General features: G+C 46.4%; 2 long non-coding RNA genes across 2 annotated transcripts in view; both read left to right on the top strand.

Annotated features, from left to right (window-relative positions):
• Nucleotides 1-45,072: 45,072 nt before the first annotated feature.
• LOC144767343 (uncharacterized) lies at nt 45,073-272,025 on the top strand. Its single transcript, XR_013598156.1, has 3 exons — nt 45,073-45,198; nt 270,643-270,738; nt 271,905-272,025. It is a non-coding gene; the product is annotated as an uncharacterized LOC144767343 (long non-coding RNA).
• A 15,782-nt stretch (nt 272,026-287,807) lies between these two features.
• Nucleotides 287,808-288,358, top strand: part of LOC144770205 (uncharacterized) — a 6,727-nt gene continuing 6,176 nt past the window's right edge. Inside the window, exons 1-2 of the long non-coding RNA XR_013598827.1 lie at nt 287,808-287,943; nt 288,056-288,194. This is a non-coding gene — a long non-coding RNA (uncharacterized LOC144770205). The remainder of the gene's footprint in view (nt 287,944-288,055; nt 288,195-288,358) is intronic.

Raw genomic sequence — 288,358 nt, 5'->3', positions numbered from 1 at the left:
GATGAGCAGCGGAAGAATCGCGTGCCGAAGAAGGTGCTGAAGGTGCGAGAGAAGCAGCAGTGTCGGAAGAGAGTGAGTATAACAAGGGTCATGCGTGGACAGATTGCGGTGTTTTGTGTTGTATTTGTATTGTAATGTCATGCGGAGTTGAATGCCTGTAGTGCGAAAGAGAAGGTTGTGAGCGCGCGCAACCTGGTAAACTGGTAACCTGGTAAACGGGTGAACTGGTGAAAATCTTAAGTTCGAGGTAGAGCTTAAGTGGTTCGGGTGTATCGAACATCCAGAGTAGTTGTCGACCAGAGTAAGGAGGTCATGAGGTACCATTGACCGCCGCAGGACCGAGATAGGGGGGATGCAAGAGTGAATGTGTGGGTAACGGACGCAGGTCGAAAGTTACCGTGTGTAAGTAACCTATCAGAGAAGGCGATTGTCTGGACGTACACGGAAAGACATTTCGTCGGTTAAGGTGACAATTACAGTTAGACTGTGGACGTACAGTCAAGGAAAGTGATCGCTTGGCCGGAAGTAATCATTTTTCAGAGTATGAATGGGATGCATGCATGACCGCGGAGACGAGCTGAGAAAGGAGGGGAACTGCTGCAAAGGGGGACGAGTGACGTCAGCGAGAGCCGCGCTGAGATAGGGCGGTTAGTGAGAAGCCGCGCTGTGATAGGGCGGTTGGTGAGACGTCAGCTAGAGCCGCGCTGGGATAGGGCGGTTGGTGTGACGTCAGTGAGAAGCCGCGCTCTGATAGGCCAGTTAGCGAAAACCGCGCTGAGATTGGTGGATTGTCATCAGGAAGTCAGTGAACGCGGAGAAAATAGACATTTTGTAGGTTTTGAACATGAAGTGTTTTAAATGTTTGAGGGGGATTTTTAAGAGAAAAAGAAGAAATTCTTATTATGGGGAAGAGGCACCGCCAGAGGGTACACCAGCTTACTATATGGCAACGAATGTTGGTTTGCATACTATACTGTGGATTAGTGAATGGAGCAAGATTTCGGAAGGGAATGAGGAACTGACGTTTCCAAAGTATGGAACGTTTAGGTTAGAAGTGTTACATCGGCTGAAAGCAATCATGTCCTCAATGGAACCTTCGCCTAGACCAACATAGTTTGAGGCCCTCAACGCATGGATTAGGGCGGCGCACGACAGGAATCTGAACAGGCGCCAAGAAAGGGTGAGGCGATCAGTAAGGGCAGTGCGAGGTGCCCAATGGGATGCGGACGCCAAGAGATGGAGGGTACAGGCAATTGAAGTGGATATGTTGTACCCAGTGAGAGAGGTTGCAGGAGAAAAGAGGCTCATGGAAGAGGATGAGGAGAGCGAGTCGGAAGACAACATAATAAATAGGTTGTTGATGGATAGACCACCCCCGGACAATAGGGAGACGGAAGGTGCGGGGATCCCAAAGGAAGACAGGGTTGGCATAGCAGGGTATAGGCCACTCCCTTTAGCGGATTGGGTACCTACCAAAGATGAAGGATCACCCCAACATAGTACCATACAGAGTGTAGTTGGAAGGGTTGTGGTACAGAAGACGCCAGCAACAGAGAGAGTTGAGTCTTATGAATTGCCAGATGCTCTTCAAGTACCCGTTACCATAGGTCCTATACGGTCGATTTATCGCCCAGAGAAGGGGAAAGAGGGAGAACAGGAACAGTTAGACAGGGAAAGAGTCGAGATGGAAAGGAGGAATAACACGACAAATGCCTGGAGGCAATTGCCAGGACCGATAACGTGGAGCACCCCATTAGATTCAGCAGTGGGTCCCGTAACAGAGCAGGGGGGTCAGAGAGGACCGATGGACCTGAGGGGACCACGGCCGAAATCCTATAAAGAGTTGAGGGTAGACTTGAGAGAATGGGATGGGTCCACAGAAGCACCGAACAACAGGTCAAGAGAGGAAGCAGAATGGGGAAATAGAGGAAAAGAGACATTGTCTCACTGCGGGGCTAGCGCAAGCAGTCAGGAGTAGGATGGTAAAAGTCAGGAGAGTAGAGGAGTTATACGATACAGTGATGGAGGAAATGGGCAGGAGCGAAGAGAGAGAAGTACAGGATGTGGAGAGATGTCTCGTCTCATGCAAAGTGAGGGAGACCAAAGGACACGAGAGTACAGAGACAGGTTTAGGTGCACTCACCACGCACCTGAGGAAAACGTACAGCCCTGGAATCATGGGAACTCAGGGAACAGCGAGGGATCTTGCCATGAGTCGAGGGATCAGAGGTCACCGCCAAATTGTGGAGGAATGGGGAATAATGAAGTGTCTTACCATGCACCTAGGGGAACCAGGCAGGATGGACACTCTGGGACTATGGGAAATAGAAAGGTGTTTCACCATACACCCAGAGAGGATGGCACTGCATGGGACCTAGAGAGGTGGGAACAAGGGAGGACTCCCCATAACACGCCTGAGCCCAGACGTAGGACTCAGAGCTGTGATGGGAGAGATGTAAATGGACCCTCTAGAGATGGCGTACTGAAAGCTGTGGTGAAAGCTAAAAGACTAGATGTGTCCAGCTTAAGATCTGATCTGGAAGATATAATAGATGGTACGTTGCAAATAGAAAGGATTGAGATGTGCGAGCAAGATGAGCTACTGTTTATGGCAAAGGACATCACTCGAAAGGCAAGAGCAGCTCATGAGAAACTGTCTGAAATAGCAGAAAAATATATGGTAGATTTGTCCAGAACAAAGACACTGCAGGGTAACCATGGGTTGCAGTATTCAGACCAGGATTTGGATGAGAAGAGAACTACAGGATTAAAGACACACATAAGAGAACTGATCACAGGAATAAGAGCATGGAGAGATCTGGACAAATGGGAAAAGAGATGGTCCAAAAAGGGAACTGTTAGACGGAGCGTGAATGCGATGTCTCCAGAGGGAAGGCTAATGCAGATGGAAGCATTCCCTTTGCGAGAAATAGCGAATGGGAATTATGTACACGTGCCCAGGAGTAGGGGAGATCTAGCTGCATTTACCAACTCATTTCCAAAGTTAAGGGAAAATCCAGTCGAGTGGTACAAGCAGGTAGAGAGGTTTGTCAAAATTTCAAAGGTATTGTGGATTGATTTGAACACTTTGTTTGACATTGTGGTTCCAGGGGACTTGTGGACAACATGCAAGGTTAGTGTCGAATGGCCAACTGCAGAACCAGAAAGGGATGCTCGTACTAATGGACCGTCAGAAAGTGTAATGTTAAAATATGAAAGGGTGATGACATGGCTGAAAGAGAAGGTGCCACCACAAGATATAGATTGGGTAAAAATAGACCGAACGAGGCAGGAACCCAAGGAGACAGTTCATGAATTTTATGAGAGATTGCTGAAAACGTTCAAACAATACAGTGGACTACATGTAATGGATCCCAAAGATATAGGACAGTTTGTATCAAAGTTCGTTTTGGGGTTGAGACCTGATATCTGTTTGATGATTCAGCAACATTTAATTTGTTGGCAAAACAAACCATTGGATGAGATTTTGAGGTACGCAAGGTACTGCAGTGATGAAATAGATTCTAAAGCAAAGAAATTGAAGGAAAAGCTCATGATGGTGCAGATGCAGTCAGCTGGAAAGGGTGGACAGCAGCAGGGAACAGGGACAATGGGACGGAAATCGAGTAATCAGAATAAAGACAGCGAGGAAAACTCGAGACCTAGAGTAGACATTGCTACATTGAAGAAAACGACAAAGTGCCACCAGTGTCACCAGGTGGGACATTGGAGACGCGAGTGTCCCTATAACCCTGAAAACGGAGAACTAGAGGTAGAGGAGGAAGTTCAAGAGGTTCCAGTCCAAAGGGTGACAGTGACAAGAAGTAATGTGGCCAAAGGGGGGACTTCGGCTCCACGAGCTCAGTTCCCGCAGCCACCAAAGATTGCGACAGGAGGAAAGGTCTATAGACAAATGCCTCTTTTTATAGATGAAGGAAAATGTTATTACATTGATCCATTGACAGGACAATGTGTAAGCAGAGAAGAGGACTGTACCCTCGGGGCAGTTCTAGAGGTGGATCAAAGAGGTCCGTTCGTTGAGGCTGAAGTGGCAGGGTGTCCTACAACATTCTTAGTGGATACTGGAGCTACTCGATCAACTCTGAGATCAGCAGTGGTACCAGATCTACCGATGTCGGGGGAAACAATTCAAGTGGTAGGAGTCGCAAACAGGAGAATGACTAGCCCTTTGACGGAACCAGTGTCAGTAAAAATAGGAAACTACACCAATGAACATCAGTTTGTGGTATGTGATTCTAGTCCTGTGTGTCTGTTAGGAAGGGACTTATTGTGCAAACTGATCTGCACAATATACTGCACACCTCAGGGAGTGGAGGTACAGACTACTGACGATGATGCTACCTTTAAAGTTACAAACTCGAGAACATGTATAGAACTGTATCCTACTCTGACTGTGGAGGACCTTCCTTGGGACTTACGTGAGGCAGTATCTTCAGAGGTATGGGATTTTACTGGTGAAGAGATAGGATTGATCAAAGGTGTAGAACCAGTGAAAATCATGGTGAAACCAAATGTTGATTATCCAAGAACGCCTCAATACAAATTGTCCCAGGAGACGATAGCAGGAATAAAACCTGTGATTGACTCTATGATTCAACAAGGAATACTGAAGGAAATCGTGGGTAGTCCATGCAATTCACCGATTATGGGTTTGCAGAAGGCTACTGGGAAATTTAGAATAGTACAGGATCTTCGAAAAATTAACAACATAGTTGTTTCATGTTGTCCAGTGGTACCGAATCCATCAGTAATATTGTTTCAGATTCCATTCCAAGCTGAGTGGTTTACAGTGATAGATCTTTGTCAGGCTTTCTTTTCCATTCCATTAGATGAAGAGAGCCAGTATCTTTTCGCTTTTAAAATGGAAAATCGCGTCTTAACATGGTGTCGAATCCCACAAGGGTTCACAGATAGCCCATCAATTTTTAATCAGATACTGAAGAAAAACCTTGAAAGTCTAGTACTGCCACAGAACTCGGTTCTGGTCCAGTACATAGACGACCTACTTGTTGCGTCAGGAACAGAAGAAGCTTGTAAGACAGATACCATTGCCTTGCTGAACCATTTAGCTGAAAATGGACACAAGGTATCTCCGAACAAATTGCAGTACTGTCTGACCGAAGTACAGTACTTGGGTCATCGGATAGAAAAGGGAAAGCGCAAAGTGTCACCAGACAGGATAGAGGCGATAATGAAAATGAACGCGCCTACAACACAGAGAGAAGTCAGGATGTTCCTAGGAATGGTTGGTTATTGCCGACAGTGGATAGCTAACTTTTCACTGAAAGCAAAACCCTTACAGAAACTGACGCACAAGGAGGTGAGTGATCCGGTACCATGGGACAGAGAATGTTTGATGTCGTTCCTACATCTGAGAGAGGACCTGTGTCGTGCTCCATCCTTGGGGATGCCAGACTATGAGAAACCATTTTCACTCTACTGCTGCGAAAGAGAGGGTTGTGCTTTGTCAGTGTTAGTACAGACCCATGGGAATGCCCGTAGACCAGTTGCATATTTCTCGGCTACTTTAGATCCGGTAGCCGCAGCGTTGCCCGGATGTCTCAAATCCGTTGCTGCAACAGGTGTCAGCATTGAACGTTGTGAGAATATAGTGATGGGACACCAGTTAGTGGTGTATGTACCGCATTCTGTGGAACTGTTAATGACCAGGACCAAGACACAGCACATGACCAACAGTAGGCTCACGCGTTACGAGCAAGTTATTCTTGCTGCGGAAAACGTGACCCTTAAGAGGTGCTCTGTTTTGAATCCTGCTACACTGATGCCACTTCCTAATGATATAGAAGGCGAAGACTGTGAAGATCACGATTGCCTTGATGTGACTGAACTATGCACGAAGCCCAGACCAGATATTGTGGATGAGCCGTTGATTGACCCCGATGAAATTTTCTTTGTTGATGGCTCATGTTTAAGAGACGATACTGGTCGGTTGAGAGCAGCTTATGCTGTTTGCACCATTACTGGAGTTGTGGAAGCCGCTTGCCTGGAAGGAGTACACTCCGCACAGGTAGCAGAAATCATTGCATTGACCCGTGCCTGCATAGCAGGTAGAAAAATTAGAGTCACCATTTATACCGAAAGCCAATATGGTTTCGGTGTAGTTCATGATTTCGGGCAATTGTGGTCTCAGAGGGGTTACATGACCTCCTCTGGTTCGCCCATCAGAAATGGAGAATTTGTGCGACTGCTGTTAGAAGCATTACAAGGTCCGGATGCAATAGCAATAGTTAAATGTATAGCCCACACCAAAAATACAGATTTTGTGTCGCAAGGTAACAGATATGCAGACGAAGTTGCCCGTTATTGCGCGGAGCACGGATATTCTTTCACGGAGGTGGAAGTAGGTGGGATTCAGGAAAAGACAGAATTAAACATGATGTTAGAAACAGTGGATACTTGGGAGGATTTGAAGGTAATGCAAGACAATGCACCTGACTTTGAGAAAAAGGCATGGGAAACAGCAGGGTGTGTGAAAAGTGAAATGGACTTTTGGGTTTCAGCAGATGGAAGGGCAGTGTTACCTGAGGAATTAGTGAGTCCAATGGCAAGACAGATACATGGTCCAGTACACTTAGGAAGGGATGCCATGCCGAGGGTATTTAGGCAGACTTGGTATTGTCTAATGTTTAAGGTTGCAGCAGAAGCAGTCTGTAGGAGATGCGTTACATGTCAGCAACTGAATGTAGGGAAAAGAACACCAGTTACAATGAGTCACATTGGGAGTTCTGGTGGGCCTTTCAATAGAATGCAATTAGATTTTATCGAGATGCCAAAAGTCAACCGCCTCAGGTATGTTCTGGTGGTTGTATGCATATTTTCCAGATGGGTTGAAGCATATCCTACACGCAGGTGCGATACACTCACAGTAGCAAAGTTGTTACTTAGAGAGTTGATCCCGCGCTACGGGGTGCCAAACTCCCTGTAATCAGATCGAGGAACTCATTTTAACAGTGAAATTGTGAAGATGCTCTGCTCTGCATTGAACATTGATCAGAAGTTGCACTGTAGCTATCGACCAGAGGCTTCAGGTATCGTGGAGCAGATAAACGGGACTTTGAAATGCAGAATTGCCAAAGTATGTTCATCGACTTCCTTAAGTTGGCCTGATGCTTTGCCCTTGGTGCTTATTAGTATGCGTAGCACACCCGACAGGAGGACAGGTCTCTCTCCACACGAGGTGCTAATGGGGAGGGCAATGAGACTTCCAACCGTCCCAACCACTGCTTTGTTGAATATCACAGATGACTTGATCTTGGATTACTGCAAGGGACTGTCTGACGCCCTTCATTCTGTGTCCCTTCAGGTGCAGGCTGCTGAAGTCCCATCTTCCAGAGATCTATGTCACGACTTGTGTCCAGGGGACTGGGTGCTAATTAAGAAACACGTCCGGAAGAACTGCCTAGACGTGCGCTGGAAGGGGCCATACCAGATCATCTTAACGACGAACACTGCCGTGAAGTGCGGAGGACTGCCTAATTGGATCCACGCTTCCCATACTCGAAGAGTTCCAGCACCTCTGGAAGAAACAGCCCCTCTCGCAGATGAAAATCCAGTAGTGGACAGTGAACCACTAGAGGTGATCAGTCAAGCTGTGGGGGTGTCAGAAGAAGTTGGGAGTGTTACAGATCTAGAAGAAGAAAGGCAGGACGGCAGTGAAACTGAAGTTGCCACAGAAGGAGAAAGTTGCTGTGAATACGGCTCAGACACAGATCAGTACCAGAGTGATCAAGAACAGAGTGTGAGGACGAGAAATAGGAGAACAAGGCGTGGAGAAGTTAGTTGGCCAGAAAGAAAACAGAGGCCGAACTTAAAGCCAACTCCAGAGAGAACCCTTGCTCCTATATCCGAAGACTCAGATCCAGACGAGGGTGCACAAGGACAGGAACAGGAAGGTCCGAGAAGATCGAGGAGGGTGCGAGTGCCTTGCAGAAGATACGCTACTCCTGAGTGGACCTACCTCGCTGCAGATGTCCGAAGCACGCAGAACGGGGAGGGTGAGGGAAGTGACCCTGACCAGTACTGACCCCATCATAATAGTGGAAATAAAGTTGCTGATACCAGGAGTGGAGGTCGAAGGGTTGTTGACACTCAATATCGTTTATCCTCCTTACCTGAGCGGAATAAGAAACTTGGTTCTAAACAAAGTGGAATTTCCAGCTTGTTGTTCAAGGTGTCCAATACTTGAGGAACTCCTTCTTCGTTTGGAAATATTAGAGTGTGTGATGAGAGTTGTTGGAACACGTATAATCCCGGATTGCTAAAGGCTTTGAAAGACTTTGTAAATAAACTGACCAAGAGATAACTTAGCGCCAGGTGGCAGAAGAAGAAGAAATTAGGGACTTCCATTTTAGCGGATGGAGAAGGGCTAGGGTTGTCTATCGTTACAGAATTCATAGACTGACTTGCGGAAAGGATTATCAACTTCCAGGTGTGGTTCAAGAAGAGACATTGTGCAAAGAAAAGAGACTTTGTGCTGTGAAAGAAAAGCAAAAATACACTGTTTGAGATCATGGAGGCTGGCAACCCGAACCGCAGGACAAAATGCATAGTAGGCACACTTTTAGTGGTAGTGATTTCTCTTATAGTGTTAGTGGTTACTATATCATATGTAGTGGGACATGAAAATGATGTGAAAACAGCAAAGGAAGCAAAAAGTGTATCAACACAGAAAACTACTACTGCTGGTAAAAAAGGGGACAATACAGAGAAAGAGAAAGCTTTGCTAGCAGCTGAGACTCGTAGGTTACATGTAGATGAATCGCAGGGAAATTTTAAATCAAATGCATATGCTAAATTGCTTTATGAATATGTGGATGCTATGGAGGCTAAGGATTGCTATGTATGCATGAAATTGCCAGCATCTGTAGACGAGGGCATTAGGTACCATCATCTTCCATTAACTTATGGAATCACATGTAGTTTGTTGTTGAGCATATTTTATGAACGTGATGGTTTCGAGTACTACTTCTCGAACTTTGACTCCGTATTACCAGAGGTGCCAAATTACAAGCACCTCAATAAATGGGATTATTACAAGAGTGAAGACAGGTTACAGAAATTTTTCCTTCCATGGAAAACTTTAGATACTTCACATGCTCGAAGAAATAATTTGACTTGTACAGTGTCAGAAATTGAGAAAAAGTTCGTAGGACAGGTGGATGCTCGATATAGGAGACAGAAGATTTTAAAATCTTCAGGTCAATGGAAAACAGATTGGACCGAGGAAGAAAGGTCACACCAAAGAAAGGGTAGTAATGGTCCAATAGCTTTAGATCGAGAGAAAAGGGGGAAATTGTGTATACATAGGGGTCAAACCTATTACGAAAATGTGTTTGTGGGAGAAGTAAGTTGTGAACATGCTTTTCAGTTAGAGTATTACTCCCGGGATTTCTTGAAGGAAATGCAGGTGATCCCAAATGTATACTTTGTTTGTGGGAGGAATGCATATGTGAAACTTCCAGATAATTGGTATGGATCATGCTATTTAGCGATTGTCTTCCCCAAAATATACCATGCTAAGGATTTAGAGATCATAGAGGGAGGAACTCAAGCTAGAGGAAGAAGAGATGTCAGCACTGAGGAGGTAGTTGGAGATGTATTTGGTGCTGCATTTCCTCTTTTGGGAATCATACTGAATGACATCAAGATTAGAAGATTGGCTAGTGTCGTAGATAGGTTGTCCGCCAGTACTGCTAGATCATTAATGCTGGTGGAGGGAGAGATGCAATCGATAAGGGCAATGGTTCTTCAGAACCGACTTGCTCTAGATGTTCTGTTAGCCAAAGAGGGAGGAGTCTGTAAGGCTTTGAAGGTCCAGGAATGTTGCACTTACATTCCAGACAATTCAAAACCTCTAGAGAAATATATACGGAACATTACTGAAATACATCATGAGATTGAGGATTTGACAAAAGTAAATGTGTGGGAGAAAGTAGGTCAAGGAATGGGTAAAGTTGGAGGTTGGTTTGCCAACCTAGGAAAGGGAATCATTTGGTACATATTGAAACCTATCATCATAATAGTGATTTGTGTACTCACTTTGTGGGGATTGGTGCGGCTGTACCAATGGTACAGATCAAACAGGTTGCAGAGATCCATGCGAGAGCAGGGAAGGAGATTAGCTGCGATGCAGGAGAATCAGTACAGGAGTCTGAGGGCTCTAGAGATGATGAAACGAGGGGGTACTGCAACGACTTCAGTTTGAAAATTCACATCTTAGGGATGGTGTTGTGATTGTGATGACTACTAAAAGTCATCAAAGGGGGGACTGAGAGAGCGCAATTTAAGAAAAATTGTAGAAGTGCATCATATTTACAAGCACGTTGCATCAGCCTAGCAGAAATGATATAAGAGTGTGAAATATATAGAGTGGCAAATATATATGAGTGTTTAATTAGAATAATAATACATATACTAGTGTGAAAAGCTAATATAGAATTGTGTAGTGATGTTAAAATGATGTTGAAATCCCATGTTATGTGGCTGTTGTAAGGGAAAATGTAATTCTGCTAAATGTAGAAATGTGTAGGCCACATGGCAGTTCACAGAGAATACAAGAAGCTGATGCATTTCCACACAATATGGATCTAATGTTGTTGTAATGCAAAGTATTATTGATCATAGAACTGAAATATATGTTTTATAGAAGTGTTTCATTTAATCAATGTGTTATAGTTAGAATATTGTTTAAACTAAAGAAATTGAAATGTTTGCAGAGTGCAGAGGCCTGTTTCATGTAATTCTAGTAGGCCTGAATAGATAAAGTCATTTCGTTTGATCTGCATGGGTTCGTTAGAGAGAGGTCAAGTAAAGCACAAGACACAGAGCCTGTTACATGGTTTACGACTTAGGAGATATGGTGGAGGCCGGAATTTGGGGCCCACAGAGAAAGTGTCTGTTTGCAGGTGCGAGGGGGTTTAATCAGGAAAGTGATGAATGGGCTTTGTTCAGAGAAGCCTGGCACAGGCCTGGAGGAGTCTTCAGGAATTTCCTGGGGGGTACCGTCCAGCCGAGAGGAGCCTGGGAAGCAAGGTCAACGCTAACGATGGACCCAGAGGAGTACCAGCATGGAAATTGCCGCCAGAACCAACACCACGTGAGGGGCGTCTCTAAGGGCATTTCTATTGGAAATGTGATTTTGTATTAGGGACAGCACCCCGGGGTGGAGTTAGAGCAGATGGTCTGAGGAGCCTAAGAGAGCGAATGGGTAGGCAGATAGGTTAACTGCAAGAGATCGATTTGCAACAAAGACTAAGAGAAGTGTGTGATCTTCTTTGGAAGTCACCACGGCTGACACCTTTTTAGGTAAAGATCTTGTTAAGTAGGGATGTCACTTAGTCTAGTGTAGGGACAGTTTAACCTGAACTTTTCCTTTCTGTAAATGACGCATAAGCTACAGCTAGTGTCGATTCTAGCAACTTTAATGCTTTTTGAATTTGTTTTAGTAATATCATTCTGTCGACTAAGAGCATTTAGAGAATTTTTGTTTGTATTGATTCCCGTATATCTTTTGAATCTTATTCTGAGATGTTTGTATCTCCAGATAACTTTGGCTTTATAATAAACTTTTAAAACTTATTTGTAGTAAGTGGTTATTCAGAGTGGAGTAAGTTCTTTATTAATTAACCTAGTAGTGGATTGCCTTTTACTCAATGACAGGTACCAACGATTTAGTCGACCTGAATTGGGATCTGGAATAATAACTATAGACCAGAAATCCCGCGTTAACAGATGCAATGGGTACTAGTGTAGTCGAAAAGTTCATGAAACCAATATCTGAGCGTCAATACTTCCTCCAGCCCCTAAAGGAGCCGTTCTTCCAAACAACACTACAAAATAAACACCTGAGTAAGAGGGGGTTCTAAATTCTTAGATGTTCGTGTTCCATCAATTATAACTTGATCCGCAAGAAGAAAAAATGGGAAAAGATGACTTGGTCGGTTAGACGGAGGGCACACATGTAAGGCACATATGGACATCTCTAACAGGCTATTTGAGCAGGAGCTATGTCTAGGATAGCGTTGGGAACCAGATACTATGCACCGGCTCAGCTTATTAGAACTGGGGAGATGATGGAACTGTGGGTCCAAGAAATAACCTTTTTTCATATGATGTTGGAGTTTAGTAACATTTGTGCGATATGAGACGGAGATAAAATACAATTAAAATGGCGACAGAAGCGCAAACGTTGTTTGATACGTTTCTCATGCTGTTCAATAGCTTTTCTAGGCACAGCTGGGAGACAGAGGCATGTGCGATGAGCCAACGATACAATTATCACTGTTAAGAGTAATGCGCACAGCGTGGACCTTTTCCAAGTATTAAAGTGGAGAGTTGGCTCTCAGCAAAATCCAACTTCATCACGAGGAAAAATGTCCCCATCTTATTGTGTGGTAGCCGCAGGGCTTTAAGTGGCATGAAAAAACTGGGGGGGTTCTCTCAAAGGGGCGTGGCCGTTGTAATTAAGGGCGTGGCTTTAAAACACTTTCGCAAAAAATCTGTGTTTAGCATAGTGTGCCACCCAACTTGCATTTTGCTGCTTCTGTCATTGCATCCAGATATGTGAAACAACAAGTAACATCATACCTACAACAATTAAGGACTATTGGCTTTGTCAATGGTTATTAGTTGCATAAGATAAATAAGCTGCAACTATGGCTTGTTACATATAATATTGAAAAAGCTTCCAATTAAAGCCCTGGTGACCCTACCACAATGCTGCTGCTCTTGCGTTTCAGAAAGAGAAGGGAAACCCAGAAAGAAAACGACGCTTTAAAGGATTTCCCTTCCCCCCCCCAACGCTCACCATGCATGCTGTCATGCCGTAACTTCCTTACTAGTGAGAAGTGAGCAGTGTGGCAGCACACACCGATGTGCTTGCTGTCTCGAAGCGGGTCTCTATCGGGCTGTTTTGCGCCCTGGCACTTTTTTCCGGACTGCAGTGACAGCAAACTGCTGTCTCTGCAGTCCGGGAAAAAAACGGACCGCCTGTGCCAAGGCTCAAAACAGAGCCCAATAGAGGCCCGTTTCGAGGCCCCCTTTAAAAAACTGCCGGTGCTCCGACCCCTTGAGACCCGGCCCACTTAAAGCCCTGGGTAGCCTGGAAGAGATAGATAATATGTGGAGACACTATCCTGGCTTACATGATATATTTAATTTATCTAGTAGCACAGAGATTTATGTAGCACTAAGGCTGGAATTGTGAAAGATGTTTTGAGTTTATTCTTTCATTTTACTGTGTTTTCTTAATTATATTACTTCAGGGCTCTCTCATGGGTGTAGGAAGTGTGGGGGACGCGGGGGATACATCCCCCCAGATTTTGGAGTGGTGGGACACGGGGGGCAAGAGTGGGGGGAACGAGGGGACAACATCATTTTCCCTCTCCCTTCTGTGATTCGCAGGGCCGTTAGCGCACAAAGCGCTATCTATAATGGCCCTGCACTTGACCTGTGACCTACCTCCAGTCACAGAGGCCACCTGCCCTCTGCCCTTTGTTATGCTGCACCACTCCACAGAAATATCCAATGCCTATAGATAAGGCTGGGCCGCTCTAGGACGGACAGAGAAGGAAAGACGACTCTGTCTCTTTTCCTTCCTGCCCAGAGAAGGCAGGGACAGTGTCCACTTCTCCTGCTCTGCCGCTGGCAGCTGGCCTCACCCCCCCTCTCTCTTTGTTCCTCACTCTCTTTCTGTCTCTGTCTTGATCTCTCTCACTTACGTGATTTCAAGAGACAGCTCTTACTGTTGCTTGCCTCTCCTCTCCTTTCCTTTATTTGTTCCACTGTGAAATGGATTAAAAAACAGAACGAAACACTTTGGCTGGAAATGTCATTTTCATGTCATGCAGTAGCATGCATCCCTTCAGAATTCCTAAAATATTTTCAAATTTTGAGAAACTTTTTACCCCTCCTATTCTTTTACCATATAGGCTTTCCTCCTTTTAGACTTCTACAACAGTCTTCTTATAGACTACTAATACTTTGTTAAACCACATTTGAAATTGGTATTTCTAAAGTGTCTTACCGGTAAATAGGATGAACTGCTCCAAAATTCCTGTAGCTGGACACATCCCCAGACCCAGTAGCAAAACGCCCAATGATAGGACTTCCCTGTAGAATGTGATGCTTGGCCCTGGCGTCTCATGGACAAATAGAGACATGGGGTACCTTTTAGGCCTTGCCTAGCGAATACAGCACATGCGCTGCTTCGCCTTGGCGAGCCTATTGTTGTTGGTTTGATGCGCGAAGGGGACAAAACATGTGTGCGCACGGACAGGCGATGTGCACGCGCATGGCGTCTCCTCTGTGGCTTCTCATCTGAAGGAGGACAGGGGATGGCACGCGTATGGACTGGAGATGTGCACTCCGTACGCGTGCACCTCTCCTGTCCCCGCGTGAACACAGCGCGCGCATGGCACGCTTTCACTTTCCCTCAGGCTGGGTGCGTTTAACTGCTGATGGAAGTGGGCGGTTTTTGCAACTAGACACTGGGAAGGCAGCTGCCGCCTTTCAATGGGAGAAGAGGTATTTCGGACCCTTTTATTTTGTTTTACAAGATAGGGTACATACAGTGAAGGCTGGGTGTGATTTCAGCCAGCACCCGGCAAAGAGAACTGCAGTTGATGAAAGTGATTCATTTGGAAGACTGTCAGTCGTGTGCTGCCCTGGAATACTTTGCAACGTTATATAATTCTATTTTCTTCGTTACAATTCAGCCATTAACTTTTGCTGGCACGCAGCTCGGGGGGTTAATGCACCCCTTGCAGAGATCTCAGTGCAACTACCATGAAAGGTTGCAAACCAATAAAGACAGCTCAGATGCATCCTCTGAGGTTTGTGTGCGCGTGCAGCAGGGTGTCCAAGTAAGATAGCTCGGTGGGTTAATGCTTCAGCTTCCGCGGAGCTTGTGTGCATGATGAGGGCGGCGGTTCCAACCCCAGTGACACAGCTAAATCTTTTAAAGACCTCTGTGCAGAGATGCAGATGCGACAGGCAGGGCTAAGTACCTTAAGTCCCACTGATCTACTCAAGGCCTAGGTAAAGGGATCAATAAAAATCACAAATAGCAAGGGCAATAAAGTGCATCCTTACCTAATGTATGCTCACAATAAAGAAAGGTGTACCAAAGAACCTTGATATATTTGGGCACTTGACTTTGTGAGTTGGTCTGGGGATTTAATCTCCTCAATAACTTAAAACAAAAACGTCCAACCCACCAAGTCAAACGCTTTATCAGCATCTAATAACAGCACTACCACAGGTATCTTATTCGCAAATCGATGGCCTCTACCAGAAAGTGTATATTAGAGTATAGGTGGCATGTTGGTATAAATCCATTCTGATCCACCTCTATCAAATTTGCAATTATGTCAGATATCCATGATATTTAAGTGTTCATAAAGATTTTATAATTGGTGTTTATCAAAATAATAGGTCGAAATGAACTTAAATGCTGTGGATTTTATCTTTTTTCTAAAAACATAAAAAAAACTCCTCTCCTGAATGAGGGCAGGTGAGTCTCGCCTTTAAGGATGCAATTTAAAATCTCAGTGAGAGGACCTTACAGATATTTAAACATACAGTAATACCACTCAGGTGGATAACCATCTTCTCCTCGTGCCTTAGACCCAGAAAGCATTTTAACCGTTTTCATTACCTTCAGTTCAGCTGGACAAATAAGATTGGCAGTCACATCTGCTGTTAATGAGGGTAATTGGATTTGGACTGACAATCTTGAGATTTCCTCAATTGGGTATTTAAATTGTCCTCCCAGATATTTTTTGATGGTGTTCAATAAATATATCCTCAATTATTTGACTGTCTATCTCCATAACCTTTGTTTTTTCATTCCTAATCCTAACAATTTAGTTTCTAATTGTGCAAGACAAAGTCCTCCAGGTTAGTAATTTGTCACTGAATTCTACCTCTTCATAGAGTTGTTGACTATAGGTTTGAGCATTAATAATTATTTTCTAACAAAAGATTCCAAAGTGCCTTCTTAGCTATCTCTCGGTCTAGATAACTCTCTCGTTTAATCGATGCAGTCTGGCCCAAGCTAGCTGAAGGCTGCTGTAAGATTCTCAATATGATTATTCTCAATCTTTTTTAAGGGTATTTTGAAAAGATATAACCTTACCTCTCATTGTTATTTTGTAGGCCTCCCAAATATTTTTCAATGAGGAGGTGTCCATGTTTTCTTAGAAAAATCTTGAGTCCTTTTCCCCATTTGTTCTAGGAATATTTCTCTTGAAATCAATGCTTTATTAAATTACCACCTCTATAACAGAACAGCTGGTGATGAAAGGAGAATTTCTACCCTAATAGATGTATGATGATAGAAACAATTAGGTATGTGCAACTTTGTTACTTGGTTTCAAGAATGTGCTATAAGAAAAAAATCAATCCTGGAGGCAGTGTGGATTTGGGCAGAAAATAATGTATTGTGTTTTTCCTCAGGGTTTAGCATACGCTGGGGTCATTTAAGACTACCTCTTTCTTTAATGTACTGATGGCCTTCGCTACTTTTGGTTTTCGTTCAATAGTCTTTTGGTGACATAAATCCAGCACTAAAGCCTGAGAGAAGGTAAAATCGCCTCCAGTTATAACTGTTTGGGGAAACTTGGCTAGTTGACGTAACAATTCTTTAATAGGGCATGGGTCATCCTGGATTGTTCCACAGAGTGAGTCAAGCGTAATAGGTACCTGGTCTATTAGAACATCCACTGTAGCCCATCTCCCATCTTCATTCGAGAGTGCTTTAAGTATGCTACCCATAAACTTTTCATTGGCCAGTATTGCAATCCCCTAGGAGCTCCAAAGTTGCATGAGAGCTGCAGTAGTTGCAAAGGGGGGGGCATTTAAACAACTTGCTCTTACCCCTTGCTGAGATTAATAACCTAAAGAAACAATATAACATTATAGAAAGTGTGCATGCATCAATCCACCCCAAAAGTGCCTCCAGCTTCTTTGAATTATTTAGGCCATTAATATTTATAGAGATAACACTTAATTTAGACAAATATACAGGAGTAGTTTTTAAAGTATAAATGTCTCTATCCCCCTCTGTGTTGTCTTTCATGCCCTCCCACAGCCTTTCTATACAGCAATGTCTCCTCAAAAATGGTTGAATTGTCTCTTCAGGAAACTTTCTTTTTAACTCCAGACTGCTTATCTCTCTGGTTGGGTATTGGAATCCAACTTGCAGCCCATTTTTTTCCAATACCCATCTCCTTTTCCGCTCTGCCTACTATACGACCCCCACCAAGACCATTGCATGCACATTAGCTCACTCACCGCCAATCACCTTGGTGCACCTGCTCTCTCTCTTCTGGTGTGATATCTGCACCTAGCACCTAAACATGAGTGCTGGCTTGGCTAACCCCCAAAAGTAAAAAGAGAACCAGGGAAAAACTAAGCCTAGCGTTAACTTCCTTAAGATCTTCTTTCTGCTTAACGCCCTGTAGGAATGTCTTTGCAATCTCTATATCATGAAAAATATTGAGAGACCCATGAAAAAATACTTTAAGTCTTGCCGCCTGCATTGAAATAGCTTGAATCCCTTAAGCCTTGAAAGAGGGTATCAATAGTCTGAGTTCTCTCTGGCGCTTTGATGTCTCAAACGTTATGTCCAGAAAGACCTGAAAATGTTATTTTTCTGAAGATTTAAAGCTTTTCTATTTTATTGCTTGGGACAGGACTTTCTCTTATATCCTGAATTCTCCAAAGTCCTCTACCATAGTGCGAGGCCTCAAAACTTTGAGATAATCTTAAAGGGTGCCTGGTGAGCTCTCATAACTGTCAAATCATCATTAAACCCTTGCAGAATCTGAATATGAATTAGGCCATCTATGAGATCTACCGAGGAAGATGCTAACTCTTTTCACTCTGTTATGCCCACAAATATTAAGTTTGCTCTCCTTAGATGATTTTCCTATCTTTCAATTGTAGCTTAATATTAATTAGTTATTTAGTTTGTAAGGCTCTTGACGAAGCCAACCCTTCCTGAGTACCTTCTAAGATAGAAACACATGCCTTGAGTCCATTAAGTGGATCAGAGTAGGAATCAGACCTACTGTGGGGATGACACTTGAAGCTGCCAAATGCGTCTCATTGAAGTAAGCTACTCACCCCTGGCAACCTGGCCCCCACAAGTGGACTCAAAGGAATCGAAGAAGGCTGCTCGGCTAGTCCAGGCATATCTTAAATCTTGAGCAGCAGAGTAGTGGCGTAGAAGAAGAGAGATTATTGCCCTGGTATTTGCAGGAACTCGTACTACAGATCCCTGGCTGCAGTAAGGAGAATCTGGGAGGGTGAAGTAGCGAAAATAGTATTAAAACATAGCGGCAGCCTCTAAGTTTGGACTAAGTGCTTGGGAGCCATTGGGAGCCAGGCGCCATGAGCCAGGAGTTGGTGAGTAAACTACCCAATTGAGAATGACACATCTCTGTATTCATGGCAATTTCTTTCAGGCTGCTCTGCCTAATCCCTGCAAGAGGCACTGGCTCTCCTCTAGCCTAAAGCTACAGAGGGATAATTCTCGGTTTGTGTCATCCAGGAAGCTGGGGAGTGGGGCAGACTGAACTAAAATTCGGGGTACACTAAAGAGGTGGTAATGGCTGGGCAAGCTGCCAGGCATAATTGATTGTGTATGGACCTCTCCCTACGGTAAGTTTTGATCTAGTTGCGCATGAATATGGATTTGTATCAGTACGGTCATAAACATTAGGGGGACATTCATTCTCTGCTGTTTCTTTACCATCATTAAATAAGAGACTAAACAAAGAAGAGAGAAGCAGTTAGTTAAGGACACTGTTGAGAAGTAGACATGTAATCTAATCCCATTGTCAATTTTTAAAGTAAAAATGTTTAAAGCCAAGCAAAGCTTGCCTCTCTTAAGGAAAGATCTTGGTCACTCACAGAAAAGTAAAACTGAAAGACATTTTTGCTCTAAGAAACCCTCTGCGACCATTTCTGAGAAGGCGAAGGTGCTCCTTATTGGGGGGGTTTGGAGGTGTATAGTCTTGATTTGGTGGCAAAATTATATGTGCTGGGAAGCACAGATTTACCCCACGTTCCCGCCACCCAGGGGTAAAAATGTGCTCCTTTTTTGCACCAAGGGATATAACACTGCACTGCCCTCCTGCAGAAATGTGTTGCCCGACCAGCAGCCTAAAGGGGGAAAACCGAGTAAATCACTTGCAAATAGAAACACTGACAGCAATGATGAAGCTACAGGTAAGAAAGGGGATATTCATAGATTATAGCAAAGTGATTCAGCCAGAAAAGGAGCAACACAAGCAGGATTTAGAAATCAGAAAATGGGTTAAAAGAGGTACGCTCACCCATTGAGGGGGCCCGCATAATGAGGAGCCGCAGTCAGCAGCTATGCAGGTTCAGGCTGTAGCTGCATAAATGCTTTGCTAGACCAAAGCTCATAGCGCGATTCAAAAAAATTAATCATTGCTCAATACTGTTTTATGGAAGATAGAGGAAATTAAGTCTGTCAAACTTTTGCCTCCTCCCTGAAAAGCAGAAAAGCCAAAAATTGAAAGGGCTTTACCCTTTTGCTGGACAAATATGGAAAAAGTAGGGTTTTCTAAAACAAAAGCATTACTCCACACAGACAGAGCCACATACTGGCCCTGGTATTTGAGTAGGTTCCTTGTAGGTAATTAGTCCAGTAGCCAGTAGTGTAGATTATGTAGTTTATTCAGTTACATGTAAGACGGTAAAGACCACACCGGGAGCAGCATCCTGCTTCTCAGCCTCACTCATTGCAACTGACCACTCATCCAAACCATGCACTCATGAAAATTCTATTACATCACACTCACACAGGCTGAGCAGCAAGGAACTAGTAAACATAGGATACAACACATCTTCTTCCTTCAGGAAATAATAAAAACGACAGGTAGCAAGGCAAAAGAAAATACACATTCATGCCTCCTGTACGGTAAACAGACATAATATCGACTACAAAATATCGAATGGACATAATATCGAGTTTTAAATATAGTCTGGACAAAATATCAAATGGACAGAATATAGACATCCAAAATATCGTTTTTAAGGTAAGTAATGTAATATCGAATGTTAAAAATATAGAAAGTTAAAATATCGAAGTATATAATATAGGTTATTAAAAATATCGAATTTTTAATAATATCGAATTTTTTATAGTGTTTTTTATGTTATTATATGTATGAAAAGTGTGTATTTATGTTATAATTTATTTTAATTAATACATTTTGGTTTTTTAATTGCGTAATTTAATTCTGTAGCGGGTTGTGGGTTTATAGGGGAATAGGGTGGGAAGTAATTTAATTATAATTAATTAAATATGTACATTTATTTATTGGTATTCATTTTTAGTTAATTGTTAATTAATTTATATTTGGTAATTAATTAAATTGTAATTGGCAATTAATTTTAATTAATTGATTAATTGCTAATTATGTAAATTTTACTAATGTATTTTCTGTAGCGGGTTGTGGGTTTATAGGGGAATTGGGTGGGAAGTAATTTATTTATAATTAATTAAATATGTAAAATTAATTATTGGTATTTATTTAGAATTAATTGCTAATGAATTTTTTATGGGTAATTAATTTAATTTGAATTGCAAATTAATTTTATTTAATTGATTAATTGCTAATTATGTTATTTTTACTAATTTATTTTCTGTAGCGGGTTGTGGGTTTATAGGGGAATAGGGTGGGAAGTAATTTATTTATAATTAATTAAATACATCAATTTATTTAATTGTATTTAATTTGAATTAATTGTTAATTAATTTTTAAAGGTTAAATTATTAATTGTTATTTTGTAAATAATTTGTATTAATAGGTAATTAATTGTAATAATTAATTTTAATTTGTAATTGTAATTGATTAATTATTATATTATATTAAATTGGTAATTACTTTTAGTTAATTTTTTTATAGATATTAATTTATATTTTTTAAAATAATATATGAAGTATTTACTTTCCCTACTGTTGCACTGTCTGGAGTGGGAATACTAATTTTTACCTCTACGCTATCCAACGCTTTCCCTACTGTTGCACTCACTGGAGTGGGAATAGTAATTTTTACCTCTACGCTATCCAACGCTTTCCTCACTGTTGCACCCACTGGAGTGGGAATAGTAATTTTTACCTCTACGCTATCCAACGCTTTCCCTACTGTTGCACTCACTGGAGTGGGAATAGTAATTTTTACCCCTACGCTATCCAACGCTTTCCCTACTGTTGCACTCTGTGGAGTGGGAATAGTAATTTTTACCCCTACGCTATCCAACGCTTTCCCTACTGTTGCACTCTTTGGAGTTGGAATAGTAATTTTTACCCCTACGCTATCCAACGCTTTCCCTACTGTTGCACCCACTGGAGTGGGAATAGTAATTTTGATCCCTATGCTATCCAACGCTTTCCCTACTGTTGCACTCTCTGGAGTGGGAATAGTAATTTTTACACTTCCGCTATCGTACGGTAATAATATTGGATATTATTTAAATATATTATGTTACTATATATATATGTTTTAACAAATATGATTGTAAACATTTTTTTATATAACTGTCATTAATTATTTAATTATTATAAGTTAATTTAAGTCTTTTTAAGTATATTTTAGTAATTAATTTTTAATATTAATTTAATTTAACACTTTTTAATAAAGTCGAAATTTTTATAAACTATATTTTTGTAAACGATATTTTTAACTCGATATTTTTGTACTTACCTGTTTGTAGATACAAACTCGATATTTTGTCTGTCGATATTTTGTCAACGATATTTTTTGCTTGTCGATATTATGTCCCTCGATATTATGTCAGTGATCCCTCCTGTACATGTAAGCAACCAATCCTAAATCACAAGAAAATATCCCAGTACATTACATAAATATGTCCATAGTAAGAAAGATAAAATCAGAAGGATGGCATTACATTACAAAAATTACAAGTAAATCACATTTTGAAAATAATTACAATACTAAATTGAATGATAAGATCCATGAGAATATTTTGCATAAATCACAGAACCACTACAGTACCCCACATGTTGTTATGCAAAGGAACGCACATGTTCCAGGCAGGATGCAACCTCCACACCCCACCACTGTACGCACTGCAAAACCATATAGCACACCACATGTCTCTATGCAAAGGAAAGCAAATGTTCCAGGCAGGATGCAACCTCCACACCCCACCCCATTGTATGCACTGTAGAACCACTGCAGCACACCACGTCACTCTATGCAAAGGAACGCACATGTTCCAGACAGGATGTAACCTCCACACCCCACCACTGTACGCACTGCAGAACCACTACAGCACACCACCTCTCGCTATGTAAAGGAACACACATGTTCCAGGCAGGATGCAACCTCCACACCCACCACTGTACACACTGCAGATCCACTACAGCACAAAGCAGCTGCACAGCCCAAAGTAAAGTACTCAACAAGGTCACACAAAAGAACCAGCACACCACTTCGTAAATACTGAATACTGCACATACTGCAAATTAAAGAGTAAGGTTGCACATCAGACCAGGCCCTACAGACTCCCACACGTAGGGAACTACACAGATCAACGCCAACACCACCCCCATACATTATATTTTACATGCACACTCACCCAAATCCAAAATCAAATGCAACAAAGCAAACACAAAGCACAGCCAATAAGCACGTAATACACACTAATACTGCAAATAAAACACATACACTCATCCAAAAGTGCAACTACATCCACCTCCAGCTCAGATGTAACATTCACTACCACAGACAATAGCCCCTAAGCGTGGTACACAATAACAGGAAACCTTCATGACAGTATGCACAACAATTCTATGGCATTAAACATATACAAAGTTAAATACAGTCAAATATTCAGTGCGAACCAGCTTATATGCAATTGCGCAATGCTCACCAATCCTTCATATGAGCATGAAGTTCTGCCAAACAATCCTCGGGGCTCGACTTATGCCTACGACTGCTGAATGCCTTTTAGATAAGCTCACACACTGTCAACTAACACTGCAGTTAATGTTCACAATATCCATGCATGGCTGGCTTCAATAACACACTCTGCCAGTTCACTGTATTTCCAAGGCTGTAGGTTGGTTATAAAATCAATGATGCTCGAACATTTATCTGCTGCCAGTTGCTGACAAACTAACACCATGTGAAATGCAGCCCACAGCACGATCCATAACGTGCCTCCCGCCAACATTTCCAGATGACTTCAGATGGTTGTCTGACAGGTCAAACACGCAAAGCTCAAAAGCCTGTAGGCTGGCAGGGTTCAAACAACAGGTCGCACATCAAATGTAATGGCAGATTTCAGACCAAACAAGATGCAACGCCCAAAACATCCAATGTTTAGGTTGTCTGTTGTTGAAGACACCGGTGGGGCATCAAGGGCGTTATCAAACTTAACTTCCGGCTTCTCTGGCAATCTTCTTTTTAGTTTCTTGTTTAATTTCTTGTCTCTGCACGTGCAATTCTTTCGAAATCGTTGCCACTTTTATAAATAAAGTAGGGTCCTTGTAGGTAATTATTCCAGTAGCCAGTAGTGTAGATTATGTAGTTTATTAAGTTACAGGTAGGATGGTGAAGGCCCTACCGGGAGCAGCCTCCTGCTGCTTAGCCCCACTCATTCCAACTGACAACTTATTCAAACCATGCACTCATGAACATTCTATTACATCACACTCACACAGGCTGAGCAGCAGGGAACTAGGAGACACCAGATATAACTCAAAATCCAGAAGGCAAGCTCGCGGGCAATAACCACAATAACTAAAAAATAATTAATAGATCCACATACCGACCAGCATGCTTGACTCACTGTAGTGCAGTGAACATTCGTACTGGTGTTGAAAAGGATCAATACTCGAGATAACTCAGTTCGCTGCTCATACTCCATAGTCTTTTAGCAGGAGCAGTCACTATGGATTTTCCCAGTTCACCCCACAGGCATCTTTCGCATTTGGATGATTTCTCCCTTAAGCTGCTGCCTCCTACATGCCGTAGTTAGGTAAGCAGGAGAGCCTCACATTCCAAACACGTCACACCGCTCAAATTGCCATGACGGCCTCCCATGACATCTGCTGCCTCTGAATAGTTTGCATCACACGCCCAACATGCTACGAACCACCGCATGAGGGAAGCAGAATCCTCTGGAGAATGTTGGCACACAGAATTCGCCCCAAAGTTCCAGTAAAATGAGTTGATGTAAGTTTGAATAACAACAAGTTTACTTATTCACGCTCTGCCAGTTCGATCTAAACCCCTGAATGATGGCACGTGAGTCCGTAGATATATGCATCCAGACTAAAATACAGCCAAACCCACGCCTTGGAACTCTTCAAAACTGCCAATAACTCTGGCACAATTAATGCGAACCAGTTTATCTGCAATCGTGCAATGAACATTCTATTACATCACACTCACACAGGCTGAGCAGCAAGAAACTAGTACACATAGGTTATAACACCTGCATAACAAGGAGCCCCAGTCAGCAGCTATGCAGGTTCAGGCTGTAGCTGCACATATGCTTTGCTAGGCCAAAACTCAGAGCGCGATTCAAAAAATGTAATCGTTGCTCAATACTATTTTATGGAAGATAGAGGGAATGAGGTCTGTCAGACTCTTGCCTCCTCCTTGAACATCAGAAAAGCCAAAAATTGAAAGGGCCTTAGCCTTTTCATAGACAAGTATGTAAAAATTAGGGTTTTCTAAAACAAAACCATTACTCCACACAACCAGAGCCACATACCGGCCCTGGTATTTGCCATCAACAGATCTGTCCAATCTAGGTCCAGGGCTCGAGGGATGCCAACCTTTTAGGTGGCAAATCTATTCATTGAGGTAACTTGGAAATAACGGGGCCAGAGGCCTTCAGGTGAAACATGCTGAGGGACCATTGGAAGTCCCACCACGTACTGGACAACCACACAATCAAGTTTGTCCACTTTAAAAGTGAAGACTTCCTAAGAAGTACATTCACGGAGTAAATCAGGTAACCAAAGCTCCAGAGCTCATTCTAATATGCTCTTTCCAGATCGATCTCCTAACTCATCCTGTCTCCTTCTGCCTCTCCTCCCTTTGGGCACTTTCCCTAATACAAAATGCAAAAATGTAAAACACACCCACAGATCACCTCATGCTAACGGCCACCTCTCCTAGGTAGTTGTTCACTGTTTCCTCACGTTTTCCAAGTGTAGCCCGATGACCTTGATTCCCAGGCCTCCACAGCGAGGAACAACAAATGCTCCCAATTATCAACCTTCTGTTTCCAAAGTAACTTTTCTCCTCCGTGACTAACTCCTAAAAGAAAAGGCGTTAGTTCTAACTAACAAAGGCAGCTTCTTTAACCTGCAACTGAAATGTGAGAACAGAACATCCTTGCATACGCATGGAATTCACTGACCGTCTCCAAATGTGAGATCCTACAGGGAAAATTATATTTACAGGCCTACACAATTCGGACAACTTAAGAATAAACTAAGAGACCTTTCATATACACAATGAGAACATTTCATTTAGGCCTTTACACATCAAATTATACACACATGTTAATAATGCTTTGCTTGCAAACATCTACAATTATTGCACGTTAAGCACAGCTCATTATTTCCGAGTGCAATCTTCATCATGGTGCACGTTTAAATCAAAATGCATTACACTACACATAAGCTTTTCGTTAGGCAATTGCAAAAAAACTAAAGGTTACAGTTTCAAATATAAATGCCATTTCATTTCTCTTCTGCATGGCAAGAAATGCTTTTCTGTTCATTCACTTGCACATGGTTGTTATTACAACACAGTTCTACTGATCAAAGTTAATACAACACAAGAATATATGTGGATGCGGACTACCCATGATTATGATACACCCCTACAATTTTCAAGCACCATCACGCTCCATCAGTTCCCCCCTCTGATGACAAGTGTCATCACAACAAATTACACTCCCTGGAGAAATAATTGACCTAAACAGAACTTGTAGCCACTCTTCCCTGTCTGAACCTCTCCAGGCTTTTAATATTCTCATAATGACTGTCCTGCAGTCTTTCCATCCTTCTAGCTTCCTCTCTAAGTGACCTCTCAAATCAGTTTGCTCTATGCCACTTGTAATCCCTAACTAATCCCCACGATATAATCACACAAACCACCACTATGATAATAGGATTCAAGATGTAACCAAGAATTCCATTTCCAAGGGAAGCAAACCAACTCCCTACCTTACCAAATCCTTTTCCCACCTTGTCCCAAACTCCTTCTGTGGCTAAATAATGTACCTCGTGATGAATCTCAGTGATGTTACTTATATACCTCTTCAGATCTTTACTGTTGTCCGGAATATAAGTGCAGCACTGTTGGACTTTCAACATTTTACAGACTCCGCCCTCTTTTGCCAGTAAAACATCCAAAGCAAGACGGTTCTGGATCACCATAGCTCTTATCGACACCATCTCGCCGTCTACAAGCAACAAGAATTGAGCTGTGTTTGCTGACAGCTTATCTACAATGGTTGACAACTTTCTAATTTTGACATCATTCAACACCACTCCCAAACCTGGTATCAATGCTCCCAAAACATCTCCAATTTCTCCTGCACTTGCACCCCGCTTCCGTTTAGGATGTAATCCACCTTCCAAATGGTCCAAATCCTCCACATGATAAATCTTGGGGAACACTGCTGCCACATAGCACGTACCATACCAAATCAATGGCAACCGCACATAGGCATTTTTCCCACACACAAAATACACATTTGGCACCACTTGTACTGCATCTTGTAGAAACTTCTTTGCTGTAGCCTCAACTGTGAAAATATGTTCACATACACTCTCTCCCACAAAGAATTTACCATAATATGTACAAACTTGTCTCACACACAACTTCCCTCTCTGCTCGTAATCCAGCGCAATTTGACCACTACTCCCTTTTGCTTTATGCGCTAACTCCTCCTTGGTGCATAAGCTGTGTCTAAAGCTACAGTAGGTATGAAATACTTTCCTACTCTGTCTTCCTGCTTGTAATAATCATACTTATTCAAATGCTTATAAGCTGGAACCTCTGAAAGTATTACATCATAGTTAGAAAAAAATACTCATAATGACCTTTATCATAAAACATACTAAGCAATAAACTACATGTAATACCATACGTCAAAGGGAGATGATGGTAACAAATACCCTCCTCCACAGATGCAGGCAATTGCATAGACACATAACAATCTCTCACATCTATTGTGTTTACATACTCTAATAGCAGCTTTGCATATGCATTAAGCGTGTAATCGGCCCTAGATAAATCTACATGCAACATACGACTACTTTGAAATAGTACAGCCTTTTCAGCTCCTAGGATACCCTCTTTTGTGCTAGAAGTAGTAGGTGTGGATGTCCCTTGTACTCCCACCTTCCCAATTTCTGCTTCATGTGAAATGGTTACAGATACAATAATACCTACGGCTATAACAACTATCACTCCTACAATGAGTGTACCTATTACACACTTAGACCTACGGTTCGAATTTCCAGACTCCATCTTTAGCTTGTTGGTTTATTCCAGCAAGAGGATACACAAAAAGTCTCTTTTTCTCCATCTCAGTTTGCTGCTTGAACAGTTCAAACACAGTTCATTGAAGTACCGGAAATTCTTTCACAGTTTGTTTCTTCTGATGATATGAAGAGATTTCCCATGCCCTCTTTCTTCTTCTACGGAAAACCCTGAATTTATTGTTCTTCCACTCGGACCTAGGTTATCCTTCTTTTAAACATTTATTACAGGTTCACAGTTCATTCACAGTCTCTTATAAGCTCAGAACCAATTTCAGTTAACACACGCTGCAAAATCTCAAGACGAACAGGTGCGATCTCTTGAACTGATGGCTGATACCGAAAAGTCGGAAAGGATAATTCCTGAAAAATCAGAATACGCACTCTGCTCAATCCTAGAGGTCTCGGAACAGTTATTGTTAGCACTCCCTCTATTTACAGTCCAGGAACGATCAATCCCACATCAATTTTCAGCTCGGGCTTTCTGCTGGTCACTTGTGAAGACCTCAGTCTCCCGGTCCCCACTACTCCTGGCATCAGTGACCATATAAGTCCACTCGTGGGCAGCCTATTTTTGACAAGGCACTCTTAATCTCCCCAACTTTCTTGGACCTTTCTGAACTTGCTCTACTTTACTCAGGTCTGATTCAGATATCTCTGACACAGGAGCAAGATCTCTCTCAGGAGCTAGTCTCAGGTTTAGCCTTCTTTGTCTCCCAGGCCACAAATCCTCTGCAGTGTCATCTTTTCTCCTCTGTCCCCAACCACTTTGCACACCAGTTACTTCAGCTGAGTCTGACTCTATACCATTCGCAACGTTACCTTCTCACTCAGAGTCAATACCTGGGTCTTGTGTAGCGTAACCCTCCTCAGCTTGTTCAGGTGGGCCAGCTTTGTCATCAACCCCCACAGCTTGGCTTGTCCTCTCGAGTGGCCTTGCTGCCACAGCTGGATTTTCTTCCACAAGAGAAGCTGTTTCTTCTAGGGGTTCTGAAATTGCGACTATGAGAGGCATGTATCAAATTTGGCAAACCTCCACACTTCATCACGGTATTCGTCACAAAAATCACTTGGTAAGGGCCTCTCCAATGGGCATCAAGGCAACTTTTCCTCACGTGCTTGCAAACTAGCACCCAATCACTCAGACACAGGTCATGCCAGAGGTCCCTCGAGGTCGAGGCAGTTGCAGCTTCTACCTCGTGAGACACAGAACGGACCACATCAGCCAGTCCTTTGCAATAGTCAAGGATAAAATCATCATTGATGTTTATTAAGGCCGTGAATGGCACTGCTGGTAACCGCATAGCCCTCCCCATCAGGATCTCATGTGGTGAAAGGCGGTTCTTCTATCAGGGGTACTACGAATACTCATCAGCACCAGTGACAATGCATCTGGCCATTTCAAAGATGTAGACTAACACACCTTTGCCATCCTCATCTTTAAAGTCCAATGATACCAGAAGCCTCTGGTCGATAGCTATAATGCAGTTTTGATCAACATTTAAGGCAGCACAAAGTAACTTCATGATTTCACTGTGGAAGTGTGTTCCTCTATCCGACTCCGATGAAGTTGGAAAACCGAACCGCGAAATCATCTCCCTAAGCAACAGCTTTGCTACTGTGAGGCTATCACATCTTCTCGTCGGGTAAGCTTCTACCCACCGTAAGACAACGCACACCACAACCAGAACGTACCTCAATCCATTGCACCTAGGCATCTTGATAAAATTGAGCTGTATTCTGTTGAAAGGTCCTCCAGATCTTCCAATATGACTCAATGCAACCACAGTTTTTTCTCTGCATTCATTTGCTGACACGTAACACACCTTTGACACTCTGCTTCGGCAAACGCACAGAACCGTGAATTGTACCACGTCCGTCTGAACACTCGCACCATAGCATCCCTTCCAAGGTACACTGCTCCATGAATCGGTCTTACCATAGGACTTAATAAATCTTCTGGTAATACTGCTCGACCATCACTTGAAACCCAAATCCCTTCATGTTATGTTATGTTATGTTATGTTATGTTATGTTATGTTAATGGTTGTCTTATAAAGCGCTCAGCTACTCGGGCAGAGTGTCCCGGCGCTATAAGATCTGCAGGGCCAAAACCAAGAAGAACACAGAAGACTACTGACCAAACAGCCACGTCTTGAGCTCCCTCCTAAAGGAGAGCAGACTGTCTAGTTTCCTGAGAGACAAAGGCAATTTATTCCAAAATTGAGGTGCCAAAAGTCTGTAGGAGCGTCCCCCAATGCGGGCTCGTTTGATTTTTGGAACAGTAGCCAACACTTGGGAGGACGACCGAAGGGCTCTGGAAGGATAATAGAAGTGAATTATTTTCCTTAAGTAAAAGGCGCCGGTGCCGTGAAGAGATTTGAACGCCATAGTAAGAGTTTTAAAGATAATGCGTTTACACACCGGCAGCCAATGAAGCATATTTAGAAGAGCAGAGGTATTGGACCTGCGACTGAGCCCAAAAATTGCTCTTGCGGCGGCGTTTTGGACAGATTGTAGACACGCAAGGAGATACTCCGGGAGGCCTAGATAGAGTACGTTGGCATAGTCCAATCACGATCCAATCAAGGCCTGTACCGTGATCCGCCTATGAACATGTGACAGAAAGGGTAGAAATTTCCTAAGGGTTTTTAAAAGGCCGAAAAATTGTCCCACTACACCAAGAATCTGGGGTTTAAGAGTCAATCCATTGTCCACTTTCACACCCAGATTTTTCGCCATGGGGGTCGCGACAGAGGGAGGAAACATGTCAGCTGGCCACCAGGATTTCCAGTTTAAATCCAGGGGGCAAACGAAAAAGAAAACCTCAGATTTGTCAGAATTGCATTTTGGTTGATTCAGATGGAACCACGCGAAAACCGCCTCAAGGCAACTCTTGATGTTAACGCCGTTGAAGTCAGTATTCTTGTCACAGGTAAGAAGCAGCTGCGTATCATTGGCGTACGACACAATCTGGGCTCCATAAGACTCCACCAGCACAGCCAAGGGTGACATATATATATATTAAAGAGAGTAGGACTTAGAATGGATCCCTGAGGGACTCCTACCTCCAAAGGTGGAATAGAGGCTGAAAGTGGAGGGGCCCAGATTGATTGTTGGCGGTCAGATAGAAAAGACGCACACCAACTGAATACCGTCCCTCTCAAGCCAATCTCCTGGAGTCTCAAAAGGAGACGGCTGTGAGTGACAGTATCGAAAGCCGCCGACAAATCTAGCAAAACCAGCATCGCCTTCCCTCCGTTATCCAAAACCTCCTTAATGGATTCAGTGATCTCCAGCAGTGCCATTTCCGTACTCATATTAGAGCGAAACCTGGACTGGGTATGATGGAGAATATCATGAGCCTCAAGAAAATTAGAAAGGGAGGAATGGACATGCTTTTCTACAACTTTGGCCAAGGCCGGAAGCAGCGAAATTGGTCTGTAATTGGAGTGGGTGAGGGGATCAAGGTTAGGTTTTTTCAATAATGGGAGGGTGAGAGCCTTTTTCCAAGTAGTAGGAATAATGCCAGTGTTAAGTGAGTGATTAAGAACCGGATTGATAATGGGATTCATGACATGCGCTATCTTGGCCAGGAACTTTGCAGAGCAGAGGTCCGATGGTGACCCAGATTTCAGTTTGGCTAAAAGTTCCAATGATGTATGCAGAGAAAGAGGAGGAAAATTTGTGAACAGAAAGCGCTCAGAGGCGGAGAAAGGGACACAGGGAATAAGGTCAGAATTGCTAGGTGAGCCTGACTGTCCTTTATTTTATTAGCAAAGAAATTAGCAAGTTGTTTAATCCAAGACTCCGAGGGAGAAAATTTGGAGATAGAAGTTGAAGGGGAGGTGAATTCCTTAACAATCGTAAAAATGTCCTTACTAGTATTTGCTGCCACATCAATTCTTTTGGTGTAATAAGACTTTTTCTCCGAGATGATGTCTTTATGGTAGATCTTAATACGTTCCTTATAGGCCTCCTTAAATAGCACCTCATAGTTCTTACGCCAGGCTCTCTCAGCTTTCTTGCAGCATCTTCTGCTTTCATGAAGCGCCGGAGTAAACCAGGGAGCTGAGGTGCGGGAATTATGCTTGTGAACTATTGAGCGTGGTGCCAGCTCATCCAGGCATTGAGTGAGCCAGGACTGAAAAAGATCTAAGTCATAGTCCAGCTCACCTTCAAACTGGCAGGGATGTAAAGTTAGAGACTGAGCTAGCATGTCAGGCGACACACGATGGTGTGAGCGGGTGGCAATGGACTGCGGGCTGGGGCCGCTGACGGTCGACTTAGTCACACGCAGGATGTCAAAATTTACTAGATAGTGTTCTGACCAGACCAAAGGTAGAGGAGGGGAGGGAGAAATGGGAATAGTGGAAAATATTTGATCCAAAGTGTGGCCTTTATTATGAGTGGCTGAGGTAAGATAAGGGATTAAGCCAAAAGGATTTGTCACATCCTGAAGTTTAATGGTGTCTATTGCATCTGCCACATCCATATGGATATTGAAATCCCCCAAAAGCAAACAGTGCTTGAACTTCATAATTATAGGGGAGATAGCACCATGAAGTTCGTCATGAAAAGATCCGGCATAGCCTGGAGGCCTATACACCAATCCTCCTTACTCCTTACTCACATCCTGCTCTGGCCCACACAGCTTTTTCCTCTTCTGAAACCTCTCCCTGCAGACGCTTGAGCTCATCCCAGGTGTCTGCCATTGCTAACATTATGCTGAGCTCGGTTCTTTCTGGGCTCTCTCCTGTATAATCTCCAGTAAAAATGCACCCTTGTTCAGCGCAAAAACGTGCAACTTCGTCTGCATATCTATTTCCTAGAGAGACAAAGTCATTTCCCCTCCCATGGGCTGCACATTTTACCACAGCAATTTCTTTTGGACGCTGCAAAGCATCTAACAATTGTCTCACATATTCCCCATTTCTAATGGGTGATCCTGATGACGGTAAGAAACCCCTCTGTGACCATAGCTGTCTGAAGTCATGAACCACAGCGAGCCTGTACTGACTGTCGGTGTAGACGGTGACTCGGATTTGATCAGCAACCAAATAGGCACGAGTCAAAGCAATGATTTCAGCTACCTGTGCAGAGTATACTCCCTGTAAAGAAGCAGCTTCCGCAACTACAGAAATGGTACATACAGCAAATGCTTTTCTCAAATGACCCACATTGTCTCTTAAGCATGAACCATCTAAAAAAAAGATTTCATCAGACTCAGGTAGAGGTTCATTAACAATGTCAGGTCTCGGTTTGGTGCAAAGTTCAGTCACATCGAGACAGTCATGGTCCTCACAATCTTCATCCCTTACATTTGGCAAAGGCATCAATGTAGCATGATTCAGAACAGAACAATGTTTCAAAGTCACATTCTCTTAAGCAAGTATAACCTGCTCATAACATGTGAGTCTATTATTTGTCATATGTTGTGTCTTAGTTCTCGTCATCAGGAGCTCAACTGAATGTCGAACAAAAACAGTAAGTGGATGATCCATGACAATACTCCCATATCTCTCAATATGACATCTGTTGCAGCAACGGACTTGAGACATCCGGGCAACGCTGAAGCTACTGGATCTAAAGTAGCCGAGAAGTAGGCAATTGCTCTATGGACTCCTCCATGACTTTGAGTTAGAACTGACAAAAGTACAGCCTTCTCGCTCATAACAGAACAGTGAAAAGGACTTATTATAGTCTGGCATTCCCAGAGCTGGTGCACGACACATGTCCTCTGTCAACTCCAAAAACGCAACCAGACAGTCATGATCCCACGGTACTGGATCGCTCACATCCTTGTGCATCAGCCTCTGTAAAGGCTTCGCCTTCAAAGAAAAGTTTGGGATCCACTGACGACAGTACCAAACCATTCGCAGAAACTTCCCGACTTCCTTCTGAGTGGTAGGCACAGTAATTTTCATAAGCGCCTCAATTCGATCTGGTGACACCTTCCTCTTGCCTTTCTCTATTTGATTACCCAAATACTGAACTTCAGTCAAGCAATACAGTAACTTGCTTGGGGGCACCTTGTGTCAATTCTCAGCTAGATGGTTCAATAAAGCAACAGTATCGATCCTGCGAGCAGCCTCCGTCTCAGACGCAATCAGGACATCATCAATGTACTGCACAAGAACTGAATTCTGTTGCAGTACGAGACTCTTAGGATTCTTCTTCAAAAGCTGATTGAAGATCGATGGACTCTCTGTATACCCTTGAGGGATATGACACCATGTTAACACACAATCTTCCAGCCGGAAAGCAAGTAAAATTGGCTCTCCTAATGCAATGGTATCGAAAAGAATGCCTGACACAGATCAATCACTGTAAACCACTCGGCTTTGCATGGGACCTGGAACTGTATCACTCATGGATTCGGTACCACGGGACAACATGGAACCACAATCGTATTGACCTTCCGCAGGTCCTGCACAATCCTATACTTCTCACTCGGTTTCTACAATCCCATGATTGGTGAGTTAAATGGGCTTCCCATTATTTCCTTCAGGAGTCCCTGTTCGATCATAGACTCAATCACGGGCTTGATTCCTGCAATTGTTTCCGGTGACAGATTGTACTGAGGTGTTCTCGGAAACTCTGCATTTGGTTTAACTTGGATCTTAGCTGGCTCAACTCCCTTGATCAGTCCTATCTCTTCCCCTCTGAAATCCCATACATCCAAAGAGACAGGATCTCTCAAATCAAGTGGGAGTTCCTCAACTGTTAACAAAGGAGATATCTCTGTATACTTTAAATGCGGCTTCATCATCATTTGTCCCTAGTTTCACTCCCTTGGGCGTGCAATAGATGGTGCAGTTCAATTTGCACAAAAGATCACGACCCAACAAACAGACTGGATTTGAGTCACATACCACAAATTGGTGCTGATCGTAAAAGGTTTCTATTTTCATAGGTATTGCCTCAGTCAATGGATTAGTCATTTTCTTATTTGCCACTCATATGACTTGAATTGATTGTCCCGAAAGGGGTAAGTTGGGAACTACTACAGATCTCACAGTAGAACGGGTAGCACCAGTATCAACCAAAAACGTAGTTAGATGACCGTCAACGTCCACCTCTCTGGTCTACCTCAAAGACTGCTCCCCCCTCAGACACCATTGTTGCAATGGGTCTGAATCGAATTCATTGAAGGTCTCCATGAAGGGCATTTGTAGGTACGTTCGATTTCCCTGTGGGATTCTTGGTGGTTGGGGAACTTGTAGCTGCAGATCTGTTGTGACCCCTTGTACAGATCTGGGTCTCATCACTGTATTGATGACCTTAGGTGTCTGCACCACTTCCTCCTCTTGAATCTGATTGGCTGGATTTGCTCTACACTTGCACTTTCAATGTCCGATCTTGTGACAGTTATAACATGCAGTGGTTTTCTTTAGTATGGCAACATCTACTCCTGTCTTATGGTCCATAGGTTTCCCCCTTCCCTGACCTGATGAGTTTTGGGTCCCTCCTTAATTGTTCCCCTGTCTTTTTCCTAACCTTCCTCTACTTGACTGTATCTGATCTTCCTTCTCTGCATTCTGCATTTAGACCAATATCAGCTTATTCGTAAGCTTCTTCTGCTTCGAGTCCACTTCATCACTACAGTACCTTGCATACCATAGAATCTCATCCACTGATTTATTCTGCCAGCAAATCAAATGCTGTTGGATCATGAGGCTAACTTCTGGTCTCAACCCTAACACAAATTTGGAGACAAACTGTCCCATATCCTTTGGGTCAAGAGTATCTAACCCGCTGTACTGCTTAAAGGCTTGCAAGAGCCTATCATTATTAAGTATGGGCGGATTTTGCGAATCTGGCGTACGCGAACTTGCGTATTTACGGATTCGCAATCCGCAAAATCCGCGAACTCTCGCGAATTCGCGGATTTTTGTGTTTTTTTGTGTTCGCAAGGGTTTCTGCCAGTTCGCGAGGTTTGTGTACCAGTTCGCAATTGCGAACTTACTTGTCGGCTCGCAACGGCCGCGACTATGTTGTTTCTACGTCTGGTTCATCATCACAGGTTCACAGCACCCTCTGTTTCACCACGGCCACCCTCTGGTACACCCATGCCACCCTCTGGTACATCACTGCCACCCTCTGGTTGGTTTATCACTGTAGATTATGGGGGTGAAAAAAAGCAAGCACACCTGCCCTGCTTCAACTGCCATGAATTAATTTGGGGTTGATTAATGTATCACTGATTTTTAAACTTCCAGTCTGGCTGGCACCTGCTTCCTTCCTTATCTGTAATTTGCTTTCTGTTGCAGTGCAATTTTTTTTTCACAGGACCTTTATGGCCTACTTGTAGCTATTCTATGAGCCTGCTGTGAGGGTCAGAGCAGGGTCATAGAATAGTTGCAAATAGGCAACTGAACTCTGGAGGGGCCCCTTAGGAAGCACTAGAGTGAATGGTTACTAATGTTAAGATTGAACTTTTGCACCTGCTGAGTGCTTTCAGTTTTGCAAAAATCGTTTTTCTGCAATTTCGTGCGATTTGCGGGGCGCGAATCCGTGCGAGATCGATTTCGGAAGCCGCAAATGCGTGCGAATACACGATTTGTTTTTTTTGCGGCGTGTTTGTTTGCGTGATTTTTTGCGTGTTCGCAAGCCGCTTGTAGCGCAACGTTTGCGAAGTTACCCTAGCGGTCGTACATGGGCGCGGCCATCTTGTTTGCGTGACGTAATTCCGTTTCCGGGCGCTATGTGTAATCTCGCAAAGTGTGCGGCTCGCTAGTACAATTTCGCGTGTGATCGCGAGGAAAATCTCGCGCGAACTTACCCACGCGGTCGTGAACGGGCGCGGCCATCTTGTTTCTCATTCATTGCTATGGTTCTGGGCATGCTCTCTGTATCCTCTCTGAATCTCTGCCATCCTTTGCTTGTTTGAAGTTTTTTTGTAATCTATTTTACTTATTATCTATCCCTCTATTTTTCTAGCTCTATATTTTTGTGTTTTCTGCTACTTTTTGTTAATTTTAAACTACTTTTTTAAACACTTTTCTTTTCTTCTTCCCTGTTCTATTTCTTCTTTATTATTTTGCTTCCTTTCTGCCCAGACCATGGCAAAGGGAGCCGGGAAGAAGCCCGCGAAGGGGAAGGGTCCCGCACCCCGTGCCCGGCTCCCGTGCAGGCGTTTGAGGGGGGAGACAGTTATAGCTCGGAGATTTTTAGTGCGGAGGAGGTGGCCGCACTAGTCTTTCACGTCCAGCGCCGCCTCCCCAAGACCATCATGGGAGGCGGCAAGATCGCTACCGGCTACGGGATCCGGGAGCGCAGGAAGCGGTGGGAGAAGGTGTGCCGGGCCATGTTTGAACACTCTGGGGTCCGGCGCACCTATAGCCAGGCCACCCACCGCTGGACGGATCTCATGGACCGGGAACGCGACTTGCTGGACGTGCTCGGCGTAGAGATCCCCGGGCTTGGTGAGTAGTAGTAGCTATTTCTAGCTATTTCATCACTACTCTGTTTTCTCCCGCTCTGTTTGTTATTATATTGCAAATTTTTGTTTTTTACCAAGAGCAATAATGCTGCCGATTACATTGTAGGTAAATTATATTTCAAAATCTTCTGTGCATTTCAGGTGCACTGCTCTCCTTCTCAGTAGCCTTGCTACTATGCTTATTTGTTTTCTATTTTGTGTTCATTTCATTGGCCTGAGAAATTATGTATGAGTGTAGTGTAAAGAACTGCGTGATGCTAGACACTAAGGGTCAGATTTTCAATTACCGGCGCATCCCTGCAAAGTAGCAGGGATGCGCCAGTAATTGTGCGCCATGCCACCACCACCCATGGTGCGCCGTATTTACAATGTGACGCACCATGGGCCCAAAACGTCACAGAAGCCTTACGCATCTGTGCCGTAAAGATGGCGCATTGCTGGAGTTGCATGACACGGATGGCGCAGCTCCCGCAATGCTCTGGGGTGCCCTGTCTCCCCAATGCTGCATCAAGCCGTACGTCTGCTTCAAGCAGGCGCAGGGTTTGAGTCACGCATCATTGTCCTAAAAGTGACTGATTGACATCTTGTATATTTCCCTCAGCCACTTTTAGGATGCGTTCCTGCGCAGGAACGCCCTCCTTTGCGCCGGAACGCCCCCTGATGGCGCAGGGCTTTACAACGTGATGCATCTCCCATATGCGTCACGTTGTTAATATACGCCGCACCATGGCGCCTCTTTTGTTCTGCCGCTGCATCACAAAAGTCACACAACAATGGAGCAAAAGAGCCGCAAGGGGCTTCTAAATCAGCCCCTACAGACTCAAGTCCAGTCCTTCCTTTGTACACATGGTGATAAGAAGAAATAGTGGTGGTGGATTGATAGTTTGAGTATTCACTGATCTGCAATCACGATGGACTTTGTCTGTCACTTCGCGTGCTGCGGACTGCTGCCTGCCAGGCCTAGGCAAACCTTTTTAGTAGTTTGTTTAGTGAGTTACATAAGAACTTTCCAAGTCGACGGTCCGCAAATCAAGCAATACTAATAACGTAGTAGACCACATGAGATCGGTCAATATATCCCGTGGAATAGTTGTCTATTTGCTATTTCGGCAAAATATTTTGTTATTGTTCTTTTGAAATGTTTGATTTGGTTGACAAATATCATCCATGTTTTCTGGTCTTTCTTTCTTTCATGTTGTACATCAGCTCCCCCCAGGGGCAAGAGGGCATTGGAGGAGGCTGCTGCTGCTGCTGTAGAAGGCCAGGATCAGCGAGGCGAGGGCAGTGGCCCCAGTAAGTTTTCATTTTAATATAGAGTACCTATTTTTTCCTACCGTTCCTCATTCGATTTTTTATAAATCGTCTTTGATCTTCTTCTAGACTGTATCTAAATTCTTATCCTGCCTCGACTATGACTCCCTGTGGTATTACTAGATTATTCTCATTAGTCTGTCTGTGTAGCTAACTAAGATTGCACATTTGGCAATTCCATTGGACTCCCATTCTAGTCAGCAATAGCTCTATGCACTGAGCCTTCCCTGGAAAAAAGAAATTTTTTACTTTAGATTAGACAGTCACAAATTATTACATTGTTTTCTGTTTTTTTTCACATTTCTTTATTCCTAGACCAAATATTATATAGTAGTGAGTGGTGTATTCTAACATTCTTAAAGGTACTTTGTAGGTGGAACATCTGGTGGCGGGGCCAGCGCGGAGGTGGTGGTGGTGGATGAGGACTCGGAGGACATTTCTGGGGAGGAGGCGGTGCAAGTGCTGGACGACACCAATGTGCCTGTGAGGGTTCACACGGTGGTGGTGGGCAGAGGTAAGCTATATATTCATTACTTATTGAGATTGAAGACTGCAGAGTGTGCTTTCTGCACGGGTGTATCAACCAGGTAGTAGCCTCCTCTAAATGTACTTCGACTTAGCTGTGAAGTTTTTGGCGAGAAGAATCCCAATCAGATCTGAGATGAACTTGATGGATGGGATGAACGAAAAGCAGTATTTTATGTGCATATGTCTGTGGTTACTGCTTTTGTCACAGAGATTCTTTTGTTAGTGTGCACATAAAAAAACGAAAAGCGAAAGAAGGGTGTAAGTAAGTGTGGAAGGACGAGAAATGTAATGATGACTGGCAAAGAAGAATGATATGTGTTTGCTTGGTCCCCAAGGTGGCTGAGAAGAATATGGTATGGTGCATGGCTGGGTGAATGATGAAGCAAGAATGGGTGGAAGGAGAACAGCCTTGGTGGGTGAAACAGAAACTGTATGTGTGCATATACTTTGAATGGATGGATGCCTGGATCATGGTACTATCTGACTCTTAGATAGCATATGTGTATCTAGAGAGAGTAGACGGTCACTGGATGATCTAAGTCAGGGGTCTCCAAACCGGTCCTGGAGGGCCGGATACATGCCAGATTTTTAAAATAACTACATGTATCTCAATGGGGATATCCCAAAAATCTGGCATGGATCCGGCCCTCCAGGACCGGTTTGGAGACCCCTGAACTAAGTGTTACTTTGAAGAGCATGTAACACCGCACCCGCACGTCCGTTCCAGTGTAGGAAAGGCAAGGAAAAGAAGTTGTAATTTTGTCCAAATACTACCATGAATAGTAGCAGTAGTTTGTATGCAACTGCAAGCACAGCATATATCCGGTTATTACGGTGGACCCTCCCTACCTCTCTTAATAATTTTAGTTTAGTAGTAGTACGTCATTCATGTGTGGGTGTATCACTGTTCACTCAAAAAAGCAAAGCACCTAAAGTCATCCCATATGTAATCAAATACATCCCATGTGAAGTGATAGATAATCAGATTATTTAGTTTCTTCTTTTTCCTTCTCTAGTACTCATTTGCACTGTAGGGTGAAAGTTAATTTAATTAAGCAGTAGCCCTTTTAACAGAGTATTCTCAGTGCCACCTGTAATGGAAAAATATGAGCTTCACCACCTGCATGTACTGTACCTGTACAGTAACGCAAGTCTGTCTCACTCATCATGGTGTGCGTCTGTTTTTCTCGGGTGCAAGTTCACTGTGCTGGCATTATGCCGGCTTGCAGAAGATAACGTACCAATTTTCATAAACAAGAGAGAAGAAGAAGAATAAGACTGGTGTACTACTGTCATAGTCGACTGTAATGGAAGTCCATAGTGCTCGTAGAATTTGTTCCTTAAACTCACACTGATGTTAGAGCAAGCCAAGGATGAAGAAGTGGGAGGTTAGATAGATACTGGCCTCAATAGTTATGTACTGTGCTTTCAAGTTGCTACTTGTACTGTGACACAACTTTCTGCTCAATCATTTTGTGTTAATCTTAAGAGCATTGGTTACAGACTATGTCTTTCTTTCTTTATATAGTTGCTCCTTCCAAATCCAACAAACCATCAAGGAAGGAGCAGGCTCGAATGGCCCGGCAACGGAGGCTGGATGCCACTGTTGCAGAATATCAGCGGCTGCTGGCCCTGGAGGAGGAGGACACGCAGTCTACTAGTACATCTACTGCGACAGCTGCATCCTCCTCCGGGCCCACACGGGCTGCCAGCCAGCGCAGTGCTCCAGCGGTACAGAGCCAGGCTACCAAAGCCAACCGCCACCGCCGAGCAGCAAAGACATCAGCTGCCCCCCACAGGAGTTGCAAGGCACGCCAGCGCCGCTTATCCCTCAGAGTGTCCTACCTGGAGCAGGAGGTCTTAACCTATAAGAACTTGGTGGAGGGGCTCCGCTTCGACCATGCCACCCTCCACAAGGAGTATGATGCCCTGGCCGCTACAGTGAACAGCATCCTGACGTAGTGTCCCTTGCCCCTTTTTTAGAGACTTTTGGGGGGTGGGATTTGGGAGTTGGGTTCTTTTTGGGACTTTTGAAAGACAGTCGTTGGGGTTAGGGAGGGTCTTGAGGGAGATTATTTTGTTAGGGATATACAAATATACTTTTTAAAACTTTATCTGATCATACCTGTTTTTTACTGCTTTTGAGTCTGGTGGGTGGTGGTTTAACAGTAAGTTTGTTTTCCTGAAACTTAAGTCTGTGTCATTTTCTTCCTTTAAGTGTAAATGGCTAAATGTTTTCAACACTAAGTGCCTCTCACAGAGTAAGTGATCCCCCCTTTCCCACCATTGGATTTTCTTCAAATCACTTGCAACAAAAATTACACATTCCCACGAGTGCTCTAAAACCCCAGAACTCAGTTGCAAAAATCAAGAACACCCCGAAACACATGCAATCCTGCTGCTAGGGCTAACCCTAACGAACCCTAAGTTACAAAAAGTGCCAAAACCTTTTTCCTCATGGATGTTGTTTAAACCAGTTTTATCCGGTATTAGACCTTCCCAGCAATGGCCCCAGAGCCGTCAACCCAGGCGAAAACAAGTAGAAGACCCCCAAACAGCCAAAAAGCAAAAGTACAAAAATGTGGACTTAGTCACTTTTCTGAAAATTTGCAAAATCACTCAGCGCGCGCTCTGCAGCTAGGCCCTAACTCCCCTCTGCCTCCATGGATTTCCTTCAAACCTCTTGCTATCTAAACTATCCATACCCAGTAGTGCTCCCAGACCCCGAAACCCACCCACAAACACCAGGAAGCCCCCCAAACAGGCCCCCGAAAACGCTACTTTGAGCGAAAAGTCAGAAAATGCAAAACCTTTTTCCCCATGGATGTTGTTTAAACCAGTTTTATCCGGTATTAGACCTTCCCAGCAATGGCCCCAGAGCCGTCAACCCAGGCGAAAACAAGTAGAAAACCCCCAAACAGCCAAAAAGCAAAAGTACAAAAATGTGGACTTAGTCACTTTTCTGAAAATTTGCAAAATCACTCAGCGCGCGCTCTGCAGCTAGGCCCTAACTCCCCTCTGCCTCCATGGATTTCCTTCAAACCTCTTGCTATCTAAACTATCCATACCCAGTAGTGCTCCCAGACCCCGAAACCCACCCACAAACACCAGGAAGCCCCCCAAAAAGGCCCCCGAAAACGCTACATTGAGCGAAAAGTCAGAAAATGCAAAACCTTTTTCCCCATGGATGTTGTTTAAACCAGTTTTATCCGGTATTAGACCTTCCCAGCAATGGCCCCAGAGCCGTCAACCCAGGCGAAAACAAGTAGAAGACCCCCAAACAGCCAAAAAGCAAAAGTACAGGTGATTAAAGTTTTAATTATATTAACTTGTGCAAAACAAAGAAAGACAGAAACACAGGAATAAAAGTGAATAAGTACGAAAAAGAAAATTTCTGAATTCATTGGCTCATTTTCAGGGCTCGGTGTCAGGGTAGAAGAGTTCGTCCTCATACTCTGCAAATTCAGACAGGAGTAGGTCAGTGTCACCTAACACAGAAGAAATTCCCTCATCTAAGTTGCTGTCCTCCTCGTCTTCTTCCGTCGTGCAATCTGGTACTTTGAAATCTGGTGGTATGAGGTGCTCAGTCATCTTGATCATTGTCAATATCTCCACATTTTTGGGCGAGAGGCGGGTCCGTTTGCAAGTTACAATGCCACCAGCAGCACTGAAAACACGTTCAGAAGACACACTTGCGAGTGGGCAAGACAAGTAATGTATAGCCAGGCGGGTGATCTCTGGCCACAATTCTTTTTTCCCATGCCAATACGCCAATGGGTCAGCATTAACATAGACCTCTGTTGAGTCATTCAGAAAGTCCTGCACCATCGACTCAAAGTTCTCCACGGTTCCTCCACTTTGCTGAATTTTTGCTCGGACCTTTTGAGAACCATAACCAATCTCAGCTAGCCAATCCTCTTCATCACCCGATATTTCTGTTGTGTCTGGTGCAGATGATGCGGTTGCCAGTGTCTTTAACGGCTGAGAGGTCACTTCTGCCACAGCCACAGGTGCAGAAGTGGAGTCTTTTGACTAGGGATGGCCTGCTGATGCTGATGTACTGCCATTTCCTTCAATTTGCTTCCGTTCTCTTTCAAACCTGATGGCTGACAAGGCTAGCCAACGTTTGTACTTTGTAACATCTTCATCACTAAAAGGAAATAATGCACAGCCTGCCAGCGCCTTTTTGTAGCGTGGATGCAGAATAGTAGCACAAATGTAATGCTGTTCTGAGTGGATCTTTTGAAGACGTTCATCGCCAAGTAGGCGCTCTAATAATTTCTCCGCCAAAACAAAAGCTTCTTGATTTTCTTCATCTTTTTGAAACTTTGAAGACACCGCCTTCAGTTTGTGCTCCAGCATGCGCAACAAAGGGATAGCTTTTCCCAAATTACAGTCCTCCCTTCTGACTGCACGTGTGAAGACCTCAAAAGGACGAAGCATGTCTGTCAGGCTTTTAACTAGCTGCCATTCCGCCGCATTTAACCTCAGGTCCTCCTTCACAGCTGTACCCATTGTTAAGAAATACTGATCGAGTACCGTAAACTGCTCATACAGACGCTCAAGCATGTAGAAGGTTGAGTTCCAACGTGTTGGCACCTCCTGGATGAGTGCTTTCACTGGCATTCGACGTTCATGTAGCAGGCGCCTCAGATGCTTCCGCGCCTTAAAAGAATGGCTGAAATGGTTGCACATTTTTCGGCAGGTGACCACTAACTGGCATGCTGGACTGTCTTTATCCAAGAATTTTTTAACAACCAGGTTTATACAGTGCGCCAAACACGGCACTCTGAAATAGTCACCCAGTTCCATGGCCTTAACTACATTGGCGCCATTATCCGTGGAAACATAACCAATGCCGGGTTTTTTTGGAGACAGCCAGTGAAAGACCTTTGTGTTGAACTCATTCAAATTGTTTTGTGCTGTATGACGTTTCTCCAAGCCAAACATGGCTAGTGTTGCATGTTTCCGAGCAGCTTTAAAAACTTGGTCCAGGTCAGCACCTGCGTTTAGCTTTGCTTTAACCCCTGAAAAAGAGACCCAGTGTGCAGTGATGCACATGTAATCAGTGCCTGCGCCACTGGTCCACATGTCTGTTGTCAGATGTATAGTGTGAACAGCACTCTTCTGCAAAGCTGCCCCAATCACCTCCAGCACATCTTCATGTAGTGCTGGAACCGCAACTCGGGCAAAATAGTACCGGCTAGGAACCTTCCATTTAGGGCAGAGCGCTGCCACTAATTCTAGAAAACCAACCCCTTCTACAAAAGAAAAAGGGAGAAGAGCCAGCGCTAGCATTTTAGCCAGCTTAGTGTTATACAGACGCACCATTGGGTGGTTGCGGTCATATGGCGCGTCTGAAAACCACATTGTTTTAATGTTGCCCTGGACCATTTTACGGGATGATGATGATGACTTCTTCGACCCAGTTACGCTCGCTGATGAACTTTTTCGCATTGGTGTCTCACTCTGTCCCACACTCTTAGTGTGGCTCACAGGGGGTGTGCTGACATGGGTACTGGGTGTAAGTGAAGTGTGTGACACTTCTTCCTCCTCGTCATCATCAGATGGAACATCAACGTTTTCTCGACTTGCAATTCGGGCTTCCTTGATCTCCTTTAGGTGCGCCAACCATTGGACAGTGTGCTGTCTCTTAAGATGACCTCTCTGGCCTCCAGTCCCATAGTTGGTACCAAGCTTACCACAACTAACTGCAAGCTTACAAATGCTACAAATGGCTATGTTTTCCCTTTTTGGGCAAACACTAAAGAAGTAAACTTCGGACTTTAAATGTCTGTGGGGGCCGGAGGAAGCGATACTGGTGGTGGTCGTGCTGCTAATGCCAGATGAAGTGGAGGATATGTATTGCTGAACTTTACTACGTTGTGCACTTTCAGAATCACCACCACTAATTGAGGTCGAGGTGGATGGAGGTCCCTTCTGGCGAGTAAGAAATATGGAAGCGGTAGGTTGTGGTGTACTAGTTAACATCAATGTTTGTGGTGTTCCCATTGCCCACTCGTCGACTTCATCATCACGCTCAGCAGCTTGTCGGGCTAGGGTCAAAATGTCTGTTTGCTGCATGCCCGCTGGGGCTTCAGTGACGTTAGTGATGATGACTGCGTCGTCGTCGTGAGAGTCTTCAGCAGCAGGAGTATACGCCACTTCTTGTTGAGCGTTATCACACTCCATAACTATGAGAGTTTCGACGACCTTCCTTTTACGCTTAGCTACCTTTGTCAGATCATGGTGTGCCTCCTCAACCTCACTCTCAGACGGCAGTGGTGCTGGTTCCCAAGTAAGATCCATATCATCAGAAGGAGGTGGGCTTGAAGAAGATGTAGACACCAACACCCTTGATCTTTTCCTTGCTCGGGATGTGGAAGATAATGAATGATCATCAGGAGGAGTGGCTTCCTCGAATGATACCTCGGCTTGATTGTCGATTTCCAGATGTGCCCCTACTTCTGGAGGAACAACTATTGTGGCCACTTGTTGTGCCCCTCCATGCACCTCTGCTTGTTCCTCTCCTTGCGCCGCCTCTCCTTTCACATGTACTTGGGCTTGTACTTGCACATGTGATTGTTGTTGCGGCTGTGGTTGTTCAACACTCGTCAGATGAGTTACAACAACCTGTGTTGATTGAGGGACATTGCTGCTACTTTCTTGTAATGAGCCAACATCACTGGTCGATGGTGGTTGAACAACTATACTGGCGGCCTCTGCAGCACTCAAGGGCTTGGACCTAAGTTGGCGTGGTGGTGGCACTGAGCCCAATGGAGCGGGGGTGCTGCTCCCAGCTTGGTCCCCAGCAGATCCGGCTGCTGCTGCAGGCGTACTTTTTTTTTTATTCCCAAAAAATGTGGCGGGCGGCACACCAGTCTGCTTGGTAACTTGCTTCTTCTGCTCCTTTCTGGCATCTTTCTTGCTAGAGGAGCTACGGGGAACTTTTTTTGGGGCCATCTTCTTCAGATGTCACTCTGAACAGCAGGCCGCAGTTGCACAAGTTGCAGAGTTGTCTGTGGCCACACATGACGTTGTGCTGCACACACCGCAGCAGGACTTCTTCCTGGCACTGGTGGTTCTCTTGTGCACCTACAAGCAATGGAAGACAGAGGAACATCAGTTATACACACCCCAAAAAGTCAAAAAAACACACAAACTTCTGCACAATCCCAGCCCATCCATGGCCTCAAAGGTGTTTAAATTCAAGAAGACACCCCACAGAAAGACTAGGCCCATGCACCACTCACTACCCCTGGGTAAAAGGCCCCACCAGCAGCCCCAAAAAAACGACAAACAACACACAAAATTCTGCACAATCCCAGCCCATCCATGGCCTCAATGGTGTTTAAATTCAAGAAGACACCCCACAGAAAGACTAGGCCCATGCACCACTCACTACCCCTGGGCATAATGGATGAAAGCTAGGCAAAATGGGTGCAGGCCTCAGACACTGCCTCTCTTCAAAATGGCCCCTTGAACCCCAAGCACATGTTGCCTGTACCAGCACTCAAGATGGCCACCACCACCACCCACATGGCCAGTCCACATCAATAGTACACCCCAAAAAAAAAAAGGAAAACACACAAACATCACCACAATCCAATGCCATCCAGGATGTTTACATTAAAGAGAGTGAGACCCCACAGGCAGACTCAGTCCATGCACCACTACCCCTGGGCAAAAGGCCCCACCAGCAGCCCCAAAAAAATCGACAAAAAACACAAAATTCAGCACAATCCCAGCCCATCCATGGCCTCAATGGTGTTTAAATTCAAGAAGACACCCCACAGAAAGACTAGGCCCATGCACCACTCACTACCCCTGGGCAAAAGGCCCCACCAGCAGCCCCAAAAAAACGACAAAAAACACAAAATTCAGCACAATCCCAGCCCATCCATGGCCTCAATGGTGTTTAAATTCAAGAAGACACCCCACAGAAAGACTAGGCCCATGCACCACTCACTACCCCTGAGCAAAAGGCCCCATCAGCAGCCCCCAAAAAACCGACAAAAAACACACAAAATTCTGCACAATCCCAGCCCATCCATGGCCTCAATGGTGTTTAAATTCAAGAAGACACCCCACAGAAAGACTAGGCCCATGCACCACTCACTACCCCTGGGCATAATGGATAAAAGCTAGGCAAAATGGGTGCAGGCCTCAGACACTGCCTCTCTTCAAAATGGCCCCTTGAACCCCAAGCACATGTTGCCTGTACCAGCACTCAAGATGGCCACCACCACCACCCACATGGCCAGTCCACATCAACAGTACACCCCAAAAAAAAACCGAAAAACACACAAAAATCACCACAATCCAATGCCATCCAGGATGTTTACATTAAAGAGAGTGAGACCCCACAGGCAGACTCAGTCCATGCACCACTACCCCTGGGCAAAAGGCCCCACCAGCAGCCCCAAAAAAATCGACAAAAACCACAAAATTCAGCACAATCCCAGCCCATCCATGGCCTCAATGGTGTTTAAATTCAAGAAGACACCCCACAGAAAGACTAGGCCCATGCACCACTCACTACCCCTGGGCAAAAGGCCCCACAAGCAGCCCCAAAAAAACGACAAAAAACACACAAAATTCTGCACAATCCCCGCCCATCCATGGCCTCAATGGTGTTTAAATTCAAGAAGACACCCCACAGAAAGACTAGGCCCATGCACCACTCACTACCCCTGGGCATAATGGATGAAAGCTAGGCAAAATGGGTGCAGGCCTCAGACACTGCCTCTCTTCAAAATGGCCCCTTGAACCCCAAGCACATGTTGCCTGTACCAGCACTCAAGATGGCCACCACCACCACCCACATGGCCAGTCCACATCAACAGTACACCCCCAAAAAAAACGAAAAACACACAAAAATCACCACGATCCAATGCCATCCAGGATGTTTACATTAAAGAGAGTGAGACCCCACAGGCAGACTCAGTCCAGGCACCACTACCCCTGGGCAAAAGGCCCCACCAGCAGCCCCAAAGAAATCGACAAAAACCACAAAATTCAGCACAATCCCAGCCCATCCATGGCCTCAATGGTGTTTAAATTCAAGAAGACACCCCACAGAAAGACTAGGCCCATGCACCACTCACTACCCCTGGGCAAAAGGCCCCACCAGCAGCCCCAAAAAAACGACAAAAACCACAAAATTCAGCACAATCCCAGCCCATCCATGGCCTCAATGGTGTTTAAATTCAAGAAGACACCCCACAGAAAGACTAGGCCCATGCACCACTCACTACCCCTGAGCAAAAGGCCCCACCAGCAGCCCAAAAAAACGACAGAAAACACACAAAATTCTGCACAATCCCAGCCCTTCCATGGCCTCAATGGTGTTTAAATTCAAGAAGACAGCCCACAGAAAGACTAGGCCCATGCACCACTCACTACCCCTGGGCATAATGGATGAAAGCTAGGCAAAATGGGTGCAGGCCTCAGACACTGCCTCTCTTCAAAATGGCCCCTTGAACCCCAAGCACATGTTGCCTGTACCAGCACTCAAGATGGCCACCACCACCACCCACATGGCCAGTCCACATCAACAGTACACCCCCAAAAAAAACGAAAAACACACAAAAATCACCACGATCCAATGCCATCCAGGATGTTTACATTAAAGAGAGTGAGACCCCACAGGCAGACTCAGTCCAGGCACCACTACCCCTGGGCAAAAGGCCCCACCAGCAGCCCCAAAGAAATCGACAAAAACCACAAAATTCAGCACAATCCCAGCCCATCCATGGCCTCAATGGTGTTTAAATTCAAGAAGACACCCCACAGAAAGACTAGGCCCATGCACCACTCACTACCCCTGGGCAAAAGGCCCCACCAGCAGCCCCAAAAAAACGACAAAAACCACAAAATTCAGCACAATCCCAGCCCATCCATGGCCTCAATGGTGTTTAAATTCAAGAAGACACCCCACAGAAAGACTAGGCCCATGCACCACTCACTACCCCTGAGCAAAAGGCCCCACCAGCAGCCCAAAAAAACGACAGAAAACACACGAAATTCTGCACAATCCCAGCCCTTCCATGGCCTCAATGGTGTTTAAATTCAAGAAGACAGCCCACAGAAAGACTAGGCCCATGCACCACTCACTACCCCTGGGCATAATGGATGAAAGCTAGGCAAAATGGGTGCAGGCCTCAGACACTGCCTCTCTTCAAAATGGCCCCTTGAACCCCAAGCACATGTTGCCTGTACCAGCACTCAAGATGGCCACCACCACCACCCACATGGCCAGTCCACATCAACAGTACACCCCAAAAAAAAAAACGAAAAACACACAAAAATCACCACAATCCAATGCCATCCAGGATGTTTACATTAAAGAGAGTGAGACCCCACAGGCAGACTCAGTCCTTGCACCACTACCCCTGGGCAAAAGGCCCACCAGCAGCCCCAAAACATTCGACAAAAACCACACAATTCAGCACACTCCCAGCCCATCCATGGCCTCAATGGTGTTTAAATTCAAGAAGACACCCCACAGAAAGACCAGGCCCATGCACCACTCACTACCCCTGGGCAAAAGGCCCCACAAGCAGCCCCAAAAAAACGACAAAAAACACACAAAATTCTGCACAATCCCCGCCCATCCATGGCCTCAATGGTGTTTAAATTCAAGAAGACACCCCACAGAAAGACTAGGCCCAGGCACCACTCACTACCCCTGGGCATAATGGATGAAAGCTAGGCAAAATGGGTGCAGGCCTCAGACACTGCCTCTCTTCAAAATGGCACCTTGAACCCCAAGCACATGTTGCCTGTACCAGCACTCAAGATGGCCACCACCACCACCCACATGGCCAGTCCACATCAACAGTACACCCCCAAAAAAAACGAAAAACACACAAAAATCACCACGATCCAATGCCATCCAGGATGTTTACATTAAAGAGAGTGAGACCCCACAGGCAGACTCAGTCCAGGCACCACTACCCCTGGGCAAAAGGCCCCACCAGCAGCCCCAAAGAAATCGACAAAAACCACAAAATTCAGCACAATCCCAGCCCATCCATGGCCTCAATGGTGTTTAAATTCAAGAAGACACCCCACAGAAAGACTAGGCCCATGCACCACTCACTACCCCTGGGCAAAAGGCCCCACCAGCAGCCCCAAACAAACGACAAAAACCACAAAATTCAGCACAATCCCAGCCCATCCATGGCCTCAATGGTGTTTAAATTCAAGAAGACACCCCACAGAAAGACTAGGCCCATGCACCACTCACTACCCCTGAGCAAAAGGCCCCACCAGCAGCCCAAAAAAACGACAGAAAACACACAAAATTCTGCACAATCCCAGCCCTTCCATGGCCTCAATGGTGTTTAAATTCAAGAAGACAGCCCACAGAAAGACTAGGCCCATGCACCACTCACTACCCCTGGGCATAATGGATGAAAGCTAGGCAAAATGGGTGCAGGCCTCAGACACTGCCTCTCTTCAAAATGGCCCCTTGAACCCCAAGCACATGTTGCCTGTACCAGCACTCAAGATGGCCACCACCACCACCCACATGGCCAGTCCACATCAACAGTACACCCCCAAAAAAAACGAAAAACACACAAAAATCAGCACGATCCAATGCCATCCAGGATGTTTACATTAAAGAGAGTGAGACCCCACAGGCAGACTCAGTCCAGGCACCACTACCCCTGGGCAAAAGGCCCCACCAGCAGCCCCAAAGAAATCGACAAAAACCACAAAATTCAGCACAATCCCAGCCCATCCATGGCCTCAATGGTGTTTAAATTCAAGAAGACACCCCACAGAAAGACTAGGCCCATGCACCACTCACTACCCCTGGGCAAAAGGCCCCACCAGCAGCCCCAAAAAAACGACAAAAACCACAAAATTCAGCACAATCCCAGCCCATCCATGGCCTCAATGGTGTTTAAATTCAAGAAGACACCCCACAGAAAGACTAGGCCCATGCACCACTCACTACCCCTGAGCAAAAGGCCCCACCAGCAGCCCAAAAAAACGACAGAAAACACACAAAATTCTGCACAATCCCAGCCCTTCCATGGCCTCAATGGTGTTTAAATTCAAGAAGACAGCCCACAGAAAGACTAGGCCCATGCACCACTCACTACCCCTGGGCATAATGGATGAAAGCTAGGCAAAATGGGTGCAGGCCTCAGACACTGCCTCTCTTCAAAATGGCCCCTTGAACCCCAAGCACATGTTGCCTGTACCAGCACTCAAGATGGCCACCACCACCACCCACATGGCCAGTCCACATCAACAGTACACCCCAAAAAACAAAACGAAAAACACACAAAAATCACCACAATCCAATGCCATCCAGGATGTTTACATTAAAGAGAGTGAGACCCCACAGGCAGACTCAGTCCTTGCACCACTACCCCTGGGCAAAAGGCCCACCAGCAGCCCCAAAACATTCGACAAAAACCACACAATTCAGCACACTCCCAGCCCATCCATGGCCTCAATGGTGTTTAAATTCAAGAAGACACCCCACAGAAAGACCAGGCCCATGCACCACTCACTACCCCTGGGCAAAAGGCCCCACAAGCAGCCCCAAAAAAACGACAAAAAACACACAAAATTCTGCACAATCCCCGCCCATCCATGGCCTCAATGGTGTTTAAATTCAAGAAGACACCCCACAGAAAGACTAGGCCCAGGCACCACTCACTACCCCTGGGCATAATGGATGAAAGCTAGGCAAAATGGGTGCAGGCCTCAGACACTGCCTCTCTTCAAAATGGCCCCTTGAACACCAAGCACATGTTGTCTGTACCAGCACTCAAGATGGCCACCACCACCACCCACATGGCCAGTCCACATCAACAGTACACCCCAAAAAATAAACGAAAAACACACAAAAATCACCACGATCCAATGCCATCCAGCATGTTTACATTAAAGAGAGTGAGACCCCACAGGCAGACTCAGTCCATGCACCACTACCCCTGGGCAAAAGGCCCCACCAGCAGCCCCCAAAAAACGACAAAAAACACACAAAATTCTGCACAATCCCAACCCATCCATGGCCTCAATGGTGTTTAAATTCAAGAAGACACCCCACAGAAAGACTAGGCCTATGCACCACTCACTACCCCTGGGCATAATGGATAAAAGCTAGGCAAAATGGGTGCAGGCCTCAGACACTGCCTCTCTTCAAAATGGCCCCTTGAACCCCAAGCACATGTTGCCTGTACCAGCACTCAAGATGGCCACCACCACCACCCACATGGCCAGTCCACATCAACAGTACACCCCAAAAAAAAACGAAAAACACACAAACATCACCACAATCCAATGCCATCCAGGATGTTTACATTAAAGAGAGTGAGACCCCACAGGCAGACTCAGTCCATGCACCACTACCCCTGGGCAAAAGGCCCCACCAGCAGCCCCAAATAAATCGACAAAAAACACAAAATTCAGCACAATCCCAACCCATCCATGGCCTCAATGGTGTTTAAATTCAAGAAGACACCCCACAGAAAGACTAGGCCCATGCACCACTCACTACCCCTGGGCAAAAGGCCCCACCAGCAGCCCCAAAAAAACGACAAAAAACACAAAATTCAGCACAATCCCAGCCCATCCATGGCCTCAATGGTGTTTAAATTCAAGAAGACACCCCACAGAAAGACTAGGCCCATGCACCACTCACTACCCCTGAGCAAAAGGCCCCATCAGCAGCCCCCAAAAAACGACAAAAAACACACAAAATTCTGCACAATCCCAGCCCATCCATGGCCTCAATGGTGTTTAAATTCAAGAAGACACCCCACAGAAAGACTAGGCCCATGCACCACTCACTACCCCTGGGCATAATGGATAAAAGCTAGGCAAAATGGGTGCAGGCCTCAGACACTGCCTCTCTTCAAAATGGCCCCTTGAACCCCAAGCACATGTTGCCTGTACCAGCACTCAAGATGGCCACCACCACCACCCACATGGCCAGTCCACATCAACAGTACACCCCAAAAAAAACCCGAAAAACACACAAAAATCACCACAATCCAATGCCATCCAGGATGTTTACATTAAAGAGAGTGAGACCCCACAGGCAGACTCAGTCCATGCACCACTACCCCTGGGCAAAAGGCCCCACCAGCAGCCCCAAAAAAATCGACAAAAACCACAAAATTCAGCACAATCCCAGCCCATCCATGGCCTCAATGGTGTTTAAATTCAAGAAGACACCCCACAGAAAGACTAGGCCCATGCACCACTCACTACCCCTGGGCAAAAGGCCCCACAAGCAGCCCCAAAAAAACGACAAAAAACACACAAAATTCTGCACAATCCCCGCCCATCCATGGCCTCAATGGTGTTTAAATTCAAGAAGACACCCCACAGAAAGACTAGGCCCATGCACCACTCACTACCCCTGGGAATAATGGATGAAAGCTAGGCAAAATGGGTGCAGGCCTCAGACACTGCCTCTCTTCAAAATGGCCCCTTGAACCCCAAGCACATGTTGCCTGTACCAGCACTCAAGATGGCCACCACCACCACCCACATGGCCAGTCCACATCAACAGTACACCCCCAAAAAAAACGAAAAACACACAAAAATCACCACGATCCAATGCCATCCAGGATGTTTACATTAAAGAGAGTGAGACCCCACAGGCAGACTCAGTCCAGGCACCACTACCCCTGGGCAAAAGGCCCCACCAGCAGCCCCAAAGAAATCGACAAAAACCACAAAATTCAGCACAATCCCAGCCCATCCATGGCCTCAATGGTGTTTAAATTCAAGAAGACACCCCACAGAAAGACTAGGCCCATGCACCACTCACTACCCCTGGGCAAAAGGCCCCACCAGCAGCCCCCAAAAAACGACAAAAACCACAAAATTCAGCACAATCCCAGCCCATCCATGGCCTCAATGGTGTTTAAATTCAAGAAGACACCCCACAGAAAGACTAGGCCCATGCACCACTCACTACCCCTGAGCAAAAGGCCCCACCAGCAGCCCAAAAAAAACGACAGAAAACACACAAAATTCTGCACAATCCCAGCCCTTCCATGGCCTCAATGGTGTTTAAATTCAAGAAGACAGCCCACAGAAAGACTAGGCCCATGCACCACTCACTACCCCTGGGCATAATGGATAAAAGCTAGGCAAAATGGGTGCAGGCCTCAGACACTGCCTCTCTTCAAAATGGCCCCTTGAACCCCAAGCACATGTTGCCTGTACCAGCACTCAAGATGGCCACCACCACCACCCACATGGCCAGTCCACATCAACAGTACACCCCAAAAAAAAAACGAAAAACACACAAACATCACCACAATCCAATGCCATCCAGGATGTTTACATTAAAGAGAGTGAGACCCCACAGGCAGACTCAGTCCATGCACCACTACCCCTGGGCAAAAGGCCCCACCAGCAGCCCCAAAAAAATCGACAAAAAACACAAAATTCAGCACAATCCCAACCCATCCATGGCCTCAATGGTGTTTAAATTCAAGAAGACACCCCACAGAAAGACTAGGCCCATGCACCACTCACTACCCCTGGGCAAAAGGCCCCACCAGCAGCCCCAAAAAAACGACAAAAAACACAAAATTCAGCACAATCCCAGCCCATCCATGGCCTCAATGGTGTTTAAATTCAAGAAGACACCCCACAGAAAGACTAGGCCCATGCACCACTCACTACCCCTGAGCAAAAGGCCCCACAAGCAGCCCAAAAAAAACGACAGAAAACACACAAAATTCTGCACAATCCCAGCCCTTCCATGGCCTCAATGGTGTTTAAATTCAAGAAGACACCCCACAGAAAGACTAGGCCCATGCACCACTCACTACCCCTGGGCATAATGGATGAAAGCTAGGCAAAATGGGTGCAGGCCTCAGACACTGCCTCTCTTCAAAATGGCCCCTTAAACCCCAAGCACATGTTGCCTGTACCAGCACTCAAGATGGCCACCACCACCACCCACATGGCCAGTCCACATCAACAGTACACCCCAAAAAAAAAACGAAAAACACACAAAAATCACCACAATCCAATGCCATCCAGGATGTTTACATTAAAGAGAGTGAGACCCCACAGGCAGACTCAGTCCTTGCACCACTACCCCTGGGCAAAAGGCCCACCAGCAGCCCCAAAACAATCGACAAAAACCACACAATTCAGCACACTCCCAGCCCATCCATGGCCTCAATGGTGTTTAAATTCAAGAAGACACCCCACAGGAAGACTAGGCCCATGCACCACTCACTACCCCTGGGCAAAAGGCCCCACAAGCAGCCCCAAAAAAACGACAAAAAACACACAAAATTCTGCACAATCCCCGCCCATCCATGGCCTCAATGGTGTTTAAATTCAAGAAGACACCCCACAGAAAGACTAGGCCCAGGCACCACTCACTACCCCTGGGCATAATGGATGAAAGCTAGGCAAAATGGGTGCAGGCCTCAGACACTGCCTCTCTTCAAAATGGCCCCTTGAACACCAAGCACATGTTGTCTGTACCAGCACTCAAGATGGCCACCACCACCACCCACATGGCCAGTCCACATCAACAGTACACCCCAAAAAAAAAACGAAAAACACACAAAAATCACCACGATCCAATGCCATCCAGCATGTTTACATTAAAGAGAGTGAGACCCCACAGGCAGACTCAGTCCATGCACCACTACCCCTGGGCAAAAGGCCCCACCAGCAGCCCCCAAAAAACGACAAAAAACACACAAAATTCTGCACAATCCCAACCCATCCATGGCCTCAATGGTGTTTAAATTCAAGAAGACACCCCACAGAAAGACTAGGCCTATGCACCACTCACTACCCCTGGGCATAATGGATAAAAGCTAGGCAAAATGGGTGCAGGCCTCAGACACTGCCTCTCTTCAAAATGGCCCCTTGAACCCCAAGCACATGTTGCCTGTACCAGCACTCAAGATGGCCACCACCACCACCCACATGGCCAGTCCACATCAACAGTACACCCCCAAAAAAAACGAAAAACACACAAACATCACCACAATCCAATGCCATCCAGGATGTTTACATTAAAGAGAGTGAGACCCCACAGGCAGACTCAGTCCATGCACCACTACCCCTGGGCAAAAGGCCCCACCAGCAGCCCCAAATAAATCGACAAAAAACACAAAATTCAGCACAATCCCAACCCATCCATGGCCTCAATGGTGTTTAAATTCAAGAAGACACCCCACAGAAAGACTAGGCCCATGCACCACTCACTACCCCTGGGCAAAAGGCCCCACCAGCAGCCCCAAAAAAACGACAAAAAACACAAAATTCAGCACAATCCCAGCCCATCCATGGCCTCAATGGTGTTTAAATTCAAGAAGACACCCCACAGAAAGACTAGGCCCATGCACCACTCACTACCCCTGAGCAAAAGGCCCCATCAGCAGCCCCCAAAAAACGACAAAAAACACACAAAATTCTGCACAATCCCAGCCCATCCATGGCCTCAATGGTGTTTAAATTCAAGAAGACACCCCACAGAAAGACTAGGCCCATGCACCACTCACTACCCCTGGGCATAATGGATAAAAGCTAGGCAAAATGGGTGCAGGCCTCAGACACTGCCTCTCTTCAAAATGGCCCCTTGAACCCCAAGCACATGTTGCCTGTACCAGCACTCAAGATGGCCACCACCACCACCCACATGGCCAGTCCACATCAACATTACACCCCAAAAAAAAAACGAAAAACACACAAAAATCACCACAATCCAATGCCATCCAGGATGTTTACATTAAAGAGAGTGAGACCCCACAGGCAGACTCAGTCCATGCACCACTACCCCTGGGCAAAAGGCCCCACCAGCAGCCCCCAAAAAAACGACAAAAACCACACAATTCAGCACAATCCCAGCCCATCCATGGCCTCAATGGTGTTTAAATTCAAGAAGACACCCCACAGAAAGACTAGGCCCATGGACCACTCACTACCCCTCGGCAAAAGGCCCCACAAGCAGCCCCAAAAAAACGACAAAAAACACACAAAATTCTGCACAATCCCCGCCCATCCATGGCCTCAATGGTGTTTAAATTCAAGAAGACACCCCACAGAAAGACTAGGCCCATGCACCACTCACTACCCCTGGGCAAAAGGCCCCACCAGCAGCCCCAAAAAAACGACAAAAAACACAAAATTCAGCACAATCCCAGCCCATCCATGGCCTCAATGGTGTTTAAATTCAAGAAGACACCCCACAGAAAGACTAGGCCCATGCACCACTCACTACCCCTGAGCAAAAGGCCCCATCAGCAGCCCCCAAAAAACGACAAAAAACACACAAAATTCTGCACAATCCCAGCCCATCCATGGCCTCAATGGTGTTTAAATTCAAGAAGACACCCCACAGAAAGACTAGGCCCATGCACCACTCACTACCCCTGGGCATAATGGATAAAAGCTAGGCAAAATGGGTGCAGGCCTCAGACACTGCCTCTCTTCAAAATGGCCCCTTGAACCCCAAGCACATGTTGCCTGTACCAGCACTCAAGATGGCCACCACCACCACCCACATGGCCAGTCCACATCAACAGTACACCCCAAAAAGAAAACCGAAAAACACACAAAAATCACCACAATCCAATGCCATCCAGGATGTTTACATTAAAGAGAGTGAGACCCCACAGGCAGACTCAGTCCATGCACCACTACCCCTGGGCAAAAGGCCCCACCAGCAGCCCCAAAAAAATCGACAAAAACCACAAAATTCAGCACAATCCCAGCCCATCCATGGCCTCAATGGTGTTTAAATTCAAGAAGACACCCCACAGAAAGACTAGGCCCATGCACCACTCACTACCCCTGGGCAAAAGGCCCCACAAGCAGCCCCAAAAAAACGACAAAAAACACACAAAATTCTGCACAATCCCCGCCCATCCATGGCCTCAATGGTGTTTAAATTCAAGAAGACACCCCACAGAAAGACTAGGCCCATGCACCACTCACTACCCCTGGGCATAATGGATGAAAGCTAGGCAAAATGGGTGCAGGCCTCAGACACTGCCTCTCTTCAAAATGGCCCCTTGAACCCCAAGCACATGTTGCCTGTACCAGCACTCAAGATGGCCACCACCACCACCCACATGGCCAGTCCACATCAACAGTACACCCCCAAAAAAAACGAAAAACACACAAAAATCACCACGATCCAATGCCATCCAGGATGTTTACATTAAAGAGAGTGAGACCCCACAGGCAGACTCAGTCCAGGCACCACTACCCCTGGGCAAAAGGCCCCACCAGCAGCCCCAAAGAAATCGACAAAAACCACAAAATTCAGCACAATCCCAGCCCATCCATGGCCTCAATGGTGTTTAAATTCAAGAAGACACCCCACAGAAAGACTAGGCCCATGCACCACTCACTACCCCTGGGCAAAAGGCCCCACCAGCAGCCCCAAAAAAACGACAAAAACCACAAAATTCAGCACAATCCCAGCCCATCCATGGCCTCAATGGTGTTTAAATTCAAGAAGACACCCCACAGAAAGACTAGGCCCATGCACCACTCACTACCCCTGAGCAAAAGGCCCCACCAGCAGCCCAAAAAAAACGACAGAAAACACACAAAATTCTGCACAATCCCAGCCCTTCCATGGCCTCAATGGTGTTTAAATTCAAGAAGACAGCCCACAGAAAGACTAGGCCCATGCACCACTCACTACCCCTGGGCATAATGGATGAAAGCTAGGCAAAATGGGTGCAGGCCTCAGACACTGCCTCTCTTCAAAATGGCCCCTTGAACCCCAAGCACATGTTGCCTGTACCAGCACTCAAGATGGCCACCACCACCACCCACATGGCCAGTCCACATCAACAGTACACCCCAAAAAAAAAAAAGAAAAACACACAAAAATCACCACAATCCAATGCCATCCAGGATGTTTACATTAAAGCGAGTGAGACCCCACAGGCAGACTCAGTCCTTGCACCACTACCCCTGGGCAAAAGGCCCACCAGCAGCCCCAAAACAATCGACAAAAACCACACAATTCAGCACACTCCCAGCCCATCCATGGCCTCAATGGTATTTAAATTCAAGAAGACACCCCACAGAAAGACTAGGCCCATGCACCACTCACTACCCCTGGGCAAAAGGCCCCACAAGCAGCCCCAAAAAAACGACAAAAAACACACAAAATTCTGCACAATCCCCGCCCATCCATGGCCTCAATGGTGTTTAAATTCAAGAAGACACCCCACAGAAAGACTAGGCCCAGGCACCACTCACTACCCCTGGGCATAATGGATGAAAGCTAGGCAAAATGGGTGCAGGCCTCAGACACTGCCTCTCTTCAAAATGGCCCCTTGAACACCAAGCACATGTTGTCTGTACCAGCACTCAAGATGGCCACCACCACCACCCACATGGCCAGTCCACATCAACAGTACACCCCAAAAAATAAACGAAAAACACACAAAAATCACCACGATCCAATGCCATCCAGCATGTTTACATTAAAGAGAGTGAGACCCCACAGGCAGACTCAGTCCATGCACCACTACCCCTGGGCAAAAGGCCCCACCAGCAGCCCCCAAAAAACGACAAAAAACACACAAAATTCTGCACAATCCCAACCCATTCATGGCCTCAATGGTGTTTAAATTCAAGAAGACACCCCACAGAAAGACTAGGCCTATGCACCACTCACTACCCCTGGGCATAATGGATAAAAGCTAGGCAAAATGGGTGCAGGCCTCAGACACTGCCTCTCTTCAAAATGGCCCCTTGAACCCCAAGCACATGTTGCCTGTACCAGCACTCAAGATGGCCACCACCACCACCCACATGGCCAGTCCACATCAACAGTACACCCCCAAAAAAAACGAAAAACACACAAACATCACCACAATCCAATGCCATCCAGGATGTTTACATTAAAGAGAGTAAGACCCCACAGGCAGACTCAGTCCATGCACCACTACCCCTGGGCAAAAGGCCCCACCAGCAGCCCCAAATAAATCGACAAAAAACACAAAATTCAGCACAATCCCAACCCATCCATGGCCTCAATGGTGTTTAAATTCAAGAAGACACCCCACAGAAAGACTAGGCCCATGCACCACTCACTACCCCTGGGCAAAAGGCCCCACCAGCAGCCCCAAAAAAACGACAAAAAACACAAAATTCTGCACAATCCCAACCCATCCATGGCCTCAATGGTGTTTAAATTCAAGAAGACACCCCACAGAAAGACTAGGCCTATGCACCACTCACTACCCCTGGGCATAATGGATAAAAGCTAGGCAAAATGGGTGCAGGCCTCAGACACTGCCTCTCTTCAAAATGGCCCCTCGAACCCCAAGCACATGTTGCCTGTACCAGCACTCAAGATGGCCACCACCACCACCCACATGGCCAGTCCACATCATTATTACACCCCAAAAAAAACCCGAAAAACACACAAAAATCACCACAATCCAATGCCATCCAGGATGTTTACATTAAAGAGAGTGAGACCCCACAGGCAGACTCAGTCCATGCACCACTACCCCTGGGCAAAAGGCCCCACCAGCAGCCCCCAAAAAAACGACAAAAACCACAAAATTCAGCACAATCCCAGCCCATCCATGGCCTCAATGGTGTTTAAATTCAAGAAGACACCCCACAGAAAGACTAGGCCCATGCACCACTCACTACCCCTGGGCAAAAGGCCCCACAAGCAGCCCCAAAAAAACGACAAAAACACACAAAATTCTGCACAATCCCCGCCCATCCATGGCCTCAATGGTGTTTAAATTCAAGAAGACATCCCACAGAAAGACTAGGCCCATGCACCACTCACTACCCCTGGGCATAATGGATGAAAGCTAGGCAAAATGGGTGCAGGCCTCAGACACTGCCTCTCTTCAAAATGGCCCCTTGAACCCCAAGCACATGTTGCCTGTACCAGCACTCAAGATGGCCACCACCACCACCCACATGGCCAGTCCACATCAACAGTACACCCCAAAAAAACAACGAAAAACACACAAAAATCACCACGATCCAATGCCATCCAGGATGTTTACATTAAAGAGAGTGAGACCCCACAGGCAGACTCAGTCCAGGCACCACTACCCCTGGGCAAAAGGCCCCACCAGCAGCCCCAAAGAAATCGACAAAAACCACAAAATTCAGCACAATCCCAGCCCATCCATGGCCTCAATGGTGTTTAAATTCAAGAAGACACCCCACAGAAAGACTAGGCCCATGCACCACTCACTACCCCTGGGCAAAAGGCCCCACCAGCAGCCCCAAAAAAACGACAAAAACCACAAAATTCAGCACAATCCCAGCCCATCCATGGCCTCAATGGTGTTTAAATTCAAGAAGACACCCCACAGAAAGACTAGGCCCATGCACCACTCACTACCCCTGAGCAAAAGGCCCCACCAGCAGCCCAAAAAAAACGACAGAAAACACACAAAATTCTGCACAATCCCAGCCCTTCCATGGCCTCAATGGTGTTTAAATTCAAGAAGACACCCCACAGAAAGACTAGGCCCATGCACCACTCACTACCCCTGGGCATAATGGATGAAAGCTAGGCAAAATGGGTGCAGGCCTCAGACACTGCCTCTCTTCAAAATGGCCCCTTGAACCCCAAGCACATGTTGCCTGTACCAGCACTCAAGATGGCCACCACCACCACCCACATGGCCAGTCCACATCAACAGTACACCCCAAAAAAAAAACGAAAAACACACAAAAATCACCACAATCCAATGCCATCCAGGATGTTTACATTAAAGAGAGTGAGACCCCACAGGCAGACTCAGTCCTTGCACCACTACCCCTGGGCAAAAGGCCCACCAGCAGCCCCAAAACAATCGACAAAAACCACACAATTCAGCACACTCCCAGCCCATCCATGGCCTCAATGGTGTTTAAATTCAAGAAGACACCCCACAGAAAGACTAGGCCCATGCACCACTCACTACCCCTGGGCAAAAGGCCCCACAAGCAGCCCCAAAAAAACGACAAAAAACACACAAAATTCTGCACAATCCCCGCCCATCCATGGCCTCAATGGTGTTTAAATTCAAGAAGACACCCCACAGAAAGACTAGGCCCAGGCACCACTCACTACCCCTGGGCATAATGGATGAAAGCTAGGCAAAATGGGTGCAGGCCTCAGACACTGCCTCTCTTCAAAATGGCCCCTTGAACCCCAAGCACATGTTGCCTGTACCAGCACTCAAGATGGCCACCACCACCACCCACATGGCCAGTCCACATCAACAGTACACCCCAAAAAAAAAACGAAAAACACACAAAAATCACCACGATCCAATGCCATCCAGGATGTTTACATTAAAGAGAGTGAGACCCCACAGGCAGACTCAGTCCAGGCACCACTACCCCTGGGCAAAAGGCCCCACCAGCAGCCCCAAAGAAATCGACAAAAACCACAAAATTCAGCACAATCCCAGCCCATCCATGGCCTCAATGGTGTTTAAATTCAAGAAGACACCCCACAGAAAGACTAGGCCCATGCACCACTCACTACCCCTGGGCAAAAGGCCCCACCAGCAGCCCCAAAAAAACGACAAAAAACACAAAATTCAGCACAATCCCAGCCCATCCATGGCCTCAATGGTGTTTAAATTCAAGAAGACACCCCACAGAAAGACTAGGCCCATGCACCACTCACTACCCCTGAGCAAAAGGCCCCACCAGCAGCCCAAAAAAACGACAGAAAACACACAAAATTCTGCACAATCCCAGCCCTTCCATGGCCTCAATGGTGTTTAAATTCAAGAAGACACCCCACAGAAAGACTAGGCCCATGCACCACTCACTACCCCTGGGCATAATGGATGAAAGCTAGGCAAAATGGGTGCAGGCCTCAGACACTGCCTCTCTTCAAAATGGCCCCTTGAACCCCAAGCACATGTTGCCTGTACCAGCACTCAAGATGGCCACCACCACCACCCACATGGCCAGTCCACATCAACAGTACACCCCAAAAAAAAAACGAAAAACACACAAAAATCACCACAATCCAATGCCATCCAGGATGTTTACATTAAAGAGAGTGAGACCCCACAGGCAGACTCAGTCCTTTCACCACTACCCCTGGGCAAAAGGCCCACCAGCAGCCCCAAAACAATCGACAAAAACCACACAATTCAGCACACTCCCAGCCCATCCATGGCCTCAATGGTGATTAAATTCAAGAAAACACCCCACAGAAAGACTAGGCCCATGCACCACTCACTACCCCTGGGCAAAAGGCCCCACAAGCAGCCCCAAAAAAACGACAAAAAACACACAAAATTCTGCACAATCCCCGCCCATCCATGGCCTCAATGGTGTTTAAATTCAAGAAGACACCCCACAGAAAGACTAGGCCCAGGCACCACTCACTACCCCTGGGCATAATGGATGAAAGCTAGGCAAAATGGGTGCAGGCCTCAGACACTGCCTCTCTTCAAAATGGCCCCTTGAACACCAAGCACATGTTGTCTGTACCAGCACTCAAGATGGCCACCACCACCACCCACATGGCCAGTCCACATCAACAGTACACCCCAAAAAATAAACGAAAAACACACAAAAATCACCACGATCCAATGCCATCCAGCATGTTTACATTAAAGAGAGTGAGACTCCACAGGCAGACTCAGTCCATGCACCACTACCCCTGGGCAAAAGGCCCCACCAGCAGCCCCAAAAAAAATCGACAATAACCACAAAATTCAGCACAATCCCAGCCCATCCATGGCCTCAAAGGTGTTTAAATTTAAGAAGACACCCCACAGAAAGACTAGGCCCATGCACCACTCACTACCCCTGGGCAAAAGGCCCCACCAGCAGCCCCAACAAAACGACAAAAAACACAAAATTCCTCCCAATCCCAGCCCATCCATGGCCTCAATGGTGTTTAAATTCAAGAAGACACCCCACAGAAAGACTAAGCCCATGCACCACTCACTACCCCTGGGCAAAAGGCCCCACCAGCAGCCCCAAAAAAACGACAAAAACCACAAAATTCAGCACAATCCCAGCCCATCCATGGCCTCAATGGTGTTTAAATTCAAGAAGACACCCCACAGAAAGACTAGGCCCATGCACCACTCACTACCCCTGAGCAAAAGGCCCCATCAGCAGTCCCCAAAAAACGACAAAAAACACACAAAATTCTGCACAATCCCAGCCCATCCATGGCCTCAATGGTGTTTAAATTCAAGAAGACACCCCACAGAAAGACTAGGCCCATGCACCACTCACTACCCCTGGGCATAATGGATAAAAGCTAGGCAAAATGGGTGCAGGCCTCAGACACTGCCTCTCTTCAAAATGGCCCCTTGAACCCCAAGCACATGTTGCCTGTACCAGCACTCAAGATGGCCACCACCACCACCCACATGGCCAGTCCACATCAACAGTACACCCCAAAAAAAAAACGAAAAACACACAAAAATCACCACAATCCAATGCCATCCAGGATGTTTACATTAAAGAGAGTGAGACCCCACAGGCAGACTCAGTCCATGCACCACTACCCCTGGGCAAAAGGCCCCACCAGCAGCCCCAAAAAAATCGACAAAAACCACAAAATTCAGCACAATCCCAGCCCATCCATGGCCTCAATGGTGTTTAAATTCAAGAAGACACCCCACAGAAAGACTAGGCCCATGCACCACTCACTACCCCTGGGCAAAAGGCCCCACAAGCAGCCCCAAAAAAACGACAAAAAACACACAAAATTCTGCACAATCCCCGCCCATCCATGGCCTCAATGGTGTTTAAATTCAAGAAGACACCCCACAGAAAGACTAGGCCCATGCACCACTCACTACCCCTGGGCATAATGGATGAAAGCTAGGCAAAATGGGTGCAGGCCTCAGACACTGCCTCTCTTCAAAATGGCCCCTTGAACCCCAAGCACATGTTGCCTGTACCAGCACTCAAGATGGCCACCACCACCACCCACATGGCCAGTCCACATCAACAGTACACCCCAAAAAAAAAATGAAAAACACACAAAAATCACCACGATCCAATGCCATCCAGGATGTTTACATTAAAGAGAGTGAGACCCCACAGGCAGACTCAGTCCAGGCACCACTACCCCTGGGCAAAAGGCCCCACCAGCAGCCCCAAAGAAATCGACAAAAACCACAAAATTCAGCACAATCCCAGCCCATCCATGGCCTCAATGGTGTTTAAATTCAAGAAGACACCCCACAGAAAGACTAGGCCCATGCACCACTCACTACCCCTGCGCAAAAGGCCCCACCAGCAGCCCCAAAAAAACGACAATAACCACAAAATTCAGCACAATCCCAGCCCATCCATGGCCTCAAAGGTGTTTAAATTTAAGAAGACACCCCACAGAAAGACTAGGCCCATGCACCACTCACTACCCCTGGGCAAAAGGCCCCACCAGCAGCCCCAACAAAACGACAAAAAACACAAAATTCATCCCAATCCCAGCCCATCCATGGCCTCAATGGTGTTTAAATTCAAGAAGACACCCCACAGAAAGACTAAGCCCATGCACCACTCACTACCCCTGGGCAAAAGGCCCCACCAGCAGCCCCAAAAAAACGACAAAAACCACAAAATTCAGCACAATCCCAGCCCATCCATGGCCTCAATGGTGTTTAAATTCAAGAAGACACCCCACAGAAAGACTAGGCCCATGCACCACTCACTACCCCTGAGCAAAAGGCCCCATCAGCAGCCCCCAAAAAACGACAAAAAACACACAAAATTCTGCACAATCCCAGCCCATCCATGGCCTCAATGGTGTTTAAATTCAAGAAGACACCCCACAGAAAGACTAGGCCCATGCACCACTCACTACCCCTGGGCATAATGGATAAAAGCTAGGCAAAATGGGTGCAGGCCTCAGACACTGCCTCTCTTCAAAATGGCCCCTTGAACCCCAAGCACATGTTGCCTGTACCAGCACTCAAGATGGCCACCACCACCACCCACATGGCCAGTCCACATCAACAGTACACCCCAAAAAAAAAACGAAAAACACACAAAAATCACCACAATCCAATGCCATCCAGGATGTTTACATTAAAGAGAGTGAGACCCCACAGGCAGACTCAGTCCATGCACCACTACCCCTGGGCAAAAGGCCCCACCAGCAGCCCCAAAAAAATCGACAAAAACCACAAAATTCAGCACAATCCCAGCCCATCCATGGCCTCAATGGTGTTTAAATTCAAGAAGACACCCCACAGAAAGACTAGGCCCATGCACCACTCACTACCCCTGGGCAAAAGGCCCCACAAGCAGCCCCAAAAAAACGACAAAAAACACACAAAATTCTGCACAATCCCCGCCCATCCATGGCCTCAATGGTGTTTAAATTCAAGAAGACACCCCACAGAAAGACTAGGCCCATGCACCACTCACTACCCCTGGGCATAATGGATGAAAGCTAGGCAAAATGGGTGCAGGCCTCAGACACTGCCTCTCTTCAAAATGGCCCCTTGAACCCCAAGCACATGTTGCCTGTACCAGCACTCAAGATGGCCACCACCACCACCCACATGGCCAGTCCACATCAACAGTACACCCCAAAAAAAAAATGAAAAACACACAAAAATCACCACGATCCAATGCCATCCAGGATGTTTACATTAAAGAGAGTGAGACCCCACAGGCAGACTCAGTCCAGGCACCACTACCCCTGGGCAAAAGGCCCCACCAGCAGCCCCAAAGAAATCGACAAAAACCACAAAATTCAGCACAATCCCAGCCCATCCATGGCCTCAATGGTGTTTAAATTTAAGAAGACACCCCACAGAAAGACTAGGCCCATGCACCACTCACTACCCCTGCGCAAAAGGCCCCACCAGCAGCCCCAAAAAAATGACAAAAACCACAAAATTCAGCACAATCCCAGCCCATCCATGGCCTCAATGGTGTTTAAATTCAAGAAGACACCCCACAGAAAGACTAGGCCCATGCACCACTCACTACCCCTGAGCAAAAGGCCCCACCAGCAGCCCAAAAAAAACGACAGAAAACACACACAATTCTGCACAATCCCAGCCCTTCCATGGCCTCAATGGTGTTTAAATTCAAGAAGACACCCCACAGAAAGACTAGGCCCATGCACCACTCACTACCCCTGGGCATAATGGATGAAAGCTAGGCAAAATGGGTGCAGGCCTCAGACACTGCCTCTCTTCAAAATGGCCCCTTGAACCCCAAGCACATGTTGCCTGTACCAGCACTCAAGATGGCCACCACCACCACCCACATGGCCAGTCCACATCAACAGTACACCCCAAAAAGAAAAAACGAAAAACACACAAAAATCACCACAATCCAATGCCATCCAGGATGTTTACATTAAAGAGAGTGAGACCCCACAGGCAGACTCAGTCCTTGCACCACTACCCCTGGGCAAAAGGCCCACCAGCAGCCCCAAAACAATCGACAAAAACCACACAATTCAGCACACTCCAAGCCCATCCATGGCCTCAATGGTGTTTAAATTCAAGAAGACACCCCACAGAAAGACTAGGCCCATGCACCACTCACTACCCCTGGGCAAAAGGCCCCACAAGCAGCCCCAAAAAAACGACAAAAAACACACAAAATTCTGCACAATCCCCGCCCATCCATGGCCTCAATGGTGTTTAAATTCAAGAAGACACCCCACAGAAAGACTAGGCCCAGGCACCACTCACTACCCCTGGGCATAATGGATGAAAGCTAGGCAAAATGGGTGCAGGCCTCAGACACTGCCTCTCTTCAAAATGGCCCCTTGAACACCAAGCACATGTTGTCTGTACCAGCACTCAAGATGGCCACCACCACCACCCACATGGCCAGTCCACATCAACAGTACACCCCAAAAAATAAACGAAAAACACACAAAAATCACCACGATCCAATGCCATCCAGCATGTTTACATTAAAGAGAGTGAGACCCCACAGGCAGACTCAGTCCATGCACCACTACCCCTGGGCAAAAGGCCCCACCAGCAGCCCCAAAAAAATCGACAATAACCACAAAATTCAGCACAATCCCAGCCCATCCATGGCCTCAATGGTGTTTAAATTCAAGAAGACACCCCACAGAAAGACTAGGCCCATGCACCACTCACTACCCCTGGGCAAAAGGCCCCACCAGCAGCCCCAAAAAAAACGACAAAAAACACCAAATTCAGCACAATCCCAGCCCATCCATGGCCTCAATGGTGTTTAAATTCAAGAAGACACCCCACAGAAAGACTAAGCCCATGCACCACTCACTACCCCTGGGCAAAAGGCCCCACCAGCAGCCCCAAAAAAACGAAAAAAAACAAACAAAATTCTGCACAATCCCAGCCCATCCATGGCCTCAATGGTGTTTAAATTCAAGAAGACACCCCACAGAAAGATAAGGCCCATGCACCACTCACTACCCCTGGGCATAATAGATAAAAGCTAGGCAAAATGGGTGCAGGCCTCAGACACTGCCTCTCTTCAAAATGGCCCCTTGAACCCCAAGCACATGTTGCCTGTACCAGCACTCAAGATGTCCACCACCACCACCCACATGGCCAGTCCACATCAACAGTACACCCCAAAAAAAATACGAAAAACACACAAAAATCACCACAATCCAATGCCATCCAGAATGTTTACATTAAAGAGAGTGAGACCCCACAGGCAGACTCAGTCCATGCACCACTACCCCTGGGCAAAAGGCCCCACCAGCAGCCCCAAAGAAATCGACAAAAACCACAAAATTCAGCACAATCCCAGCCCATCCATGGCCTCAAGGGTGTTTAAATTCAAGAAGACACCCCACAGAAAGACTAGGCCCATGCACCACTCACTGCCCCTGGGCAAAAGGCCCCACCAGCAGCCCAAAAAACCGACAAAAAACACACAAAATTCAGCACAATCCCAGCCCATCCATGGCCTCAATGGTGTTTAAATTCAAGAAGACACCCCACAGAAAGACTAGGCCCATGCACCACTCACTACCCCTGGGCATAATAGACGAAAGCTAGGCAAAATGGGTGCAGGCCTCAGACACTGCCTCTCTTCAAAATGGCCCCTTGAACCCCAAGCACATGTTGCCTGTACCAGCACTCAAGATGGCCACCACCACCACCCACATGGCCAGTCCACATCAACAGTACACCCCAAAAAAAAAAACGAAAAACACACAAAAATCACCACAATCCAATGCCATCCAGGATGTTTACATTAAAGAGAGTGAGACCCCACAGGCAGACTCAGTCCTTGCACCACTACCCCTGGGCAAAAGGCCCACCAGCAGCCCCAAAAAAATCGACAAAAACCACACAATTCAGCACAATCCCAGCCCATCCATGGCCTCAATGGTGTTTAAATTCAAGAAGACACCCCACAGAAAGACTAGGCCCATGCACCACTCACTACCCCTGGGCAAAAGGCCCCACAAGCAGCCCCAAAAAAACGACAAAAACCACACAAAATTCTGCACAATCCCCGCCCATCCATGGCCTCAATGGTGTTTAAATTCAAGAAGACACCCCACAGAAAGACTAGGCCCAGGCACCACTCACTACCCCTGGGCATAATGGATGAAAGCTAGGCAAAATGGGTGCAGGCCTCAGACACTGCCTCTCTTCAAAATGGCCCCTTGAACACCAAGCACATGTTGTCTGTACCAGCACTCAAGATGGCCACCACCACCACCCACATGGCCAGTCCACATCAACAGTACACCCCAAAAAATAAACGAAAAACACACAAAAATCACCACGATCCAATGCCATCCAGCATGTTTACATTAAAGAGAGTGAGACCCCACAGGCAGACTCAGTCCATGCACCACTACCCCTGGGCAAAAGGCCCCACCAGCAGCCCCAAAAAAATCGACAATAACCACAAAATTCAGCACAATCCCAGCCCATCCATGGCCTCAATGGTATTTAAATTCAAGAAGACACCCCACAGAAAGACTAGGCCCATGCACCACTCACTACCCCTGGGCAAAAGGCCCCACCAGCAGCCCCAAAAAAACCGACAAAAAACACCAAATTCAGCACAATCCCAGCCCATCCATGGCCTCAATGGTGTTTAAATTCAAGAAGACACCCCACAGAAAGACTAAGCCCATGCACCACTCACTACCCCTGGGCAAAAGGCCCCACCAGCAGCCCCAAAAAAACGAAAAAAAAACAACAAAATTCTGCACAATCCCAGCCCATCCATGGCCTCAATGGTGTTTAAATTCAAGAAGACACCCCACAGAAAGATAAGGCCCATGCACCACTCACTACCCCTGGGCATAATAGATAAAAGCTAGGCAAAATGGGTGCAGGCCTCAGACACTGCCTCTCTTCAAAATGGCCCCTTGAACCCCAAGCACATGTTGCCTGTACCAGCACTCAAGATGGCCACCACCACCACCCACATGGCCAGTCCACATCAACAGTACACCCCAAAAAAATACGAAAAACACACAAAAATCACCACAATCCAATGCCATCCAGAATGTTTACATTAAAGAGAGTGAGACCCCACAGGCAGACTCAGTCCATGCACCACTACCCCTGGGAAAAAAGGCCCCACCAGCAGCCCCAAAGAAATCGACAAAAACCACAAAATTCAGCACAATCCCAGCCCATCCATGGCCTCAATGGTGTTTAAATTCAAGAAGACACCCCACAGAAAGACTAGGCCCATGCACCACTCACTGCCCCTGGGCAAAAGGCCCCACCAGCAGCCCAAAAAACCGACAAAAAACACACAAAATTCAGCACAATCCCAGCCCATCCATGGCCTCAATGGTGTTTAAATTCAAGAAGACACCCCACAGAAAGACTAGGCCCATGCACCACTCACTACCCCTGGGCATAATAGACGAAAGCTAGGCAAAATGGGTGCAGGCCTCAGACACTGCCTCTCTTCAAAATGGCCCCTTGAACCCCAAGCACATGTTGCCTGTACCAGCACTCAAGATGGCCACCACCACCACCCACATGGCCAGTCCACATCAACAGTACACCCAAAAAAAAAAAACGAAAAACACACAAAAATCACCACAATCCAATGCCATCCAGGATGTTTACATTAAAGAGAGTGAGACCCCACAGGCAGACTCAGTCCTTGCACCACTACCCCTGGGCAAAAGGCCCACCAGCAGCCCCCAAAAAATCGACAAAAACCACACAATTCAGCACAATCCCAGCCCATCCATGGCCTCAATGGTGTTTAAATTCAAGAAGACACCCCACAGAAAGACTAGGCCCATGCACCACTCACTACCCCTGGGCAAAAGGCCCCACAAGCAGCCCCAAAAAAACGACAAAAAACACACAAAATTCTGCACAATCCCCGCCCATCCATGGCCTCAATGGTGTTTAAATTCAAGAAGACACCCCACAGAAAGACTAGGCCCAGGCACCACTCACTACCCCTGGGCATAATGGATGAAAGCTAGGCAAAATGGGTGCAGGCCTCAGACACTGCCTCTCTTCAAAATGGCCCCTTGAACACCAAGCACATGTTGTCTGTACCAGCACTCAAGATGGCCACCACCATCACCCACATGGCCAGTCCACATCAACAGTACACCCCAAAAAATAAACGAAAAACACACAAAAATCACCACGATCCAATGCCATCCAGCATGTTTACATTAAAGAGAGTGAGACCCCACAGGCAGACTCAGTCCATGCACCACTACCCCTGGGCAAAAGGCCTCACCAGCAGCCCCAAAAAAATCGACAATAACCACAAAATTCAGCACAATCCCAGCCCATCCATGGCCTCAATGGTGTTTAAATTCAAGAAGACACCCCACAGAAAGACTAGGCCCATGCACCACTCACTACCCCTGAGCAAAAGGCCCCACCAGCAGCCCAAAAAAAACGACAGAAAACACACACAATTCTGCACAATCCCAGCCCTTCCATGGCCTCAATGGTGTTTAAATTCAAGAAGACACCCCACAGAAAGACTAGGCCCATGCACCACTCACTACCCCTGGGCATAATGGATGAAAGCTAGGCAAAATGGGTGCAGGCCTCAGACACTGCCTCTCTTCAAAATGGCCCCTTGAACCCCAAGCACATGTTGCCTGTACCAGCACTCAAGATGGCCACCACCACCACCCACATGGCCAGTCCACATCAACAGTACACCCCAAAAAGAAAAAACGAAAAACACACAAAAATCACCACAATCCAATGCCATCCAGGATGTTTACATTAAAGAGAGTGAGACCCCACAGGCAGACTCAGTCCTTGCACCACTACCCCTGGGCAAAAGGCCCACCAGCAGCCCCAAAACAATCGACAAAAACCACACAATTCAGCACACTCCAAGCCCATCCATGGCCTCAATGGTGTTTAAATTCAAGAAGACACCCCACAGAAAGACTAGGCCCATGCACCACTCACTACCCCTGGGCAAAAGGCCCCACAAGCAGCCCCAAAAAAACGACAAAAAACACACAAAATTCTGCACAATCCCCGCCCATCCATGGCCTCAATGGTGTTTAAATTCAAGAAGACACCCCACAGAAAGACTAGGCCCAGGCACCACTCACTACCCCTGGGCATAATGGATGAAAGCTAGGCAAAATGGGTGCAGGCCTCAGACACTGCCTCTCTTCAAAATGGCCCCTTGAACACCAAGCACATGTTGTCTGTACCAGCACTCAAGATGGCCACCACCACCACCCACATGGCCAGTCCACATCAACAGTACACCCCAAAAAATAAACGAAAAACACACAAAAATCACCACGATCCAATGCCATCCAGCATGTTTACATTAAAGAGAGTGAGACCCCACAGGCAGACTCAGTCCATGCACCACTACCCCTGGGCAAAAGGCCCCACCAGCAGCCCCAAAAAAATCGACAATAACCACAAAATTCAGCACAATCCCAGCCCATCCATGGCCTCAATGGTGTTTAAATTCAAGAAGACACCCCACAGAAAGACTAGGCCCATGCACCACTCACTACCCCTGGGCAAAAGGCCCCACCAGCAGCCCCAAAAAAAACGACAAAAAACACCAAATTCAGCACAATCCCAGCCCATCCATGGCCTCAATGGTGTTTAAATTCAAGAAGACACCCCACAGAAAGACTAAGCCCATGCACCACTCACTACCCCTGGGCAAAAGGCCCCACCAGCAGCCCCAAAAAAACGAAAAAAAACAAACAAAATTCTGCACAATCCCAGCCCATCCATGGCCTCAATGGTGTTTAAATTCAAGAAGACACCCCACAGAAAGATAAGGCCCATGCACCACTCACTACCCCTGGGCATAATAGATAAAAGCTAGGCAAAATGGGTGCAGGCCTCAGACACTGCCTCTCTTCAAAATGGCCCCTTGAACCCCAAGCACATGTTGCCTGTACCAGCACTCAAGATGTCCACCACCACCACCCACATGGCCAGTCCACATCAACAGTACACCCCAAAAAAAATACGAAAAACACACAAAAATCACCACAATCCAATGCCATCCAGAATGTTTACATTAAAGAGAGTGAGACCCCACAGGCAGACTCAGTCCATGCACCACTACCCCTGGGCAAAAGGCCCCACCAGCAGCCCCAAAGAAATCGACAAAAACCACAAAATTCAGCACAATCCCAGCCCATCCATGGCCTCAAGGGTGTTTAAATTCAAGAAGACACCCCACAGAAAGACTAGGCCCATGCACCACTCACTGCCCCTGGGCAAAAGGCCCCACCAGCAGCCCAAAAAACCGACAAAAAACACACAAAATTCAGCACAATCCCAGCCCATCCATGGCCTCAATGGTGTTTAAATTCAAGAAGACACCCCACAGAAAGACTAGGCCCATGCACCACTCACTACCCCTGGGCATAATAGACGAAAGCTAGGCAAAATGGGTGCAGGCCTCAGACACTGCCTCTCTTCAAAATGGCCCCTTGAACCCCAAGCACATGTTGCCTGTACCAGCACTCAAGATGGCCACCACCACCACCCACATGGCCAGTCCACATCAACAGTACACCCCAAAAAAAAAAACGAAAAACACACAAAAATCACCACAATCCAATGCCATCCAGGATGTTTACATTAAAGAGAGTGAGACCCCACAGGCAGACTCAGTCCTTGCACCACTACCCCTGGGCAAAAGGCCCACCAGCAGCCCCAAAAAAATCGACAAAAACCACACAATTCAGCACAATCCCAGCCCATCCATGGCCTCAATGGTGTTTAAATTCAAGAAGACACCCCACAGAAAGACTAGGCCCATGCACCACTCACTACCCCTGGGCAAAAGGCCCCACAAGCAGCCCCAAAAAAACGACAAAAAACACACAAAATTCTGCACAATCCCCGCCCATCCATGGCCTCAATGGTGTTTAAATTCAAGAAGACACCCCACAGAAAGACTAGGCCCAGGCACCACTCACTACCCCTGGGCATAATGGATGAAAGCTAGGCAAAATGGGTGCAGGCCTCAGACACTGCCTCTCTTCAAAATGGCCCCTTGAACACCAAGCACATGTTGTCTGTACCAGCACTCAAGATGGCCACCACCACCACCCACATGGCCAGTCCACATCAACAGTACACCCCAAAAAATAAACGAAAAACACACAAAAATCACCACGATCCAATGCCATCCAGCATGTTTACATTAAAGAGAGTGAGACCCCACAGGCAGACTCAGTCCATGCACCACTACCCCTGGGCAAAAGGCCCCACCAGCAGCCCCAAAAAAATCGACAATAACCACAAAATTCAGCACAATCCCAGCCCATCCATGGCCTCAATGGTGTTTAAATTCAAGAAGACACCCCACAGAAAGACTAGGCCCATGCACCACTCACTACCCCTGGGCAAAAGGCCCCACCAGCAGCCCCAAAAAAACCGACAAAAAACACCAAATTCAGCACAATCCCAGCCCATCCATGGCCTCAATGGTGTTTAAATTCAAGAAGACACCCCACAGAAAGACTAAGCCCATGCACCACTCACTACCCCTGGGCAAAAGGCCCCACCAGCAGCCCCAAAAAAACGAAAAAAAAAAAACAAAATTCTGCACAATCCCAGCCCATCAATGGCCTCAATGGTGTTTAAATTCAAGAAGACACCCCACAGAAAGATAAGGCCCATGCACCACTCACTACCCCTGGGCATAATAGATAAAAGCTAGGCAAAATGGGTGCAGGCCTCAGACACTGCCTCTCTTCAAAATGGCCCCTTGAACCCCAAGCACATGTTGCCTGTACCAGCACTCAAGATGGCCACCACCACCACCCACATGGCCAGTCCACATCAACAGTACACCCCAAAAAAATACGAAAAACACACAAAAATCACCACAATCCAATGCCATCCAGAATGTTTACATTAAAGAGAGTGAGACCCCACAGGCAGACTCAGTCCATGCACCACTACCCCTGGGAAAAAAGGCCCCACCAGCAGCCCCAAAGAAATCGACAAAAACCACAAAATTCAGCACAATCCCAGCCCATCCATGGCCTCAATGGTGTTTAAATTCAAGAAGACACCCCACAGAAAGACTAGGCCCATGCACCACTCACTGCCCCTGGGCAAAAGGCCCCACCAGCAGCCCAAAAAACCGACAAAAAACACACAAAATTCAGCACAATCCCAGCCCATCCATGGCCTCAATGGTGTTTAAATTCAAGAAGACACCCCACAGAAAGACTAGGCCCATGCACCACTCACTACCCCTGGGCATAATAGACGAAAGCTAGGCAAAATGGGTGCAGGCCTCAGACACTGCCTCTCTTCAAAATGGCCCCTTGAACCCCAAGCACATGTTGCCTGTACCAGCACTCAAGATGGCCACCACCACCACCCACATGGCCAGTCCACATCAACAGTACACCCAAAAAAAAAAAACGAAAAACACACAAAAATCACCACAATCCAATGCCATCCAGGATGTTTACATTAAAGAGAGTGAGACCCCACAGGCAGACTCAGTCCTTGCACCACTACCCCTGGGCAAAAGGCCCACCAGCAGCCCCCAAAAAATCGACAAAAACCACACAATTCAGCACAATCCCAGCCCATCCATGGCCTCAATGGTGTTTAAATTCAAGAAGACACCCCACAGAAAGACTAGGCCCATGCACCACTCACTACCCCTGGGCAAAAGGCCCCACAAGCAGCCCCAAAAAAACGACAAAAAACACACAAAATTCTGCACAATCCCCGCCCATCCATGGCCTCAATGGTGTTTAAATTCAAGAAGACACCCCACAGAAAGACTAGGCCCAGGCACCACTCACTACCCCTGGGCATAATGGATGAAAGCTAGGCAAAATGGGTGCAGGCCTCAGACACTGCCTCTCTTCAAAATGGCCCCTTGAACACCAAGCACATGTTGTCTGTACCAGCACTCAAGATGGCCACCACCATCACCCACATGGCCAGTCCACATCAACAGTACACCCCAAAAAATAAACGAAAAACACACAAAAATCACCACGATCCAATGCCATCCAGCATGTTTACATTAAAGAGAGTGAGACCCCACAGGCAGACTCAGTCCATGCACCACTACCCCTGGGCAAAAGGCCTCACCAGCAGCCCCAAAAAAATCGACAATAACCACAAAATTCAGCACAATCCCAGCCCATCCATGGCCTCAATGGTGTTTAAATTCAAGAAGACACCCCACAGAAAGACTAGGCCCATGCACCACTCACTACCCCTGGGCAAAAGGCCCCACCAGCAGCCCCAAACAAACGACAAAAAACACAAAATTCAGCACAATCCCAGCCCATCCATGGCCTCAATGGTGTTTAAATTCAAGAAGACACCCCACGGAAAGACTAAGCCCATGCACCACTCACTACCCCTGGGCAAAAGGCCCCACCAGCAGCCCCAAAAAAACGAAAAAAAACACACAAAATTCTGCACAATCCCAGCCCATCCATGGCCTCAATGGTGTTTAAATTCAAGAAGACACCCCACAGAAAGATAAGGCCCATGCACCACTCACTACCCCTGGGCATAATAGATAAAAGCTAGGCAAAATGGGTGCAGGCCTCAGACACTGCCTCTCTTCAAAATGGCCCCTTGAACCCCAAGCACATGTTGCCTGTACCAGCACTCAAGATGGCCACCACCACCACCCACATGGCCAGTCCACATCAACAGTACACCCCCAAAAAAATACGAAAAACACACAAAAATCACCACAATCCAATGCCATCCAGGATGTTTACATTAAAGAGAGTGAGACCCCACAGGCAGACTCAGTCCATGCACCACTACCCCTGGGCAAAAGGCCCCACCAGCAGCCCCAAAGAAATCGACAAAAACCACAAAATTCAGCACAATCCCAGCCCATCCATGGCCTCAATGGTGTTTAAATTCAAGAAGACACCCCACAGAAAGACTAGGCCCATGCACCAATCACTACCCCTGGGCAAAAGGCCCCACCAGCAGCCCAAAAAACCGACAAAAAACACACAAAATTCAGCACAATCCCAGCCCATCCATGGCCTCAATGGTGTTTAAATTCAAGAAGAGACCCCACAGAAAGACTAGGCCCATGCACCACTCACTACCCCTGGGCATAATAGACGAAAGCTAGGCAAAATGGGTGCAGGCCTCAGACACTGCCTCTCTTCAAAATGGCCCCTTGAACCCCAAGCACATGTTGCCTGTACCAGCACTCAAGATGGCCACCACCACCACCCACATGGCCAGTCCACATCAACAGTAAACCCCAAAAAAAACCGAAAAACACACAAACATCACCACAATCCAATGCCATCCAGGATGTTTACATTAAAGAGAGTGAGACCCCACAGGCAGACTCAGTCCATGCACCACTACCCCTGGGCAAAAGGCCCCACCAGCAGCCCCCAAAAAATCGACAAAAACCACAAAATTCAGCACAATCCCAGCCCATCCATGGCCTCAATGGTGTTTAAATTCAAGAAGACACCCCACAGAAAGACTAGGCCCATGCACCACTCACTACCCCTGGGCAAAAGGCCCCACCAGCAGCCCCAAAAAAACAACAAAAAAACACAAAATTCAGCACAATCCCAGCCCATCCATGGCCTCAATGGTGTTTAAATTCAAGAAGACATCCCACAGAAAGACTAGGCCCATGCACCACTCACTACCCCTGGGCAAAAGGCCCCACCAGCAGCCCCAAAAAAACGACAAAAAACACACAAAATTCTGCACAATCCCAGCCCATCCATGGCCTCAATGGTGTTTAAATTCAAGAAGACACCCCACAGAAAGACTAGGCCCATGCACCACTCACTACCCCTGGGCATAATGGATGAAAGCTAGGCAAAATGGGTGCAGGCCTCAGACACTGCCTCTCTTCAAAATGGCCCCTTGAACCCCAAGCACATGTTGCCTGTACCAGCACTCAAGATGGCCACCACCACCACCCACATGGCCAGTCCACATCAACAGTACACCCCAAAAAAAAAACGAAAAACACACAAAAATCACCACAATCCAATGCCATCCAGGATGTTTACATTAAAGAGAGTGAGACCCCACAGGCAGACTCAGTCCATGCATCACTACCCCTGGGCAAAAGGCCCCACCAGCAGCCCCAAAAAAACGACAAAAAACACAAAATTCAGCACAATCCCAGCCCATCCATGGCCTCAATGGTGTTTAAATTCAAGAAGACACCCCACAGAAAGACTAGGCCCATGCACCACTCACTACCCCTGGGCAAAAGGCCCCACCAGCAGCCCCAAAAAAATGACAAAAAACACACAAAATTCTGCACAATCCCCGCCCATCTATGGCCTCAATGGTGTTTAAATTCAAGAAGACACCCCACAGAAAGACTAGGCCCATGCACCACTCACTACACCTGGGCATAATGGATGAAAGCTAGGCAAAATGGGTGCAGGCCTCAGACACTGCCTCTCTTCAAAATGGCCCCTTGAACCCCAAGCACATGTTGCCTGTACCAGCACTCAAGATGGCCACCACCACCACCCACATGGCCAGTCCACATCAACAGTACACCCCAAAAAATAAATTTAAAAAAACAAAAATCACCACGATCCAATGCCATCCAGGATGTTTACATTAAAGAGAGTGAGACCCCACAGGCAGACTCAGTCCATGCACCACTACCCCTGGGCAAAAGGCCCCACCAGCAGCCCCAAATAAATCGACAAAAAAACACAAAATTCAGCACAATCCCAGCCCATCCATGGCCTCAATGGTGTTTAAATTCAAGAAGACATCCCACAGAAAGACTAGGCCCATGCACCACTCACTACCCCTGGGCAAAAGGCCCCACCAGCAGCCCCAAAAAAACGACAAAAAACACACAAAATTCTGCACAATCCCAGCCCATCCATGGCCTCAATGGTGTTTAAATTCAAGAAGACACCCCACAGAAAGACTAGGCCCATGCACCACTCACTACCCCTGCGCAAAAGGCCCCACCAGCAGCCCCAAAAAAATGACAAAAACCACAAAATTCAGCACAATCCCAGCCCATCCATGGCCTCAATGGTGTTTAAATTCAAGAAGACACCCCACAGAAAGACTAGGCCCATGCACCACTCACTACCCCTGAGCAAAAGGCCCCACCAGCAGCCCAAAAAAAACGACAGAAAACACACACAATTCTGCACAATCCCAGCCCTTCCATGGCCTCAATGGTGTTTAAATTCAAGAAGACACCCCACAGAAAGACTAGGCCCATGCACCACTCACTACCCCTGGGCATAATGGATGAAAGCTAGGCAAAATGGGTGCAGGCCTCAGACACTGCCTCTCTTCAAAATGGCCCCTTGAACCCCAAGCACATGTTGCCTGTACCAGCACTCAAGATGGCCACCACCACCACCCACATGGCCAGTCCACATCAACAGTACACCCCAAAAAGAAAAAACGAAAAACACACAAAAATCACCACAATCCAATGCCATCCAGGATGTTTACATTAAAGAGAGTGAGACCCCACAGGCAGACTCAGTCCTTGCACCACTACCCCTGGGCAAAAGGCCCACCAGCAGCCCCAAAACAATCGACAAAAACCACACAATTCAGCACACTCCAAGCCCATCCATGGCCTCAATGGTGTTTAAATTCAAGAAGACACCCCACAGAAAGACTAGGCCCATGCACCACTCACTACCCCTGGGCAAAAGGCCCCACAAGCAGCCCCAAAAAAACGACAAAAAACACACAAAATTCTGCACAATCCCCGCCCATCCATGGCCTCAATGGTGTTTAAATTCAAGAAGACACCCCCCAGAAAGACTAGGCCCAGGCACCACTCACTACCCCTGGGCATAATGGATGAAAGCTAGGCAAAATGGGTGCAGGCCTCAGACACTGCCTCTCTTCAAAATGGCCCCTTGAACACCAAGCACATGTTGTCTGTACCAGCACTCAAGATGGCCACCACCACCACCCACATGGCCAGTCCACATCAACAGTACACCCCAAAAAATAAACGAAAAACACACAAAAATCACCACGATCCAATGCCATCCAGCATGTTTACATTAAAGAGAGTGAGACCCCACAGGCAGACTCAGTCCATGCACCACTACCCCTGGGCAAAAGGCCCCACCAGCAGCCCCAAAAAAATCGACAATAACCACAAAATTCAGCACAATCCCAGCCCATCCATGGCCTCAATGGTGTTTAAATTCAAGAAGACACCCCACAGAAAGACTAGGCCCATGCACCACTCACTACCCCTGGGCAAAAGGCCCCACCAGCAGCCCCAAAAAAAACGACAAAAAACACCAAATTCAGCACAATCCCAGCCCATCCATGGCCTCAATGGTGTTTAAATTCAAGAAGACACCCCACAGAAAGACTAAGCCCATGCACCACTCACTACCCCTGGGCAAAAGGCCCCACCAGCAGCCCCAAAAAAACGAAAAAAAACAAACAAAATTCTGCACAATCCCAGCCCATCCATGGCCTCAATGGTGTTTAAATTCAAGAAGACACCCCACAGAAAGATAAGGCCCATGCACCACTCACTACCCCTGGGCATAATAGATAAAAGCTAGGCAAAATGGGTGCAGGCCTCAGACACTGCCTCTCTTCAAAATGGCCCCTTGAACCCCAAGCACATGTTGCCTGTACCAGCACTCAAGATGTCCACCACCACCACCCACATGGCCAGTCCACATCAACAGTACACCCCAAAAAAAATACGAAAAACACACAAAAATCACCACAATCCAATGCCATCCAGAATGTTTACATTAAAGAGAGTGAGACCCCACAGGCAGACTCAGTCCATGCACCACTACCCCTGGGCAAAAGGCCCCACCAGCAGCCCCAAAGAAATCGACAAAAACCACAAAATTCAGCACAATCCCAGCCCATCCATGGCCTCAAGGGTGTTTAAATTCAAGAAGACACCCCACAGAAAGACTAGGCCCATGCACCACTCACTGCCCCTGGGCAAAAGGCCCCACCAGCAGCCCAAAAAACCGACAAAAAACACACAAAATTCAGCACAATCCCAGCCCATCCATGGCCTCAATGGTGTTTAAATTCAAGAAGACACCCCACAGAAAGACTAGGCCCATGCACCACTCACTACCCCTGGGCATAATAGACGAAAGCTAGGCAAAATGGGTGCAGGCCTCAGACACTGCCTCTCTTCAAAATGGCCCCTTGAACCCCAAGCACATGTTGCCTGTACCAGCACTCAAGATGGCCACCACCACCACCCACATGGCCAGTCCACATCAACAGTACACCCCAAAAAACAAAACGAAAAACACACAAAAATCACCACAATCCAATGCCATCCAGGATGTTTACATTAAAGAGAGTGAGACCCCACAGGCAGACTCAGTCCTTGCACCACTACCCCTGGGCAAAAGGCCCACCAGCAGCCCCAAAAAAATCGACAAAAACCACACAATTCAGCACAATCCCAGCCCATCCATGGCCTCAATGGTGTTTAAATTCAAGAAGACACCCCACAGAAAGACTAGGCCCATGCACCACTCACTACCCCTGGGCAAAAGGCCCCACAAGCAGCCCCAAAAAAACGACAAAAAACACACAAAATTCTGCACAATCCCCGCCCATCCATGGCCTCAATGGTGTTTAAATTCAAGAAGACACCCCACAGAAAGACTAGGCCCAGGCACCACTCACTACCCCTGGGCATAATGGATGAAAGCTAGGCAAAATGGGTGCAGGCCTCAGACACTGCCTCTCTTCAAAATGGCCCCTTGAACACCAAGCACATGTTGTCTGTACCAGCACTCAAGATGGCCACCACCACCACCCACATGGCCAGTCCACATCAACAGTACACCCCAAAAAATAAACGAAAAACACACAAAAATCACCACGATCCAATGCCATCCAGCATGTTTACATTAAAGAGAGTGAGACCCCACAGGCAGACTCAGTCCATGCACCACTACCCCTGGGCAAAAGGCCCCACCAGCAGCCCCAAAAAAATCGACAATAACCACAAAATTCAGCACAATCCCAGCCCATCCATGGCCTCAATGGTGTTTAAATTCAAGAAGACACCCCACAGAAAGACTAGGCCCATGCACCACTCACTACCCCTGGGCAAAAGGCCCCACCAGCAGCCCCAAAAAAACCGACAAAAAACACCAAATTCAGCACAATCCCAGCCCATCCATGGCCTCAATGGTGTTTAAATTCAAGAAGACACCCCACAGAAAGACTAAGCCCATGCACCACTCACTACCCCTGGGCAAAAGGCCCCACCAGCAGCCCCAAAAAAACGAAAAAAAACAAACAAAATTCTGCACAATCCCAGCCCATCCATGGCCTCAATGGTGTTTAAATTCAAGAAGACACCCCACAGAAAGATAAGGCCCATGCACCACTCACTACCCCTGGGCATAATAGATAAAAGCTAGGCAAAATGGGTGCAGGCCTCAGACACTGCCTCTCTTCAAAATGGCCCCTTGAACCCCAAGCACATGTTGCCTGTACCAGCACTCAAGATGGCCACCACCACCACCCACATGGCCAGTCCACATCAACAGTACACCCCAAAAAAATACGAAAAACACACAAAAATCACCACAATCCAATGCCATCCAGAATGTTTACATTACAGAGAGTGAGACCCCACAGGCAGACTCAGTCCATGCACCACTACCCCTGGGAAAAAAAGGCCCCACCAGCAGCCCCAAAGAAATCGACAAAAACCACAAAATTCAGCACAATCCCAGCCCATCCATGGCCTCAATGGTGTTTAAATTCAAGAAGACACCCCACAGAAAGACTAGGCCCATGCACCACTCACTGCCCCTGGGCAAAAGGCCCCACCAGCAGCCCAAAAAACCGACAAAAAACACACAAAATTCAGCACAATCCCAGCCCATCCATGGCCTCAATGGTGTTTAAATTCAAGAAGACACCCCACAGAAAGACTAGGCCCATGCACCACTCACTACCCCTGGGCATAATAGACGAAAGCTAGGCAAAATGGGTGCAGGCCTCAGACACTGCCTCTCTTCAAAATGGCCCCTTGAACCCCAAGCACATGTTGCCTGTACCAGCACTCAAGATGGCCACCACCACCACCCACATGGCCAGTCCACATCAACAGTACACCCAAAAAAAAAAACGAAAAACACACAAAAATCACCACAATCCAATGCCATCCAGGATGTTTACATTAAAGAGAGTGAGACCCCACAGGCAGACTCAGTCCTTGCACCACTACCCCTGGGCAAAAGGCCCACCAGCAGCCCCAAAAAAATCGACAAAAACCACACAATTCAGCACAATCCCAGCCCATCCATGGCCTCAATGGTGTTTAAATTCAAGAAGACACCCCACAGAAAGACTAGGCCCATGCACCACTCACTACCCCTGGGCAAAAGGCCCCACAAGCAGCCCCAAAAAAACGACAAAAAACACACAAAATTCTGCACAATCCCCGCCCATCCATGGCCTCAATGGTGTTTAAATTCAAGAAGACACCCCACAGAAAGACTAGGCCCAGGCACCACTCACTACCCCTGGGCATAATGGATGAAAGCTAGGCAAAATGGGTGCAGGCCTCAGACACTGCCTCTCTTCAAAATGGCCCCTTGAACACCAAGCACATGTTGTCTGTACCAGCACTCAAGATGGCCACCACCATCACCCACATGGCCAGTCCACATCAACAGTACACCCCAAAAAATAAACGAAAAACACACAAAAATCACCACGATCCAATGCCATCCAGCATGTTTACATTAAAGAGAGTGAGACCCCACAGGCAGACTCAGTCCATGCACCACTACCCCTGGGCAAAAGGCCTCACCAGCAGCCCCAAAAAAATCGACAATAACCACAAAATTCAGCACAATCCCAGCCCATCCATGGCCTCAATGGTGTTTAAATTCAAGAAGACACCCCACAGAAAGACTAGGCCCATGCACCACTCACTACCCCTGGGCAAAAGGCCCCACCAGCAGCCCCAAACAAACGACAAAAAACACAAAATTCAGCACAATCCCAGCCCATCCATGGCCTCAATGGTGTTTAAATTCAAGAAGACACCCCACGGAAAGACTAAGCCCATGCACCACTCACTACCCCTGGGCAAAAGGCCCCACCAGCAGCCCCAAAAAAACGAAAAAAAACACACAAAATTCTGCACAATCCCAGCCCATCCATGGCCTCAATGGTGTTTAAATTCAAGAAGACACCCCACAGAAAGATAAGGCCCATGCACCACTCACTACCCCTGGGCATAATAGATAAAAGCTAGGCAAAATGGGTGCAGGCCTCAGACACTGCCTCTCTTCAAAATGGCCCCTTGAACCCCAAGCACATGTTGCCTGTACCAGCACTCAAGATGGCCACCACCACCACCCACATGGCCAGTCCACATCAACAGTACACCCCCAAAAAAATACGAAAAACACACAAAAATCACCACAATCCAATGCCATCCAGGATGTTTACATTAAAGAGAGTGAGACCCCACAGGCAGACTCAGTCCATGCACCACTACCCCTGGGCAAAAGGCCCCACCAGCAGCCCCAAAGAAATCGACAAAAACCACAAAATTCAGCACAATCCCAGCCCATCCATGGCCTCAATGGTGTTTAAATTCAAGAAGACACCCCACAGAAAGACTAGGCCCATGCACCAATCACTACCCCTGGGCAAAAGGCCCCACCAGCAGCCCAAAAAACCGACAAAAAACACACAAAATTCAGCACAATCCCAGCCCATCCACGGCCTCAATGGTGTTTAAATTCAAGAAGAGACCCCACAGAAAGACTAGGCCCATGCACCACTCACTACCCCTGGGCATAATAGACGAAAGCTAGGCAAAATGGGTGCAGGCCTCAGACACTGCCTCTCTTCAAAATGGCCCCTTGAACCCCAAGCACATGTTGCCTGTACCAGCACTCAAGATGGCCACCACCACCACCCACATGGCCAGTCCACATCAACAGTAAACCCCAAAAAAAAACGAAAAACACACAAACATCACCACAATCCAATGCCATCCAGGATGTTTACATTAAAGAGAGTGAGACCCCACAGGCAGACTCAGTCCATGCACCACTACCCCTGGGCAAAAGGCCCCACCAGCAGCCCCCAAAAAATCGACAAAAACCACAAAATTCAGCACAATCCCAGCCCATCCATGGCCTCAATGGTGTTTAAATTCAAGAAGACACCCCACAGAAAGACTAGGCCCATGCACCACTCACTACCCCTGGGCAAAAGGCCCCACCAGCAGCCCCAAAAAAACAACAAAAAAACACAAAATTCAGCACAATCCCAGCCCATCCATGGCCTCAATGGTGTTTAAATTCAAGAAGACATCCCACAGAAAGACTAGGCCCATGCACCACTCACTACCCCTGGGCAAAAGGCCCCACCAGCAGCCCCAAAAAAACGACAAAAAACACACAAAATTCTGCACAATCCCAGCCCATCCATGGCCTCAATGGTGTTTAAATTCAAGAAGACACCCCACAGAAAGACTAGGCCCATGCACCACTCACTACCCCTGGGCATAATGGATGAAAGCTAGGCAAAATGGGTGCAGGCCTCAGACACTGCCTCTCTTCAAAATGGCCCCTTGAACCCCAAGCACATGTTGCCTGTACCAGCACTCAAGATGGCCACCACCACCACCCACATGGCCAGTCCACATCAACAGTACACCCCAAAAAAAAAACGAAAAACACACAAAAATCACCACAATCCAATGCCATCCAGGATGTTTACATTAAAGAGAGTGAGACCCCACAGGCAGACTCAGTCCATGCATCACTACCCCTGGGCAAAAGGCCCCACCAGCAGCCCCAAAAAAACGACAAAAAACACAAAATTCAGCACAATCCCAGCCCATCCATGGCCTCAATGGTGTTTAAATTCAAGAAGACACCCCACAGAAAGACTAGGCCCATGCACCACTCACTACCCCTGGGCAAAAGGCCCCACCAGCAGCCCCAAAAAAATGACAAAAAACACACAAAATTCTGCACAATCCCCGCCCATCTATGGCCTCAATGGTGTTTAAATTCAAGAAGACACCCCACAGAAAGACTAGGCCCATGCACCACTCACTACACCTGGGCATAATGGATGAAAGCTAGGCAAAATGGGTGCAGGCCTCAGACACTGCCTCTCTTCAAAATGGCCCCTTGAACCCCAAGCACATGTTGCCTGTACCAGCACTCAAGATGGCCACCACCACCACCCACATGGCCAGTCCACATCAACAGTACACCCCAAAAAATAAATTTAAAAAAACAAAAATCACCACGATCCAATGCCATCCAGGATGTTTACATTAAAGAGAGTGAGACCCCACAGGCAGACTCAGTCCATGCACCACTACCCCTGGGCAAAAGGCCCCACCAGCAGCCCCAAATAAATCGACAAAAAAACACAAAATTCAGCACAATCCCAGCCCATCCATGGCCTCAATGGTGTTTAAATTCAAGAAGACATCCCACAGAAAGACTAGGCCCATGCACCACTCACTACCCCTGGGCAAAAGGCCCCACCAGCAGCCCCAAAAAAACGACAAAAAACACACAAAATTCTGCACAATCCCAGCCCATCCATGGCCTCAATGGTGTTTAAATTCAAGAAGACACCCCACAGAAAGACTAGGCCCATGCACCACTCACTACCCCTGGGCATAATGGATGAAAGCTAGGCAAAATGGGTGCAGGCCTCAGACACTGCCTCTCTTCAAAATGGCCCCTTGAACCCCAAGCACATGTTGCCTGTACCAGCACTCAAGATGGCCACCACCACCACCCACATGGCCAGTCCACATCAACAGTACACCCCAAAAAAAAAACGAAAAACACACAAAAATCACCACAATCCAATGCCATCCAGGATGTTTACATTAAAGAGAGTGAGACCCCACAGGCAGACTCAGTCCATGCATCACTACCCCTGGGCAAAAGGCCCCACCAGCAGCCCCAAAAAAACGACAAAAAACACAAAATTCAGCACAATCCCAGCCCATCCATGGCCTCAATGGTGTTTAAATTCAAGAAGACACCCCACAGAAAGACTAGGCCCATGCACCACTCACTACCCCTGGGCAAAAGGCCCCACCAGCAGCCCCAAAAAAATGACAAAAAACACACAAAATTCTGCACAATCCCCGCCCATCTATGGCCTCAATGGTGTTTAAATTCAAGAAGACACCCCACAGAAAGACTAGGCCCATGCACCACTCACTACACCTGGGCATAATGGATGAAAGCTAGGCAAAATGGGTGCAGGCCTCAGACACTGCCTCTCTTCAAAATGGCCCCTTGAACCCCAAGCACATGTTGCCTGTACCAGCACTCAAGATGGCCACCACCACCACCCACATGGCCAGTCCACATCAACAGTACACCCCAAAAAATAAATTTAAAAAAACAAAAATCACCACGATCCAATGCCATCCAGGATGTTTACATTAAAGAGAGTGAGACCCCACAGGCAGACTCAGTCCATGCACCACTACCCCTGGGCAAAAGGCCCCACCAGCAGCCCCAAATAAATCGACAAAAAACACAAAATTCAGCACAATCCCAGCCCATCCATGGCCTCAATGGTGTTTAAATTCAAGAAGACACCCTACAGAAAGACTAGGCCCATGCACCACTCACTACCCCTGGGCAAAAGGCCCCACCAGCAGCCCCAAAAAAATGACAAAAAACACAACATTCAGCACAATACCAGCCCATCCATGGCCTCAATGGTGTTTAAATTCAAGAAGACACCCTACAGAAAGACTAGGCCCATGCACCACTCACTACCCCTGGGCAAAAGGCCCCACCAGCAGCCCCAAAAAAACGACAAAAAACACAAAATTCAGCACAATACCAGCCCATCCATGGCCTCAATGGTGTTTAAATTCAAGAAGACACCCCACAGAAAGACTAGGCCCATGCACCACTCACTACCCCTGGGCAAAAGGCCCCACCAGCAGCCCCCAAAAAACGACAAAAAACTCACAAATTCTGCACAATCCCAGCCCATCCATGGCCTCAATGGTGTTTAAATTCAAGAAGACACCCCACAGAAAGACTAGGCCCATGCACCACTCACTACCCCTGGGCATAATGGATAGAAGCTAGGCAAAAAGGGTGCAGGCCTCAGACACTGACTCTCTTCAAAATGGCCCCTTGAACCCCAAGCACATGTTGCCTGTACCAGCACTCAAGATGGCCACCACCACCACCCACATGGCCAGTCCACATCAACAGTACACCCCAAAAAAAACCGAAAAACACACAAAAATCACCACAATCCAATGCCATCCAGGATGTTTACATTAAAGAGAGTGAGACCCCACAGGCAGACTCAGTCCATGCACCACTACCTCGGGGGAAAAGGCCCCACCAGCAGCCCCCAAAAAATCGACAAAAACCACAAAATTCAGCACAATCCCAGCCCATCCATGGCCTCAATGATGTTTAAATTCAACAAAACAGTTGTATCATGCACCCATAACCAACCCTGGTCCTACTGGATACTGTGGCTACCCACAATATATTTTATTTAATGTTCTGAAAAAGTACCAAAATTGTAGTTGCAGCAACTGTAATGCCCCAAACAAACTTACTTGTGAAAGTTGATTTCTAATCCAAATGTGATCCAAAGAAAGTCTAAAAGGCCTCAACTCCAAATATCCAGCAGCACCCACAAAAAGTAATCCTTCCAGGTCAAGGTCCAAATGAAAGTGACCAGCACATGAAGAAAGCACTGGGAGGAGCCTGCTGGACAGGAACAGGAAGCTGGAGACTGTGGGGCACTTCCTTCCTCCCCCCCCCAAATAATGGACTCCTTGCAAAAAAAAGTGCAGGCAAATGTCAACCTGAGGAGTGATTCTGATAAAAATCATCATTTTCTGAAGGTTTATGCTGTTTGCTGGTGGATTTCTTGTACAGAATTGAAAAAATCTCTATTTCGCGAGTGCGAGATTGTTCCTGCCCGCCGCACCTCGAACTCTCGCGATGCGTGCTGTGCAAGGTGGTGGCAAGCCGCGATTACGTATTTGCGGGCGCCAAACTCCCGTGGGATTCCGCAGCAAGATCCAAAATGGCGCAGCACTCGCAAAATATCGAGAAAAACAACTCGGCAAACGCTGAATGACGGAAAGTGAACGCCGCGCGCCACGCCCCGCGCCGCAATATTGTATCACCAAGCAAAAAAATCCGCCGCGTGCGGATTTGCGGATTTTCGGCAAATTCGCGAGAGTTCGCGGATTGCAAATTTGCCGAAAATCCGCAAAATCCGCGAGCGGAACGGATTTTACGCCCATGCTTAATCATTATAGGCATGCACAGTCTCCTTTGGCTCCTGAACAGTTCTGTCTATCTTAACCCAGTCAATATCTTGGGGTGAAATCTTGGATTGCAACCATGGGATTACCTTCTCATACTTTTTCATAACCCCGGGTGAAGGACCATGGGTAACAGAATCTCACTCAGGTTCTGAAGACGGCTAATCAACAGCAATTTTACAAGCTGGCCACAAATCATTTGGCTCCACAATATCAAACAACGTGTTTAAATCAATGAATAACACCTGTGAAATTTTGACAAATCGATCAACTTGTTTGTAGCACTCAACAGGTTTTTCCCTCAGCCGAGGAAAATCATTGGTAAACACTGCCAAATCACCTCTACTCCAAGGCACATACCCGTACCCTCCACTCGGTACCTCTCGCAACGGAAAAGCCTCTACTCTTACTGTCCCTCCTCCTGGAGGTGGTGTTTCTCCTATGCTCCTTCTAGCACTCTTCTTCTTTGACCACCTTTCCTCCCATTTGTCAAGCATGCTCCACACGTGTATCCCTACGATCAATTTTTGAATATGCGTTTTCAAACCTATGACTCTTTTCTCTTCTAGATCCTGATCACTGTAATTTAACCTGTGGTTGCCCTGCAACATCTTCGTTTTGGACAAATCCACATCACACCTCTGTGCCAACTCTGTCAATTTTTCATGTGCTTTCCTTGCGAGTTACATGCTTCGCCAAAAACAGCAATTCATCTATCTCATGAAGTCCAATCCTTTCCAAAGGCAAAAAGACACTGATTATTTCCTCCACTCTGCCTGTAATCTCACCACATCCAACACTTTAGCCCTCATAGCAGCTTTAATTTTTCATCGACTCGATGCACTACTCGAATCTCACTATACTGATCTTCCCGCTGATTCTCTTCCATTATGTTCCGTGAGACAGATTGACTCCCTGAAACTCCCTGACCATTGTCACCTCCCAACATCCTTTCACTAGGACCTCTCACTGGGGGTTCCCACATCCTCAAGTCAGAGCATGAATCAGCCAAGGACTTTGTCCTCACTGCCCTCTGCTCCACCTGTCCTCTAGAAGAATCTGCAGTGGCTGGCAAAGGTGTAATCAATTCTATGGGCCTCGAAGAGTGACTGCTTCCACTCGCTGTCCCATTCCTTCCAGAATCAGTACTTTCTCCCATTACCGATCGTACCAGACTCCCATTTCCTGCCTGGTCTGGATCGTACACTGACACTATGGGACCAATGGTGACCGGCACTGTAAGAGCTTCCGGTAGCCTGGCAATTAGATTGACTCTACCTGTCTCTGCACTCTTTGGTGGCTGTGCTCCCATTCCCTCTGTTCTTGTTGAAATCCTTCCTCTTGCTCCTACACTCGAGTTTGTCTGGGGTTCCCCAATTTCCTCTGTAAGAGCTCTCTTTCCTCCTCCAAATCTGGTTTATATGGAGGTGGACGCTCTGCCAGTAACCTTTCCAAAAGGCTGTCATCTGTGTCACTATCATCTTCCTCTTCTCTTTTGAGCACCTTCCACTTTTACTAGCAATGGAAACAATCTGTCTCCCTCAATGGTGTCTACCTTCCATCTCTTCACCAATGCGTCCCATCGCGCATCTTGAAACGCCCTGATCGACTTCTTCACTCTTTCCTGACTTCGATCCCTTTTTCTTGCATGCGCTGCTCTCATCCATGCAGCTAACGCTTCGAACTGTGGTGGTCTCGGTAGAGGTCGTAATGCAGTCATCACCCACTTCAAATGATACAACACATAAAATCTGAATGAACCATAACGTGGGAAAGCCAAATCTCCCTCCTTTTCAGTAATCTTATGCCAATTCTGAAGGCAAATTATAGTATGGAGCCCTACGTTCGTAGCCATATAATGAGCTGGGGTGTCCTCGGGGGTGCTGCTTCCCCCACTTGAGTTACCACTCCTCTATCTCCCCTTCCAAGATCTCGCAAAACCTTAAAACATTTCATGATGAAATCAACTTTTTTACCCACAATGTTGTCATTTTACTTCCTGATGTCAATCTAACAATACCAGTGCGTCATTACACCAACCGACCTATCACAGCACGGCACACTTCAACGTCACTCTTCCTCCTCACTCAGCAGTTCCCCTCCTTCACAATTCATCTCGAACACTGTCGCACGTCTCACTCATACAGTCTGTCCACCATATGAACGGACAGTCACTTAATCGACTGTCTGTTCACCAAACAACCGGACAGTCGCTCGTAATTGTCTACCTCAATCTGACAATTGTCTGCCTGCGAAATGACCAAACAACTGCCCTCGACCATCTGCCCACGAATGGTTGGACGGTCAAATAAATAATTGATAGGATCCAATCACTCAATTTTACACACACAGTGAGCCACGACCTGTGTTGGTCACTCAAACACTCACTCTCTCGTTCCCTATCTCAGGTGGGTTTGTCGATGATGTCTCACGACTCCCACAATCAATGGTCGACAATTACGGCTCTGAGTGTCTTCTACACCACAATCTATCTAGCCCAGGATCTTAGGCTACTCGTCGAGCCCGACATCAAGAATCACATGGACCACGCGCGTGCACAGTCGGAAACCACAATCATTCAACTCTCATTCCAACTCCATCACCGCAATCTAACAACATCCCTATTCATACTCACTCCTTCGCGCACTGCTGTTTTCGCTGCACCATCACTCTCCGTCATTCTCCACTAAGCGCCGTCGTCCTCCTCTCTCGATCCTCTGGACAACCATCTCTTGGGCTATATGAGATTTAAACTAATCTTTCCCTAGCAACTCCTCTTACTACAGAGGTAACCATCCTCTCGCTACCAACTGGTAAGGTCCAGTTCCTCTACCAAAACTTAACTAGGAACCCTGGGCCGATGGGTCTTTGTTACCTGCTGAGAAGCGTAAAGGGGAAAGACAACTCATTTTAGTCAATCTAACAGTCAATAATGACTGTGACTCAAAAGATCACAAACTCCGAACTCCAGTTTAGTGGTTTATTACAAAGCCAAAAACCGACTGAATATACACGCACCCCAAATCCTTATCTACGAATGAGCCTAATCCGATGAATCATGAAGAGAATAAAAAGTCCTAAAAATAGGATGCAAGCAAGAACTGCTCCAATATTCAAGTCAGTCTTCATCTGTGGCTGAAAATCAAGAAGCATTAAGCTATTCCTACTCTATCTCTAAAGTGACATCCCTACTTAGCATATCCCAGGCAAAGTCAGTTAAAGGTGTCAGCTTGTGAATACTTCCTAAGAAGCACATTCACGGAGTAAATCAGGTAGCAAAAGCTTCAGAGCTCATTCTAAGATGCTCTTTCCTGATCGATCTCCTAACCCGTTTTCCTAACTAATCCTGTATCCTTATGCCTCTCCTCCCTCGGGGTACTTTCCCTAAGACAAAATGCAAAAATGTAAAACATGCCCACAGATCACATCATGCTAACGGGCACCTCTCCTAGGTAGTTTTCCACCGTCTTCCTCACGTTTCCCATGTGTAGTCCGATTACCTTGCTTCCCAGACCTTCTCAGCGAGAAAGAACACCGGTTCCCAATTATCGACCTTCTGTTTACAAAGTAACTCTTCTCCTCCATGCCTGCCTCCTAAAACAAAAGGCGTTAGTTCTAACTAACAAAGGCAGCTTCTTCCACCTGCAACTGAAAAGTTAGAACAGAACATCCTTGCATACGCATGAAATTCGCTAACCATCTCCAAATGCGAGAGCCTACCAGGAAAATTACATTTACAGGCCTACACAATCCGGCCAACATAAGAATAAACGAAGAGACCTTTCATATACACAACATGAACATTTCATATAGGCCTTTACACATCAAATTATACACACATGTTAATACTGCTTTGCTTGCAAACATCTACAATTATTGCATGTTAAACACAACTCATTATTTCCGAGTGCAATCTTCATCATGGTGCACGTTTAAATCAAAATGCATTACACTACACATACGCTTTTCGTTAGGCAATCGCAATATACTAAAGGTTACAGTTTCAAATACAAATGCCATTTAATTTCTGTTCTGCATGGCACAAAATACTTTTCTGTTCATTTGCTTGCACATGGTTGTTATTACAACACAGTTCTCTTGATCAAAGTTAATACAACACAAGAATTAATGTAGATACGGACTATCCATGATTATGATGCACCCCTACAATTTTATAGCACCATCGCGCTCTATCACATCATAGGGGCTGTTGGTGTTAATTATGCCCCTAATAATACTTCCCTTACCAATGCTTGATTCATAAGTTGTAATCGCCTGTATTACTAAAAATTTGTGCTGTGAGGCCAGGGTACAAGTACCGCAGCAACAAGCACCTAACACCACTAAACGTAAAATTGTAGACTCAACTAAACATAAAGCCAAACAATGTAATGTTCACACTTGTTCTGGCATATTAAAGCATAATCTAGTTTAACTTATTTAGACATGAAATCATTACATGCTTCTGGTGGCTTCCATAGGCTTTAATATCTAAGTGACTGTGGGTCCTTTATAATGCACCCAGGATACACAGGTTTTGTGGTTTCTCATTTTTCTTATACATGCCTGGCATGCAACGCCAATAAATCATAAGATGAATAGTGTCCTGCCTTCTAGGATGTCCAGCCATTAACCCGTGGTGTTTCCATTATAGGTTTTAGACGCTGTCCACCCCCGCAGTGTCCTTTCTAGAAACTCTGAAAGCCCTTTAGGGAGGGGAACATGTGCACACTGGAGGACGCTTATAAATGACTCACGAGACCGGAAGACAGTAAAATATTTTTTACATTCAATGGTTTTCATCCAAAGTAAGACCACACCACAACGTATTTTACATGTTAATTAGAGAAATATGGACGTAGTATATAAATTACTAGCCGTGTATGAATTAATGAAATGATTATTGTATTAATCGAATGACTTGTGCATAGTATTTGATAGGTTGATCAACAGTAAAAACTCCACCGAGAGTGTTTTCCTCGGAATTATATTTGCCCGGCGCTTTATCAGCCGGTTCCATAGTGTCCTCGGGCAAGTGGTGTGTCTATAATTGCATTTTAGATCCACAGCTCCATCTTTCTTACAAATCCCATCCAATTGACGTCTGCTGCCTGTTAACAGCGAGCATCAGCCTTGCCATGCATATCTCCAGCAAAGAAAGTGATGGTGGAATTAAACCTGGAAAACAGAATCCGTCAAAATGAGCAGGTGTATGGATTTTGCAGTATTCATGTATACTCAGTGCGTAATTTGTTTTAAAAAAAAACTCCCTATATACCACTTACTAAAGGAAATCGATTTACAAAGAGATTACAATCATTGACCTCTAAAGATGATATACACAGCCATGTTAACAGATTAGATTGACTGAAGACAACTATATACACAACAAGCTGTTACAAAAGGTTCACTGCACAAGTTCCCATGCCCAAAAATTGACACGAATGCAGAATATGTATCTTAGTTGGTTACATATTCGCTAAGATGAACAGGTTTAACTCCAGTTCTCTTGGAGTGACGTCTATTGGATGTATTGATGCCACTTTCTCCACTCACTTTGTCACATGTCTCCTCACCCATTTGATCACAAACAAAACCAGATCTTTCGCTGGGCACTACAGAAATCTTGTGTGTTTTTAATGACAAAGTGTACTGTCTTTCTCTTCTCTCTCTTTTTAGGTTTCGACTTTTGGCGAGTGGCGAAGCCACTCCCAGTCGAAATCTGTTGTTTTTAGTAGTGAGGTTAGGACAGCCTCTGTTTCCAATTGGCTAGCTCCATAAATGGAGGCTAGCCATTGGGAGGCAGAGGCTGTCAATCGCGCTTTCTCTCGAAAACGCGATTCGGGGGCGTTTCTGGTGCTTTTTTTAAGCCCCGCCCCTTTGTCCCGGGCCGCGCTGCCATTGGCTGCTGGCCCGGGACACCCCCGTGACGTCATTCCCGGGCCGCGCTGTGATTGGCTGCCGGCCCGGGACACCCCCGTGACGTCAGCCAATCACAGCGCGGCCCGGGACCTGACTTGTTTTTTTTTGCTGTTTGTTTTCCTCATTCCATGCCGACCACGGCCGCCGGAAGAAGTCCAGGTGAGTGCCCGTTCCCGCCGACCGTGTGCTGTTCCCGCCCTCCCCCCCCCCTGTCCGTGTCAGCCCCCCCCCCTTCCCGCTGTCCGCCCCCCCCCCCCCCCCGCTGTCCGTGTGCCCGTAGGTGCTTGTTTAGGAACAGCCACGCACCACCTACGGGACACCGCCTTGATGCAAGGTGACACAAAAGTGCGCAACTGTGTTACTTTGGGAAACTATCCCAACATAACACTGTGCCTCGGGTTTACATTTTAGAAGTAATATCTCAGCGCAAAGCATTACATAATCTGGACCTTAATTTCTAGCTCACCTTGAAAGTTGCGTTAAACTCATTTCTTATAATTTTTTTGCTGTTTGCAAATATTCATGAATTAGGGCACAGAGTATCGGTGAGAGCGAGTATTTTGCACAAACTCCGATATATGGTAAAGCCTTAAACCCCAGTGGCGTAATACAGATTGAGGGGCCCCGTGAGTCTCCCATATCTTCATTGGCCATGGGCTGAATGGGGTCACTCACTTTGAAGTGCAGGGGTTGCCCCTGGAGGGCTAGGGCTCCCTGCGCCGCAGGGGCTGCAGGAGCCTGCGTTCCTCCCCTGCCGTAAGCAGGAGTTGTGCGCCGTCTAATTCTGGTGCTCCTGTCGCTGCGCCACATGCACAGAGCATGGGTCCGTGAGCGGCTCAACCGGAGCTCTCCCTACATGGAAACAAGTGATGCGGCCGAGCAGCCAATGGGAGCGGCTCCTCCCGCACCTGAACCGAAATCTGAGGCAGGCAGGGGGGATTTACAGCGTATGTGACGCCTGCACTTTCATTTCCTACCCCATTGTGTTAGCGTCGACCCACCAAAAGTTTCTGCTGCCGCCCACAACTTGAGAGCTAGTTCTGCACGGATCGCGAGAAGGAGAGTAACTGGACCAACACAGACGATGGCTGAAGAACGCCAAGACCTACTGGGCAACCAGGAGATGCCCTCCGTCGTGGGGAGCGAGCCTGCGCCACGGGGGTACGTATGGCTGGAATTCATCCACTAGCTTGTTGTATCAGCTTGTAGTCTTGTATTATGGTTTTTGGTATTTTATGCATTGTCACAGATGCATCCTGTATGTAGTAACGTAGCTCTTGCTTAAGAAGGGTTTAAACCTGCCAGCGGGTCTGATGTGACTCCGTGCGCGGTCTGCCAAGGAACCCGTCAGTGCTCGGCTGGGAGAATTTAGGGTGTCGGTTTAGGGGCACTTATTTCTGATGCCACCCACTGCTAGTCCAGCACCGCATCTTGACCACTAGACCCTCACACTCGCACTGCCACCTGTGCCATCTCATTACAGTGCCCTTTCTTACACTGCCCACCTGTGCCCGCTTTATTCTGCCCACCAGTACCCATCGGTGCCAGCTCATAACATCGTCCAGCCAGGGGAGGGCAGCCTTCCACAGTGGCTTTACGTTTACATTCAATCGCCAGAGGATGAGAATAGAACATGTTTGTTTCTTCCTTTGTGCAGAGAGAGCGAGCCGGCAAGGAAGATGGAGTGTGACAAAGAGTGCGTGACTGCCCCCATCTCATGACTGATATCGAAATTAACATTTGCTGTTATGTCTGGTTTTTTTTTTGGTGCAGAGTTTTATATAGCGTGAACTTGACCTGAATCGGGTATCGGGGCGCTTTACATAGCACCAGTTACATTAAATGAGGACACACATACATTTTTGTTAGGCACGGGAGATTAAGGGATTTGCCCAGAATCACACTGATGTTTAGCGTCATTGCCGAGACTCGAACCCAGTTCCCCAGATTAGAGGTCGACCGCCTTTTTTGTGAGGGCTGCTTGTCCTAGCGGGAAGCAAACCTCCTGGGTTCTCGTAATGCCCTGCTACAGAGAGAGCGGCCTCACAAACGAGCGTCCAGCTTTTACTGACCTCTGAGCAAGCGGCTCGGGTACATCCATATTGAGCGGGAACTGCAGAGGCCCAATAAAAATACCTTCTAAGGTGGAAGGAAATGAAAGTTCAGACTTGTGTCCAGCAGATGCTGTTGTCCATCATGTTGCTCTCATGCTGGTAAAACTATTACCCAGCATTAGAACAGTGCCCAGATTGGCTTTAGCAGGTTAAGTTTGCTCTCCAACACGGACTGGGAGCCTGTGCCTACTGTTCTCCAGCCCTGGCATATCAGCTCGGGTTGGGGAGATGTCAATGCCAATAGCTCGAACTTTTCAAAAGGCGAAACCATTGCATTGTAAATGCTTGTTTTGTGTTAACATTAATAATACACTTTTGGTTTTTGTCATTATGATAATGCTATAATGTTCATGAAATGTTTTCCTTGTTATTTCTTGTGTTTTTAAACCTTTTTATGTTAGTAGGAAGACATTTCCTTTCCAAGTAAAAAATAATGATAGTATTCAATAAACTCTGTACATTTTCTACTACTAACGTACTTTTGGTTTACTGTTTGGGCCTATAGTATAACCCCACAAAGTGTGACCGGGGATAATATTTGTGGATTGGGTGATTGAATACGAGTGGTGTTCATTTTGCAGCAACCAAAGGAAGACTTGCTTTGTCCTTTTTCATACCTTCACATTATTCACCACCACCACATGATCCTTTACCTAGGCCGCATGCACCTGGGCCTAAAAGCACAAAGCCCCTTTACGAACATGTCCTATTTTATCATTTCTTGCAAGGTTTCCAACATTCACTACTATCTTCCCAATTTGTCGCCAACTCATTAGTATTAACCTTTTACCATTCTCCTCACATCAGCAACTGCAACCTTCCTTAGTCTGGCCTTATCCACCTCTTTATGACTCATCCACTCTGTATTCAATCAAGAACAGCAACCCACCTCTGAGCTAGAAAATGGTGAAACATCCATACCGACATCATTCACAGCATCTCTATGAAGGTTTCTCTCCCACCCCACCCTGTTAATCATGGGGAATTGAAATTAATCTTTGATCACAGAATTGCTTCACAGCACTAGCTCATTACTCCTGGGGTAGTAGTGTGACATACTAACATACTGATTTCTGTGGATTCCAAATACTTCCACTCCTCAATGGATACCAGCAGTTCGGCGTTATCAGTTGCTAGTTCAACAGGATATCCCTCCTTGCTAAAAAAAAATATTCCTCATAAATTCTGGCACTCTATATATGTTGAAGCTTCCTACTAATGTCACCCAGTAGTGCCTCCGCCGCTATGACGGAGGAGCGTCGCCCCACTGCTTTTGAGCAGTGTAAAGGAAATTAAAAATAAAATGATAATAACTTTGAGTCATTATCATTTTGTTTTTCCTTTGCAGGTGGGTGGGCGGGGCTGCTCTGCTCACGGAGCAGGGCAGGGTAGGAGTGGTTTGCCCACTCGTAGGTGTGCAATGACTGTTTGGTCGTCCCTCTCGGACTGTCCAAACCAGTCATGCACACTTTCCCCGCTCTCCATGCAGGCTGCATTACAGTTGTCCTGTGTGGACAACTGGCACAGGCCCCCATTCCCTGGTTGAGCGTCGAACCAGGACACTCAGAAGGAATTGCAGCACTTCACTGCAGCATTTTGATTGGTCAGGGGAGCCTGGGTGCATACCAATCGCAATTCTGCACTGCGTTGTGATTGGTCAGGGGAGCCTGGCTGTTCTTCCTGGCTTCCTGTCCCACGAGGAGAGCAGGAGCAAGGAGCAGAGACTAGGCGTCGGGACCCAGCAGCAAGGTAAGTGTATTATTTAAAAAAAAAAATGTTTTACATTGCTCTACTTCGCTCCCTGCAGCTATCTCCCGCCCGCACGCCCAGCCACCAGTGCAGTCACAGATAAAACGCTTCACTGCCTAGTCTACACCTGGCATCCCTAAATCTTCGTGTGTACAAAGGGCTCGATTCACAAAGGTAAACTTACACTTTTGTGTAGGTTTACCACTCTTTAGTATTCACAAAGGTAATCTTGGACCATAGGTCTAGCTTTACTACTTTTCGGCATTCACAAAGGTAAACTTAGACCAAAAGTCTAACTTTAGTAGTAGTAACTTTCTTTTGTAAATACCGAAGAATAGTAAACTTAGACTTAGCAGTTCACTATCCTTAGTGGAATTGCTCCTTCCAAAGCGCAGCACTGTCTGGTAGGTGCTACTGCGGTCCCCATCTGCTGCTGCTGGCGCAACTGACCTGGAGGTCGTTAGTTCGAGGCCCTCCTCTACCCGCAGTCTCCTGCCTGCACCTCATCCCTGGTGGTCCAGTGGTAGAGCGCAGCCGTGGCCCGTGGAGGGAGTTGCAGTAGGGCAGAGAGGTGGGGTGGGGGAGGGGTTGCTAAAAACCGGCATATGGATATTTGGAGGTAAGTAAACAATTTAATTAATAAAACGAATTTCGTAGCGCGTGCTGCATCGCATTTTGCGATGCAGGGCATGCTACGAAATTCGTTTTATTAATTAAATTGTTGTACTTACCTCCAAATATCCATATGCCGGTTTTTAGCACCCCCCACCCTGCCCCTCCCCCGCCTCTCTGCCCTACCGCAACTCCCTCCACGGGTCGCGGCTGGCAGAGCGTCAATGCTCTGCTGCTTGTTTGCCCACCTCTCCCTCTCTTTGCTTTTTTCTTTTTCTTTTTGACCTCTGCCTTTGGCTTCACTTTTTCTCTTGCTTTCTCGCTTATTTCTTCAGTTTTTCCTGCCCTCTCCCTCGTTGCCGCTGCATTCCCACCTGACCCCACACCCCTCAGTGTCCTTTCCCACTCCTGCATTTCCTGCCTCCCAGCTGTCCAGCCCCCGCAGCACTACTTAAAGGGAGCGCGCATTGGGCACACCAAAGACTAGCCTGTCTGCGCCTGGACTGCGCCGAGCGCCAGGGACCCTGCTTCTCGGACTCTTTACTGCTACGAGGCCAGCACCCTCCTCACCCTCGACCCCAGATGCCACCTCGCCTGCCATCTAGCATCACCGAAGAAGACTCTTGGTCCCTTTGCCTGCCAGAACTGCAACCGCACCTTCAGTCACATTATTATGTCAGCTCCCCTCGCGGTCCAGCCAACTGGCAGCATACCCGTTCGGCTAAACTGCATACTCCTCAATGTATAGGGCATATAGTTATGCAGGTATCGGGTTGCAATTGATTCTGAGAGTCTGGGGATGCATCCTGTTAGTCAAAGGGTCAGCATGGTGACTGGCAAGTAGGCAATTGTAAATATTAGAGTGTATTATGATCGGGCAACTTGTGTGAGTGTTGTGAGGTGCACTGTGCTGGGAGTGTGATAGGTGGTTGGAGATTTGCCTCCTGCATTTCACAACATACTTTAAAAAAATATCCTTGTTACTTATTAATTGCATGATGATCTTTAAACTGACAGTTGACTTTGTAGGAATGCCATAGATCTCTAATTACTTGGTTTTTATGTGTCTTGAGGTTTCTCGTGCCCACTACATACAAGCTTTTTTTTTTGTTTTTTTTTTTGCACTTATATAGCGCGTAGCTACCCGGAGGCCTCGCAGCTTGGGGCCGGAGTTAAAGAACGATGTAAAGAAATTCTAATAAAAAGCAGTGGTGATATAATTTCCTCTCTAAGCATAGTTCCCATTGGCGGATTCTCAGTTGGAGGAATTATCATTGCCAAGATACAGCACTGCAGGAGTAGTTCTTCAGATGAACAATCCTCTGATAAAAATAACACTTAGGGAGGAATTTACATTAATACTTTTCAGAGTACTATAGTAAATCATACATCTCTACAACACCAGTATGTAAACAAGATCCTCAGTAACTCTTTTCCTGATTGCTGTAAATTAGCTATTGATATTCGTGAAGATCATTAACAAGGCCATCAGATTTTCCCCGCTGCAAATTTTCAGCCTTCTCAATTCGGCCCTAAATGTTCTGCAATACACTAATACTATTATGCGTGATGGTACAAGTTTACTATGCATATTCCTCAAGGAAGCCTAGAATACAACTTGCATAATAGGAGTAAACAGCAAAGTTCAGCTGGCCCCTCCACTTTGCAGCCAGTTTAGTGTGCTGCAGTACGGTAAGATGTGTTATTTGAAGAAACACCATGCTCGCATTGTGCCTGTTAGTGTAGGGAAAGACTTTGAGCTTTTAATGGCATCCTTTAAACCCTGGTCATCCCAGGAGACTAGAGTAACCTCTTGCGTCATAGCAGTATATTCCCCTCAACCCATCCCCCCGCCCAACCAAATGTTAATGAAGAATCAGGGTCAATAACCAGCTTTCCTTTCCAAGGCAACACATTGTACCGTATCTGTCCATATAAGCGCTGATCAAGAAAAATCGTCTCTCCCATCCCCTTCCACAGACACAAGTGTGGACAACTTCTAGCCTGAGTATGTTAAAACGTGGGTCAAATCCTGCAATCTGGGTGCATCCTAGCACCAAATGCAAATATAAGTACACCTTAATCAGTGTCATGTCCCACAGATTTGTTCAGAGTGCTGGTCCAATGTACCTCACCCCCTCAGAAGACCAAAACCCACAACAAACGTAACCAAATAACTGAGTATTATCCTAGCTATGCAGGACAACACCACTTTTGACCAGTCAGAGCACCAGTTCCCCAGATCCTGACACCATGTGGTCATTGTGACGTCCAGCAGGGGGACGCCTATACTCAGAGCAGAGGGGGCACCACCCTGCTCCATTCTGCTTGTCTCCCAGAGCTGTAAAATGGTAACCATTTTCAAGAATATAGAGTGATGCAGTCGCCACCACACACTAATGTTACCTATCCAGGCAAGGCACAGTCTTGTGGAGCATTTCCTCTTGGCAATTAAAGATCTGTGGCAATCTTGATGAGCCGCAGAGACCCCTCTGACAATGTTGAGCCATGCTCCACCGACTTGTGTGTTCCAATGTCAGCCAGCCAGTAGTTGGCCCCCACAGCCACACCAGCAATCCTGCCAATCCCAGGCAAGTTCACAAGTTGGGAAGAAATGAGTCTCACTGTCCTTGATAACTTTAAGCTTGACTGGTAAAGGAGCATGCACTTCAGACAATCCTCTAGGAGTCTTCCCTTCACAGACTGAAAGATTTTATATCTTGTTAGGCGTTGAGTGTAATCCGTGTAAATCTGTATCCTTGCACCCTCATAGTGCGCCACAACACTGCGGAGGGCACATTGCAGGATAGTGTCTCTATCAAGGAGATTGAGGAATCAGTGGGGAGAGGCCCCAGCTCTGGATAGCAGCACAAGCACCCTGTACGCCCTCTCCACCCAGAAATAGTTGGACAGGCCTTTGAGTTTCAGCACGTTCAAGATCTAGTGCGCCAGGAAAAGCTCCTTTAACAGGCCCTTCGGGCACTCCAGTACGTCCAGGAAACATAAATTATTGAGCCTAGATCTGTCCTGCGCATCCTCTAGCCTATCCTGCAGCACTCTCATTGACTCCTAAAGTTTGTTCACTGTTGCCCTCATCTCCCCTGGAGCACTGTGATCGTATTCTTTGCAGCCATTTTTCTATCGACAAATTTACAAAGATCCCTCCTCAAGAGGGTCATTTCAATTGCCATAGTGTCAGTCAGTCAGTCACTCAGCAAACTTTATTCGATACAACAACCATAAAAGTAACATAAGAATACATAAAAGTGCATAACAGACATGGACATAACTAATCATTACACATTATGCACAGAACATGTAAACTCATATAAAATACGATTTCCTCAGACAGATGTATACATTTATGTGTTAACATTTTCATATAAAGATGCTCCAATGCCCAGTTAATGTTTAAAAAATGTACAATCATACAAGTTACGTTACAATTGTTACTTAGATCGTGACAAGTATGTGATTTCCAATTCATCTGGCCATGAAAGATGTTTAAAGTGCAAAATGCCTCATAAAAGTGCAAAAATGGATGACCTTTCAAAAACAAGTGTATTCTGTAAGAGCAATTTTTTAACATAAAATGCAGTGCTAGATTAAAATTGATCAAGTCCCTACTAAGCTCCTTAAACGCACTGCGGCAGAAATACATTTATAAATCATTTGATATATGTATTCTGTTTGAAGGAGCTGAAGGTAAAATAGTGCTGGCCTACATTTCCTAATGTTCAACATTCTCAGTAATGGAATAATTAATTCTCTTTGGGGTTTAGAGTATAGTTGGCAGTAAAAAAAGGAAGTGCAGCATATTCTGGGATATATTGGAGTCACATGGAAAGGGGTCCAGTTGAGAGTAACAATAAACTTTGCTGAGACAAGAAACCAGTAAATGGGTGATATTAAGTCTGAATATAATACGATAAAATCTTATAGAGTGACAAAAGGGAAATAAAAGGTTCTATTCTTCCGGTGCTGACCAAGGGGAGGTAATCAGCTACATGCTTTTTGCTGGATTACATGCATTCCCACCGTTCAGTCAAAACAGTTAACAATTCCTGCTTTAGCTGAGATTTCATGACAGTAGTGAAAGGTTGTAGACTGGTAAAACAATCTCGCCTCCCTATAAGTTCCAACTGCCTCTTGATGTAACTAAGCCAGGGTATTTTGTAAGCAAGATCCAAACTTAGACAATCCTGAATTACTGCTCGATTAAGGGTTGGTTCTTCATTTGTCCAAATCGAGCGCCATAACATAATAGGTGTGATTTGAGAGCAATGTGTTAAGGGAGTCAGGCCTAGTTCCACGTGACATAAGATGCTTGAGAGGCTCGAAGGGACTGACATTAGTCATCTAAGGAAGACATTTTCTGTTGTTTGTAGGGTAGAAACATTAAAATATGCCCAGACCCCGGCCCCATAGAAGATGGCTGCACAACACCTTGCAATATAGATGTTAATTATTGCATTGATGGGTTTGGAGCCCAATTTCCTAGCGCACCTGAATAGAGCCTCAAGAGTTTTATCGAAACTCCTCTTCCTAACCTCAATAGGGTGAAACCAGGAGCATTTATGATCAAAAGGGACACCCAAATAGGAAAAGTTTGATATCTGAAGTAGCTTATCCTTATTAATAAAACAAGATCTTAATTTAGAGCATGGGTTCCCCACCACCAGGACGTGCGACTTAGTTGTATTCGTTTTTAGGCCCAGATTGCACATAAAATCATGGAATCTGTTTAAAAGGATTTGTAAGACCACTCTAGTTCTTGAGATCAAAACACAGTCTCTGCATATAATAATGCAGGGAGATTTTTCTGGCCTACCCTTGGGACATCAGCCACTCCCTCATTCAGATAGCTCTCCAGGTCATTGATGTATAAACAAAACAAGAAGGGGGCTAGCATACACCCTTGTCTGACCCCACGGTTAATTTTGATCGGGGCTGACAGTTCACCTTCTGCTCCATATCTAACTCTGCTCATTACATCCTGATGCATCTGAGCTATAAATTGACCCATCAGTGCATCTATGCCCATTCCCAACATCTTTTCCCAGAGTTTCGCCTTCACCACCCAGTCAAAGGCCAATATCAGGTCCATAAATCCTAGCTAGAGATTGCTGTTTTTTGCCAACGTATATTTACTTATCACCAGAGGGAGATTAAGGCAGTCAAGCAGTCAGTCAAAATAACTTTATTCGGTTCCAGGATCCATAAAAGTTTCACACAGATACTTCTAAAATAAAGTTGACATATCATGGTTACAGAGGCATAGATAACAAGTAGCCCCGTGAATGGAGTGATAGGCGAGATAAGTTTTTGGATGTTGTGTGAACTGTGGATAAAGCTGTCGCCCGCCCACGGTTTGCTTGTTGTCCATGTGTGAACTGGTCTGGGCAGTGCGACTGAGGAAGGAGGATATGAGGTAGGAGCCAAAGAGAGGAAGGAAGGTGTTATGTGGGTGTCGAGGAAAGTGGGGAGGGCAGACAGATTGGTGAGAGAGAAATAAAGAGCAAACCAGTAATATTGTTTAATATGTACATCGGAGGAGCGCTGCACAGGCAGGCTGTGACAAAGGTGAAATAATCTAGATTTTAAAAGTAGCCAGAGAAAAAGCCTGTGCCCTCCCAGCAGCACCAGAAGCAGAATCCCGTGAATGGAGGCGACGTTTGATGTACCAACCCGCTCTTTACTGCAAATGCGCCTCAGAAAGTTCCTGACAGGCCTTCGAGGCTTGTGTGTGCTGACTGTATGGGCTACAACTGACACAGGACATCCCAGCCCAGCGGTCAGCTCGGCCGAGACGGACAATCGTTCGCATCCCACGTCTGGCTGCTAAAGTTTACCGAAGGCGGGCAGGGGCGCATGCATTCTCCAGGAGCCCTCGGCCGCTGAAGCTTACCGAAGTTGGAAAGGGGCACGTGCATTCTCCAGGTGCCCTCGGACGATAAAGTTTACCGAAGTTGGAAAGGGGCACATGCATTCTCCAGGTGCCCTCGGACGATAAAGTTTACCGAAGTTGGAAAGGGGCGCGTGCATTCTCCAGGTGCCCTCGGACGATAAAGTTTACCGAAGGCGGGCAGGGGCAGGAGCTACATGCTGTGGTAGGAGCGCGTGAACAAAGGTCCCAGGGCAACAATCCCGGGAGTTGTGTAAGCACGCGTGCTAACAGTGAGTCAGAGTGTGGGGGGCGGGCAGGTGGTGGCGTGCGACATACTTTGAGCCTGAGGCTGCTCTGTGGTGGGGGAGAGGGAGGGGCAGGTGTGAGAGGCAGAAAAAGCAGATGGCCACAAAGGAATGCAGGAAAGAGTGAGGCCAAGCGCGATGTCTGGTGGAGTTCAAAAGGATGGGCTGAAAGGGAGGGGAGAATGCACGGAGCGCATTACAATGAAGTCTGGTGCAAGGCTTGGGGGCGGGGGAGGGGCAGCAGGCATATGGGGTGTGAGTGAGGCCAAGCACGTGCCTGGGGAAGCTTCATGCCCCAGTACACAACATGCATTGTGAGAAATCCGCTTGGTCAAGGGAGTTTGTTCTAACACAATAGGTTTCGAGTAATAAATTACTCGACCTAAAAACACGCATTAAAAGCAGACAATAAATAGCGTTCAAACAGTGTTGGGAAGAATGTGAATCCTAACATCGAATCCCCCATGCATACATCTCTATTATCGACCATAAAATTTCGTCCATGTAATACATTTTTTTATAAAATGGTTACACAGATTGTATTAGGATATAATAACTCATAGCGTTTTCTCATAGTCATGACAACTCTAACAAAATTCGAAACTGCAATGCAGATAGTTAAACCAGACAAATACTGTAAGAAAATTAAAACCTTCAATATAAGTACATAGCCGTATTTCCCTCAAAAGTGGGGTTAAAAATGTCCCCCTCTGCTCTTTATAATGGTGACAGAACAAAATAAAGTGCATCTTGCTCTGAGCTTCCAAATGATGGTAAGCTGTGAACCCATCCTGATAGTTTAGGGAATGCCACTAGAAAGTGCATATTTGAAACCTAGTCAAATAAAATCGTACTTGGATGTTAGTGGTAAAAGTTAGAAAAAAAACCTGTTCTCCGGGAAATTAACATGGGGGCCCAATACTACCATAGGTGCTCTGCGCCGGTGTATCCTAATTTAAATTGCCTGTTTTATTACAGTTTTCACATTTATATTGATGCTTGTAGGATTATCATAATAGTGCCCCAAACCTAACTTATGTAATTTGTCCTTCACAAAGCGGAGCTAGGGGATGGACAATGCTCTATCTAAGTTGGTAAAGTCTTAGATAACGTCTCTTGAGAACATTCGGTCCTCTGATAACCAAATCTTGACCCATAAGAGCAATGGGGCAATATGAATTCGATCTTTAAGATAAGCGTAGCTCCTGGTGACAAAAAGGTGTTGGGGCACTATTTGGGGTCAGCGATAACCTTTTAATACATTTATTTCCCAGCCCCTGCAGTTGTCGGGTTTTATGGTAGCCCTAGACTCCCGCCCATAGGATGTCAAAGCCAAACATTTGGCTTTGTGGAGGGTAACAAATTTTGTCACCGGTTTATGACCTAACTTGTGGGCAAAGCGAAATAATCCCTCCACAACCCGACTAGTATGTTGTACCCTAGCCATGATAAGAGTGTCCCAATTCATAGAATCATTAAAAATATTTCCTAAAAATTTACTAAAATTTAGATTATCAATGGTTTTGCGCATAAATTCAAATGTTAAAGTTTTTGTTCCTTTGGGGCCACACACCATAATATAAGATTTAATGAATTTACTTTTAAGTCCAGTGCTGCCATAAAATCGGTAAATAAAAAGAAACAACGGTTCCTGTGGCTAATGAGAACGATTCAAGCAATACAAAAGCACAATGGCGATATAAAAGGTACAGTAATGTCAGAGGGCAAGAAACCATTCACACAGAAGGTCACTATAACATAATTTATAGTTTTATGTACATTTTTTACAATTCATAGTAAAGTAACATTTGTGCATTGTGCCCCCATGTGAAAAATGGAACCTGAATGTGAATTATAACGTGACCTATTATATACAAGGTTTCCATGAGTTCTAAGAACGACCATTTATACATTCATATTTTTGCAGCATTAGTATACAATGATACAGCTGGGTAGAGGCTCGTTCTTTGTGCTTGTCGACGGCGTTTCGACCCTTCTATTGATGGGGGTCTCCTCAGGACTAGAGATGCAGGGACATCTATGATGAAACAATGAAAGCATAATGGCCATATACCGGCACTAATGCAAGCGATTACTGGAAAAGGGCTTAAAGTGTAGGGTAGTACCTGAATTTGTAAATGCGCAGCCTTGGTGAAAATGTGCCACCGTGGAAAGTGAAATAATAAAAAGTGACTCAGATGAGGACCCAGCCAGGTTCTGTCATGATGGGGTAAAGAGAGGGAGAGAGTCACTATATTGTATGTTAATTCATGCTCCATTTGTATTGAGTAGGTAGGAATACAACTTACCTCTATGTGAGGCAAGGCGTGCACTTTAGATTTTAGTGGGTTAATCGCTCCTGTAATAGCACGCTACAGCCGTAGCGGTGCTTGTGCTCTCTGGTAATGTTCAGTTATGGTAAACTGTAGTGCCTAAAAGAATAACAAGCATTGAAAATGCAATAGGTCTCGCAATAGAAAAGTCTGAGCTTTTGATGGGGTAAATGTAAATATTTTTAAATTTTTGTTTATGTTTTTCAAATTATGAAAGTATTAATTTTGTTATTTGAAATGCCAATAATGTGGTGTTGGTGAGCGTTCCTGGTGTGTTAACGATATAAAAGATTTAACAAAATGATTTTCTTAACATCTATATTCTACCCACAGTACTTTTCACATCACAATATTTTGGCACAATATTTGTGACTCCTCATTTTTGAAGAAGTGTTTTGGTGGAATACTCCTGGCAGAGGATTCATGGGCTCACTGTTCAGTTGCCCATCCTCACAGCCAGTTTAATGCTTCCAGAGTACTCCCTTGCTGATTTGTTCCTGGACTTCCTTTCTGAAGTCACAAAAGTGTAAGGCATTCAATTTGTGCCTGGCGTAACTCTCGGGTTAGTCCTCCAGCAGTTAACAAATCCAGCATCTCTGGCAATGATCCGGACTTCAACACCTGGTCGGTTTTGTGGCATCATTCTTGACTCCATCTCGGGTAGGGGCAATGGGCCCCACTGCCTGTGCTTTTTCAGTCTTCACAAGGTCGCTAGGGTGATTGCACTCCCCTCCTGAAAGTGATGTGCAGTCTGTGCCCTGATAAGCTGAACTAACGTTCTCTACACCATTTATGATTCTGGCCATGGGACTACCTGGGACATAATCAAAAGGCATTAACAACCCTGTTTTTATCACCCCCCACCCCCCACACACAATTAACTTGATTGTCCTGAGGTTGATCTCGACCTCAGCCTGTGCAAAACTGTCATCTCTTCTGTCCAGTATGCCTGTGCACCAGAGAGAATCTCATGAGGTTTGCACTACTTTCTCCCATTAGCCCTGTAAGCGCCAGTCAAACTTCTCTCCCTCCCAAAACACAGCCCTTTCAACTTTTCTAAGTACAAGGTGTCAAAGTCACTCTCACTAACCTCGTGTCCATCCCTTCTCTGTGCAGGTAATAGTATAACAGAAGTCAACGTATTTCTCTATTTTGAACGTGAATCTACAGCTCTTGCACCACTTGCTGCCAATTCTCAAAACCTTCTTGGGAGCCATGGGGCAAGCAGGGATTACAGGGCTGTGAATTGAGCAGTCCTATGATTCTCAGGAAGGAAGATGGGGAGCAGAGACTCAGAGTTATGCAATTACCAAATAGCACAACTTAATGATTGTCCAGGTCCGTACTTATCTTGTATAAAAGAATAGAGCTTCACAAATAGCAAAACGAAATACCAAGGAAAAAGAATATGCTCATGGGCACTGGTGTCTATAACAGGTACTACAGCAAAAATAGTAAACAAGTAGGGTAAAACAGAAAAAGGACAGAAAAATAAGCAGAGGGCAAAATATATAAGAGAAGATAGGACTGGTAGGGAGTTTCAAAGACAGGAAAAAACAGAGGGCAAGACAAAAGAATGCACACAAGACAGGAGTACTGACAGGAATAGAAGCAAAAAGAAACCAGATAGTAAACTGACTGTGATCTTACCTTCATCTAAGACGTTACTCCAACGCGGCCCGAACCGACTCCCGACTCCACCCTGCTCCTGGCTGAAGAGAGTAAACTGTAGGCCAGGGAGCGCATGCGGCGGGCATGCTGCGTCACTACTGAGTGGGGGCTGGCCAAAATGATGTCCAGGGCCGTCATTGGTAGCGCTACCAGATTGACGGCCCTGGGATCCACATCTTTAAACGCCTGCCGCGCGCACGGCGGGGGTGCGTGCACTGTGACGGTGCACTATCCCACTAACTTGCAGCACTTTCTGGATTTCATGTCGGCCGGGCCCACTGATCTGCGGTCTACTCTGCGGGGCCTGCGGCGGGGCACCTGAGAAGCTGTCCATTCCGCCATGCCTAGGACCGGCCCTGGGACTGCCGCCGGCGAAGAAGGTAGAGCAAGATATCGAGGCAGGAGAGGAAGATGTGGGTCATTCCATGCACAGACGGCGGCAGGTAAGGAGGGGGGGCGGTGTGTGTGTGGGGGTGGGGGTGCGGGGCGGCGGTGTGTGCGTGGGGGTGGGGGGTGGGGGGCGGCGGTGTGTGTGCATGCATGTCTGTGTCTGTGTGTGCGTGTGCGCGCGTCTGTTTTCGCGTCTGTCTCTGTGTGTGCATGCCTGCCTGCGTAGGCGCGTTCACAGACCCTGAGCGGCGCGTGCACGCAGCCAAATCTGCTCGTAACACCCTCTTGTCCCTAATTCCCCCGAGACGGGCGGCTATAGGTCTCCTAGCTGGACGCATCCTTCGGATGCTAACTCCAGCGAGACCTAAAAATGCGCGAGTCAAGCTAGGCAGGATGCCAGGCCCAGGTAGAGAAACGCCGCATCACCGTTCAATCTGGTGATCGGTGACCGTGAAGGGTAAACACGGAAAACAGACCTCTGTGTGTACGCGGCGGACTGTTACACATGTGGCACTTTTTGCGGGGATGCATTACATATGGGATTGCTGGTGATTTCTTAGGGAGGACAGCGCCTTGGTTTTAAGATGTGGTCTTACTGCACTAAGCCTAATTAACATATACATACATAATCGCCCGTGTTGCCCACATTGTTTCTGAAGTGTTTACATTTATACAATGGCATGTATACATTTGTATGATCCTAATACAGAGTTACATGATTATGGTAAAATAATACTACCAAGTGCACTGGCATGCATGTTCAGTGTGTAGCCTATGTGACAACAGGCATTGTTACATTGTTACACTGTTGTTATTTGTAATTGTATAGCAGCAGGTCTGGAGCAGCATAATAGTGCACAAATTGAGCGCGCATGAATATGATGCAGTATTAAAAAGGGCTTGTTGGCAGTTCATATCCATACGGTTGCTGTACTTAATTGCATTTGTTGATTTACTAACAAAAAGGAACATTACACAGTAAAATTCTGGTTATATGTAGATGCACGTGCACGTGCGGTGTGGGGCCATAATTACAGCTGTAATCCTACATGTTATATACAAGAGAGTGTTTCTTGATACTGAGGCAAGTAAAGCTGCCAGGGTAGGCCTTTGGGTAGAGCGAGCTGGCTCTGCTGTGATTAGTAGGGCAGGTGTGGATCTCATGTATTGGACAGGAATTATCAGGGAGCCTGCTTACAGTGGCATGTTATGTCTAGGTTGGCATGTTAGTGAAGTGTGGTGAAATAGTCTCTCCACTCTTCAGTAGAGTTCAGACCCTCTTTATTGGAGTTGAACTTGTCAATCCATTGGCATTCCATTCGTTGAAGTATGTTCGTTATGTCGCCCCCCCCTCTGTGGTAGGGTCGCAATGTCGATTGTTTCCCATTTTATCTTGTCTGCAGTGTGGTATTTATCATTAAAGTGAGATACCAATGGGCCATTTGGTACAGACCTCCGGATGGGACTACGATATTGGCTGATCCGTGCTTTGATAGGTTGCTGTGTCTGGCCTATGTATGGGAGTCCACACGGACACCAGATGCAATACACTACATTACTTGTGTTACAGTTCGTGAAACTTTCTAAATTGTACTTTAGAGTGCCGTGCTCAAAAGTAGTGGTGTTAAATGTGAAATCGCAAGGGACGCAACGTCCACATTTATGGTGCCCCTTTATCTTTGGTAGGCCCCATGCATTGATCAGTGTGTTTGTAGAGGTCGTTTTTTTATCTGTGGCAGATCTCACAAGATGGTCTTTTATATTCTTTCATCTTATGTAAGCAAAGTGTGGTGCCTCTATTGTAGGATCAATGCTTCTGATTATATTCCAGTTTTTTGTAATAAGGTTTCGCACCTGGTTGGCATGGGTGCCGAAGGTGGTCACACACACTATCTTTTCCAAATTGGGTTTCGCTTTAGTTTTAAGGAGTTACTCCCTCGGGCAATGCCACGCACGTTTGAGTGATCTCTTGACTAGCTTGTTGGGGTAGCCTCTTGTAACTAGTTTTACTCTGAGTATTTCAGCTTCCCTCATATAGTCTGCTTTGTATGTGCAATTGCGCCGTATAATCAGAAACTGGCCAGAGGGAAGGCCGTCTCTTAAGGCACGGGGATGATGACTGAGATATGATAACAGTGTGTTCCTTTCTGTAGTTTTCCTATGGAGGGAAGTATAGAGGACTCCCTTATCATGATTAATGTTTATGTCTAAAAATGCTATTGTAGAGTCATGTACCATTGACATGAATGTGAGATCTGTCTGCACAGTGTTCAAGTGTGTGACAAAGTCATTAAACTCGGTGTGAGTCCCAGTCCAAATTAGGAAGATGTCATCTATATACTGCTTCCAACACTTGATGTTGGAGCGGTATAAGTTGTTGTCATTTAAGGCAAACTTGTGCTCGACGTGGTCCATATAGACGTTGGCCAGAATTGGTGCAAAAATTGCTCCCGTGCTGGTCCTGGAGCACTGTTGGTAGTAGTTGCCACCTGAAGTAGTTGCTTTGTAGGGCAATTCTCAGTAGTCCGATGATAAAGCTGAGGGTACCTGTACTGGTCTGGGTCTACTCTCCAAGAGTCTTTCTGTGACTTCTATGCATTCTTTTTTGGGTATATTAGTGTATTACGAACTTATGTCTAGGGTGGACAGCAGGTCAGTGCCATAGTTGAAGGGCATCCCATCTACTAAATTAATCATATATATAGTGTCATGCACATATGTATCTTGCTATGGGACGAAATCATTTATGAAATAGTCAATGTAAGAGCCAATGGGTTCCAGGATGGAGCCACATCCTGATAGAAAGGGCCGACCCGGAGGATTGGTAGTGCTTTTGTGAATTTTTGAGATAGTATAGAGTACTGAAGTCCTAGGGTTATCTGCATTTAAAAATTCAAATTCTTTTTTGGAGAGATATCCCTCGTCTTTGGCTTCAGTAGTGACATGCAATATCTCATTACAGATTTCTGTGAGAGGGTTGGAGGTCAGTCTTTTATAATGTTTTTCTTCATTTATTTGTTTGTGCGTTTCCGTCTCGTAACTGACACTATCTTGTACTACAATTCCCCCACCTTTTCCACTGGCTTCAGTATTATTGAATCGTCATTTTTTAGTGCTTTAAGAGCCAGCCGTTCTTGTAATGTAATGTTATATGGGACAAAGGTTGCCATTGTTTTCACGTTTTCTATGCCTTGTATTATCAATCTTTCAAATGTCAGTTTTTCTGGTGGCATTATGCCATTTGTGGGGTAAAAAGTGGATGGGGTTCTAAGGCCTGTCAGTGATTGAGTCTTGTTTGAGTGGTTCTTTGTCTCTGAAGAATAGTCTTAGCCTGATTTTTCTGAAAAAATGAAACATTTCTGTTCTAAGTGTAAAGAAATTTCTTCTCTCAGTGATGACAAAGGACAGTCCCTTACTCAAGAGAAAGATTTCTGCTGACGACAAAACATGATTTGATAAGTTGAAAATAGGAATAGTCTCTGGCTGAGTCATATTTTCGGTTGTGGACCCCATTGATAGTGTTTCCTGCATGTCTGCCTCTCTCCTGGGTATTGATACCATGTTTTGGCTTTGGCTTTACCTCCTCGATCTAAAAAAGGCTGACCTGGGTGATTGTCTGTGCGACTGGGACCTGCTTGTCCGTCTGAGTCGTCTGAACCACCAAAAGATTCAGAGAATGTTACTGGTTGGTTTCTTCTGAATCTGCCCCACATGCTTTGTCTATTCTGATTACCAATGGTTGTGTAGTAATCCTCCCTTAGGTAGGGATATGCTCTTTATTTTGAGAAATTCTTAATGTCTTTTGAGACTTTGTCTGCCTTTTTCTTAAGCTCAAATGAGTTAAATTCCTCAATTGTTTTGTTTAGTTTGTCTAGCAGTGTTTTGGCCTCTCTTACAGAGTCACTACCTAGGAGTTCTTTCTCTTCAATTTCTTTCAATTCAGCTTTGGCGTGCTCTAATGCTGTTTCAATCCCTAGCACCATCCAGTGGCGCGAGCAGGTGGTGGAAATTTTGCTGAATTTGCCTTTAAACTTGGGGTCTTCTCTAAAGATACCGGGGACGTTCCTGATTTGTAGCCCTTGTAGTATATAATGCCTGCTTTCAGATACTCCATCAACATCCGAGCATGAAGCTCAGTTCTGACGTGCTTCTTTTTGGTCTTTTCCAATCTCTCCAGCAGTTGCTGCCGGGGGTTAGTATTTCTACTGGGTTATGTGGAAAAGAGGGATGGTCCACTCGTTTTTTTTGCGATATAGTCCTCAGTGTAAAGGGGAGCCTCATCCTCTGACAATATAGCCCTTCAAGAACAATGACCCTATGTTGTATAGGGTATGAAGGAAAATCCAGGTAATGGATATAACCCTCGCGGTACAGCCACCGCCTGAAAAGTCTAGGGAAAAGACAGGAGGAACCCTACTCACAACGGAACCAGGGTACTGGGTATATAAAAAGAAACAAGAGTTCCTGTGGCTAATGAGAACGATTCAAGCAATACAAAAGCACAATGGCGAATCGGTAAAAGCATTAAGTGACTTTTGGAGGCTATTGGCTATCAGAGCCATTAAAACAGTATCTTATGTGTAAGATGACATGGGATTGCGTTGCCTCCAATTTTAGGGAAATCAAATACTTTCTCTAATAAAAAAAGCCTCTAAACCATTTGTATACAATAAAAAGAGGAATGGAGCTAAAATGCAACCCTACTGGACACCTTATGAGGAGACAATGGGCCCGTCTTTTCCCCTCTAGAGCAGTATCGTACGGCAACCGTTGTAGAGGTATGAAGCCTACGTAAGAGGAATATAAGGGCTTCTTCAAAACCCATTTGCTCCATCAGTCCCCACAGTTTCTCCAAATTGACTGTGTCAAAGGCACTAGACAGGAGATCAAGGCATTGCTCAAAAGTGCCCAAGCCTCTCCTAAAACCATATTGAAAGTCTGAGAATTTCCGTTTTTCGGCTATCCATGTTTCTAGATGATGTAGATGATCAAGAAAACCCTACGCGTTAACTTACAGGTAGAATCAATCAATCAGATGGGACGATAACATTTGGAGTTTGACCTATCACCCTTTTTAAAAATGGGAACAATTATTACTCTTGACCAAGATTTTAGCAGTCCTGAGATTGTGACAGAGCTTAGGATGTTGATTAGCATTGGGAGCCTTAGGTCAGGCTTTGCCAAAGAGCCATAGTGTCAATTTTATGCTCCAAGGCAGGAATCTGTGATATCTCGCTTTAAATCTTATGTCAATGGCTTCTCAGCGCTGCCACCCTTTCCTCTATGATGTATTGCAATATTTCATTGCATTGCACTGGCTTGTTCTGCTTCTTTCACACCCTACTCGGGGACAAATGGGTTGCCCTTCATTTCAATGGCAGGCCACCAACCTCCACACATTATATTGTGGGATAACAGAAACTCCCAAACACAGCAGCAATCTCAGTCCTGAACACTTTTCTGGAGTAAAGGGAGGAGCCAAGAATGACCCAGTATAGGCAGAGAGTGTGCACAACCTCAGATCCCAGCCTAGGCTCTCACTCTTACAGCTGGTCAAAAAAGAGTGGCAACATCCAGTCTGCAGAAAGGATCCAGCGAGTCCCCAGTCGAAAGCCAACAGTGCACACACGCAGATTGAAGGTAGGCCACCCAATATCCTAACCCTTAAACCCCCACCATCTTCCCGCTTTCGCAGGCTAGCATACTCACCGGTAGCCAGGCTGTCTCCACATCCAGGCGGGTCCTGTCAGGGGTTCAAAGCACCAAGTCCTTCCCATTGTTGTAGGGCCAGCAGCATCTCTCCATCACCGATGGGGCCCAAAGAATGGTTAGAACCTCGATCCTGTAGAGGGCTACCTCCATCCTGTCAGCCACTGCCCTTCGGTCTGAGGGTCCAAAAGTGCGGTGCAGTGTGGCAGCACCCTTTCCCGTAAGCTTCAGGGCACCGCCACTGTTCCACCTCGCTGCAACGCAATGGCCTGGACTGCCACTTACTCATGTGACCGCTGCTCCAGTCTCCTTGAGTGCCACCATCTTAGGGCCCATGACGTCATTCCATTGTCCACAGATTTGCCCGCACAGGGTGCAAGAAAAGGGCAGAAATCATCTGTCTTGGGGCTCAAGAGCCCCTGTGCCTCTAACGAGACCTCATCGGGTCAGATAGCAGCTAAGCACAGGATGTTGCAGGATGGTTGTGCGGGCTGCGCAAAGCTGTGCAGAAACACATCTATTCTGCCATCTCACCAGTCACACCCCACCAAAGTCAGAATAGTAAAATAGAAGAAAGTTTGAGGACGGGGTAGATCATCTGGGCAGAAAGCCATTGCCTTCACTGCTTTTTAGACACAAATTGTTATTATTATTTCAAATATATGAATATACAGACATATATGTATCAATAAAAAATACACATTTTTGTTGCTATTTTAACACGAATAATAGATTAAAATCTCAATTAAAAAAGTATTCCAGCGCGAAATGCTTTTCTCTATTAATACTAGTAATCTCTGTCCTTTCATATGCCAGCTATTGCCAAGAAAGGCAGTTTATCAAGACAGAATAATCAAAATTTAGGCTTATCAGTAAATAAGATTGTACTATAATACATGGGAGGCTGCAATCCCTGTATACAGCCCGTCTTTAATTTCCGTATTACAGGCCACTTCTGACATCTCTAGCCTTTTGTGCATTCTTATTTTTTCAAGCTGTCGCCCTGTCTTAACACGATGCAAGCCCCCTTTATAGCAACATTCGGGAGCCTTAGAAGCAAGCTGCTTTAATGACTTCAGGCTACTATGTATGCATTTTTAAGGGAGGAAATGTGTGGCCCTCATATATTTTTTTCAAGAAAACACTGTACCAATCTGATCAAGTTCTTTGTTTGATGTTTTTGGCTAATATCGGATGACTCATTATTCAGTATTTTGCCACGATATTCACACTCCATCATGCCAGTTCTTTGCTCTTCTATCAGCTCCCACCATATTTACTTCCTTTTACCAAAGATCATGCATTGAGTTTTGTTGATGATAACCACCAATTGATTGCTTGCATAATGTGTTGCAAGTTTGTTTAAGTTACATAGTAGTTCCACAGCAGTGTAACACAGGAGAACGACATATATACCATTTATTTATTTGTGTTTTATAAAGCATGAACAAGACCACTAAGGTATCAGAGCGCCGTACAGAGAGTTAATGATGGTTGCAGTACAGTAAAGCACCTATTTCTAATGATACGCTGTACATAGCAGTCGAAGATTAAGGTACCAAAATAATAGTATTGTCAAGTAGTTCCTACTATCCATGGGATCTGCGCATTGTTTGGAAAACATAAAGTAGGGGCTTGGTGTCAAAACTGATTCAGGACACCCCCTCAGGATATGGTGGCCTATAGACCAGAAAGCTCTCAGTGCCACCGTAAGCCCCCCTAACCTATGAGGGAGTGAAGGGTTTCTGGCAACCACTGAACATGACAACCCTGACCCCTCAGGGATCATGGAAACAGTGCAGAACTGTTCGCTCAGTCACTCATGCTCACTTGTTCTCAGAGAAATATACAGAGAATACACAGTGCGCCACTTTCAATAATATTTATTGAACCAACATTATTCTTGCATAAAATACGTGTGCTGCAATGATTAGTAGACAGAGCAGATAAACGTGATTACAAGCACCAAAAGCGTAAATAGCAGCTATAGTTCTGCCATGATGCTGAAACAAGATATTTATGCAGGCATTAAAAACAAGGCAGTAATCTACAGTACTCCCACAATGCGAACCTTTCTCTAAATGTACCTAGAGTGTGTGTAGGTGTAAAGCCAAGAATCCCCCCAAGAGATGACCCAACCCAATTCCCTGATGGGATACAGTGAAGGACCCCGTCTTGGTCAGGAGCCAGACACCCCTCACGATATGTCAGACTGTGTGGTGATTTCTCAGCATCCAAGGACCTTCGGTGTCAGCGTAAGTGCCTCCTCTGCTAATCTAGCGGGATGCTCATCTTTTATAATAGAAAACAGCCTTGCGATGTGTGTACAGATTAGGGATGTTATGGATATGTAGATAGCCCTGTTGCCCCGTGGATGAAGATAGTGATGGCATTTGTACATAGTGCATAATGAGACCTTGTACGTGATATTCAGGGTCTTGTGATAATGTTGTGCGAAGCTAGATGTGTAAACAAGTTTAGTTTCAGGGAAATAATCTAAATTTGTTGTGCATGCAAACATGTGCAAAAGGTCACAGCTGAACATGTTATTTTTTAGGACAATGTAAGAAATAGGCTGCTTCGCTACATGGGCCTAACTTGGGAATATAAGAGTATACAATAAGCCATAATAATGACCTGAAATTTGTAGTAAATCTAGTCTGTGGGGGTGGTTGTTCAATGCACCAAATAAGTGGCCCCTGTATGCAATAAAAATATTTTAAAAACAGTGGCTCCATTATGCATCCCTAAACACCACAGTGGGTCATATTCTTCTTATGGCCCTTACTTTGGCCTGAGACACAAGTACTGGAATACAGACGTTGAGGCATTTCAATAGTAGAAGAGGCATACCAGGTTTTGACATTTTTGGCAGCAGATTGCCATGTCAAATTTGGATATAAGACTCTATAATGGAGGCTTTCTTTCAGTTGCAAGTCTAGCCATGCTAGAAACCAAAAGGCAGTAATATAGTTACTAATGAGAGATATAACAGTTGTTCTGAGTTAGCGGGGTCCTCACATTGTCAGTAGATTGTTGTTAAATTAACAGACATGCAGCCTTTGCAAATGTTTACACTGTACTCAACATGGCAAGTAATATATGATTAGGGGGCAATGTGCTAGTTATGATTATGGGCAAACAAGCAAGGATCCCTTACAGGCTTCAGTTAATCTATTCCTACTCGCTGCACCATGCACACAGATGTTAAAGTTGGACCCCACCACTTACGACGTTTACACAAGATAATACTCCCTAGCTCATCAGGCTTTAGATAACCTTAACACTATAATAGCTTCAAAGTCACTACACTATAAAAATCTTGTGCATGTTTTAAGTCAGCTTCACAGAGGAGGGCACAGTTTTCACGTCCGGATAATTCATGCCCTACTCTAGTGCTTCTTAATCGGTGATCTGCTGACCACCCAGGGGTCTGTAGAGTCCTTTTAAAAGTCCACAGTCACCTATGAATGCTATCAAATATTTTCTGAGAAGAACCATAAGCATTTTGAGCTAAATCACTGTATCATCATCATCAAATATTTTATTCGGTTTAAAATGATAAAACAATAAAGTCAAGTGCGGATAAAAACCAAACAGTGCACATATAGAATTATTAAAAACAATACATCATCAAAACATCAGGTCTGTGTACCTAAATTAAAAATGTCCAGATTTCCCTGCAGTATATGTCTTCCATAGTCCTCCCAGGCCTTGAGGATGTGGATAAGTCTGACCTGGAAGCCGACATCACGGTGGAGGAGGTCAGGAAAGCTTTGTCTAGGTTTAGAGTAGGAAAATCCCCGGGTCCTAATGGCTTCCCGGCGGAATTGTTAAAAAAAACAGCAGACCTTCTGGCCCATCACTTGCTAGGCTTGTTCGAGGATGCAGCGGAGGAGGGAAAGCTACCGTTGGATCTCCGACAGGCCACAATCGTCCCCATCTATAAGGAGGGTAAACCACCGGAAGACTTTGCGTCTTATAGACCTATTTCGTTATTGAACGTGGAAGTAAAGCTCCTCGCAACGATTTTGGCTCTTCGCCTTCGGGGAGTCATCGCGGGATTAGTACATCTGGACCAGACGGGCTTTCTTCCTGACAGGGCGACCCGGTACAACCTTAGGCGGACGCATAATTGGTTATTAGAGGTTCACGACAGGGAAGAGCCCCATCTCTTCTTGTCGCTTGATGCAGAAAAGGCATTCGACGCTGTCCACTGGCCCTTCTTGGAAGGAGTGTTGCTCAGACTTGGGTTTGGGCCTAAGTTCAGGAAGTGGGTAAGCCTGCTCTATATGGATCCAGGGCGAAGGTTAGGGTTAACGGCGCGCTATCGTCAGACTTCCCTGTCCGAAGGGGCACCAGGCAGGGGTGCCCCCTATCCCCGTTACTGTTTGCTCTGACTATAGAAGTGATGGCCTGTGCGATCCGCCAAAAGGAGCTGATCACGGGATTCCGAGTGGGCCAGACAGGCGGTGCAAGCGAGAAAATATCCCTCTACACGGACGACGTCCTTCTGTACGTTACGCGCCCGGACACCACGATTCCGGCACTGTTTGATGAACTGGCCAGATATGGAGCGCTGGCAGGATACCAGATTAACTGGCATAAGTCAGTACTTTATGACCCCAGGGAAGGGGGTAGCTTGCCAGACCTCCCGGAGAGACTCCAGACGACATGGGAGGGCTTGACCTATTTCGGGATCTTTGTAACTAAGGATAGTTCCCTCTCCTACGACAGAAATATTAAGAGAATACTGACTAATTTCACGGAGGATGCGGCGAGGTGGAAGCTACTCCCACTAACTCTTCTAGGCTGAGCGGCCATGTTTAAGATGATCTCGCTTCCGAGATTCTTATACACCCTCCAGAACGAATACTTCCCTCTCCGGAGACAGGTCTTTCAGGATATACAGGCAGCACTGCGCGCATTCCTGTGGCTGGGGAAGCAGCCCCGGGTGGCGATGTCTACCTTACAGTGGCATCAGTATGATGGGGGTATCTCGTTACCCAACATTGAAGCATATTACTGGGCTGAACACCTGACTCCTATAAATGAATGGATACATGCCCCGGCCCTTCACCTTACATATACTCTAGAACGCTACACAATGGATAAACACACTTGTATACACTTCTTATATGGTGGCAAGGGGAAGGACAGACTGCTCCCGGCTACGAGGGTCACTCTAGGGGCCTGGGCTAGAGCGACGAAGGCCACAGGGTGGGACGGTAAACCGACGCGACAAACGCCCCTTTGGAAGTGTGCCTGGCTGAAGGAGTTGAATAAGCTGAAGGGGTTTTCGGCCTGGGATGCGATAGGCATCTCGACACTGGGAGATGTGGTGAGGAGTGGGGAGTTGCAGTCATTTTCCGCACTGAGAAAGGACTATGGACTTAGTCACACCAGTCGTTTCGATACATGCAGCTGCGACATGCTTGGAGGGCAGAGAGGGCACTGACGGGGCCTCTCCCGGAATATGCTCCGCTGGAGGGACGCTTGCTACAGGAGCAGATCACCCATAGGGCGGTATCCCTCACTTATAGGACCCTAATGAATAATTTGCCCAATGGGCTGGAGAAGCTTAGAGAAACCTGGGAGAGAGAGGTAGGGACCATGGATGAGGTGGATTGGGGGACGGTTTTGATGCACCCTCGGGAAGTGGCAATTAAATCACGCCTCCGGCTCATACAGTTCAAAGTGCTCCACAGAACATACTTTGATAGAGCTAGGTTACATAGAATGGGGAGGGCGTCGGAGCCCTGTTGTCTGAGGTGTGGCTTTGAGAGGGGGGATTTCTTTCATACCATTTGGTCCTGCCCGAACATACAGGTTTTCTGGGGCGAGGTGCTCCGGGAATTGGGAGAGGTGCTGGAGGTAGTTCTACAGTCCTACCCTAAACTGGTCCTCCTGGGTATGACAAATGAAGTAGATGTGAGTCGCCCACAACTAATCTTTCTGGTACTAGCCTTGGTGGTGGCCAAGAGGGATGTGGCCAGGAAGTGGGGGGCGCCAGAATGCCCACAGCTGGAAGAGTGGCGTAGGGGAATGGACCTGTATATGGCTGTTGAGAGGGTCACGTACAAGGCAAGAGGGTGCCCCAAAAAGTTTGGTAGAGTGTGGGGGAAATGGCGCCGGTATCATGGGCTGGATGGAGGTCTTTGATTTGAATGTGGTGGCGGAGGATTTGAGGGTGGAAGGGATATGGCCTGTTGACCGTTACTTCCCCCTATTTGACTGCAGAATCAATACAGAGCCAGTACTACTAGTGTCGGATATGTATGTTAAGGGTCCGAGGATGAGGGAGGGTGGTGGGAGGATTCCAGGATGGGATTTGCTGAGTAATGATGACATGCTTGTTCTTGTTTATGCAATGAAAAAAATGTCCAGATTTGGCAGGAGATCAGTGATGTAACAAAGACCTCCACAGTGCAGGGGGGAGAGAGGGCCTGAGAGATCCTGAGTGAGTCCAGAAGAAGATCCCCCATGTACCTTGCAGGGGGGCGCTTAAATTTCATTACGCCACTGCTGGAGATCTCTTCAAGTCAAGGCAGCACAAATATGGAAAAACTCCTGGATTCTCTGAGACTAAACTCAAATTTGATAAGCTTTAGAAAGAGCCTGAAAATGTGGCTCTTCTCTAGATAGGTGAGATATAAAATTAGACTCCTCTTTTCCCCTCTGTATGCAAGACTCCTTGTGTTTTCTTCCCGACAATGATTCAGTGCCAAGATGCCCACTGGGTGAATGCCTGCGCTTTATAAATGGTATAATAATAATAATAATAATAATAATAGCATTCCCTAATCTGACAGTGCAATTTAAAAAACAAGCAACACACCAACAGATCAGGGCATCGCTAACTAACTGTAAAAACAGTAACGCAGGCTTGGCCTGAGTAAAATTCCATTCAACTGTAGCCGCGGCCAGTGTAGGTAAGAGCAGTGATGTGGTGGGGCCAGGTGGGGGGCAATTCGACAGACGAAACACGAAAGAAAATTAAATAATTAATACATTTTCGAGTCCCACCGCCCCCACCTGCACCAGCGCGGCTGTCCACCTGAAATTTGCCTTAAGAAACTGAGTCTCAGTTGCTTATAAATTGGACAAAATAAGATAAAGTGCATAGTGTCTTGTTTGGAAGTCGAGTCACAGAGACAAGGTGGGTTTAGCTTAAAGAGTGTAAGCAAAAAATGTTGAGAGTTAGACATGTCATATAAAAGGTATGGCTCTAGTGACATAGTGATCTGTAAAAAGTACATACAACCTGACAGAGACCTTTGACAGGGCAGAGGATTCCCTTTCGTCGTGTTGCTGACTAATGAAGGTGTCCTTCACTTAGGTGAGGTCCCCATTAACCATACTCTCCGAATTTCTAAAGAGGGAAGGGCGGCCTAGTTTAAAAAAAGCTCTACTTACCATATCTAAACCATGGTATCAGAAGGCCATGATCCCAACTCATGCAGTCCTTTACAAACCTCCTGCTAAGGTCTAGCTCAGGTTTGAGCTAGACAGACAGTCATAAATTGAGGGGTCTCAACCGAATAGTGTCACATAAAAAAAACTTTCCCAGCTCTTCATGAATGGCAAATGGGTAGAACTCCTGGGGGCACAAGAAATTTCAAAAACATATTCTCAACTCATTGTAAGTCACTTATGTTGGCATAGCCCCAGATATCACAACCGTAAAATGCTTTAGACACACATTTTGCTTTATAAAACTCAAGCGTTGCTCCCACCGATTTATGCCCTAGCCTAGCATCACAATTGAAAACCAAAGCAATGCTTCTGGCAAAGACATGCCTCCTATCCCTGATGAAAGGTGACCATGTAATGGAAGAATCAAATAAAATACCAAGGTAGGGATATGTTCTAACTTTGATGAGTGTACTGCCTTTGCGTGAGTGAGTTCTGTGTTTAGACTTTTTGGGTCCAATTGTCATGATGTGATATTTGATAGAGTTAATAATACTCAAATTAAGTGTGTCCGTATAATTTGTAAACATGTCCAATAAAATGAGAAGGCCTTGGGCTGTTCTGGAAACTAAAACAGCGTGTAATAGGGCTAGTTAGATCGGCCACCTAACAAAGGCTCATCAAGACCCCCTGTTAGTTGCACTTGTTCCATCTTATTCACATAAAAAGTGAATAAAACGGGGGGCATAATACAGCCTTGTATGACACCCCTATTCTGTAAAAACTGTTCGGCCTGCTCTTGCTTCTGATCATATAATACTGAAGCTTTCAAATTAAGGTTCAAATCACGCAAAAAGGACAATATATTTTTTTCAATCCCCGGGTCCAACAATATTGGATACAGTTTCTCTCTCTTAACTTGATCAAGTGCGGAGCTCAAGTCCAAGAAGGCCAAGTGTATCGCTCTTGGTCTGGCCACAATCTAGTTGTTGATTAGAACATACATATGTTGACATTAGTCCACTGTACCCTTTCATGATCTGAAACCATACTGCAGTTTAGAGAGCATGTTGTGATATTTAGCCCAGGTTATTTATCTAGAGAGTGTTATTTTCCCGTTCACCTTGACCTCTGAATCTATCAGAGAGATTGGGTAATAACGCCGACAGTCATCTTTCAAACCCTTTTTAAACACTGGGACAATAATTGATTTGGACCACGAAGTAGGATGACTTTATCTAAGGAAAACATTAATATTGAGGGTAAGGGGGGGGGGGATACATTGGGATTAAATAGGTCTAGTTGAACCCATCGGGACATGGGGTTTTGTTATTAGGGAGGGTAAGATAGCATCTTTAACTTGTTCCTAATCAAAGGAAAGGAGGAAAAACACTATAAGAAGTTAAAGCAAAGTTAGACTCAGTGACACAACTGGCGAAACATGGCAAATCATAAATACCTTCAAATTGTTTGACCCAAGAATCAGATGAAATATGCTGTTAGTAATTTTCCCGAGTCAGGGTTGAATAGGGGTGGTTCACAATCTCCCAAAAGTTAGAACTGTACCTAGAGGGCAGGTGACAATAAGGTCCTGCCAAGTCTCCTGTTTCAAGGCAGTTTTATAGGAAATTCTGCGGAGTCTCCTTGTGCACTGTCAAAAGATTACAGTGAGCCTTGCTACAGTAGTGATCGAACCATCTCACTGGAGCAACCGAATTTTGCCTAGGGAAGGTGAGAAGGTCCCACACATTTTGACTTATGTGAAAGGAGCTAAGAAAAGTCAAGTCAAGTCAAATTCTTAAAAATAGAATAGAGCAAATAAATTCATCCGGTATATAAAAAATTTTGTGCAGTTTTACAAAGATAAGCATTCAGTTAAGACCATAAGTAGCTATTATAAAAAGAAGTCAAGCAGCAATATAAAATGGGTAAATTACTGAGGTCGTTGAGATCGGAGCTTGTGTCTTATTATCCAAGCAGAGCCCAGGTACTTGGCCACACCACAAACCAGAGTTAAAGAAGAAGTGTTGGTTCTTATGATACGTAATGCGACACAATAGTTCGTGCAGCCAAGTTCTTTACATACTGATTTGAGCCATTTGGCTCTTGCCGTCCTGCATGCAGCACACGCAAAAAGAAAATGAGCAATGGACTCTGTAGGAGCAGCACAGCCTGGGCAGGATTCAGATGGTGGGTTAGACCTATTCCATGCTGCAGTCGTACTGTTGAGTGGAAGTGTCCCTAGTCTCAACTTCATGAAAAGAGCCCTATCCCTAGGTATTTGTATAAAATATAGATAGGGTTCTAATCTTCGAGTGGGTTTGTGCTCAAGGAACTCCTCAGTAAGTTTCCCAAGTTTAGGGTTGCATATCTCTCTATCCTGTATCCATTTCCAATAGGCATTATTAAGCTCAGCTTGGTCGGCGGAATCTGGCCAGCCTAAGCCTCCCCAAAGCCAATGTCAGCTAGGAGCTGCCTAAGGTTGGTCAACCATCTAATCCTTTCACTGTATCAGCTAGTATTACTTCGCTGAGTGCTGCTGCGTAGTTGGCGAGCTCTGGGACCCTTCTGATGCGAGCCCAAAAAAGTAATGGACGAAGACGTGCAATATCCTGAATAGAACGTCTTCCCATAGCGTAATACAAGGGTTTTAACGGAGTGGATATTCGAAGGGAAGTAAGATCTCTAAGAAATTTGTTCTCTGGTCTAACAAGTTCACCAACATTTTCAAAGTCCCATAATTCCGCCCCATAAAGGTTCGAAGGCAATGCCTTACCCTCGTAGACCACGAGTGCAGGGGCTACTGGTCTACTCGAAGAAAGGTGTTGCTCTCTTACTATGGCCCCCGAGACCCGTTTGTGACTTAGGAGCATTTTGGCTAGGTGGGAACTCCATTTCATACCATTGGAGACCCGGGCTCCCAGATAGTCAAAAGACTCAACAGAGTCTAATATGGTATTGTTTAGAGTGATGTTATTCCTAAAGCGTTTTGATGGATTAATTGCTATGAGCTTTGTTTTGTTTGTGTTGATTATGAGCCCACGGTATTTGCAAAAGGAACTGAATCTGTTTAAAAGTTTTTGGGGGCCGCCGGGTGTTTTAGAAATCAGGAGAGTGTCGTCGGCGAAGAGGAGCGTTGGTGTTTTTTCCCCTGCCAAAATTGGGGCTTACCACCCCGTTCATGTATAAAGAGAACAGGGTGGGGGCCAACACGCACCCTTGGGGCATGCCCCTGTTCACTTCGACCCTCTCTGTCAACTTGCCCTGTGAGCCCCACCTAACTCTGGCGTAGTTATCCTTGTGCAAACATTTAATGAAATCGAGGATCTGTGCAGAGATACCCATTTCTTGTAAAACCAGCCAGAGCTTGTCCCGTGGCACTAGATCGAAAGCGGTCTTTAAGTCAATAAAGGCCAGGTACAAACTACCCTTCCCAATTACCACAACTTTCCATTTGATCAGAAAAAGTCTAAAGATCTGGTCCATTGTGCCAACCTTTTGCCTGAAGCCTGCTTGGTAGTGGGAGAGGACTTTTTCGTCCTCAATCCAGGACCTTATCCTCATAAGGAGAACCCTGCCTATCACCTTCTGAATCACATCGATTAAGCTAATCGGCCTGTAGTTGGCAGGGTCCTACCTATCTCCATTTTTGTAGATTGGTACGACCTCAGCTCATCTCCATGAGTCGGGGACTGCAGCCCCCCTAATGAATTAATTCATTAAAAGTAGAATGAACTGAGCCCAAGGCCTCGGATCGGGCAGGAGGAGATCTCCAGGGAGGCCGTCAGGACCCGCAGCTTTTCCAGGAGAAATGTTATTTATTGCTAATTCTACCTCATAAAGATCAAAACAGTCTGGTGGAGGGGAGGGTGAGAGAAAAGAAATATCGGCCCCCGTATGGACTGTGGCAGGACCTTCATTGCCAGAATATAGTTTTGTAAAGTGAGCTTGCCATATCTGCCCAGTGATGTGGTTCGGGATAGGATCTAATCCTTTCCTCTCTCCGCTTTTAAGTAAGTTCCAAAATAAGATTGAATCCCTCAGTTTAGATGCATGTTTTAGTTCCTGCCAATGATCTTCGTTCCAACTGTGTTTTGCTTCAGCAAGTGCCTTATTGTATGCTTTCCATGCTGAACGAATCGCAGAGGGAACTTTCTTTTTAAGCGCTTCAGTCAGAGCCTGCCTCTTCGCCCTACATGTTGGTGTGTACCATACATTTGTGGTCCGTGCCAGACCTCTATTTGGGCCTTGTTTCCCTTTGACAATGAAGAAAGATCCTATCCTATTTGTTGTTTCTAGATAGACCGCAGGAAATTTCGAAAGGCTCTCTGCTCCGCTGGTGAGCCCTTCAAGCTCCATGATCTTTTGGTCAAGGATTTCCCTAATGCTTGATATTTTAGATTCATACTGGGACACATTGAGCCACTTGAGCCGTCTATTGCAGTTTGAGGGGATTACTTCTCTTGTAGACATTAAGGTAGTTGTGGATGCGTCTAAGGTGAAGGATGACCATACATTATTCATTTGGAGACAAAGTGGGTTATGGTCACTTACAGAGGGTGGTTTGACAACCATATCCAGAAGGTCCCTCCATAGACAAACGTCAATTAAAATGTAGTCAATGCAGGACGGGGAACTTATCCTGTTAAAGGTATTAGACCCCATAAGATCAGATCGTGCCCTCCCATTTACAGCTCTTAGGTTGAATTCCTGGGTGAGCGCGTTAATTTGGACTGCCATCTGCGACCATTTTTTGATTGGGGCTAAGTTAAGAGTCAGGATGTCCCATTTGCTATCCTCCTCAGCAGTTCCCAAAAGGTCATCTACACTCAAGGGTTCGAATGTGCAGTTCAGGTCGCCAGCTACTATGAAGTTGGAGCGCGGCAGAGTATTGGACAGCTCTTGCTCCTTTGCTGATACGATCAGAGATGTTTGACCTCCCACAGTTCTCCTTACATATACATTGAAAAGCTCTAAAATTGCTCCGTTGGGTGGCCCTCTAATGGTCAGATGGAGAATGTCTGGAGACTGACAAGTATGAGAAGTGCCTGTCCAGTTCAATTAAATGCTAATCCAAATTATTAGGCCCGAAAAACGCGACCCTTACCCGTGTTGGTAGCTGGCACAAATAGGTGGTATAACCAGATTTATGTATAGGAACTAGGCTCCAGGTCTCCTGAAATAAGCAAACATCGAAGCTTTCAATGAACTCGTTCCAATCAAGCAGCGATACCTTCTTCTGGAGCCCAGCTATGTTCCAGGAAAGAAATTTAAGCAAGTTTGGATTTGGCAAAACAACAGAGACTTCACTGCATGGAGTACAACCCTGAGAGCAGGGAGCTGGTCATCAAGGCATGCTGAGAAACCATCAGGTCAAAGACTGAATAATTTGAAATGAAAAGAGTCACGGTTTATACCCTTCCATCTAAGTCTACGTCCCTGGCCATGTGGAGTCGCGAGCCCACAAGAAAGATTTGTGATGGAGGCTAAGTTATACACCCAAGATAAGGCAGCTGTCAGTGGATTTTGATGATGTGTGTCCCTGAGTACCCTATATGTGACCAGGGATGACATTAAAATAGTAGAAACAAAAATGAAACCTTTCATAGTGAAGGCACTTCTCCTAGTGAACATGGGTGTTGTAGCACTAGAACCAGTCTTCATGTTACCGTCATTCAGAGCAGACAGATTATAATCATTCACCATGGTGTTAAGCAACTCCCCTGAGTAGTATTCTCAAAGTGAGTGTTGGAAAGAGGAAAAAGACTCATGTCAGTGAGCCAGCAGTTATGACAGAGATGCAAATTAAAATCACCCAACAGAATCATAGGGGTAAAACATCAGCAGTGTAAAAGCGCTTATGAATACTGTTGGTGTTATAAAAGTTAACAAAAATTAGCCTACACGAGCTGGAAAAGGACAACCGCAGAGCAAGTAACTTAGGTGACCCAGAGTCAGATTGTTGAAGTTGAGGCCAAGGGAAACCAACAACAAGAGACCGCCAAGCTCATAAGTCTCACATCCACACACAAATGTATGGCCTAATGAGTTATGTTTTATAATTTATTTGTCATTTTATATGTGAATTTTATCAACACTTCTTGAGTATCATCAAATATTGCTCAAAGTACATAACTTGTTTATATGAATTTAGGCAATTGTCCACAGTAATCTCGAATACAGGTCTACATGGGAACCAATACTAACCCTTCTAAAATTATATACATTCAGCACTCATTCATACCACATACTGCATACATTCCAAACACTTATCAAACATCCCTACACATACTAAAAAAAGTTTTTAAACTATAACAGCATTGGTCTTGGGCATCAACACAAAATCCTTCGGCATTTGAACATTTCACAATTTTTCTTAATCCGTTTTTTCCTTTATTTCTATTTAAAAGTGATGGCAGCAACTCAATATTTTTACAATATTGTGGTTTAGATTCAAACTGTTCAATTTACGTTTTGGCTGAAAATGCCTTTTTTAGGAATGCCACAGTTCAAGCCCACACCTGAAAAACATCAACATAATTCCTACTGAGCTGCACATATACAATTATATACACATTTGCCAGACACTATACAGTGTGTGTTGGAGCCACCACCCACTATAATTCCTTCACTCCATCGTGAACTTTCACCAACAATGCAGAAAAGGAAGAATCCACCTTATATCCCTGAAGACACCAACCTTCACTGCTTGTGCACTCACACTTTCCAAAGACTGCTCAGACCCTTTGTGTTCTCTTCACCACTATGTCAGCTGTGTACCTGCCTACCCTGGAATAGGGCGGGTTGTTAGGTCCAGTGTAGTCGGTACATAAATCCAACAAGAACTCCAGAAAGGTGAGGCAGGGGATATGAGCCAGCAAGAGTTCTAGCTGAAAGACAATGTCTATAGTTGATAAATACAATCCCTCTCCTCCTTGATAGGCCATGAGCATATTATGAAGGAGGTGTAACACTACTGAGGAGCTATACGAGTGCCGATATAACTGCGTTCAGAAGAATCTCCAGCCTCCAGGTAGTTCACGAGGGTGTAGTATATTGCTAGAAAGTAATGAATCATAAATGTGAAACGCGCTAGACCGTAACTTGTGCCTCTACCTTACTACAGTCTCTGACTCCTTAGTTTCATTTGTGTTGAGCCGCAGGAGCAGTAGCAATGGAAGAAGGAGCAGGAGCTCGGCGGAGCTCGTCAGCCCGGCAGTCCATACTGGCAGCCCAGTCAGTCCCGGCACCAACCCAGCAGTGAGAGACGCACCCGGTTAAGAGAGTTGAAAGAGCCGCGAGCCGTGAGAGAGCCGTGGGGGCTTTGGGGGCTGCGGCACCCGCGTTATCCCAGCAGGAGCCGCGGCAGGCGCAGCGGCAGGCAAGCAGACAAACAAGCCGATAGGCAGCGCAAAAAGGCGCTAGGCCCTGAGAGATGAGGGGAGAGTGACCCGGATAAAACCGTAAAAGTCACAGTAGGCCAACAGGCATCGCGGCGGCCCAGCAGGGGGTTGCAGGAGCCTTACAGGATCCCACAGGAGCCCCATAAGGAACTGCAAAAGCTTGAGGATCTGTGAGAGGCTAGAGCCCCGGGAGAGCCGTAGGAGCCCAGTGTGTGCCACGTGCAGTGGGAGAGCGGCAGTGGGGCTCCCTAGAACTCCTCTAGTATAGTCTGAGCTACAAGAGAGCTACAGGAGCACCCATATCCCTCAGCCAGTAGGGGGTTGGGGGCGCCAGAAATCCAGCAGTCAGAACCCAGTCCAGCAGGAACCACAGGAGGCGGCAATTTGCCAACCCTTCTCCAGATGTGCTAGACTATCAAAAGGATACTTCTTGCTAAGCTGCACAGGAACAGAGATGCTGGCTCCCGAATCCACCTTAGGCAATCACCCAAAGCTTGAGTTGCACAAGACTCCAAATCATTACCTTGGGGGGAAGGGGGAATTTGGATAAAATAACAAACAACAAGAGAAGAGACTTTCTTGGCTGGTTCCTCTCGTCAGTCCGACCTGCAGACCGTTACTTGCATAGAACCTGGAAGGAAAGAAATACCGTTACTCTAAACTCTTAACCCTGCTCTTCCTATTCTACCCGCTCCTCCTGACTTGCACCTACCATTAGCTTCCAAGAGTTTTGCCCTCTCTTCTAAGCTCCTTTTCTTGGCATGTAGTGACAGAGTTCTTTTGATAACTTCTCCTGCAATACAGAAAAGTGTCCCTTCCTTATTAGTGCGTCACTATTCTACTACTCTACTCTTAATTCTGATTCTCTTTTTACTCACTTCTTATCTGTCCTGTAGTTCTTTTATCCTAGATGCCTTTTTAGTTTCTTTGCCTTCTATTTCCTGTAAAAATTATAATTACACAATTGTAATTGCTAATAGTTAACTCTTCCCTCTAACTATTATCTATTATATTCAATGAAACTCTAACTTATTGTGTTTTCTACTCTGTTTGTTCTTTGAAAATATCATTGTGTTCTTTTACTATCTTTTACTAAATCCTTTCCTCTCTTTTCATTTTAGATGCAAGGCGACTGAGTTTCTGTTCCACAATTGCTATGCTGAGTTAAATCTTTTTTAACTATTCACAAGGTAAATACAACTTAATAATTTAGTCTATTAAACTTTCTTCCAGATATATCTTTGACTGAAATTGCTTTTGTCACTTATCGTCTCTCTTCCTCCTCAGGTGCGTCAAGACGTTTTTTCTCTGCTGCCTCACTCGCCGTTATTACTCCTTCTGACGAGATGCCACAGCTTCGCTTCTTTTAAGGTGAGTGCTACGAGTTTCAGAGGTTTTCTCTCGAGGGGGAGGGGGGGGCCTAATCTTAGACAATAGGATTATTTAATTATGCTTCGTTCTTCTGAAAGCACTCGAAAATCATTTCTACTTCCTCATACTAGCAAGGCTCAACGAAAGGAAGTTTAGCTATAAATACTAAGGCTTTAACTTCCTCTACGGACGTCAACTTATTTACTCCTAACCGGGTCAGCTCTCAGGCGAAGTGCGCAGATCCCAGTCAGAGCGCGCGTCACCTGGACTCGGCTGGATACTGTTCAAACACTAGACCGCAATTGTCAACTCCAGCCTTGCGGCCATCTTGGAATTCCGCGATCTCACCCTTTCTGACCATGTGCTACCAGCTTGGTGCTGAGTTGAGGTCCGATTCCTCTGATGTGAGATTATCGCTAGTTGGGGATCTTGGGTCCTGACAAGATGCAAGGACTTTCACAGGAGAAGCGGGTGGTGCAGGATGTGAGGTGAGGTCACCGCTGCTTGCGCCAGAGGAGGAACCCCTACCACCAATGGCTTAACAGCATACCGCCCCCCTCCCTGCGGACAGAGGCTTGTTAACCGTGAGACCCTGACACCAGACACCCGGATAACTGGGTATTGGCGTGGTGTATAGCAAAGGGCAGAGCACCCAGAGCGCCCAGATCCCAGAGCCCAGCGGGAGCAGCACAGGCACGTGGGTTTAAGGAAAAAGGAGCAGGAGGTGGAGTAGGTGTGGGGTAGCAGTAGGAGAAGGGGGGCACAATCAGTCCCCCGCCCCCCTCCCAGCCAACCAGCCAGCTAGCCCCAAGTACTGAGAGACAGAGACAGAACAGAGATCAAAACAAAATCAAAAACAAGAAACCAACAGAATAGTGGTAAGTCGAGTGAAGGACCAAGCGCTTCCACAGATGAAGACAAAGCGCAGGAGACAAACACCAATACCCATTCTCATTCTGCTAAGACGCAATTGAAAACACCAGGTCTCACAAATTCAAAGATCACAGATTTTCTAATTTCACCAGCATCACTAGCATCACGAGCTCAGAAAACGAGCTCAGAAAACAAAAACCGTTACCAGCACCCAGGACCCCGGGACCCCCCCCCAAGAAAAAAGTCCCAATCTGTTGGCTCCATGCCTAACCCACTACAGTCACAGTTCAATACATCATCACAGTTCAATACCTCATTAAAGAATAGTGAAAGCCCTCGGAAATCCCCTAAAACCCCTAAAATGACCACCAATAGAATAATAGTGACTGCACAAATAAACACAAAGGAAGCAGTAAACAACAATGGTCAAACAAACCTGCGCAAAATACCTTTAGAGGCATCAAAGGAAAAACACCTAAGGCGAAAACCAAGCAACAATCCAAAAGCCATGGATCACCCTCCTGTGCCCAGGAGCTTGATTTTGGGAGCGGCCGGCTATCAGCCTCAAGCAAGGATATAATGGACATCGAAACGATTGACAAAGAAATCATTGCACATCAAGCAAGGGGCCAGCCAAAAAATAAAGTTTATTTAAACAACACAGAAGGCGCTGAAGCTTTCAACAAGCACTCAGGAGTTACCACAGGAAGAACAAAAAATAAAATCTGCTTCAGTTCCAGAAACACAGGAAGTACATGATTGCTTAATCAGTTCAATAATCTGCCACGAGTCAAACGAAACTCCATCAAATGGCCCGATAGGGCTCTCTCACAACTACCACACCATTCTTTCACCAATCAAGGTCCAACTAGAGAATGGAGCCTGCTCACAAACAAAAAAGGACAAACCTGAACCAGAACCAGGCATTTGCCGGGGAAAAGACCCACAGTATAACATCTGGAATAAATTAGGGGAGGATACCCGGTCAAGCCAGCAAGCAGGTGCTAATCAAACAGAACATTTCCTACCATCACAGGCCCCATTGTGGATGCCATTCATAGGCCTCATGGAAACTATATCTTCAGCACTATTTCAACACTCAGAAAAACTAGAGCAACAAATCGATCTCTTGCAAATTTTGGCATCCCACGTGGTGGGTATAGACAGAAAAATACAAGATTTAAATTCACTTATTGAACGGGTTCAGAAAGACCCCAACTCAATGTATCATGAATGCCAATGTTCCGGAACAATGAACCAACTTAAAGCCTTTCCGGCAATTCTAACAGACATCTTGGTAGAACAACTGACCACTGCTAAAACATTTCATGCCCCGCACAGAGAATGATTTAGACCGTCTGAAACACACTACCAGCCTTGACACCTCAGCTAACGAGGCAATATGTGTGGACGCAATGGAAGGTACATCAAAAAACCTTTCATCAGACACCCTGATAGAAACATCTCAAAGTATGTCATTGCAAGCATTCGCAAAGAGCCACCTGATCACGACGATCAACCGACTGAACCGACAATCAAAAGTGCAACAAAAACGTGATAACCCTTTAACCAAACGCGAATGTAAAAGATTGAGAAAAGCTAGACAAAATAAGCAACAGAATAAAAAAGCAACAGTACTTTTTACTCAGCACCAGGCTCAAGAGACATCACTGGAAAGCCATCAGCACATAACTTCACCCAGACCAACTCCAGAACATGAAACGAAGGGGAAAGAGTCAAGTAAAAGGGCCCAAGAAGAACTAGGGGTAGTTAGTCAAGTATGTGATTGTCACAGACCAACAACGCCCCCAATAGTCCCAACAGCAGTACAGCCAAGTACTCTAAAAGACTCTCAGTCTATTCAAGGCAATACAAAAAAACAACCCGCAGATGGCTCACCTAAACAGATGGCCCAAGTAGCACAAAAAGCATATCCCATTATTTTAAAAAAATTACTAAGGCCCAAAAAGAAAACTTCATGTCCGAAGCGCATCAACCAAGTACTATAACACAAGGGCCAGAGACTTTAAGAGTCTACTCACCGGCATTTGGCATCGAGGCAATAGCACAGGACAAGGTCACCAATCAGCTCAATCCAGCCAACAAATTAAAAACAAGCGCTCAAAACATGTTTTTGGACCCAAAAGAAAACAAAGATCTAACTTACCCAGTAAGGCAAACTACACTTGAAATTATCCCGCATTATAGCTCTAGAGGGAACCATGATATCCTTAATCGGAGTGCTATCTTAAAACTCGCCTACTCAATTGAAACATTAAAACACCTGAATACAAATCGTATTGAAAGTATTCAATTCAAATCTCTCTCAAATGCAAAGGGGAGAGACAAGACAGTGGTAACTTGGAGTGATCCGGAGAATGCCAAAGAATTTTGGGAGCACAGAGAAGAGTTCGTCAAGTGGGGAATTGAAATTATATTAACAGAAACTGAAAGATATCCAGGCCCGTTATGCCCGATATGCAGAGCTAAAATCACAATCTGACAGAGGCCTACTCCGAGGGGCAGTTGGTCGTACCTCCAGTACCATGGAAGGATGGACCAACCTCTGAATCATCAATCAAGGTTCATCAGGAGCCACCAGCCAGATTTGGAAAGTGCTATCCCCAACATCAAGTTTCATGGTCCACAGGAAAAATGAAGCATTAAAATGCAACTTGAAAATGGACTTGTGGAATTTAAATGGACTAGGCAGCAAAACAGAGGAAACAGATCTATTAGTATTCCTAAAACAATTTGATATCATATTACTCCAAGAGACCTGGTCAACAACATCGGTTCAGATCAACGCTTTAAAGAATTTCAACAACACACCACCAAAAGAGGCTCTCTTGGTAGGCCAGCCGGCAGACTATCAATTTACCTGAACACCAGCATACCATGGACGATTGATCTAATTGGCTCAGGACAAACAGTGATTCAGTGCATCAAAATTGAATTACCACAAGACCACTGCCTAGAATCACAGGACTCTCCAGACATTCGGTCATTGATAATCTCTAACATCTACATTCACCCAGAATCTAAGAAGAAACAATAGAAAATTGCAACTCTCAAAGCACTGGTCAAATCTCTGCAATCCACCTTCCCACAGGCAGGATTGGTAGTATCAGGCGAATTCAACATATTTTTATTACAAGCAGACTACATACAAAAAAATACAAAAAACACACTGAAAGGCAAAATAATTCCACCACTAATAGCAAATCATCTGAAAATGGATAGACATGGCCAGCTGTGTGCCTCAAACCTGGCTGAAATTGGCATGATCGCTTTGAATGGTCGCTTCCCACAAGACCAGTCTGCAGCCACGGCCAGAATAGCTAAACAGACTCAATCGGTCCTAGATTACACTATAGTGGACCTGGAGGTATTTCAAACGATCGCCAGTTACCAAATAATACACAAATTGGAGAGCGACCACAGTCTTCAATCAATTGATCTTAGCCTTCAATATGTAAGGGCACCCGCAAGTAATGACTTGACGGAAACCCCTAGCCCATATAACCTAAAACGACTCACATGGAACGGAAAGAATGTTGAAGAAATTATGACCCACGTAAAAAAGGCATAGGAAAAAGGTGAAGAAAAAAGATGAGTAGAGTATCGGGTCAATTGGGAAAAGATGATCATAAGTTTAATAGACAAATTTGGTTCCCAGCAAAAGAGCCACAGAAGAAAACCAATGACAGCCTCCTTGGAACATCTTGGCTCCATAGCGTGCAAAAAAAGTATTCTAAACCAGGAAATCAGAAAGTTATAAGGAAAAGATCAGATCATAGGCGAAGACACAAAGCGACAAATCCACAAATTAAGGCAAAACAGGAAATTATGGGCAGAAATCAACAAAATAGCAAACGGAGGATTCTGTGAGCATAACGCAAACATACTAGAGGCTGACTGGAGACACCACCTGAGCAAAACCAAGGGTACAACTGCAACCCCAAATATTGATATTAGATCACACTTATTATCATCACCAACATAAAAGGAAAGAAGTCGAACAAAACTTTGGTGAAAATTGGATCAGACCACATCAAGTACAAATGGTTATAAAAAAACTGAGGTCCACCGGCGCACCTGGCCCAAATGGCTTGCCAAATGGGCTCTTTAAACACGACCAGGCGTTCTGGGCAGAATACCTCACCCCACTGTTCAACCACGCCTTCCAAACAGGAAATATACCACCATCATGGAGATGGAGCATTTTGCACCCAATTTTTAAAGCAGGTGCTAGATCGGACCCGGCGAACTACATATAGCCATGTCTGAACTGGGGTGGCAGAGTGGGCTAAAGAACGGTGATGGATTAAACCCAGATCTTTTGACTGGGTGTGAGTGTTTGATTGATTCAGATGCTCCGTCCGTCACCACCCCCTTTTGTACCGCTTTTGGCTGCCATAAGTGTGGCAGGGTATGCTCAGACGTGAGTCCCTTGCTCACTTTGCCACTGGATTTAAGCAAGCCGGGCTGAAGACGGCTGGAATGCCAGAAACCGGTCCTCGGAAACTTGTTTCCGGTCCAGGGAAGGCATGGCTTGGCAGTTCGGGCTGGACTGTTCCCATGAGGCACAGGGTCAGACTGATTTGCATATAGCCATGTCTGAACTGGGGTGGCAGAGTGGGCTAAAGAACGGTGATGGATTAAACCCAGATCTTTTGACTGGGTGTGAGTGTTTGATTGATTCAGATGCTCCGTCCATCACCACCCCCTTTTCTCCCGCTTTTGGCCGCCATAAGTGTGGCAGGGTATGCTCAGACGTGAGTCCCTTGCTCACTTTGCCACTGGATTCAAGCAAGCCGGGCTGAAGACGGCTGGAATGCCAGAAACCGGTCCTCGTAAGCTTGTTTCCGGTCCAGGGAAGGTATGGCTTGGCAGTTCGGGCTGGACTGTTCCCATGAGGCACAGGGTCAGACTGATTTGCATATAGCCATGTCTGAACTGGGGTGGCAGAGTGGGCTAAAGAACGGTGATGGATTAAACTCAGATCTTTTGACTGGGTGTGAGTGTTTGATTGATTCAGATGCTCCGTCCATCACCATCCCCTTTTGTACCGCTTTTGGCCGCCATAAGTGTGGCAGGGTATGCTCAGACGTGAGTCCCTTGCTCACTTTGCCACTGGATTCAAGCAAGCCGGGCTGAAGACGGCTGGAATGCCAGAAACCGGTCCTCGGAAGCTTGTTTCCGGTCCAGGGAAGGCATGGCTTGGCAGTTCGGGCTGGACTGTTCCCATGAGGCACAGGGTCAGACTGATTTGCATATAGCCATGTCTGAACTGGGTTGGCAGAGTGGGCTAAAGAACGGTGATGGATTAAACCCAGATCTTTTGACTGGGTGAGAGTGTTTGATTGATCCAGATGTTCCGTCCATCACCACCCCCTTTTGTACGGCGAACTACAGGCTGATCGCTCTCATTGACGTAGAGGCCAAAATCTACGCATCAAACCTTTTGACAGCGCTGGAAGAATGGGTCTCCAAGAACAAGCTCCTTCCAATCATGCAGACCGGGTTCAGTCCGGGAACAAACACGTTGTGTAATTTGTTCGTCTTAAATCTTCTTGTCGAAAAAGCAAAGGACAAATCAACAAAATTGAACACCTGTTTTGTTGATTTAAAAGCAGCCTTCGACGCGGTACCAAGGGAGATCTTATGGCAAAAGTTGGGGTATTCCACCAAGGTTATTGAAGGCTATCATCAATCTATACACATCCACCTGGGTGAAGATAAAATTAGGGAATGGTGAAAGGACAACAGCAAAGATTCCAACCCATATTGGCCTAAAGCAGGGATGTGTACTGGCCCCTACCCTTTTTAACATTTTCAATGCAGACCTGGACAAGAGGATATCGGAAATTCAAAGCGATCCCCCGAAGCTAGCCCACCGCAAAATAAGCAGCATACAGTACGCAGATTTCATCGTCCTATGCAGCAAGACTCCAATGGGCCTTCTGCGTTCCATCACAAGGTTGCACAAATATACCATGGAGCATGGTTTGCTTATCAATCACAAAAAAACGAAAGTCATCTGCTTTTCATCACATACAGGGCGGCAAAAATTCAAACGGCATGGAGCAGGAAACATCATAGCGAAGAATGTAACCTACAAGTACCTAGGAGTAGTGGTAGACTCAAGGTTGTCTCTAAAAGATCATTTATTGTATAGGAAATCCCAGGCTAACAAAATACGCTTCACCCTAAATTTATTAAAAACAAAACTGAAATGTCCATCCAATTCATACTTGCTAAAAAGTAATCGCAGCTAAATTTCTCCCAACACTCACATATGGCTCGGAACTATTCATAGGAAAAGACGCAAACTTCCTGAATCTTCAACAATCAGTTATTTAAATAAATTTTTCAGATCCCGAAGTTTGTATCCCAAGCTCAAGTATGACTGGAATTTGGGTTATTAAACCAAAGCCCAGTAAGACAAGCAGCAATACTAAAAATGTGTTGGAAACTAAAAGCAGCACAAGAGGATTCACTGATGGGGCATTGTTGGTTCGAAATAAAGAATCAAACAAAAGGAAAAAACACCTGGAATACAGTATTAGAAGAAGCTTTGATAAACCTCAAAATGCAAGAAGCATGGAACACAAATTACACCTTTGCAGCTTTTAAAAAAATAGCCCACAATGCAGAAAAACGAAAAGCCTGGATTACCGATAAAGCCACACTAGCAAAGAAAAATCAGGGTTGGATGGTATTATCTACATACGAGAGACGCTCTCTACAACCATATTTAGTTAACCACATCTCAACCGCCACCCAACAACTGCTACTTCGAACCCAGATGGGGGCTTTTATCTCAAAAGATCAGGTTCCAGCTTGGAAGCAAACTTGGTTAACATCACTCTGCAGACTCTGCGGCCAAGCTGAAGAGACTCTGATTCATTTACTGTGTATTTGCCCATCATTAAACAATCTGAGACGTTTTTATCTATTACATGCATTTCATACATTTCAAATAAGAGCATGGTTTGGGATGTTGGCCAGAACAACGACAAGCGGTGTGGTCGCCAGTGGAAGATCTAAACACAGTGGGTCAGAATCAACAAAGGCTGTCCCCTGCCTGTACTAGGCGACCCATCAACATGTGGGCACCCCATGTTGCTTTGCACATTGACGAGACCCCCAGGATATTGCAGCATAGATTTGCTAATTTTGCAGCACAAAAATAGACATGTTGGGCATTATTGCAGCACTTTATTTTACTCATAATCATTCCTTTTCAGACGTAAATCAATAAAAACTGTTTCAGCAGAGTATTCCAATCTGAAATAGGCATGTTTACAGTGTCTGAGAGTGTGTGTTTGCTATATTCTCCTTTTTGGGAACATTTTGGAGCATAGTTTAAGCCAAGCACAATAGCACAGAGTTGCTGTTCATCCTGCTGCCTCTGTGGGAGTGAGTCCTGACTCCCAAGGGCTGTCCTCAAGGTACTTGACCCTTGACTGGAGTCAGAGTGTACTCTCCTGGCTGACCTGAGGGTTTCACCAGATCCACGGCAGATCGATGCAGAGGCATGCATCACAGCACCACGCAGCTCATCATTGGCAGCTTCACCGGATCCGACACAGAGCCTCGTATCTCAGTACCCCTCAGCTCTTGATCGGCAACTGCAATAGGTCCAATGCAGAGTGATGCAGATACTCGCATCGCGGCACTGTGTAGCCCCTAATTGATCAGTGGATTCAACAGATCGTAGCACCAAAAACAGACAAGAATCCAAGGCAGGCATAGTCACCACAAAGCAAGACATGCAAACATCCAAGTTGTGATATGTGCCCTAATAGAGTAAAAAAAGAAAAGTATTGAAAGACCCTAAATCAGGCTGAGATCGCCATGGTCAATAGGGAGCGAACACTAGTGGCCATCCTAGTGGTAGTAGGAGGTCCTTGTGGCGATGGAAACAAATTGAGCTAAATAAAGCTCGTATACACTGGTAAGGAGCAAGTAGCCCAACTATAAAACAGATTACTGATGAGAGAGACAGTCAGCCCAAAATGAACAAGCCCATGTTGTGCCAAGTGCACTCAGCGTGTTAAGAAACAATACGACTGGCCCTGCAGAAGTGAGCTGCTGGCTAATAATTTACCGTAGCCGACATAAGCCACTTCAAATCGATCTGTGGTAATGTTCCAAATGCCCACTGTAATGAATAACGGGACGCCAGCAGAATGCCTATGAACATGAACATTATATGCACAGGACGAAATATGAGAGGGCAGACTAAATACATATATCCGAAGCCAAAAAAAAGATTCACTGACTCCACAACAAAATCGCTACTTCGAAGGGAACAAATGACACATAGTTTGAAATTGTCTATAATGTCTGGTATTTGAAGGAATATCCCAGATGCCTATTATTCTGAATAATCGAAGCCCATGTTAGATGTGAAGACATCTAACATGGGCTTCGATAGGAATTCATAGAGCATATTATCAAGCCCATTATCGCCGCTTTATCTGCAGTGTCCTGCCGATAAAAGCGGCGATAATGTATCGCCCATCCTTGATAATATACCCCCAAATGTCTTTATAACAGCGCCGCAATGAAAACAGACACATGGCAAGAAGCACACAAAAAACCTTCGGAGAAATGTCAAAAACAACACTTTCTTATCTCTGACTTTTATGAAAGCTGCATCCAACCTGACCTACAAAGGACTGGATGGGCCCCTATCACGTGTCCGGATTATGTCCACAATGCCACATGCCTCTTAAAAGCAGTTTAAAACTATCAGTTTTGAAAAGGTAGGAGGGGCATCAATGAGTTTTCCAAGAGCCTTTGCAATATTTGAAAGTCTACTGCGATATCCCTTAAAAGTCAACAATGAGGTTTTCCAAGTTCGATTGAAGATTGCACAGTAGGGGGTAGCATGGCAAGCAATAAGGGCTGTCAGCCGCAGGATCATGAGTCAAAGCCATGTGAAGGTACACAACCTTCCCATTACTCCTTCTTTTGGGTAGGGTGCCAGGGTCTGTACTAATGAAGTCACAAGGTTGATGAACAATCACATCAACAGTTTGTGTAGTCCAAAGGGATAGAGGATTGCTTGGTAAAGTTTCGGACATTCTGCCACTGGCAAAGGTTGAAGATTTCTGTGGGTGAGAGGCAGCAGGGGAGGCAGGAGCACCAGCAAAAGGACCACTAACAACTAACCCGAGTTCCTCCTCAAAAGTAGTGATCTTTTCTATAATGCCCTCTCCCCCCTGCAGAGGTTAAGAAAATCTAAATGTTCAACCCACTACAGGTCATCTTATGGGCAGTGAGGACCAGTGAAGATTTGCGCTTGACCATATCAAAAGGAGAAACTGAAGGAAAAACCAAGAGATGGGGCTGGTCCACTCTCAGTCGGTCGCAGATGGTCCCGCTCTTGGCCTGGTCTTTGTGCAGTGGGACAGCTGCAGGTGCTATATAGCTCGTTCACTCTCTGGGCCCAAGCCCTCCTGAGGCAAGGGCTTCTGGTCAAGTGAGTCCAGGCACAGCAGAGCTGTAAAAGAAGCTCCCCTTAACTGTAACTAACTGTTTAAAGGTGGTTCCTTCTATGAGGATAATAGTTTCATCAAGTAACAATAATACTTACTTGAATGCTCATGTACTATCTCCCCAATATATTTGATATATATATAAAGAAAATCAATAAAGAACATAAGCATTTTTAAAATGATTTTAATCAGAAGCTGATGATAGTTCAGTATGGGTAATGTGTGTATATGCAAAGCCACTGTACCCTATTCAATTTAATGTCCTTCAACCTGAACTAGCAATCAGATTCTGCCTGAAGCCACTTCTGAAATACTAACGGTTTTCTCAAAAATCATAAACATCTGTACACTTAGAGAGCCAGTGACCTAACAGCTAGTGATCCATACATGTTTAGGTGGGTAGACTGCTGCTGAGGCCCGTCCAAGCAGCATGTTCTCTCATCCACAGAGCTATAGGGGCAGGCCCTTGCAGACTTGTAAAGGCAGCATGCCTGTGTGTCTTTTTTTTTTTACCAAAGCTGAGCTACTTCCACATGCAGAGTACACTTTCAAACTGGGGAGCATACACTCTGCCATGTTAAGCACCTGATCTAGTTTTATTCAGTCAGTGTGTTGCTCATCTTTTGAAACAAAAATCTTGCACGTTCCCAGCTTTGTCCATACCATGCTAGATTTCTTACCTGTGTCAATTCGAGGCCAATATCAATCCAGTTACTACATCTGTCCCACCCCTTCAGCTGAGAAGTCTGCTTTTACATTATTACCTATTGATTTGTGGATGTGACCAGGGTTGTATACCATTTATATTCACTCTCATTTTGGTTTTTTATTAAATCTTTTTATTATTCAGAAAAAACAATGGTGATTGTCACAGACATTCATTACATCAAGTACATATGCACCCGTCACCCCTCTCTGGTTCAGGATATCAGTGGTTACAAGCAAAAATATCACATTTATTCATTGAGCAGGTGTCACTGCAAGATGGTCGTCAACTAGGGCAGTTTGTGGGGGTTCGCAGATGTGTCCCCTGTATTCGTTCCAGGTGGCACATACACGAGTCATTTCCGGGGGCAACCTCTGGCCACGTATACCGTTTTTTCTTGGAGCATGCACCAGTCCATATCAGTTTTCCATGAGTTCAATTTTGGAGGCGAACCCGCCCCCCATTGTCTGGCTATGTTTCTTTTAGCAATTGCGAACCCCAAAGTGGCCCACAGCCTCCCGTATGTGGATAAGTCATTCGGCTCCCAAATGTTTAAGACACACCTTTTTGGCTCTACTCTCAGCTCGACTCCCCATACTTCCTGCATGCAGCTGTGTACACGGCGCCAGTAGGTTTGGATCCGGGGACACTCCCATAGTATGTGGAAGAATGATCCTTCCTCCCCTCACCCCCTCCTGCAGAGCCCATTCTCACTGCGGTCCATCAGCTTCAGCCTAGTATTATTTATTTATTTATTTATTTTGCGTGTTTGTAGAGCGCTAGAATAGACTCCCAGGGGAGTATCTCCGCGCTTTATGACTGTTGAACCTACAGGAGAACAAGTTACATAACTGCAATCCAATTCTGAGACTGTATAGTTAGCCCTGGAACAGGAACGTCTTCAGCTTTTTCCTGAAGGCCAGATGATTTTCAAACTGCCTAAGCTGGAGAGGGAGGCCATTCCAAATCTTCGGTCCCCTTACCGACAGAGCCTTACCCCCTTGCCTTGCCCGCTTGATCCTAGGAATCATAAGAAGCAATTGATCACTGGACCGTAGAGCACGGGAAGGGACATACGGCACAAACTTGTCTGCCAGATAAGAGGGACCCAAACCATGAAGTCCTTTATGTATCGTACAACATATCTTAAAGGTGACTCTCTGACGAATGGAGAGCCAATGAAGCCTGGCAAGAAGTGGTTTTGATGGTGTTCTGGGAGGAGCATTAACCACCAGCCTAGCTGCAGTGTTCTGCACAACCTGCAACCTGTCCAGATCCTCCTCATTAGCTGACAACAAGAGACCATTACAATAGTCGAGACGACTGATAACCAGCGCCTGGACCAGGGTCTTTCTAATGGTGTCTGGAAGCAGTGGGAAGACTCTGCGCAGTAGTCCTATAGTTCGAAAACAGGACCCCACAATGTTGGTAACATGCTGCTTCAGGCTGAGTTCTTGTTCCAGACAGACCCCTAGGTTCTTAACTGTCTGCTTAGGCTCAGGGACTGGGCCAAGATCTAGAGGCCACCAGTCAGGAGCCCAGCAGATTTTAGCCTCCCCAAAGAGCATAACCTCTGTCTTTGAAACGTTGCACTGCTAGTACAGGATATATAGACTCTGTGAAGAATCTTGAGCTGAATCAGCCGTAGTCTAGCCGATATGGCCACTTCCTTCGGGGATGCCAGGGCACCTCTCCACTCCTCCTCATCAATTTCCAACCCGTCCGCCTCCCACCTCCCTTTAAGTGGTTGGAGTAGGTCTGGGGAATTATTAACAATCTTCTTATATGTCAGGGAAATGGCATCTTCAGGCAGGTGACCATCCAGGAGTCTTTCCTCCAGGGGGGAGGCAACGGGGGGCAGGGTTCCCTGGGGAATGTTGGATTGCAATGAGTGTCGAACTTGTAGGTATCTGAAATGCTCTGTGCGTGCAAGTTCATATGTGCGTTGGAGTGTATCAAAGGAGACGACCCCTGTGGAACCCCACAAGTCCCATTTGCGGAACCCCTTAGTACGACCTAGGGTACCTAACTTATTGGATACCCACAGGGGGGTAGCCATGGTCAAAGTGTCAGCCCATCCCAACTTTCGCTGAACAGTGTGCCATAATTTTACCGAGTGGTTGGTGGGCCCCGTAAGGGGATGTCTGCTGGGCCTTGAGTATAGTGTTGCCTCGAAATTCCCGCCCGGCAAGAGCCACCGGTCCATTGTAAAACCGGGATCAGCGCCCTCTGCATATGTGCCTTGATTAATGGCCGAGAGGTGGGCGGCCCAGTAATACTTCCGAATGTCTGGGAGCACAATACTCCCGTCGTACCAGTCCAGGTTAAGTTTTTGTAGGGATATGCGAGGCCTTCCTTCCCATAATAGCTCCCGTAGGATCGATTCAATGGCCACAAAATAGGAGTGTGGAACTAATGATGATTCTGGAGGGCATATAAAAATCTTGGCAGAGCCATCATTTTAAAGAGCGCTGCCCGTCCAAGGAGAGATAGGGGTAATTTCCTCCATGTAGCGGAGTCTCGCCTAAGGCGCTGCAATGGGGGCAGGAGATTACGATCATATCTCACGGATTTGTCTGTGGAGATAAAGATCCCCAAATAGCAAAATCCTTCCATGGCGGTTGTAATGGGGCAGTTCCGAGGGGCCACAGGAGGGTCCCCGTGCAGGACATACATAACCGACTTACCCCAGTTGATACTATACCCCGAATTCCTACCGAAACTGGTCAAAATATCCATAGCCACCGTAAGGGATCTTCGGGGTCGCGAGAGGTAGTGGAGGATGTTGTCTGCGTATAGCAAAATCCTGTCCTCCCACCCATCAGTCCAATGGAGCCCTCTCAAGGAAAGGTCCTGCCGGATCCAAGCCGCAAGTGGTTCAAGGGAAAGGGCGAACAGGAGGGGGGACAGGGGGCATCCCTGCCGCGTTCCTCTCTCCAGCGCGAAAACTGCAGAGAGCTTGTTGTTGACCGTAACCTGAGCCAGCAGCTCGGAATAGAGGAGGCGAACCCATCTAATGAACTCAGGGCCAAAGCCCAGGTTTTTGAGGACCACTATCATGTATGGCCACTCCAGAGTGTCGAACGCCATCGTGGCATCCAGGGACACCACTACAGCGTCTTCCCCAATGGCGTGGCTTCGTCCCAGAACTCCGTGCAGTTGTCGAAGATTGAGTGCAGTGTTACGGTGGGGCATAAACCCGGACTGGTCCGGATGAACCAGCGTCGGAAGGACGGGCCTGAGTCGGTTAGCCAGCACTTTGGCCAGAATCTTTGGCTCCGCGTTCAGCAGCGATATAGGTCTGTATGATGCACATGCATCCCTCGGTTTGCCTTCCTAGGGGATAGCCACAATGATGGCTATGCGCTGATCATGTGGTAGCTGACCCCGGTCTCTACTTTCTTCGAACATTCGCTTCAAATAAGGGCTGAGCACGTCAGCCTTAAGCTTGTAAAGCTCGCTAGGTAGTCCATTTGGACCCAGAGCTTTACCAGAATGAAGGTCACCGATAGCGCATCCCACTTCCTTACTGGTGAGCGGTGCCTCGAGGGCCTCTTGCCCTCCTCCGTCAGGGTTGGTAAATGGATATCCGCCAACAAGGCAATGGAATCCTCCTCTGGCCAGTCAGACCCCCTACTATAGACCCCTCGGTAATGCCGTTCGAACTCCTGAATAATATCAGCTGGCTCCATGATTAACGTCCCCTCTTCGGTTCTAAGCTCTGTGACTACTTTTTGCATCTGCTGTTTCTTGTCTAGCCAAGCTATCAGCTTGCCCGCCTTATCTCCCTGATCATAGATCCTCCCTTCCTTATCCCTGATAGCATTTTTGGCGGCATCAGTGACCAGCACCTTGTATTCTGCGCTCTTGAGCTGCATCTTATGGGTCACCTCCGGATCCTCCTGGGTCAGCGCTGCTGCCTCCAATACCTGGAGGACCGCCTCCACTTGCAGATACCATGCATTAATCGGTGCTATGCTACCTACCCTCCTTTCGCCCAGGGTGAGATGTATCATTAATGGGGAGTGGTCCGAGATGCCTCTCGCCAAATGCGTGGCTTCCTGTACGGTGGTGCCCGGCTGCATGGGTGCTAAGATGTAGTCAATGTGTGAAAAGGAGCGATGCGGGCCGGAGAAAAAGGTGTATTGGGTGTCTTGCGGGTCCTTAAGGCGCCACAGGTGAGTGAGGCTGAATGTGTCGATGAAATCTGCTAGCCAGGTATAGCCCGGTGGTACAGTCCTTGGGGGGTGTTTGTCCAGTGTACCTGAAGCGACCGCATTAAAATTCCCCCCCCCACTATGAGTTGTCCCTCCGGAAGGGACAGAAGTAGTTTCCCTAAGGCTTGGTATGATTGAGTTTGCAGCCCAGGCGGGACATAGATGGAGACCAGGTCAATTCTGCGGCCCTCCCAGTTGCCTGAAATAGCCGCATAGCGGCCCAGGGGTCTAAATCTGTGCGGTCAACTACTAGTGGCAGGTTACGAAGTGCCATGAGACCCACCCCACGGGATCCCAAAGTGAATCCGGCGTGTGCCAGCAGCGAGTACCCACACCTATTTAATGCGTGACAGGAGTTTCCCAGTAAGTGGGTCTCCTGGAGGAGCACCACGTCAGGCCCGTGTCTCTTAATAAATTGCAACACAATGGTTCTCTTAAGCTTATCCCCAAGCCCGTTGACATTCCAGCTCATGACCTTTAGGCTTTTATCCCACCTCATACTGGTAAGTCTTACTGCCTGCAGATGACCTCGTAGGGTGCCAGGCACAGTGTACATCCATAATTTCAGTTACCTGTCGTGACTTCACCAAACAATCCTCGACTACCCCTCCCCCCACTTCCCCCCTCATGCCCAGAACAGTCCCCCAAAATGCAGAACCCCCCCACCCTGCTACCCTGCTCCGTAGGCTTTGAACTACCCACATCCCCAATTAGCAGAGCGCCTTTCGCCCCAGCCCACCCAGGAGTGAGGAAACCTCCCCCTCCCGCTCAAACTCTGTAAGGGAAGAGTGCACCAGCTCCAGCCGCCGTCCACTCCTGTCCCCTTGATCGTACTATTGTTATACCCAAGAATACACTCTCACAATATTATAGACTGTCTCAATTGTTTGTGCCCCACCTGAGGCGTTACCGACTGTGGACTCTTTAACAACACCTTCTACCCTCGTTCACAGTGTAGGGGTCCCTTGGGCCGCCTCCCCCGAGGATCATCCTTAAGGATCACTACCGTGTCGTGCGTGATGGGAGAGCCACCCTGCACAAGGAACACTAAATTAGAGGCAGTATAGAGTCCAAAAGTACCATACAGTATACGTTACAGTTTGTAAGGGCTGCTTCTAAGATCTCCACCGCTGGGTTGGTGTTAACGCCCAAGGGAGTCCCATTTGGGGCTGGCCGATCTTGATCTCCAGGAGCGCTGACTCCGGGCGTCATTATCTGATCCGCTGGCCGCAGATCCCGGCGAGGCAGCCTGGCCGTCTCTCCAGGTGTCATTCTCCTTCCGTGGCAGTGACTGTGGTGAGCTCCTGTCTAGCCAGTCCTGTACCTCCGATGGCGCCGTGAAGAATAGTGATTTGCCCCCAGCGATAACTTTTAATTTGGCCGGGAAGAACATCATATATTTGAATCCTCTGTCTCGGAGTGCTGCTTTCACGCCTGTATAGGAGCGTCGTTCCCGCTGAACTTGGAGCGTAAAGTCAGGGAAAAAGCGGATGGTAGCATTTTCATATTTCAGGTCTGCCAGCTGTCGGGCCGCTTGAAGTATGGCATCCCTGTCCCTAAAGTTCAAGATTTTGGCAATTATGGTTCTAGGTGGCGCTCCCGGTTTAGGTTTCGGAACTGGTGCGCGGTGAGCGCGCTCCACCGTGAAGATTGTAGAGAGCCGCTTCGGCTTCAGGTTTGCGAGGATGAGGTCCTCTAGGAAGAGCTCCACGCTGGGTCCCTCCGTTTCCTCTGGTACACCCACCACTCGGATGTTGCTCCGGCGTGCCCTCCCTTCCTGGACCTAGAGTTTCAGGGCCATTTGCCGGTGTTGATGCACCAAGTCACTCACTCGCCGTTCAAGCGTTTTAGCAGAGGCCTGGATCTCCTGGATGGCAGCCTCGTTGGCTTTGGCTCTGTCTGACGTTTTGCTAAGGTCTGCCCTGAGTAGGTTTACCTCTATGGATACCTTATCCATTTTAGTCTCGAGATTAGTTCCCAGCGTTTGAATCGCCGCCATTATGGAGGTCAGGGATGGCTCAGCTTGCACTGTGTTCACCTTGGCCGTGCTTCCCGTCTGAGTTTGGCCCAAAGGGACGGCGTACTTGTCCAACTTGTTTGCCTGTGTGGCGGCATTTCCTTTGGGCCTCATGCTGGCGACCCACGTAGGCTGCGGGCAGCCGGGCAGACCTCGCAATATCAAGTCCCCGGAGGGGGCGATGCGCACTGGCAGTCCCCCTTCAAGGCCAAGGCTCTCTCAGTGCCAAGTCCGGTTGCGCCCTCACTGTGGTCCCAACCTTGATCCCAAGGGGTTCGTTAAGTCAGTTCCCGCTCTAGCTGCGCTGTCTCCTGCAGGTAACAATACTCATCCGTGCAGCAAGGCCTACTTATGTCAGGGAAGGATCACAGGAACCCGCTAAGTCGGGCCACGTCCTCATTGAGCTGCCACTGCGTCGTTAAGGGCAGGGGACCCCCTCCTACTTCCTCCAGGGGGTGTCACAAGGGTCAGATAGCACTGCCGTGTTCTCTCCCTTTCGGGTTCTCAGGTCTGGGCCCAGTCCTCCAGCCTCCGCAGTAGAGGCAGGCCCCGTCCACGCCGCTATGGATGCCCCCTTAAAAGCCACACCACCTCTCCTCGCTGTGCCAGTTCACGGGGCTCCGGAAGGCCCACAGGTATGATCAGGGGGGCCCTCTCACCGTCTCTCTCCACTTTTCCCGTCCTCTTCAAGACTGCAGTTTCATCTGGCGGAGGCCGATCGCCCAGGCCTCACCACCGGCGTCCCGAGCGGGCCGGGCCGGCCTTCACTAGGCCTATGCGCCCCTCACAGGGCCCGGACCCCTGAAGCGCCGCAGCCCAGTTTGAGCCTCGGCGGATCCGGGCGGCTGTCTTCACTCGCAGCTGTGGTGCCGCCCGGACAGTCTCGAGGCACCCGGCGGAGACGCCCTTCAGCCGTGGCCAGGCCTCAGACCCGGGCCTCGTGTGATCCCGCGATGCGGGCGCAAGGCTCCGGAGCAGCGAAGCGCGCCTGGTCCCGCGACTCGGGATCGTTTCTCTGGCTTACCAGGGCGCCGGGACAATGGAGATCGGCGTACCGGCCGCAGTGCGCCCCGGCTGCTCAGGAGATGTCGTTGGGTGTTTCTTGGGGCGGATTTAGGTAGGATGTTTCAAGGGGACAGCTTAGCTCCGACGGAGCTCCCCTTTCAGGCGGCCATCTTCGCCGGTGCCTGGCCACGCCTCCCCATTCACTCTCATTTTTAAACATACACTTGCAGAGGAAACTAGATCTGCTGAGTTCATGTATTGTGTAGTTGTTTGTGCATTTTGTGTGTGTTATTGCTTAGATTCGTATTGTAGAAATGGCTTGGGATCCCTGGTTTTCAGTTGTGATTCAGTGGAGCCTGCAGAAGTCAAAAGGTCAAGAACCACTGGTCCCTGCCCTACTCTAACAGAGGAGCAGCCCATTTCGGGGAAAATAGGCGGGCCGGGGGAGGATGGGTGAGGAGGCAGAGACAAACAGAAAAATATTAAAACAAAACTTTCCTGCTGCCTTGCTGCCCTCCAATACAGAGTCATGCTCTTGTGCCCTCTTCACTGCAGACGGCACAGGCTCCCATGCTGCAGCCAATCCTAAAGCTGCTCTTATGTGAATGCAGCTCTGGGATTGGCCTGAGGGTCGAGAATTTGCGCTCCAGGACAGACTGGGAGTCTGTGCCTGCTCTCTCTCCTGTAGTGCAGCTGGGTTGGAGAGAGCTTCACTGCGCATGGAACAGCTTCACTGAGCATGTGGGTTTGGTCGACCAGAGACAGCTGGCCAAACCCACATGCCCAGCACTCCCCACCCAGCCTGTCACCACCCTGGCTCCGACCCCTAGCCTCGGCGCAAGGAAAAAGAAAACGATTAAAAAAACGGGATTTAAACCGTTTTATTATCGTTTTATTTTTCACATTTTCGAAAGTGCAGCCAGTAATGGGCGCAATGCTCCTTCCCCATAGCGGAGGAGCTGCCGAGAGTCTAACTGACATACAGTAAAACGCTTCCTATGGGCCCTGTCACAGCCAGGGCCGGACTGGCTACCGGGCGTTATGGTATGCTGCTGAGCTGGGGGCTGATTTTGTTGATGGGGACCTGCGTGTACTGAACGAAATTCGTTTTGCTTTAAATATTTCGAAGTACACGCAGGTCTCCATGAACGAAATCTGCCCCCACCGCAGTGAAATCAGCCCCCAGCTCAGCAGAATTGGATTTTTGTTGCAGCTAATCGAATGTCCTACCTCAAAATATATAATTCTGGTACTAGTCAAAGAGCTCTTTAGCTGAGCTCCCATTGCCCTAACCACTAACACGCACAAAATGGTATCCAGGGCATGTTGGGCAGACCGGTTTGCCCCAACCATAGGACTCTAGTAAGCAACTCACACAGTCACTGACCAAGTCGATGCCCTCCTGTCTCTGCATAAAGAGCGCATTAACCCCATCCAGTCCTAGATATGTAGGTCTTAGCATTTGTAGCTGGAGCAATAACTATGGGTGAAATTCCGCAACTCGTACTTACAAGTCCCTGTGGGGTAAACGTCATTTACAACGCAGTGTTTACACCGCACGACCTTTACCACGCTACCATTACAACGCAAGTCATTACCAGTGGTGGCTGGTGACATTTGAAAGTGGTGAAGCGTAAAATTCTGGTGAAGCATTGTTGTGCACATGCCCAGCCTCTGTGCAGCTTTGTGCACAAGGCCAACCTCGATACAGTATCCTACACACAGAAGGATGTTTGACAATGCTGGTGTAGGGCCTTCTAGGGCAGAGTAGACTGGCACTCCTTACACAGTACCGTGCACTGTCACCAGAGATACCACTGTAAGCATCAATCCCGAAACATCATTGCATGCACGACAGTGCAACACTGTGCACTTTTAATCTTCTCACAACACATGTGCATGCTATCAGACCCCTCACACCACCGGGCATACAGCACACCCCAACAGCGCTGTTCACTCCCCTCACAGCACTATGTTCAAAAGCAGCCCGGGACACCCTAGCATCTTTGGAACAACTGTGTATGCATTTTGTCACTGAACATACAAGTTCACACTCAACACTGCACACTTTCAACGCTGATGCAGCACTGGCAGTGTACACAATGTTTCCTCTCCTACTGCACACCTGGACAGTCAGTACAGCACTGCCTTGTACAGTCCGTGTACATTTTCGGGAAACATCATTTACCACGAAGGCATTACCACTACTAACATTTACCACGTGACACTTACCACGCAGGGTGCCTTCCACGCAGGGTGCCTTCCACGACGTCTTTACCACGGGCTGGGGGGGAGATGTGGTATTCCTTCGAGTCGTTCTGCGTGGGCTTGGGGGGCAGAGGGGGGCTGGGGGGGGTCTCCCCCCCCAAAAATAACAAGCGGGGGCAGAGGGGGAATAACAAGCAGTTTACTTTAAAAAAAAAAAACGAACATAATTTTAAAAGAAAAAGGAAAGAGCCTCCCCCAAAGACGTGCCGTGTACGTCAAAAAAACAGTCCTTTTTTTATTTTGGTATACGTGTTTTGACGCTTGTTTCAATGGAGGATGGAAGTAAGGGCTCGTAGAGAAAGACGTGCAGGTAAGACGTTTCTAGGCGTAGTAAAATCCTACGTTGTAAATACCAGCGTGGTAAAGCCACTTGCGATGTAAAATTCGCGTGGTAAAGCCATGCGTGGTAATTGAAATCGTGGTATAATCATATATTCTACATTTTCATCGGCACACCATTGTAGAGATCATTTACAAAACTGTGCATTTCGAGCGCACAGAATCTGCTACAAAATATATCGACCAGTCGCCAGAATACATACTACTAGTACTACCAAACCACAATAGGACTACTAACAAAACAATCTTAAAGTATGTATGGATATGCACAGTAGACGAGGACCTCCAGAGTAATCAGCTGCTCATTTCTATATTTCACTTTTCCCTTTCTAGCTAGTTTAATCATTTGCTAACACGGGTAACAGGAAGCTTTAATAAAATACAATGCAGCGACTATAACATGAAGGTAGCCAGATCCATGCTGTCAGATTATAAATCCTACATCGTACATCGCATTAATTTAAAACAATTTTACAATTTCAGCTGGTTTACTGGTAACATCTTTCATTTTGAGTCAACCTGTATTAAATGAAAATAGCTTTATTTTGGCATGTATGGCAGCATCATTTTTCAAACATATTTTTCATGTATAATAATTAAGCCAGAGCTAGACGTCCCCGGCCCTATGATACAAGCACGCAGCAAGTATTCACAGCTAACGGTTGTCCTCTGATAAACCTGCATAAGAAATCTGCAGTGAAGCCCTTTGACCTTGATTATTTCTTCCCTTTCAGATTCTAACCGTGGGTCTTGATTTGCTTTTGCTAAAAGATGACTCAAATAGGGATGCAGGAGCAGCTACAACACCCTCTGGTAACACTGAAAGAGTTCAGACTTCAGAGGCAGAGTAAACACACACCAAACAAACAAGAGACCCAGGAGAATTTTGTTTTTTCCAAAGACTGGAAAATATCACACAAACTCTTTTGGCAAACTGCTGGCCTTATTTAAACACAGAACTCTGCATTTTATTTACCTTTCTCTGACTGCAAAGTGCACCTTGAACACAGCCGTGCTCTAGAGCAGTGTGCGGAAGGGGAATGCCAGAGCATACCGCAGATTTCCAAACAAGTAATAAAGCCATAAGTTAGATTTGCAAACTAGACTCACTTCACACAGTCGCGGCCGGTATTACGGGCAGGTGGGGGGGGTTTGGAAATGGGGTCGTACTCGCGACGACCTGAGGGGATGAGGGGGAGGCGGGAGGGGTTTGGAAACGAAAAATATATCAAATAAAATAAAGTAAACTCACCGTCCGGAGACTCCGTCCCGAATCCCGCCGTCCTCGATTTCAAGTCCTGCAGCAGCACGTCATCAGGAAGGCGGCGCGGCAGGCAGCCTCCCTCTCCACCGCCGCGTTTTTGATTGGTGCGGCCGGCTGCCCCAGGCTACGTCATTTTCTCTCTGTATGCTGCTGCTGCAGCATACAGAGAGAACAGGGAGAGTGAGTGGGTGGTGTTACTCGAGGGCAGGGGGAGTGGCTTGGGGGAGTGGCTTTCCCACTATTGTTAATACTGTCTGTTTGGGCGGCCTCAGGCTGCCCAAACAGTCAGTATTAACAACAGTGGGCAAGCCACTCCCCCTGCCCTCGAACACCACCCACTGTAAACCAGGAAGTTAGTTCTGCTTTCTCGCTGTGCGAGAAGGCAGAAACAAATGGTAGTTATAAATAACTACCATTTGTTTCTGCCTTCTCGCACGGCGAGAAAGCAGGGGGAGTGGCGCCCAAACGCCCCCATGGAAGAACCGCCACTGGTCATTACTACGACTTGCGCTGGATGGTGCTGTTGGTTAAGGAATATTGTGATTTTCTATTCCAACACCTTCCCTACTGTTAAGTGGGCTGGAGTTGGAATAGAAAATTATAATAATCCTCAATCCGTGCCCTCCAACGCAAGTCGTTGTAACGACTTGCATTGTAATATCCGCGATGTACAGTACCGCAATCAAAATGATCACGTTGTACTATCATACATCCCCCTGTGGGCTCGGAATTGTCGGGTCCGCAAACTCCAGGCCTTTCAGGACTGGAGACACCGGGCCTGAATTAGCTTCTGCATGGGCTCTGGCACGACCCAGCCCCAGCCCCAGCCCACCCCCTACAGCAGCACAGAGAGAAAAGATAAGACTCTCCCCAAACACCCCCTCTTTTCAGCCCACCTAGACAGAAGCCTGCCCCAGCCCCCCAGGCTCCCGCTGACACTGTCCGCCTTCTCAAAGCAGGTGGAATATGTCTACAGATTAGCCCCTGGCGTCTGGGATAATGTCCGGAAAAGAACCCGGCATTAACAGGCCGGAGCTGCTGTTATTCCCCATTCCGTGGGGAACTCCTATTCGCTGCTATTTGATGTGGGGAGATACTATCCAGAACTGAAGATGCTGGCACCCGGGGTCCTTGCACCAAATTCCAGCCATTTCGTCTTAGTACCGTGTGGGCCCTTCCATGCTCCTGCCAGGGGACGCTGAGAATCCTGCCATCCTTGCTTCATCTGTGAGAGGGGCGCACGTGGAAAAGAGGTGGGTACAAATATAACCAAACCGCGACAGAGGCACTGTCTGAGCCTGGGTTAAGCAGGAGGTGTTATACTGCCCAGTACGGGGCACTGCGTTTCACACGCTCCCCTTGCCTGCCAATTGGAACGCATCACATTGGGCTGATGCCCGCATCTTCACTTTGTCACGGTTTTTTCATTATTTTTTTATAGCTGACTCAGACTGGGTGAGACTTAGGCCAGCTTTGAATTTACTGGTAGCAATAAATCTGCCAGGCCAGTGTGTCTCTGCAGAGCAGTGTTCATAAGCTGCCCTTTCTGAAGTTGTGCTTGTCTCTATTACTTGATGTTCAGCCTGTGCGTCAGAATGGTACACGCACGCTGCTGTTAAAAGGGCAAGGCAGAGCCTCAAAGCCCACATTACAGATAACAATCGTGGCAACATCCACTAACAGGGGCTGCACAGGACATAACTCACCCTTGAAGATTTCTAACTGTTTTCATTTCCTTTGTATCAGAATTCTGTGAATGTTGTGCTGAACTTTTCCGATATTTGCGTGTGGAGTTTGATAACATTTTTTTCACCAAACACTGAAGCATATTTTTCGTCACCATTTATCACAATTTTTTTTATTCTTATCGGGAAAGTCAGTTTAAATGGTATAAACGACAAACTCACACAGTAAGCACATCAATGCATAAACTCGAAGTCAACCAAAACGAAAGAAGAAATTGCATGTTGTCGAACAGTTCAAGGAAGGGTTCATGCCAAGTAGTTCAAGCCGTATGTAAGCAAACCTCAAATAGAAAAGGGGTCTGGGTGGTGAACAGAAGGAGACGGTCAGCACTGAGAACCTACAAAATCGAAAGCGGCGCACAAACCTGAGGCAAAAGGTATATGCAGCCCTCCCCACCCACCCCACCCCACCCACCCGCTGCCAAACACCAGGGCGGAAATGTATAGGATAGTCAAACCTTGACATAAGTCCAAGAAACACAGTTCCAGTCAGCCCACAGTAAAGTATGCTTTCATGCTCGGAATTAAATAGCAGAAGGATCCAAGTTATGAGGGGTGTTTTATTTTAAGTGGAAAAGCAGATATCACGGGAGTGCGTCCCTCCTCATCGAAGATCAGAGTGCGTCTGCCAATAGATCCATTCCGAACTCGTTAAGGAGAAACGACCGCACGAGCCATTACATTAAATTACAAACATAAAAAACACAAAGACGGAGCGGTGCACCCACACGGATAATCAATAACTCTTCAAGTGTCTTTTTTAGAAAGGAAGTCCTTTTTATTTTCATTCAATTCCTTTAAAAATGTATACAAAAGGTATCGGAACAGTAGTGTGGGCTATATGGGCGGCACTAGTAGATAAGTCCTCATAATCTGATAGAGCACAAAGGTGCTCACACTTGACTTGACCCCACTACTGAGCAATCAAATTTCAGAGAAAAATAATTTCTCTTCTAATAGCAAAGATAGTACCAAGGAGCACACTAATATCTAAAGCAATTCAAATGTCAAGTACAATATAATCTTTTAAATCATGGCATTAATGAAACATATGTAGACGGGAGTCCTGATAGTTCTTGAATTCAGTTATGTTGCCTTTATTTTCACAACTAGAAGAATGGATACATGTATCAGCCCAGCCAATGCAATTGTCTGTAAAAGGACTTCATCAGAGCTGTAAAAACAATTAAATACATTTTTTTTAGCATCAACCAAATAACTTCAAAATTAAAGCACAAAGCTTAAGTAAAGACACAAGATAGACAAGACAACTATCAGCAAGAGTAGTGCGTTCTGACCCTAATTCTTAGACCAAAAGAGCATCCGTTAATCATTACACAGTCAAAAAAATGCATATGGGCCCCAGCCTATATACACTCTACTTTACAATAATGATAACAGTTATTTTCACAATCATTTTATACTCATTTTAAAATAGATCTATGTAGATCATGACATCAATTAAAAACACAATGCACAAAGAATCTATACAATCTTTTACATTTTAGCTAAGTCGATTTGTTCTCAGTGCACTACAAGGGATGGTAACCAGTTTCCTATAAATGTCACCTTGGAAGCTAAAAAGAAGATAGGTCAAGCATGTTTGTTATCATCTTCGTCTTATTTCCAGATTTCTCCAATCCCCCATGAACAGATGTTATAGCCTTCTAAAAATCAGTTAGTAATCTCCACAGCATAAGTTTTAAGGATAAACAAAATTAATAAGCACTGAACCATAACTATATTACGATGTAAGGTCTCTATATCTTCATTTTTCGCTGAATAATATTCGTAGCTAAACGCAAATGACCTATTTAAAATATGACGTGGCATCAATAACAATGGAGCAGGCCTTCCGATGGAGAGTAGTTATATTTTGTGTTGTGAATCCCCCGTAGCATGCTATCAATCACCCAAATTAATTTCTCGGTTCTTCGGTCTATGAAAAATGAAAATGCAAAGTGAGTCCAGTCCAGAATCCCATTATAAAAAACAAAAAAAAATCTAAAAAGGGATAAACATATAATCATACTCACTGATATAAGAATTTCCAAGCATGGAGTGATTCTTTATTGATACATAAATGCAGTTGAATCTTGTAAGAAAAAATCCTTCTTGATTAAAATATAATCGCTGGGATTTCCTGGAGCATACAGTAGGTAAGGTCTATGAACAAAGAGCAACAGTAAGGTATCATTATAATACTCATTCTCCGATTATACACAATGATGCATCAAGAATCTACAATATGAATCACCAGTATCCCCCTGAGCTAATTTGCTTAAAGATAAAATTCACTGAAAGACAGTGTAAGTTCTTCCTAATCTACAATTGGAAGATCGAGGTCTGTCAGCAAGAAAAAGTTCACACCAGAAAAGTCTGTTCCAAATAGTAATACCAAACTATTTAAGTTTAGCTTAAACCACAAGTATTGCCAAAGTATCTACCCATGAATAGCTGATTCATTATTAAATTAAGAAAACACAAGGAGATGATGGACGGAGCGCTGAAACTTTTCAGACACTCACCCCCAGTCACAGATCTGGGTTGAATCCATCATTGTTCTTTAGCTCACTTCGCCATCTTAATTTTGACCCAGCTATATGCAAATCAGTCTTGACCCTGTGCCTTATAGAAACAGTCCAACCCGAACTGCTAAACCAGGTCTTCCCAGAACCAGAAAAAAAGCATCCTGGGACCCGTTTCTGGGTAACACCCCTCTTCAGCCAGGCTAGCTTGAATCCAGTGGCAAAGTGAGCAAGGGACCCTCGTCTAGGCATACCCTGCAAACTTAGGGCAAACAAAGCAAACACAAGGAGATGATGGACGGAGCGCTGAAACTTTTCTGATACACACCCCCAGTCACAGATCTGGGTTGAATTCATCATCGTTCTTTAGCTCACTTCGCCACCTCAGTTTAGACCCAGCGATATGCAAATCAGTCTTGACCTTGTACCTCATTGGAACAGTCCAGTCCGAACTGCTAAGCCAGGTCTTCCCTGAACCGGAAAAAAGCATCCTGGGACCGGTTTCGGGGTAACACCCCTCTTCAGCCAGGCTAGCGTGAATCCAGTGGCAAAGTCAGCAAGGCATCCACGTCTGGGCATACCCTGCCAACTTAGGGTGAACAAAACAAACACAAGGAGAAGCTTTCACCTGATAGGAGGATATATTAGAGTTGAGAGCACCCTGAACCGCTCTTGAATGGTTGAGTGGAACTCGCTCTCTGATTGGCCTCCTGATATGGCGGACCAGAGTGAAAACATCTATCGGTTTGAATGGTTGCGTAGAACTTGCTCTCTGATTGGATGCATGATATGGCCGACCAGAGTGAAAATCTGTATCTGTTTTCTGCATGACTATTATTCTAAATCTAGGCTTGACCGAGCTTTCATCTGACAGGAGGAGATACTATAGTGGAGAGCACATTAAACCGCCCTTGAATTGTTGAGTGAAACTCGCTCTCTGATTGGCCGCATGATATGGTGGACCAGAATGAAAACCGGTCCTGATTTTCGGCATGACGTTTGTATTGGGGTTTTTAAATGCGCCTCTGATAGGCTGATATTTTTGGCGGCAACATGAATGCTTGATGATTGGTTGTGGTCACGGTTTAAAAGGAGTGTAGATGATGGGGAATCCTCACTCACAGATAGACGACTGGCAAGAAGACTGAGGATATTTGCTTAGGAGGTGAGAGGATTAACTGTAGGTGAGCGCCTATACCTTTTGGTAAAAAACACGATTTTGGCAACTTTGCACTTTCTTTGTGGGTAAAACATTTTTTTATGAAGGGCAAAACAAATCCTTGGCTAATTTAATAATGAATCAGCTATTCATGGGTTGATAGTTTGTAAATCCTTATGGTTTAAGCTAACCTTAAACACTTTGGTATTATTATTTGGACCAGACTTTTCTGGTGTGAAATTTTTCTTGCTGATAGACCTCGATCTTCCAAGCGTAGATTGGGAAGAACTTACACTGTCTTTTGGTGAATTTTATCTTTAAGCAAATTAGCTCAGAGGGCTGTATTGTAGATACTTGATACATCATTGTGGATATTCAGGCAATGAGTATTATGATGATAACTTTGTTCATAGACCTTATCTTCTTTATGCTACAGGGAATCCCAGCTATTATATATTAATCAAGAAGAATTTTTTCTGATAAGAATCAACTGCATCTATGTATTAATAAAGAATCACTCCATTCTTGGAAATTCTAATATCCGTGAGTATGATTAGATGTTCATCCCTTTTTTAGATTTTTTTTGTTTTTTATAATGGGATTCTGGATTGGGCTCACTTTACATTTTCAATATTATAGACGGAAGAACCGAGGCTTTAATTTGTGTGATTGATAGCACGCTAAGGGGGATTCACAACTCAAAATATAACTATTCTCTATTGGAAGGCCTGCTCCATTGGTATTGATACCATGTCATATTTTAAGTGAGTTATTTGTGTTTAGCTATGAATATTATTCAGCAAAAAATGAAGATATAGAGACCTTACAACGTATTATAGTGATGTTTCAGTGCTTATTAATTTTGTGTATCCATAAAACATATGCTATGGAGATTACTAACTTATTTTTAGAAGACTATAACATCTGTTCATGGGGGATTGGAGAAACCTGGAAATAATATGTAGATGATAACAAACATGATTGACCTATCTTTTTTTTAGCTTCCAAGGTGCAAATTTATAGGAAACTGGTTACCATCCCTCTTAGTGCAGTGAGAAGAAATCGACTTAGCCAGAATCTATAAGATTGCATGGCTTCTTTCTGCATTGTGTTTTTTCTTGATGTCATGATCTATCTTTTATAAAATGAGTATAAAATGATTGTGAAAATAATTGTTATCATTATTGTAAATTAGAGTGTATATAGACGGGGTCGTTTATGCAAATTTGACTGTGTAATGATTTACGAATGCTTTTGGTCTAAGAATTAGGGACAGAACACACTCGACTTGCTGATAGTTGCCTTGTCTATCTTGTGTCTTTATTTAAGATTTGTGCTAAAAAATGTTTATTTAATTGTTTTTACAGTTTATTTGTTGTACTTTTACGGGCGAAATACGTTGGCTGGGCTGATGCATGTATTCATTCTTCTAATTGTGAAAATGAAAGCAACATAACTGATTTCAAGAACTATCAAGACTCCCGTCTACATATGTTTCATTAATGCCATGATTTAAAAGATTATATTGTACTTGACATTTGAATTGCTTTAGATATTAGTGTGCTCCTTGATACTATCTTTGCCTTTAAAAATGTATACGATGCAGCAACCAGAACATACTGCCAACGCGCTTCGTTCAGTATACATTGGACTTCATCAGGGCTGTGGACAATATACAAAAAACAGATATAAATACACATATACATAAACACAATATAGATATGACTGACATCCACCCAGCCAACAACCAATTTCAACAACATAACTAATACATTTTTGACAAACAGTACAAAATATTACAAAATCACATTAACAGAACGACTTACAAACAAACGCAAACATATAACAGTCCCATTTTGACCCTATCCCAACTAATGGGATAGTCTTAAGAATGTATCTTTTACAAAGAAGAGAGAGAAGAAATTTCAATTTGCTCATACTTGAGTGACAACACATATTCCCCACATTTTATTCTCCTTATGTCTTTATTTGGAAAAAGAAAATGTTTAACCCATACGTCACAGTGGGCGTGTGCAGAGGACGACCGGGGGCCATCAGCAACAGGCCCACTCATTAAATCCCCAGGACCGCAGAGGAATTTGAGCCGCGGTCAAGGGATTAATGAGCATGTTCAAAGTGTTAAGCCTTATTAGGCGCGAAGTTCTCTAAAAATGGGCGCTTTGTATATGCAAGATATAGATGACTCAAATGGCCCTGCACAATCTGGGACCCCTACAGACTGATTTTGCAATTATGGCAAACACTAAGCATACATGAAGGAGCATAACATTTGTGTCTCTCATTTCTTACAATAAATCTAACACACATCCCCTTCCTCAAGCATTTTTCTCAGCTCAACAGGCCAACCAATTGAACCCTTCATATTGCAAAAACATCATCTTCAACTGCCCCTTCTCTAGTATATGAGATTAACATACCCTTTTCAAACTTTAATCTGTGGCGAAAAATAACCCTTCAGTTTCTGCATCTGTTTGGTATTCAATCATTTTCTTATTTCTGAATTATCCATAATATATATTGCAAATATGTATAGGCTCAACAGGTATGCTTCAGAACAGGGAAAGGGATACTGATATGTCCCCGATGATACCTGAAATGATGGGAGTGCAGAAGGAGAGTTCAAGAGCATGCTACAATTCATCTAATAAGTAATTTACAATTCTTGTAAAGATATGCCCAAGCCCATCTTAAGTGATTTCTACCTAGGATTTATCAAATTAGCGATTATGATATTTATATATTCAACTTTATAGCACACATGTCACATAAGGCTAACTCCCTTTAAGGTCCCAACCTTGATCTCTATAATAACAGGTCCACGTGGTGTATTGCACTAGCCTTCTAACGATATGGGAAAACAAATTAAAAAAACATTCCCATCGGAACTTACCAGAATCAGTATTGTGACACTCCTACCGTGTCCCATCGTGTAAACGGGTTCGCTGGTAATACACCCTCCTTTTATACAAGCCCCAGTCCCGCAGCCACCTGCACTCGTTCTCACCGCGTCCATAATAACAACGACTTCCACCCAGAGCTCAACATTAACCATTCCTGCTTGATGGTTGCAGGAAAACTATTTTTTGCATGGTTGCCATTTTGGAGATAGTAAACCATCCCATGTAACATCTATATCTGCCAACAACAATTTTTATATCTATAGCGATTTTCAAATTACACCTATAAAGTCTTATTATAATATCAAACCTGTTATAGATTGCAGTTATGAACAGTTTGAATTGGGAATGGAGTAAATATATTCCGTTAAAGAATTGATAGCAAATAACTATATTTAACGTGGCTACCATTCAGTTGATACAAAAAACCATTCCCACTGCCTCCTGTATTAACACACAAGGATATAGAAATGATTGTTCCTTAACAAATAGTTGCCTCAAACTGCAAAAATTGATATTCAGTGTGTCGGACCTACCAAAATCGGCATCTTCAATTAATGTGAATTGCAATTGACACAGCTCGATGCTCTATAGGGGCCATATTAAAAGAGACTAAAGGAAGCAAATCATGCGCAATCATCAAACGAGTATCCCTTGCCAATGTTCTGAATAATATCATATACCCCATTGTTGCAATACCAATCTATTCAGAAGGAAAGTAGATATTTGGAAAAATCTCAAACTGTCCTAATTTGAGGGAAGGGAGAAATGCAATAACCAATTCATATCCAATCACACCATAATCATTGATACAATTTTCTTTTGAAATTAGTGAGTTAAGAAATCAGTGTAATTCATTAAAAATCACTAATAAGTCATAAAGATAAATGGCTCTCAGTGTAGCGTCCCCTCAATAATTATATCTTCAGCCCAAAAAATGGTGGAACTCATTATCTGTGTTATGTCCCTGTTGCATAGTCCTCAAACAACAAATCCATTTGGCTTCAGTTTGTCTCAAGAGTAATTCCCCATTGCCACCTCACGCATTTTCTGTGATATAATCTATACCAGGGGAGAGGATATGGCCTTACAGCTAGAGCAGTCGACCTCGAAGCTGGGGAACTGGGTTTGAGTTTCAGCAACAACGCTCAGCATTCTGTGATTCTGGGCAAATCACTTAATCTCCCCGTACAAAAAAAAATGAATTTGTCCATCTCTAATGAAACTGGTGCTCATGTAAAGCACTCTGATACCTGATATGTTCGGGTCAAGTTCGCGCTATATAAAAGACCCCCCCCCCCAAAAAAATAAGCTAGAATCATTTGGATGGGCAACTCTATAGTGCTCTGTCATGGGATATCTATTGTCTCCATTTTGCAAAGCCCTACAATGTTCTTGTATTCACATCTTAAGGATGCATACAGTGCTGCCCACATAGATCATGTCACGACTGCACCCTACTATATAGATACCAAATCGTGTGTTGCAACTGATGAAATGTCTAATGACATGTGTCTGACTTGTATTGAATTTGAAATCCTTTGTTTGTTATTCCCATATCGACAAACACAGCAGCCATTACAAGTGTAAAATCCCATTGGCTTCAATGATAACCATGTGTTTTTGCTATGTCTGGATGTTACATAACTGGGACATAATGCATCTCTTAGTTTGCTGCCCCTTCTGTATACCACCCTGGGTTTAACGTCAATCCCATTGCGTAGCCCAGGACTATCATGAAGTAGATTCCAGTGTCTGCGAAAAATACTATAGATCTTGTCACTGTGTACGGAGTATGTGGTGACAAAAGCTGGTCTGCATGATCCCTGTTGCTTGCTATTCTTTTTATAGGCGGCTTTTGTTTGCAATGTTGACTATCTTGATGCTACGAAAACTTTTTTCTCAGCCAATGCCAGTACCTCTGCCTCATATCCCCAATTCAGAAAGCGTTTTTTGACTTTCAATATATTATTCATAAAGTGAACATTTTAACTGCAATTTTGCCTGACATGGATCATTTCATCATATGGAATATTTTTGATCACAGAAGTTGCATGTGCACTTATGGCATGGAGAATACAGTTACATGCTGTTTCCTTGTGAAACATGGTGCTATTAATAATACCATCCTTCATATAAATATGTAAATCCAAAAAGTTAATTTTCTCTTTATGACAACTCATTGTTAGCTTTATATTGTATGGGTTGTCATTCAGATGTGAAAAGTATTCATGAAGTGTCTCAGTGGAAGCTGTCCAGAGACAAATGATGTTATCAATGTAGCTCCCTCAAAAGACTATGGGGTCCATTAGGATGGCGGACGGGCTTTGCCCGCCCGCCACCCTAGCGGCAAACGGGATCGCCCGCCATAAGGGCGGGGGTCCCGTGGGGGGTATTAGGATGTGCCCGCCACAGTGGCGGGCACATCCTGTATTTTTCGTATTGTGGCGGGCGGTGCACTCTGCACCGCCCGCCACAATACTAAAAATGATTTGCAGCATTTACATTAACAAAGCGGCAGGCACCATGCGGTGCCTGCCGCTTTGTTAATGCAAATGTGGGGGGATACCACAGGTACGCCCCCGTGTGCATACCCCTACTCTGCTTCACTCTGGGGGCCCGCAGGGGGCCCCCAGAGTGAACACCGCCTGCCTTTCCGTGGTGGCATTGCCGCCGCGGAAAGGCATGACACACAGCCCATTGTAATATGGCTGACCATATTAAACTTTTTCCGCCCCGGCCGCAATTCGACCGGGGCGGAAAACAGGCGGGCGGTGTTTACTGCCGCTACGGTCCCCTCCGCCATTGTAATGTGGCGGGGGGGAATGCAGGGATGGATGTCGGGCGGAGGCAATCCCCCCGACATCCTAATGACCCCCTATATGTTCAGTCAAGGGGGAGGCACCTTTGCCCCCAGCATGCTCCCGCTCATACCACCCCATAAAGAGACCGGCATAAGAGGGAGCAAACCTGGAACCCATTGCTGTTTCTTGAGCTGATGATACCAACATCCATCATGGATAAAGTAATTTCTAGACAATATAATCTCAATCATCTCCAATATTATGCGATTGCGTTTAAAGTGTTCTGCTGTATCTTGATCTAAATAGTATCTCACTGCATGCAGGGAAGTATGGGCCGAAAATCCGTCCCGCTCGCGGAATTTGCGGATTTTGACAATTTCGCGATCCGCAAATCTCGCGAAATTGCCGAAAAATCAGCAAATCTGCTCGCCGGTGGATTTGCACTAAGTATGGCCCACATGCCCGAGTTCAACGGTGTAGCTAGGGGGGGGGGGGTAGAGGGGTGGGCAGTCCGCCCCAGGCGGCACTATTTTGAGGGCGGAGGCCTTTGTAGTTTCTTCTCACTGACTGTAAATGGTGGCAGAAGCGGCATTCGGAAGCATGGCTTCTCGCTTCCTTCCCAGCATTTCGCTTTAGGCACCCACGGCTCTCACAGGCTTGCAGTTGAGGCTCCTGGCAGGGTGAAGGCTCACACTGCTACAATGTGTCACCTTGAACCCCAGCGGAACGGCCGGACAATCGGGTTGTGTGCTTCAGGCCGGACCCCGGGGGACATCACATCCTGCTGCCAGAGCGGGTCCGGGAAGATTGTGAAGAAAAGCGAGGCTGGTTAGTGTTATGCGCGGCTCCGCAAATAAGTATTCAAATATGGCGCTAGCAGCTCGCACCTGCCTGTTGCATGCAGTGCGCTATCAGCTGTTTTGCAATGCCAGACCCGAGGAAGTCTGAGAAGAGTGAGCGACCCGGGTTGCAGCGGCCACGAGGACAGAGTCTGAGTGTCACTGGACGGTCCACCCCGGGACTCACTGGCCTGCAGGGTGACTATTAACTGAGTCAGCCGGGCCGGCAAACCCGAATTACCGCGGCGCGTGTGGATCATGGCCTAAATGAGCCTGCAGCCACTGTCTGCCTTGCAGAAAGATAGTGTGTCAAGCAATTCTTGAAGCGGAGCGTCACCGCCTGGCGCCACACTCCTCCGGACTCTGCAGCCACTGCCCCAGGAAGTGCCACCAGCCTCTGTGTGATTTGATTTACACAATGAATGGCAGCTCTCCGTTAGGCAGCTGCAGCCTGTGCAGTGAGTCAGTGCCTGCCAGTGTTAGTACTAAGAGCTCACCACTGCCCCCTTCCTTACCCCCTCTTCATTTATTCCCACATAGTGGCACCTCTCGACCCGGGTGCACAGTTAGAAACAAACCTCTTATTGACAATGGCTCTGATGCGTATTCAAGCACACGGTATGTGTGTCTGCCTCAAGCGCTCTTTGCATATCTTTTGTTCTCACCACACTAACATTGTACTATCCATGCTGCCATCACAACACTTCACGTGCCACGAGGTTAGAAAAGTTGCATATCTTTTGGTTCGAGATTTATGTAGTGTTGCTGCCAGTGGGGTGTACCACTGCAGCACACGCCCCCTCCCACTGTTGTATAGTTGCCCCCTCCAGCATAGAGGGGTTTTGGTTTAGCCCAGCGTGAGCGTTGGGGACGTGAGAAAGCTAATAAATAGCCCGGGGCCCCGGGCGTGGTCAGTTACGTGCTACCACAACCAGCACGAGTGTGTCGTACTGCCTGATCATTGGTAGGCCTAATCCAGGACACTACAATTTATTAAATTGCACTTCACTTGTGTCAACACATTCATGACAGGAGGACCCGGCTTTGCGTCTGTGCTCTGGGTGGGAACCCTCGATGTCTTGCAAAGATAATAAACATAGGCACGGGAAAGGCAACCGGTCTGTCCCTTATGATTTACATTGCCAATGCGTACTGTGTTTGTAGATTGTTTTTGGTTTTCTATGATGGCACTCGTATGAAAACAAGCATAGTCTAAAAGCCTACATACGCACACACACACACACACTTACTTACCACTGTGTCGTAACAGTTACGACCTAGTTTTATTTAAGTGTCACAGGAGACAACTATTCTGTCCCTTTACGCAGCAGTAGTGTAGGTAAAGCACTATACATTTACCCAACGAGGTAGCAATTACTGATTAGCCAGAAGACAGTGGGAAAAAGTCTATTTGTGCAAATCTATGAGTTCGCGAATTTTTTCACGAACTCGTGGATTTTTTTTGCAATTTGGCGCAAATTTGCGGACCGCAAATCCGCAAAATTCACCCATACTTACATGCAGGCTAAAATCCTTGTGTATGCACGTTTATATACTAGTGACGTCAAATGTTATACATTGTCAGTCCTCTGAACAAAGGAAATTATTTAGTTTGGAAAGAATATCCTTGCCATCCTGTCTATAGGATGGTAAGTTACGGACAAATTGTTGGAGTTTGATGCCCACAATTTCAGACAACCTTTCTGTAGGGGATCCCACACCCGAAATGATAGGTCGGCCCAGAGAGAACAATCGACCCGTATGCACCTTGGGTAGCATATAAATACAAGGGAACCTCACATTTTTACCAACAAATACCGATATTCATCGTGGGACAACAGACACATATCCCTCCATTCCTCCAGCTTTATGTTAATAAAAACAGTACGTTCTGTCATAGGGTTAGACATAACATGTTTATAGCATTGGTGATCACTATGCTGGTGATCTATTCACTCAGATAGTCCACCTTGTCCATGATGACAACGTTCCCTCCTTTATTCGCTAAAAGGAAGACTATAGTATCATCAGAACATAACCTAGCAAGTGCCTGTCTTTCATCATGTGATAGATTATGTATTGGCTGGGGGCAGAATTTGGATGGGAATTCCAAAGAGTGCCACTCACATGAGACCTGTCTACTGAATTTATCTAAATTGCAAACATGTTATGGTCAGCGCGGGCCGCACTGTAACCATGCAATACAAAAATCTTTAATACATGCAGTAAATAACATAGAAAAGTCACTAAGCTCCGTGACTGCACAAGTAACATTACATCACATAAGCATCATTACATCAACCCCCTTCATTTAAACTAAACTTAGTACACGTAATAATCTTTCATTTAGTGGGCAATGAACAATTTTGAGAAGACTTGGAATTCCCGGAGCATGCTTCTTCACTCAAAGTACCTAGATGAGCAGAAATATCTATTTGAAGAACATTCTCCCTTATGTTGAGCCTCTAAAGAGTCACGAACAGAGCCCCTGAACTCACCGGATTCGCTGAACTGACCAGGAATTCCTCCACTGTCAGTCAGAGAACCCAACATAAAGTAAGAGCCAAATGTCAGTGTCTTCTTCAGTTGAATTCTTTGCTAAAATAATCTTGGCTGCCTGCTCAGGTGACACTTTGACAACTACTCTTCTACTCCACCACCCCTTCTTATCCAAAAAGAGAGTACCTTTGGCTGTTTTTAAAACTTGTACTGGAAGTGAAAACTTGGATGCACCTTTTATTACTCTATTGGGTTTCTTAACCATTACCCAATCACCAATTTGAAATTAATGACCTACATTTGTGCATTTGGAGTCAAAATAACGTTTTTGTAACATTTTCTGAATCAACACCTTCTTTCTCAAATGTTGTTTATCAGTGCAAGCTACGCTCTGTTCTTTCAACTCTTTCAACTAATCAAGACACATATTGCCTTTAGGATCGCTTTTTCTAAGTAATCTGAAAGGTGAAATCCTAGTGGTTGAATGTGGCGAAGTTACATACGACCATATTTTTTTAAAGATATTTTTAACAGCTAAATTGCATGCTAACACAGATTGTATTCCTTCTTTAATGAATCTATTCATTCTTTCAATAAGGCCATTGGATGAAGCAAATACAGTGCTACCCTGAGATGTTTCATGTCATGGTGTAAAAGAAAATACTTCACCCTGCAAGATGTGAAGTGTGTGGCATTATTGGTTACTAATTCTTTGAGGAAACCTTCAGAATTAAATACGCTGGACGGAAACTTGATCACAGACATGGTGTCAGGAGTGTTGGTGAATTCAAATTCTACCCACTTCGAAGAGTAGTCTATTAAGACCATCATGTACTTTTTATCGCTAAGTAACAACTCAAAGGGACCAGCGAAGTCAAGAGCCAGTTTTGACCAAGCTTCTTCTCCAATGCTTCTCCGAAACTAGACAAGTCTGACAATTATTAATCCATTGAGACACATCTTTGTCCAAGCCAGGCCACCAATAGTGTTCTTTTAACTTTCTTCAGGTACACCCAATTCCTAAATGCCCTTCATGGGCTATTTGGAAAATTTTAAAGCAAAGTGAAACAGGAGGAACATATAGGTCTCCCAGCATGAATATGTTTTCTACAATGGACAATTCTTCTGAAATTTGAGCAAATGATTTTAGTGGTGCAGGCAATAAATGTTCTTTGAGCCAACCATTCACCACTATGTTTTTGGCCGATTGAAGAACATTGGGCCCGATTCACAAAAGTAATCTGAGCCAAAATCCTAACTTTACGACTTTTGGTATTCACAAAAGGCATTTAGGAGTAGTAAAGTTAGGAGTAGTAAAGTTAGGATTCCTAACTTTACTACTCCTAAACTGAGACAAAATGCTAACTTTACGACTTTCGGTATTCACAAAAGGCATTTAAGAGTAGTAAAATTAGGAATCCTAACTTTACTACTTCTAAATGCCTTTTGTGAACACCAAAAGTCATACTGTTAGGATTTTGTCTCAGATTACTTTTGTGAATAAAGCCCATTACCTTTTTCATAAGCCTCAAGCCAATGCTTGTAAGAAAAAGAGACTCTAGTAAAAAGTATGTCTTCAATGTTGGGGGCGTGGCCCCGCAAGCGACCAAGATGGCCGCTTGCTGTTGAAGCTCCGTGTTGCGGCCCAGCTAATCCTGCATTATCCCCGGCAAAACCTCCGTTTACGGCCCCATGTTCGAAGGCACTGAGTCGCTGAGAGATTCTGAGTCCTGAGGGCTGACGGCAAGAAAAAACGAGCCCAACTTCGCCGACAAATACACATCTCAGAATCCGGGTGCAGGGAGATGTGGTGCGGAGCCCCGGGGCCCTGCGGATGTTGTAGAGCGGAGCAGTGAGGAGTCAGAAGAAGGGGGTGGCAGGAGAGTGGGGGTGTGCTGAAGTGGTGGTGGGTCTGGTCGCAAGGCGGTGGTGGTGGCTCTGTGGTAAATAAAACATTACCCTGGCAGAATTTCTAGGCATTAACAAGTATCATGCATCAAGTGAGAGGCAGAGTCCGTGGTATCTGAGTTAAAATGGGCTTTATTCCAATAACTCGAGTCAAAGGGAGAATATGTTCCATCACCACAGAGGTTCAGGAAGAGTCTTCTAACATTTAATAACAAAACATCATATATATACTTTTTACTCCTTGTACATAGGAGCAGGCGCAAGACAGAAAATGAGATAAGAGCATGTGGGCGTACACTTGATGAGTCATAGGTGTGTGATAGGTAGGTGTCATAGGTGGGTGGGTATTTAGAGGAGGAGTTGGCATGACCAGCTTGAACTGTGCCCTAATTGTGCAGAGAGATCTTATGTCAAGGCGACCAGCACATCTAGTACAACTGATATCTAGAGTCAGGGGATGTATTATCTGAAGAAAAGGTTGTTCGTCACTAAAAGACAGAGAGGGCATATTTATTCGTTCATTGCATGAGCTTTCTATGGGTGCAAGCACTGTGATTTACTTTAATGGAGACAGAATGGCTAGGCCTATCTCCCTCGGACGGGTTCTGTTTACTTTTCCTCACCGGGCAGGCAGATAACTGTTAAGCAAAATATACTGTCTTGGCAACCCTTACTGGGCTTCTTGCGGCTGAGCTAGAAGTATGCGAGGTCAGAGGGACGTAACTGCAGCTTCAGTGTGTCAGGAGTCATGAAAACATTAATTCAGGGACTGGTGGTTCAATCTGAACCACAAAAAGGGTTCAGTACGATATTTATTAGAGGTGTACAATGCAAAATGCAAATACATGGGCCTTATGCTAACTTAAAGTTTGGGAGACTTGATGACTGGCATTTCTAATGCAGGACATGATTGCAGGGGCCTAGTGATTCAGGCCACTACGGGAAATATGCATGGGTGACATGCACATGACATGTAACATAGGGTATATGTAGAGGACATATTTGATCAGGCAAAATATCATTTTCCTCATTCCCTCCTTGTTCCCTACATAACCCTTTAGGATACATCTATATTCATGAGACCGTATAGTTGATCATACAGCATCATTTCTTCATCTTTTATCCTTTGTTTACGTGGATGGGGAATACAGGCAGTAGCACACAGCCCGCAAATCGCCGGGCCACACTGCAAACAGAGACAGCAACCAAATACCATAAGTAGGGCCATTCCTAGGAAGGACATAACTTTCCATCCCCATGCAGATATTACACCCCAGAACCAACTGGACCAAGTCCATGTGCCTGGATCTTGATGTATGGCATTAGCAATCTTGTGGAGTCTTGTTATAGCTTCGTACACAGATGGTGCATTACCTGGGATGAAAACGCAACAACTAGATCGGATGACTCTACAGGCTCCGCCCCTATCCGCCAAGATGACGTCTAGAACGAGGCGGTTTTGAAGAACGACAAGTCTAATAGCAGACTGTTCCTGGGTTAAGTTCGCCAGGGCAGATGCAGTTACATTTACAACTGTTTCAAGAGTCCTTGTTAACCTGCGTATCAGTTTACTGTTTTGGATGGGACCTATGAAGAAAAAGAATCCTCTGTTGAAATCTGTATATTGCTCCCATGCTGTTTCAGTCTGATCGATACCTGCAGAATCTGTCTCTCTCTTTTGTCTAACATGTTCTAGTCGTGAATCTCTATGATAATTTGATGGGGCTAGAAAAACGGGTGGCAATAAGAATGCTATATAACAAGTCCCACCCCAGTCTAAGGGCAGATGTACGTAGGCTGTCTGACCACAAATGAAATAGGTATGGCGTGATGTTTTGAAAGAAGAAAGTCCGTTATCATCAAACTCTACTACAGTGTTACACTTGCTGTGTCCCATATGTACTGAGCCTTTCTTACTAACACATAAATCACCTTTTGCTGGCAGGACTGATATAAACGGTGGACCTGTGTTTTGCTTGGGCTGAACATTTAACATTATAAAATTAACAGATGCATTTCCCTGTTCGTACTCTTCATTCTCTAAATCGGATCCCTTTCTTTGGGGGAATCCGTCTTTGTCTGGAAAGCATGCTTCATTCATTACTTTATTCAGGTTTCCATATATCCAGCCACCTGGATAAGCTATGTACCTTCTATCTATTGATGTCATTAGAGCAAACCATGCTCCACACGAACCATTGTGTGAGAACGGTAAAGGGTAGAAGGGCAATACTCCCTTCGTCTCTTGATAAGGGGGCAGTTGGCCACATACCCAGCAATTAGTCGCATTGCTGGTCTGGTGAGAATGGTGTAACATTCGAATAAAGGTATTGTTACGTAGTGCAAGTCGATATGACAATTCATGGGGAGGAAGTTCACTAAATGTGTGCTCTTCGGTGCTGTTACTGGAAGAGTGTAAACGTGAGGAAATGGGAAAGAAAACATGTAGCAATAAACTGACACCAATTATAACAATGCACAGAATAAAAAGGATGATTAAGGTAACTATACATCTACTGCGTAATCTCTTGCAGTAATTTTCTTCTTATCTCTCTTCCTACTATTCTCGTTTTTACTATTCTTGTTTGTGATCTTATGCATGTCAGAATCGAGTCTAACCGATTCACCACCGGGTGGGCTTAAACAATTAAACTACGTCTGACTTGCTAGTTCTAGACCTATACTCTTGCTGAGGGGTATTTTCTAGCAAAGGTCAGTGTTCCTTTTTTAGTTTTTTTTTTTTAAAGTTCAAAGTTCCAAATAGTGATGAAGGTGAGTTCGGCCTTTACGTCCTTCCACCAACTTCGGCGTCTTCCAACGTGGCTCAAGGGGACTTGAACGATCAAAAATCCGGACACAAGTATAGAATCCTCTGGTGCTATGGCATGTTCCTCGACCTGGGTGTTTGTCAGGGAAGGCGGCAGCAACCTGTGAATGAAAAGAGAGTAGTGCAGAAATCAAGGAAGCCAGGTAATCTGTCAGCATGTTACTGTCAACATCAGTTATTTTTTCATTTTTAGACATAGGCGTACCCCACATATAGTTCATAAGTTCATAAGGAGATAGGCCTGTTCTGGAATGAGCTACCATACGCATGTAAAAGAGGGCAACCGGCAAGGCAACCATCCAATCCACGCCTATTTCTGTACAGATCTTAGCAATGTTTTGTCTTGAGGGTCTGATTATGTCTTATTTCTACAAGGCCTACTGCTTCTGGGTGTCTGACACAATGGAATTTCCTCGAAGGGACACTTGTTTCATTAATTCAGAGGAGAATGGCTGATCGTTATCTGAATAGATCACATGAGGTGATTCATAGCTGGGGAAGTACTGCGCACTAATTGTCTGGCTGTTGTAACAGCAGTATAATCTGGAACTGGATATGCTTCTGTCCATCTGGACAGGGCACATACAACTACTAAGACATATTTGTAACCTCTACATCTGTCCATTTGGATATAATCCATCTGGAGAACCTTAAAAGGGTGGTCAGGAGGATGAAATCCGCCTTGTTCCACCGGAATGCCTTTACCTGGATTGAACTGGCAATAGATCATACATGTTCGTAGATCATACATGTTCGTACATGTTCGCACTGCTGCACGTAGGTGCTTGTTAAACCAAACAGTCTGTAAGCAGTCTAGCATTGCCTTCTCTCCTAAGTGTGCGAGACTATGTGTTGTGTTTATGATTATTTGTATCATAGAATCTGAAAGAAACCATGTGCTTTTCCCTTAGTCATCTAACCTTGGTTAGTCTGGATCCCTCCTTGTAAAGTCCATTTCTTTATCTCATCTGTGGTGGCATGTGTCTGTATGTCGAGTACATCTTGTGTGGGATCCCTGACTGTCATGCTTTATGTCAGTAATGGTACCTCTGTCCTTGTCGTGTCTGGTGGTGTCTGTGCTGTCTGAGCTGTTCGGTCTGCCAGGTCATTACCCTGGGAAATGGTGTCTGTAACTTTGGTATGAGCTTTATATTTCAGGATAGACATGGCTGTAGGTAAATGTATGGCTTCTAACAGGGCCTGAATAAGCTGGCTGTGCTGAATCTTGGTCCCATGGGAGGTCAAGACTACGCCAAAGGCATATTGTGAATCCGTATAAATGTTTACTTTCAAGTGCTTTGCTCTTATGCAGGCTTGTGTCAGAGCAATGAGCTCTGCTGCTTGAGCAGACAGTGTGTCTATTTTCTGTGTCTCTATGACTTCAGTGGTCACGGCATACGCTGCTACTAATTCTCCTGTACTTGTTCTCATGCATGATCCATCTACATAGAGTGTCTGGTCTGGGCCTTAGAAGTGCAATATTTGTCAGGTCCTGTCTTGGTTTATTCATTACGTCCACATAGTCATGTGGTGATGCAGGTACTGTACTTGAGGGCAAAAGCGTTGCAGGATTCAGAATGTTACAACGTCTGATCTCTATGTGTGGTTGAAATGTAAATGTAAATGTAAAAATAAATAAAAATAAAAAAGCATAAAATGTTTACTGTAACATGGAGTCGCTTAGAACCGGCGCTTGACATAATGCTCTTTTTAATTCCTCAAATGCCAAGGTGTGTTCTTGTGTCCTAGGGAGAACAGTCAAAATGGCTGCCTCCTGTGTAGTTAACTGTATGAGTGGTTTGGCTAGATATGCATACTGGGGAATCCATTGCCTACAGTAAGAAGTGAGGCCAGTAAAGGCACGAACTTCCTTTTGTGTCCTGGGCTGTGAAAGGTTAGTAATGAGCTGTATGATTCTTGTGTTAGCTGTCTACCTGGTGACCCTCCTTGGAAAGCAAGTGTTGTACACCACTTGCTTTACACAGAAAGTGCAAGACTGTCAGAGATGCAATGTCACGGTCTGGTTCTGATCCTGCTGTATTAGTGCTGTGTTGGTAGGCATGTCAATACTGTCTAGCTGTCTTTTCAGTGTCTGACTGCAAATGCTAGGGCTCACTGTCACCAATCTAGCAAAAATGAATTACATAAAAACAAATAAATAAATAAATAAATATTCTCAATTCAAAAGCACTATTTTATATTGGGGAACCTCTATCCAAAACCTCTGCAGTTTTACAATAAATCCTACTCTAGATCTTGGGAACAGTATGACCATACTACCTACAATATGTTCTCTAAATGTATCTGAATTAAATCCACATTATTCGTGTCATAAACAGAAGGCCTAGAAGCCTTGAAAAAAACTCACTCCTTTGAGAAGCAGCCCCTCCCTCTAGAATTATGTTCGCGCTCGGAGCTTTGAATCAATTCCAAGCCGGGCTACACTGAGATCTAAAATTGAATGACTGCCAGATGCTGAACTCATCGCAAGAGCAAGACTCTTGCCAATTATTCTGTTTACACTACTGGGGGAATAACTATCCAATTGCAAGCGTGACTTTATCTGAAGTCAATGAAGCTTGCTGCTAGGAAGAGCCTGACTCAGCTGGAGAACAGCCAATAATTGTCCGCGGAAAAGAATTGGAGGATGGCCAACAAGACAGGCACTGCTCGCTCCAAGAGGGAGTAGCCCCCCCTTTACATAAACATTTATTTTCTGGGAACCAGGCCATCCCGGTCTCGGACGGACTGTCTCAAGGTTAAAAAAACACATTCCTTGTACGTCATAACATATCTCTTCCCAGGCCAGAACCATTATTCTCTAACTAACTGAAGCAAACTTTAAAACGTTGTAAAAAGTAAATTAACAAAGTCATATTTTTATTTTGTAACTAAGTGACATGCTAGCATTTTAAAATAATTCTGTACTGCTACTAGCTGCAAGGGAAAAAATAAACAGAACAAAACAATCATGGCATGGAAACACACCATATTTTATTTTTTTTGAAAATAACATGTCGAACTTCTTAATTCTGCATTGCATAACCAATATTTTCATAAGCAAGTGTGTCAGCTTTTCTATTCTACCTATTAAAAGGGCCAGACTCATACTTTTTCAAAAGGCCATGTTTTCTAATTTTAGTGGGGACTGTTCTCTGCACATATCAATTGAAGCAGCCTGTCAAAGTACATAGGTCAGTCTTGAAACTAAATGCAAATTAAACTAATGTAGGGGACTCTTAGCAATACATTAATTTACAAAGAGCCACTTTCCTAAGTGAGTGTGCTAACATTCACACGCTATTCTAAAGGGCAGCTTGCATTGGGAAAAATATCCTGTAGAAACATTCCTATTTGAAAAAAAAAAACTGTTCTATTACACTAATTAAAGCACATTCTAAGATGGGTCTGTTTCATATTTTCTTTCCAGCCGTGAAAACATTGAAGCACTCTTCGTGGTGCAAACCCTTATCTCAATTCGACTGGTCTATTTACAACTATACCGACCTCTGAGCGAAACACATTAAATCAAGTATTCCAAAGCAAAACCCTTCACAAAAACACTCCTTTACCCTCCATGCAACATTTTACCATTCAATCTGCAAACTGAATACGCCCATTGGATAACATGGCAAATCGCACCTCCACACAAAACATGCTTTTTCCACCACTTCCACAGCTCAGATCCTTTTCAAATTTTGCATCACAGTAGTCCAAGCTATTCCCTAAATCCTCACCAAAAAGCAACTAAATCCCTCCACTGGAACGGGTACGAATTTCCGCTCAAAAACACGCCCCCCCCGCAAACACAAAAAAAAAAAAAAACGCCAGAATCCCTCAACACCTTGTTAAAACAAATACTGCCTTCTCAATAAAAGATATTAACTCTTTGGCAGCCGAAGCACAATCATTCCCCAATGACTGCAGTACATGGGAAAGTCATGAACTCATCTCTCCACGTTATCACATAACACATACGCACATCTTCAAAACATTGTCTCTAAGCACTTGAAAGAGATCCAGCTCTCTCCTGCCTAACGTAACGGCTAGGGACCTGATGATAACATGCTCTGCACAAAACATAACTACATGGCGCTATTTACAAGCCATATTTACAAGAAACTCAACAAGTCACAAAAATGACACGCTATTCACAAGGCATATTTACAAGGAGCTATACTTAAGAAAATTCAACAAACTACTCACAAGTCTTAATCACAAGTCGCTATTTACAAGGAACTACAAGCCACTCACAAAGCGTTACACACATGGATGTAACAAACTATTCACAAGTCTTAAGCACAAATTCACAAATAAACCAACTAGTTACTCACAAGGCACTTTCGCAGTCCAGAAGGGACTTGTCTAGATACAAGGAAATTAACTCTTCAGATGTTGTTGGCTTTAATTCTACATACTCTAAATGGTACAGGTGGTGGCGTTCTCTACCTACTGGGTTTTTCTGAGGTGGTCACTTGAGCTAGTTTTTCTGACAGAATGGGATAAATACCAGTTAACAACGGCATTTCTTGGCTTGTTTAGTTCTCTCTGCTTTATTGAATTCATTCTTTGTTCTCCTATGTCACTCTTTGCACCATAACTCAATGGCGTCTTTCTGAGAGGGTCTTGACTTTTTAACACATATCATGACCCGGTGTGTCTCTAGGCCGGATATTAACTGTCTATTCTAGTATACCTTTTCTGGTCCCTATCTGACATACAGTGGTATGTTGAAACCAACACAATGGAAACACAATACACAAGAATAGACTGAAACATTCAACAATCATTCATACAAGACACATTATAACACTAAAACAGACACAGTCTAACCTGATACATGGAATAAAACATGTACTTGAAAAACAGTTTTGTGCACTGAAAATACAGTACAACCATACCGGTCCCAAAAATTGAGACACGTCTTTACCGGGCCCACCTTTTACCGTGGGCACGTCTTTACCGGGCCCACCTTTTACCGTGGGCACGTCTTTACCGGGCCCACCTTTTACCGTGGGCCCGTCTTGAAACTAGATGCAATCCCCATAGTGGTACTCACCGGGAAAGCAGAACTTGAAACTTGAAGGCCTCGGAAACTTGACTTGACTACGCTTGCGCCTTGGAACAGGTGGACCTCTGGAGACCTCGGACCTTGCTCTCTCACGGGCTGGGCCTCTGGTTGAGACAACCCGCTTTCCTCACCGCCTCACATGGATGCCTGGTCGCAGTCCGTCCTCCTCCGTGGGCCTGAGGGAGTGGCAGGAAGTCCTGCTGGTGCGCTTTGAAGTCCGTCACGGCTGTAGAAGGGGGCAAAGACTAGACCCACAACTCCGGCGAGTGGGGAAAGGGATATGTCCCGGTAAGGGCGCCAAATTATGTGGTAAATAAAACATTACCCTGGCAGAATTTCTAGGCATTAACAAGTATCATGCATCAAGTGAGAGGCAGAGTCCGTGGTATCTGAGTTAAAATGGGCTTTATTCCAATAACTCGAGTCAAAGGGAGAATATGTTCCATCACCACAGAGGTTCAGGAAGAGTCTTCTAACATTTAATAACAAAACATCATATATATACTTTTTACTCCTTGTACATAGGAGCAGGCGCAAGACAGAAAATGAGATAAGAGCATGTGGGCGTACACTTGATGAGTCATAGGTGTGTGATAGGTAGGTGTCATAGGTGGGTGGGTATTTAGAGGAGGAGTTGGCATGACCAGCTTGAACTGTGCCCTAATTGTGCAGAGAGATCTTATGTCAAGGCGACCAGCACATCTAGTACAACTGATATCTAGAGTCAGGGGATGTATTATCTGAAGAAAAGGTTGTTCGTCACTAAAAGACAGAGAGGGCATATTTATTCGTTCATTGCATGAGCTTTCTATGGGTGCAAGCACTGTGATTTACTTTAATGGAGACAGAATGGCTAGGCCTATCTCCCTCGGACGGGTTCTGTTTACTTTTCCTCACCGTGCAGGCAGATAACTGTTAAGCAAAATATACTGTCTTGGCAACCCTTACTGGGCTTCTTGCGGCTGAGCTAGAAGTATGCGAGGTCAGAGGGACGTAACTGCAGCTTCAGTGTGTCTGGAGTCATGAAAACATTAATTCAGGGACTGGTGGTTCAATCTGAACCACAAAAAGGGTTCAGTACGATATTTATTAGAGGTGTACAATGCAAAATGCAAATACATGGGCCTTATGCTAACTTAACGTTTGGGAGACTTGATGACTGGCATTTCTAATGCAGGACATGATTGCAGGGGCCTAGTGATTCAGGCCACTACGGGAAATATGCTTGGGTGACATGCACATGACATGTAACATAGGGTATATGTAGAGGACATATTTGATCAGGCAAAATATCATTTTCCTCAGCTCCCCCCCTGAGATGCCATAAATTGGGGCAGAGCACGACTATGGCCGGCCGTGCCCGCTGCCCTGCACAAGCACCCGCCATCTTGTTGAAGCTGCGGCGGGGACAGGGCCCGCCACAGGCCTGACCGTTTTCCCTCAAACAGGGAGGTGACGCAGATAACGGGGGTGCCCACCGGTGACGGCCCTTAGATTGCTGCAGCCAGCTGCCCCGAGGCATGGTCTCTGCTCCCTGCTGCCCGCCTGAGCACGGGCTGTGGTGCTGGATTGCTCCTCAGATCCCCAAGACTAAATGGCCTGCAGTAGCCGGCAGAGGTGGCGGTAGACTTCAGAAGCGGCTGGCGCTGTCACCCCCATTTGGACACATGCTCTGCTCAGCCGTCTGGTCTGCCTGGTGCAATTACCTTCAGCATTTCTCCGGTGGGGTCCCGTGAGCTCGCTGCACTGGTGGAGGTATCCGTCCACTCAGGGCATGATACATGGGGCACAGGCTTACAGGTCTGATGAATCGAACCACGACTTGAGACACCACTGGGGAGAGGCCTTCTCCTGTCCTGTGCTACAGCAGCAGAGCCTGGGTGGACATCGGACCCTGCGACCATCCCTGCTACAGACATTGGATCTTGGTACATTACGCCATCCAGTTTCTGACCTGCACCGTTTACCTCATTGGCCCTGACACTTTGTGGTGCTTGACAGATTGGCTCCCTGGAGGATCACCCCGGTGATCCCGTAGGCCTTGTTGTTGCCTGGCTTTCCAGTGACTGCTCCCCTGAAGTGGCCCGAGGTATGGGCCGAAAAGACCCAAAGCAGAAGACCCTGCCATTCGAGAAACTAGTCGACAATCCTGTGGAGGATGGCACTAGCAGGGCAGACGGCGTACAAGGTACAGAACATCAAGACGACCTTCCTGCTCTGACGACGTTCATGCTTCAGGAAATGAGGGCTGGATTCAGGGCGGTTGGACGCGCTAGATAAAAGTCTGGCAGACATGGGGGCTAAAATCCAAGTGCATGACCGACGCCTGGACGTGGCAGAGACCTGCATATCGGATATTGAAGATGGCACAACCCAGTCCCTGAAACGTTAAGAGCGTGTCAAACGCATCCTAAAAGAGGTGGCCATAAAGAACGAAGACCTTGAAGCCCGCAGTAGGGACAATAACATCCGCATTTTAGGCGTCCCTGAGTCCACTGCTGCAGGCCGCATGGCCGTCTTTGTCGAGACTCTGCTAACTGACTCGTTCACACTGGGATTTGTGGTGGAGCATGCTCACCGGTCTATGGGGCCATGACCTAATCCAGGCTGTCCCCCTAGACCCATCATCGCCCGAGTTATGATCTTCAGAAACCGCAACACAGCATTAATCCTTGCTAGTGAACTTGGCGACACTATCTAGCAAGGCTCCAAACTATCCTTATACCCCAACTTCACTGTAATGGTGCAGGACGCTCACCGGAAATATAATGGGGTCAAGGCCACCCTGAGGAACCTAGGAATGAAGAATGGCATGCTTTACCCGGCCAGGTTAAAAGTAGACGTTGGGGGCCCAGCTCGCATATTTGACACTCCCACAGAGGCCCAAGAGTTTTGCCACATGTACAAGCAGAATAATAACCGTACTGGAAACCGGGAGTGGGGCCCCTCCCCGCCACATAGTGGATCCTTCTCCAGTGCTGAACTGTTTTCCAACTCAACTGCAGACTAATACTCTTTGACGCTCTCTTTTTCATTGGTGGGCCACTGAATGGGGATAACGTACATTATTTTTCTATTAGACTTCAGATTGCTGGCTGACTTACGTGGGGTTACCACCCCTCATGGTGTATACCATGGGTTTGTTCTTGTATTTACAGAGGTGCCCTTCTTGGGGTTCTTCACTTCACTGTAAAGTCAATTGGTACTTCACATTCCTCTTTTGCTTTGGGTTATGGTTTTGCCTCACTTTGGTAGTAGTGAGGGTTGGTTGTGGGTGGGGGTATCATGTTTTTGGTTTAATGTTACTGATTGTATGCAGCAAGTGTCACTGTCACGATTCTCCGCTGTTCACTGTTATGCACTTTCGCCATACTTGGTGACTATACTGGATGGTATCATTGATGGTCCGTCCGTCCTCTCCATAATGGCTTGGAATGTGAGGGGTCTGAATGACAACCGCAGGCGGAGGCAGGTCCTTCTATATTTACTGAGGCATAATGTGGATATTGCTTATTTAAATGAAACGCATCTACAGCCATCGGATAAAGCCCGCTCTGCCCCCAGCTGGGGGGCACATAGATATTTTGCCAATTATAGCAGCTACTCCATGGGCACGGCCGTCTTTATTCACAAGAGGGTCCCTTTCAGTTTCCGTTCAATGATAGGGGAAAGCGAGTGCAGATGTAATAGTCAGGGGATCACTCATGGGGCACTGCACAACACTGGTTAGTGTTTATGGCCCAAACACAGACTCACCAGACTTCTTCTATACGCTACAAGCCCAATTAACTAGGTTAGAACCAAGTCTTTTTCTGATCGGGGGGATTTCAATCTGCACGCCATGCACTACTAGAGCTATGTTAACACTGCTCCCTACTGGATTTCTGGTGCCAACGCAATCCTGCACACACAGAATACACCCATTACTCCGGTCAACACAACACTTGGACCAGAATCAACTTCTGCCTTCTTTCCCTTGGAGTTGCCGGCTGGTTCCAGTCACTGGGGACACTGCCAAGAACGTATTCTGATCATGCCCCGGTGCAACTCCGTCTACGAGTCCCGCGCCCTGAGGGCTTCGAGAGGCAATAGCGATTTCCAAGCTGCGCCCTACCTTTTTAATGCTGAGGTGCGTGAAGCTAGTGACGAATATTTCTCACTTAATATGGAATTACTCGACATATGGGCAGTCCTATGGGTGGGCTTTAAGGCATACATCCAGGGAGTCTGCACAGCGAAACACTCCAGAGTTCTTAAAGCACTCCGAAACACACTGGCATGCATAGAGCATGAACTCGCTGACCTAGATGACCCGACAGCTCACACTGCAGACCAGAAAATGGAGGGCAAATGACTGGCTTGTCTTGTCGAATTCCAAGAGACGGCGGACCGCGAGGTGCTACACTTGGGTAAATACCAGACGGCTATGTGCTATGGCGAGGGAGAATGCCACAGCCGAGTTTTGGCACAGATGCTCCAAGCCCTGTATAGTAAAGCTTACGTAACTGAACTTCGCTCCTCCACCGATCAAACACTCACCTCCACAACTGCCATTAGGGATGAGTTTTTGGACTAGTTTAAGACCTTGTACACCACCAAAATTAGGAACGACTCAATGGCTCAGGAGGCTTACTTGTCAGAAATTGCACTGGTGTATCTTGAAAAGGGCATGCAGGATTTCTTGGCTGAACCCATATCAGAGACAGATGTCCTTGGTGCCATAGATTCCCTGCGAGGCTCTTCTGCTCCTAGCCTGGACTGGTTCACGAGAGACTTTTATAAGGCGTACAAAGACTTGCTGGTGCTGCAGCTGATTGAGGTATATGCCGAGGTCCTTGAAAGTAAGACCCTACCCCCTACGATACGTGAGGCAGTCATTATCCTTCTTCCCAAACCGGGTAAAGACCCTTACCATTGCAGCTCATATAGACCCCTATCCCTTCTAAACTTAGACTATAAGATACTAGCTAAGGTCATCGCTAACCACCTCTCACAGCTGATAGAGTTTATCATTTCCCCGGCCCAGTCGGGTTTCGTCCCCCACCGCTCCACCTCATTAAATTTAAGAATGCTTTTCTCTGTACTCCATAGAATAGACAAATAAAGTATGTCTTCAATGTTAGCTACCACACTTTCCAAATCATCAAACTTACACTCTAAGGTGCTGTCATTTATTGGTAACCTGGAGAGGCAGTCTGCTCTTACATTATGCCCCCTGGAATATACTTAATAACAAAGTTATATACATGCACGCTAGACAAAATGCAAACTAACCTTGCAGAGACCTTTCCTGTACCATTATCACTGTAAGATGTAATAAGGGTTTTTGATCAGTGTAAATGTCAAAAGAGGTACTCCATATAAAGGTTTTGAATTTCTCCACAGCCCATGGGCAAGCTAAGGCCACCCTTTCTAGTGCTTTCATGGGTTTCAGCAACACTTAAAGACCTAGAAATAAATCCAAAAGTATGTTCTTTGCCTTTAACCCATTGGCATAAGATTGCACCTAAACCGTGTTGGCTGGCATGAACAGAAATTAAACATCTCTGACCAGGGGAAAATGAAGACAGTGCAGGGGCGTCAATTATCAACTGTTTAATTTTGCCAAATGCATAGTAAGCTTCTTGGTTCCAGATGTAGATAGAATTCTGTTTAAGTAACTCACGTAGAGGGTGGACAACATGGGCATATCCTGCAATGAATCTCGAATAATACTCTGTCATGCCTAGAAATGGCCTCAAAGTGTCTTCATCTTTAGGATTAGGTACTTGTGAAATGGCTTGATAAAAGTGAAAATTTAGGTTTAATGCATGACGCAGAAATAGTATGGCCCAGGTAGTCAAGAGAATGAGTAAAAATAAAATATTTCTTATGTCCTAGGGTGATACCAACATCTTTAAATATCCCCAAACCCCTTTTTAGAATATCAAAGTGTTCAGACTTGGTCTTGGAAAAATTCAATACAACATCTTGGTATGCTTGCACACCATCAATTCCCCCAAGTATGTGGTCCATGAATTTTTTTAAATACACTGGCCACAGAGGCCAACCCAAAAGGTAATCTTAAGAATGTATACACCCCAAAGGATTTTACAAATGTAATCAAATCTGTGGATAATGGATACAGAGGGATTTGATGGTAAGTTGAGCATAAATCTAACAGAATGAAGTTTTCTGAACCACTAATACCTGCCAGCAAATACTGTAACTTCGGTAAGGGATGACAGTCACCTAGAATAGAGTTCGTAAATCTGCACATCGGCGAATGTCGCCCTGCTTTTTTGTGGACTACGATTATGGGACTTACCTATTCTGACAAGTCAGTAGACTGAAAAATCCCTTCTGATACCAACTTGTCAAATAATTTTTTAAGATCTTCCCTCACGTTTATGGGAAATGGGAATGTCATTTTGTTTCAATTTGATCAAATGTTCTAACTTTGTGAATTTGCCAATGCTATTAGTAAAAACGTCTGGGAATTCAGTTATTATCTCCTGTGCATCTGCATCCCCACATTCTGAAATCAAAGAAATGCATACGTCATTTATCTGAACCGGATACAAATTTAAGGCCTATTTTGGCCATATCCTGCCACCCCACAATATACTTCCCCTTATTAGCTACGTAAACTTTGGTGTATACATTTCTGCTCAAACAAGTTACATTCTCAAAGAAGAAGCCTAGCATGTCAATCTCTTTAACACCATACACTTTTAGAATGATATCTGTGTGTTCTAGTTTGACATTTGAACCCCAATATTTTGTGAATAATTGATCAGAAATGATTGTCACCGGAGCTCCTGAATCTGCCATCATGTCCAACACAAGATCCTCTAAAGTGACTTGACAAAAAGGACCTTTAGCTGTATGAGGATGAAGATCTGTCACTTCAGCCTCAACAGTTAAAACTAATCTCTGAAAATCATCTTGCACTGGGATATCATGCTCACTAGCATTTAATTCATTACAATCATGAGACTGTATAGTACTGACATGAACTACACTCTTGGCTCTACAGACAGACTGGAAGTGACCATCTTGTTACACTTTACACATCTTTTGCCCAACGCTGGGCACATATGGCTGTTGCCTAGATGTGGCCTGGAACCACATTTAAAACATATCTTAGTGTGTTTCTTCTGAAATGCTCTAAAACATTTGTTTTTAAATGAAGCAGCAATAATTGAAGAATCGTCCTCAATCAAATTTACAGAGGAGGAATTATCAACAGAAATACATTTTCCCGAAATGATGGCTCTCTCAATACTTTTTGCCATGTCAATGACTTCTGCAAGCGATGGGTCTCTACAGCTTAATATGCGTTTTTTATTTTTTTTATAGTAGCAGCTCTAGACAAATTGATACCTTAGGTAAGTATCCGAAGCAGATCCAAAGTTTGCAATTAGCCGCTAAATTCCTTAGCACAGAAATGTACTCCTCAACAGGAGTACCCTTTCAAGAATGACACTTGGTTGATCTAAAAATGTCTTGTTAAGTCTTAGTATGGCATCCGTGTAAACATTCCATCCATCTCTATCACCCTCTGGTGGAATAGAGACAGGTAAGTTATAATGAATTTGTTGGACTTCAGTGCCTAAATAGCTAAACAGAATTGCCAATTTTCTCCTGGTAGAGTATTCCTCCCCGTGAATAGCCACAAGGTAGTTATCAAAAGAAATAAACCAAATTTTCCATTGGGTTTTAGGTTTGTCAGGAGCAGGTAAGAAATGACTAAGCTGAACTATTTGTTGATTTGATGACATGTTTCATCCATGACAACCACAGTAATAATACAAATTATTCTCACCAGCAGTTTTGAATATGATTGAAATCCGTGAAGAGATGTTGCCAAAGTCAGATAAATATGAAGATTATATTCAATAAACCAAAGCAGAGTAGTTTTTTTGCTTCACATATGTCAATAAGTGAGCGATTGAGAAAAGAAATGCTAAACGCGTTGAAAACCAATCCAAGATGGCCGGCAAACGTCGGTTGTGAGGTGACGTCAGGGTTGTGAGGAAGACTCCGCGTTATTTGAACAATGCGGTCGGAGAAGGCCTGCTGTGGCTGGCTAGATTTCAAAGGAAAATGTGAAAACAGCAATCATGGTTGTGATTGCAGCAACCTTCAATCCCCAGGTTGGTCTAAATGAGCAAATTCAATAAGTAATATTCATTTTAATCCGATTTCATATTTCAAAGGGTTTCACAAAATTGGTGAAAATCCACAATCCCCATGAGAAACACTCCTCAGTCCTCGCCAAATGTAAAGTATGCTTTCATGTAAGGAATTAAATAGTAGAAGGATTCAAATTTGGGGAGCCTTTTATTTGAAGTGGAAAAGTGGATATCACAGGAGTGCCTCCCTCCTCATCGAAGATCAGTCAGCACTACCCTCTGATAAGTCCAACTGCTTGTCCAAACTACCACAAATAGAGCATTAGTATTATCTACTTTTGCTTCTGTATACCAATCTGGGTCTCCCTGGACTCTCTGCACAGTGTAATTCGTTTTAGTACACTATATTGAGAGCCAAATTCCTACACATGTGCACATGGCAACAAAATACGCTGGTTTAAATAAACATTTTATCTACTGATCCAAGTTGGATTGGTACATAAATAACAAAGGAAGTGCCAAAGCGTTTTTTTAAAAGGTGGATGGAGGAGGACAACAAAGAGATATGAGGTGGAAGTAATATGGAAGGCACTGGTGAGGAGGAGAGTCACTGAGGACGAGCTTGGAACCAACACGAAAGGTGACAGGAGAAGTACACAACATGGGCAAGAGAGAACAATGTGGACATGGGAAAAAGAGGCACACAGGCGAGAAAGAGCACAACATGGAACAGGGAGTAGCACATGGGCAAGATAGCAAGGCGACGGGAGAAGCACACAAGGGCTAGCACTAAACGGAGGAGAATGGGGGAGAAGCACACAGGATAGAGCAACACGGTGTACGGTGGAGGGGGCAACAAGAAGTACGTGAGGGAGACAGCTGGAGAATAAATGCACTCTCCTGGGGTGCTTAACCAAAAAGAAAAAAGAGTGGCAGTAGAAGGACAAAAGTGATGAGGCCATGCTCGAGGGAAGGGACAAACAAAAGGGGTCTGATTGACAAAAGCCCTCTGCACTTATGGTGGGGGCCCTGCAGTTAAGGGGGAGTCTCCACTCCTGGCAGAATCTCTGCAATGAGAATTCATTGAGTGTGGAGACTCTCCCACAACTGTGGGGACTCCGCCATGAGTGTGGAAACCCTATGTGAATCAGGCCCAAGATGAGGAAGGAAAGCCCACATGGCCAGTCTTAGATATAAGAGTGACTAAGCTTCTAGGTTACTTTATTAAAGGTGTGTCACATAATATGATCAACAGTGTGTTTTCTCATTCCCACTTGATGGAAAATTAAAATGTACATGGGAATCTAGTTGCAAGGTTTCAATTTACTCAAGAGTAAACAAATGCAAACGTAGGCTACAACTTTCCATGAACACAAAAATCAAGCAATGAATTGAAAAGCGTTAACAAAGTAGAGTTTTACAGGAATTGAGTGCCATGTTTAGTGAAAGGGGGTTGGTGGTTAGGGTAGGGAGGCTTTAATAGCGATGAGCAGGGGCTTGGTGGTTAGGCCGACGGTGAGGAGGGCGGAGAGGGTAATGGATGCTAAAGGTGGTGATGTTGGTGGTTAGGGTGGTTGTGGTGAGGACAGTGGTATGGTGCAGGTGGTAGTTAGGGTGGTGGTGGTGGTGAAGGTTATGTTGGTGAGAGTGTTGGCGAGGGTGGAGAAGGTTTTGTTGGTGAGAGTATTTGTGAGGGTGGTGGTGGTGATGGTGAGAGTGTTGGTAGTGAAGGTGGTGGTGGTGAGGGTGATGGTTGTGAAGGTGGTGGTGGAATAGTGGTGGCTAGAATCATGGTGTTCATGGTGGTGGTGGTGGTAGGGCAGTGGTGGTTATGGCAGTTTGGACAGTGGTAGTGATAAGATGGCAGTGTTAGGGTGGAGATAGTTAGTCTGGTAGTGGTTACTGTGGAAGTGCTGGTTGTTAGAGTGGTGGTGATGGTTAGGGTTGTGTTAGGGTGATGGTAGTGCTTAGGGTAGAGTTGTGTAGTAGTTAGAGTGATGGGTAGAGTAGGGTGGTGGTGGGGTAGGATGGTAGTGGTAAGGGTGAGTGGTGTTTAGGGTGGTGAAGGTTGTGGTTTGGGTAGTGGTGGTTAGGGTCGGATGTAGAGTATTACTATGCTGGGTAGGGTGGTGTTAGGGGCAGGATGGCGGTGGTAGGGTGGTGGTGGTATGGGAATATGACTCGTTACTACGCGAGTCATTAAATCGCGTGGCATTACAATGCAGTTGTTACAACGACCATGTTCTTGCCACCCCATGCCATTACTACGCAAGTCATTACATCGACTTGCAGTAGATGGCGAGCTGACATTAGAAATATATAATTTACTATTCTAACTCCAGCCTACGCAACAGTAGGGAAGGTGTTGGAATAGTAAACTATACTATTCCCAATGTTAGCACTCCATCTACTGCAAGTCGATGTAATGGCTTGCGTAGTAATGACATTAGATGCTAACAACGCAGTCGTTGTAACAACCGCATTGTGATGGCATCACGGTGTAATCACCGTGATGTAATGGTCGTTTCCTATGGTAGGGTGGTGATAGGCTGGTTAAAGTGGTGGTGATTAGGATGGTGGTAGCTAGGGTGGTTTTGATGGTTTGAGTGGTGGTCAGGGTGGCAGTAGTGTGGTGGTGGTTAGGGTAATGGATATGGTGGTAGTGGTTAGGGTAGTGGTCTTAGGGTGGAGGTAGTTAGGTTGGAAGTGGTTACTGTATAAGTGCTGGTGGTTAGGGTGGTTGTGGTGATGGGTAGGGTTGTGGTAGGGTGACGGTAGTGGTTAGGGAAGGGTATTGTAGTGGTTAGGGTGGAGGGTAGAGTAGGGTGGTGTAGTTAAGGTAGGATGGTAGTGGTTAGGGTGATGTGGTGATTAGGGCGGTGAAGGTTGTGGTATGGGTGGTTCTGTTACGGTGATGGGTAAGATAGTGGTGGTTAGGGTGGTGATAGCATGCTGGTTAGGGTAGTGGTGGTTATAGTGGTAGTGGGTGGTTGTAGTGATGGGTAGAGTTGTGGTAGAGTGATGGTAGTGGTTAGGGTAGGGTATTGTAGTGGTTAGGGTGGTGGGTAGAGTAGGGTGGTGTAGTTAGGGTAGGATGGTAGTGGTCAGGGTGAGGTGGTGTTTACAGTGGTGAAGGTTGTGATATGGGTGGTTCTGGTTAGGGTGATGGGTAAGATAGTGGTAGTTAGGGTGGTGGTAGTATGCTGGTTAGGGTAGTGGTGGTTATGGTGGTAGTGGTTAGGGTGGTGTTAGGGGCAGGATGGTGGTGGTAGGGTGGTGGGGATGATGGTGGTCGGGTGGTGATAGGCTGTTAAGGTGGGGGTGGGGTTGGGGTGGTGGTGGTAGTTAGGGTGGTGTTGATGGTTAGAGTGGTGATAGTGTGGTGGTCAGTGGCATAACACAGACCCCCGCAGCTCCTGTGGTGCAGGGGTGCCCAAGCTGCAGGGACCCCTCACCACAGTACTCTGGCCTGAGAGCTCCTGATTAAATCCCCCTTAAGTTTTGTTACGCCGCTGGCGGTGGTATGGTGGTGGTGGTTGTTAGGGTGCTGGGCAGGGTGGTAGTGGTTTGGGTGGTGGTGTTAGGGGGGGAAGGGTGGTGGTTGTAGGTTGGTTGTATGCTGGTTACAGTTTAGTCGGTTAGGGTGTTGGTAGTTAGGATGGTGGTGGTTAGGTTGGTTGTTAGGATGATGTTGGAGTGGTGGTGCCAGAGTGAAGATAATGGTAGGGTAGTGGTGGTGATTGTGACTGATGTGGTGGTGGTTAGGATGGAGGTGGTAGTTAAGGTGGTGTGGGTTAAGGGGGTCAAGGGGTGGTAGGGTTGGGGATGTGGCCTGACGCCGATGGATTGAGCAGCACTGCTCCGGAGCTCCCGTCGGCCGGCCGCCATCCATAGCCATCCTGAAGCCCTACACGGAGCCCGAACCCTCACAAAGCGACCCCACAACGGCCAGAGCTGAAGGGATGCACAGGAAGTAATATGAACCTCTCCCGCGGCCAGGATTTGCTAGAATCGGACGCGATAAACGGGAAAATCAAGATGGCAGCGCCCAGCTGGCGCTGACAAGCCCGATTGGCACGTGGAAGGCCAGAGCAGAAGCCTCGGGCAGTGGACTGCCGTGCCCCCACATTGGCCCCACATCGGCCGCGGGTCCCAACTGGGGGCCCCAGGAGCACCAGTAGCGGGTGAGCACGTACAATACACACGGTGCCCAGAAGGGGACAAAATGGCGGTGCACCGGGGCGGAGGCACCTCATGGGCTGCAGCGGAGAGGCTGGGGCCCTGTAGTGGTTCTTTCCTGCCCCCCGAGGGATACCCTGCGCAGGGCCTGATAGCCCAGGAAGAAAGGCGGAAGGAGGACCATTGCCGGCTGGCAGATGCAACCCAAGTGCCCAGAGACACACGGCCAGGAAGGTAGCGTCCAGTGGCAGAGAGCCAGAGCAGTAACATGCGAGCAGAGGACCAACAAGATTCTGCTACAGCCCCACGCTGACCATAGGGTCCTGATTAGCAGGGCTCCCTGGGCGCTGGTAGAAGGGGCGTGAACGGCCAGGCTTAAACAAAATGGCAGCGCGCTAAGGCCGGGATGCCTGAGGAGCCGCTGGGACGCAGGCTGGGGTCTGCAGTGCTTCCCCCGGCCCACCAGGTGAGAACCAACACTGGGCCTTGGGGCCAATGCGGCAGAGCTAGCGAGGGAAAGAGGAACGACCCGCCAGGAGGGGAGACAGAGGCGGGGCCTGAGGGCCACCCTGGGAACCAGCGGAGTGCAACAACTGCTGTGCGGCCTGATCCCCAGCCGCTTCGGCACACCGGACGCAGCACCCTTAAAGAAGAAGTGACAAGAACACTGTGCTGCGAGTGGACCCCATAACCCACGCAAGCCAGAGGGCACATGCACACTGAGTGGAGGGGCTTGGAAACCCCTGGCAACTCCGGTCTGAACCCCGTAGAGACTGTCACACTGGGAGTGGACCCAGGGAGCCCTGTGCACGGCCCAGAGCAGAGGAAAGGGTGGAGGAGCAGCGGGGCTGGAGAATATTGGGCGTGGAACTGACTCAAAGTGGAGCACTCCCCGAGGCAGTGACATCCAGAGACCCCGGGGACTTAAACAGCTGACACGCCACAAGAGTCCGTGGACAGAGCCCAGATTGCGGTCCACGCGGGTGGCGGACACCATCCCATGAGCACACGCAGCGCCCAGACCACCGGGGGGCGGGAGGATACCATGGGGAAGCCCCTGAAACGGAAAGACAAGGAGGCCCCCAGATGAGGCTGAGAAGTCCACCATGAGGACAGAACGCCCTGCAGACCCTACGCTAAAGGGCATACTGCAAGCCATTACCACTTCCAACGAACGCCTGGAAGGGAAAATTGACTCTCTCAGCCTGGATATGGGATTGCTCCGGGAGGACCATAAGAAGCTAAAAGATCGGGTCACGACAAATGAATGATCATTAGCTGAAGCTGTCCCAGAGGTTACAGACATGCAAAACCGAATGACTATACTGGAAACCAAAGTGCGGACGCTGGAGGAAAGGGTGGAGGATTCCGAAAATCGATCGCGGAGGAGCAACCTGAGAATTGTGGGCCTGCTGGAGAAAATTGAGTGCTGCAACGTGGCGGACTACCTTGAGAACTGGCTCAGGGATGAAGTGGCGCCGACCGGCCTGTCGAATTTCTTCACCCTGGAAAGAGCACACCGAGTCCCTGCCAAACCGCCTATACCAGGGGCACCGCCACGAGTGGTAATAGCAAAACTCCTCCACCACAAGGACAGGGATCACATCCTTACTCAGGCACGGCTCAAAGGCGACATCCAAGTGCACAACGCGGTAGTACGCATTTTCCCAGAATTCTCCCGCGACGTACAGTGACTCAGGGGATCGCATCGGGTCAACTGAACTACAAATACGTGACACAATACCCGGCCATGCTGCGGGTTACCACGACAGAGGGTGCAGAGTTCTTCAGGACCCCGCAGGAGGCAACCGACCGGATTGACAGACAAGGAGGAGCAGCGCAAGAACAGAACCTGCCGGGAGGCGGAGGCGAGGACCACGATCACGTAACCAGAAGAACAGGAGAGAGACCATGGCACCCTCGCAGGAGGAGGCACAACTGGAACGGCGGAACGCCATGCAAGTGGTGGCCCAGATTAGCGGTGGAACAGAAAATCCGGGTCCTCCTGAGAGTGGCGAAGAACTTGCAGACACGGCTTGGAGACTGGGTCCAGCGACTCAGACACGCAGAGCCTGACACTGCCAACTGTTACCCCACAGATGGCGGACAGCATCATCTAAGGGCGGGGAGCGGACGATGAAGCTGACTGCAACCAAACAGCCCTGAGACACTTCTGTTCCATCATTAAGGTACAAGGGTGGAAGGGGAAGCGCAGCTGAGGGGTGAGTCACTGAAGAATCAGTGGGGGAAGGCGGCCGCAGAGACTGGTAGAGCACCAGTAAGTGACCACCCCAGGAGATTGACTGATTGATCTGCAAGCAGTCACTTGTAGACTTTTCACACTGGTTGGAAGGGAGGGGTTTTCCTACTTATCCTGGGGATCGGGAGTTGGGGAGCGTGTTCACTGTTGCCAAAGGGGAGAATCCTTGAGTTGCACTGTCTAACGAAGGTTATGATAAAGAAAGTGGAGAGCAGGAAGAGGGCATTGCTCGGCCTGGGTAGCAGCTGATTCACTGACTCCAAGGTCAATGGCTGGAAAGCAACACTATACATGTATGACGTGGAACATTAGGGGGATGTACACAATGTCAAAGTGCCACAAGGTACTCTCCTACATCAAGAGACGGGGAGTCCAGATATCTTTCATCCAGGAAACACACCTAACACCGAAGGAAGGGCAGACACTACACAAAAGATGGAGAGGGCAGCTCTACTACACTAACTATTCCGCATATGCGAGAGGGGCGTTAATATGGATTCAAGCAGGGGTGCCGTTCCAGTTGCTAAACTCAATGGTGGACCCGGGGGCGATACGTGGCAGTAAAAGGGAGGCTAGAGGGTTGAGAGATTAGCTTGCTTAGCATCTATGCCCCTAATGTGGACCAACCTGCCTTCTTCGCGACACTGAGCCACAAACTAGCACACTACCTGGCGAGGAAGTTATATTAGGAGGCGACTTTAAAAGCGTGGATGATGTACTAGACAGTTCTCACCCCCCATTGCAAAACTCCCAGGCAGCGCGCGCTTCACAAGCATTCACCACATGGAGACAGAGTTGGGGACTGTTAGATTCCTGGTGCACCTTGAACCCACAAGGGAGGGACTACTCCTACATTTCAGCGGTCCATGAAGTACATGTATGCCTGGACACCCTCCTTAGCTCAGTAGAGGTCCAACCCCTTGTCACGAGCGTGGAGTACCTTGAGCGCACCATCTCGGACCACAACCGACTGATATTGTCCCTGAAGTGGGCGCACCCGCTGGCAGTGATCCCCACGTGGTGATTCCACCCGGACACTCTGGAGGACCAGGTATTCATGGAGGAGATCAGAGACGAAATACCTCGCTACTTTCAAACCAACATGGGCACGGCTGTGTCAGGGAATGTAGAGTGAGATGCGTTCAAGGTGGTCCTGAGAGGCCCGTGTATAACACGGGCCATAGGGGTCAGGCTCGTCATCACGCGTGAAGTGGAGGAGGCAGAGATAGAGAGACGGCACTCAGAGAGATAGAACGCAGAAGGCCGGGGCACCCGGAATTGCACATGGCACTCTTAGACACTAAAGAGAAAGCGGCAAAACAAACAGAGAGGCTTAGGAGCTTCAATTACAAAAAGTACTTAGAGCGCACAAACACTGAAAGGGATAGATTAGGCTCGCTCCTGGCATGGCTGACGAATCCGACAACCAGGGGCACTCCTCTAGTGGAGATGGAGGACGAAGGGGAGACCAGACACTTTACGCCAGATAAGATTAATACAATTTGTGCGCGCTACTATACTAACCTTTACACGAAGACAGGCATATGCAAACCAGCAGAAATCCGGGACTATCTAGCTGACCTGCCACTGACAGTTTTGAACCCTGCGGTGGCGGAATTATTAGGGGCGGACATTATGCAGCGGGAGATACAGGTCGCTATCAAGGGTATGGCAAGAAACAAAACCCCAGGCACAGATGGCCTACCGGCCGAATTTTACGCAACATACACAGATGAGCTGGCCACCCAACTGGCAGCGATGTACCAGGGGGCCCGAGAATTGGGAGAGCTGCCTGAGAGTGCCAGAGAAGCCCTTATAATCCCCATACCTAAGCCCAGGAAGGAACCTCATGATTATACGGCCTAGAGGCCACTGTCCATGCTGAATATGGATTATAAAATCCTAAGTAAAGTCCTAGCGATGCGCCTCCTGCCACACATGCCCCTACTAGTTCATGCAGATCAGGGGGGATTCATCCCAGGGCGGAAAACAGCCATAAATATCAGGCGGCTCCTGGCAGTAATGGACTCGGATGTGTATGACAAACAAAAGGCAGCAGTGTTCGCAGTAGATAGTCAAAAGGCGTTAGACAGCCTGGAGTGGCAATATTTATAAGAGGTCCTAACCAGGATGGGGCAGGGTAAAGGATTCCTGACATGGGTGCGGCTCCTGTACACATCCCCTACGGCCTGTGTACGCACTGTAAGGATTATATCACCTAGACTGAGGGTGGAGAGGGGCATGAGACAGGGATGCTCCCTCTCCTTGCTCCTGTTTGCCCAGGCCATGGAACCACTGGCAAGCAGGGCCAGGAGTGTCAGGGACTACGGGGGCTTGGAGACAACGATAGGGCAGCACTATATCACATTATATGAGGACAACCTCCTGATATGCTTGCGCAACACGCCTGGGGAGTTGCAGGGCGCGCGCAGCATGCTGGCTCAGTTCGGCACTATGTCTGGTCTGAGGGTCAATTGGCAAAAATCCAGCCTATACCCATTGGTGCCTGATAACCCCCCACAACTGCGCTGGGAACCCAACTGTTTGCAGTACCTGGGAGTTCAAATATATCATGGTGCGGCAGACCTGTTGGATGGTAACGAAGGAAGGGCTATGAGGGCGGCAAGAACAGCAATTGATTTCTGGGGAACGCTTCCGCTCTCCGTGGCTGGAAGGGTGGCAGTCCTGAAAATGGTAACACTGCCACGCTTACTATATTATTTTGGAACGCTGCCAGTATGGATTCTGCGAGCAATGGTCAGGGAGCTAGACTCCAAGATTATATCGTTTATTTGGGGTGCAGGCAGACGGAGAGTGGCACTGACAATGTTGAGACGCCCCACGACAGAAGGCGGACTGGCGGTACCGGACATTGAGGCCTACTACCTAGCAGCACAACTATACTGGCTAATACAGTGGCTAGCGGCATATCGAAACCCGGACAGCGAGCAGGATCCTGCTGTGCTAGACAAGGCCACGCTGGCGAGAATCCTCCTCAGAGTGCGTTGCACCTCAGCTGAGGCGGCTAAGGTGATAGTGCGCTGCTGGACCAGGTACCTTAGGAAGGTGGGCGCAGCAACTCCCTACTCCCGCTGCGCTATCTCCCACAGGGGGAACATTGGACAGGATTGGAGGAATGGGTAGAGGCAGGAATGAGGGAGATGGGTGACTTATACCGCGACTCTGCGCTCCTCCCCTTTGCAGACTTGCAAACAGCATTTGACTTGCCTGGGGGTCATTTCCTAAAGCATAGAGCTCTAAAGCGCCGGGATGCTCCAGGGTTACTGCGCGCTCTACAAAAACCTTAATAATAATAATAATAATAATAATAAAGCGCAGGATTAGGATGCATTGGAAGACTGGGGACGCTGAGCCGAGAGCACTGGTGGGATGTAGGTATGTTGCGCTATTGGCGGGAAGGATCAAGACGGTATTTTGTCTCTATAAAGCAATACAGAGGGATATGTTACAGCCACTAGAGCTCTTGAGAACGCAATGGGAGGAGGACCTCTACAAACAAATACCTGAGAAGGACTGGGACAAAATTCTAGAACGCACCCCGAAGGTGTCTCGGAACGCACGCTTGAAATTAATTATCTACTATGTGCTGCATAGAGCATACTACACGCCGGTCCGCATTCGGAGGTACTTTGGCGTGGACTCAGCAGCTTTCCCCAGATGCGGAGAAAGAGAAGCGCACATACTCCATATGTTCTGGAGCTTCCCAGTATTGCTAGCATTTTGGGTGGAACTTATACATATCATACGTAACCTGATTGACAAAGAAATTCCACAGATCCCAGAGCACTTCTTCCTGGGATGGTTCCCCCACACAGCTAAAAACAGGGTGACAGGAAAGTTTCAAGACCTTGCATATATACTAGCTAAGCGTGAGACAGCCAGGAGCGGGCCGAGACTTACTACCTGGAGGAAAGAACTTGAGAGATGGGCAGGGGCGGAAGGGAGGCTGTTACTCCAAGAGGCCAGCAAGGGAATAGGTAAGTTAGAGAAAGCCAGGGCATGGGTAGCCCTTGTGGGGGAGTTAGTGGCAGCAGACACAGATACTGACAGCGAAGGGAAAACCCCGAGGGTGGTAACGCCAGACCCGGGCAACGAGCAAGAGGAGCAACCAGCCCCACACACCTGATAGTAACAGCTGGCCAATAGCTGCTTATTGGGGCCCCAGAGCCCGACAACCTCTCTGCACACTTATTCCACATTTCACTTATTAGCAAGCAACTCAAGGGGGGATAGTTCTGTTGGGAAAAGGATATGAATTAAGCCACATTGAAAACTGCACCAAGATACGTATTATTGTATGTATTGTCAATGAATAAATGCCAATAAAATATGGTTAAAAAAAGGGGTGGTAGGGTTGTGGTGCTAGGGTGAGGGTGGTGAATGTATTGGAGGTTAAGGTAGAGTAGGAGTGCTCACTGTAGGATGGTGGTTAATAGGCCAGAAGTGCTTAGGGAGGGTGGTGGTGGTTAAGGTAAGGTGGTGGTAGTTACAGTAGGGTGGTGGTGGTTAGGGTAGGATGCTGGTTAGGGTGATGTTAGTGGTTAGAGTGTGGTGGTTGTGGTTGGAGTGGTAGTGATGGTGTGTAGGGTGGTGGTGATTAGGGTTGTGGTAGGGTGCTTTTTACAAGTAGGGTGGTAATTAGGTGGTGGGAGTGGTGATAGAAATTTGGTATACTGGTTAGGGTGATGGTCAGGGTAGTGGTAGATGGGATGGTGATGGTGGTTAGGCTGGTGTTGATGGTTAGGGTGGTAGTTAGGGTAAAGGTTAGTGTGGTGGTTGTAGGGTGGTGTTGGTAGGTGGTGGGTGTAGTGGTGGTGGTAGATTTTTTGCAGTGGTGATGGTTACGGTGGTAGGGTGGTGGTAGTTAGGGTGGTGGTAGTGGTGTTGGTGGTTAGGATAGGGTGGTGGGGGTTATGGTGGTGGTGTTTTTGGTGTTTGTGGTGGTTGGGAGGTGGTGGTGTTGCATGTATGGTGGCAGTAGGTTTGTGGGTGGTGGTATGCTAGTTAGGGTGATGGTGGTTAGGGTGGTGGTAGCTAGAGTGGTGTTAATGGGTAAAGTGGTGGTTAGGATGATGGTAGGGTGGTGATGGTTAGGGTGATGTATATGGTGGTGAGGGTAGTGGTGGTGTAGTGGCACTAGGGATGTTTGGTTAAAATATTGAGTTGAAAACATCAGGAGACAGAAATAAAATACTGTGATACATGAATATCGCGATGCAAGAATATCACTGACAAAAATATCATTTTTTGAAGTAAGTAACATTGTTTTAAATAATATTGATGTTTTAATTATCATTTTCAGTAGTATGTTTATAAATATTGTTTATTAATTATTAGAATGTGTTTTAGTTGATAGATACATTTTATGTGTTACTATTGCTTATGTTAATAGTTTTTTTTAAGTATAGCATGTCATTTTAATTGATTTAGAATTTTCTATTTGTAATAGTAATTTATAGCATTGTGATAGGTTGCTTGGTTTGTAGGAGGATAGCGTGGGAAGTTAATTAGGCAATAATTAATTATGAAATATGTAATATATTTTATTTAGTTGTATGATTAATATTTATTATGTAAATTATGTAATACTGATTTCTTTTTGTTATATGTTATTTGCGGACAATTAGGTTTGTAGGGGATAGGGTGGTAAGTTATTTAAGTAATATTTAGAAATGTATTATTAATACATTTAATTTATTTTTAATTATGTAAATTATGGAATACTTATTTATTTTACTAGTATTTTAGTTGCGGGTTGCTAGAGTTTATAGGGGTGATGGGTGAGATGTTAATTAAGTACTACTAGCTTAACAATCAACGGCTTTAATTGTAAAATACTTATTCACATGATTTTTAATTATGTAAAATATGGACTATTGATTTATTTAACTTATATTTTAGTTGTTGGATGCTAGGTTTAAAGGGGAATTGGATGGAAAGGTAATTAAGTAATAATTAATTAACTAGTAATTATTTGTAAATTAATTCTTTAATTGAATTTTAAATGTAAATTAGGGAAGACCTCTTTATTTTAATGATGTTTTAGTTGTGGGCTGCTAGGTTTGTAGGGGTCTAGGGCAGGAAGTTGATTCAGTAATGATTAACTAGCAATTAATTATTAATTAATTATTTAGTTGATTATTGCTCGGCTTGTAGGGGTATAGAGTTGAAAGTTAATTAAGTGCATAATAAATGTTTATTAATTGATAATTATTGAATAGTAATTATGCAAATTGATTAATGGTTTTTTGAATGTATATGCATATTTTTCATGTTAATTAATAATTCATTCATAGGGTTACTCATATATCTAATGTGTAGGAAGTACTCTGTTTACTCATGATTAGACTGCACTAGGAATAGTAGAATTAACCTCTCCAAAGTCCAAGACTTTCCCTACTGTTGCACTGTTGAGGGCATGGGTATAGTGAATTTCAACTCCTCTAAAATTCCACGGTTTCCCTACTGTGGCACATGCTGGAGTGGGAATAGTAATTTTTCACCCTGCTGAGTCTAACACTTTTTCTACTGTTGCACTGTGTGGAGAGGGAATAGTAACTGTAACCCTGCCGAAATGCAACGGTTTCTTTGCTGTTGCACTGTTTGGAGTGGGAATAGTAAATGTAATCCCTCCGAAGTGCAACGTTTTCCCTACTGTTGCACTGGCGGGAGTCGGAATAGTAAATCTGACTCCTCCGGAGTCCAACACATTCCCTACTTTTGCAGTGACTGGAGTGGGAATAGTAAATCTAACTCCTCAAAAGTCCAACATTTTCCCTACTATTACATAAACTAGGGCGAGAATAGTATATTTAATATTCTTAGACTCCAATAGTTTTCATAATATTGGTTAAATAGATTTTATAGTATTAGTTGTTCGTTTTTTAGGTCTTGCCTACGCAGCGTGCATGCGCTGCATAGGAAAGAGACCTTTAGTAATCGGCACAGCTCTCCCGTCAAAAACGTGCATTGCTTCCAATGGCAACGCGTGCACGTCTGGCGATTCACTTGCAGGAGCGAGCAGCTGGCACCATATGGTAGCAATTATTGCGCCTTGCTGCTCGCTCACGCAAGGGAATCGTGCAGGCCACCTCCTCTCTCCCCTCCCCCCTGCTGCCGCGCGAAGCGCGCGCGTTTGTGCTTGTTTACTACAGAGTTTTAAGCTTGCCAAGTAGAGCCCTGCTGTGCTTGCCACTTTCAGTTCAGTCACCTCTGGATTCTTAAATCAGGTGTTGTACAACCATGACGATGTATGCAATGGAAGTTGTAGTATTTACCCGGATGTCAATGGGCTGCAGTGTCCGCTTTGACCGACCTTTTCAGTGGCAGTAGCTTCAGCAGGAAACAGTCAGCGCAGCCGGGAGTGGAGAGTGCAGGTAAGGCCCGGCCAAGTAAAGACGGTTTTGTGTCGTTCTGAATCCAACCCATTAGAATCCCAAGACTCCATACGAGTGACTGCGTTGGAGTCTGCTGCTACAGGGCTTGCCAAGTAGACCCCTACCGCGCTTGTCACTTCCAGTTCAGTCACCTCTGACTTCTTAAATCAACAGCTATTCATGACGGGCTTGTTTGTTTATACTCGGATGGCAGCAGTAGAGCTGAGCCAACTGTGCCTGGCTCACAGTTTTTTTTGAGCCGACAGTGGAGGAGCTCTGTTTGACATGGCTTTCGCCACCATCCTGGACCCCTGGCACAGCCTGCAGGAGGAGGCTTCCTGCCCAGTCTGCCTGGACCCCTTCCAGGACCCGGTGTCGGTGGAGTGCAGCCACAGCTTCTGCCGTTCCTGCATCAACCAGACCTGGCAGGGCCTGCAGTGCAAATTCCCGTGCCCGCAGTGCCGCAGGGTGTCCCGCTGGAAGAAACTGCGGCCTAACTGACACCTCGCTAACATGTCCGAGCTCGTGGAGAAGCTGGCACGGCTGCAGGCTAGCCGCTGCTCCAAGCACCACGAACCGCTGCGGCTCTACTGCCAACAGGACCAGCGGGCCCTCTGCTTGATGTGCAGAGAGTCCTGGAAACACCGGGCGCACACTGTGGTGCCTGCGGAGGAAAGTACCGAGGAGTACAGGTAAGAGGACTTCTAGTTGGTTTATGTTTTATACAACGCGAACTGGACTCGAAGAAACTGGAGCGCGTTACAAGAGTACCAGTTACATTATATAATATGGTTGCATTCATAATTGCTAAGTGCGGGGTGATTACGTAATTTGTAAGTAATCAGAGAATGATGTGTGGATGCTATAGCCCAAATCAGGTTCTCCAGTTCCAGAGCTGGTATGCTCTGGCCGTAAGACCACATCCTCACTTTGTTTCATATTGTTTCATCCTAGGACGGTCTTCTGTGTGATCGAGACTTGGGAACCTAAACACGAATGTTTCCCGCCAAGTTAGCTAAATTGAGTGATCTCTTGTGGCGAAAGTAGTGATTGCTAGGTCTAAAAATCAAAAGAAGTAACCTACAAGGTACACCACATTGCCTAGCGACCGTCGTCTAGATATAATTCCACAACAACTTATACATCTGTGTGCTGGGTTATTCTGGCGTGTCTGCTAATATGTAAGTGTTTTTACTAGAAATACAGCTGTGCATGCTAATATAATAATATATGTCTGTGCGTGCAAGGCAATAATGCATGAGTGCGGTGGAAGTGTATTAGTTGATGTGGCCTAACGGACAGATCTACCGACTTGGGAGCTGGAGAACCAGGTTCGAGTCTCGGCGTCGGCTCAACATCCTGTAATTCTGGCCAAATCACGTAATCTCCCCATGCCTCCCAAAAAAAGCATTGGCATAGCCAATAGGTTTCGCCTTTGGGACCTTAATAAGTGTTTAGTTATTCAGCACAGTATCATTGGTGCAACAACATCAAGTGTTGCATGGCTAAGCACTTATAAGGTCCCAAAGGCGAGACCTATTTGTTTTATTTTTGAATGTATTGAAATGTTTACAGTATTTTACAGTATTTTTAGTAAATGATTTATTTGGGGTTTTAAAACTTTTACATATTTTATTTATTGTCTACATGAATCAATATATGAAAAAGAATGGAATCAGCACCCATCAAATCACAAACATTATTTCTCAATTCAATTAAACACAGATTGTACTCGACGACTTCAAAAAAGGTGCCTGGTCCAAGTTGTTATTTATAATAATACTTGTTGTTTTTATTGAAAAATAGACGAAATCATTAGACTCCAATTTTCATAAAATCCATTACACCATTTAGCCAACGCGTTTAGTCTCTGAGGAGACTTCTTCAGGGCTAAAAAAAAGGACATACATAAATATAATTTAAAATACAATGAAAATCCATGCACATACAGTATCAATTTCATATTGCATTTCAAAATGTATATTTCTGAGAACTGGCCAAACCAAATAATCCTACTATTGGTGTGGTATTAATTTTGGACATGCAGCATTTCCTAACAGCAATATCAAATACATTCAAACATTCAAACATTCCGGGAAGGCAGGAAGAAGACAACATTCAATTAGTGACATTCAATATTTATTCTTTTAAGTACATGAAATGTACAGAATTTGTGGAAGAAACCAGCATAGTAACAAATACTTGTTACTTCACTATATGTGTCCAAGTCTAAGGATATGTCATTTATAGTGACTTCGTAATTATTAAATGATAACCTTATTCATTCATAAAAACAATTAATTGGTTGTAATTGTTGATGCAACTAGCAGGCAATAAATGCAAGCATCTCAAATATACAAGAAAAACATTGAAAGAATTTAGGCAGAATATAGAATGAACACTATTAGCAATGAATTATATGCTACTTTTATTGCCTTCCTGTTGCATCAACAACTACAACGAATGAATAGTTTTTTTGTTTTTTTAACACACTTTTATTAAAGAGTTGCAATATATTACCTCGCTGGGCATAGAATCCAATATAACTGTGTCATAATGATACAAGTCACATTCAACATAATAGTAATTACAATATACTAGGTCAAGTATTACAGCAATGTCACATCTTAGCACATTTACACCTGAAATGCACCCAGTATCATTCCTACTTTCATTTTATCTTTAAGAATACATATCCTGTCTTGTCTCTATCCATTGTAGCACAGCTCTGATAGGTTACGAATTGTGATAATGGACCATACCCGGTCTATACTGCAATACCATGTGACTGAGCGTAAAAATGAAGGTGAACAAAACATATCAACTTCCCCTCGCACTCCCTCCCCCCGTATGCTCAGCAATAAGAAATTGTGCACCCGTAGATATCGCTCAGATCAGCACACTGTCCATTTGTGACATCCATACATGTGTACACTGGCCCTTAGCAGTCTCCCCTTCGTATCTCAGAGTCCCAGCACCTCTTCTGCTCTGCACATCCAAGATTACAACAGATCACCCTCTAGGAGCAGTACTCTAGTATGTCCACTGCGTCAAGCTCTTCTATCAACACATTCCATTCCATGGATATAGGTGTCTTGCGCAGTCCCCTCTGTTCCTCCCTTTTCAACTCCGCCCCTTCAGCTCTGCCCCACTTCAGCAGTTCTACATACCAATCTTTTAATGCCGGTGGCCTGGCCGCTTTCCATTTCGTTGTGATGTTACGTTTGGCTAGAAATGAGCGCCAGGTTATTAAATTTTGTGACCGGACTACCCTTCTTTCCTTTGGGTCCCAGCCCCAGCAAACAGTATTCCATGCTATCATTGTTTGTTACTGGAGCTATATTTGTTAATATCTCACATACCGACACCCAATAGTGACATAATCGTGGACAGTTGCACAGCATATGTGTCAAATCTGCTGGATGCCGTTGACAACGCGGGCACTTATCCAATGCATCTGGGTACATTACCTTTAACTTGCATGGTGTCAGATAGGCTCGATGTAGGAGCATGAGTAGTATGAATTTAAATTTCGGGTTTCTTGACACCTTTTTTGGATATTCCACTAATACACCCCATATTTTGTCGCTAAGCGCCCAGCCCACATCTATTTCCCACTTGTCAAGAAGCCTCTGTAGAGGCACCGCTGCCACTGTGCGGATCCCTCTGTATAGCCACCTCGTAAGGTGTCGGCCATTACCCATCAGATGTTGCATTGTGATCAATGTATGCGTGGCTGGTTCCACACCCCCATGTGCCCATGCAGTGTGGATGTAGTGGGATAGACTAGCGTGCAAAAGGAACAGTGTGTCAGGTGCTCCATGCTCTCTAACAAACACATCATGTGGCATCAGGTTACCCTCCCTAAAGAGATCACCCACTGTGATTATACCTGCATCCTCCCATGTCTGTATTATCCGCTTAGTGATCCAGCCCATTTGAGTGGGAATTCCCAGTAGGGGTATAGTGAGAGCGTACGGGGTCGCCGCCCCAGTGTACCTAAGGGAATGTCTCCAATTTAGTATTGCAATTTTCAGAAGGTGTGGCGCCGTCGCTGGAATTTTGCCATTAGGCAACAGAAGCATATGTACGTCACCTCTGTGCCATTCTACTTGTGTCATGTCTATTTCTTGCAAATTCCGCCCCGCCAGCCAGTATGCCAACCATTGTAATTGACTCGCGAAGCAGTAGGCCTTCAGATCAGGGACCCCCATTCCCCCTTGTTTAGTATCTAGGTCCAGTTTTGTAAGCCCTATACGCCGCCTACCCTTACCCCAGATCAGATCAATCAGTAGGGAGGAGAGCAATTTGAACGTCTTGGATGGCACCAGTATGGGGAAATTAGTGAAAAAATATAGCAGTCTAGGGAGTACCACCATGTTGGCAATTGCCACTTTGCCAGCCACAGATATGGGCAAGGTAACCCAGAATTTTTTTTGGGACCTGAATGACGTGATGGCACGATCCAGGTTGCCCTCTAGAAAGTCCGCTGTATCCCTATATATGTTGATTCCTAAGTACCTGAAAGTGTTGGGCGCGATCTGAAATGACCAGTCCCCAAATGTCAATATCCCAGTACGCTTCTGTAAAATAATAAACATAATATTTATTTTCGTGAATAGCCAGCCCAGACATCTGAGCATCTGAACCAATCAAACACTCACACCCAGTCAACAGATCTGGGTTTAATCCATCACCGTTATTTAGCCCACTCTGCCACCCCAGTTCAGACATGGCCATATGCAAATCAGTCTGACCCTGTGCCTCATGGGAACAGTCCAGCCCGAACTGCCAAGCCATGCCTTCCCTGGACCGGAAGCAAGCTTCCTAGGACCGGTTTCTGGCATTCCAGTCGTCTTCAGCCAGGCTTGCTTGAATCCAGTGGCAAAGTGAGCAAGGGACTCACGTCTGAGCATACCCTGCCAACTTATTGCGAACAAAGCGGTACAAAAGGGGATGGTGATGGACGGAGCATCTGAACCAATCAAACACTCACACCCAGTCAACAGATCTGGGTTTAATCCATCACCGTTTTTTAGCCCACTCTGCCACCCCAGTTCAGACATGGCCATATGCAAATCAGTCTGACCCTGTGCCTCATGGGAACAGTCCAGCCCGAACTGCCAAGCCAGGCCTTCCCTGGACCGGAAAGAAGCTTCCTAGGACCGGTTTCTGGCATTCCAGCCGTCTTCAGCCAGGCTTGCTTGAATCCAGTGGCAAAGTGAGCAAGGGACTCACGTCTGAGCATACCCTGCCAACTTATGGCGAACAAAGCGGTACAAAAGGGGGTGATGATGGACGGAGCCTTCCTTCCCAGAAACCGGTCCTAGGAAGCTTGTTTCTGGTCCAGGGAAGGCATGGCTTGGCGGTTCGGGCTGGACTGTTCCCATGACCTGGGGTGGCAGAGTGGGCTAAAGAACGGTGATGGATTACACCCAGATCTGTTGACTGGGTGTGAGTGTTTGATTGGTTCAGATGCTCCGTCTATACCGCAGTGAAATGCAGCAAAGCTCGAAGGTAAAAGCTCATAATCATTATCCAGGTCCCTAAAATACAGTATTAAATCATCCACATATGCCGATATTATGTGTGCAGTGGGACCTAACGCTATTCCCCTGTGACCCGCATTACCGCGTAACTTCAGTAGCAGTGGTTCTAAAGCCAAAATAAACAGCAGAGGCGACAGTGGACATCCTTGTCTAGTACCTCACAACCACATATTGCCTCGAGATATGCCTGCCCGTTCTCGCCTGTGCCGTAGGGTCTGTATACAACAACCTCACCAATTTTACGTATTCTTCAGGTATCCCATATTTAGTCAGAGCATAAAACATATACTCCCATTTCAGGGAATCGAAGGCCTGGCGCAAATCTAACAATATACAACCAATTGCGCCAACTTGCTGTAGAGTATGGGCCATTACCTGATGCAGCCTCCTGATATTGAGAGCCGTGTTCCTGCCTGGGACAAACCCGCACTGGTCGTTGTGTATCAACTGCAGTATGTAATGACAGAGTCGAACAGCCAGTATCTTGCTCTGTATTTTATAATCTACGTTCAGTAGTGAAGGGGGCCTATATCCTGCCATGTCGGTACTATCCCTTCCCGGTTTTAACAGTGAGATCACCGTGGCCTGTAGCGTAGTGTGTGGAAGTGTTCCTGCCTCCAAGGACGAGTGGTAAAGTCGCTGCAGGTGTGGCACCAACCGATCAGCAAATGCATAAAATTCCATGGGCAGCCCATCCCCACAAGGTGATTTGTTACCGGGCAAACTATGAATCGCCTTCTTAATTTCTATCGCTGTCACTGGGAGTCCCAGCTCATCCTTGTGTGCCTGCAACAATTGGGGAAGATGCAGATCGTCAAAGAAGGCATCTAGGTCTGCACCTCCTACAACATCTGGCCTCATATATAAAGTTTCATAGTATTGCCTAAAAGCCTCATTTATGTCTAATTGCGTACACACCAAGTCACCTTTTGCATTGTTAATCTCTAATGTGGGGACAACCGGAGGGGCATCATTAATAATCCTAGCCAGTAACGGTTCCACCCTATCTGCTACCGCATGCTGCTTCTGCACATATAGCCTATAGTCCAACAGCCTCAGATATTCCAACAGTTCCGCGTAGCGTATGTGAGCTTACCAATGAATTGTTTTTATGAATGAATAAGGTTGTCATTTAATAATTATGAAGTCACTATAAATAGCACAGCAATAGTAGGATTATTTGTTTTGGCCAGTTCTCAGAAATATAAATTTTGAATTACTATATGAAAGTGATACTGTATGTGCATGGATTTTCATTGTATTTTAAATTATATGTATGTATGCCCTTTTTTTAGCCCTGAAGAAGTCTCCTCGGAGACAAAACGCGTTAGCTGAATGGTGTAATGGATTTTATGAAAATTGGATTCTAATGATTTTGTCTATTTTTCAATAAAAACGACAAGTATTATTATAAAGAACAACTTGGACCAGACACCTTTTTTTGAAGTTGTCGAGTACAATCTGTGTTTAATTGAATTGAGAAATAATGTTTGTGATTTGATGGGTGCTGATTCCATTCTTTTTTATGTTCTTTGGGATTCCAATAGGAAGTACAGAGGGGTGCACTTTCTGGCTTTCAAGCACCATCATCCAACTACTTAGCTACATTAAGTGTCAGGTGCGGTACTCTTTGTCTCAACCCTCTGTTGTTGCTTCTTTTTCATGAATCAATATATGTTTTTATTGTATTTTTTACACTTCGTATGTTTTATTGTGTATATATCTCACATATACATTATATTCATTTTTTAACATTTTTAATTTTTTGCTATGAAAATATATATATAATAAAATGTAAAAAGGAATATAATATAAACATATATATATATATATGCAGTTGTGTTTATATAAGTATTTATTTATATATAAATGTACATGTATTTATATAGCGCAAATCACCGACCCGGTATCTAAGCGCTTGCTTAGGGAACCCGTCCTGGTATTCCCCTGTGAGATACCCCGGCAGGGTATCCACAAGGTGAAAGCCAGGCATCCCGCCGCGAGGGGCCGTAGTGGAGATTAAGCAAGCTATTGCCCAGAGTCGCAGAGTGTGACCCCGTGAGTTGAGTAGGCACCGGAGCGAGAATTGTCGAGACCGTGGAATTTTTGAGCCCGAGACCCGCTGAGGCGGGGAATCGAACCCTGGTCCACGGCCGATCTCAGCTTCCGGGTCTGCCGCCTCTAACCACTGAGCCACGCTTCTCCATATAGTAGTATATATTAGTGGAAAACTTTAATTTACATTATATTCCATATTTATCTTATAATATTTACTACTTTGAACTCTATTTATATTAAATCAATGTTTTGGTCGATATTAGTGTCAACAATATTTTTTCCCAATATTATGGTACTTACCATTAAAAGCATAGGAACTCAATATTGTGGCAAACAATATTTTTGACACAATGTTTTTGTCAATGATATTTTTTACCACAATATTGGTTCAGTGATCTGGTGTTACAGGTAGGGTGGTGGTGGTAGGCTGACAGGGTGGTATGGTGGTGGTAGGATGGTTACGGTGGAGGCGGTAGTTAGGGTGGTGTTGGTAGTTAGGGTGATGGTAGGGTGATGGTGCTAGGGGTAAGGTTGTGTTGGCAGGTGATGTGGGGTGGTCATTGTAGGGTGGTTGTGGCTAGTTTTGGTGTTGGCAAATAGAGTGGTGGTTAGGGTGGTGGTTTGGTTGGTGTTTGTCGTTAGGGTGGTGGTTTGGGTCATAGTGGGTTAGGGTGATTGTGGTAGTTAAGGTGGTTGTGGTGGTTAGGGTATGGTAGTTAGGGTTAGGGTGGTGGTGGTTACAGTGGTGGCTAGGTATGTGGTGATTAGGGTGGTTAAAGTAGGGTGGTGATGGTTTGGCGGCTGGTGGCTGTAGGATGGTAGTGGTAGGATGGTGGTGGTGTGGTGAGGTGGTGGTAGGCTTGTTCGAGTGGTAGTGGTTAGGGAGGTGGTAGCTAGGATAATGATGGTTACTGTGGTGGTGTTGGTGGTTAGGGTGTAGATAGTCACAGCAGTGGCTAGGATAAGGTTGTTGTAATGGTTAGGGTGGAGCTTAAGCTAGGGATGTGGTGATTGGATTGAGGTGCAGTTGCAAGTAGGATAGGGTGATGGTATTTAGGGTAGTGTGGGGTGGTAGTTTGGGTAGTAGTGGTTAGGTTCAGGTGGTGGTGAGGTTGGTGGTGTTGATAGGATGGTGGGTACAAGTGGTGGGAGTTAAGGTGGTAGTAGCTCTGTTGAATTATGAGTAGGGTGGTGCTAGGGTGTTGTGGGTTTAGGGTGATGGTATGCTGGCTAGGGCAGTGTTGGTAAGAAATGTGGTGTTTAGGGTAGTGTTAATGGTTAGGGTGGTGGTGGTAGGGTGGTAGGGTGGTGGTAAAGTTGTGGTTTGAGGGGTATGGTGGTGGTAGAGTGGTGGTGGCTAGCGTGTTAGTGATTAGGGTGGTGGTGGTTAGATGGTGGTTAGGGTGGTGTTAGGTTGGTGGTAGGGTGGTTGTGGTTGTAGCATGGTTGTGGTGAGGTTGGTGGTTATTGTGGTTATGGTGGCAGTTTGGGTGGTGGTTTGTGTTGTGTTGGTTAGGATTGTAGTTTAGGTTGTGCTGGTGGTTAAGGTGGCGGTGGTTAGGGTGGTGGTTAGTGTAGTGTTAGGATGGTGGTTTGGGTGTTGGCAGTTAGGGTGGTGGTGGATAGGGTAGGGTAGTAGTGTTGGTTAGCATAGGGTGGTGGTGGATAGGTTAGGGTGGTAGAATGGTGGTGGTAGGGCGGTAGCAGTATGGTAGTGGAGTCGTGGGGTTGTGGCTGGGTAACTTTTGGATGATAGTCATAGTAGAGTTGTGGTGGTTAGGGTGGTGGTGGTTAAAGGGGTATTGATGGTTAGGTTAGGTTGGTAGTAGGGTGATGGTGGTGTTATTGTGGTGGTGGAATGGTAGTGATAGGATGGTGTGGTTAGGGTGGTGTTAGGGTATTACGGGTAGGGTGGTGAGTGAGGTGATGGGGTAGTGGTAGAATCCTGGTTAGGGAAGCAGTGGTTATGGTGGTTTTAATGGTTATTGTGGTGGTGTTAGGTGTAGGGTGGTTGTGGTTAGGGTGGTGACGTGGGGGTTGATGTGGTGGTGAGGTTAGAGTGGTTAAGGGTGATGTTTAGTGTGGTGGTCATAGGGTGGTTGTGGTGGTAGGACAGTGGTGGTTGTGAGCGTGATAGAGTGGTGTTAGAGTGGTTTGTGTGGTCAGTGTGTTTAGGGTGGTCATTAGGGTGGTTATTGATGTGTTGGTGGTGGTTAGGGTGGTTGTGGTAGTTGCAGTTAGGGTGCTGTTGATTAGGGGGTGGAGGTTAGGGTGGCAGTGTTGGTTAGCATACAGTGGTATGCTGGTTAGGGCGGTGGTTAAGGAGATGCTAGTTAGGATTGTGGGGGTTACTGTTGTGTTGTTAGTGGTTAGGGTTGTGGTGATGGTTAAGGTGGTGGTTAGGGCGGTGGTATTGCTGTTGTTAGGGTAGGGTGGTTGTAGTGGTTAAAGTAGTGCTTGGGGAAGAGTGGTTGGTAGGGTAGAGTGGTTGTAGTAAGGCTAGGGTGATGGTAGTTAGCATAGGGTGGTGGTGGTTAAGGTAGGGTGGTGATTTGGATTTGGTGGTTGTGGTTAGGGTCATGGCGGTGGTTAGTATAGTGGGTACAGTGGGTGGGGTTAGAGAGGTGGTGTTATGTGTAGGATGGTGGTAGAGTGTTGTGGTCTGTGGTAGGGTGGTGGTATGCTGGTTAGGGTAATGTGGTAAGGGTGGTGGTAGTTAGAGTGGTGTTGGTGGTTTGGGTGGTGGTGGTAGGCTGTGGTGTAAGGGGTAGAATAGTGGTGGCAGGGGGGTGGTAGGCTGGTTATGGTGGTGGTGGTGGCTAGGGTGATGGTGGTTAGGTGTTGATGTTACTAATTAGGGTTGTGGTGATGATTAGGGTGGTGTTGAGGGTGTCAGTGGTACAGTGGTTGTGCTGGCGAGGGTGGTGGATTTGGTAGTTAAAATGGTTTGGGTGGTGTAAGGTGGATGATTTGTGTCTTGGTGGTAGTTAGGGTGTGGGTGGTGGTTAGGGTGGTGGTGGTTATGGTGATGATGGATAGGGTGGTGATGGATAGGTTCGGATGGTGGTATTGGTTAGCATAGTTTGGAGGGGGTTATGGTAGGGTGTGGTGGTTAGGGTGATAGTAATTAGGGTGGTGCTGGATAGGGTTGTGGTGGTACGATGGTGTTAGGAAGGTGGTAGTGGTATGGCAGTGGTGTGCTGATAGGTCGCGGGTTAGGGTGATTGTTGGGTGGCAGTGGTAGTAATGTGGTTTGGTGGCTAAGGTGGTGGTGGTGATTGTACGGTGATTGTGGTAATTAGTGAAGGGTGGTGGTGGTTAACGTGGAGTTGGTGGTGGTTAGCGTGGTGGTAGTTAGGGTGGTGGTCGTTAGATGGTGGTGTCGGTGGTGTCGGTGGTGTTAGGTTTGTGGTAGGGAGGTGGTGGTAGGGTGGTTATGGTAGTAGCATGGTTGTGATGCGGGTGGTGTTTATGGTGGTTAGGGGGTGGTAGTTTGGGTGATGTTAGGGTGGTGGTTTATATTGTGTTAGGGTGGTGGTTTGTGTTGTGTTGGTGGTTAGGGTGATAGTTTGGGTTGTGGTGGTTATGGTGGTAGTGGTTAGTGTGGTAGTTTGGATGGTGCTTAGGGATAGGGTGGTGGTGGTAGGTTGGTTATGGTGGTGATGGTTAGGGCGATAGTGGTTAGGTGTTGATGGTGCTGATTATGGTGGTGGTGATGGTTAGGGTAATGTTTAGGGTTGCAGTGGTAGGGTGGTTGTGGTGGTGGTGATGGTGATGAGGGTGGTGGCTTTGGTGGCTAAGGTGGTGGTTTGGGCGGTGTTAGGTTGATAGTTTGTGTCTTGGTGGTGGTTAAGGTCTTGGTGGATAGGGTGTGGGTAGTGGTTAGTGTGGTGGTGGTTCAATCAATCAATCAATCAATCAATCAGGAGTTTGTTAAAGCACGACTACTCACCCGTAAGGGTCTCAAGGCGCTAGGGGTGGGGGTGGGGCGTGCAGGTTCCATTCCATCAAGGAGGGGGTCTGTCGAAGAGCCAGGTTTTGAGGTTTCTTGCGAAGATGGGGAGCGATGTTGTCTGTCTGAGGTGGAGCGGAAGGGCGTTCCATGCTTTGGCCGCGAGGAAGGAGAAGGAGCGGCCTCCCGATCTGGTCTTTCTGGTGCGGGGGACCACGGCGTAGGAGAGCTGGGCTGATCGTAGGGTCCTTTGGGGTGCGTGAAAGTTGAGCCGGCTGTTCAGGTATGCTGGTCCGGTGCCGTGGAGGGCCTTGTGTGCGTGGGTGAGCATCTTAAAGGTGATTCTCGCCACGACGGGGAGCCAGTGGAGTGTGCGCAGGTGCTGGGAGATGTGGCAGTTTTTTGGCGGGTTGAGGACCAGTCTTGCGGCGGCGTTCTGGATGTTCTGTAGTTTGCGGATGAGGTTTTTGTTTATTCAGGCGTGGAGTGCGTTGCCGTAGTCGAGTCTGCTGGTGACCAGGGCTTGAGTGACTGTCTTTCGGTGTTCGAGGGGAATCCATTTGAAGGTCTTACGAAGGAGGCGGAGGGTGTGGAAGCAGGAAGATGAGACAGAGTTGATCTGGCGGTCCATTTTGCGCTCGGAGTCCAGGATGATTCCCAGGTTGCGTGCTTGGTCTGTGGGGGTTGGCGGGTTTCCGAGGGCGGTGGGCCACCAGGTGTCGCTCCAGGCATCGGGGTTTGGGCCCATGATGAGTACTTCTGTTTTGTTGGTGTTTAGTTGTAGGCAGCTGTTTTTCATCCATTTGGCGACAGCTTCCATGCCTTCTCGAAAGTTGCGTCTGGCGGTGTTGGGCTCGTTGGATAGGGAGAGGATGAGCTGGGTGTCGTCTGCATATGACACGATGTTGAGTCCGTAGGTTCTGACGATGGGGGCAAGTGGAGCCATGTAAACGTTGAAGAGCTTCGGGCTGAGGGAGGAGCCCTGGGGGACTCCGCAGGTGGTAGGTGTGGGGTCTGAGAGGAAAGGGGGGAGTCTGACCCGTTGCGTCCTGCCGGAGAGGAAGGAGCAGATCCAGTCGAGGGTCTTGTCCTGGATTCCTGCATCGTAGAGTCTGCGTATTAGGGTGCGGTTGGAGACTGTGTCGAACGCCGCTGATAGGTATAGGAGGATGAGGGCTACTGTTTCTCCTTTGTCCAGTAGGGTGCGGATGTCGTCTGTTGCGGCGAGGAGGGCGGTTTCCGTACTGTGTTTTTTTCTGAAGCCGGATTGGGAGGAGTCGAGGATGTTGTGTTCTTCAATGAATGTGGCGAGTTGGCTGTTGATGGCTTTCTCGATGACTTTCGCTGGGAAAGGGAGCAGGGAGATGGGTCTGTAGTTTTTGAGGTCGGTGGGGTCCGCTGAGGGTTTCTTTAGGAGGGGATTGACCTCGGCGTGTTTCCAGTCGTCGGGGAACGAGGCGGTCACCAGGGAGCGGTTGATGGTGTGGCGGAGCATGGGTGCAATGGTGTTGGCGGCTCTGTTGAGGATGTGGTGGGGGCAGGGGTCCGTGGGGGCCCCTGAGTGGATTGACTTCATTGTCTTCAGTGTGTCTTCGGTGGTGAGGGCTGTCCAGTCATCAATCGCTGGTTTCCGGGTGTCGGGGGTGGTTGGTGAGGGTTCAGTGTGTTGGTTGTCTTCGTCAAAGTTGTCGTAGATGCTCTTGATTTTGTGGTGGAAAAAAGTGCTGAGTTTATCGCAGAGGTCTTGTGAGGGAGGGATGTCGGTAGACTCGCTGGTGGGTTGGGCGAACTCCTTGATGATGGTGCAGAGTTCCTTGCTGTTGTGTGCGTGGGTGGAGATTCTGTCTTCAATCGCTTTTTTCCTCGTTTCTCTGATGAGTTGATGGTGGACGTTGGTGGCGGCTCTGAAGTTGTTGTGGGCTTCTGTGGATTTGGTGTTTCTCCAGGCCTTTTCGAGGCGGCGGCATGTGCGCCTGGACTCTCGAAGTTCGGTGGTAAACCATCTGGCTTTCTTGGCATGGGTATTGTTGTTTTTCTTGAGGGGGGCTATGGTGTTGGTGCTGTCCGAGATCCATCTATGCAGGGTTCGGGCTGCAGCGTTGGGGTCGTCGTTTTCCGCGATGGTTGGGGTGGAGTTGTTGAGTGAGGAGGTGAGCTGGTCATCGGTGATTTTGGTCCAGTTTCTTTGTGGAAGCAGTTGCTGGTGTCTGTGGATGGTGGGTGTTCTGAAGGTGAAGTGGACGCAACGATGGTCGGTCCATGGGAGTTCGGTGTTGTGGCTGAAGGTGATGGAGTTTCCTGTAGTGAAGAGGGGGTCGAGGGTGTGTCCTGCTGAGTGCGTGGGCTCGGTCACGATCTGGCAGAGTCCAATGTTGTGGAGGTTGTCCAGGAGGCATGTGGTGTTGGGGTCCAGTTGATTGTCGGGGTGGAAGTTGAGGTCTCCCAGCAGGGTGTAGTTGGTGGATGCGATGGCCTGCAGGGAGATAATGTCCGTGATGGAGTTGGCGAAGGGTCCAGGGGGTCGGTAGATGAGGGTTCCTCGGAGAGCGGCGGTGGGACTGGCCAGTATCTTGAAGTGAAGGTGTTCCATCAGTTCTGTGGACTCGTCAGGGAGTGTGCTCAGGCGGAGGCTGGATTTGTGGATGATGGCGATTCCTCCTCCTGGGTGGGTGGGGCGGTCCTTCCTGGAGATCTTGTATCCTTGGGGGATGGCGATGGCGATGTCCGGTCCCGAGGTGGTGTTGGTCCAGGTTTCGGTGAAGACTGCTACGTCCGGGGTGGTGCTGTCGAGGAGGTCCCAGATTTCTGTGGCGTGTTTGTGGAGGGATCGGACGTTGAGGAGGATGCATTGCAGGGTCTTCGGTTCGGTTGTGTTCTTGTGGACGGGTTGTGCTGGATCCGTGTTCTTGGCGGTGCTGCAGGTGTGCCGGCAGTGGTGACAGCTGAAGGGTCCATGGGTGTCGGCTGGTGATGCTAGCTTGCAGTTGTTGTTGCAGCCTGGGTTGAGTGCGTGGAGTGCTGCTGGGTTGTAGCATTGGCGGGGCGGAGGTCCAAGGTTCCTGGTGCTGATCGCGGACGGGTCGCGGACGGGCGCAGGCGTGCTTGCCTTTGACGCGCCTTCGGTGCACCAGCGGCGCGCCCGCAGCCCGCCGCCACGCAGCGGCCGCACAGTGGCCGCCATTAAGTAGGGGTCGGGGAGGGCTGGACAGCTGGGAGGCGGGAGCGGGGAGGGGAGCTGGATTGGGCCGGTCGCGCTGGGGGGGAGGGGCCGCGGGGGCAGCAGCAGCGGGGAAAGGTAAAGGGAGGAAAGAAGGGATAAAGAAAAAAGGGAAAATAAGCAGAAATAAGGCACAAAAGAGCAGGGATGCAGAAAGGTGAAAGATAGAAAGGGTAGAAAAACAAGTGAAAACGAGTGAAGGAGCAGAGGGAGAGAAAGGGAAAATGGGCAGAAATAAGGCACAAAAGAGCAGAGGTGCAGAAAGGTGAAAGATAGAAAGGATAGAAAAACGAGTGAAAACGAGTGAAGGAGCAGAGGGAGAGAAAGGGAAAATGGGCAGAAATAAGGAACAAAAGAGCAGAGGTGCAGAAAGGTGAAAGATAGAAAGGGTAGAAAAACGAGTGAAAACGAGTGAAGGAGCAGAGGGAGAGAAAGGGCAAATGGGCAGAAATAAGGCACAAAAGAGCAGAGATGCAGAAAGGTGCAGAAAGGTGAAAGATAGAATGGGTAGAAAAACGAGTGAAGGAGCAGAGTGAGAGAAAGGCGACAGAGGTCCACTTGACCACCAGGGATGAGGCGCAGGGAAACCTGCGGGGGGAGGAGGGCCTCGATCACCAACACTCAAGAGTGCAGGGGCAGGGGCACCTCACTTAATGGTGGAGCTGCGAGGGTGGGAGAGCAATTTCACTGACAATGAGTCAGTGGTCTTGCTCGCCTGTCCCCGCAGTGGCCGCCATTAAGTAGGGGTCGGGGAGGGCTGGACAGCTGGGAGGCGGGAGCGGGGAGGGGAGCTGGATTGGGCCGGTCGTGCTGGGGGGGAGGGGCCGCGGGGGCAGCAGCAGCGGGGAAAGGTAAAGGGAGGAAAGAAGGGATAAAGAAAAAAGGGCAAATAAGCAGAAATAAGGCACAAAAGAGCAGAGATGCAGAAAAGAGCAGAAAGGTGAAAGATAGAAAGGGTAGAAAAACAAGTGAAAACGAGTGAAGGAGCAGAGGGAGAGAAAGGGAAAATGAGCAGAAACAAGGCACAAAAGAGCAGAGGTGCAGAAAGGTGAAAGATAGAAAGGGTAGAAAAACGAGTGAAGGAGCAGAGGGAGAGAAAGGGAAGATGGGCAGAAATAAGGCACAAAAGAGCAGAGATGCAGAAAGGTGCAGAAAGGTGAAAGATAGAAAGGGTAGAAAAACGAGTGAAGGAGCAGAGTGAGAGAAAGGAGACAGAGGTCCACTGGACCACCAGGGATGAGGCGCAGGGAAACCTGCGGGTGGAGGAGGGCCTCGATCACCAACACTCAAGAGTGCAGGGGCAGGGGCACCTCACTTAATGGTGGAGCTGCGAGGGTGGGAGAGCAATTTCACTGACAATGAGTCAGTTTAAGGTGCTGATGGATAGGGTGGTGGATAGTTTAAGGTGGTGGTGTTCGTTAGCATAGGGTGGTGGTTAGGGTAGGGTGGTGGTAGAATGGTGGTGGTAGGGCGGTAGTGGTATGGTAGTGGTGTGGTGGGGTGGGGTGGTGGTAGGGTGATTTTGGGTGGTGGCCATAGTAGAGAGCTGGTGGTTAGGGTGGTGGTGGTTAGAGTGGTATTGGTGGTTCGGTTGGTAGTAGGGTGATGGTGGTGTTATGGTTGTGGTTAGGGTGATGTTGATTAGGGTTGTGATCCAAAGGGTGGTGGTGATAGGATGGTGTTTGTAAGGTGGCAGTGGTATGGTGGTGGAAAGGTGATCGCGGCTTATGAGGGTGATTGTTGGGTGGCGGTGGTGGTAGTGTGGTGTGTTGGTTAGGGTGGTTATGGTAGGCTGGTGGTGATATTAGTGAAGGGCGGTGATGGTTAGGGTCGAGTTGGTGGTGGTTAGGCTGGTGGTGGTTAGGGTGGTGTTGGTTAGGGTGATAAAGTGGTGGTGGAAGGATGGTGGTGGCCGGATGATAGTATGGTGGTTTGTGGTGGTGGTGGTAGGGTGGTGGCAGTAGGGTGGTGTTTGCAGGGTTGTGCTACACATACTGACACAGGAGGGGACATGGGGGAACAAACAACAACATGGACAGGGAGGAAGGAAAACAAAGGTGGTCAATGCCAGGAGGAGAGGTGGGAGGATACTAATAAAAAAGAAGCAATCAGTACTTGTTCCATGCTCCTTGGAAAGTAAAAACAAACTAAGTGAAAGGGAAACCAGGCATGCTGTTCAATAAGGAGTCAGCAAATAAGAGTGGCAATGAAGCCAGCAAATGGTAAGGAATGGGCGGGTTCCAAACTCTTTTTAGTAAACAAAATCTCTTGCAAGTGACAGCACATGCTCTGTCTCAGGTGAGACCTCAAAAGTAGACCACATTTGCAAATCGGGGCAGTTTTGAACTTGTCAAGAATTACTGTGCAGGTGTTTTGCAAGTTACGGGTGATTGCAAGCATTTGTACTTGCTGCAAGAAATGTTTATGGTAATAGCAAAATCAGCAGCAAAAAGCGGCCCACCAGACCATAAAACAGACCCAAAAACAGCAAAAAAACACACTACTCTCTGATCTGTAGACCAGCCCTTCTGAAAATGCCTGATTGCCCTATCGCAGTGATTCTCAAACCACGGCCCAATCTTTAGAACTGATCCACATAGCCTTGATAAACATGAAGCAGGAGTGATTTGCCTTTGATACGGGCAAGTTATTGATCTGCCAAAAAAAATGGCAGGTGGTAAACTGCCCGGGAGTCTGGAGCTGAAACAGTTTTCAGAGTGGGGTGTTGGCTTGAGGCATCCAAACACTGAAATCGCAAGGCTTTCGAAAAACCTTGGTGTTGATACCAGTGATTTTAGCTGAAGAATCTGGGGTAGGCCTCATATACATTTTTGTGTTAAAACGAGGTCCATTGGTGCATTTTGAAATATCTATAAATCTCTCTCTCTCTCTCTCTCTCTCTCTCTCTTTCTCTGTCTCTCGCTCTCTCTCTCTCTCTCTCTATATATATATATATATATATATATATATATATATATATATATATATACATATATACATATATATTATATATATATGTGTGTGTGTATATATATATGTATATATATATATATTGCACTTTAATATATCTCATAAACACTCTTTATGAGCACCAGATCACATTACACAATGTCAGATTAATTTTATTATAAGCAAAGGATAAGATTTGCCCAGAATCAAAGGAGGTTGAGCCACCATTGCGACTTGAACCTGATTCCCTAGATCTAAAGTTAGCAGCTTATTCATTTATTTAGCTCCTTATTTCTAAATTTATATGTGAAAGTTATACAGAAGTCGTATGGTTTTATATAATTACGTATAGTGAGAACATTCTCTGTTGAAATGGTTTGTGAAGTAAAAAACACAGCAGCAGCAAATACTGGAATGTTCACCCGGGGTCTTTCTTGGGAACACTTGTGCAGGTTTTTTAAACTGGACTTAGGGACACTGTTCAGCACCTTTGCACTGGCACAAACAGGGTTTATTTTAAATATTACTTAATATAGACCAGGACTTTCGCAACCCACCAAAAACCAGTGGGTCCCGACTCACAGATTGGGAAATGCTGAACTATAAGCCAGTTCAGCACTGGTTTCTGATGTATAGTGCGTTAATCAATACATTCAAATGGACCTGGAATGTAACTGGAAACAACCAAAGCTTTCCAGTTAATGGTTGGAGCTGGTAGATGAGCGATGACACATTTATAATGCAGCAGTAGGGCCTGTCCTGGAGCAGGTGTCATGCCAGCGCCTCCCTCCAGGACCCCCAAATCTGTAGTCAGACCGCCCGCCTGGTTAGGAGTTTTCTCCTGGACTCGCGAGCAGTCCTTTGGCATTTCCAAGGTGGTGCCTATTGAAAAGGCACCACAATGGGAATGCCAAGGCCCGTTTTAGCACCGAATGGACCATAAAGTCCATGCTTAGCTGAAACAAGGGGTGAATGCACACAGACAGGAGGGGGCCCTGAAGGAACCCCTCTGTTTCCTCACCACCACAGTTTCCATGGCGGCCTCACCCCCATGGCAGTGTGAAAACTAAAAATATGCTTGGTGGTGATGTAGTGGCACTGCCAAGCCTATTGGAGCCTCTGACCACCACGCCACCGCCAGGGATCGCGGATCCTTGGTGGTTGCAGCGGTGTTGTGGTGGTGGGACGGCCACACTTAAAATGTAGTGGTCAGACCACCAGTACAGTGGTTCCCACCACTCTAACTCGAGTACTCATACTCAGAGCCTAAGACTCAACATCGCTAATAGTAAGATAGACGGAGGTGTCGGTGGAGGGGTGTGGGCGTAGAAGGGACCTGTCACAGAAAGGCTGGGTAGGATGAAAGGATCTAAAAAAGCTAAAACTGCATGTAAGTTTACATGCAGGCCTCCAAGAGACAACCGACGACGGCTTGGAACAGCGAACAGGAGCCACCCGTGCAATGCTTGGGTAGACAACTAGCAACATTTGGGTGGACAAACCAAATAATGTAAAGGGACGACGAGTTCTTAATAAAGTTACCTAAAAAATACGGCATTAGACCTCCTTGAGGAAACCGCTTTCTTTGTGGTGGTGAGTATGACAAAGGTGACGCTGCACATGGGACCCTACCGTCCACCCCCGCCCCAGCAGATAGACAGGACAAAGACAAGAACAGAAGAACATATACTCTATTAATGATTGAGTACAAATGTGTCACGGTTAATATCAGCCATGAAAATAATGTACCCTTAGCCTGGCCTGCTCTCTCAGACACTGCATAAATATACATCCAAGACCATATGGAGGAAGGAGTGGGTGAATGAGTGTGAGTGTACAGTGTAAGGCCTGCCATGACCTTGATACAGATGAAAGGCAATATATCGGTGTCTATATGAAGATCGTTGTATGTCCATGCCTAAATGCATATATGGTGTTCATTTGAAAACGGACAGATGTCCTTTGCTTGTTGTCACAGTTGGGTTTGTTTGTGTTGGCAAAATGCAATAAAATTGAAAAAAGATCAACAGTCTCCATGGCAGGCCATGCATTCTGCTCCAAAAGTATGATGACATAAAAATTATATTTCCGTGTGCTCTGCATTAGAAATGCCATATGCACTCTTTAATTTAGTGAAACATTAATTAAGCCCTGCAAGTGAATTTGAAATGTGTGTCACTAATTGCCCCTCTATAGTTCAGAACACTGCTTAGGAAAAGCCATGTTTGCATTACCTTTAACTTTGCTCCCACTTTACCAATTTTTAGAAAACATTCATAATAACATACTGACTTTCAGACTGCCAAGTATATTTATCACGATAAGGCTGATAAGGGGAGGAAGGCGGTCACAAAAAGGTCTTTTTACTTTTAATATATGTATCTCCAACTTTCCCCACAATTTAAAAAGAAAAACAGCCACCCGTACATGATATTGCTTGCTCGCCATTAGGGGCTGTGCCAAAGAAAGAACTGGGACAAATTCATTTGTTAAACAATCTTTCGACAGTGATATTGACCGGAATGTATGCCCCGCTTAGCATGCTTTCCTTAGACATGTGTTAAGTTCACTAACCTCAGGCGACTGGGTCTGGGAGCACTCTTTCCGAAGGCTGATAGTGCCTGATTTTAGACTACTGCCTGTTCGCACAGATGACTGCAGTCTCCTGGGTTTCCACGCCTGTTCACACATGACTGCAGTCTCCTGGGTTTCAACGCCTGTTCACACATGAATGCAGTCTCCTGGGTTTCCGCGCCTGTTCACACATGACTGCAGTCTCCTGGCTTTACACGCCTGCTCACACACATGACTGCAGTCTCCTGGCTTTACACGCCTGCTCACACACGTGACTGCAGTCTCCTGGCTTTACACGCCTGCTCACACACATGACTGCTTTCTACTGGGTTTCCAAGCCTGCTCACACACGACTGCAATCTCCTGGGTTTCCACGCCGGGTCACACATGACTGCCGTCTCCTGGGTTTCCACACCTGTTCACACATGCCTGCAGTCTCCTGAGTTTCCACGCCTGTTCAGACAGATGACTGCAGTCTCCTGGGTTTCCACGCCTGTTCACACCTGACTGCCGTCTCCTGGGTTTCCACACCTGTTCACACATGACTGCCGTCTCCTGGGTTTCCGCGCCTGTTCATACAGATGACTGCAGTCTCCTGGGTTTCCACGCCTGTTCACACCTGACTGCCGTCTCCTGGGTTTCCACGCCTGTTCACACCTGACTGCCGTCTCCTGGGTTTCTACACCTGTTTACACATGACTGCCGTCTCCTGGGTTCCACGCCTGTAAACACATGACTGCCGTCTCCTGGTTTCCACGCCTGTTCACACAGATGACTGCAGTCTCCTGGGTTTCCACGTCGGTTCACACAGATGACTGCCGTCTCCTGGGTTTCCAAGCCTGCTCACACACATGACTGCAGTCTCCTGGGTTTTCACCCCTGTTCACACCTAACTGACGTCTCCTGGGTTTCCACGCCTGTTCACACCTGACTGCCGTCTCCTGGGTTTCTACGCCTGTACACACATGACTGCCGTCTCCTTGGTTCCCACGCGAGTTTACACATGACTGCCGTCTCCTGGGTTTCCACGCCTGTAAACACATGACTGCCGTCTCCTGGGATTCCACGCCTGTTCACTAATGACTGCAGTCTCCTGGGTTTCCACGCCTGTTCACTCAGATGACTGCAGTCTTCTGGGTTGCCATGTCGGTTCACACAGATGACTGCAGTCTCCTGGGGTTCCAAGCCTGCTCACACACATGACTGCAGTCTCCTGGGTTTCCGTGCCTGTTCACTCAGATGTCTGCAGTCTCCTGGGTTGCCTTGTCGGTTCACACAGATGACTGCAGTCTCCTGGGTTTCCAAGCCTTCTCACACACATGACTGCAGTCTCCTGGGTTTCCACGCCTGTTCACTCAGATGACTGCAGTCTCCTGGGTTGCCATGTTGGTTCACACAGATGACTGCAGTCTCCTGGGTTTCCAAGCCTGCTCACACACATGACTGCAGTCTCCTGAGTTTCCACGCCTGTTCACTCAGATGACTGCAGTCTCCTGGGTTTCCAAGCCTGCTCACACACATTTATTTATTTATTTATTTATTTATTTATTTATTTATTTATACCATTTATAAAGCGTGCTGTTACCGAGCGGTGTCCTGGTGCTGAAATGATAGCTCCCCTAAGTATCAGGCCCCTCCTAATGTCTAAAATGCCAAGTTTTAATATTTTTCCGAAAGGCCAAAAGGTTCGTACTTTGTTTCAGGGCCAGGGGCAGGGAATTCCAAACAGTGGCAGCTCCTTTAACGAAGCTTCTGCCCCCCCATCGTGCCTTCCTGATCCTGGTTGTGTTAATCAGCCCTTTATTGGCCGACCTCAGCTGTCTGCCTGGCGTGTACAATTGGAAGTGCTGCTGGAGAAAAGATGGACCCAGTCCATGTACCGCCTTATAAACAATGCACAGTGATTTAAACATTATCCGTTTGCGCCCTGGGAGCCAGTGCAATTTCCTAAGTTCCTGTGCAACCGGCGCAAACTTAGGCAGGCCCTCAATAAGGCGCACGGCAGCGTGACTGCAGTCTCCTGGGTTTCCGCGCCTGTTCACATAGATGACTGCAGTCTCCTGGGTTTCCATGCCTGTTCACTCAGATGACTGCAGTCTCCTGGGTTGCCATGTCGGTTCACACAGATGACTGCAGTCTCCTGGGTTTCCAAGCCTGCTCACACACATGACTGCAGTCTCCTGGGTCTCCACGCCTGTTCACTCAGATGACTGCAGTCTCCTGGGTCACCATGTCGGTTCACACAGATGACTGCAGTCTCCTGGGTTTCCAAGTCTGCTCACACACATGACTGCAGTCTCCTGGGTTTCCACGCCTGTTCACTCAGATGACTGCAGTCTCCTGGGTCGCCATGTCGGTTCACACAGATGACTGCAGTCTCCTGGGTTTCCAAGCCTGCTCACACACATGACTGCAGTCTCCTGGGTTTCCACGCCTGTTCACTCAGATGACTGCAGTCTCCTGGGTTTCCACGCCTGTTCACTCAGATGACTGCAGTCTCCTGGGTTTCCAAGCCTGCTCACACACATGACTGCAGTCTCCTGGGTTTCTGCGCCTGTTCACACACATTAATGCAGTCTCCAGGGTTTCCACGCCTGTTCACACAGATGACTGCAGTATCCTGGGTTTCCAAGCCTGCTCACACACATGACTGCAGTATCTTGGGTTTCCAAGCCTGCTCACACACATGACTGCAGTCTCCAGGGTTTCCACGCCTGTTCACACAGATGACTGCAGTATCCTGGGTTTCCAAGCCTGCTCACACATATGACTGCAGTCTCCTGGGTTTCCGCGCCTGTTCACACACATGACTGCAGTCTCCAGGGTTTCCACGCCTGTTCACACAGATGACTGCAGTATCCTGGGTTTCCAAGCCTGCTCACACACATGACTGCAGTATCTTGGGTTTCCAAGCCTGTTCACACAGATGACTGCAGTCTCCTGGGTTTCCATGCCTGTTCACACAGATGACTGCAGTCTCCTGGGTTTCCACGCCTGTTCACACAGATGACTGCAGTCTCCTGGGTTTCCACGCCTGTTCACACGCATGACTGCAGTCTCCTGGGTTTCCGGGCCTGTTCAGACAGATGACTGCAGTCTCCTGGGTTTCCGCGCCTGTTCACACAGATGACTGCAGTCTCCTGGGTTTCCACGCCTGTTCACACAGATGACTGCAGTCTCCTGGGTTTCCACGCCTGTTCACACAGATGACTGCAGTCTCCTGGGTTTCCACGCCTGTTCACACACATGACTGCAGTCTCCTGGGTTTCCGCGCCTGTTCAGACAGATGACTGCAGTCTCCTGGGTTTCCGCGCCTGTTCACACAGATGACTGCAGTCTCCTGGGTTTCCACGCCTGTTCACACACATGACTGCAGTCTCCTGGGTTTCCGCGCCTGTTCAGACAGATGACTGCAGTCTCCTGTGTTTCCACGCCTGTTCACACACATGACTGCAGTCTCCTGGGTCTCCGCGCCTGTTCACACAGATGACTGCAGTATCCTGGGTTTCCAAGCCTGCTCACACACATGACTGCAGTATCTTGGGTTTCCAAGCCTGTTCACACAGATGACTGCAGTCTCCTGGGTTTCCATGCCTGTTCACACAGATGACTGCAGTCTCCTGGGTTTCCACGGCTGTTCACACACATGACTGCAGTCTCCTGGGTTTCCGCGCCTGTTCAGACAGATGACTGCAGTGTCCTGAGTTTCCGCGCCTGTTCGCACAGATGACTGCAGTCTCCTGGGTTTCCACGCCTGTTCACACACATGACTGCAGTCTCCTGGGTTTCCGCGCCTGTTCAGACAGATGACTGCAGTCTCCTGGGTTTCCACGCCTGTTCACACACATGACTGCAGTCTCCTGGGTTTCCGCGCCTGTTCACACAGATGACTGCAGTATCCTGGGTTTCCAAGCCTGCTCACATACATGACTGCAGTATCCTGGGTTTCCACGCCTGTTCACACACATGACTGCAGTCTCCAGGGTTTCTACGCCTGTACACACATATGACTGCAGTATCCTGGGTTTCCAAGCCTGCTCACACACATGACTGCAGTCTCCTGGGTTTCTGCGCCTGTTCACACACATGACTGCAGTCTCCAGGGTTTCCACGCCTGTTCACACAGATGACTGCAGTATCCTGGGTTTCCAAGCCTGCTCACACACATGACTGCAGTATCTTGGGTTTCCAAGCCTGTTCACACAGATGACTGCAGTCTCCTGGGTTTCCACGCCTGTTCACACAGATGACTGCAGTCTCCTGGGTTTCCACGCCTGTTCACACACATGACTGCAGTCTCCTGGGTTTCCGCGCCTGTTCAGACAGATGACTGCAGTCTCCTGGGTTTCCGCGCCTGTTCACACAGATGACTGCAGTCTCCTGGGTTTCCACGCCTGTTCACACAGATGACTGCAGTCTCCTGGGTTTCCACGCCCGTTCACACACATGACTGCAGTCTCCTGGGTTTCCGCGCCTGTTCAGACAGATGACTGCAGTCTCCTGGGTTTCCACGCCTGTTCACACACATGACTGCAGTCTCCTGGGTTTCCGCGCCTGTTCAGACAGATGACTGCAGTCTCCTGGGTTTCCACGCCTGTTCACACAGATGACTGCCGTCTCCTGGGTTTCCAGTTTGATGGCTCATATTATTATGATAAAGCGATGGGATGTGCGATATCTTGTGCATATTTTCCAGAAGCCAGATCGTGCCTAGAATGGGTTTTCTGCAAAGTGCCAGTCTCCATCAGTCTGACCTTCTTTTTATGGGAGGGAGCTCCAACATCTGGCGAGTGTGACTGAGCGCTAGGCTCCTTTATTGGGTTTCGCCTGCCGAAAGGCTGCGCTCTGCGCAGCCTTTCAGCGCAGGTGAAATCCTATGTCGACACTAAGCACTTCGGGAACGTCCCCCGGCTCTCATTGGCTAGCTCCATAAATGGAGGCTAGCCATTGGGTGCCGGATCTGTCCGTCAAGGCCGGACCAGATTCGGGGGCGTTCCCGAGATTTTTTCCCTGGGCGGAGTTACGTTTTTTCCCGTTCCCTCCCCTTTCCTGCCGTCCGTGTCCTCTCCCGCCCCCCTCCCACCGTCCGTGTTCTCTCCCGCCCCCCTCCCGTCGTCCGTGTTCTCTCCCGCCCCCCTCCCGTCGTCCGTGTTCTCTCCCGCCCCCCTCCCGTCGTCCGTCCGCCCCCCTCCCGTCGTCCGTGTTCTCTCCCGCCCCCCTCCCGTCGTCCGTGTTCTCTCCCGCCCCCCTCCCGTCGTCCGTGTTCTCTCCCGCCCCCCTCCCGTCGTCCGTGTTCTCTCCCGCCCCCCTCCCGCTTGTTTCCTCCTCTCCCAGTCGCAGTGCCTGGACGACCTGCCTTCGGGGCACCTCTGGCCCCGGCAGTGGGACGAGGCTGCGCTCCTGCAGCGGGACCTGTACAACGAGGCGCAGCGGCTGGCGGTGGAGCAGCTGCTGGCCGGGGGGCGGGACGCCTTCTGGGCTTTCCTGAAGAAGGAGAAGGTGGTCGCCTTCCTGTCCGAGGAGGAGATCGATGCCATCCTGGCCTCGGCCATCCTGCCGGGCGCCGAGGATGGGGCCGATCTGTCCCTGCTGTCCGCCTCCATGGACTGCTCTTCGGTCACGTATTTCCCCGACCGCTCCGACGTGGAGCCCCCGGCGCTGGAGCTCGGCTGGCCCGCCTTCTGTGCCGGGTCCTACCGCGGAGTGACGCGGGCCGAGGTGCACTTCCAGCCCAACTATGGAGAGTGCATTTACAGCTGCAAGGACGCGGTGCGCAAGCTCATCCGGGGGGCTAAGGAGGTGAGTTGCGCAACTGTGTGTGTGTGTGGGGGGGGAGGGAGGGGGTAAACGACCCATTGCTAGGCGTGCAGAACACCAGCATTAAGGCTGTGACATCAGGTGCTATGACATCTGACAAAGCCTACATGTTTGGGGTGTTTTTAATGCAAAACTAGGATCGGGGTTTCCATTTCCATTGCTTGCAAAGGACCCCTTGCACCTTTGCAATGACATTCAGTTCATTTTAGATTCACTGACTCCTGAATTCTGAGCCGGGCGCTGCCATAAACAGTGCATCGGGTGCAGTGGTACCGGGGACAAGTGATATGAACGGCACTGTTGGCCCCAACGTGGTTGGCTTTAGCACCCAAAGTGAACACGGGCGGTGCACGTTTTGTTTACTTGCATCAGAGAACACGAACCAGTGCTACGCTGCTGTTCTAAGTAAACATTAATGTGCTTGCATAGCCCTCGTGCTGACAGCCGCGTGCCGTTGCACAGCGCAATAAATGCCCCGTGCAAATATTGTCCAATAAAATATTACGCTCTCTGGATTTCAGAAACACTGAGGTGGCCGCTACTCCTGCATTCTAACTTTACTATACTATTTTTTGCCCTGCTCGCCTTCATAAGGCTCTGCCATTTCATTGAAATCTAATGATTTATTACGCGCGTTTTCAAAACATGCCTTTGACAGAAATGTTGCCTTCACTTGAATTTCACTTGGAAGTTTGTGTATGACTCCCATTTAATGACCCAAGGCCTCTCAGGGGGTTGACTACCTGTTACACTTTCAGTGGTCCACTCACCTCTAACCTTTTAAAGGTTGATAAACGCATAGAAATAATATTAATACCTGCTGCTGGTAGGGCTATAAAGCATCAAGCCTATGACCGCACTTTATAAATATTTGTTCATGTTGAGATTGCAGCTAAAATTAATTTGGGTGGTTAGAGTAAATTATGCGGCTCAGGACTATAGGGGATACTGGGTGAATCATGGGGACATGTGAGGCGGTCGTCCGTTTAACCTGAGCACGTGCTGTAGGGGTCAGATTATGACAGAGTTCAATATATTTGACCCAATGCTTTAAATTGCCAGGTATTGGAGTACTGACCACCTGCCCTTCTTTACTTTGAACGGTAGAGTACCTGTCTGCACTTCTGAGCACAGCAGGGGGAGGGGGGTGAAGTACCAGCTTCCCTGCTTGACTACATTGTGTTATCCTGGGCAACTCTTGTTGTCCCCGTTGAATAAATCCATTATTTGTAAAAGAACTGCCAGCGTTTGGAGACGCTCTTATCACCAGGTTAGAGAGACGGTTTGTCAGAGAGCGGAAAGGACGCATTCGTGTGCCTGTCACTGGAAGAAAAGAGAGGCAGTGCACTTCAAAAGCGCTATCAATATAGATTTGGGAATTTTTCATATTATTCTGGCCCAGAGACACCAGCTGATGTTTAAACTGAGGGAGTTTTTTTGCTAAAAACCTACCTTTAATCCGTGTGTAGTTTCGGTTTGTGCGTGCGCAGTCAAAGAACCCTAGCGTTGTGCATGTTTAGTGTGCACACACTTGTTGTCAGCAGTGCCACTGCCCAACTTGCAGTTGGCTACCGTGAACATAGCAGTAACTCGTAATTCCGAGGCTTCCATTTTACAGCACTGTATATTAAACAGGTGCTGTTTGGTGATTGACCCAGGTCAGAGTTAAACTCAAAGGGCCTTCCTCATTTCGGCACACAAGTGGGCGGTCTTAAAAAAGACAGCAGCTTAAGTTGGCTAAGTCTTTGCCTTTTAAAGAGAAACACAATGCATATGGGCAGTGTTTCTTTACGAATAACATTAGTGCGGGAACTAGGGAGGCCTCCTTTCCAAAAGAAAATACCGGCCATCTGTTCACTTTGTAACATTCTGCAAATGCCCGGACAGGAATCCTAAGCAAAACTTTACATAAAACCGTCTGTATAATATTTTACATGGCCTTTTTGTTTTTATGTAATTTAATTATCAGTTGGGGGTTATTAGGACAACCGTACAGCACACTGAAGTGTAGCTCAGCTGCTGTGCAAGGGTTAGCTGCTGCTCAGGGTTTAGCTGCTGTGTGTGTGGCTGTGTGTGTGTGGCTGTGTGTGTGTGGCTCTCTGTATGTGTGTGGCTGTGTGTGTCGCTCTCTGCATGTGTGTGTGTGTGTGTGTGGGAGCAACAGCAGTGTGAGAGCGACAGCAGTGTGAGAGAGACAGCAGTGTGAGTCTTCTAGGGAGAGCATGGTGTGTGGGAGAGCATGGTGTGTGAGAGGCAGCAGTGTGTGAGAGACAGCAGTGTGAGAGACCTTTTATTTATGTTTTGGAAACATAAATAAAACGCATTGTTATCTGCAATATCATTAGCTCAAACTCGCGTAAATACGCGACCTATTGCATTGCAAATGCTATAGGTCTCATTTGCGAGAGATTAAGCTATTGGCATTGTAAATGACAATGCCATTTATTTATTTATTTTCAAAACCAACACATAAATAAAAATTGTCATTTACAATGCCAATAGCTCAAACTTTTCAAAAGGCGAAACCATTGCATTGTAAATGCTTGTTCACCTTGGTAAGGATTTAGGCGTTCTCGTTGTGTGAGACAAAACAACGGGGTCATCTCTCCCGGTGTCAAGCAGGTCTTTGGGCTTGTACACTGATGTGGCAGGTAGATGAGGTTTGGGCCATATTAAGCGATGATTGATGCAGGAGGGACTGATCCTTACCAATGAATTGAATCTGACTTTTTGAAACAAAATAATTGCTTCCTTTTGTGGTCGCTGTGTTCATTTCGACTGAGCATTTCAAGAATAAGAGCATCCTATTCTGGTCTGACAATATGGCAGAGGCCAATAACAAGCAGAGGGCGTGTTGCAAATCCATTTTCAGATTGCAGACTCAGCTGGTGTTGTAATGTTTGAAGGAAAATACATCGTTTTAAGCAAAACGCCCCAATGCTTTGTTTCACTCTAAGTTGCAAGAATTTCGAAGCCTCCATCCCCTGGGCAATGATGGGATTCACGGAGGAGTATGGAAGCTTGGTATCCTGCTTTCTCTGAACTAATAGTCACATCTTTTGGAAATAAAATGTGCAGCACCTATGTACTATGACATATGGAGATTTCTTACTGGGGAAAGGGAGGGAAGACATCTTTTCACTAGAGTCTGTTATCCTTCCTATAAAGGAACTGTCAACACTAGGCAGGGCCGCCTCTCACACAACGGCCCATATCATGTCTTTGAGCTCCTTTACCAAGCTTTTGGGAGATAGTGACAACTGATCACATTTCTTAATTAACCCTTTGCGTGCTAGTGATGGAGTTGCTAGTGACGGAACCACTCCATCACCAGCCACGGACGCGCTGTGCTAATGACGGAGTGGTTCCGTCACGGCCCGGTCGCCGCGCTTGCGCTGAGCGTTCTGTTGAGTGGGCGGGGCCGTGACGGAACCACTCCATCACAAGCACAGCGCGCCGTTGGCTCATGACGGAGTGGTTCTGTCACGAGCATGGCAGCGCCGCACGGCCCCCCCCTACACTTCAGCGGCGCGGCGGAATTACCGCCGCGGCCAAGGGATTAAGGAGGCCTTGATGGGATGGTCTTGATTATCACTAACATGGGCTGACTCTAGGCATCCTTTAGACATTAGTAAGCATCATGGTATAGTGGTCCAGCTTCAGAGAGTGTGTTCCTCATCCTGTGAAGGGAGGTTATTTGTCACATCAGTTGTGTTTGGCTTTTATGGAGCTTTTCATATCAATGTGATCATGGGGAAGTTCAGATCAGATCACAATTGTTTGCTACTGCTACACAAAGTAATACTGCATGGCCAAGAGGCTGTCATTAAATTGTCTCACTCAAAGACGGATCAACAAGGAGGGGGTGCTATTATTGTGCTTCTAGTGCTCCCAGCACTCCGGTCTGTCCTGTAGTGTGATGAGTTAGACAATATTTATGGTGGTGCCCAGCCATCACCTCTGCAGCTCTGTTAATCCAAAAGATGGTGAAGCCCTCTCTAGCTATCAATTCTCTGCCATATTTTATTCCAGGCTAGCCAGGGCAGGGATAGATCTGGAAAATTGTTCTTCTAATTCTTTTAGAATTGATGTGGTGACTAATGTGGCCGAGACATGTCATAGGGGTCTATTAGGATGGCAGACGGATGGCCACCACCGGTGGACATCCGCCCGCGATCGCAACCCGGAAAACCGCTGGTCCCATTAGCATGGCGGTGGAGACCGCAGCAGTGACATTTTCCGCCCGCCGGTACCAGTCCACACGCCTGCCTAGCGGGTGGAACTGGACCACTACAATGGTGCCGGTGCTGGTCCAGGCTCCGCCTGCATGATTATGATGGGACCGCCATGGAAAGGCATGCGGAGAATGTTTCTGGGGGACCATTGGGGCCCCCAATGTGTTGGGGGTGTGTGGGTGCACTGGGGGGTACCCATGGTACCCCGCTACATGTCCCTGTACAAGCCACGCAGTAGAGTGATATTCATGACATGCTCCTTTTCACATTGTGGTGGTGCAGCTGGCAGCAGCAACCGCCGCAATGTTAAAGGTCACGATTGTACCGCCGCAGTTGGATTTCAACTGCGGAGCATACTAATTGGACTGGCAGTTATGCCGCGGTCCTAGCGGGAGGTCTTTACCCGCTACCTTGGCAGTCGGTGAGATTTTCCGACCGCCATCCTAATACACCCCTTAGTGAGGAGCAGTTTAAAGATAAAAGTAGATGATCTTCTGCTTAGCTTGCTTCAAATACTATCGCACATCAGTTCTTTCTTTTCCAATAGTAAGCCATGCTGCATGGGCGTAACACAGGCCCCCGCAGCCCCCGTGGTGCGGGGGGTCCTGAGCAGCAGGGGTCCCCCTCAGTACAGTACCAGCCCAGCCAAGTTCCATGCATCGATTAGGTGTTTGACTAACGCATTTCAGTGTGGTGGTCCACATCACCGCACTGAAATGCGTTGTCACGCATTTATAGGACCACCTCAGCTGTCTGCAGGAGTGCTGCTAGTCAGCACCTCCACTGGCTGCCATTGCCAAAGCTCTTAGGTGACATGTTAAAGTTAAGTTAGGCTTGGGAATGGCTTAGTTTGCGGCTCGCTGGCTACGTTTTACCAGACACCACGCCAATAGCTGACGTCAGGTTGCACGCTTAAGTGTAATAATTTAATTGTCCAACAGCGTAGGCGGGCAGGCGCGGGCAGGCGCACACAGCATAGTTTAAAGTTGTTTGGCAGCGGGTAGTAAATCCCCGCCTCACCAGCATAATGATTTGAACCGGACGGTGACCGCAGCTGGAGAGTGGTGCTCACTGCTGCGTGATTGGCTCAAAAGCTGCCCTTCAGTCCAATGCAACCAATGCCGACGCAGCGTGAGTTGGTCGGAGTGTCCGACCTGAACCGTGCAACGGGGGAGTCTTTGTGGCTGGCCCGTTCAGTAAATGCTACTCGCGGCTGACAGCATAGGTCAAGACTCTGCTCCAATCTTCTTCTATTTGGCTTCCTATCCTCAGCCCTAGCCTCATGTGCCAGCCTTTCGCAGTTAAGAAGCCTTGAAGAGGCTCGGTATACACCTGCGTCCCTGGGAAGGCCCCGCTCCCTTCTCCCCCCTCCTTACCTACTGTCCCCACACAACACCACCTCTGGGAATACCCGTGACCCTTTTGCTTCCCACAGTTCGGTTACCCAGAAAAACCTTAGTCCGCTCCGTAAGTTCTTGAAATATGCTAAGTGCACTGATGTCCCTGCCCCAGCCCCACCATGGCACTCTGGCGCACATCCCAGACGCCCCTCTACAGTGTCTCATGCAGCTCTTGCAGCACCGCGATAAACTGCCTAATTGTGGGGCCCGGTCGGCACATGATAGGCAATGTTGATAAGCGAGGGATAATGAGGGCTGATAGAGCCAGAAGACAGTGTGATGTGAACAGGGTGTGAATGTCAGAAAGAAGCCGGAGGGTTCGTAAAGTAGGGGACTCCAGTACTGAAATAGGGTCAGCGGGAGGGGCAGTCAAGGTGGGGAAATTGAAACAGAAGAAGGCAGCTTACACTGAGATATGGCACTGCCAGTTCTTGTGCATGATTATAAACATGTGCGCAAGGTCACAGACGGGTCGGCCTTTTAATGAAGTAACACATGGAGCAGATGTTAATAGCGATTTTTAAAAAGTATTGTGTTAGTTTACGTAGCACATGCCATATAATAGGCCCTTCCTCAATTATATAGTGCTTATACTTAATAATGAGGTTTCTTTGGGTGCATAGTTGATAGGGTTTGGTTATGGCACTTTGCATGTGTCACTGGGGTCGATTGATGCACTTCACTAAACTCAGATGGTATCTAATCTTCAATGATTAATAGTACCAGCTGAAATCCACGCTGGCGCCTCTCAGCTGATAGGTCGGTGGCCAGTTTTGTTTTCAGCAGAACCCTTCAGATATTTCTATGTGGGAGGAACTTCAGGGTTTTTCTGGTGATCAAATTATGCAACCTAGGGGCATTTTACAAGAAGGCTATTTCAGGTACAGCAAACGTGGGGATACATGCTCGCCTTTGTTACATCTTCATGCATTTGTCATCTGGGACACGCTGAGGAGTTGTTCATATTGAAAGGTTTTCCATTTGTTTGGCCTTGACTGGTTTACTCCGATTAACCACAGAAGGTGGGTTTTTACCTTGCATAATCGAAAATTCACAGAGAAGCACACACATACCAGCTATTGCTTTGATTAACCTGTGAAAGTGTGGCACTCATTTGGAAGTATAATGTCACTTGTACACACACTGAAACCACCAAAATCTCACACACAAGCTATCTGAAAATCTGGCAGCTATGAGTGGTCAGGGTGATATAAGAATAAAACGCACTCACTGCAATATTTGATTACTGTCTGTCCAATAACGTGCTGCTCACTACAGATTAAGTGTCACTAGTACCTTCTCCAATCCTTATTTAATTTACTTTTAGTGCATCATGACCATGAGACTAAGTCACCATTTCTGGTGCTTTGCATTAGTTTTAATATATTCATAGAGTTTCTTGTTGCTCAAATATGTGTAATTTCTGGCATTTAAGTGTTCCCATTGCTTGATTTTGCTCGCGAGAAAGTGTCACACACAGTTGTTTAAATGTCACTCATAATAACATTGAAATCATGAAAATGTCACACATTGCAATTTGAAACCTTGGCAGTTATGCAGTACTCTGGCCTGGGAGTTCCGGATTAAATATGGAGTGGGGGCCCCCTCCATGTACTTTGCAGGGGGGTCCCCTAAACCTTCGTTATGCCACTGCCATGTTGTCTAAGTATGTGTGGGTCATTGGCTGTCTACTTATCTGATGGGTAACAAACAGACTGCAGCAAGGCAGGAGACCGAAACCATGTGTACTAAGATAAATTCCTTCAAGTGGTTGAGCATCAGAGGCTTATATCTGTCACAGCCATCTGTGACAGATATAAAAAAAGTCTGTGCAGTCTCCTTTATCTGGATTCGTTTGGCCTTGATGGTATGTGTGTATTGAATATATTGTTTTGGTTTTACTGTATGGCACTGGGGAAACTAATTGCTAAAGTGCAGAATTTGTTGAAAGCTAAGATGTTGATGTGGTTTTGATTTTAAGAAAACACTGCGGGGTTTTTGTAAGTTGCTCGACCAAAGCCAGTTTTACTCTGTATTTTGGTTCCAACTAAAGGTACCATTTTGAAATTGAGTGCACCAGTCTGGCAGATATCCAACAAAAAGTGGAAGGACCCACACACAAACAGGGCCATAATTTATCTTATCTTTACTAATATTCCCTCACTTACTACTGAAAAAACATACTCATTGATATGGTCAGACCATTTCTTAGTTCCTATTACCTTGTTAATACTGAAAAAGTCTCTAATTGCACCTGAGTCAGTTATAGCAACACAGACCTGCCGCAAAAGTACAGAGTCAAATTTTGCAGATTCAACAGGGATCACTCTAGGTGGCAGCATGGAAGAAGTGGTTAGTTCCTTTATTGCCTCCATCTTGCAGTCAATTGACTTACATTGAATTCAATTAAATTGGCCAGCGAAGAGGGAGACACAGTCGGCTGCCTGGTTCTCCCCTTTGTTGCAGGCAGAAAAATAGCAATGCAAACAACTAGAAAGGAAACTGAGGAAAAATCACCTACTTGAGGACAAACTGATTTATATATCAGCTCAAGGAGATTTCCAGAAGAAGATTAGAAAGGCGCAAGCAGAAGCATGCTGTAATCAAATTGCCAAGGCAGACAACGCCCCAAGGGAGATTTTTCAGATAGTTTAGTCCTTAATAACGACAGCCGCAGGGAAACAAACATCATGGCATCACAATCAGAATGCGACAATCTCTCAAAATGTTTACATGACAAAGTGGAAGATATTTACTCCAACTTTGGCAATAGTACAAGAGAGCTGACCCTGGCTTTGATCCAGCGGATCCGATTAAGAGAGAGGGGACCAGGCTGAATGTCTTTGAATGTATCTGCCTAACTGATTTGGAAATGCCCATCCTAAAAGCTAGGTCAAAAACTCCCCTCGATCCCTGCCGCCCCAGTATTCTAAAATGTGCGGCTTCCGCCATCAACAAACATATCAATGCGTTGTTCACTCTATTGCTGGAATTGGGATCTGTCCCTCCCTCCTGAAAAAAGGCTTTAGTGTTACTATTGTTGAAAAAGTACAATGCATATCCACTTAGTCTGAGCAATTACACGCCCATCTTCTTCTTTCTAACTTTGGAATTGCTGGAAAAATTGGTAAACAAATAGCTCTCCCAGTATACTGATAGGAATCTTACATCCCACACAATTTGGTTTGGTTTCAATACAGAATTTCCACTCCTAGTGGTGACAGAGTTTGTCAAATTCAGCCTTGACCATGAAAAAAACAGCAGTGGTTATTCTTTTAGATCTCTCTGCTGCTTTTGACACCGTGTCCCATAAGATCATGTTGGAGCGGCTGGAGGCTTTTGAGGTAGGGAGTAAGGCCAAGCTTTGGATAAAATCCTTTCTATCAGAGAGGGTGCAAGCCATTCATCTCCCCCTCTTCATATCGAGCTATAAAGAGCTGAGACACAGTGTCCCTCAAGGATCAGCACTTACTTTGTTTAACATCTATATTGCGCCTCTGGCTGAGGAAGCGGAATCGTGGGACTTCAAAATTGTTTCCTTTGCAGATGATACTCAACGTATGCCTTTCTACCAGCAGGGCGATGACTTTTTAAGTTTCACTCTTGGCGGTGGCAAGCTGGATGCAGCAGATAAATCAGAGGATATTTGGTGAATATGCTTCGGGCAGAGAGCTCAGTTTCTCCATCAGGTATTACCATTAACGGCTGGTGTTATCGCAGAGTGGTGGGGTGTGGGGAGGGGGACGACAGACAACAAATGACAAAATAGAAAACAAATAAAAAAATAATGTACCTGCAGCCGGTCGCGTCTCACTCTTCTGGTATTGTCCTCTGCAGGCTCCCAGACTCCACTGCAGCCAATCCGGACGCTGCTCTCATGCTGCTGGAAACAGCATCAGGACTAGCCTGACCACTCTGAATTTGTGCTCCCAGTGAGTCTGGGAGCCTGTGCCTGCTGTCTCCAACCCGGCAACACAGCTCAGGTTGGAGACAGCTTCAGTGCGCATGACAGTTTGGCTGACCTGAGACGACTGGCCAATATTCATGCGCACTGATCACAGTACACTTACGAAATACAGGGACCTTATGTCAAAGGTCCAGAGACCTGGTAGGTGATTGTATGGTTACTGCTTACTAAGTCAGTGTGTACCAAAAGTGTATAAGAAAGAAAAATTTCTTTCTAGAGTCCCCTCACTCACCGGGGTTGCCCCACGGTGACATGCTTCATCATTGGGGCCATCCCAGTTCTCTACGAAAAGGGGCGTGCTGCGACAAGGCGACTACGCTGGAGCACTGGTTTTGTGAGATGACTATGTGTGGTGCAAGTGTGATGATGGTGGAGTGGGTGTGGGATTAAAAATACCGTGCTAGTGGGCCTCAACAATTTATTTCGCTCCTAGTGTGGTATAAAAAATTAAAAAGGGGTAACACTGTATTCCAACTTTTACTGAGCTAGATCAGTGTCAGGGTCAATTTTTTCGTAGAGAACTGGGATGGCCCCAATGATGAAGCATGTCACCGTGGGGCAACCCCGGTGAGTGAGGGGACTCTAGAAAGAAATTTTTCTTTCTTATACACTTTTGGTACACACTGACTTAGTAAGCAGTAACCATACAATCACCTACCAGGTCTCTGGACCTTTGACATAAGGTCCCTGTATTTCGTACACAGACTGGAGGCCGACCTGGTCTGGTTTAACCTCCTTCTCCCCCCTTCTTTGTCACAGTACACTTACCACACCTCCTGAAGCCTGTCATGCCCATGGCTACTTCCCCAAACACCCGGCAGGAAAGGTAAAAAAAAGGATAAAATGTGTTTATTATCATTTTATTTTTCCTTTTCTGCCGTTTTGAGGCAGCGGGCATGAGGGGTGATGCTCCTCCATTATAGCTGAGGATTACTTTGCATTCCCAGAATTAGTAAGTCAAGAACGGGCGGACAATCTTTCTCACTATAGCAGCTAAATTGTGGAATGCGCTGACCAAAGAGCAGAGAGAGATTAAATCAGAATCACTATTCAAATCAGGTCTGATGACCTTCCTCTCTACGGAGGTTTATGAGTAGTTTATGACACGATGTTGGTAAGTGCTGTGACGCTTCCTTTTGAAGAAGCTGTTTCACTGATCAAATGACATTTCCTCCATTTATTTATTTGGTTCACTAGGTGAGGATGGTGATCCATTGTGTTTAATGTGAGTCAAACTGGCATCTGTTCTGCTGGACATTCCAGCTCCCCCGTACTCCTCTCTATTCTTGGTGAGTTGGGGTAGGCACTAGCTCTTATCTGTATTTAGCTAGGGCCCCTCCTCTGGGACAACCCCCTCCTTTTGTGCTGGGTTATTGTCCAGGCCTCTTAGTCTAGAGTTAATTAAAATGTCTCTATGGGGGATAGGACGGACAGGTACAAAGAGACTGAGAGAGGCCCTTCTCACACAGACTGATCATGTCCTGAACCAGCAGTGAACATGCAGATAATATACCGCAGGATTGGAGGGGCATTCAGGATGCAAAAGTAGTGGATCCTCTGATAGAATTTGCCTGTCACGCAGGCAATGATAAATGTCTGGCATTCTTGGCCAGTGGGTGGTTCAAGGCTGCTCTCATTTCTGGCAAGGCATCTTCAAGGGGTCATCGAGGAAGTCGAGAACCAGGAGTGGAATCCAAGGGTTGGATTTTAATTCTCCTTTCAGACCTGGGAATAGCACTATAACTTGAGAAGGTGTCTCTGTCACGGACGGATGTATGACATTACAACGCATGCTTTTACATCGCATGCCTTTACAACGCGATTTTTACATCGCAAACCTTTACAATGCATAGCGCTTTGGGGTGCTGGGTAGTGAATAGTTTAATTTACTATTCCAACTCCAGTCCCCGTGGACACTAGGGAAGGTGTTGGATAGTAAATTAAACTTGTTCCCTATCCTAGAGCACCCCCCAGCGCAATGCGTTGTAATGGTTTGCGTTGTAAAAGTTGCGTCGTAAAGGCACTGCGTGGTAAAAGTTGCGTTGTAAAGGATGTTTCCCGTCACGGACAGGTACAAAGAGACTGAGAGAGATCATTCTCACACAGACTGATCATGGACTGAGCACGCAGTGAACATGCAGGTAATATGCTCCAGGATTGTAGGGTCATACAGGATGCAAAAGCAGGGGACCCTCTGATAGGATTCAATCAATGATAAAGGTTTGGCTTCCCCGGCTTGTTGGTGGTTGAAGGCTGTTCTCGTTTCTGACAAGGCCTCTGCAAGGGGTCGTTGAGGAAGCCGAGATCCAGGAGTGGAATCCACTGTTTGGATTGTCATTCTCCTTTCTGACCTGAGGATAGCGTTGTAACTTGAGTAAGTGTCTCTGTGACGGATTACTGGTGAAAGGAATTTGCCAGTCTGACGGAAGGAGCAGGGCTGCAGCTCGTCAAGTGGCATCACAGCAGAGAAAAAGCTTTCTGAGGTTTGTTGAGGCTATTCGTGCTTTGGAACACAAATAGGCTTCAGACAGCTTCTCAAGATAAGGAAACTTTCTGCACATCAACATTGAGGGAGACAGGCAATGCTCCATGTTGTCAATGAAGGTGAGAATACGTTGCCCCTGCCCACTGCCCTGTGCTGTGGGAGCCTGTGAGTGCTTCCAGCTACCACCTGTAGCTGGGGGAAAACTGCCCCGTTGAAGAACTTAGCATTTGAACTCTTAGTCCCTGCCCCAGTACTAGTATAGTCGCCAGCTCTGGTTTTGCTTGTCCAGCATTAGTAGCAATAAGCCCGTACCTGTGGGGGGCCTGCTGTGGGATAGGCCCCTACTCCTTTTGAGGCATCTGAGGGTATCTGGCTGGACTGGCACCCTGGCCAGCCGCTAATCTCCTACAGCTAGCCCAGTGGCTACTGGACTAGTAGGACTCCAATATCTGTGTGAAGACAACAGGCACCCTTAAACCGACCTCTGACACCACCAAAGCAGTGTCCTTGCCAAACAAAGGTTTGTTTTAAGATATATATATAGTGCAGCTTTTCACTCGTGAGGTTATCCAGTCTCTGTCCATGGGAACAGGAGATTACATTATTTGCCCAGAATCACAGGTTGTTGAGCCTATGCCAAGACTCTAACCCAGTTCCTCCGTTCCGAAGTCGGCAGCTCTGGCGCAGCGCCACATCCATCAGGGTGGACTCATCAGTTGTTTTGAGTGGTGGAGCAGTGGGTGGGCCAAGAACATTTGACTTCATATCAAATTCTGAAACTATCTCACTGCACAGTATTGGTACCATCGCTCTAGTTCTAAAGAATAACCCTGTGCAACGTGAGGCCTGATTAAGAGTTTGGCGGATGGGATACTCCATCACAAATGTGACATATATCCCATACTCTGGATTAAAAGTTCTATAGGATATAATGTAATTGTAAAAGTCCATAGGTCGCACTATACTCCACCCACCAGCGGGTATACCCCATGAGCATCATGGTAAATGCAGTTCTCTGAAGCGTGTGCGCTTTTCGTGGATTCAGAAGTGTAAAGGCAAAGTTGCAGGCCAACTCTGGACACCGGTGTTTCAGGATTATTGTCCTTCATCAGCAGAGTATAGGCAGTTTTTCGGGGTTTGCTGTGCAGGCTGCCAAGTATTATCGGGTCTGGTACCTCTCACGGCGCGTAGGTGCATAACCTGAGCTCGTCAGCTTGTGTGGCTCGAGGGAGCCATATTAAGTGAAAGTCCATAGGTCGCACTCTACTCCACCCACCAGCGGGTATACCCCATGAGCATCATGGTAAATGCAGTTCTCTGAAGCGTGTGCGCTTTTCGTGGATTCAGAAGTGTAAAGGCAAAGTTGCAGGCCAACTCTGGACACCGGTGTTTCGGGATTATTGTCCTTCATCAGCAGAGTATAGGCAGTTTTTCGGGGTTTGCTGTGCAGGCTGCCAAGTATTATTGGGTCTGGTACCTCTCACGGCGCGTAGGTGCGTAACCTGAGCTTGTCAGCTCGTGTGGCTCGAGGGAGCCATATTAAGTGAAAGTCCATAGGTCGCACTCTACTCCACCCACCAGCGGGTATACCCCATGAGCATCATGGTAAATGCAGTTCTCTGAAGCGTGTGCGCTTTTCGTGGATTCAGAAGTGTAAAGGCAAAGTTGCAGGCCAACTCTGGACACCGATATTTCAGGATTATTGTCCTTCATCAGCAGAGTATAGGCAGTTTTTCGGGGTTTGCTGTGCAGGCTGCCAAGTATTATCGGGTCTGGAACCTCTCACGGCGCGTAGGTGCGTAACCTGAGATCGGCAGCTTGTGTGGCTCGAGGGAGCCATATTAAGTGAAAGTCCATAGGTCGCACTCTACTCCACCCACCAGCGGGTATACCCCGTGAGCATCATGGTAAATGCAGTTCTCCGAAGCGTGTGCGCTTTTCGTGGATTCAGAAGTGTAAAGGCGAAGTGGCAGGCCAACTCTGGACACCGGTGTTTCAGGATTATTGTCCTTCATCAGCAGAGTGTAGGCAGTTTTTCGGGGTTTGCTGTGCAGGCTGCCAAGTATTATCGGGTCTGGTACCTCTCACGGCGCGTAGGTGCGTAACCTGAGCTCGTCAGCTCGTGTGGCTCGAGGGAGCCATATTAAGTGAAAGTCCATAGGTCGCACTCTACTCCACCCACCAGCGGGTATACCCCATGAGCATCATGGTAAATGCAGTTCTCTGAAGCGTGTGCGCTTTTCGTGGATTCAGAAGTGTAAAGGCAAAGTTGCAGGCCAACTCTGGACACCGGTGTTTCAGGATTATTGTCCTACATCAGCAGAGTATAGGCAGTTTTTCGGGGTTTGCTGTGCAGGCTGCCAAGTATTATCGGGTCTGGTACCTCTCACGGCGCGTAGGTGCGTAACCTGAGCTCGTCAGCTCGTGTGGCTCGAGGGAGCCATATTAAGTGAAAGTCCATAGGTCGCACTCTACTCCACCCACCAGCGGGTATACCCCGTGAGCATCATGGTAAATGCAGTTCTCTGAAGCGTGTGCGCTTTTTGTGGATTCAGAATGTAAAGGCAAAGTTGCAGGCCAACTCTGGACACCGGTATTTAAGGATTATTGTCCTTCATCAGCAGAGTATAGGCAGTTTTTCGGGGTTTGCTGTGCAGGCTACCAAGTATTATCGGGTCTGGAACCTCTCACGGCGTGTAGGTGCGTAACCTGAGCTTGTCAGCTCGTGTGGCTCGAGGGAGCCATATTAAGTGAAAGTCCATAGGTCGCACTCTACTCCACCCACCAGCGGGTATACCTCGTGAGCATCATGGTAAATGCAGTTCTCTGAAGCGTGTGCGCTTTTCGTGGATTCAGAAGTGTAAAGGCGAAGTTGCAGGCCAACTCTGGACACCGGTATTTAAGGATTATTGTCCTTCATCAGCAGAGTATAGGCAGTTTTTCGGGGTTTGCTGTGCAGGCTACCAAGTATTATCGGGTCTGGTACCTCTCACGGCGCGTAGGTGCGTAACCTGAGCTCGTCAGCTCGTGTGGCTCGAGGGAGCCATGTTAAGTGAAAGTCCATAGGTCGCACTCTACTCCACCCACCAGCGGGTATACCCCATGAGCATCATGGTAAATGCAGTTCTCTGAAGCGTGTGCGCTTTTGTGGATTCAATAGTGTAAAGTTGAAGTTGCAGGCCAACTCTGGACACCGGTGTTTCAGGATTATTGTCCTTCATCAGCAGAGTATAGGCAGTTTTTCGGGGTTTGCTGTGCAGGCTGCCAAGTATTATCGGGTCTGGTACCTCTCACGGCGCATAGGTGCGTAACCTGAGCTCGTCAGCTCGTGTGGCTCGAGGGAGCCATATTAAGTGAAAGTCCCTAGGTCGCACTCTACTCCACCCACCAGCGGGTATAACCCATGAGCATCATGGTAAATGCAGTTCTCTGAAGCGTGTGCGCTTTTCGTGGATTCAGAAGTGTAAAGGCAAAGTTGCAGGCCAACTCTGGACACCGGTGTTTTAGGATTATTGTCCTTCATCAGAAGAGTATAGGCAGTTTTTCGGGGTTTGCTGTGCAGGCTGCCAAGTATTATCGGGTCTGGTACCTCTCACGGCGCGTAGGTGCATAACCTGAGCTCGTCAGCTCGTGTGGCTCGAGGGAGCCATATTAAGTGACAGTCCATAGGTCGCACTCTACTCCACCCACCAGCGGGTATACCCCATGAGCATCATGGTAAATACAGTTCTCTGAAGCGTGTGCGCTTTTCGTGGATTCAGAAGTGTAAAGCCAAAGTTGCAGGCCAACTCTGGACACCTGCGTTTCAGGATTATTGTCCTTCATCAGCAGAGTATAGGCAGTTTTTCGGGGTTTGCTGTGCAGGCTGCCAAGTATTATCGGGTATTGTAATTTGTACTGTCCACCAAAACCGCAATCAGGCCCATAGTCTGCATAATGCCATTTTAACCGTGTTTTAACAGTGCTTAGCTTGCTGGTTTTCACTGTGTATCTTAGTTTTATGTGTAGTATATTTTTCATGTGCTATTTTGTAGTTTAATTTTATAAAGTAAAGCGCTGACTGGAAATTGATCTTATTAGCTGATGTTAGGTTGTAAACTATACTCTGAATGTGTAACCCACCTCACCTCCTTGAGTAAGGCTTAGACTGCTCTGCCTTGCTACCCTGGGAGAGTCAAGTGTTGTAGAGGAGTACTTGGTTATCCAATTTGGGGTCCAGTAGTGCTGTGGTCGCAGGACACCAGGGTTGAACAACTCTGGCAACTGGAACCCTGTATGGTCTCAGAAATGGACCATCCAGTAGCTTTGTGTATTTTCTCCAGCACTCCCTCCCAGAAGGGACCTGAGCTCCGGCATGGCCATATCATGTGAACAAAGCAAGCTACTGCTTCCCCGCACGTAGGGCAAGAATTAGAACATTCTGGATACATTTGGTGTGCTACGTTATAGTGAATTGAATTAAAACATGCGTTAGAACTCACTTCAAGGACCCCTTCATGCCCTGTAACTCCTGACTGCACTGGTGCTCCAGGAACCCAGTCATCACACACATCATTAATTAGTACAGTAAATGTTTGACTGTAATGAATTTGGGATGGCACTGTGGTTGTCACTGTACATTTTCATTCTGTGGAATTTGTTCCTCAAGGTTCCTTCAAGCAAATGCGACTCAGCTATCGCTGCTGACACACCACTGCTGACATGCCGCTGCTGACATGCCGCTGCTGACACCACTGCTGACACACTTGACACACCACTGCTGACACATCACTGCAGACACCACTGCTGACACACCACTGCTACTACACCACTGCTGACATGCCACTGCTGACACCACTTCTGACACACCACTGCTAACACACCGCTGCTGACACCACTGCTAACACCACTGCTGACACACCACTGCTGACACACCACTGCTGACACACCGCTGCTGACACACCACTGCTGACACACCACTCCTGACTCACAACTGCTGACACACCACTGCTGACACATCACTGCTGACACACCGCTGCTGACACCACTACTGACACACCACTGTTGACACTACTGCTGACAGGATGCTGCTGACATGACGCTGCTGACGCACCGCTGCTGATGCACTGCTGCTGACACACAGCTGCTGACAATCCACTGCTGACACATCGCTGCTGACACATGTTTTCTTTATATAAAGAATGTGTGAATGTGCACATGCTGCTACTGACCCTCCGCTGCTATCATACCACTGCTCACACACCGCTGCTGACATGCCGCTGCTGACACACCACTGCTGATACACCACTGCTGCTACACCACTGCTGACACACCACTGCTGACACACCACTGCTGACACACCATTGCTAACACACCACTGCTGACACACCATTGCTGATACAACGCTGCTAATACATCACTGCTGACACACTACTGCTGACATGCAACTGCTGACACCACTGATGACACACCACTGCTGAAACATCACTGCTAACACACCGCTGCTGACACCACTGCTGACAGACCACTGCTGACACACCACTGCTGACACGATGCTGCTGACACAACGCTGCTGACACAACGCTGCTGACACACTGATGTTGACATGCTGCTGCTGACACCACTGCTGACACACCGCTGCTGACACGCCACTGCTGTCACCACTGCTGACACACCACAGCTGACACACCACTGCTGACACACCACTGCTAACACATCGCTGCTGAAACACTGCTGCTGACACACTGCTGCTGACAGCACTGCTGACACACCTTTTTAAAAAAAAAATTATTTGTCAACGAGGGGATATTAAACACAAGGCAAATAAGATACCCATAATTGAATATATACAGACATCTAACATGAACACAATAATTATACACATAAAAGAAGAAAGATAGCACAGTAATGGATAGAAGGATTAATAAATAAACTCATACATACATCATCTGAAAAGAATAGTCAAATCATTCTAAACCACTGTTTATACCACTTAAAACAAAGTTCCCCAAATTGCAGTACATTTAATTATAGAGCAAAACCCTCTCGTCTTAGCCAGCGCATGTTCCATATCATATATCTGCCTTACTAACAGCCACCAATCCATAACAGATGGTGGTTTTGGTGATATCCACACCCTAGATATAGTTAATCTTGCCGCAACTAATAAAATAGCAAGCAGACTGTTACATTTAGAACTCACAGAACTGTATCCCATCATGATTTCGATGATCAACAGAGGTATTTCTATCCCTAACTTTTCACGCAGAACATCCCCCACCTTCTGGCAAAATATTATCAGTATGGACATGTTATAAACATGCGTTTGATGTCGGCCGCATATAGATTACATCTTGGGCATTTTGTCCATTCGCTACTTATACTATTATCCGATTACCATTTTGCTATTCTTTCTAGAGTATAGTATAAGAGGCATATCGTGTGATGTTGCTGCATTCGCAGATTAGTGGCTTGTACAGCTTTGTCTATAATACTGAAGGCTTGTGATATAGTGCCAGCCGCTACCGGCATCCCCATCACCCTACTCCAGCAATCAGCTAATCTCTCACAGTCGTCTGATCTGTAGCTGCTTAACCATTTGTACACACTGCTAATCAAAGATTTTGATTCTACTGCATACAAAAGCCCCATATCTCGGAGTCGATTATGTTTATCAATGTTAAGTCTTACAAAAAGTAATCCCAAATCTGATAATACTCAAACAGCATATGCTCTGGCAGCTTATGCTTTACCTGCAGTTTCTCAAAGGAGACAAAACCACTATAGTCATACACGCCTCCTAAGCATGCAACTCCACATCCAGCCCATTTAATCCCCACAGCATCATAGAATATCTCCGGAAATCCTGGATTGTGCCAAAGCGGAAATTTATTATGATAAAGAGAGATGTTGCCACTAAGCAAAATAGCACGGCAAATAAAAATATCATCCTGTATAGTCTTGAATTTTACCCTTTTAAAATAGTTTGGATTGTTGACTCTATACAGAAACATATAACTCTCCCACCCCCAACATAAAATTATGACTGAAAATAGTGTTGTTAGGATTAATAAGGCTGCGTAAGCGAGTGAAACATGCTGACCAAAAATATGTTTTAAAATCAGGAAACTCTAGTCCGCCTTGACTAAAGGGAAGATTCAACCAATCTATTGCTCGTCATGCCTTCTTATATCCCCATATAAAACTACCTAATGTTCCATCTAATCATTTAAAGAAGAGATTTGGAACGCGTAACAGAATAGAGCGAAAAAAATAAAGAAATTTAGGCAGAATCTTCATTTTAATGATGTTAATTCTACCAATAATACCAATAGGCAACTTATGCCATTTTTTTAGAGACTAAGGGGCCGATTCCGATCTGGGTCGGAAAGCACTCCGACTAAGCCGGACTCAGGGTGTTTTCCGACCGATCCGGACTCCTGCAGTCTGACCGAGTGAGTACGATGCGGCCGTATGCTGTCGGACTCGGTTCGGTCGGACTCCCAGAGAAGTCAATGGGAGTCAGTCATACGACATGTACATGGGCTCCCATTGACTGAATGGGTACGTCACCGACAAGTGCGCCCCCTACAGTGGGTACGCGTCGGTGCCATCCGCACCGTACATGCCTGTGTTGGGGAGACCCATGGGTCTCCCCCTGTATCCGAGTCATAAGGCTTCGGGTAACAGGGGGTCCGATGCGGACCCTGAAGTCCAACTCCGGGAGCTATTGCGAGCCAGACGCTCTGACTTGATCCGGCTGTCCGAATCGAGCATCATAGTAGCTCGGTCATGAAACGTCTTCATTTTGCACCATGGTTTGCTTGTGACCGAATCGTACGGAGCGGTTCGGACTCGGAAACGATTCGGACGGAGATTTCGAGCTTGCTCGCATCGTACTTCGACGTCCGGACCCGTGTACGACTCGGACGGAAAATCAGCATCCGAATCATATCCGCTAATGCAGAACCCGATTCGGTGCCCTACCGACCGAGATCGGAATCAGCTCCTTAGTCGTCTCTTTTAGAAGAGCGTCGTAGTTTAAATATAATATTCTGTCTACCTGTGCTGCTATTCTAACCCCTACATAAGTAACAACTGAACAGACTCCCTGAACTGGGGCCAGTTGTTTATAATTAAGAAGAACTTGAGTCCTATTAACATGTAATTTATAACATGAAATTAATCCAAACTGGCCAGCTTCTTCTGTAATCGTTTTTAATGCTGCTCCTGGTTCTGTTGAGAAAACCGCTATGTCATCTGCATATGCAATGACTTTAAGAGAACTTGCCCCAGATGTAAAAGCCCTTATTTGCGGATTATTTTGCAAAACCGAGATAAATTGTTCTATGTAAAGAGCAAATAATAAAGGTGAAAGGGGACATACCTGGCGAGTACCACAGAGTAAAAAGAATCCACAGCAGCCCGTGGTATGGGAAGCACTATACACTCAGTCACTATGACGTGATTGCTATTTTTTGTGATTATCATCCATATATACAATTCAACATTAACATCATAACTTAAATATCTTTGTGTTATCGAAAACTTCACACATTCAAAAATAAATTCACAGTTTTTTGATCAAATGTGAGAGTCTTAACCCTTTCAAAGTAAATGCTTATGAAACAGTAATCGTGTTTCTTTTCTTCAAAGATGATTTATTTCTTCTTGTTCATCAATGAATGCAATGATATTCTTCAAACAACTTTCCAAAAGTCAACAAATAATGACATATCCCAATGCATTTCGGTATGCACCTTCGTCAGGGGAATGCACTATGAATAACAAAATTTTTTTTCAATGAGTACTCTATTTACATTCATACATACAATGGTTTCATAATTTTACACTACTATAACCAGAAGATCTCCTCATGTGATGTCGGATATCTGATGTGTATTCAAAGTCATGCTCACAAAAACTCATCTATCACCATCTCCATAAAAAATATATATAACAGTTAAAAGAACTGAATTCCAAAACCTACAGTGCAGCCCAAAGTACCACCACCTTGTGCTCACTCGTAAACTAGCCGGACTCGCATGCCAAGAGTCACAGGGCATGCCATTATCAAGTGTATCGCCTTAAAACTTGAGTTCCTACCTCATTGAGCTTGTCGGAAAAAAACGGTTAACCACCATCGGAATTCATATGAATTTTCTGTCAAAGACACACAGAATGCCGCCCTTAGTGTTTAGCATATAATGCTCCCTTCATCGTTATGTACACACTAACCGGTACTCACTTAGTCAAGAAGACCCGTGCTTCAAATCCCTGCACCGCTATTATGCCACTCAAACTTCGTTTCACCCACGTCGATGTAGTGATCTGTAACACAGTTAAGGATGTGGCTCCTTAATATCTGCACAAGTTGCATTATACTTGGCCCTTAACTCCCAAAGATTACCGTTAGCTTACCTCAATCTCTTTCTGACCGCTTCCGCGCTGTTCTCAATACGTTATTCACCTGCCGTTTTTCGCTATGCTGAACCCTCTCGCCGAGGCACCAAAGTATGGCGTCTGACGTCACCGCTATGGACATAGACAACGGACTCCGATATTTCTGACCTATCCAAAATGGCCCCCATGTCTTTCAACTCGTATGTAAGGCGAGTTAACACTATTCACTACACCCATAATCTTAAAAAAGAATGTACTCTCGTTACCCATTCTTAATTTGCTCAGAATACAAATAATCTCAGAATGAAAAGTTCTAAACCATACATATGGACGAAAAATACAAACAAAAAACTAAAAAACTAAAAAACGTGGAGTTTTGTGAACGTGAGTGTAAATACCACCTGCATCACATTTACAGACTAGCATATTAAATACAGCCACATATTACATTATTTACAAAAAACAGATCATTTCAATTTTGTCATTGAGCCCATAGGGCGTCAACGTCCTAAGGGACTTAATCCAATATGTTTCTCTTTGTGCCAACATTCTATTGACGTCAACATGTGGTTGTTCCACCAATCGTTCTAATACAGTGAATTTCAGTTGCGGTATTGAATGTCCCTTCTCTTGCCAGTGTGCAGCTAAACATGACTTCATGTTTTTAGTACGTATCATACTTTTATGTTCGGTCATCCGAACCTTCACCTTCCTGCTGGTACGTCCAACATAGACCACTTTGGTACTTTGGGCTGCACTGTAGGTTTTGGAATTCAGTTCTTTTAACTGTTATATATATTTTTTATGGAGATGGTGATAGATGAGTTTTTGTGAGCATGACTTTGAATACACATCAGATATCCGACATCACATGAGGAGATCTTCTGGTTATAGTAGTGTAAAATTATGAAACCATTGTATGTATGAATGTAAATAGAGTACTCATTGAAAAAATGTTTTTGTTATTCATAGTGCATTCCCCTGACGAAGGTGCATACCGAAATGCATTGGGATATGTCATTATTTGTTGACTTTTGGAAAGTTGTTTGAAGAATATCATTGCATTCATTGATGAACAAGAAGAAATAAATCATCTTTGAAGAAAAGAAACACGATTACTGTTTCATAAGCATTTACTTTGAAAGGGTTAAGACTCTCACATTTGATCAAAAAACTGTGAATTTATTTTTGAATGTGTGAAGTTTTCGATAACACAAAGATATTTAAGTTATGATGTTAATGTTGAATTGTATATATGGATGATAATCACAAAAAATAGCAATCACGTCATAGTGACTGAGTGTATAGTGCTTCCCATACCACGGGCTGCTGTGGATTCTCTTTATTGTTAGCAACTTGACTAGGAGCTAGTCAATACATGGGTTAGCACCAGATTTAATTTGTTGAAAGTATAAAATAGTATATTGCATAAAATAGGAGTGCATATCGCTACGTATTGTTGTTAGAGTACCACAGAGTACCAGGAAAGTTGACGACTGCAGGCCTAAATATGTTAATTTAGCGCATGGCATATCATATAGAGCTTGTATCTGCTTCATAAATTGTCCCTTGATCCCAAAAGCTAAAAGTGTAGCCCAGAGAAATTCCCACCCCACTCTGTCAAACGCTTTTTACACGTCTAGCAGAATCATACCGAGTGTGGTGGGTCTTATATTTGCCATATCAAAGGTGGTCACTGCCATATTAAAGTGAGCAGTAGTGTCTCTCCCTTGAATGAACCCATGTTGTTGAGGGGAGACCAGACTAGGCATTATTGGGGCTAGGTGATTCGCTAGAATTTTAGTGTAGATTTTTGCGTCTGCATTTATAAGTGAAATCTTCATCATGTGCCATGATTCAGGAGTTCTACCATTAGTTTCCACAAACTCTATTGCCTGACTAAATGGTATCAACAGATCATCTATAAAAATTATATAAAATTCCAGGGGATGGAATCTTGCCCTGCTGCCTTGCCAGATGGCAGAGCACCAATTGCTAATTCTATCTCATTGGTTGAGATACCCTCATCAAGAGAATCAGATACCTCATTCCCCATATTTATTAAAGAGCTATTTTGAATATAGCTGAAGATATCCTCCTGCTTTGGCTGAATCGTTGGAGTATACAACGTTTGATAATATATAACAAACAGTTCAAGTATCTGTTGAGGATGCTCGTATAATCTATCATTTAGCCCCTTAATTGCTTTTATATGAGCCTTAGCCCGATCGTCTGCCACTTTAAAGGCAAGACACTTGCCTATTTTCTCCCCAAATTCGTTTTGTGACAAGCGGTATTTGCTATAACTTGCCACGCTTTTCTCCCTAAATGTGTTCTTCAAAGTTGAACGTAGGTCTATTAAAACTAACCCCAACTGTTCCATATCATCAGTGCCCTTCATAACTGCCGCTGGTGCCGGTCTTCTGCTACCCGTATTGCTAATGTAGTCTCTTTAATTGCATTTACTCGATCCTTGTTTTGCCGCTAGATATACTGTTGTGTGTACCCTCTAATAACAGCCTTACATGCGTTCCACACTACTATAGGAGAAGCTGATCCTATATTTTCTTCTTATAAAAAACCTCCAATTGACCCCTAATCTTAGCCACATACTCCTGATTGGTCAATAAATACCTGGAAACGAGAAGGGTCTGGATGCCTTGTTCTCATCAGGAGTCTTAAATGTAAGAAGAATAGGGTTGTGGTCAGAGGTAACTTTCGGACAAATTTCCGTATCTGTTGCCCATACGATAGGGTCTGTAGCACAAGTTATGTCTATCCGAGAATATAATTTGTGTGGAGCAGAATAATAAGTATACCCTGGTATATTAGGGGATAAAGTTCTCCACACATCACTAACAGCCTATAGCCGCCCTAGTTCCCTTATTGCAACCTGTGTCTTCCGCATTCTGTGAAATGCACCCCGTCGTGTTGTGTCAATTCCATAGTCCAGGGCACAGTTAAAATCACCCATCACCACCTGCTCCCCCTCCCAATTCAACATTTCTACATTTATTACATCAAAAATAGTAGGGTTGTCTATGTTGGGACCATACACTGTACAAAATACATATTTCCGTCCTTTTATCAGCATCTGTGCCATAGCCCACCTCCCTCTTTTTTCTGACATTGTATTGCAGGTTACCCCTGAAAATCGCTTGTGCTTTAATATGGCAACCCCCCGCATAGAGGCGCTTTGTGCTGTACACAATACCACTTCAAAGCCTAATTGCTTTAATAGTCCGCAATCCCTATAAGAGAGATGCCTTTCCATTAACATCGCTATTTGGGGGTTATACATTTTTAATTTCTCTGCTACTAATAGCCTCTTGATTTTGCTATTCAATCCAGCCACATTCCATGCTAAACACTTAAGCCAATCCATATCAAAAATACAATCTATTAACCATAGTTTCTAGTTTAATTAATGTAATCCTGTTTTCGGCTGCCTTGTTAGCCTTTTTATTCCTTGTAACCCTCACATGGAGAAGTGTGGCTCAGGGGTTAGAGGCAGCAGACCCGGAAGCTGAGATCGGTCCTGGACCAGGGTTCAATTCCCCGCCTCGGCGGGGTCTTGGACTAAAAATTCCACGGACTCGATAATTCTCGCCCCGGTGCCTCCTCGACTCACGGGTTCACACTCTGCGACTCTGGGCAATAGCTTGCTTAATCTCCACAACGGCCCTTCGCGGTGGGATGCCTGTCTTTCACCTTGTGGATACCCTGCTATCTCACAGGGGAATACCAGGAAGGGTTCCCTAAGCAAGCGCCGGGAAACCCACTGCGGGTAGCTGTGCGCTATATAAGCTCAACTACATTTACATTTACATTACATTGACTTTTTCCTTTTCTTGCACCCTCTCACACCCACCCAACACCCCTACCTCTGATGCAGGAAGGCAGACCCACCCCTGTACACCTAGAAGGAGGAATCATCCTCTTCCTATGCTGCCGCTGGATTTGGCAGCAAGATGAGACTCCAGTCTCCACATTGACTCCCGAGGCTAAACTTCCCAATATCTGTTTCGGGTGTAAACTAACAAAGAAAAGAATAATAAAGAAAGAAAAGCAAGGAAAAGCCTAAACAGGAGAAGAGAGTTTACCCTAACCATCGCTCACCCTAAGCATACATCAAACCTAGCCCCTTATCCTTATACCACCCCCCTTTCTGCCATCTGCAGAGTGCTTCCTTTGCTTCCATCTCAGAGACAAAGAAATATGATTACCCCTCCTGTACTACTTTCAGGCGTGCCAGTTCCTACAGATACACCTGTAGCCCAGTAGATTTTAATGGATCAATCAGTTGTCTAAGCTGCTCATGCCTGTCCATTGTTGCTTTGCAGAAATCCGAACAAATTTTTTTTGAAAATGATTAAACTGAAACAGGTGCTCTAGGTCTAGCTTTCAGAAGGACAGCTTGTCGAGCAAGAAGTTACCAAAATAAATAAGAAAAGGATGCAGATAACGAACATCCTGTCTACGTTGTACAAATGGCAGTTTGTGGGCCCTTTGTATCTGACAATCCCAGTCCCAGTCTCCCAGGTCTGGAAAAACCCTTCTGCAATAACTGTACCACAAAGGCCCTTGGGTCTGGCCCTTCTTGCCCTTCCGGGATGCCAAACATTTTCAGATTATGCTTCCTCTGGCGATTTTCCATATCCTCAATTTTTAACTGCATTGTCACGACGGATATTCATGCTGCTGAACCGGGTTAGTTATCTTAGAAGTTGTTTCTTCCGTGCCGACTACTCGTAGCTGGAAATCTGTTACATCATTTGTAAGAGTCCCAACTTTTGAAGTTATTTCCTTTAATGGTCACTGTATGTCATGATTATCAGCTCTAACTTGGGCAAACAATTCCCGTGTTTTCTCACTTTGATCTTTAAGGGTTTGCAGAATTAATGAGAGAAGCAACGCTTTGCCATTTTGAGAATCTTTGGCGTGGGATCCTCTTCCTCGCAGGGGACACAGGAAGCTTGGTGAAAACATTTTTCCTTGGGCGTCCCCTCAGGCGTCCCACCCACCGACAGTCTTAGTGCCCCACAAACATCATCCCCTTGTCCAGCATACAAAAGTCTGGATATCAGGGTTTTAACCCCTCCTTTGGCTTGTACCCATCTGCATATGGGGCTGACCACCTCTGCCCTTTTCAATTGTGTCGATCTCTGCTTACCAGACGACTGACCGATTGAGGCTTTTTTTGTTTTCTCCCTGTAGCCCTTGCTGTTCTAGGTTTGGGAGTTTTCTTTCTACCACCCACTGATCGTGGTGTTTGATTTTGCCTTGCCTCCGTTAAATTTTGCGGTGCAGTATTATTTGGCCCCTTTTATGCCCTTGATCCGACTCAGGCATCCCAGGCTTAAGATGCACTTTATGGGCCATACCATTTTCTTCTGAGATACATGAATTATCTTCAAGTAGCCCATTATTCCGTATTGGAGTACCCCCCTCCGTGCCATGACTGCTGACCTCTATTGGCCTTAGTTCTGCTGAGACGTCTGCCTCAAAGATAGAGATAGCTGTCGATTTCTTTAATGCGGTGCTGATAGCCGGCGGTAACTTTACTATCTGAGTCAACACCGTAATATTAGCATCTAAGTGCACCACCTGTTGTATCTCCTTGGTGCCACACTCAGAGTCAGATTCTGCATCGATTTCCATCCTTTCTGCAGATTGGTCCCAACCTTAAGAGAGGCATCCAGTTTTTCTCCATCATTATCAGGATTTTTAGGACTATTAGTGGCTTGGCTAGGGGCTTGAGTCTCCATATCTACCACATCCTCAGGTGTCCAGATGTAATCCCCACTGCTATCTTGGCAATCTATTTCAACAGCTCGAGATTGGTGCTGGGTCGAGTATAGGTCCACCAAGTTATTTACCATACCGGGGGATATCACTGTGCTACTTTGTTGCATGTCTATAGCATGAGTCACAATTTCTGCCAGTCTATTACCAGTACTTGCCTCCATCGCACCCTCTGACGAAAGTAGCTCCACTGAATGTTTTGATTGTAAAAAACGTAATCGGTATTCCAAGCTTCCCAGCGACGTGGCTGGATAGATCTACTTACTGAGCCTCCGGGCTTTGATCGCCCCCCCGCAGCAGCACTTACCGGCAGGCGGCTAGTTGCACGAGTATTCCTCACAGTGCTCTTCGGTGGGGCCATATTCGGAAATACACCAAATGTTGCGTGTGTCTGAAGACACCGTATGAGCCGAGGGTGCAATCTCAGTAAAGAAAGCCGATCCGCTAAACAGACAGCAACCCGCGTGGACGGCAGGTGTTTTGAGGCCAATTTGTGGAATCGCCTGCATTCGGCACAGAGGTTTTTGGCGGTTTTCCATCAGTTCCGACAGGATGAGTCTTTTCAGCCAGTGATTTGTAATCCACAATCCTGCTCCAGCATTATACAACAAAGATTTTTTCAGAGCCGCTTTCAAATCTCTCCTCTTATTCTTCTTATTCTTATACTTTTATATCATTCATCTGACTCTGACACCATAGCCTCGGGAGCTCCTCTGTGTGATGATGCTCAGAGACAGCGTCAATCCACCATCTTGTCTCCTCCCCGGGTCACACACTACTACTGACACGACGCTGCTGACATGCCACTGCTGACACACCACTGCTGACACACCGCTGCTGACACACCACTACTGACACACCACTGCTGACACACCCCTGCTGACACACCCCTGCTGACACATCACTGCTGACACACCACTACTGGCACGCCACTGCTGACACCTCAGACACACCACTGCTGACATGCCACTGCTGACACGCCGCTGCTGACACACCACTGCTGATACACCACTGCTGACACGCTGCTGCAGACACCACTGCTGACACACCACTGTTTACACACCACTGCTGACACACCACTGCTGACATGCGGCTGCTGACATGCCGCTGCTGACATGCCGCTGCTGACACCCCGCTGCTGACACCACTGCTGACACACCGCTGCTGACACACCGCTGCTGACACACCACTGCTGACACACCGCTGCTGACATCGCTGCTGACACACCACTGCTGACATGCCGCTGCTGACATGCCGCTGCTGACACCCCGCTGCTGACACCACTGCTGACACACCGCTGCTGATACACCACTGCTGACACGCTGCTGCAGACACCACTGCTGACACACCACTGTTGACACACCACTGCTGACACACCACTGCTGACACACCGCTTCTGACATTGCTGCTGACACGCCACTGCTGACACACCGCTGCTGACATGCCACTGCTGACACGCCACTGTTGACACACCACTGCTGACGCGCCACTGCTGGCACACCACTGCTGACACATCACTGCTGACACACTACTGTTGACACATCGCTGCTGACGCCGCTGCTGACGCCGCTGCTGACATACCACTGCTGATACATCACTGCTGACCCCTACTGTGCACCCCACTTCTGACACACCACTGTTATGCACCTCACTGCTGACACACCACTACTGACACACCACTGCTGTGCGCCCTATTGATGAAGGCAGAATTGAATGCAGCCAAATTTGGAAGAGGTGGGCATGCACAGCACAGACCCACGTCATCTGAAGGAGTCAAGGCAAGGAGGAGGGTGCAAGAAGCAACCAGGACAGCTACTACAGGAGGAACATTAGACAGGTGCATGAAAGACAAGGACGAAATCCATTTGATCCCAAAGCGGAGTCACGCGGGAGGGGGATAAGAAGGTGGGTGCAACTAAAAGAAGTGGAGGAGGAGGAGGCAAGAGCTCTGATATAAAGAAACAACTAGCTCCATAGAGCAGATGGACGACAAGGGGTGCTACCAGGTGGACGAGGCTTTACAGAGCAGATTAAGGCTGCTCGGCCCTCACCAAGGATATTCACAGGTGCAGGTAGACGTGATGTTTGGCAAGGATTGTAGGGGGAGAGAACATGGGATAGTTACACAAATAGAACAAGCACTGAAAATGCAATAGGTCTCGTCTTTGATTAAGTTAAAGCCATTTGCTTTGCTAATGGTATTGTAAAGCAAAGCAAATGGCTTTAACTTAATGAAAGGCGTGACCTATTGCATTTTTAATGCTTGTTTGTTTCATGGTTCTCCTTGGCAGGGCAGTGAGGAGGGGGAGGGACTGGGTTGTAAATCCACAAGCAGCAAGTCTCTGCCTCTGGTCTCAGACTTGAAAGAGTTTGTGCTCTGTGGTAATAGAAAATGAAAGGTAGCTGTGCACCACAGGACTAAAATATGTAAAGTGCACCTCCAACACGAGAATGCAGCTGCCACAGTCCCTCACCTTTTATGGTTGTTAGAAGTATTTATTAACACATAGGTAAAGAGCCGCTGTTCTAAAAAATTTGCGACTCGACAGAAGAAACAGCGAGAAACGTAAACAAAAATACAAGTGGGCAGAGGAGCAGCAGTGCGCCACACCACAGCTGGGATCCTGGGAGAGGGACGCAGTTAGGAGGATGAAGAGCAGACACCCCCTCCTGCGCTGGCAAGAGCCGTGGAGATGAAAAAAAAGCACAGCCGGCATGATAAAAGATGAAAGAAAATAGTGCCACAAACAAACATAAAACAAAACCAAGGAAGAACACATGTCTGCTGGGAGGGCCGGGATCAGCAAAAGGCGGTACGAATTAACTGTATTCACCAATGCAAAGCAGCCATTTACAAATGGCAGGTTCTTCCATCCCATGTGTCGTATTGTCCGCCTGACCTTGTCTGCGACAGGGCAGGCGGAGGTGGATGGGGAGGAGCCGGGGGGAAAGGAAGTTACTTCGGGGACAGCAAAAAGAAAGTAAAGCTGTTTGTGCTCCAAGCTCCTGGTGTGCATCTTCTTTGGGGGCAAAGTCATTATACTGGCGACGAGGGTGGGATCGTCACGACCCACCGCTTCTGCCCAACTTTGCTGCTGCGTCGGGTGCAGAACGAGCAGCTGAGGATCGGCCCTTCTGGAGCGCCGAGAAAAACGAGCGCAAAAACGCGATCAGAATCGCGCAGTGAAGGGTGCGCTAATTGAGCGCCACATCGGAGGATTGGAGTGTTATGGCAAAGGGTGAGTGGCTGCCCCTATAAAGAAGGAAACAAAGTGAAGCAGCAAGAAGCTACAAATACCATACCTGCATGAAAAGACCTGTGTCCCTCTCGGCGGCCATTTTGAAGTCAGGCACCGTGTATAGGATACTATCAGCTCCTAACACGGCGGCCATCTTGAAGTCAGGCAAGTGCTGGAAACCTCATAAAAACCTGCAAATTTCTGCAAATAAAGACTTGTACGTCCAGCTGAGCCTTTATCCGTGTTCAAGATGTCAGTTGAAGCTGACTCCTCGCGCCCAGCGGCCACAGGGTCCACCCCACAAGCCCCGCAACCGCGTCCAATGCTGCTGGAGTGTCGTACCTATGCCCGCCAGAGCCTCTAGAGTTGACGTCTGGGAACAGCATGGGGCCCAAATGGAAGAGCTGGGCAGAAGATTTTGAGGACTTTATGACGGGGTCACAGGTGCAAGATTCCAAGCAAAAGCTGATAGCTTTGCGAAATCTGATAGGAAAAGACATCGCGTAGATTATCAAAGAATTGCCTGCGGCCAATACCGCCTCGTATGAAGATGTAAAAGGAGCTCTGGATCGGAAGTTCCTCCATAAGAGAAACGTAGACTACGAGCGATACACGTTTAACCTTGCTTCCCAAGAAAAGCATGAACCAATGTGTGACTTCATCGCTCGCATTCGGCGCCTAGCCCGGTACTGTGAGTTTGACGTGTTCAACACCGAAGATGCCTTACAACTGTGCATTATTGAGGGGTGCCAGTCAGAAACACTGCGCCGTCGATTGCTGAAGAAACACTACACGCTTGAAGAAATCGAAGAACTCACTCGCATCAATGATCAAGCCGAAGACCATGCTAAGAAAATGGAAGCCAGTAAGTCTGAAAAAAAGGAGCAAGCTTTCCGAATGCAGTCGCACATGGACTCGAAGCGCTACCCTGACCTCCACAAATCTGGAAGACCGACACAGACCCTCCGAGCGACCTCTTCGCGCAATGGAGCCCGAAGTTATCGGACGGGCAGGCCAGCCTCAAAATGCTACAGATGTGGACAAGATTATCCACATTCGGAACAATGTCCTGCCATAGGACAGCACTGCCACCGATGTGGGAGAGAAAATCCCTTCGAAGCAACCTGTCAAATGCGACGGTCAGAAACTAAGACTGCCAAGTCAAGTTCAGAAACCCGTCACCATGCAAGGGCAGTAAGAGGAAGGAAAAGTCGCTCCTCTAGCTCATCAAGGCCGACAGCAGAGCGCCTCAAACTTGTCAAACTCCTATACACCGTGGATGACTCCCCGGACATCGTTAACAAATTTCCAAACCTCTTCAAGGGCCTCGGGAAGCTCAACCAATTCAAGGTCAAGTTACACATTAATGAGCAGGTGTCACCGATAGCGCAACACCACAGAAAGGTGCAGTTTCATCTACAACAGGCAGTGGATGACGAGCTACAAGACCTACTGCGGACGGACATCATCGAAAGATCCACAGGACCCACTCCATGGGTATCACCTGTGGTGGTAGTGCCCAAGAAAGGACAAGACAACTAAGTACGCCTATGTGTTGACATGCGTGCCCCGAACACAGCCATTGAGAGGGAAAGACACCCTGGACCTCATATCAGTGATATGATCGCTCGTCTCAATGGAGCAACTGTGTTCTCGAAGCTGGACCTCAACAAGGGATACCACCAACTGGAATTGCATGAGCAATCCCGCTACATCACCACTTTCACCACCCATCAAGGTCTATTCCTAGTGGAGTGGTGTGGCTCACTGGTTAGAGGCGGCAGACCCGGAAGCAGAGAACGGCCCGGGACCAGGGTTCGATTCCCGACGCGGCAGGGTCGTGGAACAGGGTCAGCGGACTCGATAATTCTCGCCTCGGTGCCTACTCTAACCAGGGATCACACTCGGCAACTCTGGGCATTAGCTTGCATCATCTCTACAACGGCCCCCCACATTCGCCGGGGATGCCTGGTTTCACCTTGGAGATACCCAGTAGGGACCATCTCACAGGGATAGCCAGGACGGGTTCCCCAGCGGTCTACAGTGCCACGACGCCTCAGGGCAGCAGTGCGCTTTACAAGATACATACATTTACATTTACATTTCCGATATAAATGCTTACATTTCGGCATATCCTCCGCTGCGGAGGTTTTTCAGGAAGCCATTCGGCGGGTTATCCAAGGTATCCCAAATGCTTTCAACTACAGCGACGATATCCTAGTGTTTGGGGAAAACCAAGTGGAGCATGATAAAGACTTGGACCGAGTGTGCCATGCCCTACTGAACGCCAACCTCACCCTTAACCCGGAGTGTGAGTTTCACAAATCCACGCAAAAAATGTATGGACACATCTTTTTCAAAGATGGCATGAAGCCAGACCCCGAGAAAGTGTCTGCCCTCGCGGACACTCCACAACCACAGGACGTCAGTGATCTCCGCTCCTTCTTGGGAATGGCGAGCTATTGTGCCCGCTACATTAAAGACTATGCCACCATCAGCTACCCGCTCAGAGAACTCACCCGACAAGGCCAACAATTCCTGTTGTCACCTGCATGTGAACACGCGTTTAATACAATCAAGAAGGCCGTGAGCACTGCCATTAACTTGGCATATTTTGACACCAAAAGAAAGACCGAAATCACTGTAGACGCTAGTCCGGTGGGCCTGGGTGCCATCCTGGCACAATACAACAATGAAGCAGACCAACGCCATGTGGTTGCCTATGCCAGTCGTAGTCTCATTGACACGGAGAAGGCTTACTCACAGCCCGAGAAGGAAAGCCTTGCAGTTGTATGGGCCTGTGAACACTTTCATCTGTTTGTATACGGAAAGCATTTCACGCTCATCACGGACCACCAAGCGCTTATTACCATCTTTGACAATCCGCGAGCGAAGATGCTTCCACGAATAGAAAGATGGGGCCTCCGTCTGCAGGACTACATCTACACCATTGTTCATAAGCCTGGCAAAGCAGAAAACCCAGCAGACTACATGTCAAGGCACCCACAATCCCACACGCGTGAACGATGCTCTGTAGCAGAGGAATATATTCATTTCGTCATCGACACTGCATGTCCCCCAGCTGTGCCCCTAGAAGCCATTCGTGAAGCATCAGCCCAAGATCCCACGGTTCAGGCCATCATGGTCCGGATACGTGCTAACTCCTGGAGACATCTGGACCCCAGCCTTCTGGATACGACTGTGGATGCTCAAGAACTGGGGGCATTCAAACATGTCCAAGCAGAACTCGATCAGCACGGATGGGTTACTGCTGAGAGGAGGGAGGATAGTCATTCCTCAACGACTTCGCCAAGGGATCATCAACTTGGCTCATGAAGGGCACAGGGCAGTCGTAGCCACCAAGAAAGCACTCCGAGAACGCGTCTGGTTCCCATCCCTCGATCAAATGGTGGAGGCCACACTCAAAGACTGTGCCTCATGTCAGCTAGTCGGTCGAGATGAACCACCAGCCCCTTTACAGATGTCTGAACTACCTGATGGGGTATGGCAACAAGTGGCTATTGATTTCTTCAGGCCATTAAAATCAGGCAAGTACATCCTCGTCATCATAATGAATACTCCCACTTCCCCATCGCGCATCAAGACGAAAGCGTCGGCTGTCATACCCATTATTGTCGAAACATTCGCAGCATGGGGAATCCCCGTAGGAGTAAAAACAGACAACGGACCACCGTTCAACAGCCACGAATTTGCGAAGTTCACGAAACACCTCAACTCCAAACATCGGAAAATTACTCCCTTATGGCCCCAAGCCAACGGCATCGTTGAGCGATTCATGGGGACACTTAAGAAGACAGTTCAGCAAGCGAAACTCGCTCACCTTGACATTCAGCAAGCGCTAAATGAAGTGTTGCGAGCATACAGGACCACGCCACACAGTACCACGAATCAATGCCCTGCCACCCTGATGCTCGGGTGAGTTCCTCGCACGCGACTGCCCACGTCAAATGCCGTCACGCAATCCCGAATCGTGACCACCGATCACGACACCCTGGTAAAGTTAGATCAGGCAAAGAAAGCAAAGATGAAAGATTATGCCGATCAGCGCAGGCGTGCGCGACAGAGGGACATTCATGTAGGAGACTGGGTGCTGGTAAGGCAAGACAGCAAGACCAAGGCAGACAGTCGATACTTCGCTCACCCACTGCGAGTCTCCAGTCAAAAGGGGACTATGATCACCACTGAGTCAGAAGGAAAACGGATAATTCGGAACATATCCCACTTTAAGAGATGCAACCCCTCTGCTCATACTCGATTCCAAGACAGCGAGTCTAACACGGACTCATCGAGCCAAGGAGGAAACCGTGATGGGGCGCGGCCTAGGCCAGTGAGGCTAGAAGACACGCACGACTGTCTTACTCCTGAACGAGCACGGAGCAGTCGCCCACGAAGAGTAATCAAACGACCTGTTTGACTCATTTAAGAACTCTGAGAGACAGTAAGCATTATTGGGGAGGTGTCGTATCGTCCGCCTGACCTTGTCTGCGACAGGGCAGGCGGAAGCGGATGGGGAGGAGCCGGGGGAAAGGAAGTTAGTTCGGGGACAGCAAAAAGAAAGTAAAGCTGTGTGTACCCCAAGCTCCTGGTGTGCGTCTTCTTTGGGGGCAAAGTAATTATACCATGTAGCAGATACAGCATGTCTCGTAGAGACAGCCTATGCGAGACCTAAAAATTGTAATTGTGGTCTGGACCAGGCAGGAACGAAAACGCCCTGTGGCAAAGTGGTCCATTGACACAGAGAAATAACCAAATAGGAAATGTCTACACTACCCACCGAGCCTCAGCCCTGACGAAGGTCAGACACGCCGCCATGAGGAAGGATTGTTGTCAGATTAATAGTAAGAGTACACATATGACGTCAAACCCACCACGGAGGGGAAGCATAGACAAATTCCCAGGCCAAGAATCTCTTGGTGTCGAACAGAGAGATGCCGCGGCTTCAGTGAATGATTGGACCAAACACGTTGAGAGCAGAAGTATTTGTTTACCCTCGAGAAAGGAGGGTAAACAAATAATCAAAGGAATGAACAAAATGCCCTGTGGCCACCAGTCCCCTCATGAATGCACACATTTAAATGCACAATGACAAACAGTACCTTTTTATTCTTTTCAATAATCTCAGTGCTTATTTAGATTATACAAATAAAAGGCTTGTATGCTGGACCAAGCGCAACCTCTTATCCAAGTTTGACTTCAATGTGTCCACCGTATTTTGTGTAGTGCAGAGCAAACACCTGAGACACAAACAGAGAGACAGAGCAGCAGAGGCAGAGAGCGCGAGCTAGAGAGGGGGGGGGAGAGAGAGAGAGAGAGAGAGAGAGAGAGAGAGAATACTGTTTATGTCCTCCTGTGGTGATATAGCTTGAAACAAGCCTTAATCTCATTTCTTTTATGATACACATTTTTGCATCCACGCCTTCCTCCTCCACCAGTCTCTGCTAAGAAAAGGGTCCTTCTTACAGCGGTTACAGAATCAGCGTGTGGGCGGGCGGGGTAATGGGTGCTCGGTGTTTTCTCTTTCCTTGTGGATAGATGTTCTACCACAAAGAAAATATTATAAAGTAAACTGAGAACAAAGTGTGCTCCTGTTTTCTCACAGTGTGTTGCATATTGAAGTAATTACATCATTAACCACATCAATAAGCGCAGAGTAGCATGTGGTGGCATTATTTAAACACACAATATTTATAGATGGATTTTAAACCACATACTCATGGTGGAAAATTAAACTGCAAGCGCAGTGAATGCCTGTCAAACTCCAGTGCACTAAATGGGAATACAATATAATTAAAGTGCATCTTTAAACTAGCAGGTTGGCCAGATGGTGACATGAAATCATGAGATTTCCCAAGGGACACATCATTTGGGTGCCAGATTAGCCAAACTTTGGCTTTACCTCTCATGGAGACATGGAGTGATGTCAATCAGTTGCCAAACGAGCTTTGGGGTGACATCCTTCAGGCACCAGATCAGTCATATGGTTTCTAGAACAGTGGTCTTCAAACTTTGTGTGCCCTCCTTCACTCCCCTGTCCGTGTAAAACAACATATTGGTGGTCCGCTGAACTAAAGGAAAACATTTTTTCACAACTATATTATAAATTGGCAGTTTTAAAGATATTTAACAATTCAAAAAATGCAGTTGTCTTTAGCAATCCTTTTTAAAGTGAGATCAAATACACAATTGCCAACATGCTTCGGCAGCCTGGTCTCCCTGAAGTTAAAAAGTATCTATCCTTTATCAGAAATGAGGTAAGGGACTATGAGGGGGATTTGAACCCCTTACCCAACCTTTTACACCTACTCCCAGGACGTGAGTGACAAAGGATTTTACTTATGGTACACTACAGAGTAGCTCATTCCGCTATGTTATTTTCACTACACTACAGCACTCTTTTCACCATGACACTCCTCTTGGCCAGTGCCAGCCCCCCGCCAGGTCAATTCAGCCCACAACCCCACAACCACCAGTGGCCTCACCCGCTAGCTTGAAGACCTGTGTTCTAAATATAAATCTCCCAACACTGCTGTCATGTTTTTAAATTGGCACCTATTATCTGACTGGGATCTTTTTACTTCCAAATTATTTTTGCTTTCACTTTATACCAGTCAATATTGATCTGTTTTTAGTGGCAAAATACATAAATCCATCAATATTTCCATACAGGTCAGTATTTAGCCTCTGGGATACTTTATTTATCTTATATGTTGGTATAGTGTTGCATTGACTGGAAAAAGTTGACATGCTTGCCCAGGAAATTGTCTAATATAAGATCAGCAACATACTTGTTTTATATATAAACACAAAGATGAAGTGAGCCGGGCCAATAGGAACACAATCTACAAATATGTCAGCATAAATCATGTGTAATAGTCATTGTGTTTCAACCCTTTTTGGATGCCTTGACACTGGGGTCTTCCTCGTGGTGATGCCTTAAAGGGGAGTCATTTATTCATTACAGGTGGCTAGATCATTCTCAGTTCAAGAACATACGGAGTTTTGAAACTTGAGGGAAGAATTTAGGTTATTTAGTGGCTTGTTGTTGATGAAGTATATGTTTTACATTATCTGTCTTCATGAATCTTATAATAATAAGAAATAAACGGGGAAATGAGGGTGGTTCCAAGAGTCTCGACAGCATCATTTTGCTCCCAGATAGTGAAAGTAGCCATGTCGCTCAGACACAAAACTAGCCAGGTGGGGACTTCATTCAGTGTCAACATTCACTCACTTTGCTACCGGAAAGGAATATGTCAAGGCTGACCCGAATCTATACGAGGAGGTCATTCTTAAGTTGGGCAGGCAGAAGGGATGCACAGTGTCACCCTCAGAAGTTTGTGCTGGACACACTTTTTGCCAGGGGGGTTTCTGGGTCCCTCCACCTGGCTCTTGTGTGGTTTGGAGTTTCTGCACACACAAATGTGTTGGAGTGGAAGAGTATCATTGGGGCTCCAGAGATCCGCGGCCTTGAGTGGTTTGTCCTCTTTGTATGTCTCTCCACCCCCCTCACCAAGCACCTCCTGGACCCACTAGGAATACACCCATGAATTTGCTACCGGGGAGGACGGCAGAAAGGAGTGTTGTGTTACATAGGCTAAAGATGGCTAGCCAGGACAAATATACTGGAGCATCTGCTTTATTTTCCACATACGGGGAGCGTGGCATTGCTATTGCTCTAGTTGTTTACCTAATGCTCTTCTGGAATTTTACAGCTTGCAGTTGTCCATTTTAAGGCGTTACAAGAACAATTTAGCTCCCAGTGTGGGCCTCAGAGTGGTTGATACATTTACAGGACACAGTACAGAGGGCCAATGCTTCAGACCCCACTGTCCAGAGCCTGGGAGGCCTGCAGAGCCTGATAAGGGGATCAGGTATAGGACAAAGCATCTAGGGACAGATACCCATGATAGACAATGGAGTATGGATATCTATGGGTGGTATTGGCATCGAGCACATTTATGGTTTTTCCATCTTAGAAAATCCATGCGGATGAGAGCCAACAAGCATTTTTGGCATGGTCAATTGAAACTGCAAGATGGATTCTTGGCTGGAGCCTTGATAACCTTGAGAATAGTTTTTCTGCTTGTCATAAATATTGCTAACTAGCAGCCCGTCCCGACATTGTCCAGGAGCAATTAGGCTTCAGGGCCCCCGCCCGCCCGACGTTGTCCGTGGGTCCCCCGGAGCCTTCCTCCATATATTGCAATATTATACCTCTATGTTTAGTTTGTACGCTTTTGTAACCTGCACACGTAACTTTTTCCACCTGTAATGCACCGTTTGGCTCACATTTTTAATGCTCCGTTTGCTTCCTTTTGCTACCGGCACACGTCACTTTTTCCTCCTATACCTCTATGTTTACTTTCTACGCTTTTGTAACCTGCACACGTAACTTTTTCCTCCTGTAATGCACCGTTTGGCTCACTTTTGTAATGCTCCGTTTGCTTCCTCTTGCTCACGATTTTCATTTTTGCTTCATTTTTCCGCCGCTCACCGCTCCTAAATAAATAAATAAATAACCTACCTCATCCGCCGCTCACCGCTCCTCCCCGCCTGTCCGCCGCTCCTCACCGCCTGTCCGCCGCTCCTCACCGCCTGTCCGCCGCTCCTCACCGCCTGTCCGCCGCACCGCCTGTCGCTCCTGGATGCCGCTCCTCCCCGTGCTCCTCACGTCGGGCACGCATGTCGCGGCCGGCGCTTCTTCCAAGGGACTACTTTTTTTCTGTAAATTTTTTAAATAATGTATATTTATTACGTTTATATAGCCTATGTCCATCTGCACACCCTGATGATTACAACGATGTATCGGGTGTGTGGATTGGCACTGTGGTTCCCGAGTTTACCCGCCTCAAAGGTTCAAAGTTCTTCCTTTATAATAGTAGTATAGATATATATGTTGTAAATCAACTCTCTAGATTTCGATTCCTTTGTCAGGGTGACATTTTTGGTCAGCATGAAGTGAGATGTAAAATGCTAATTTTCAAACTACCATCTTTTTGTAAAAAGCGTGGGTTTGGTGATCACTACTAGGCCTGTTCCAAAACATTTTCCTGGCCTCTGTTTCCATGTAACTATTTTCCTGCGAGTATGATCATACACATGTCAGTTTGCAGATTGTAATTCACAAAATATAGGACTCAGAAATCCTGAGGATCTGCAAACTAATGCGTTTTGCTTTCCGTACAGTCACCAATAGAATGGTTTCTCCCTCCAAAAACCTTGACACAGTGTCATGAAATAAAGGCACATTAACTAGTCTGCTGCGGCCCAGTTGCATGACCAGGTGTGTGCCTGACATGCTCCTGCTCAGGGGCAGCAGCAGCAATGTGGAAGTCCCTGCTTGTATTTTGCTTCGCGGTTGACATTTCTGGTTTAGCCTGATTATAAAGCCTTGTGTCTTTAGCTAACTGTTGCAGTGTTTTTCAATTGCTTCTCTCAGTTGGAATTGTTCTGCCCGGGCTTGTCTGAGCTTCATTTTCTGGATCAGTTTTGGAAAGTCTCCAGATCTCTCCCCTGTGCACAGGCTTTGTCCAGCTCCTTGAGGTCTCTTTACTCCTGCCTTGCTTCTCTTCCCGTGTCTTGTTTTTATCTTCTAACTTCAGCTCTCTGCTGTTTCCACTCCCTAGTTCTGTGATCTCTGTTGCTTCTTGCCTTCTCTCTTTATGTTACTTTCCCTGCTTGTTACTTTCCCTGCTTGTGATTCCTTTGCCCCTGTAATGTTCTCTCTCCTTAACTACAACTACTTTTTCTACACTGCCAGTTCAGCCGTTGCTCCTATAGCATCCCAGGTGGAACAAAAAATATTACCCTATGAACCAAAGTCCCAGTCCTCATAAAATCCACCCCTCCCAAGCCCCATCTAATTGTGTTTGACAAATACCTCTATATGCCAGCTACAGGCAGGAGAAGATTCAGAGCCTTGTTGTCCGCTGTACAAATTACTGACAGCTTTAGCTTTGATCAACTCTGTTGGGCAATGTTTACTATATTTAAAAAAAACACTGGTTTGATTTGAAATAATATAAGGATTAAATGTTTGACTGTGCAGAGTCATTCGACCATATACAAAAGTATTAGAGGTTTTTTTCAATGACAAGCTTAGGTGGGTTGAGCAGTAAGAGGGGTAAAATCATCTTATTGGGATGTGTCTCTGAAAAGGTGTGAAATGTATTCTGCCCATTGCTTACCATTGGCTTTTTGTTTTGTCACTCACAGTTGCTTTCTTTTAAGCATGGGCGGATTTAGCGAATCTGGCGTACGCGAACTTGCGTATTTACGGATTCGCAATCCGCAAAATCCGCGAACTCTCGCGAATTAGCGGATTTTTGTGTTTTTTGTGTTCGCAAGGGTTCGCGAGGATTTGTGTACCAGTTCGCAATTGCGAACTTACTTGTCGGCTCGCAACGGCCGCGACTATGTTGTTTCTACGTCTGGTTTATCATCACAGGTTCACAGCACCCTCTGTTTCACCACTGCCACCCTCTGGTACACCCATGCCACCCTCTGGTAGATCCTCACTGCCACCCTCTGGTTGGTTTATCACTGTAGATTATGGGGGTGAAAAAAAGCAAGCACACCTGCCCTGCTTCAACTGCCATGAATTAATTTGGGGTTGATTAATGTGTCAGTGATTTTGAAACTTCCAGTCTGGCTGGCACCTGCTTCCTTCCTTATCTGTAATTTGCTTTCTGTTGCAGTGCAATTTTTTTTTCACAGGACCTTTATGGCCTACTTGTAGCTATTCTATGAGCCTGCTGTTTGGGTCAGAGCAGGGTCATAGAATAGTTGCAAATAGGCAACTGAACTCTGGAGGGGCCCCTCAGGAAGCACTAGAGTGAATGGTTACTAATGTTAAGATTGAACTTTTGCACCTGCTGATTGCTTTCAGTTTAGCAAAAATCGTTTTTCTGCAATTTCGCGCGATTTGCGGGGCGCGAATCCGCACGAGATCGATTTCGGAAGCCGCGAATTCGTGCGAATACACGATTAGTTTTTTTTGCGGCGTGTATGTTCGCGTGATTTTTTGCGTGTTCGCAAAGCGCTTGTAGCGCTACGTTTGCGAAGTTACCCTAGCGGTCGTACATGGGCGCGGCCATCTTGTTTGCGTGACGTAATTCCGTTTCCGGCCGCTATGTGTAATCTCGCAAAGTGTGCGGCTCGCTAGTACAATTTCGCTCGTGATCGCGAGGGAAATCTCGCGCGAACTTACCCACGCGGTCGTGAACGGGCGCAGCCATCTTGTTTCTCATTCATTGCTATGGTTCTGGGCATGCTCTCTGTATCCTTTCTTAATCTCTGCCATCCTTTGCTTTTTTGAAGTTTTTTTTAATCTATTTTACTTATTATCTATCCCTCTATTTTTCTAGCTCTATATTTTTGTGTTTTCTGCTACTTTTTGTTAATTTTGAACTACTTTTTTTAACGCTTTTCTTTTCTTCTTCCCTGTTCTATTTCTTCTTTCTTATTTTGCTTCCTTTCTGCCCAGACCATGGCAAAGGGAGCCGGGAAGAAGCCCGCAAAGGGGAAGGGTCCCGCATCCCGTGCCCGGCTCCCGTGCGGGCGTTTGAGGGGGGAGACAGTGATAGCTCGGGAGATTTTTAGTGCAGAGGAGGTGGCCGCACTAATATTTCACGTCCAGCGCCGCCTCCCCAAGACCATCATGGGAGGCGGCAAGATCGCAACCGGCTACGGCATCCGGGAGCGTCGGAAGCGGTGGGAGAAGGTGTGCCGGGCCATGTTTAAACTCTCTGGGGTCCGGCGCACCTATAACCAGGCCACCCACCGCTGGACGGATGTCATGGACTGGGAACGCGACTTGCTGGACGTGCTTGGCGTAGAGATCCCCGGGCTTGGTGAGTAGTAGTAGCTATTTCTAGCTATTTCATCACTACTCTGTTTTATCCGGCTCTGTTATTTGCAAATGTTTGTTTTTTACCAAGAGCAATAATGCTGCCGATTACATTGTAGGTAAATTATATTTCAAATTCTTCTATGCATTTCAGGTGCACTGCTCTCCTTCTCAGTAGCCTTGCTACTATGCTTATTTGTTTTGTATTTTGTGTTCATTTCATTGGCCTGAGAAATTACGTATGAGTGTAGTGTAAAGAACTGCGTAATGCTAGACACAAAGGGTCATATTTTCAATTACCGGCGCATCCCTGCAAAGTAGCAGAGATGCACCAGTAATTGTGCGCCATGCCACCACCACCCATGGGCCTAAAACGTCACAGAAGCCTTACGCATCTGTGCCGTAAAGGCGGCGCATTGCTGGAGTTGCGTGCCAATGATGGCGCAGCTCCAGCAATGCTCTGGGGTGCCCTATCTCCCCAACGCTGCATCAAGCCGTACGTCGGCTTCAAGCAGGCGCAGGGTTTGAGTCACGCATCATTGTCCTAAAAGTGACTGATTGACATCTTGTAGATTTCCCTCAGCCACTTTTAGGATTCGTTCCTGCGCAGGAACGCCCTCCCTTGCGCCGGAACGCCCCCTGATGGCGCAGGGCTTTACAACGTGATGCATCTCCCATATGCGTCACTTTGTTAATATACGCCGCACCATGGCGCCTCTTTTGTTCTGCCGCTGCGTCACAAAAGTCACGCAACAATGGAGCAAAAGAGCCGCAAGGGGCTTCTAAATCAGCCCCTACAGACTCAAGTCCAGTCCTTCCTTTAGACACATGGCTATAAGAAGAAATAGTGGTGGTGGTGGTGGATTGATAGTTTGAGTATTCACTGATCTGCAAGCACGATGGACTTTGTCTGTCACTTCGCGTGCTGCGGACTGCTGCCTGCCAGGCCTAGGCAAACCTTTTTAGTAGTTTGTTTAGTGAGTTACATAGGAACTTTCATCCGCAAATCAAGCAATACTAATAACGTAGTATACCACATGAGATCGGTCAATATATCCCGTGGAATAGTTGTCTATTTGCTATTTCGCCAAAATATTTTGTTATTGTTCTTTTGAAATGTTTGATTTGGTTGACAAATATCATCCATGTTTTCTGGTCTTTCTTTCTTTCATGTTGTACATCAGCTCCCCCCAAGGGCAAGAGGACACAGGAGGAGGAGGAGGGTGCTGTTCAGGATGCAGGCCAGGATCGGGCAGGCGAGGGCTCCTTTGCTGGCCCCAGTAAGTTTTAATTTCAATATAGAGTACCTATTTTTTCCTAGCGTTCCTCATTCGATTTTTTCTAAATCGTCTTTGATCTTCTTGTAGACTGGATCTAAATTCTTATCCTGCCTCGACTATGACTCCCTGTGGTATTACTAGATTATTCTTATTAGTCTGTCTGTGTAGCTAACTAAGATTGCACATTTGGCAATTCCATTGGACTCCCATTCTAGTCAGCAATAGCTCTATGCACTGAGTGCAGTCCTCTGGGATTGTCCATAATGTCTTTTCAAGTCTTCTAAATGTTTATGCTTTGACAATTGCCAACAATAAAAAGGTGAATGACCACCAAGAAAGAATAAGATACTACTTTACTTTTGGTTTGGATAGTAGGACAATCCATTCTACTACTGTTGCAGGGACAAATCTGCACAAACAGAACTATGGACACTAAATAATGCATTGCTTAGCTTATCAATTATAATAGGTGCTGTTAGACTTTCCACATACCTCAGTGATAACAGACTTTGTAGTTGAACCCCCAATCTCCTTACTGACTAGATAGTGTGGCAGAGTCATTTAGCTCCCAAAGTCACCGATGATTGATCCCCAATGATGATTAGATTATCCAAACGCAGGACAAGAGTACGGAGTCAGAGTCAAGAAGTGTCAGAGGCACGGACTCATGCTTGCAAAAATTCCAAAACCTTTAGCTCATCCACTCTAGTCTGGAGGACCAAAAACCACAGAGTCTATTTAAGTTTAAAAGCTTTATTAAAAGTAAACACATTTATTAAAATCAACTTTGTCATAAAACTAAACGTTTAACTGAAAATGGAAAAGTGCTTAGTGCTGACGATTAATTGGACACATTTCTTGTGGTCGAGCCGAGCTCTCACCTGGTTTGAACTTGATCCTGCTCGTGTTCTTAGAAGTCAAGCTTCTGTCTGTTAGGAGAAAAAGTGGTGCGTGTTAAAAATAAAAAGCAAGCATTCATCAGTTGTGCCAAAAAGTGCAGCAAGACATCAGCCTTCCCTGGAAAAAGGGACATTTTTACTTTAGAGTAGACAGTCACAAATTATTACATTGTATTCTGTTTTTTTTCACATTTCTTTATTCCTCCTAGACCAAATATTATATAGTAGTGAGTGGTGTATTCTAACATTCTTAAATGTACTTTGTAGGTGGAACATCTGGTGGCGGGGCCAGCGCGGAGGTGGTGGTGTTGGACGAGGGGGACTACTCTGGGGAGGAGGCGGTGCAAGTGCCGGACGTTCCTGTGAGGGTTCACACGGTGGTGGCGGGAAGAGGTAAGCTATATATTCCTTACTTATTGAGATTGAAGACTGCATAGTGTGCTTTCTGCACGGGTGTATTATAAATCAACCAGGTAGTAGCCTCCTCTAAATGTACTTCGACTTAGCTGTGAAGTTTTTGGCGAGAAGAATCCCAATAAGATCTGAGATGAACTTGATGGATGGGATGAACGAAAAGCGAAAGAAGGGTGTAAGTAAGTGTGGAAGGACGAGAAATTTAATGATGGCTAGCAAAGAAGAATGATATGTGTTTGCTTGGTCCCCGAGGTGGCTGGGAAGGAAAGAAAATGGTATGGTGCATGGCTGGGTGAATGATGAAGCAAGGATGGGTGGAAGGAGAACAGCCTGGGTGGGTGAAACAGAAACTGTATGTGTGCATATACTTTGAATGGATGGATGCCTGGATCATGGTATTATCTGTCTCTTAGATAGCATATGTGTATCTAGAGAGAGTAGACGGTCACTTGATGAACTAAGTGTTACTTTGAAGAGCATGTAACACCGCACCCGCACGTCCGTTCCAGTGTAGGAAAGGCAAGGAAAAGAAGTTGTAATTTTGTCCAAATACTACCATGAATAGTAGCAGTAGGTTGTATTGCAACTGCAAGCACAGCATATATCTGGTTCTTACGGTGGACACTCCCTACCTCTCTTAATAACGTTAGTTTAGTAGTAGTATGTCATTCATGTGTGGGTGTATCACTGTTCACTCAATAATAAGCAAAGCACCTAAAGTCATCCCATATGTCATCAAACACATCCCATGTGAAGTGATAGATAATCAAATTATTTAGCTTCTTCATTTTCCTTTTCTAGTACTCATTTCATTGCACTGTAGGGTGAAAGCTAAATTAATTAAGCAGTAGCCCTTGTAACAGAATATTCTCAGTGCCACCTGTAATAGAAAAGGAAGAGCTTCACCACCTGCATGTACTGGACCGGTACAGTAACGCAAGTCTGTCTCACTCATCATGGTGTGCGTCTGTTTTTCTCGGGTGCAAGTTCACTGCGCTGGCATTATGCCGGCTTGCATAAGATAACGTACCAATTTTCCTAAACAAGAGAGAACAAGAAGAATAAGACTGGTGGTGTACTGTCATAGTCGACTGTAATGGAAGTCCATAGTGCTCGTAGAATTAGTTCCTTAAACTCCCACTAATGTTAGAGCAAGGATGAAGAAGTGGGAGGTTAGATAGATACTGTCCTCAATAGTTATGTACTGTGCTTTCAATTTGCTACTTGTACTGTGACACAACTTTGTGCTCAATCACTTTGTGTTATTAATCTTAAGGAGCATTGGTTACAGACTATGTCTTTCTTTCTTCATATAGTTGCTCCTTCCAAATCAACTAGACCATCACGGAGGGAGCAGGCTCGAATGGCCCGGCAACGGAGGCTGGATGCCACTGTCGCCGAATATCGGCGGCTGGTGGCCCTGGAGGAGGAGGACACGCAGTCAACCGGTACGACAACAACAACATCCACTGGGACAGCTGCATCCTCCTCCGTGCCCCCACGGGCTGCCAGCCAGCGCAGTGCTCCAGCGGTACGGAGCCGGGCTACCAAAGCCAACCGCCACCGCCGAGCAGCAAAGACACCAGCTGCCCCCCACAGGAGTTGCAAGGCACGCCAGCGCCGCTTAGGACTCAGAGTGTCCTACCTGGAGCAGGAGGTCCTTAGCTATAAGAACTTGGTGGAGGGCCTCCGCTTCGACCATGCCACCCTCCGCAAGGAGTATGATGCCCTGGCCGCTAAAGTCAACAGCACCTAGTGTCCCTTGCCCCTTTTTTAGAGACTTTTGGGGGGTGGGATTTGGGAGTTGGGTTCTTTTTGGGACTTTTGAAAGACAATCGTTGGGGTTAGGGAGGGTCTTGAGGGAGATCATTTTGTTAGGGCTACATAAATATACTTTTTGAAACTTTATCTGACCATGCCTGTTTTTTACTGCTTTTGAGTCTGGTGGGTGGGGGTTTAACAGTAAGTTTGTTTTCCTGAAGAGTCCTAGGACTTTAGTAGTACTACCGTCAATCTCTCGTCTAGTCATAATAGTCCATTATACTACCTCCCACCAAACGCTTATCTTACCTGTAATTTGTGTTTGAAAGTAGGGCTAGGCCCAGGGCCGGCTCCACGGGAAATGGGGATTAAGGTTGGCAATCCTGGGCGGATGAAATGTCCTCATTGCGGTGGTACTAGTGGTGTGACACAGTGGCAGTTGCATGCCTATGGAAAAAAAGAAAATGAAACCTGGTTTGTCCTTACTGTAGCATTACAACGGTACGATAGAGAATATAGCAGGTGACAGTACACTAGAACAGTGCCACAATGTAGCCTAACAAATGGTAAAGTATTGCAAGTATAACTAGTACTTGCGTTGAATTTCTTTGACATTGGCTACTACTACAAGAAATAGTACTGAAGCTGAGTACGTCTAGAATATATCCTCGGATTCCTTCACCAGCCTGTTGCTATGACCTTATCCTCCCCAGCAAGTGTGTGGAATTATTGATGTCATTTAGTCACACATCAAGCAAAACCACACAGCCCGGGGGAAGAGGGTTAGGGTTTGGAAAATGGATGGGAATGGGGGTTTCTTTTTGGGTAGGTTTTGTTGAGAGAAGAAAAAAAAGCACAGCATGGACAAACAATAATTGAAGATAAAGAAATCTTTGGGTACAAAGCTAACCACAAATCTTTTAAGTGCCCTACTGCATGCATTGTTACTGAAAAGTAAGTAGTACTTTCGACAACCGTGAATGACAGAATGCGACAGTACAGGGCTGCAGCGTTTTCACTTCCCACCATGGATTTTCTTCAAGTCGCTTGCAACAAAAATTACACATTCCCACGAGTGCTCTAAAACCCCATAACTCATTTGCAAAAATCAAGAACACCCTGAAACACATGCAATCCTGCTGCTAGGGCTAACCCTAACAAACCCTAAGTTACAAAAAGTACCAAAACCTTTTTTCCTCATGGATGTTGTTTAACCGCTTCAGCGCTACCGCGAATTCCCGCCGTGCGCTGAAATTTCAAAAATGGCTTGTTTGTGACAAAGCCAGCTCGTCATGCGCGCAGCGCAGGTAACGCCCATGACGAGCTGGCTTTGTCACCCGCGCTGAAGGGGTTAAACCAGTTTTATCCGGTATTAGACCTTCCCAGCAATGGCCCCAGAGCCGTCAACCCAGGCGAAAACAAGTAGAAGACCCCCAAACAGCCAAAAAGCAAAAGTACAAAAATGTGGACTTAGTCACTTTTCTGAAAATTTGCAAAATCACTCAGCGCGCGCTCTGCAGCTAGGCCCTAACTCCCCTCTGCCTCCATGGATTTCCTTCAAACCTCTTGCTATCTAAACTATCCATACCCAGTAGTGCTCCCAGGCCCCGAAACCCACCCACAAACACCAGGAAGCCCCCCAAACAGGCCCCTGAAAACGCTACATTGAGCAAAAAGTCAGAAAAGGCAAAACCTTTTTTCCTCATGAATGTTGTTTAAACCCGTTTTATCCGGTATTAGACCTTCCCAGCAATGGCCCCAGAGCCGTCAACCCAGGCGAAAACAAGTAGAGAAGACCCCCACACAGCCAAAAAGCAAAAGTACAGGTGATTAAAGTTTTAATTATATTAACTTGTGCAAAACAAAGAAAGACAGAAACACAGGAATAAAAGTCAATAAGTACGAAAAAGAAAATGTCTGAATTCATTGGCTCATTTTCAGGCCTCGGTGTCAGGGAAGAAGAGTTCGTCCTCATACTCTGCGAAATCATCAGGCAGGAATAGGTCAGTGTCACCTAACGCAGAAGAAATTCCCTCATCTAAGTTGCTGTCCTCCTCGTCTTCTTGCGTCGTGCGATCTGGTACTTTGAAATCTGGTGGTATGAGGTGCTCATTCATCTTGATCATTGTCAATATCTCCACATTTTTGGGCTAGAGGCGGGTCCGTTTGCAAGTTACAATGCCACCAGCAGCACTGAAAACACGTTCAGAAGACACACTTGCGAGTGGGCAAGACAAGTAATGTATAGCCAGGCGGGAGATCTCTGGCCACAATTCTTTTTTCCCATGCCAATACGCCAATGGGTCAGCATTAACATAGACCTCTGTTGAGTCATTCAGATAGTCCTGCACCATCGACTCAAAGTTCTCCACGTTTCCTCCACTTTGCTGAATTTTCGCTCGGACCTTTTCAGAACCATAACCAATCTCAGCTAGCCAATCCTCTTCATCACCCGATATTTCTGTTGTGTCTGGTGCAGATGATGCGGTTGCCGGTGTCTTTAACGGCTGAGAGGTCACTTCTGCCACAGCCACAGGTGCAGAAGTGGAGTCTTCTGACTGGGGATGGCCTGCTGATGCTGATGTACTGCCTTTTCCTTCAATTTGCTTCCGTTCTCTTTCAAACCTGATGGCTGACCAGGCTACCCAATGTTTGTACTTTGTAGCATCTTCATCACTAAAAGTAAATATTGCAGAGCCTGCCAGCGCCTTTTTGTAGCGTGGATGCAGAATAGTAGCACAAATGTAATGCTGTTCTGAGTGGATCTTTTGAAGACGTTCATCGCCACGTAGACGCTCTAATAATTTCTCCGCCAAAAGAAAAGCTTCTTGCTTTTCTTCATCGTTTTGAAACTTTGAAGACACCGCCTTCAGTTTGTGCTCCAGCATGCGCAACAATGGGATAGCTTTTCCCAAATTACAGTCCTCCCTGCTGACTGCACGCGTGAAGAACTCAAAAGGACGAAGCATGTCTGTCAGGCTTTTAACTAGCTCCCATTGCGCCGCATTTAACCTCAGGTCCTCCTTCACAGCTGTACCCATTGTTAAGAAATACTGATCTAGTACAACAAACTGCTCATACAGACGCTCAAGCATGTAGAAGGTTGAGTTCCAACGTGTTGGCACCTCCTGGATGAGTGCTTTCACTGGCATTCGACGTTCATGTAGCAGGCTCCTCAGATGCTTCCGGGCCTTAAAAGAATGGCTGAAATGGTTGCACATTTTTCGGCAGGTGACCACTAACTGGCATGCTGGACTTTCTTTCTCCAAGAATTTTTTAACAACCAGGTTTATACAGTGCGCCAAACACGGCACTCTGAAATAGTCACCCAGTTCCATGGCCTTAACTACATTGGCGCCATTATCCGTGGAAACATAACCAATGGCGCGTTTTTTTGGAGACAGCCAGTGAAAGACCTTTGTGTTGAACTCATTCAAAATGTTTTCTGCTGTATGACGTAGCTCCAAGCCAAACATGGCTAGTGTTGCATGTTTCCGAGCAGCTTTAAAAACTTGGTCCAGGTCAGCACCTGCGTTTAGCTTTGCTTTAACCCCTGAAAAAGAGACCCAGTGTGCAGTGATGCACATGTAATCAGTGCCTGCGCCACTGGTCCACATGTCTGTTGTGAGATGTATAGTGTGAACAGCACTCTTCTGCAAAGCTGCCCCAATCACCTCCAGCACATCTTCATGTAGTGCTGGAACCGCAACTCGGGCAAAATAGTACCGGCTAGGAACTTTCCATTTAGGGCAGAGCGCTGCCACTAATTCGAGAAAACCAACCCCTTCTACAAAAGAAAAAGGGAGAAGATCCAGCACTAGCATTTTAGCCAGCTTAGTGTTATACAGACGCACCATTGGGTGGTTGCGGTCATATGGCTCGTCTGAAAACAACATTGTTTTAACGTTGCCTTGGACCATTTTACGGGATGATGATGACTTCTTCGACCCAGTTACGCTCGCTGATGAACTTTTTCTCATTGGTGTCTCACTCTGTCCCACACTCTTAGTGTGGCTCCCAGGGGTACTGGGTGTAAGTGAAGTGTGTGACACTTCTTCCTCCTCGTCATCATCAGATGGAACATCAACGTTTTCTTGACTTGCAATTCGGGCTTCCTTGATCTCCTTTAGGTGCGCAAACCATTGGACAGCGTGCTGTCTCTCAAGATGACCTCTCTGGCCTCCAGTCCCATAGTTGGTACCAAGCTTACCACGACTAACTGCAAGCTTACAAATGCTACAAATGGCTATGTTTTCCCTTTTTGTGGAAACACTAAAGAAGTCCCAAACTGCGGACTTGAAATGTCTGTGGGGGCCGGAGGAGGCGATACTGGTGGTGGCCGTGCTGCTAATGCCAGATGAAGTGGAGGATGTGTATTGCTGAACTTTACTATGTTGTGCACTTTCACCACCACTAATTGAGGTCGAGGTGGATAGAGGTCCCTTCTGGCGAGCAAGAAATATGGAAGCGGTACGTTGTGGTGTACTAGTTAACATCAATGATTCTGGTGTTCCCATTGCCTCCTCGTCGACTTCATCATCACGCTCAGCAGCCTGTCGGGCTAGGGTCAAAATGTCTGTTTGCTGCATGCCCGCTGGGGCTTCAGTGACGTTAGTGATGATGACTGCGTCGTCGTCGTGAGAGTCTTCAGCAGCAGGAGTATACGCCACTTCTTGTTGAGCGTCATCACACTCCATAACTTTGAGAGTTTCGACGACCTTCCTTTTACGCTTAGCTACCTTTGTCAGATCATGGTGTGCCTCCTCAACCTCACTCTCAGACGGCAGTGTTGCTGGTTCCCAAGTAAGATCCAGATCATCAGAAGGGGGTGGGCTTGAAGAAGATGTAGACACCAACACCCTTGATCTTTTCCTTGCTCGGGATGTGGAAGACAATGAATGATCATCAGGAGGAGTGGCTTCCTCGAATGATACCTCGGCTTGATTGTCGATTTCCAGGTGTGCCCCTACTTCTGGAGGAACAACTATTGTGGCCACTTGTTGTGCCCCTCCATGCACCTCTGCTTGCTCCTCTCCTTGCGCCGCCTCTCCTTCCACATGTACTTGGGCTTGTACTTGCACATGTGATTGTTGTTGCGGCTGTGGTTGTTCAACACTCGTCAGATGAGTTACAACAACCTGTGTTGATTGAGGGACATTGCTGCTACTGTCTTGCGATGAGCCAACATCACTGGTCGATGGTGATTGAACAACTATACTGGCTGCCTCTGCAGCAGTCAAGGGCTTGGACCTAAGTTGGCGTGGTGGTGGTGGCACTGAGCCCAATGGAGCGGAGGTGCTGCTCCCAGCTTGGTCCCCAGCAGACCCCGCTGCTGCTGCAGGCGTACTTTTTTTTATCCCAAAAAATGTGGCGGTCGTCATCACACCAGTCTCCTTGGTAAGTGGCGCCACTTGCTTCTTCTGCTCCTTACTGGCAACTTTCTTGCTAGAGGAGCTACGGGCAACTTTTTTTGGGGCCATCTTCTTCAGATGTCACTCTGAACAGCAGGCCGCAGTTGCACAAGTTGCAGAGTTGTCTGTGGCCACACGCGACGTTGTGCTGCACACACCGCAGCAGGACTTCTTCCTGGCACTGGTGGTTCTCTCTTGTGCACCTACAAGCAATGGAAGACAGAGGAACATCAGTTATACACCCCAAAAAGTCGAAATAACACACAAAAATCAGCACAATCCCATTCCCAGCCCATCTATGGCCTCAATGGTATTTAAATTCAAGAAGACACCCCACAGAAAGACTAGGCCCATGCACCACTCACTACCCCTGGGCAAACTGCCCCACCAGCAGCCCCAAAAAAACGACAAAAAACACAAAATTCAGCACAATCCCAGCCCATCCATGGCCACAATGGTGTTTAAATTCAAGAAGATGCCCCACAGAAAGACTAGGCCCATGCAACACTCACCACCCCTGGGCAAAGGGCCCCACCAGCAGCCCCAAAAAAACGACAAAAAACACAAAAATCAGCACAATTCCAGCCCATCCATGGCCTCAATGGTGTTTACAATCAAGAAGACACCCCATAGAAAGACTAGGCCCATGCAACACTTACCACCCCTGGGCAAAGGGCCCCACCAGCAGCCCCAAAAAAACGACAAAAAACACCAAATTCAGCACAATCCCAGCCCATCCATGGCCTCAATGGTGTTTAAATTCAAGAAGACACTCCACAGAAAGACTAGGCCCATGCACCACTCACAACCCCTGGGCATAATGGATGAAAAGTAGGCAAAATAAGTGCAGGCCTCAGACACTGCCTCTCTTCAAAATGGCCCCTTGCACCCCAAGCACATGTTGCCTGTACCAGCACTCAAGATGGCCACCACCACCAACCACATGGCCAGTCCACATCAACAGTACACCCCAAAAAAAAACGAAAAACACACAAAAATCACCACAATCCAAGGCCATCCAGGATGTTTACATTAAAGAGAGTGAGACCCCACAGGCAGACTCTGTCCATGCACCACCACACCTGGGCAAAGGGCCCCACCAGCAGCCCCCAAAAAACGACAAAAAACACAAAATTCAGCACAATCCCAGCCCATCCATGGCCTCAATGGTGTTTAAATTCAAGAAGACGCCCCACAGAAAGACTAGGCCCATGCAACACTCACCACCCCTGGGCAAAGGGCCCCACCAGCAGCCCCAATAAAACGACAACAAACACAAAATTCAGCACAATCCCAGCCCATCCATGGCCTCAATGGTGTTTAAATTCAAGAAGACACTCCACAGAAAGACTAGGCCCATGCACCACTCACTACCCCTGGGCATAATGGATGAAAAATAGGCAAAATAAGTGCAGGCCTCAGACACTGCCTCTCTTCAAAATGGCCCCTTGCACCCCAAGCACATGTTGCCTGTACCAGCACTCAAGATGGCCACCACCACCAACCACATGGCCAGTCCACATCAACAGTACACCCCAAAAAAAAACGAAAAACACACAAAAATCACCACAATCCAATGCCATCCAGGATGTTTACATTAAAGAGAGTGAGACCCCACAGGCAGACTCTGTCCATGCACCACCACACCTGGGCAAAGGGCCCCACCAGCAGCCCCAAAAAAACGACAAAAAACACAAAATTCAGCTCAATCCCAGCCCATCCATGGCCTCAATGGTGTTTAAATTCAAGAAGACGCCCCACAGAAAGACTAGGCCCATGCAACACTCACCACCCCTGGGCAAAGGGCCCCACCAGCAGCCCCAAAAAAACGACAAAAAACACAAAATTCAGCACAATCCCAGCCAATCCATGGCCTCAATGGTGTTTAAATTCAAGAAGACACTCCACAGAAAGACTAGGCCCATGCACCACTCACTACCCCTGGGCATAATGGATGAAAAGTAGGCAAAATAAGTGCAGGCCTCAGACACTGCCTCTCTTCAAAATGGCCCCTTGCACCCCAAGCACATGTTGCCTGTACCAGCACTCAAGATGGCCACCACCACCAACCACATGGCCAGTCCACATCAACAGTACACCCCCAAAAAAAACTAAAAACACACAAAAATCACCACAATCCAATGCCATCCAGGATGTTTGCATTAAAGAGAGTGAGACCCCACAGGCAGACTCTGTCCATGCACCACCACACCTGGGCAAAGGGCCCCACCAGCAGCCCCAAAAAAAAGACAAAAAACACAAAATTCAGCACAATCCCAGCCCATCCATGGCCTCAATGGTGTTTAAATTCAAGAAGACGCCCCACAGAAAGACTAGGCCCATGCAACACTCACCACCCCTGGGCAAAGGGCCCCACCAGCAGTCCCAAAAAAACGACAAAAAACACAAAATTCAGCACAATCCCAGCCCATCCATGGCCTCAATGGTGTTTACATTCAAGAAGACACCCCACAGAAAGACTAGGCCCATGCAACACTTACCACCCCTGGGCAAAGGGCCCCACCAGCAGCCCCAAAAAAACGACAAAAACACAAAATTCAGCACAATCCCAGCCCATCCATGGCCTCAATGGTGTTTAAATTCAAGAAGACACTCCACAGAAAGACTAGGCCCATGCACCACACACTACCCCTGGGCATAATGGATGAAAAGTAGGCAAAATAAGTGCAGGCCTCAGACACTGCCTCTCTTCAAAATGGCCCCTTGCACCCCAAGCACATGTTGCCTGTACCAGCACTCAAGATGGCCACCACCACCAACCACATGGCCAGTCCTCATCAACAGTACACCCCCAAAAAAAACGAAAAACACACAAAAATCACCACAATCCAATGCCATCCAGGATGTTTACATTAAAGAGAGTGAGACCCCACAGGCAGACTCTGTCCATGCACCACCACACCTGGGCAAAGGGCCCCACCAGCAGCCCCAAAAAAACGACAAAAAACACAAAATTCAGCACAATCCCAGCCCATCCATGGCCTCAATGGTGTTTAAATTCAAGAAGACGCCCCACAGAAAGACTAGGCCCATGCAACACTCACCACCCCTGGGCAAAGGGCCCCACCAGCAGCCCCAAAAAAACGACATAAAACACAAAATTCAGCACAATCCCAGCCCATCCATGGCCTCAATGGTGTTTACATTCAAGAAGACACCCCACAGAAAGACTAGGCCCATGCAACACTCACCACCCCTGGGCAAAGGGCCCCACCAGCAGCCCCAAAAAAACGACAAAAAACACAAAATTCAGCACAATCCCAGCCCATCCATGGCCTCAATGGTGTTTAAATTCAAGAAGACACTCCATAGAAAGACTAGGCCCATGCACCACTCACTACCCCTGGGCATAATGGATGAAAAGTAGGCAAAATAAGTGCAGGCCTCAGACACTGCCTCTCTTCAAAATGGCCCCTTGCACCCCAAGCACATGTTGCCTGTACCAGCACTCAAGATGGCCACCACCACCAACCACATGGCCAGTCCACATCAACAGTACACCCCAAAAAAAAACGAAAATCACACAAAAATCACCACAAACCAATGCCATCCAGGATGTTTAAATTAAAGAGAGTGAGACCCCACAGGCAGACTCTGTCCATGCACCACCACACCTGGGCAAAGGGCCCCACCAGCAGCCCCAAAAAAACGACAAAAAAACACAAAATTCAGCACAATCCCAGCCCATCCATGGCCTCAATGGTGTTTAAATTCAAGAAGACGCCCCACAGAAAGACTAGGCCCATGCAACACTCACCACCCCTGGGCAAAGGGCCCCACCAGCAGCCCCAAAAAAACGACAAAAAACACAAAATTCAGCACAATCCCAGCCCATCCGTGGCCTCAATGGTGTTTAAATTCAAGAAGACACTCCACAGAAAGACTAGGCCCATGCACCACTCACTACCCCTGGGCATAACGGATGAAAAGTAGGCAAAATAAGTGCAGGCCTCAGACACTGCCTCTCTTCAAAATGGCCCCTTGCACCCCAAGCACATGTTGCCTGTACCAGCACTCAAGATGGCCACCACCACCAACCACATGGCCAGTCCACATCAACAGTACACCCCAAAAAAAACGAAAAACACACAAAAATCACCACAATCCAATGCCATCCAGGATGTTTACATTAAAAAGACCCCACAGGCAGACTCAGTCCATGCACCACTCACTACCCCTGGGCAAAAGGCCCCAACAGCAGCCCCAAAAAATCAACAAAAAACACAAAATTAAGCACAATGCCAGCCCATCCATGGCCTCAATGATGTTTAAATTCAACAAAACAGTTGTATCATGCACCCATAACCAACCCTGGTCCTACTGGATACTGTGGCTACCCACAATATATTTTATTTAATGTTCTGAAAAAGTTCCAAAATTGTAGTTGCAGCAACTGTAATGCCCCAAAGAAACTTACTTGTGAAAGTTGATTTCTAATCCAAAGGTGATCCAAAGAAAGTCAAAAAGGCCTCAAATCCAAATATCCAGCAGCACCCACAAAAAGTAATCCTTCCAGGTCAAAGTCCAAATGAAAGTAACCAGCACATGAAGAAAGCACTGGGAGGAGCCTGCTGGACAGGAACAGGAAGTTGGAGACTGTGGGGCACTTCCTTCCTCCCCCCCCCCCAAAAATGTACTCCTTGCAAAACAAAATGCAGGCAAATGTCAACCTGAGGAGTGATTCTGATAAAAATCATCATTTTCTGAAGGTTTATGCTGTTTGCTGGTGGATTTCTTGTGCAGAATTGCAAAATCTCTATTTCGCGAGTGCGAGATTGTTCCTGCCCGCCGCACCTACGTGTTCGCAATTGCGAACTCTCGCGATGGGTGCTGTGCAAGGTAAGGTGGCAAGCCGCGATTAGGTATTCGCGGGCGCCAACTCCCGCGGGATCCCGCAGCAAGATCCAAAATGGCGCAGCACTCGCAAAATATCGAGAAAAACAACTCGGCAAACGCTGAATGACGGAAAGTGAACGCAGTGCGCCACGCCGCGCGCCGCAATATTGGATCACCAAGCAAAAAAATCTGCCGCGTGCGAATTGACGGATTTTCGGCAAATTCGCTAGAGTTCGCGGATTGCGAATTTACCGAAAATCCGCAAAATCCGCGAGCGGAACGGATTTTACGCCCATGCTTACTTTCTTTGTATTAGCTGGCTCTGTTGATTTTAGCCCATCCAGCATCTTGTCACCTCTCTGCAGTCGCGGCTGCTGCCTAGAAGCAGCGATGGGGCGGGTGGGACGAAGGGGCGGGGGAATAGGGTAAACAAAAAAAATCACTTGCCTCCCAGCCAGCCGGCCAGCTGCTTCCTCCTCTCCTGTGTCTCGTCCTCTTCCTGGCTTCTTGCTAGAAACAGGAAGCAGGAAGCACCAGGGCTCCCACGCTCTCTGCAGCCAATCACAATGCTGCTGTGACACACCGCTCAGCCAGGGGCTGGAGGGGTGGGCAAGTTCTCCATGCAGGCTGTAATGCAGTCTGCATGGAGAAAAGGGAAGTGCGCATGACTGGTTTGGGCAGCCTAAGAGGGCCGCCAAAACTGTCATGGCGCACAGGAGTTTTCTACCCCTGCTCTGAGCCCCGCCCTACCTCCCATCATGATCGCTGCCGCAGCAGGAGGACAAAATAAATTGACAATAATATTACGTTATTATCATTTTATATGTTCCTTTCTTTTGCTTCTTCCTGGCAGTGGGGCGTCGCTCCTCCGCCTTAGCGGAGGAGATGCCACTGCCTCTCTGATTGGCTGCTTCAGTTCTTCTCCTAGTTATTTCTTTTTGTGAACTCTTTTCTTACTGAAGCAGTCCAGGAGAATGCATGTTTTATCTAGACATCTTCCTTGTATGCTTTCGCTGTACTTTGGAGCTTAAAAAGTGATCACGCAGGACACAAAATATTGAGAATTTCACTAAATATATGAAGGGTTTTTGATAATGTGCGGGCATTAGTCTTATTTGGACTTAATGTGAGCGTTGTGATGTGAAGCTGTAAAGCTTTCAATTTGTAACAGTACAGGCATTACACTTGAACAGAGTTAAAACACAGACGCGTCTTTTTGCCTTTTTAGGTCGAGCCTGGGCAGCACATGCGCTGCTCTGCGAGCCATGCTTGGAATATGTACTTGAATCCCCTGTCCACTCTCCGCCCATATTTGTCATTGGCTTGTGTCATTGTCCTTCTTAAGTGCTGGCTTTTGATTCGTGACACGGCTTCTTAGTCCCTCCTTAGTACCGCCTTGTCTGCTTTTGTAACCTCCCATGAGGGCTGGCCTTCTTTCTTGTGTTGTTGTTACCTTATAGGTTTTAAGTATAGTCTGTCAGTACTATTTTCTTAAACCGCTTTGTGGTTTCCCGCAATGCTGTTTAGTAGGTCAGCGCGGCGGCCGCTTTATGGTGGTTCTGCTATAACTTTTAAATATGATCCCCGCCTAACCCCTACCCCCCACCCTCAGCTGCATGGATGCCACGCTTCATGTTCACAAAACGGGCGAGTTACAGGCATTTCCTGCATATGCCACCATTGGTCCCCTTACCTCTCTGGCCCATGAGACAGCGTGACTGTAACATGCTGTTCAAGCCGACTGGCCAGTCTTGCCTTCTGCAACTCTGACATCTACTGACTCAATAGAAATGCCTTATGTCCCCCACCTCCTGACCTGCAAGCAGTCCTGCTTTCTTTCCAAAACCGCCGAAAGACAGAAAGACAGAAGGCTTTTCCCTACCAGCACCGAGCGTTAGGAATCCATGAAAAATATGCTGCTGCCTGTTGCGTCGGGGTCCTAGGCTCGCATGGTGACAATCACGGACACAGACACACCAGGATAACATATGGTAACTGGCCATGAGCACGTGCACCTGGCCCCTTTTATTGACAGGCTCACGTCACTTGTGACACCTGTGAGAGATGCATGTGGGGGTGCAAGTGTGCCCACCCCATAGGGGAGTAGCTACTAACGTAGTGTCTGTCGAGACACTAGAACGTGTCTCACAGGACACAACATTCCTCCCAAATTTTAATGAAAAAACAAAGGCTCCCTAGTCCAAAATGTAGGGATAAATAACAATGAACATATACCCCACAGAGTCCATCAGCTTCTCGGGTCGGCATCCAGAAGACAGCATACCAGGACTTGTGACTCCGACTGTAGCAGGAGGATCTCGGCGGGCACCATCATTAAACCTGTGTGATTCAGGACATGAACGCTTGCTTGGAGATGTCAGCTGCACTCTAGTAACATGCCGGTGGAAGCATGCCCTTTGGTCCCAGGTGGCTTCCTTTCGCTGACATTGAGGAGGGTATGTGGTGATTAACAATAGTTCATTAACGGGGTGCGTCACAATCATTGGTGTGCATTACCCGCCATTCAAACTTGGATCACAAACTGCGCCAAGCTATCAACTCCAGCTGGCACTTGCTGAATTTGGAGAAGGACAAACCCCCCTTACCCAGGCCTATTTTTGCCTTCAAAAGAAACCGAAACTTAAAAAACTTTCTGGTTAAGGGCAAACTACCAGAGAAGAGTAAGGCTCTACAAACTGCCATCCCAAACATGAACCCCATCTTTGGAAATCACCGATGCGGTACGTGCCAAGCATGTCCACACGCCATTGTGGGGGACAAGATAACCACCCTTCATCGTTCCATATCTATATCCCGCAATAAGAGGCTGACCAACTGTCGCACAAGTAATATAATTTATGTTATTCTATGTCCGTGTAACCTCCCCTATGTAGGAGAGACTGGACGCGAATGCCGCCTAAGAATAGGCGAACATAAATCAAATATTAGACTGAAGAAGATGACAGCCCCCATTGTATCACATTGGGTGGAGAAAAAACACAACGAGAAGGACCTAAGGTGGTCTATATTGGAGAAAATTGAAGCCAAACCTGGAATAGACCCTACTGCTCTTCGCAAAAAGAGAGAAGTATTCTGGATCTTCCTTCTCAATTCAGTTAACTGCGGACTAAATGAGGAGTGCCCATGGCACTATGCCATTACATAGAATCATTGAGAGGGGTTGGCCTAACGGCTAAGGCGCTCGACCTCGGACCTGGGGAACTCGGTTCGAGTCTCGGTAACGACGCCAAAAACCCCCTGTGATTCTGGGCAAATCACTTAATCTCCCCGTGCCTAACAAAAAAAATGAAAGTGTCCTCATGTAACGTAACTGGTGCTATGTAAAGCGCTCTGATAACTGATTCGGTTCGGTTCTAGTTCGCGCTATATAAAACTCTGCAAAAAAAAAAAAATAATCATAGCCACTGGGATCTCACTGTCTAAAATCGTCCTTGTCTCAAACCTGTAATCAACCCGGACCTATTGTTATTCAATGAGCCCGTCATAATAGAGGACTACATAAGTCATCTCTTTGAGATCACAAATATTGTCAAACTCTAATGGTTCTAACTAAAGAACAAGTGTCCCCAGGACTACAGATTGAGTCCCCTTTGGAACCTTCATATGACAGCATTTAACTAACTCCTAAAACCTTTTCCAGTATGGCCGCCGCTTTGTAGGCGCAAATGTAGCCTGTCTTCTATGTTTAGTTATGTCTGAGGACGACGGCGGAAACTGACGTTAGGCCATCTCCCACCCCGTATTTAAACCCGCGTCCACAACATGGCCCCTCTGAACGCTGGACGATCGGATGGCCATTCTAACGCCACGGGGCACCAGGATCCAAAGACAGAGAAAAACAAGTAAGTACGCTACAACATCGAGCACGCCAGTAATACAGGAATAGTTAGTTTAAAGCTGCGAATTCGTGCAACTTTCTCAACACATTTGCACTCTATATCTTCACTCCCCCAGATAACTCTGGTAGACTCATGCCATCAATCTGAATAAACCGCGGACTCTGCGATCTAGGCGAGGAAGCCTCCCCCATAGTTTGAGATGATATACCCTTAACTGAGAATCGACCGGGAGACCCTCCAATCCAAATGAACTCGTAAGTCTAATCATGCTTATTTAGAAATGTGCAATTAAACAATTGGGATGATATTCAGAACGATATTCCTGTTTTTTCTAAATCTCCCTGGTCCTGCTTTATCAGTCGGGACAACGAAAATCCCCTATTAAGTTTGTTTGATAAAACTCGGGAAAAAACCCTCC

This window comes from Lissotriton helveticus, chromosome 7 (genome assembly GCF_964261635.1).
Source record: "Lissotriton helveticus chromosome 7, aLisHel1.1, whole genome shotgun sequence".
Lineage (NCBI taxonomy): Eukaryota > Metazoa > Chordata > Amphibia > Caudata > Salamandridae > Lissotriton > Lissotriton helveticus.
This window is presented reverse-complemented; position numbering and strand designations above follow the sequence as displayed.